At 36.4% G+C, this 288,358-nt stretch overlaps 1 protein-coding gene across 3 annotated transcripts; it reads right to left on the bottom strand.

The window, feature by feature from the left end:
* Positions 1-81,618: 81,618 nt before the first annotated feature.
* IKZF2 (IKAROS family zinc finger 2) lies at positions 81,619-247,300 on the bottom strand. 3 transcript variants are annotated; one of them, XM_060106264.1, is made up of 7 exons: positions 247,258-247,300; positions 246,348-246,452; positions 147,196-147,462; positions 140,654-140,821; positions 96,328-96,465; positions 88,091-88,234; positions 81,619-82,343 (listed from the first exon to the last, which is right to left on the bottom strand). In XM_060106264.1, exons 1-7 carry the CDS (start codon positions 247,289-247,291, stop codon positions 81,619-81,621), a joined length of 1,581 nt encoding a protein of 526 aa, XP_059962247.1. In that variant the 5' UTR covers positions 247,292-247,300. The 3 variants fall into 3 exon arrangements, with proteins under 3 accessions (XP_059962247.1, XP_059962245.1, XP_059962246.1); XM_060106262.1 differs by having other exon boundaries at positions 147,274-147,462; positions 247,258-247,291; XM_060106263.1 differs by lacking the exon at positions 88,091-88,234 and having other exon boundaries at positions 147,274-147,462; positions 246,351-246,452; positions 247,258-247,291.
* Between the last annotated feature and the right edge of the window lie 41,058 nt (positions 247,301-288,358).

Genomic DNA, 288,358 nt, shown 5'->3' with positions numbered 1-288,358 from the left:
TACCTAACTCATTTGTTTTCTTTAAGATTTAAATGAATGTTCATTTAAATGAATGTTAATAAGGTATAGAAACTCAACAAATGTTAGCTAAAAGTATTTCCAAAAATGGAGTTTTTCTTTACTTTCTTTCTTGGTATAAAAATTGTCCCTTATATCTAAAAACCAATCAGTCAATTAAACCTCACCCGCATGACCTCATAGGCTCTATTGAGTACAAGGTGAGGGTTAAGTTATGACAACTGACACATCTAGCAAAACTATATGTTAATTTAAGACATTTCCTTTCAGACATGAGTGTTCCACTGCAAACCTAGGTATATTTCTAAGATCTTAAGGAAATAAGTACTATAAAACATGACATAGTTCAAGTAATGTAAAAAAAATGTCCACAGGGATATCTCTGAGGATTCTTTCATATGAGATGTCCCATATACTAAGAATTCATGATTCTCCACAATTTATTTAATATTTCCCAAACAGGCCATCTTTCCTATCATTACTCTTTCCAGATCAGTATAAATTCTATTTTCAAGGACTCCCAGTCCTTTCGTAGGAACCCATCATCACTGGGCATGCCAGTACATCTTCTGGCAAACTGTGAGAACAGTATTAGTTGACAATTGTGAGAACAAAAGGTTTTTCTAAAGGTGATGAGGCAGAAAGGGAAAACAGATGCTTCTGAGGAACAGGGAGCAATGTCAAGAGAATTGGTCTATCTTCTTGGCAGCCTGGAGCCTGAAGATAAGGGGGGTATGCCAGTTCATTGCCTAATGAAGGCCGAGAGGGAAGGACCCAGCTGACTGCTCACTAAAGGTGACTTGGAAAAGGAACTTGACCACAGTCATAGAGAAGAGGATTTGCAACATAGATTGGAGGCATATAAAATTCACTGGTGTGGCATAATTAAAGAGACTTCCCAAATGTGCTGGAAAAATGAGTGGAATCTTTAGATTATTGCAAAACTGTTTCATAATAGTGATATTAATTAATATTTAGTAAGCATCTGTTATGTATCCTATACTGTGCTAAGTACATTACATGCTTTACTGGAGTTAATATCCCACCCCTAAGGGTAAGCACCAGTATTGTTCCCAGTATCTAGATTGGGAAGCTGAGGTTCACAGAGGTTATGTCCTTAGTCTTAAGTAACTTTAAGGAATGAATGCAAAGTGCAGAGCAAAAATCATTTACTCAGAACCTAGCTAGGGAAAGAGTTCTGTTCATAAACATACTTTTCAGTGATACTTAAATTCTAAGAAAACTTTGCTCACATCCTCCTGGATGAATCGATAACTAGTTTTTGTGTCAGGAAAGGCATGTTTCTCTGAGGTCATGTTGCAACACTTTCAAAAGGGTTTCCCTCAAAGGTGTTTCATCTATTAGTATCAGCAAAGATCTCATGGAATGACTAATTTTTAGTAGTTGTGACCGGCAAGTCTTTATCGAGTCATTCTCTTTAGAAATAACATCCTGATTCATCAGATCTTTTTTTAACGTTAATTATATTTAACATCTGACATCTTCTTTACCCTTTATCCACATCACTGAATACCAGGGGAAAAAATAAGCCAAACCCAGATTTAGGTTAAAATAATACTCGATTATTAGTGATTTAAAATGAAAATTGAGGGGCTTCCCTGGTGGCGCAGTGGTTGAAAATCTGCCTGCTATTGCAGGAGACACGGGTTCGAGCCCTGGTCTAGGAGGATCTCACATGCTACGGAGCACCTAGGCCCGTGAGCCACAACTACTGAGCCTGCGCATCTGGAGCCTATGCTCCGCAACGAGAGGCCGCGATAATGAGAGTCCCGCGTGCCGCGATGAAGAGTGGCCCCCGCTTGCCACAACTAGAGAAAGCCCTCGCACAGAAATGAAGACCCAACACAGCAAAAATAAATTAATTAATTAATAAACTCCTACCCCCAACATCAAAAAAAAAAGAAAGAAAATTGAGTAACTTCAACATCCCATTAAAAAGAAAAGCTTACATTTCAAAAGGTAAAAAGGAACATTATTTTTTCTTAATATTTAATGTTAATTTCATCCACAAGTTACATGATACAAATTGTATGCTTTTACATACAAAAGATTTTTTTTAATGTGATCATTCTAAGAAATGCAATAATCAGCAAGAAAGCATCTACTAAAAATTAGCTGCCTTTCTAGATTCTTGTGGAACTGCAAAATGATTTATAATAAATAGCTAAGGCTTCTAAAATTTTCACTAATGTTTGTATAATAAGATGTGCCCTGGCCTTTAATTAAAAATGGGTAGTATTTGAACTCCCGATGTGCAGAAAGATGTCAGCAGCACTGGATCAGATAGACTTAGAGAGAAACTTCTTTTTCCCTTTGATAAAACAAAAGTACCTGTGGTGAACATTTGTTGTTTTTGCCAGTGCAGCATCCCTGCTCCTTGGCTTGATAATGTCCCTCTGACTTTCTGGGAGATCTACCCATCCCCATCATGTACTATGTGGTGGGCTCATTAAACTATGAATCAAAGTGCAGAGGGGTACGTTGGCACTTCTCATCTCTACTCTCACTTTCCAAGACCAATCAGATAGGAGTCCTAGGAATTTGGCCCAAGGACAGAACACAGTCAGAGCTGAGTCTTTTGATTACAACTCCCCAAAGAGATTGTCCTTGTTTCTTCCTGCCACTGTCCTGCTTCTCTCTGGAGGTCTGATTGTGCTTCCATTTCTTAGATCTTAGGAACTACTCCACATTCTTCCACTAAATTCCCCTCTTAAGTTAGTCAGTTTCTGTTGTTTACATTAACTGGTACTGTACATGTTCTTTCTTTTTTTTTTTTTTACTGAAAATCTTAGTAAACACTTTTGTTCTTTTTAACATCCGAAATGAGATCAAATCTTTCCTGACAGTGTTTCAGTTTTAACAAACGTAGTATTTTCAGTTGGGATGAACTCTTCTTGATTAAGAGAATCGTACCAGAATCTAAACCGTGTCATAACAGATACAAGTAACTACATGTAGTAAAAACAAGGGCTCTCTTTCATTCTTAATTTATTTCTCCTAAACACTTACTATTTTGAGTTATCATCACTGGGGAAAAAAAACAGAAAATATAACTCTTTTATTCTTGAGCTTTTTCAAAGCCTGCCTTCTAGTGTGTTGTTAGAGCCAACAAAAGGATGCTGATGGCTCTCTTTTCGGGTATTGAAACAGGTAAGAAACTATCTTTCTGGGTTAGGCTAAATGTCTGTCCAAAGGTATACTATAAAGAATGAAAATAGGGGCTTCCGTGGTGACGCAGTGGTTGAGAGTCCGCCTGCCGATTCAGGGGACATGGGTTCGTGCCCCGGTCCGGGAAGATCCCACATGCCGTGGAGCGGCTGGGCCCGTGAGCCATGGCCGCTGAGCCTGTGCTCCGCAACGGGAGAGGCTACAACGGTGAGAGGCCCGTGTACCGCAAAAAAAAAAAAAAAAAAAAAAAAGAATGAAAACTTTTTTTAGACATTTCACGTAAAATTCACTTAGGTCTCAGTTATCTGGCCACTTAGATTTGAAATGGTTAGCAGCCTGAAGTTTGGATTAGTTAGATCAGTTGAAAATAGATCTAGCCATTCACTGAGGAGTGACAGTTACCAGGCTGGGCATGGGGACGTCCTCCCCCACCAGCCAACATGCCAGCCAGGCTGGGACCACCCTAGATCTCTCATTGTATTCAACACCAACACCCATCATCTCTGAGGTTGTTTAATTCATAACATGTACATACAGAGAAGTGCATAAAACATGTAAGTACATGTAAAGAACAATTATAAGGGGAATACATTCAAAACTGTAATTACGGGGCTTCCCTGGTGGCGCAGTGGTTGAGAGTCCGCCTGCCGATGCGGGGGACACGGGTTCGTGCCCCGGTCTGGGAAGATCCCACATGCCGCGGAGCGGCTGGGCCCGTGAGCCATGGCCGCTGAGCCTGCGCGTCCGGAGCCTGTGCTCCTCAACGGGAGAGACCACAACAGTGATAGGCCCACGTACCGCAAAACAAACAAACAAACAAATAAAAAACCTGTTATTACGTTCATTATACTCAGCATTTTATATCTGCCTACTGAAAGCTCCCCTAAACCCCCCAGGCCAAGGTTCCATGCACCTCATGTGATGACCCTTAGTCCTTGTTCTTATCCCTATCAAGGCACTTATCCCACTCTTTCATCTTTTTATCCAGACATCACCCATACCAGTGCTCACACATAAAGCTTATTAAAGACACAGATTATGCCTTCTAACCACTGGATTCTCTCAGCTAGGCATGGAGTGTGTCCCTTTGTAAATAACTGATAATAAATGAATGAATGAAAATAAATAAATGACCCATCACTGTCTTCAAGTAACGTCAAGGACAGTTGGAGGAGAGAAACCAGTAAAACAAAAATTAAATACAATTTGCTAAGTGTTTTCATAAGAAGAGCCCAGGAGGTGCTGAGATTCAGGAAATTGGCACCCACTTCAACCAAATCTTCCTGGAAATGGTGTGCTGAGCCTTAGTGGAAGAGCAGGTGTCTCCAGCTGAGACAGCAACAAAGAAGTATGATGCAGGAAGGGCAGGAGACTGCATAGCTTGAGATGCTGTTAAGAGACTAAGACACAGCCTAAGTCAAAGTTTCTTAATCCAGAATCTGCAGATCCTGATCTGTCATGGATAGAATCGATAGAATACGGAAGAGTCATGAACTTGGATGGGAAAAAAGATCTCTGTTTTCATTAACCTCTAACTGAACTTTAGCATTTTTTAAAAATGAACTTATTTAATTTATTTATTTGGCTGCATTGGGTCTTTGTTGCTGTGTGCAGGATTTCTCTAGTTATGGCAAGCGGGAGCTACTCTTTGTTGCAGTGCACAGGCTTCTCATTGCAGTGGCTTCTCTTGTTGAGGAGCATGGGCTCTAGGCACACGGGCTTCAGTAGTTGTGGCACCCGGGCTCAGTAGTTGTGGCTCATGGGCTCTAGAGTGCTGGCTCAGTAGTTGTGGTGCACGGGCTTAGTTGCTCTGTGGCATGTGGGATCTTCCTGGACCAGGGCTCAAACCCATGTTCTCTGCATTGGCAGATGGACTTCCAACCACTGTGCCACCAGGGAAGTCCCTAACATTTCTTTTGATTATAAATGTAGGTGACAAACAACTACAATACTACAATACTACTATACAATCATAGTATTAGCGATAACCTATGACCGTTGTTATAAAGACAAATAATAGAAAATTTCACATTATAGTAGAGTTGTTGTGGATATCTTGAAATACAATTTACACTCACTGATAATTTAATATTGTGGCAGTAATTGGATACACTAAAGATCTTTATTTTTTATTATTATTTTTTTTTGCAGTATGCGGGCCTCTCACTGTTGTGGCCTCTCCCGTTGTGGAGCACAGGCTCCGGACGCGCAGGCCCAGCGGCCATGGCTCACGGGCCCAGCCGCTCCGCGGCATATGGGATCCTCCCAGACCGGGGCACGAACCCGTATCCCCTGCATCGGCAGGCGGACTCTCAACCACTGCGCCACCAGGGAGGCCCTAAAGATCTTTATATTTAATGTTTTAATAAACACAGGTACACATATTTACAAATTTGTTTATTAATATTTAGGTGCCTACTTCTCTAAAATTGACTTCCTATGTTATTCTATATATTGTATTATATGTGTTTAAATATTTAAAACTGTTGTTGAGAAGGGATCTATAAACTTCTCCAGATTGGCAAAAGGGTCCATGAAAACAAGAAGGTAAGGAACCCCTGCTCTAAAGGCTTTTCAGGGTGGAAATCATAGAATGGGACTAATGGAAGAATAAAAGGTAAACTTTGAGCCAGTGCTCTCACTAGAGGAACCCACTCAGTCCTAGAGGAGTTTTTCCTGCATATCATTATTTTTGTTTTATTCCTTGCATGGGGCTCACACACCACGAAGGCATTATTTGCATTTAATATTATCCAGAAAAAAAAATCAAGGCACAAATTTGCTAACTAGTGATTTCATTATACCAAGGACACAGCTTTGGATTTTTGAACCAAGTCACTTTTTTTACAGATTACAAAGAAGGGGCCAAATGTTGGGCTTTAGGAGATGAATACATAAATTATATTTGAAAGTAAATTTATGAAAAGAAAATCATAATTATCATCATCATAATAAATTATCTTGAATTTGTACTTCTTTTCAAAGATGTTTCATATCTACCATGTTTGTCCTCATAAAGTCTTTGAAATAGGTAGAATATGTATAGAGGGGAATAAAAAGAGGAAATTGTGACACAAAGGAAGATGTTAGGGTTGGTTGACTGAAACTTAACAAGTGCTTAATGTCTGCCATGTACTCTCCATATTGTGTGTGACAGTGGAATGACACAGGGGGTGAAAGACATCATTTCTAACTTCAAAGCATGCCCATTTTATTCCATATATGGAGCCAAACCATGTATCTGTGAAAGAATATGAGACTGTGTATCAGTATAACTGGGGACGAAACTTCAAAAGTAATCTTCCAGAGTAGAGTAATTTTAACACACATAGATTTGGGGATGCTTCATGGAAAAGACGTTATAAGCTCCACTTTTAAGCTCAAGAGTAGTAGATGAACTAACAATTATTGAGCATTTGGTAAATTCTGGGCACTATGGTAAGCATTTGTCACGTTCCTTAGGGTCATACAGCAGGTAGGTGATAGATTCTGCAGCGGAACCCAAGACAATCTGAATTCCAAGTCAGAGCTTTTAAACAATTACCTCCATGGGGACTAGGACTGGGTCTCTTTGTTATGTTGTTTCTGGAGCAGCTAGCACAGTGTTTGGTAGATTTTAGATGTTTGAAAGTTTGTAGTTGAGAGTATTTTAACTAACTCAAGGAGGAATGGCTCCAATCTACTAAGTGGTTAACACTGAAATTCAACTGAACTGGCTGTTAATTCTTTCCATTAAACCCATTACTCCAAACAACTAACAGCTCAGACATAGACAAAATCACACTTAATCATCCCTTCATTCCTATAACTCAACACTGAACAACGAAATACATAACTATGTATAGAGAGGGAGTGAGGTGAGCACGTGTGTGTGTGTGCATATATGTGTGCTATTTATGGGAAACTCCTGTTCATCATTCAACTGCTTCTTGGCCTCCATTTCTTTTTATTATCATAAGACCTATACTTCTTCTTTTCATTATGATGTTCTAAATATTTTAATGTGAGCATACATTGAATTTTAGCCTTATTTATCATTTCTTTATATTTAATTTTCACTTTGTATCTTATAATATCCTATCTCCACAGATCGTATGGGTAGATGACAAATTGTTTCTTCCTTTTATATATTTCCAAATAGACTATCCTTCCTGGATGTATTACTCACTTGTTCTTTATTCTTTTCTACTGAGGGTCTTGACAGGAAAATCACAGGTCTTGATTTTAAAAGGCTTGCCACTCGGTTTCCTTGGAATTCCCACCTCCATGCTACCTCTCCCCAGAGAAATCCTAGTTGAACAGTTCTGATTGAATTGCCTAAATCCTTTGACATCTTCCTATCAAGGTTTTACACGGGACAATTACCTAAAATGAGCATTTTATAAATAATTACATCAAATGCTTCTCAGAGTTCAAATTTTAAAATGCCATCTCTTTAAATATTAGCTAAAGAGATGTTCAAATTGTCTCGGAGAAACTGATGATGCTTATCTTAAATGAGTTATTCTGGATGAATATTGATTTCCTCTTAATTTTTGTCCTGTGATTTTGCGAATTCTTGACAGCCCATTCCCATGACAATATTTAGGAGGTCATATCCATAGAACAATTCAAAAACAATTCCGGGATGTACTCTCTATTTCCCAGGCCAGGCTTTATTTCTTCAGAGGCTAGGTAGTATTTCTTCAGTGGCTCCTTGATTCAAGCAGCAGTAACTAAACAAGGGATGTTCCCTACTCAAAATGTGGTCCTTACAGCAGCATCTGCATCACCTGGGACTGCAGAACTCTGGCGCCACCCTGGGCCTGCTGAATCAGAATCTGCATTTTAAACCAGATGCCCAGAAGATGTTTTAAAGGTTTAATCTAGTGCTCCTGCTCTAAATGATTAGTAGTGAGTATTTAAGGATACAGTATGGAGATGAAATCTTCACTCAAATTTGGGCTCAGTGGAACAGAGTGAGGGAACTGACAAGTGAGAACATGATTACCTTAGGAGTGGGGTAATTGCATCGCCATTACAAACCCTTCCTAACTCTTCTTCACCTTCTCCTACTCTACCAAATTAACATTATCTTGAATTTCCTCACAACAGGAAGTGCTTTTTCCTACCCAAAGGAGTTTCCAATGCCCATTGGTTGGTTGACTTCAACACATCACAGACTGACCATGGTAGAAGGGATGAGACTAGGGAGACACCAGGGTCTACAGCTCTGAGGAGTCTCCAGTGCCTCCACCAGGACAGCCATAGCTGTCTTGAACACACCTGGAGGAGAGTGATGGCCATGTAGAGGGAGAGGTAGGAGGTAAATGAGGAGGGAAAAGTGGGTCTCTGTTCTTAAGACTGCTGCCACTGATGAGTCTCCCTGCTGGTCTGGGGAGTGATGTGTGTCTTCCCAGCAGCCCCCAGGGCTGGGTTGGCCACATTCTCTCTGGTAATGATACTGGGGCATTAGGTTTCTATTTTTTAATAAACTAATTCCCATGCCCGTGCCTCCTTCCCTAGAATGTTTCCCTCTTAAAAACCGCATCCTTCCTTACCTAGACTGTCTGCACTTAAGGAGCAAAAAAGAATACTTTTCTGTTTACCCTGTGGTTTGGAGGTCCTGCCCTCATATTCACAGGGTCAGGATCAAAAGTACAAACGGAGGTCCATATACTGTATGTCTAAATATTTAAAAGCTTAAGCCAACAAATGCTTACATGAAATATGTTCCAACCTACATTCTTGACCTAGAAAGCTAGGCTCAAATTTAGGATGCATCATAGCCCTTAGGTCTGTCCACGACAGACCTAAGGGCTAACAATAGCTACCCTTTATCACAATCTTGGGCACAGTCTACCCTTTGGAGGATGGACAAGACAAAGATGCCAATGCAGATCCAATAGAGTCAGTGTCTTTTGGGTGGGGAGTTCCGGGGTCTCTGAAATGCAGGCAGTGGTCTTAGAACTGGGGTCACACACAGTGAAAAGGGAAAGAGCCAGCAGAGAGCTAGAGCCAAATCTCTGACACAGGAGTCCAGAGCAGAGGATTCTCTTCCCCAAGCCTAAGGGCAGTACTGATGCTGGGGGTGGGAGGCAGACAGGGACTCTTGTACATTAGTACAAAAAATTGTCACCGCACAGCAGAGAAAATGCGGAGAATACAACCCAGTGGAAAACTCACACATACACTACTCAGGTCAGAGAGTTAAAAGTTGCAGTCTCGGGAACTTTCCACACAGACAAACAGGCATCTGGTATTTTCAGTGGATACTGGAAAGAATTCAAGTCCTTCACACAGGGCAATTGGAAAAATCTCCATACATAAAAAATGTACTTGGTGTCAACTGCATAAATAAGAATTCGGGCCTTCCTGAGGCTTTTACTAAAGCCCCTGAAGCAAGATGCCGACTCCCAGGACAACCAGGTTAAGATACAGAGAAAAGAATTATTGCCAGAATCTAGAAAAAGAAGAATCCAGACCAGCCTAGGTCAGAAATTATGTTCTTGGTTACAGATCTATGATATATCCTCATGGTTCACTGAACAGCACAATGTACATAGTTCTTTCAGGGTCAGGGCACAATGACCCTGAATATATCCTGTTGTTATCTATATGAATTCTCTAAGTCATATTATTTATAGATACTTACACCAGCTCAGGAGAACCAATTGTGCCCTCTCTTCCCATCCCTGCCTGCAGTGACTTCAGGATGGTTGCTTGAAATTGGCATTGGTGAGGGTATTTTTTTAACACCATAGAAAGCCACAAACGCTATAAATCGGAGCTGTCTTCCCCTGGAGAGCCTTTTGTTATGAATTTACCAGCACACAACTGTACATAGGCCCAAAGTGGGCAAAAATAGGTAAGTAATTCTCTTCTTAATAATGCTAATTTCTGAGTAGGCTACATATTTATTACACAGAACCATAATTTACATACTTGTAGCTAAGCTTTATTTCAAGATATAATTGTCCAAAAACACTTCAGATTTTGTTTTCAAAGTGTTATGAATGAGAAGTATCCATATTTTAAAATTGTCAGGGTTATCTCCCAGATTATTTTATCCAAATGTGATTTGAAAAGAATAATTTATTGCACAAGAAGGTAATAAAAACTAGTTCCATGTTTAGGAAAAAGGAAAAAAGGATTCTCCTGCACCTGGTCAGAAAGTGCTACTTAGCTTCTGAGAATAATTTTGAATGGCACAAAGGCATTCTCATGTTGATGGTCTTACTCTGGGGCTTGTTTTCTGAAACTGCCTAGAGCATCAAATCCAAAATAACAGGTGTGCGTGCATTTCCTATGGGAGTCTGTCATTCCTTTGGTTCCCCTCTCCTGTAAGAAATAAAAAAAAGTCAAGTTTCCTCCTTCGAGTCACGCTTCAACATGCCAAGGGCGGACATGGCACACCTGCTCCACCTTTGCCACACGTCACTCATCATCAGTGGGAAGAGAGGCATCGAGAGGGAAGAGCGTGAAGATGATCGTCAGCCACCTGAAGAACTGGGCACGGCTTCCTCAGTTGTTTTCTATGTCTGAAGGCATAAAGTTACAAAATTTGGAAAGGTCAGAACTGCAGGGCAAACTAGCTGCATAACTCCTTTACTGGTAATAGGGATGGAAGAGAGTGTTTACAGTTTGTCAGCTTTCAGCACAGTTTGGAGAATACTAAACACAGGTGCCATTACTCCAGCCTTGTTCTGATTTATTTGCAACATCTGTGGAGAAAACCACAGCCTAGAAAGAAATTACCTTGACAGCTTCTTTTACTCAAAGAGCTGTTGTATTTTCTCAATGTTCTAGTCTAACACTCGCTCCAAAAACACATTTGTAGAGCTGAACTGGAAAGTTTTTCATTTGAGTTGACTTTACCTGTTCTGACGTGGCTGGGGTTAATTTGTCTCATGAAAAGTAAATATTTTGATTTCTAACAAAATTTTAAAGAATAAGTATCTTCTTTATTAATTTACTGTGGTAGGCTTAATGATGGCCCCCAAAGATGTACACATCCTAATCTCCAGAACCTGTGAATTTGTAATGTTACATGGCTAAAGGGGCTTTACAGGTGTGACTAAGTTAAGATCTTGAGATGGGGGGAGCATTCTGAATTACCCAGGTGGGCACAATGTAGTCACAAGGGACCTTATAAGAGGGAGAGGAGAAAGCAGAGAGATTTGCTGTTGTGCTGCTGTCATTGAAGGCAGAACAAGGGGTCTGGAGCCAAGGAATATAAGTAGTCTCTGCAAGCTGGGAAATGAATTTGCCCCTAGAGCTCCCAGAAGAAACGCAGCCCTGTTGACACCATGACTTCAGCCCAGTAGAAGATATTTTGGACTTCAAAGCTCCAGAACTGTAAGAAAGTACGTTTTTGCTGTTTTTAAACCACTAATTTGTAATAGCTCTGGTACAAAACTAATACTTTTACAGGGTAAAAGTTAAAACTCTGTTCAACTTTTTTGGGGGAATTTGTATCTGAAGCCGAGAGTTAAGAGACCATATGATTACGTTTCACCACACACTGTTACTTATCACAATTATATGCAAATAACTGTCTAGATTTTATACTCAAGATACTTGTGATTCAACAACATTGTTTTTATTTTAAGGTTAAAGGATGATTTTTAGACTTAAGGAAAAACATATGATAGCATCAGTGGAGAGAAACATATTTAAAATACTAACACAGATTCAGCACTGCTGAAGCAGATAGGTTGCCAGTTAATTATGATAACGACTTTTTGATGAGTAAAATCTCACATTCTGTGGAAATGGAGTTTGGGTGTGTGCGTGCAGTTAGCTGGAAGGATAGAAGGAAGCAGAATAAACCATTTTAAGAAGGCTATCCAAAACTTCAAGGGAAGTCTATGTTTTATTCCTCATCCTAAAAAAAAAAAAAAAAAAAGGATAGATGCCAAGGTTTGTGGCAGAGGGGAGTAACCCAACAGTCACTGAGTTATAAACTCTGAGTGAAGCTGAAAAGGCACTGGCAGGACAGTGTCTTTAGGAAATCAGTTAAATGAGGCACAGTCCTACAAATGAACCATAAACCCAAAGAAGAAGACAGGTTTTTAACCAATTTTTCTCTGACCTAAGAAACCATGAGAGAGAAAAAAAAAATTCTATAAGGAAGAAGCCTGTCCTGGAGAGAAGCCAGGGTCAGCCAACTGGAGCAAAGCTTATTGTTACTGTTTTCATAATGTGGATGGATGTGGATTCACCGGGTGAACGAGGAAGGAACAGTCAAAGGTGGTGATTCAGTTTGGAAAAATGTATCTCTGATGTTCCCTTGCTGTGAAATAAGCAGAAATAAGATAACAGAATTAACTTAGGTCTTAGATGTTGGATTGCCATTTATGAAATCTGCTACCTTGATGGGATTTGAGGAAACCATTCAGATTTGGGGGTGGAGCAGCAGAATTTCTTATCCAACAGTTCCTCTTTACTCAGCAAATAGAGGGCTGTGTAAAGTTTTCTGGATGCAAATCTCAGAGCTGTATGATGAGCCAAGCACAACAGCAAATAGGTCCTGAACCCATTTGCACCTGAGGTGGAATTAGTGAGCGAGACCTTTAGAAAAAGCAGTAGTTGCTGGCAGTTTCCAATGAATACCAAAAGCTAGAAACTCCTTTCTAGATGGATAGGATGAGGGTGTCCTGATGCCTTTTCTTCAAGGGTCTACATTAATTTTCTCTCAACTCAACTGCTCTCAACATATTCTAGTTTTACTTTGCAGCAGTGACCAGAGTTTTCTATCTCCTACTTCCATGACTCCCTAGATGGCCTTGCTTTTAAAAATTGTGTAGCATGTACTATGCCAGCGTCCTCATTCTGCTTCCCCACCCACTCAACTTAGACCCCAAAGGCATAGTTTGTAGACTGTGTTGTTTCACAGACCCCTTTAAAAATCTAATAAAAGATGTGTAACCCTCCCACTCCACCGAAACAGGAGACTGTATATATGCATATAATTATACACCAAATGCCACATATATTTGCAGGAGTTCATGAACCCCTGAAAGCCCATTTATGGAAACCCATGTGAAAAAAAAAAGGCCTTTGCCCTGAAGGATTGTTTCACCCTGTCTTAGGGTTGCTAAGAGCTTTAAAAAGTGAGAGAGACGGAGTGCAATGATGCATGTGCCTTTTCAGATAGCTTGGATAGTTCCATGAGCTATTGAAGAGTCAAAAAGCAAATAAACGTCAACAGTTCTGAATCCCAACATTGTTTAATGACAACCTTCCCGTGTTTGCCAACTTGCTGCTTGACAACAATCCTGTTGACACTGTGGAAAAAGCTTTCCAGGTCCTCCCAGGTAAATAACCCACTCCTACCGATCACCTGGCTGCCCAGCTGAACTCTTTAATACACACAGAATTCATGATGATGAGTCATTCTTTGCCAAATGCACCTTGACATAGCATAGATTTTACTTCTTCATGAGATCTTTTCATATACTAATCCCAGCAAAGATAATTATAAGAAGGCATCTATTTTAAGCAAAACTGTATAACAAGTAAAATGTATTGTTTCCATATTTGTGAAAAGTGTAAATGTCTAACTTTTCTGAAGCATTCTAGTTCCTATTGCTCTAATGCCTAGCATGTGACTTTTGGACAGGTGAAAAGATGTTTTTTAGCTTATTTCACTTGCTGGTGAAGTTAAGTCTCACCAATTTATGTGAAATTCAGTATGTTACTGGGAACAGGGAAGTAAAATTGATGAAAATTATAACATTCAATTCATTATAAACAAATGGGAAAAGTGGTAGGTTTCCTGAGGAAGAAAAACAGTAAGAGTCGAGGGAAGCAGAACTTTTGATGTAGAAAAGACAATTGTGGAGTGAACGGCAGATAAACAGCATTGTGCCCTTGCTGGCTCCACGGCAAAAGTAACTTGATCACTCTGCACAACTTGGCAAGAAGCCTCAGGTGGGGAGCAGAGAACTATCCCAGGCAAGCAGGGGGTGGGGCGTGGAAGTTGTTAGATTGGCTAACCAAGCCCTTCCCTAACAGCCAGGAAGGAAACAGATTACCTATGGCTGTGACTAAGGAACCTATGGCCTACAAGACCAGTTGCCTGCCTAGAATTCTGCCAAGAAGTCTAATAGCTTCAGCTTTCACAGTTTGGAAACAGGTGGCAATATCTGAGGGGGTGGGGGTGGGGGGGAGTCAAGAGGCAGTTTTAACTTTAAACAGTAAATGAAGATAAAAAAGATTTCCCCAGGTCGGGGGAAGGACAAATTAGGAGTTTGGGATTAACATATACATACTACAGTATATAAAATAGATAACCAACAAGGAGCTACTGTATAGCACAGGGTACTCTACTCAGTATTCTATAATAGCCTATATGGGAAAAGAATCTGAAAAAGAATAGATATATGTATATGTATAACTGAATCACTTTGCTGTATACGTGAAACTAACACAACATTGTAAATCAACTATACTCCAGTATAAAATAAAAATTAAAAAAAGATTTCCCCAAATCAAAAGTGATTAAATTACTAGAAACCACCTTAAAGGCTATAGATCAGATTGGAGGTAGACAGATAAGCTAGGACAGGGTTTCTAGCTTAAGATAAGAGGAGCCTGAGTTGGAATTGTAGTATAATGAAATTCTTGAGGACCAGCATGTTAGATATAATTTAATCCCCTTCATGCTCACATTTTACATATGAGGGTGTTCACAGAGCATCTGTGTCACTATATGATTCTACCTAAGGTACTATAGTTAGTGGAAAGCCTAATAAGCTCCAGAGCCCCTGAGGATGAGTTCAGGGACCCTAGAAATAGGGAATTGGATGCAAGAGATACTACAGTAGAAAACCAATTATAGATTAATAACAACTGAAGAAGTTACAAATTAGTGAGAAAGCATCAAATTTAACCAGGTGTTAGCATGATTTAGAATACATTTTACTGTTTTAGTTCTTCTTGGGTTAGGATTCTTTTTTTTTTTTTTTTTTTTTTTTGAAGTACGCAGGCCTCTCGCTGCTGTGGCCTCTCCCGTTGTGGAGCACAGGCTCCAGACGCGCAGGCTCAGCGGCCATGGCTCACGGGCCCAGCCACTCCGCGGCATGTGGGATCCTCCTGGACTGGGGCACGAACCTGTGTCCCCTGCATCGGCAGGTGGACTCTCAACCACTGTGCTACCAGGGAAGCCCAGGATTCTTATTTTTAAAAAAGCACACTCTAATCACTCTGTAACTATGCAGAAAGCCAAAAACAATAGTTAAGGGGTTTTACCATTACAAATGTCAAGAAAATGGAATGATCTACACTGTTCCTCTTGTTTGAATAGAAAGTTCTTAGAAATGTCATTCAACAATTTGTCCATATGGTGAATGATTTAAAATGAAGACTTCTAATTATTTCTAGCCATAAGTTGAGAACAAGTTTTAAGCTAGGCAAAATTATTAGATTCTAATAGTCACATGAACTTTATCTAAGAAGCCAAATGTCTAAAAACCTGCAGTAAAAAAGGACACCTTGACTTTATTAATAGTGTTTTAAAACTCTAGTACAATCTTTTCCAGAGAGTTATAATAACACACAAAAGTAGGGAAAAGACTTCCAAGAAGTCTTCTGCAGTTTATTAAGGAACTTCATCTACTGGAATTTATTTTATTATTATTATTACTGTTATCATTAGTATTATTTTTACTATTACTGAATTAGGAAAAATTGATCTTTCTAGGCATAGCCAAAAAGTCTCTGTTCTATACACTCAAAATTCACCTTAAATTATCCCAGATGTCATTTACTTGAAATGTCTAGCAGTAAAACCCCTTCACTGAACTATTGTTTTTGGGGTTCTTGATACAGAGTGATTAAGATATACTTAAAAAATATATGGATCTTAACTCAAGCTAAAGAACCATAAAATTAGTTTTAAATCATGCTAATACACGGTTATAATTTGGTGCCTTTTTTCTTTTTGGCTGTGTTGGGTCTTCGTTGCTGTGCACGGGCTCTCTCTAGATGCGGTGAGCAGGGGCTACTCTTTGTTGTGGTGCGTGAGCTTCTCATTGTGGTGGCCTCTCTTATTGCGGAGCATGGGCTCTAGGCATGTGGCCTTCAGTAGTTGCAGCATGCGGACTCAGTAGTTGCGGTGCGTGGGCTCTAGGGCATGTGGGCTTCAGTAGTTGTGGCACACAGGCTTAGTTGCTCCGCAGCATGTGGGATCTTCCCGGACCAGGGATCAAACCCGTGTCCCCTGCTTTGGCAGGCAGATTCTTAACCACTGCACCACCAGGGAAGTCCCTGGTGCTCTTTTCACTAATTTGTAGTTTCAATTGTCCTTTAATCTACAATTGATTTTTCTTAGCCTTGGCTTAAGACACAATGTATCTATTTGGCCACCTAATGTGTGTCGCGAGGCCACAATAGAATTTACTGGGGCCCAAAAGTTAAGCACCTATCAAATGACTCCAAAGAGAATGTAGGAAAGAAGTGAACCCTATCCTTTTTATTTACACAATTTTCTTTTTATAAGAAATTATTTAAAATTTATGACTATGTAGGTATTTCAATGATGAAAATAAACTAGATTAAAAATAAGCCAGGGGTGATACATGAAAGCATTTTGTCATAAAGAAGGAAATGTCTAAAGTAGTTTAGACTCCTCTGAAGAGGAATATGGTAAACAGCAAGTGCTATACCAATATAATTTGTATTACTGTTAATCACCAAAGCCCATGTGATAAAACCTTATCCAAACACTAATCTCATAAGAGATGGAACATGCAGAAATATCAGTGGAACCTTTATAAGCTAGAATCTCAAGAAACTACAAGAGTATTTTCAGAAAAAGGCAAAGCATTCTCTATCACTTCTCTTTTAGAAATATCATGAATAGAACATTCTGTAGAATTTGAAATGGGAAGCATAAAGAAGGTGTATTGTGGTGGTAAGGATGATGACAGTGACTATTTAAGGACCAGGCCTTGTTTCTTAGGCATGAAAAGGCAACAGCAGTGACCAAGAAAGTGCTGAATTCATTCTGCCAGGATTTAGGAATAAACTGATGAAGTTCCAAGCAGAGTGACTGCATATCACTCCCATCTCTGGGAAACTGCCATAGCAAAGTTTCTCAATTATGTTTCCAGTTGAATTATCAGAAAGTGTTGCTCAGAGCACTAACTTACCCTTCAGAGAACTTCCATATTACTCATGGTATTTAGACAATTCTAATTCCAAACAATCCAGAGAAACCAGGAAAGAATCAGAGTTCACCCTTCAGTCACTGGTTCTTGGAACTTACTTGAGCCAACCTACACATGCCAATATGTTTTCTTTTGTTCCTTTATATTAATCTGCATTAATCCTTTAATCTTGAACAGATTGAGTCATTAAAAATTAACACAAATATTTAGGATTTTTGTTTAATTTGGTTATTGAAATTATCAATTCCCAGCCTATGTGTTGTGTATACATTCTAGTCCTATACATCTCAAGCGCCTTTGGGTCTTCTGCTCATGTGCCCATGGCAGCTGCAGCTCCTGCACTCCTCTGCCATCATGATCCTTGATGGCAAATGGTCTAATTGCATGTATTTCCATTGTACCAATATATTGAAAGAAAAGGGCAAAGCCACTCCGGATTGAAAAGGTGAACTTTAACAGAAGTCTCAGTAATTTTCAGGTACTAATAACTTTAACATCTTATTCAGGTAACCAAATGAATATTAACTATTATAATTCCATTAATCTATGTATAGTATCTTTTTTAAAATTGAAGTATTGTTGATTTACAATGTTGTGTTAATTTCTGGTGTACAGCAAAGTGATTCAGTTGTACATATATATATTCTTTTTCATTATAGTGTATTACAAGATATAGAATATAGTTCCCTGTGCTATACAGTGGGACTTTGTTTACTTTATATATAGTAGTTTGCGTCTGCTAATCCCAAACTCCTAATTGATCCCCCCATTCACCTGTGGTAACTATAAATTTGTTTTCTGTGTCTGAGTCTGCTTCTATTTTGCAGATGAGTTCATTTGTATCACTCATTTTAGATTCCACATGTGACGGCAGATGTTATTTACCTTTCTCTGTCTGACTTACTTCACTTAGTGTGATAATAATATAGTGTGATAATGATATAGTATCTTTTTATAATCACAAAAATTAAGAAATATTACAAATTCACAACATAATGTGAATTCTAGATTTGGATGGAGTGCTGTAATTGTTCAACCACAAGCACACATCCATGAAGAAAATAGTTTGTTGAAAGGAGGGAGAAAAGAGAATTTCTATTTGATCTCTAATAAAGTTGCATCAATATAATCTTAAACATCCCTTTTGTCAGAAGACAATAATACAATTAAGGGCACATGTCTTATGAAAAGTCAAACTATCCATTTTATACTTCTTTACAAAAATCCTTTGGGGTAGTCGAGAGAGGTCAGATGGAAGAGAGTAGTAACCTGAATTGAGTATTCACTTACTCATTCTTTCAGTCAGGGCTCAGTAAACGAAGAGGAAGGCAGTTGAAGGGGAAGAGTTTCCTTTTCCTTTCTCAGGCTTCAACCTGGAAATCTAAGACCAGTTTTTAGGTACCCACTTACCTAGACAAATATTTATGTCAGTATACACACTGGTGTGTGTTTATGCTATTAGTGGTGGTAGGAGTGTTGGGAGGGGTAGTACAAAGGGCAGGCAGTGTGGAGCTGATGCCTACATAAGCTAGGAGCATTTGGCCAGCTCCACTGAAATATAGCCAGCTCTTGATACGTTCGTTAGTTAATTCATTCGTTGCTTCCTTTTTAGATTTCTTCAATATTTAATTTATTTCCTTTAAAGTATTTACTGAGAACCAATTATATTCTAAGCATGTCTCTTATCACAGCTATTTTCCTTTCAAATAGCTAACTAGCAAGCTAGAAAATAAGTTACTGTAATTCTATAGAGGAAATAACTCAAGTACACCGGAGTCCGCTTCACTAATATCAAAATGGTAACCTATTAAAAAAAAAATGAGTACTGAAACAAAAATGCCATCTAAATTAGATATTCACCTGGGGGTCTGTTAGTCTTAAATAATTTAAGTCAGTGATTAAATTATAGCAAATTGAAGAAACAAGCTTCTAGGTGGCAGCGGAGGCGGGCGGCACTGTGAAAGGGAATAAAATGAACAGGGTAATTAGTCTACCTTTACATTGAAACTGTATCTAAAAGCAAGCCTGTCTTACACACCTTTCCTTTGTTTCCATGAAATAAGACAGGATCTTTAATGAAGTTCTGAATCTCTGTTCCTATCCAAACTGGGAGCTCAAATTTGAAATTTACATGTCAGCAGCTGACAAATACTTCCCCCAAAATTCCGATATATTTTCTCTTGTGAAGTCAGTTCCCTTTAAGAAACCAGAATTATGCTTTATGTGTAAGTATAATACATACCAAAAAACTTGATAGAAAAATAAATCTTTTATCCAGAGATGACTGACCCTTCTTTGTGAGAAGTAGACTGCAGAGTGCTATCTCTGAATTCTGCTCAGGGGACTATGATGGTACCTGAGCGTGCATGGGCACTCTTCCTACCTATATCCCAGCCCAAGACTACTGGAGTATCCCAGGCATCAGTTGAGGTGTGCCATCATTTTCAATCTAAGTGGAATGGATTTGAACCTTATCCCACAAGTGATGAGAGCCACACATTGCTCATAGTTGTTCTAGAAATTCCAGTAGGGAAAAGGAGGGAGAGGGTAAAAGGATGGTGTGTGCTTTTTTTTTTGCAGGGGGTCAGTGGTAGCTCTGAACTACTTGTAAACTTGTCATGTTCTTCCCAAGAATTGTGTCTGTACTGTACCACATCACCCCTGAGGCAGTACTTTCTCCTTGATTTCTCCCCTAAAATACCACACTAGTTATGTGAATGTATAGAACATTGTATTAAAAGTTTGGGGATAACAAGGAAATTTATGTAGTTAGCCTTATAGTGACTCTTCAAAGCTTTCCTCCAATTTCTTTTCCCTCACTTTATTATGCACAGCAGTTAACACACCCTCCACCCTTGTATAACCAAAGACTCTCAGTGTGCCAGCCTAAATAATGGGCTAATGACTCCTGCTCTTTTTCTCTAGCAGCACCACAGAGATGCACTGAGATTCTAGACTTTCCTTTATTCACCCCCTCCATTAGACCCTCCAGGGAAGGCAATAGCGTTGATAGATCTCTACTGATAAGAGTTTTGTCACTCCGCATATGAGCCAAAGTAGCTATAGCTGGGTTTTAAATAACCATTTGTTTTTCCTCCATATACTACATGATCCTTGGTGTTACAGATTTCACTTTTTCTGCCACAGGATCATAGGCAAAATCCTCTCCATATCAACTGGTTTGTGGACCAGCTGTGGGTTGCCCATAATCTCAAGATCCAAACCCTTACTGGTCATGCCAAGACACTCTGATGAGGCAAGGGAAAGAAACTTAGAATTTCTTGAGTATCTACTCTGTGCCCAGCATGGTAGATCTACATTCACAAGGACTGAGCAAACAGGTACTAGTATTCCCCATCTTATAGATAAGGAGGTTGAGATCAGAGAAATAACTCTCATAAAATCACATGGGTATTGGAGGCAGGGCCAGAGACTGGGCCCAGATCTTCCAGCCAGCAAAGCTATGTGCCCTTTCATAATATTGCAGTGCTAGGAAAAAAGATGTTAAACTGTATCTTCCAGTATTTGACACTCCCATCCCCACCCCTGCGGACCTTTGTTTCTGAGACTTTCTCCAACAGCTTCTGAGATTCTCCCAGGAGGTGATAGGGGCAAATAGCCTAATGAGTCCAAAAGAGCACTTCCCTATGCCAAGCAGAGGGAAATTCAGGCCTTAATTTCAGGGGTCAATAAGTAACTACTGAAATAAACTGGAAATTAAAATTTTGGTTTGATGATAGGTTTGGAGGAGGTGAGAGGATTATTTGTTTGGAGACAGAGGGCATGATCTGATGGTAAATGTGTACACACATGTGTTTGTATACAAGTGGATACCGACATTTCCCACTTTTACTGCCTGCCTTTAGAAAACCACTTAACCAAGAATGGAGAAATGTACCGTTGTAGCCACCCTACTTTGTGTGTGTGTGTGTGTGTGTGTGTTGTAGTAAAATATATAAACATAAAAATGGTTAAAAAGGTAAATTTTAAGTGTATAATTCAGTAGCATTAAGTATATACACACTGTTGTATAACCATCACCATTAGCTAGCCAGGATTTTATTATTCCAAACTCCATACCCATTAAACAGTAACTCTCCATTCCTCCCATCCACCCTTCAGCCCTTGGTCGCCACTATTATACTTCTTATCTCTATGAATTAGACTGTTCTAGGCACCAGCATGTAAATGGAATCATACAGTATTTGTGCTTTTGTGTTAGGCTTGTCTTCAAGGTACACCCTATGAATCTGATTAAGCTAGTAAAGGTAGCTCTCTGCCACCACTGAACAGTGGAAACAACTTCTCTGGGGTGAAATGCTTGGTTTGATCATGTCTAGGGATACCTAAGATAGATAGAGGAACTTGATAAATACACAGATGAACCAAGCAAGAATAATGTCTGTGTTCATATACACTGGCACTTAAGCAGATCAGCAAATTTCAAAATGACAAAAGGAAAGCTTTATGCATGCATTCTGCATATGTATATGGCAGTATTTTGACACTAGGAATGAGTATCAAACTTAAATTTCTGTTCATTAGTTTAGGAAGGTTTACCAAGTTCCTACTGTATTAAAGATGTCAAGAAAATGAGAGAAATATCCTGTTCTCAATAAAAACAATGTGAAAATTGTTTATACCTATCATCAGCCCTTATTATGAACATCACTCTGAAATATTATGTACAATAAGACAATTAAAGGGTTAAAAATTGTGGCTTTATTTCCCTACAAATGATATTGTTGGGAAGAAAGTCATTCCTACTAAAGGGAAGGCATTGTGGTTTAATATAATGGAGAGTGTATATTAAGAACAATATAATTCTGGCAAAATAATCCTCAGAACTCAGTCAACAAAACAAACCGGACTGCTGTAAAAAGCTAAAATATTACATTTCATCAATCCTAAGACCCACATTTTTCTCCTTTTAGATCTCTCAAATTGAAAGGCATCTTACAATCTATAGATGGAATTGGGTAAATTGAATAAAATAAAAACTGTCTTCATTTCTTCCCTGAGATTGTTTGCCTTTCCTTTAAGGAAAGGTTTGTTTGATGTGTGCGTGTGCACGTGTGCACGTGCTTTAAGAACTTGTTTGACTCTTCCTAGTGTTGATAATTATACAAGCTTAGAATTTAAATGGCACAAAACTCTGACCTTTGTTTTTTATTCTCTGTTCTGACCGTCACTGGGGAGTGCAGAAGCTGAAGCAGATACAAGGTCTGAAATTGGTGATACATAACCTGAGCGTTCTCTGTGCAAGACTCTGTAATGTATCTATCTGTGTTTGAATTGTGCCTCTTCCACTTATCTAGCTTTGTGAGATGACAGGTCACTAAACCTCTCTGTGCCTCAGTTTCCTCACGAAAGGTATCTACCTCATAGCATTGTGAGGGTTGAGTTTAATGTAAGTAAAGCACCTAGAATAATGCCTGGCACATACTAACCACTCTCCACTGTTAGCTGTTAACCCTTGAGCCTCACTTCCTGGTTGTTCTCTCTAGGCTCATGTGTTTAACTACAACTCTTATTTGGGACAGTTCCCCAAATTATGTCTTCAGTGTGGTCCTTCCCTCTGAACTCCCAATATTTATATCCAACTGTATACTCCACTAGGATATCTAAAGGTATCTCAAAATTAACAGGTTGACAGAAGAACTCAACTTTTTGACTTTCATCAAATTGTCTCTTCAACTTTCTTAAACCACCCTCTTGATCTGTCACATCCCTTATCCCAGCTTTCAGCAAAGCCTGTCCGTTCAGCATTCAAGGTATATCCAGATTTGACCATTTCTCATGACCTCCCCTGCATTTACTCTGGTTCAAACTATCAACTCTTCCTAGAACAACTGAAGAAGCTTCCCACTAATTTCTCAGCTTCCTTCCTCCTTGCTTCCTGTATTTTATCCAGAGTGGTTCCTTTAAGTTGTGACCCGTTATCATGTTACTCCTTTGCTGAAGACCCTCCACTCATTTCCCATTTCACTCAGTAAAGTCCTAGCACAGCTTTTCAGGTGATACCTTATTTGACTCGACTACCCCTTACATCACCTCTTTTCCCTCTTCTCTGCTCCAACCACTGATGTCTTCAAATGGCTCATGTAGCATCCTGTTCTTGCTGGTCTCTTTCCACAAATACCAGGATGGCTTGCCCTGCCTCTTTATTTCTTTCAGGTCTCTCATCAAATAAGCCTTCCTTCCTTGTCCACCATGTAGAAACAGCATCCATTTCCCTCCTCACCGTATACTTTTTCTACTTTACTTTTCTTCCTTGCACTTAACACTACACAACATATTATCTATTTGCCTTTCTCCTTGAGATCAGAGATTTTTCATTCAGGCTGTATCCCAAGGGCCCAGAATAGTGTTTGGCACATACTAGGGGCTCAGTAAACATTGAATAAATGAATAAAATAATGTGTCGTTTTCTAAGGATGACTTTGTTGAGACCCTCATGTGAGTGATTGGATTTCCCACTGCAAATAGATTAGCATTTATCTTACTGGTCTGTGAAAGACTGGGTTAAAGGGGGCTTTTTTTTTCTATCCTATTTTCCCCCTGAGATTTGGACACTTTATCTTACTCATTTGTTCAGAGCCAATCAGTGTCAGCCTTTAGTCTGCCAATGTGGTTGCTGAGTGATGAGGCATTTCATCCCTCTGGGAGCTTAACGTACCACCTGTGCAGCATGTACAGTTGCAGCTGGCTATGAGCAAAAATCTAAGATTGATCAAGTCCGAATCTCCTAGTAGGGAGCATAGGCAAGGAATGTTCAGACTCTGGGTCAGCTCACGAAGGGTCTTTCAAGTCCTCTCTTCAATACTTGTACAGATTTTTAGTGCTCATGAAAGCAAGGCACCCCAGAGAGTTGGCTGTAGTCTAATACACTGAAAGATCCCCACAGAGCTTCAACCACAACTCTGCAGAGAGAGATCTGGGTCTCTCTGGTGACTAAACTCATCATATACTTTTATAACTTAATATCTAATAAAATATTTGAACCAAGAGAAAAGTCCCTGGTGGATTTTACTTTTAGAGCTGGAGCAGTAAAGAACTTGGCTTTTTCTCATTAAGATGACTTTTCTTTTCGTGCTGTAGAGCTAATATAATGATTGTTTTACAATGTGGTAGTCTTACTCTGCTTGGCTACTGTAACACAATACCAAAGACTGGATGATTTAAACAAGAGAAGTTTATTTCTCACAGTTCTGGGTAGTCCAAGCTCAAGGTGCTCACAGATTTGATCCTGGTAAGAGCTCACTTCCTGGCTTGTGCATAGCCAACTTCTGGCAGTGTTCTCCTATGGCCTTTCCTCTGAGCAAGTTTCTGGAGAGAGAGAAAAGGGGGCGGGGGGAGATCTATCTTTCTCTTCTTACAAAAGCACTAATTTCATCATGAGGGCCCGACACGCATGACCAAATCTAAACCTAATTATCTCCCAAAGGCCCCCACCTCCAAATATCTTCACACTGGGGGATAGGGCTTCAATACCTGACATTCAGTCCAAAACAGTGGTTAAGAGGTTTGCAGTCAGAGTGACCTGGATTCAAATCTTGGTTGAGGTAATTACTGGGTGCATTTAGGCAAATTACTCAACTTCTCTAAGCCTCAGTTTTTTAAATCTGTAAAATGGACCGTCAGCTACCTCACTGAAGTCCTACGGCAAATTTCTGCCATCTCTATAAAGAAAATATTTAGATGGTAGCTGTCATTATTATCTTTTAAATGCCTCCCTTTACCTTTTGTAATTACTGAAAATATTTAGGGGAGTATACTACTTATAATGATATATGGCAATTTTTATTTCTGACAATGCATTTTAATACATATCTCCCCAATGCAGAATGGCTTTATAGGTTCTTGAGCCCTTACTAAGCTGTCAATTTTCATATTATGTATGAAATGTATCAAGTATCATTTTACAATCATAAAATGAAAAAAGTATTAGATTGTAAAAATGTTACACTTCAATATTATAGCTTGCTTTTAATCTAATATGAAAGTAGAAAGTAAATGTGTTCTGACAAATATGTATACATATATATTTTATTTACGTGAAGTACCTAGCTAAGTTCTAGGCATATAGTAGATGTTTAAGAAATGTTAACTTCCCTTCACCCCAATACCTACATAAAGTTTAACACAAACTTTATATAGAAACCCATGACCAAAATGTTAGCATTTTAATTTTTTAAATGTTAGTTTCTATTTTAAGCATTTTTTAATATTAGCACTTTTTCATCTGCCTGACTTCCACAATTTCTAATGCAGGCAATAAGAGCTGTGACAATTCTGTTGTCCAGACTGACCCTCTTAAATTGTTAATCATTGTTATGCCATTCTTTTGCTAAAACGTTCACTGCCAGATTCAGTCATTTATTAATTGAGCCAAAACTTATGAAGAGCCTGCTGTGTACCAGGCACTGCATTAAGCAGTGGGTATATAGAGGTGAATAAGACAGGCAAGGTCTTTCCCCTGAAGCAAATTAAAATCTAGTGAGGAATGACAGATAATAAGCAAACAGCCAAGACACTTTAAGATTTTCAAGCATACTAGAAAAAGCCAAAGAATAATGAACAAGGGTAGTATATTCCTTTCTACAGCTGGTCAGGGGAGGTCTCCCAGAGGTAGTGCTATCTGAGCTGAAACCTGAAATTTGAAGTAACCAGCCAAGTAAAAAGCCAATGAAGAGCAGTGCATTGAGAGGGGAGAGCAAACCCAAGACCCCCAAGGCAGATAAGAGTTTAGCACCTTAAAAACCAGTGAGTAGACCACTGAGAACATAACAAGTAAGTGAATCTGGAAGGAGATGATGGTGAAGTAGGCAGGGGCCAGATCAGATGATGTTATGCAGTCCAAAGGAAAATGTTTAGATTTTATCCCGAATTCAATCAGAAGCCAAAGAAGGATTTTAAGGAGGGGAGTGACATAATTTTACTACATATTAAAATGACACACTTGGCAGTTGTGAGCTGAATCTGCTGCAGAGGGGGAAAAAAGTGAAAGCTAGGAGCCCAGGCTGGTGGCTATTTCCATAATCCAGGCTAGACGTAATGGTGGTTTAGATGAAGGTGGTGGTAGTAGAAAGGAGTAAGGGAGAGATCAGACTCGTAGATTTTAAACTTGAGCACATGAGAAAAATTACTGGAGGGGGGAATCTCAGCACAGGGTTTGACAAGATGGGGAGTTATCAGGAGTTCTGTTTTTGATATGTTAAACTTGACATGTTTATAATATACAAGTAGAAATGTCAAATGTTGTTGGATATGTGTCAAGGATAAAGACATATATATTTAGGAGCTGTTGGCATCTAGGTGGTATGTAAATTCACTGGGCTAGGAGAAAGTATAGCTAGAAAAGTAGGCACTTGATCAAGCTCTGTAGCACTCCAACATTTAGAGGTCTCATAAGAAGGAAATAGGAAAGAAGAATAGAGACGGAGCACTCAGAAGTAGGAGAAAAAAACAACAACAAACGAATGTGTTGTTGAATAATATCAATGATTGCTAGTAATTCCTGTGCCAAAAATTGTTTTAATTGCCTTAAACTAACGTAATCCTCATAATTTCAAGAGGTAGGTACTATTATTACCCCATTCTACAGGTACAAAAAACAAGGTACAGTGAGTTAACCAATTTGCCTGTTTACACAGCTCATAAGTGGCAGATCTAGGAGTCAAAGCTATCTAATTCCAAAGGCAATATTCTTAGTTAGGACTTGATATTAGCTCTCTAATTTGCAAATGAAAAGTTGCTTTTTTTTTTTTTTTTTTTGCAGTACGCGGGCCTCTCACTGTTGTGGCCTCTCCCGCAGGCTCAGCAGCCATGGCTTATGGGCCTAGCCAATCCGCGGCATGTGGGATCTTCCCAGACTGGGGCACAAACCCCTGTCCCCTGCATCGGCAGGTGGACTCTCAACCACTGCGCCACCAGGGAAGCCCAAATTTGCTTTTTTTTTTTTTTATCCCTTTAAATATCAAATCTCCCTGAGACAAAATAAGATGACAGGAAAATATCCATTGGACTTGTAACATGGAGATAGATTGCTTCAATGGAGCAAACTTTTCAAGTGGAACATTGGTAATAGAAGACAGATAGATGGGAGTTAATGAGGAAGCAGGAAGTAGGCAGTAGAAACCACAGTGTTAGATGGCTCTTGTGCAAAGTTCTATTGCAGAATGAAACAAAGAAATGGGGCTGCAGCTAAAGAGGGATTTGGAATTCAAGGGAGGTGTGCTGGTTAGGTCATCTGAGAAGCAGACCATAATATGGAGATAGAAGTACAAGAGATTAATTGGGATAATGCCTTTGAAGGATAATGAAGAGGGAGCAGGAGTAGGCAGTGAAAGCCTTGAAATAATACAGAGGTTTGAGACCTGTGAAAGGAGAGGAGGAAGAGAAGGAGGATTAGGTCAGAAGAGACTACTGTGCAGCTCTAAGAATGTCTCAGGGAGCCGTGTCATAGCTAGAGCCTGTAGAGGAGCCCTTCACGAGGCAGAATGGCCGGATTTAGGAGCCTTGCCGTGGTCAGTCATTGGCTAGTGTTATCTAGGAAAAACCTTGCCTTGGCTTAAATGCTGCAGTGGATGCTAAAGGTGCTACAGCTCCTTGAAGCTGATCAGCAAGGTCTGTCTTAAGGCAGACCTGAGTGTTTGTCTCTATAGCCATCCCAGGAGGGTTGTTTTGTATATTGGCTTTATACACTGATGAGAATCAAGGTAAAACAGAGAGAACACAATTACTTAAAATTCACAAAAACTAGCACAGGACTTAACTTTGCCTCTAACACCATTTTAGGCAAAAAAATTTTCCCATTTCCCATTAAGTGTTCATTTAAATGGTCCCAACAAGAGTATTATGTAAAAATCATTATCTTAGGAACTTATCTTATTGAATATCGTCGGGACACTTCAACTCCTACAACTCAATAGAATAAAAAACTCATTTTAAAAAACAGGCAAAGGACTTGAGTAGACATTTCTCCAAAGAAGACATAAATGGCCAACAGGTATATGAAAATGAGTTCAATATCACTAATCATCAGGGGTGTGCAAATCAAAACCACAATGAGACATCACCTCATACCTGTTATGATGGCTCTTATCAAAAAATAAAAGATAAGTGTTGGTGAGAATATGGAGAAATTGTAACCCTTGTACACTGTTGGTGTACAAGAGTCAAGATGTAGAAACAAACTAAATGTCCATTAACAGATGAGTGGATAAAGAAAGTTGTATGTGCATACCACAAGGAAGATTACTCAGCCTTAAAGAAGGAAATCAGGCCTTATGGGACAACACAGATGAACTCTGAGGATACAAAACAGGCCTCAACAAATTTAAGTGGGTACTTAATTTTATCTAAAGAGCTCAAAACACTTGGTAAATGTCATGAAAACCATTTTCTTACTGTTGAATATGTCTGTGAAATGGTGATATAAAGATACAATTGCAAAGCCTGAGTGATAAGGTACCAAGGTGAATTGTGTAAAAGATCACAAGTTTAGTGACCTGAAAACTATATTTTTAAAAATCTAGAAACCCTTTTTGGTACAGAAATGATAAAGCAATCAACAATCATGAGTCAAAAGTATTGGAAAACTTAACTATGCAAAACACTAGTCTTGTTGCCTTCTTAACTGGATACAAGGTCAACTGCATAGGTTGCAAAAACGTTAGGGATTCATGCTGTGTATGTTGTTTTCACTGGGCTGGAAGACTATATGCCTTGATTGATGTTTTGAAAACATGCGCGTGCACACACATGCATGCACGCACAAACACACACACACACACTGCAAAATTTTAAAACCCTCACAGATTACCAAAAAACAGAAGATTTTTCTATACTAGATCAGAGTACATACACATTTTTAAGTCAATACAGCACTTGTGGAACAATACTTTAATGTATTTTCCCTCAGAGTTAACGGGCTTCCTATTAGAAACACAGTAATTCCTGAGATATCAGTTGCTTGGGGATTCTTGGTAAAATTACTCTAATAATCCAAGGCAGCATGAAGGCAATAATATAGTGGGTGTACAAAAATATTCACAGCTACTCTCTGTTCCCTGGGAATTTAGATGGGTAATCCCACATGGTTAATAGTACTTGTTATGTATGGTTGAGAATGATTCCAAAACAATAGAAGTCACCAAGAAATAATAAGAGGGAGTTAAAAATGAAGGGAACCTTGCCTTTCTGAAGAAAATAAAACTGCTGGCCATTTTGGCCAGTGGTTGCCAAGACCATGTCTTTGTCAAACCCACATAGATGGCTAATTTTGTTCAAGGACTGACTATGGAAGAATTTAATTCATTCAACTACCTGTTTTGTAAAAAGACAGTAATGATCTCAGTGCAGACAACTGACTTCTTACTCTTGCTGGGCTATAGATTGTTCAACTACTATAAGGCTATCTCTATGGGAATTACTATGAGTCATTTTCATAGGGAGAGAGCAAGGATGAAAAATCCTGGAGTGTCATGATTGCAGGCACATCACTGCTGCCTCCACACTCCTTAGAGAAAAATGACATTGCACACAGCAGGAACAATATGTTCTCTCTACTGCTCTGTATTTGTGAGGGGATTTCCTTCCTGGAAGGCCAGGGTACTGGGCTTTATGTCAGCTCTAAGCAAGCCCATGAGGGCTTCCTTTACATGAGGACTCAAACAGTGAGATATAATAGGTCTCAGACTCATAAATTAGGAATAATAACTCTGCAGAGCAAAACTGACTTCGTGCACTCAGGCAATGGGATTAAGTTAATGCCACAAGCTCTACTCTTTGTGAAAGGTAAACTTCTGGCTGAAGAGAACAGCAATAATTATTCAAAATTCCTGAAGTAGGCCAACCATTTGTCCAGAGGGCAAAGAAATCCTGCTTGACTGGCTTCCACTCGAAACCAGTGTCAAGTTCCTAACCTTATGAACTCCCCAGAATGATATTAGGTGGCAAAGAGGAGCCGTTCTCTTTAGCTTCTTTCTTCTTTTTCTCTCCTTTTCTAAAAATCAGAGCACGCAATGTGGTTATGTTTATATTGGTACTCACATATTGTTTCTCAGAGAATTGTCATATTTGATAATGGACTTCCATCCTTTATAAGCTGGAAGATATTTTTCTTTCTCTTTCTTAAAATGATAGTGTTCCTTAAGGGAATTCTCTTCCTTAAAGTGGGTGGAGCTAGCAGATGAGCATGTACATTATTGTAGATGTACTGTCTACCTTTAAGAAAACATTATCATATTGTTAGTGATCTACTGCCTTTTTTTCTAAGTATTTTCTGAGTGGGACTGGTGACAATGGGTCCAAGAACTGGAGAAAAGTGAGAAATGAGACATGGCGGTCTAAAGTAGTGGCTCTTAAAATGTGAGATGTCACAGATCTCCTTGAAAATTGGATAAAAACTAGGAAGGTACACTCTTGGTAGAAAAAAAAGTTTCTATGCTCACAAAAATTTATATAGAATCTCAGGAATTTCAGAACCCTCCTGACAGGCATCAATAAACTCTCACCCTGAAGTTAATGAATATCAGCTGAGTCCTGTATAAAATGGGTGGAAATGTTTACCCCTACCAAGTTGTAGAAGACTGTGAATACCCCACCATCCTTCAACCTAAGGCTAAAGTCTTTAGATCATCCTAGTCAGACCCACTGCTCTGAGCACTGCTATCAAGAAGTACAGTTGGGCCGTCATTGGCAATGACTGGATTCTTCATAAGTGCTGGATGTGAAACAAATGCTCTACCCTATCTTCCTCTAAATGTTGAGTTCTTAAAACTTTAATCACAAACAGTGTGTTGCAAAACTCACTTGGTGCACTCAGGAGTTCACTTATGAGAAGACACACATGGTTTCAGAACTGGCTCTAGCTGAGTGACTTTGTAGTTGCCTATATGAAATGATCTGTCCATTTTAGCTTTGATCTTAGGGAAAATAGCCACATCTTGATACATTCTTCATAATAAGCAGCTTGGATAATACTCCTACTTCTGAATTAAAGGTTAAAAGGATCTGGAGAAAGAACTAACCTTTTTCTTCTTGAGACATTCCCTCCAGGGCAGGCCGAAGGTGTACTAGTAAAGAAGGAAAGCTTATAATTTTTCTATCCATAGTATCCTGAGCTGTCAATTCAGCAGCTTTCACAAGAACTAAACCTACTTTACAAAAAAAAAAAAAAAAAAAAAAAGGAGAGCTTGAAAGTGTTGTACCATTAGCTATTCTGATTCTAGTCCATGCCAGGAAGCAAAGGTTCTTATACCATGTTCTATTTTTGATCTAATCCATATCAACAGCCTGAAGTCTCAGCATGGTAATGCTGGGGGAATTCTTTGATGATAATTGGAAACTGCTCTGCCTTGCCCCTTAAGTTATACAATCTGACTGTCACTAGGAGTGTCATTTGGGCTTTAAAGAGCCGGGGATAAGAAAAGTGGGCATCTGAAGTCTCCGTGGAAGGTACAGCAGCAAGTCAGAGCCTCTTGTGAAAGTTCTCCCGTTGGTTAGGTTGGGATATAGAAGGAAGATATGTGTCCCTACCCTGATATTTTAGAGCCTCAAGACAATTCAGTATGCCATCATTCAAATACCCAGACTGCACTACCTTTACTTTGGGGGCACACAGCAATGATATGGGATGAAAAGTCACACTACACAGCAGTTATTGATAACGGTTAAATATAACACCAGGCGTTAAAACCTGGTACCTTCTTGCCATGATAAAGATTGTAACAAGAACAGGAAATGGCACAGCACAAATCCGTTTTCATGATAATGATCTCATGAATGTAAAGATCATAGGAAATGGAACAAATGTAACCCATTCCATTACCACTTTCAAACGGTAACCTCCTTGTCCTAGTCACATGCCCTACTTATGGTCCTGATTAAATCACAAAGGAAATCAAAAGGCTGATTGTGACACTGGGGTAGCAAAGCAGCCCCCATTTATGTGTGTGCATATTTGTGTGTGCACACATCTTTCCTTCCTTTGAACTCTGCTGCACTGTTACAGCTGATTCCCTAACTTTGACCTGAAGAAAGCAGGTCAGACACAGAAGGATCAAAGAAAACTAAAAACCAAGGAGTCAGCTGGGAATAGGCACTCTCCTTACCATCCTTTATCAAGATTAGGAAACCCTGACCTTCCCCTAAATAGAAGCCGTAAACAAAGAAGATGACTGGCTGCCTTTCTTCCTTCTAGCCCTCATAGCTCCTCAGCTTCTTAAGGAAAATGGAGCTTCTGTCTCATTATGTGTTCTCTTTGTCCTATCTAAAGAGGTTGCAACTTGATTAGGGCTCATCGAAAGTACAAAGAAAGGTCTCAGGAACACAAGGAAGCCAGAACTGGTTGAGGGCGATCAGGCCCATTCAGGGTTGCTGCTTCCATTCCTTCCTCTTTGACCTGGCCATGTTTCCCAGGAGGATCTGTTCTCCATGGAAAGCTCCTTAGGTAATGCAATGTGAACTCTATAATAAATCATCTCACCCCAAGATGACTGCTTCAGATATGAGGGGGTGTAGTGAGGAAAGATGGCTGAGTTTGCCAAATAAATACTAGAGAAGATGAGAGCCAGATTGCCTGGAGTACTGTGCCCACACCTTTCCCCAACCAAATGTCACTCACTCTGCTCAGCTGGCTAGTAACTCCTTACATGGCATCCAAGTAGCTGCTTTATACATTTTCTTCCACTGGGGATTTGTCCAGGCAAGCAAGCCTGAATATACTTTACATTTCAGGCATCCTGAATGTCTGTCACTTCAGATGATGTCCCAATTATCAAATGGCCCTGGCTGGTTAATGAGGAATGCAATAGTGTTCCTTGCCCTGGTTATATGTCACTTGTTAAGGGATGTTGGGAGATTCCCAGACGATTTCACATCTTAAGATAGCAATTGGTAACTGCCTTATCAGACATCATGCAAAAAGTTTTCTGTGGGTGCAGCAGTTTCCTAAGTGTCCTATCTTGATTCCCAAAACAGATTACATTGGAATTATCTTTTCAAAGAAAAGGAAGCCCTAAGTTTCAAATGGTCTAAAATTTAAGAAGGTTATAAGCCCTGAAAAATAATCATTTGGGGACAGTACGGTGTCAGAAAAAGAATATATTGGAAAACTGGCTATGTAGTTTTGAATCTCTAATTCCTTCCTAGGAGGTATTAACTGATTGTATATGATTGTGGTGAGTCACAATGTGTCCTGTTTACTTAAACTCATTCTATAATACTCTATTAAAAAGTGATGTGATTGGAATAACTAGAATCTAGGTCAGGTTATTGAATAAGCTTCCAGCCTCCAATTTTTTTAAATTTTTATTTATTATTTTTGACTATGTTGGGAGTTTCTCTAGTTGTGGCGAGTTGGGTCTTTGTTGCCTTGCGTGGGCTTCTGATTGTGCTGGCTTCTCTTGTTGCAGAGCACAGGCTCTAGGTGCACGGGCTTCAGTAGTTGTGGTGCATGGGCTCTAGGGCACAGGCTCAGTAGTTGTGGCACACGGGCTTAGTTGCTCCGCAGCATGTGGGGTCTTCCCAGACCAGGGATAGAACCCGTGTCTCCTGCATTGAGAGGTGGATTCTTAACCACTATGCCACCAGGGAAGTCCCCCAATTTCTTTTTTTTTTTTTATGTTTTTTTATTCTCTTTCACTATTCTATGGGAGACTTTGTGGTTGTTTACAAGGAGAACTGAAGTGATAGCAGGATGAGGAGGCAGATCTCACTAGCTGTATAGCCTGGGGATAATCCCTTGATATTTCTAAGCCTCAGTTCTTTCATTGGTAAGATGAAGAAATGGGTCAATTTGGTACTGAAGGTCCCTTATAGCTCTGAAATCAAAGAGACATTGGGTTCTATGAAATTTAAACTAGTGACACACACATCCCCTGCATTTGTTGTTGATGTTGTTCTGTGAATTTTTGATGAACATCACCTTGAGGAGGGTGTTATCTTTTCTTTCCATGAATTTTAAGTCTGTCGCCTATTTCTTGCCTATCATTCTTTTTTTTTTTTTTTTTTTTTTTTTTTTTTGCGGTATGCAGGCCTCTCACTGCTGTGGCCTCTCCCGTTGCGGAGCGCAGGCTCAGCGGCCATAGCTCAAGGGCCCAGCCACTCTCTGGGATCTTCCCAGACCGGGGCATGAACCCGTGTCCCCTGTATTGGCAGGTGGACTCTCAACCACTGCGCCACCAGGGAAGCCCTTGCCTATCGTTCTTTATCTTTACCACTGAGAGGTACTTTGTTGTTTCCAACAGTATTTGTCTATTTGTTTCCACAGTATTTATTTTTAAGGAATAAAGGAATATAGACATGAGAATAGGAAACAAAATTATGAAATGAGTTATATGGGAAGTTTGCAAGGCACAAAATGGACCTATGGTGGAGAAAAGGAGGAGGAAGGGTGTTTTAGTTAGAACACTGCATGTAAAATCTCCAAAGTAAGGGAATTATATTTTAAAGAACTACAACTGACTAAATGAAGGAATGAGTTTGTATACATGAAGTTCTTGAGCTATCTTTGGTGAGAAGGAGATTTTTGACTTTTGCTAAACCCTCAGACCTCAGTTTTATTAAAAAAAATTCTCTGGATGTATAATTAGAAAGACAATGTTAGAAGTATTTTTCCAAATCAGAAGTATGAGCCAGACCCAACTTTCCTACTCTAGATTCATGCCATCATACATAATCCTGAAACATGCCTAACCAGAACTACTCAACTGGCAGAGCTGCCACTATCCTCTGCCATCCACTGTGTCCCAGCACCCTCTTGGGTAACCCACGTCTGTTTCAAAGGCTTTCATGCTGTAGAACCAGAGATAAGAATTGTCTCAGGCTTGTGCAGAAAATTAATCCTGACCACAGCAGGATGCCATTTCCCACCCCGGAAGTGGTATCAGCTGAAAAGGGAACTTTCTTTGATCTTATTCAGGGACTTCATGCCATTTAAAATTACCCCACTTCAGCATCCTATTTCCCAATTCCACAGTCATCTTGGTTGGTTGTTATTTGAACGTTTGAGTTCACCTTACTTGAAATTACTTCCCACCTAGGCTAATTTACCAGGGATCCAAAGCACTCATCATGTGGTGTGCAAAGGATATAGAGACGTCCTTGTGTGCAAAGACAAACTGGTAACAAGACAGCATCTCTATCAGTAGCTTGTGACTAGCATGCCTCTCCGTGAATCAAGTGATATTTTCTAATAAGACTTTAGACTTGTGGTTTTATCCTAAGTTGGACTCTGGTGCGAAGAAGTCTTTCGCCAAGCTAATAAACTGGTGATCAAGCAGATGTGACTTTGTTACCAAAGATTAGGAAGACTATGGAAAAAGTAAACCAAACACTACAAGTCATAATACTACTACCTAGTACAGAAGCAACAATAAAAGCATACAAAAGAATACAGAAAAACAATTCTTCCAAAGATTGCATTTTCACTGCCCCCCTTGCCAATGCAGTGTCATATTCCTACACATCTGGTAATCCTTACCAGTCCTTTAGAAAGATGGGAGACAGAATTAATGAGGTAATTAGAGAGCTGTAGACAAATAAGAGAAGGCTAGTGTTTGAGATCTCAACTATGGATCTATGCACCTGGTTCTAGATCAACATATGTTTTATTTATGAATCACCTAAAATACGTTTGAGAGTTTGTTGCTTATATCCATGCATTTGTGCTATGGAGAGGAGCCTAAGGTATGTGTTATAGGACAATCTCTAGACTTGAGATAATCTAATGAAAGAGGAGTCAAATACATGTGATCGTGTTCATGTGTTTGTATGTAACATATCTCTAAACTCACCTTAGGTAAGGAAAAGGATGCACTGGTCAAGTTGGAACCACGTGTGCAATGTTCCCTCTGAAAGTGGCCCAAGGGCTTCATTTGCCTTTACTAAAATGAGAAAAGCTTATGAATAAAGTGGATTTTGAGCTGAGTATTGAAGAAAGTTTAGAAATGAATATAGATGAGAGTATGGCTAAAGGTTTATAGGAAGGTCAAAAAGAAGCAAGTAGGAGAAACAGAAGTAGAGCAATAGCCAGGAATAATAATGGGAATGTTGATGGATGACCTCAAAACCCACTTTAGGCACTTAAGGGATTTTCAGAAAAGGATTATGTGATCCCAGAAATGGAAACCAGGTAGTGGCATTTAGATGAACATACCTGCAGGAAAAAAGGGTCTTGAATATTAATGGTGGAGCAAGAAATGGTAGCTAAGACCAAAGATATTCAGAACCCAGATGAAAAATGCAACTAAAACAATATAGAATAACAAAATACAATACATAAAATAAACTCTGAAATTATTAGGGAATCTGCTAGGGCCTGATATCCCTTAATTTTCCGGGAATAGGAAAAGACTGCTGCTAGGGTTCAAAGGCTGGCTTAGTCTACTTAACTAAATGAAATGTTCTACCCTTCTTTTTCCTCTTCTCCCCTGCACCTTTGGAAATGGACTTTATTCTGATTTTGCATAAAGTATAACATAAAAATTTATTTGGAATATAATCTTGTCTGTTTCAAGAGGGATTTCAATTTCTTATAATGCCTTAAGTTTATTATTAAATATTTTGACAGGGATGAGTGGGGAGAGTATGGAAGAATAATGCTGAACAATTATTGGGTATCTTCAATTCTGGTTACTATGCAGTGGACTTTCCATATGTTTTCCTATATATTCAATTATTTTTCATTATAGTTATTTCAATTCATATCTTTTTCTGTTTTAAATAAAATTTACTGCACATTATATATAATATTGTTTATCAGCTTAGTTATTTGATGGAAGGAATGATTTAGGGAAAAAACCAGTGTGAAGTAGCAGCCACATGAGAATGAAGGTCTTAAGTAAAATTAAGGAATTGAGGGTTTTGGGGACAAGTTTAAAATTAAGATATATAGTTAGATAACTAGATAGCAATTTTACTTTAAAAAAGGAAGAGGAAGAAAAGGATCCAGGAAAGGCAGAGTCTCATTCTTTTAGAACTAGAAAGTTCTGTAGACATGCATGGTTGGACATTAGGAGAAATACTAAGACAAAGAAGCTAATATTTTGCATTATTTGCTATAGTTTTGAGGCATTGCTGCAATAATTTTAATCTACTCCTGTTTCCATGTGGGTGATGAGCAAATTTTGTGGGTGATTAGGAATCTTGTGCAATATTAGCAGAGATGCAAGATACTCTTAAGCAAGACTCATATTTCTGTACCTAATTGGAAAAGCTAGGCCTTTATCTTAAGATATCTTGACTGGGAGATTCATTAGTTATAAAAGAATTTTAACTTTGAATCCACAAACATATATTGAGGAAATAGATGTTTAGGTCACTATGCACATTCCGAAAGGAGCATCATGTTGAAAGCCCTGAAGATGCATTTTCTCTAAAATGTTTCCCATTAAGATTGAAGATAGTTACTCCAGAAGAGAAATGTCAATGTATTAATAGCACTATGTTCTTTTTGTGGAGTCTGTCTGTATACATGGGATCAGATAAAACAGTAATTCTGAGTCACATTAATCGGGTAAGAAATGTTTCTGTCTTTCAAATAATAGAATCACTGCTGCCAAGCACTATTAGGTGTTGCAGCTGAAAAAAATGTACTGAATATATAAATTTCTGCCAAATATTGCATTTTATTCTGTCTTAATAAGTAATAGAGTAAACTGGAATTTCTAAAATTGTTAAGTGTAATTATCAAAAAAAAGGGAAAAATCATCTACTCTAGCTATATGATCTTCTGGTGTTGTATTACTATTTGTAGAGTAGGTTTTTCTATTCTGCCATTTTATATAACAGAATGAATAATATGGTAAAAGGTGTGTAAGCAGGAAATTCCCCTAAGGGAAGGCTGCAGAGGGATAGGTGTTTACCAAAGTATTCTACATGTGTATTAGAATCAATGGGACAAAAATACAAGGAAACTTTGTAGTTATTTCCTGTAACATTAAATGATATACTGTGTTGAGAATTACAGGGCATATGTACAACAACCAATATAATTCAGCAAAAATAAATAGAAAACTTCTGAAAAATCTGATCAAGCAGTATTAATGCTCAGCAGTTAGATGGACAGTCCTTTAAGTTTTTCTTTACTAAAATGCATCTTACCACCTTTTCCGTGATATTTCCCATGGTGCTTTCAAGTTTAACTGAACTTAAAGATACCAAATATAAGCATATAATTCATGATTTGGAAATGTAGAGAAACAGATGTTCACAAATTGTGGAGGGAATAGAGTATCACTTGGCATTTGAGAAACGTTCTCCTTCAGTATAGTTTCAAATCCATTACCTCGTTTGATTTTAACAACATTCCTATGATACAGGTAAATTTGGCCTTCAGAAGTATTCACATTTTACTGTAGAAAACGAGCTTGCTACCTGCCCAAGGAGAGTCATGGAATTCCTATTCAGACAACTCTATCGCCTTGGTGTTGTTTCCAATAAAGCTTGCTGCCTTTCAGGGCTAGAAACAGGATGGACTTAACAAAAAGTTGGAAATGACCCTGAAAAGGAGGAATTATTTTTAAGAGAGAGACAGGCGAGTGGCTTGCCACTTGTGAAGATTATGCAGTTTTATAATCCTTCGGGTTGGTTTGGTCAGGGTTTGTAATCTAACCCCTCACTTACGCTTTGGAGAAATAACATTTCCTCTTACAGTATTTCTTATACATATTACATGCTTTCAAAACTGTTCTTTACCACACATCTCAAAGAGAAGCTTAAAAATATCTGAACTGCAATGGGTCATGATGCAAATTCCTACTGACCTCCATTCCTCATTCTTTTCCCATAAAAGCACATTTTTTTTTTTTTATCGCTTCCAACCTGGAGGTGTATAACATTTGCCAAAACGAGGTGAGGTGACTCTATTTGTGATTATCTCCTACTTCCTTCTTAGAAATATTGTCTATGTATGCCATGACTTCTATGTGGCTGTGTCATGTGAACATATACCATCTTTTCTTAAAAAGTGATGGCCTTTATGCTACTTAAGACAGATACTACTGTAAACTAGTCATTTTCTATAAAGCTAAAGTTCACTTTTGTTTTTATTTCTCTAGAGGAAAAAGACTTGTTTATTAATCAAAATTTAATCTAAAAGATTTGTGAGAAAGTGGTATGTCTTACCAATTTTTAAGAGATTTGTTCTATTTTTTGTTATGGGTATGTCAGCTCCTCTAGTGAGAGTTACAGTAAAATTTTCAGTTGGCAACACTTGTTATTTGTTTATAAAATATCAATTCATTGTTTGAAGTTCTAAAAACTATTGCTTCTTACATTGTTTAAAAAAAAAAAAAACCCAAATAACCCCAAGTTACTGCCTTACTGAATTTTTCTAAAATTTAAAGCAATCCAGACAAGTTAAAACTAAGCTAAACATAAACGAGTGAACTTTATAGTTCAGGTTCTAAACCTCCTTTCAAAATTGCTTCACATAGCAAAACTTTAAATACAGTTGGCCCTCCATATCCTCAGGCTCTGCATCCACGGATTCAACCGATCACAGCTCAAAAATATTCGGACAAAAAAATCTAGAGAGTACCAAAAAGCAAAACTTGAATTTGCTGTGTTCCACCAACTATTTACAAAACATTTGCATGGTATTTACAACTACCTACATAGCATTTACATTGCATTAGGTATTATAACATATATAGGAGGATATGCCATATGTTATATGCAAATACTATGCCATTTTATATAAGGGAATTGAGCATCCTTGGATTTTGGTATTTGAGAGGGCTCCTGGAGTCAATACCCTGTGTTTACTGAGGGGTGACTGTACTTTAAGGGTTAGTGGTGGTGATATTTTATATTTCTGTCACACCTCCAACGTCATCTATTACAATTCTGGATGCTTTACAAATGTCTGATTGTTCAAAACAAATGCTTGTATCATCTGTCTCTTCCTTGCCCTTTTACTGATTTATTTACGACAAAGCACACTGATAGGAAGTTATTTCAATGTTTGTCAATTAGAACATTTAAAGATTAAACATTGACTTTAATAGGGAAGGAGGATGCTAAACCTGGCCAAAAGGAATAAGTGATTAATTCTGAAATAATGAAAGGGTGCAGAAGTAGCCGCAACAGTCAGTTTTATGCTTGCAAGGAAATGATGAGTGGGAAATTTGTGACACCTGACTAAAAATCAATGCTCGTGGAAGGTGATATAATAGCTTTAAGCTGGAAAAAAATAAGTACGGGGAAATCAAAGCTGACACGGTGAAACTGCACAGAAAGAAGTGGGTAGAATAATGACAATGTCAAGCAACTAATGGAGCTAATGAGGCATAACGTTATGGCACTGAAGATGTCATGTCCTCTAAAACAACTAGTTAATTTAGCTGACTAATTTCCTTACCTCTTCTACTAAATCTCTTAAGGACACCCTAGTGTGGTCCCCTTATATGATATTTTGTATCATTTCTCAGAATTTTCAAAATAATATTAGGATACATTGCAAAAGAGGAAGTAAATGTTAAAAATAAGCCTTTAACTTATTTATTAAAGTGGTGATTATCTAAACCCAAAACAAATCCCAAAGTTGTTTTTTCTGTATGAGAGAACATGAAGGAAAGAGAAACGAAAGTAATATGTACACCTTCGTTTTTTTCTGGCTCCAAGAGAAAAAAAATTAAAATGAAATATTTGTGTTAAGAGAAGAAAGCTTAATACTAGATGTAAAAAGTCTATACTTATGCTACATTTACTTTATGTTAAATTATTCCCAATCTCCTGTTTGCTTCTAAGGAGACTAGTCAATAGCTTCCTGCACATTCCTCTGTCTTAGAAATAGTAAGAGAGGGTTGTAGAAGTGGGCTAAAAAGAGAACACTAATTAAAAGGGATTCCAAAGACATTTGGACTCAGCCAAGCAAACTCCTTAAAATTGTAGGAGAGTTATTGTCTTCAAGGTAGCAGTCAGTGCCTTTCTCTGACTTAACTTGGCTTGGATAGGCTTCTCTGTTGGCAAGTTAAAGGGTCTCAAACAGCAAGAGATGTTTTATCTTGGTTAAGCTGATAATTTGTCCTACTTAAGCAAATGATGCAAATTTCCTTGTAAACCTCTTTGCTCATTAGCTCATAATTAGGGTAATAAATCTGTAATCACCAAACACATCCATGAAAACATCATAGTGCTGTAAAAGTGAAAGTGGGCTTATCCTATCCTGAAGGAACCAGTAGAGAATTTGTGGAAACCTATTCAAATTCTGAATGCAAAGCTACATGAAATTGTTATAAATTTAACCCCTAGGAAGAAGAGAAAGAAACAGTCTGGATGGCGTGAAATCACCTTAACAGTCCATGTGAAAACTGAAAGCTTTAATTGAATTTCTTAAAAATATTTTAGAGTTATAAGTATTCTTTATGTTATGAATTATTTTTAAGTGGGTCTTTCACACACATTTTCATACATGAACATTTTTGCAAGTAAGCACTTAACTCTGCTGCTGGCGGAAACCAGTGGCCTGAAGGTACCAAGCAATTAGTCAAAATTCACATAGTGAGTCAAAATATCGAGTCAAGAAAAAAGCCCAGTAGAGGACTCAGCAAAGCACAAAGCCCACACCCCATGCTTAATATACAGACTTCTGGGCTGGATGGATAACTTGAACTACTCCTGAGACAAGGGAGAATTGTGAAGTCACGAGTAATCAAGAAATTCTGCTTTCTTTTACATTTAACAGAAAAATGCTAATTCTATGCTGGTTACTTGTATACTTATAATACATCTTTCATTCTGCATTGCTTGCAAATTATTTACAACAGTCGGTTTGCAATTTGTTTACAAATATGACCTCTCCTCCCTCAAAGCTCATATTAACTAATACCAGTCCAGATCATGTCTGTACATGCTATGGATCTTCTGTTTATTTCCGAGCTCCACCCAACTTGTTCATTTTCCTCATCACTCAAGATTTAGAAAATGTTGATTCATGTCAGTACCATACCATGTAGACTGACTAAAACTAACTTCAGAATTCGGGTAGACATGTCTTCTTTATAGAAGTACATGGAATTGCCCTTAGACTCCATGTGTTTGTCCTAATCCATGTGACACTTAAATTAACAGAACTGAATTTCTTTGTAGTTTATGTTACTACTGAGAATATGTTTCTTCTTGCTCAAAAAGTGGTATGTTGAGACCCTAAATTGTTCCAGTCTTAGCAGAGGAGGCAGGATGAAATTTCCAGTGGTCTATTTACTCCTCTGAAGGGGAAACTTCAATTATCCATTTGGATCTCTTTTGGGACTAAAATGCAGACTTTTAGCTAGGATGAAACTATTAGAAATTTAGAAATTAGAAATACATGTCCTTTATTTGAAAAGAAAAGACAACAAAAAAAGCCAGATAAAGTGAATGTGACATCTATTTATATTTTATCCTTAGGAGGTAAGTTTCTGGAGACAAGACCACAGTGGAATCTTAGTGTATGCTAATAGGTAACCAGGAAGATGCTTATCATGTAACATTAGCTAAAAGACCAAATGTGCATGGTAGGCTCAAATATATTTTTATTTTGTATTTAACTCCTTAAAGGTCTTTAGTAGTCTGGCTGCAACTAAATATATTTAGAATGATACACATAGGTATGAGAATTAAATCCAATCATTGTGAATAAATCATATTGGAACTTAAATTCTCTTCTAGCTTTTACCTTAAAAATTTAAATATTTCTTTGCTCCCTTCCCCTTTAATTTATCAAAGACCTACATATCCACTATCCTATCCCTATATGGGGTATTTAACACTAATTTACATTTCACCAATATATTCAAACTTTGCTCCTTGGCCTTTTGGTGAAGTCAAAAATTGCTGTAGGGCCTCCCTGGTGGCGCAAGTGGTTGAGAGTCCGCCTGCCGATGCAGGGGATACGGGTTCGTGCCCCGGTCTGGGAGGATCCCATATGCCGCGGAGCGGCTGGGCCCGTGAGCCATGGCCGCTGAGCCTGCGCGTCCGGAGCCTGCGCGTCCGGAGCCTGCGCGTCCGGAGCCTGTGCTCCGCAACGGGGGAGGCCACAACAGTGAGAGGCCCGCATACCGCAAAAAAAAAAAAAAAAAAAAAATTGCTGTAAAATATAAGACATTCATCTACTGCCTAGAAGTCTCTCAGAAAAACTCCATTTAATTATCAGTTTTTCAAACTAGCAGAAGTACTCTGACATTTTCCAAAAAGCAGCTGAAAGCAGCATTTCTCCTGGCAGACCTACAGGCCCCATCCAGTGTAAGGGGCTTCAGTCTAGATTGATAGTCACCTCAACTAGAGTGTGAGGCACAACCAGTTTTTTCCAGAGCTAACATAAGGGAAGAGGGGAACTACCTTTAGATGCATTTAAATACTGAAGGCTGAATCATACAATAGAAACAAAAATAGAAAGGTGAGAGAAATGGTTTAGTATTTTTGTAGATTGTTAGAGGAAAAGAAAAGGAAAACAGGAGGAAAGTAAAACAAAGGGCAAATACAGAAGACATCAGATATTCTGAATCTTCTAACTTTAGCACTTCATCAACATTCCATTTTACCTTCTCCTGGAGAGACCAATTTTTCTTCTTGGTCCATCCTTCCCACGTCTCAGAAGAGCATCCCTGAATTCCAAGGCCACATTCTGACAATACTCCTCTCTCATCCCTGTGTGTTGTCAGCACTGCTGCTTGAACAAAATGAGGGGCTAAATCCTCCCATTCCCAAATATTCACCCCTATCTCAAGTTTTTTTCCCCTATATTTTCCTATGATTTATTGTGTATCATAAAAGGAGTAGATCCTGGGTCTTTTTTTTTTTTTTTGGTACTAAATTTAGATGTTTTAATTTATTGTGGGGAACCTGGACAATGAAGTGTAAAGAATAACCCCTTGGCTTCATGCAGATTCAATCAATGCCTCCTTTGGATGCCTCTTTATTGTTTTTTAAGACAGAAAATAGTAAATGCATGGAATCTTTTAGTTTATTAAACAAAAATAATTAAATACACAAAACTTGTCTTTAGATGTCAACCCCAATTCTGTCCTTTCTCCTTTTGGAATCTCCACTAGAAAACTCTCAGGCCCCTCCTCTCTCATTTACACTTTTCTATGAGCTGAACTATCAGTGTGCTTCTTTCTTCAGGGGTATTTACATTTTAACCCTTGCATCTAATTCTGGAATGGAAAACTTTGTTGCTAAGACATTTCAGTTATTACACCATGTTTTTACCTAAGAGATAGGCTCTGAAAGTTAACTTCCCTCATTAAGTTTAAGATGGAGGAGGTGGTGGTGGTGAGTGATTTTTGCTCTTATCCCATGTTCTCTTCTGCACTGGAGGCCATGCAAGAGGCTGCAGCAATGGCAGCTGTTGCATACCATTTCCAGGAGACACAGATAATCATGGAGCTCGGAGCTGGGTTGAAATTCTTCTAGTCAAAACCAAGACATGGCGAATAAGCAGGGTTTTATTCTGCTTCTAAACTAGGCCTCACATCGCTTCTGTCCTTGTCATGGTGCCCATAGTCCCCCATATACTGAGGTGGCTGGATATGTAGAATATTCATGCGTCCTACAAGGCTAGTGAGACATAGGTCATGAGCTGGTGCAAGGGGGAGAGTTGTCTGTTTTATTTAGATCAATTCAGGAAAAACTGTTTATAGTCCACTTAAAATTTCAACGTAAGAATAGCTTCATTTGGTCTTTTGTGAGGGTAGATATATTGACTCAAACTTAGGTTACCCATTAAATGTCAGTGAAAACAACTGGAGCCACTTATTTACTAACCTGTTAAGGATTGTCATAATACAGGACAACATTCTAAAGTGAATCCTAATTATAGGTCCTCTATCACTTGGAAAAGTCGGGAAAACTGAAAATCTGAGCCAGAAGTTGCTCATCACAGACCTGAAATCTAATCCTCTTTAGGTCATTCAAAAACCCAGAATAATTAATGTCAAAATTTCTATGAAGGAAGAATTAATTTATTTGGTAGTGAGGACAGAGAGCTTCAAACTTGAGTCATAAGAAAAGAGCAGGAATTGAGGATGTGAACCAAACACTTTAACTTTTAACATGAGGGCAAATGTCATGATTATCTAATTCAAGCTCCCAGATTTTACTGACAAGGAACCAGATCAATTACATAACTTTTCAAGGCATTTAGTGGGAGTCAGTCAACTTCGGTTTGATAACTGACCCCCTCATTTTTCACTTGTGGGACATTAAGTATGTAACTTTACCATAGTTTTCTGTCTACAGAATTGGGATGATTTGATAGTATTGCCTCATAAGGCTATTGCAAGGAACAAATGGATCTACTCATACATATAAGCCACCAAATCAGTATATGTAATCAGTCTGCACTCAATTATAAACTTTTTTCCATAACTCTCCTTTCACATGAGGGATTTTAATTTTTCCTCATAGCTTTCAGAATAATTTAAAGAATATAGAGAGATCTTCCATTTACACAACACTTCTGGAAGAAATAGCATCCTTATGAATTTTAGAATTAAAATATAAAATGTATTCAATTTTAGTTCTCATTTGAAATTTAAGTGGGTCTTTAACATGAACTTTGGCCAGACTTGAAAACATGTAATAATTCAACACGTCGGACAAGCATTTCAGGTCTGGCTAAGCCTTGAGGAATGGGAAAAAAGGGAGTGGAAGAGCCTCCCCCATTCAGAGGTAACACCTCCCCACCCTGCTCATAACTCAGACAGCTCTGTACTTTGAAGAGCAGAGGAATAAAAGGAAAAGATAAGAAATTTAAGACCTTCTTGCAACTCTGTCTTTCTTAGAATTTCTCTTTCCATGAATGTCTTCCTTTCTCTTTCCAGCTCTCAGCCTATCTTTCAAGTTCATGAAAATTTCCCAAGATACCCAGCCTACAACCACCTCTTAGTCTCATAAACTTCTGATATTTATCATTCCATTAATTTGGGTATTAATCCCAAGCCACACTCTGATAACTCCTCTGCTGCTTTAATATTTCGCTATTACTTTTCTTGTGTTAATATTTTGTTTCCCAACTAGGTTGTAAGTAACTTGAAGTTCCTGGAAGATATCTTTTTTTTTTTTTAATTGGTTGACCAAAGAAAGAAAAGGCAATGCAGAAAAAGAAAGTAAACACTGTAATTCAGAAGAATTTGCCAGAACAACTCAAATACCAGCTTTGCTCCACAAGCCCCACCCCAAAACTAAGCAGGACTGAAACAGCCAAAGCAAAGCCATAGCAAAGCTCAGTCAATATTTAGTTTGTATTGCGTATAGCAATAGATTGCTAACTAATCTTTTTGCCTTCAGTCTCTCCCGTCCAATCCATTCTTTACACAACTGCTTGAGTGATCTTACCTATGTTAGGCACTCAAGAATCAGTTGTTTAACTGAATTTATTAAGCATATATTTTCTGCAAGAAAAAAATTACCTTCGTGGTTTGACCAACTGTATCAATGTTGTGCTGTAAGTGAAAAGACAGAACTTTGGCAATTTAAAGTGTAAGAAACTCAACTTAGAAAATAAGGTCTTGGTACAATGTATTCAGGTCCTTTCTAAATTCATAAGGACAGCTGCAAACTAGGCCCCATTTTTTGTTCATGCTCTCTTAGCAACTATGGCAAAGTAATAACTCTTTAGCTACATCACTCTATACACAACATGCAATTTGACCATTAATGGTCTTACTGGAATAATACTGATGTTAGAAACCGTAATTCAGGAAATCTTACCCATTACATAGATTCATACATTCAATCAACAGGTAGATATTGAGTATCTACTACAATCCACACACCAAGACTGATAAAATTACCACAGAGGTAAAACAAATACTGGGGTGTTATGAGAACCTTGTTTTATTTAACTATGACAAAATAAATGCATATAGGTAAGATCATACCTTTTGAATCAGTAGGGCTGAAGCAGGAAACAGATGGCACATTCAAATTAAGAAAGTTTGAGAGAGTGTAATGTGAGCTTTCATGAGTGGGTAGAAGGAAACTACCGGGCCAGTATCTGTTTGAAGGCAGGACTCTTCACAACCCTTGTCCTGAAGGAACGGTTGGGGGGAAGGGGTGGTGACCAGAACTGTAGACAGAACACTTGTGAGGAGGCAGCTGGGCAGAGCTGAAACCTTTGACACCCCATGGGGCTGGGGCCTGAGGTATACACACCCGCCCTCATTCTGGGCACTCCCTCCTATGCCTGTCTGAAGGTCAGAGAGCAAGGAGTCTCCCTGGTGGGGTCCCCACGGTTCAGCCACCCAGGCTGCAGGGCAGTGCAGAGAACAGAGCATAGACCCAGAGAGGATGTTAGTCAGCACCCTTTAAAATTTTCTCATAGGGGCGTCCCTGGTGGCACAGTGGTTGGGAGTCCGCCTGCCGATGCAGGGGAGACAGGTTCGTGCCCCGGTCTGGGAGGATCCCACATGCGGCGGAGCGACTGGGCCCGTGAGCCATGGCCGCTGAGCCTGCATGTCTGGAGCCTGTGCTCCGCAACGGGAGAGGCCACAACAGTGAGAGGCCCACGTACCACAAAAACAAAACAAAACAAAACAAAAAAACTTTATCATAAGTATGGATGCAGTCATTGAGGGTTGGTTGAACAGCACCAAACCCTTAATGAATGAGTGATTTAAAGTAGCGCATTTTTAAAACAGCACAATAATATTCTAGTGAGATCCCTAAGGCAAGGTATCAGAACAGCTGTCATTACTGATACTTTTTTTCTTTCTTTTTTTTTTTTTTTTTTTTTTGCGGTACGTGGGCCTCTCACTGTTGTGGCCTCTCCCGTTGCGGAGCACAGACTCTGGATGCGTAGGCTCAGCGGCCATGGCTCATGGGTCTAGCCGCTCCGCGGCATGTGGGATCTTCCCGGACTGGGGCACGAACCCGTGTCCCCTGCATCGGCAGGCAGACTCTCAACCACTGCGCCACCAGGGAAGCCCCATTACTGATACTTTTTATAGAAAATGGAAAATTAATGAAGCAAGAAGAAAAAAATCAATTCAAACTTGGTTTACCTGTATAGAACTACTAATTTCAACCATACATATTAATTGCTTACCGTTTATGCCTAATTACCATGTAGCACAATAATGTGTATCATTACACATGTGTCATATTCATTTTACAATACTAACTTTGCAACGTTAACTTTACACAAGTAGCTCAGTTTAATTCTGGGCAGCTTTTGTAGTTTTTGACTCGTGTAGGATGATCTCTCTTTTAACTCAGAGAAAGTGATTTGCTTCAGTGATACTCTGTCCAATCATACGGTCTCCAGAGACCCAGGAAATGAAAAAAAAAAATGTAGCAGATCCTTTCAAGGTAATATGACTTAATTTAATAGTGCTCAGAGCCAATCCAAAGCCCAGGATTGGGTTATCAACTCATTCCAGTCATGATATCGAGCAGGGAAAAAAGCTCATGCCAGACCCTTTGTAACTCTTAAGTCATAAAACTCAGTATGCAGTGAACTGCCACCAGGAGGATCAAATGGGCGAGAGGTGTGGTATCTTTAGCAAGTATATCCTGATCACTAAGACCACATTCCATTTTTGCATGTGAACTAATTCTTAACTGTAGCGTAAAACTGGAGACAAGATGACCTACCCTCAAACACCAATGATTAAGGTGATTATGATGTGTTAGTACTACATATTTGCATTTTCAGTCATGATTCAGACATCTCATTACTGGGTTTATGAATTCCTTCCAAGGATTTATCATAAAATTTTTCTTTTGCCTTGATAAAGGGAGAATAGATTTAGTCCACAAATTCTAGATCCTTTAAATTCTCAGAGAATGCCTAAAATATACTACAAGTTGTTCTGAAAAGGTTCAGTTTAATTATATCAAAAGCCATATTTCAGCAGTGGGTATAATACTATAATTAAAGTAGGTTCAAGGTAGTATGTGGTATGCATTTAAAGGATTAATTTATTTTAAAGAGATGATACTTTGATCCCAGTGAATAGTTGAGTTGCTTTGCCTCACATCTGGATGAGGATCTATACTCAGAAATGTAAAAGTGTGATCATATGTTGGGGCATGGGCCATATTTCACAGCCTTACAAAATACAAGAGTTTCAGAGATTCCACTCCTCCCTGGGAATTTATCTTCTAGGATCACAGGACCCTTCACAGTTACTGTCTCCTCACGTGTGATAACAGGGGAGGATGGTTATATTAAGTCCCGCTATGCACCAAGAGAGAAAGCAATGTGATGTGGAAAAAGGCCAATTGTTTGCATTTTCACGTCATCCTTGCCTGCTGATGTGTTATCTGACCTTTAGACAGTTTGCCACTGTTGTGCATAGAGGGCCGCTAAATTAACCACTTAAATGTCAACAGGAATTAATTGACCATCTGCGGTAAGCAAATGATGGAAATATGACAGCTGGGGGTATTTTTTATGGGTTAAGAACACTTCCTATATAATCATATAGGAAGTATAGCTACCCTATATTGCTCGCCTATTTTCTACTACATACTTAAATCCATCAGGATTTTAATTCTTTGATCAACCATGTGAGGTATACCATATACCCATTACGTAGATGAGGCAACAAGATGAATGGAAACAGAAATTTACCTATGGTCACAGCACACGTAAGAGGAGGAGCCTGGATTGAGACCAAGTCTGTCTAGTTCTAAAACTCATATCCTTCCCACTATTCTGTAAGCCTTAGCAATACCTTTTAGCATTCCAGTTGTGGTTGTTTTTTCTCCATGGAGATTTCCCAATTACCGTGTACACAGAAACACACAGCCTATCCCTGACTCTCCTCCCGTTCCCTGTTCCTTCTAAAACATCTGACTCAGAGTAATCTTCCTGAAGCAGCAAGATACTGAGACTGATGAAGCAGAAGTTACTATTATGTCATTTGGGACAACGACCTATGGGCTGTGGTCAGTAGATTACAGCCTGGAATGGTCACATTTTGGGGGGTCAGAGGTGATGATTCATATGATATCTTCTTTTATCAAGATTAGTTTTGAGAAATGTCAGAATGTCCAGTCATCCAAGTTCTCTAAGAAATCTGCTGGTAAAAATAATTGTTTTTTCTCAAAGTTTAAAAAAATCCACTAGGGTGTTCTATCACTCATCGTTTTGGGAGGACTGTCAGGGGTTAACAATTACAGATTTCTCCTTCCCTAGGCTTACTCTGGCACCTGTGCCTTACGTCCCATCCCTTCCAAATTCCTCCAGTAACTTGTTACCACATGTTTTGCCTTCATCTCTAGAATCTTCAGTTTCTGCTTCATTCCACATTTATTTTCTTCTGCCTTCATACTTCACCAAAAACTTTTAGTTTGCTCTGCTGTCCCCTCCAGCTACCATCTTATTTCTCTCCTGTTCATTGCTGAGCTTTTTAAACAAGTAGTCTCAGTATGCCGCCATTATCTCTGCCTGATATAACCTCCCTTCAGCTCCCACCCCACTACCCTTTCATGGACGTGCAGTGTTTTTTTTCTTTGCCAGATACATCAAACAGTCTTTATTCTTGGTATCTCTGTGTCATGTTAATTTAAAGTGCTCACTCCTCCTTGAACCACTGGCTTCTTTCTTGGTTTCCTTTAGTCTCTTCCTACACATTTCAGTAGCTTTTTCTCCCCTATTTTTCCTTTTGTATTTTTATTTACTTATTTTTCTATTTTAGGGTTTCTATGTAGTGCTGATGTAATCATTTTTATTAATCTTCTTTAGCAGCTTTATTGAGATGTAATGGACATACAGTAAATAGAACATATTTAAAGTGTACAACTTGGTGTTTTGATATATTTATACACCCATGAAACCATCACTGCAATCAAGGTAACGAATATATCCATCACCCCAAAAAGTTTCTTCACGACCCTCTGTAATCCACTCCTCTAACTGCCCCCCACTTCATCCCTAAGCAACCACTTATCTGGTTTCTGCCACTATAGGTTATTTTTCATTTTCTAGAAGTTTTATAAATGGTATGATACAGTATTCACCCTCTTTTATTGACCTGGTTTTTTCAGTCAGCATAATGATTTTGAATTACTGTTGCATATATCAATAGTTCATTCTTTTTTATGGTTGACTTTGAATTCATTGTAAAAATAGTATACGAGAATTGGTCCACTCATGTCAATTCTAACTACTCTTTGATGGACATGTGGATTATTTCCGGTTTTTGGTTAATTACATAGAAATCTTCTATGAAAATGTATGTTCAGGTTTTCCTCTGAACATATGCTTTCAGTTCTATGGTGTAAAAAACTTAGAGTGAAATGCATAAATCATAGGTGGTATATTTACCTTTTAAAAAGCTGGTAAACGAATCTCCAAAGTGCTGTACAGTTTACATTGCCACCAGCAGTGTATGAGAGTGTAATTTCCTCTAAATCCTTCCTAACATTTAGTATGGTCAATATTTTAATTTCAGCTATTCTAATAGCTTTATTTCATTCTATTGCTTTATTTGCTTGTTATTACAATATCAAAATGTCTTCATTACTGTAGCTTTATAATAAAATTTTAATTTCTTCTTCACCTTATTTTTAAAATTCCCCAACTGTGGCTACTCCTGTTGGAACTGTTGCTGAGCTTGAGCTTTCTCTCTAAACATGACTGGCCTTAGTGAGTTCTGGAAACTTTCTCACAATTCCCATAGACACTTTTTTTGCTAAAGGTGCTTAAAAAAAAAAAAAAAAGCAGAACCGCTAGCCCCAGCTTCTCCTTTTCCAAGCCTATAGCTCTGCCAATGTAAAGATGACTATAATTATACTTGGAAATCACATTTCTTCAAGTTCTGAACTTTTCTGAAATTCTCATCTGACCCTCCCCATTCGCTCTACCTTCCACTCCATTATGTCAGCACTACCACCATTCTCCTCTCTGTCTCTCAGACTTGAAACTTCATCTGTGACTTAGCTCTGTCCTACTTCCCCTAATCCAATAAATCACCATACCCTGGCCGTTTTTTTCATTCAAAATAATTTTCATATAATGCTTCTTCTCTATTCCCATTGTTCATTCATATTCTCACTTTTCTCATTCCTGAATGACTGAAAACCTAACAGACCATCCCATTTCCAGACTCTCCCTGCCCCAAGCCATTTTCTTGGATTTATCTTTCTAGAGTACATTTGTTCTCAAGGCAAACCCCTTCCCAGATGTTTTCCTTTCTAGCTTTGTTTTCTTCTAACTCTCTTTTAACTTGTTCCAGTCTAGCTGGTTTTTTACTTTCATTTACACATGAAACTAGCTAGTTTTTAAACAAGTATTTTCTAAGTAGAACAGAATTTTAAGTAACATTTACTTAAAGACTTTGTGGAAAGGCTGTGAAATCCAGGAACCATCACAGAATTTGGTTCTCTGGCCTCTCTATTTAAATTATACCTTTAGAGTTTTCTATGAACCGAAAGGCATCCAATCATTTGAGATTGAATGATTTTATTTAAACTTGTCCCTTGCCCTATATTCATACAAGAGCCTACTATAGGTTAAAAGAACAACAGCAACAAAAATAGAAGTCTAGAGTAAGTTCTCTCATGTCTCTAAGACACGAAGTAGACCAACTAGACTGGTGTTCTACAGTGAAGAGAACAAATTCCTGTGACTGTAGGCAACTAAAGGAGAATTTTCAGAAGTGACAGGTTACTAACGATCCCCTTTCTTCAATTAAAAGTTCAATGAATCTAGTTAATTTCAACTTAGGTAAATGCCCAATTAATCTTTAGACTTGCTGGCCTAATTGAAAGTCATGGGCAAGTAACATTTGTCAAAATAGAAACAAACTATAAAAATTTACTTCCTTGTGATATTTTGTAGAAGAGAGAAGAAATAAAACATTTTCTAATAAGTATAATTGTTCAAGGGCGTAATATTTGAAGATCAATTACTTGAGAATGGAAGAACCATTAGAACCTTATTTATACACACAGAAGGACATGAACTAGGAAATGTATCTTCTCCTGGTTTTCAAGAATGTGGTATCCTAAACATGGAATCATTAACATGATGAAAATGCCATAGTTAGGGAAAATATCATGGTTGGTTAATTCTGGCATAAGATTATTAATTCTTTAAAGGCAGGTATTTATCTTTTCCCCATTAGCACCTGATAAAATGCCTTATACATAGTAAGCACATAAATATGTATTTAAAAATTGAGTTCAGTAATACTGTTTTCCCAAAATTAATATCACTGACACAGTTAAACAACTGGCTTCAAAGGGTCAATTAGATTCTACTTTGCAGGAAGAAAATAAATGAAAAGAAGCAGTACAATTCCAGATTCAACATTTTCTAAGCTAAGAAAATAAAATAGATGCCCTGAATCAGAGCAGGGCACCGATGAGATCATTTTCTGATACATAATGTAGATTTATTTATAAATGCTGCTAAACAGTAAACATTAAGGAAAAAAAATTAACCCAGCACATTGTATTAGTAGAAAGGTTTTTTTCCCCAAGGAGCACAAGTTCTTTTGGAAACCTGCATGTTTTTAAGGACATGCAAGTTCAGGTACATGCACTTGTGTGGGGTAAAGGTGTCATAATCAGAACACGGTGTTTAAAACCCAGGTGCCTGTGCACTCTCACACGGTTCAACTTCATTTCAAAGTCTAGGAGAATTGAGTTTCCTAGAATTCTCATGAGTAGAAGACGACTAGCTTATTATTATTATTTTTTATCTTCCCACTTCATGTGTGAGGAATGAAAGTCAAAGAAGGGTAGTGGCACTGTTAACTTCTCACAGCAAGCTAGCCTGACCATTGCCTGATTACCCAAGGTCTGTATTGCATTAACTTTTACCTGCTCAAGAAAGAGCAGGAAAGTGCAATGCTATGTTTGGATGAAAACACAGGAATCCAGGTAAGCCAAACCAAACAGCTTAGCCAAGAAGATGATTCAGCTTATTAGGACTTGGGCAGGCAAATGGGGGAAAAAAAAGGAGTGGGGGGAAGGGCCGACGCTCAGCTTTTCCTCAGCAAACCCAATCCCCTTCTCCCAAAAAATAACAGGAAATTTAAATTTTTAGTAAAAGGTGTATGTGATGATGCAAAGTAGGTAGAGTAACAGTTTGAAAAGAGACAACAATAAACCAAATTTACGTGTCGTACATGGAATGTGATTTCTGATAACTTTAGAAGGAGAATTTGAACATAAAATGGTTTGAACAGACTTTAAAAGGAATGGAGAGGGAGGTAAGAGAGTGAACTTGTCCATTTAAGCATGTTTTTTCCCCAGTCCTTACTGCTCATCTGAAAACAAGAAGTAGAGCAGGTCAGGAAAGGGGTTATGGTTAACACTGCAAGATGAAAGATAAGCAGCCAGGCAGTTAGAAGCCAAAGCATTTTATCTAGAAGAGCAGGTCTGGCCTTGTTTCCATCTTGATAAGAATTTGATTGGAGAGCTTGTTTGTCTCTAGGCTAGGATGGGGTGGCAGGGCTGAAGAAAGGGGACAGGGAAGTTGGGGGCTTAGTTATGGAGCTGTGGCAAACCACTAATGTAGTGATAAGTCCTTCTTTTGTATTGTACGTCTACCTGAACTTTCAAATTGTTAGACTTGTCTGTTGAGATAACACGGCTGTGTTTCTTTCAAATGTGCAGACTTAAATATCTAGAGAATTTAAGTGACCCGAACAGGCTTATTATCCTAGTTTAAAATGTTAAAACAATGGCTAACTGGTTAAGCCACTGACTCAAAACTTGAAGGAAATGACATTGACTTTAACTCCTTTTAAATGGTATGTTTATCTTTTTTCTGAAGCATATGCACAATGTACTCTGGATTACTTTTTAAAGTTATGTTTTTATTCCACTTCAAATCCTTTTCTTAAAAAAAGGATTACAATTATAGGAGCTTCTACTTTCTGATGATATACTGCTTCAGAAGTGGTTTTTTAAATATAATTATTAAAATCAAAAACTTCTAGGGTCATCAAGTTCTGTTCTTGGTGTTCTTGGATAAGAGACATGGTTTCAGGTTTTCCTGGGGTTTTATTTACTATTACTTTAAGTATCTCAGTCTCTCATAGAACCAAGAAATCAAGAGTTCAAAATGAAACTAGTTATTTTTTTTTAAATAGGCCTTTAAAATTATTTTAGTAGCTAATTGAAATGATTTTCATGTGGTGAATTTACTGCTCGTGCCATTAATTGCTCAAGTCGGGTTTATTGAATATGTCAGATGATTAGCAGAGGAGGAAGCACCATAAGATGGATATAACCCATACATTTGCTGGGGTTTATAATCTATGCTATCTGAGAGATCAAGTAGAACATTTGTAGCCCAAAAGGTTAGATCATAAAAATAAGTTTGTATAAATGACAGGTGGAAAGAAAGATCTTAAAACAATATATATATATATATATATATATTTTGCGGTATGCGGGCCTCTCACTGTTGTGGCCTCTCCTGCCGCGGAGCACAGGCTCCAGACACGCAGGCCCAGTGGCCATGGCCCGCGGGCCCAGCCACTCCGCGGCATGCGGGATCCTCCCGGACCGGGGCACGAACCCGTGTCCCCTGCATCGGCAGGTGGATTCCCAACCACTGTGCCACCAGGGAAGCCCAAAACAATATATTCTTATCTTGGCTACTTTACACATTGTCTGGCACTTTGGGTCTTGTCTTCACTGGTCCTGAGGCTGTCCCTATAGGTAAGTAGCTCTGGACACTGCCCTGACCACCAGGAAGAGTGTCCAGAACTCCCTACGAAGAAAACTATCTTTCTAGAATGCTCCCAATTTAAAATTTTTCTTCCTTTACCTCTTGCCTTTGGCTATTCAGTAAAGTTGTACTGGTACTGAAAGTCTGAGGCCAGAAGAAATTTAATGGTAATCGATAACAATTATGATAATATAATAATAATAGCATCTCTCATTTACAGGAGGCCTCCCAGGTGACAGGACTTTGTGACATTTTATATATGCTGTTTCTCCATTGGTTATAAATGTCTACCTACTAGGCCCTTACTCTATTTCTTTCACAGACAAGTTTTGCCAAAAAAAAATTATATATTTATTCTATATCCTGACTTCCAGGATGCTTTTAATTTTTTTCTTATAAAACAGTGTATGTGTATGTATATATACATATGCATATATATATATATATATACAATTTAGAAATGTGTGAAAATTTAAAAGTGAAATAAAATGCATAATCCAACTACCCAGCAATAAACACTTTGATATATAGCTTTTTAAAAATTGTCCTATATACATATGTACACATTGTTTATTCATAAATGGAGTCATTGTATTCATTTGGTTTATAACTATTTTCTAATAATAAACTATTAATGCCTTTCCATAGTGTTAAATAGTTACCAATTTTTTATGGTTGCATGTTATCATAAAGCATGGATACTTTTTTAATCAATCTTACCATTAAATATTTTAATTATTTTTGTCTATATTAGTTTAACAAACACTCAATATAAATACTTTATAGTATTTATTCACTTAATTCTTGTAAGACTCAATTAGGCTGTAACAACCATTTCTGACAATGGTAATCCTTTTACTATTTTACAAATAAGGAAACTGAAACACAGAAAGGTTAGGTAAATTACCCAAGGTCACAGAACTAGTAAGTGGCAGATTTCAACTCAGGTTGTCTGGTTCTAGAATGAGTGCTCTTAATTACTGTGATATGATTACTATCATAAATAATGCTGCAATGAATATCTTTTTTTTTTTTGAGAAAATCTTAGAATGAGAATGCTGGCTTTTCAAATGCATTGGCAATTGACCTTCAAAAAGTTGATACTTTTCTTTCCACAAGCTGTATATTTCCAGACCTTAGATAATACTGAGTGTTATAATTTAAAATTAAATCTCCTGCTGTTGTATTTCTCATTTACCAATCCTCTTAATCTAGTGGACTTTTTTCAGTCATCTTTTAGCACTCTGTGGCATTGGGTAATTTTCCCTCATTCCCTTCTCATGCAACTCTTTCCTGCTTCAGTGTGATATCACCCTCTGCTACTCCCCTCTAACTTGTATTAACATTCCTTCTCTGTCTCCCTCACTGATACTTTTCCCTGACCTCTTTTTTAATTTTAGTGTTTCTTAGCTCTCCACTTGATTCTTTTCTCATGTTGCAGTCTCCCTGGGAAATCTCATCCATCCCCATGACTTTAACAACAATTTAAATGCTAATGCCTCACTAATCTTTATCTCCTCCTAGACATCGCCCCTAAATTCTAGACATATATATGTAACTATCTATTAGATATCTTCAGCAGGGATATTATCCAGGCTTTAAGAAACAGAATATATTTAAAATTGAACTCAACATTTTCCCCCAAACCTGCTCTTCATCTTGTATTTACTACCTGAATTTTATGTTACCATCACACAACCAAACACCTAATGTGAGACTCACTCTAGACTTGCACTACAGCATAGGGTAAGGATGAATAGCAATTATTATTATTATTATTATTTTTGCGGTACGTGGGCCTCTCACTGTTGTGGCCTCTCCCGTTGCGGAGCACAGGCTCCAGACGCGCAGGCTCAGCAGCCATGGCTCACGGGCCCAGCCGCTCCGCCGCATGTGGGATCTTCACGGACCGGGGCACGAACCCGTGTCCCCTGCATTGGCAGGCGGACTCTCAACCACTGCGCCACCAGGGAAGCCCAATAACAATGATTTTGAATCAAGTAAATCTGGATTTAAACCTTACCTCTATGACTTAAAATCTGGATGACCCTGGAAAAGTTGTTTAAGCTCTCTAAACTCCAGTTTTATTTCTGTAAAATGAGGATAAAATTACCTACTCTGCAAGGCTATTGAGAAGATGAAATGAGATGGTGTATGTTACATATGTTCTTATTGGAGTTCCTGATACACTAAAACACTTAGTAAAGAGTATTGCTATTTGGGGGATAATGTCTCACCTCTCACATACAATTGGTTTCTAAATCCTGTTGTTTCTAACTCTGTAACTTCACTCCAACAATCCTTGCTCTTTACCATCACTGCTGACAGTGACTAGTTAGGATCTAGTCATCCCTACCTCAGTGATTGCAATTTTCTCTAACTCAGTGGTCCTCTCCATTTTTTCCTGACATCAGCACACAGGGTGATGTTCACATGCGTGATACATTCCCTCAGTCATAGTCAATGTCAAGTATAGTTCTAGAAGTTTAGGCTATAACTCTACTCCTTTCTTTCCCATGCCATGAGAAAACATACTAGAATAGTAGTAAGAGTGGCACTATTAAAGAGGTTAACTTGGGATTCCCTGGTGGCGCAGTGGTTGAGAGTCCGCCTGACGATGCAGGGGACACGGGTTCGTGCCCCGGTCCGGGAAGATCCCACATGCCGCAGAGTGGCTGGACCGCTGAGCCTGCGCGTCCGGAGCCTGTGCTCTGCAACGGGAGAGGCCACAACAGTGAGAGGCCCGCGTACCACAAAAAGAAAAAAAAGGTTAACTTGAACCTGCTCCCATTTATTTCAGTCTGGTTCAAATGTGAGTACTATATTTTCAATAGCAAACTGCTTGCAGCACATATGTGTGCAACTACATCATGGTTGAAAGCTTTGTGTTAACCAGCTTCCTTTACCAGTTTTCTCACCCCACACTAATCCCGTCGTCCTCACAATTGTCAAAGTAAGCTAGTTTCTATTATGTAGATTTTACTACATGTTTTGCATTTTCTATGGTGTAAAATGCAACTCCCTTTGGTTTGGCACAAAATGCCCTTCAGACCTGGCCCTTTTTAGCTTCTTCAGGCTTTTCTCTTTCTATACCTCACCTTGCATATGACTTTTGAAACAACAAAATAATGGCATTCTCATCTACCTTTCTTCATCCCCCCCCACTCCTCATCCCACTGCAGTCTGCCTTAGGCTACAGGTGGTCCCTTGACTGTGCCCTTCATCCTGGGCACTCACGACCTATGTACCACTGAGTATCTTTACTCAGCAGTAATGGACACTTGGAACACTCCCCTTCCTCCTGATTCTTTGGCTGCCCCTTTATTAATTGCATTTTTGGCTTTTTTTTTTTCCTACCCATACTTCAATATTCTGCCCCCAGGACTGTTTCCTATGCAGTTTTCTTTTCTTCTCTGTTTTTCTGTTCTTTTTTTATATTCTACTATCTTTGAGAGATCCTCTACACTTTGTAGTTTCAACTACCATCTGTATGCAAATACCAACAAATCCTTTTTTTTTTTTCCTCTTCTAAGCCTTACATCTTTCCTGAGCCCTATACACCCAATTGCTCATAGGACTTTCCCACTTGATGGTCTTATAAGTGACATAATTATTCACAGTGTTTCCAGAAGGGACTTCATTATCCCACTACCCTCCCAAACCAACCTTTTTCTCATTCAAGTTGCACACTTCTATAAATGGAATCATCCACCCAATTTCTAAGCCAGATATCTAGGAGAATCAATACTTGACCTCTACAACTCTTTTTTGAACCCTACATTTCAACCAGTTATCATATCTTGATGATACCTCACTAATACCTCTAAAACCCCACAACCTATCTCCAAATCCGCTGCTATGCCTTAATCCAGGCTGCCATCATCTGCTACTTAGATTAATTTATCTTTTTCCTTCAACTCTGCTGCTCACTAACCCATCATCCTCCACACTCAACCAGTTATTTTACCTCAATTCAAATCTAATAATATAACCCTCAGGACTTAAAACCCTTCAAGATAAGTTTCAAAGATTTAATATGATTGATATGGCTCTCCAAGACTTGGATCTGGCCCCTCCTTCCAGCCCAGACTACTTGCCATGTTCACTCTCATACCATACAGTCCAGCTATATTGAACTTTTTTCAGTTCCTCATGTGGTTTTTTTTTTTTTTTTTTTGTCTCTGTTTTGCCTGCATGGGATACTCTCCTTATCCTACTCCCTTCCTTTGCCTGGCTTTCTCCTACTTCAGAGCTCCTGTTCTCTAGGATTGATTATGTCTTCCCACTGTAGATTTCTAAGGTCCCAGTATTTGCCATATCATTACATCACATTTCTTTACTAAAAATTTTCATCGCATATGACTGCTAATAAAGTAGATTCAAATTGAGGAACTATAAAAACGCTATCTACATACCTTAAAAATTTTTTTTGGCCTAATACTTTAAATGCACAATCACCACCAGCTTTTTGATGTAGGGCTATGACTTTTAATTTGGAGATGAGTACATTGAATGAAAGAGCCATTGTCTTTCTTTACCACAGTGCACCATGTGTAAGTTCTAGTTTCACTTTATTTAAAGTGCAGTGATAACTTAAAATAGGGTGAAAAGTTAAAGACATTGACCAGCCAATCTGAATGTACAATTTTCTGGATTATTAAGACTTTTTTTCTCAGTCTTTTCTGGTTTACATCCTTTACCTAATTTTGGTAGAAATGTTTTTAATGATTTCCCTTTATTGAGTCTTTCCAAAATATTCAACTTAATTTTCAAAGAAACAACTCTTTCATTTTACAGTCTATTTCACCAAATTATGCAAGCAATGTTTAATTATATTACATGGTTACAATAATAAGTCAACTATCATAAATAGTTTGAGCATAAACACAACTAATTCTTGGCAAGCATGCAACTCAGCCAATGAGAGAAGTGTGTAGGCTTACTGGAGTGTAGCCTACTGTCTGAGAGCTTTCACTGAGCCCAGAATATTAATGAGTTTGTTTTGCAAAGGCAATTGATAGTATTAGTTAGTTTGCCAAGTCAGTTAAGTGGAGGTCTGTTAAGAGTGCTCTGTTAACACACTTGTCTCTCTTCCACATTGACTGTAGGCACTGTGAGGACAGGAGAAGAATACATGTCTTAGAAAGAAACCATCTTTTTTTTTTCACCATGATGTTCACCAACATGTGCTGGGCACACAATAATTTTTTTTTTTTTTTTTTTTTTTTTTTTTTTTTTTTTTTTTCGGTATGTGGGCCTCTCACCGTTGTGGCCTCTCCTGTTGTGGAGCACAGGCTCTGGACGCACAGGCTCAGCGGCCATGGCTCACGGGCCCAGCCACTCTGTGGCATGTGGGATCTTCCTGGACCGGGGCACAAACCTGTGTCCCCTGCATCAGCAGGCGGACTCTCAACCACTGCGCCACCAGGGAAGCCCTCACACAATAAATATTTGCTGATGAAATGAATATATTAATAAATAGGTGGAATACCTACTCCTCATAGCCTGTCTTTCCTTCAGTATAGCTCAAGTGTCAACATCTTAATTTATAGCCTGACTTCCCTGATTGATCTCTCTATCCTTCAAAGTAAAATGTGTAACTTCCCTCTGTTGCCACTGTATTCTAAACCTACTCCCAACCTACCTCTTTAAAATACTCTTACTAACATTTCATTTTGTTTCTATTTCCTTTTAATCTATTACATATCTCTGGAAGTCAGGAAATTATTTTTATTTTTATATCTTATGTTTAATATATAAATGGCACATGTAATATTTCTGAGAAAAATTAATTAATAAATAAATGAATACATAGCTCTGCCATGTAGGTATACTTGTCACTGCTTTAGATGAAGAAACTGAGCCAGAAAGATTAAACAGCATAAGCAATAGTACAAAGCAAATAAATTTGGGGTCTCCTTGGTCCATGGACCCCAAAGCTCATTCTGTCTTTCAACTCTATTATGTCTCCTTTAACCACCTAATAAATTAAAACTTCTTCTAGGATAGAAGTAAAGCATTTCCTGGTCTCGATCAATTCTTACTTGCCAGCTATCCGTGAATATTAATATTCTCTTTGCTAAAATTTTTTTTTATAGACTCATAGGTGAATAGCAAGGAGGAAAGGCAGATGATGAATGTGCAGGAAAAATGATACAAACCTGAGCAATAAGGTGGAGTATGTGGTCTGAATTAGAGGAATGTGGAAACTGAGGTAGGAAAGAGATTATATAAAGCAAACCAGACCCAAAGATATAGATTTACCCTATTGCATTAATTAACCCATGGAATGGGAACATTATATAAATTATCCATGCCACTGTTTCTCTCCATGGAGGATACTGTATTTCCCATATATGGTTTGGGAAGGCTTCCTGGAGTAGATTGATCCCAAGTGGGTATCTTGAATGATAGGAAAAAAGAAAATAGCTTAGTGTTTGGAACAAGGGATCTAATTTGCAGGCTGAAAAACCAGTGTTATTGAAGGAAATGACACAAATGAAAAAAGGCAAACCTGGATGATGAATAGAGAGAAGAAAGAGCCATTGCAATGTTGTAAGCAGTAGAGAATCTCTGCACACTCAAGGGAAGAAAGGAACAACATCTTTATATTAAGGATTTTCCTGGACCTCCAACTCCATACCACTGACTCTTGCATTCATCTCTGATTTTGTCCAAATCAGACTTGCCTAACGCTCATCTTCGTTCTTCAGACGTCATATCTAATACAAACTCTCTTAGTTCTCAAACTCAAAGCATCATATTTTAGAAAATTCGGACATAAAATAAATTCTCCAGTTTTCTAAACACATTTATAACTGATTTACTTTCAGTATACTTAATAATGTAGCTGTTCAACAACTTTTTGTGTTTCACCACAAATTCTTTCATATAATCTGATTAAAACACATCCAGAATATACTACTACCTTTCCTACTCTACTCGTTTTCAGTTTTATTCAGCAAAGATATACATCCCTGTGGTCACTTTCTTCAATATCATTATCTTTGTAACATCATCTCTTTTGTTTTTCTTTACTATTTATAAATTCTTAATCTACAAACAAGGTGGGTGGGTCAAGTAGTCTCTCCCTTTCCACCTTTCACTTCAATCACTTTTCCACACATTTACTTCCCCTAAAATCAAATCGGCTATCTTCACTGAAAATTAAAAGTACAAAATTGTCTAAAACATAAAATATATTGAGATATATAATTATCTTCATATTTGTATCCCTGGATTGTCACAGGTTAACTCCATAGATTTAGGCAAGCCATTAAACTCTTAAGTCTCTCGTTACTCCAACTAGAAAATGGGGTGGACAGTAGCATCTACATCATATGACTGTTTTGAGGATGAAAAAAGAAAAATATGGAAATCACCACAGTGACTGTTACATAACTTAATAAAAGGTAGCTGTGGTCATTATTACAATACAGGATTATTTATATAATTGAGTTTAACTGTTAAGACAGATCAAAGATCTGCTACTGAGCCCTTGGAATGTGGCTAGTGAAATATGTCTAGTCCAAATCGAGATACATTGAAAATATAAAATAAAAACTGGATTTCAAAGACAATGAAAAACAAAGAAAGTAAAATATCTTATAGGATTTTTATGCTAATATTAGGTATATTAGATATATTGGAATAAACAAATTATTATTAAAATTAATTTCACTTGTTTATTTTAAATGTGGCTATTAGAAAAATTTTAAATCATGTATGTAGTTTGTATTTGTGGCACATATTACATTTCTATTGCATAGCACCGTGATACATAATAATCACAAACTCATGAGTGGGTTTAGTGTTACCTAGAAGTCCTGTCATAAACTTTCTATTTCAGCTGAAATGTTGTCACTCATAATTAACTTTATTAATTTTTATAATATATACATATAATAGAAGAGGCTCTCTCTTACGATTATAGATTTTAAATAATCCATATATTATGATGTGAAATTCTTTCTATATTGTATTTGTAAAATGCCCTCCTACATAGCCTGAGAAAATAATATTGAGCATCGTATATTTTATGTATCCAGTTAATTTATATTTGTGTGCATAGCTGAAGATTTGTATGATAATAAATGGGAAAACTTAGTTAATTTTACTACAAAGCACGCAGGTTACCAGAAGACCAGTAACACATTGTGGTTAAAAAGTGGTTCCAGAGAAGCCTATGTAGGTAAAAGAGATTGTCTAAAAGCTCTGTCGGGCTACAGGGTTGTTCTATAACTGTACATCCTGCCTTAGTGTGACCTTGAACATCATCTGACTATGAAACCCCAGTTCCCAGTCATGTGATGAGTTGGTGGTGGAGAAAAAAGGCTTATGTAAATAGATTCTCCAAAAGCCTCATGGTGAGGACCCCTGTTTCTAGCTTTGTAAATTGAAACGAAACCTCTAGCTCAAAATAAGATGATAATGCATGGCATATTTAAATAACTGCAAACATACACCTATTTTTTTACACATATATGCCACATCTATAAAAGAACAATTTTAAATGGTATTCTATTGCGTACATCACAAAGAGAAACAAAAAACTGTTCAAACCTTCATGAGAGAAGGAGACACACATGACTGGACACCACCCACCACCCCAGCTGAGGTATATGGGGATTCACTATCTGGCCAAGCAGTGGTCTGTGTCTGTGCCTGTTTGAGGTCTCTGGTTGTGCTTTGTGTTTCTCTTAGACACATTCAAATTCAGAGGAACTTAAAATTGAGGAAGCTTTCCCTTAAAATTCTTTTGTAACACAATTTCAACCTAACTTTTTAGTTATCTTTCTGAGAACTTCCCAACAGAATTTTCAAAATCTTTTATTTATTTATTTATTTTTTGGCTGCATTGGGTCTTCGTTGCTGTGCGTGAGCTTTCTCTAGTTGTGGCGAGCAATGGCTACCACTCGTTGCGGGGCATGGGCTTCTCATTGCGGTAGCTTCTCGTGCTGCAGAGCACGGGCTCTAGGCACAAGGGCTTCAGTAGTTGCAGCATGTGGGCTAAGTAGTTGTGGCTCACAGGCTTAGTTGTTCTGCCGCATGTGGGATCTTCCCGGACCAGGGTTTGAACCCGTGTCCCCTGCATTGGCAGGCAGATTCTTAACCACTATGCCACTAGGGAAGCCCCTCAAAATCTCTCTTAAATCCCACCTTTTCTATGAGGCTATTTCTGGCCCCAACACCTTCTCCTGGTACCTGTGTTTTGATTCTTGGTCACAACTTTTCTTTGTAATCATTTCTGTACATCTCATTCCTTCTATTGTTTTATGCATTCCTTGATAAAACTCTTCTTACACTTTACACTTTAATCCCTCGAGTTTAACTTTAAAGTTTGCTTTTTTGCTGTACACTCTCCCTAGATGATCTCATCCACTCTGTGGTTTCATATTACCATATATATAGTATATGTGTATGTCTATATATAGTATACATACCATATATTTTATATGTCATATTGTGTGAAATACCAGTATGACATCCAAGTGGGGTTTACATGAACTTAAGCTCAGATCTCTCTCCTGATATTAACCTAGTATCTTCGATTTCCTACTAGACATCTCCAATTGGATATCACAGTGGTATTTCACACTCAGCGTGTTCAATATATTCCTCCTCTTTCTACCCCTCAAATCTGTTTCTCCCCACTGTGATTTTGACATCAAAAAACGGCACCACTGTGTACTTACTAGGAACCTAGAACCTAGAAACTAGGGTATCCTCCTCAATTTATCCTTCTTCTTCACCACCTACATACAACCAATCACCAGTCCAGCACTTCTACCTTTTAAATATCTTTGGAGTCTAAGCACATCTGTCCATTTCCAGATCACTCCCATAGCATCAGCCACCATGATCTTGTTCTAGGATTTACTGTAGCAACTTGTACTTCCTGTCTGGCATCCCTCCAACCTAGTCTCATACTGAAGCCCAAGCAATTTTGCAAATCTAACCATGTCACTCCCCAGTAGAATCTTCATTGGTTCTTGTTTCCCTTGGTATAGATTCAAATTCCTTGAATTAAAAAAAGCAAAGCCCTAATATCTGACTCTACTTACTCACCTCTCCAGTTTTATCTCTTGCTGTGTCCCTGTTCTCATCAAATACTCCAGCCATATTGAGCATGCAATTTCCTGAAGGTAACCATTCATATTTATTCTCTTTCTGTCATCTCTTTCTGATTCTCCTTTGTCCTATTCCTCTTGTCCATCTGTCTGTTTTCTCTCCACCCTCCTCTCCAGGAGTTTGTAGATGTCTTCCCTCTGCATAGAACATACTTTCCATCTTCCTCTCTGTTTTCCACATTCATCAAATTTACTTCGATGTATCCTTTTGGACTCAGCTGAGATGTCACTTCCACCAGGATGCTTTTTCTCGCTCCAGTGCTAAATTAGGTTCCCCTTCTATTTATCATCACAGCATTTTACTTTTATAGCAATGACTATCATGTTTTATTCCTAATTATTTGTTTTCTTCCTCAGTGTAAGATAATTTCTTTGAGTACACAGACTTTGTCATATTCAATATTATATCCTAAGCACCCAATTTGACACACTGGAAGTACTGAATAAAAGAGTGAACTCCCTGTAGTACTTAGCAAAGTGGCTTGCGTGCAGTAGACATTCTAATCCCTTAAATTTTATTTATTTATTTTTTTAACTTTATTTATTTATTTATTTATTTATTTATTTTTGCAGTACGCGGGCCTCTCACTGTTGTGGCCTCTCCTGTTGTGGAGCACAGGCTCCAGACGCACAGGCTCAGCGGCCATGGGTCACGGGCCCAGATGCTCCGCGGCATGTGGGATCTTCCCAGACTGGGGCACGAACCCGTGTCCCCTGCATCGGCAGGTGGACTCTAAACCACTGCGCCACCAGGGAAGCCCCTCCCTTAAATTTTAGATGATTTTACTAGTGAATACTGTAACAGGAACCAAACATGCACAAAAGGAAGAGATGGTATAGAATGGAAAGGGACAGAGCTTATGGTCTCCTCAAACTTTCAAAGTAGACTCAAATTTAATTTTGGAAACAAAATCATCTGCACATTCTATCCTCTTAAAGCCTCATCCTACAGGCTAATTCTGTAGACATTTGCTTAAACTTCTCCAAGGACTCAAAGTGACCTTGTCAAGAATCCCAGAATAAATAATGTTCACTGGGCCAGAATCCTAGAATGAAAGTGTGAATATGTTGCTTCATACTGGTTTTTTTGTTCTTCTAGAGCTATTTACCAAGTAATTTCTTCAAGGTTCTCAAAAGAAAAAAAAAAAAAAAAAAAAAAAACCTTTACATCTTCAAATGATAATAATTTACTCCCTTCACCTTGACAGAATCAGGTTTAAATCTAGGTTTTAAAATGTATACATGCTTTCATAACTATATTTCCTAAATATTCTATGCTTAATATTAATAAAATGATCAAGGACTTAGACCCATATGTAGCCTAACTTTATACTTAGAGTAAAATATCAAAAGGCCTTGCTGTGTCATGAATTAGGTGTTACACCGTATAAAGCAGGCCTGTTTTGTACATAGTGATAAATGCAGTGGGATAGGTCATTCACTCTTACTGTCATTCAGATGGCCAATGATGTTGCTCTCCTTGTTTCTCCAAATTAGTTTTATTACGGAGTTCTGCCATAATAGCTGGACAAATGGGATGAATTTAGATCTCACAGACCAAATTTAGAAACTAAAGCTCTTTTTCTTTTCCAGACTATTGCATTTGTAATTTACACAGGTTCAAAATAGTGAAAATAAATCTTACTTAAAAATGAGAAAAGTAGAAAAAGTCTTTTCTTCTGAGAAATACAAGTGTTATTTATAACTCAGCCTCCAGAGAACTAAAGAACAAACAGCAGATAAATAGAACCCAGAAAGTTTACAAACTTAAAATGTAACAAGTGAACAAATTATACTAGGTGTACCTTAACCCTCTGCTGGTGTATTATTATAGGTGACATTGACTGTCCAAAAGCAGCAGGCTGAGAGATCACCAATCCTGATGCTTGAATATACTAGGTTACCATGGAACACTAGCATTACCCAAAGCTACTATAAACCTCTATGTGGTGACTAATAGTTGTAGTTGGGTTATACACACATTGGAAATGTGGCTGGCAGGGCATACGGACATTAATATGAGCCACATGATCACAGAAAAGAAAACACATGCCCTCCATTTATCTTGCTCATTTTTGGAGGCTTTCTTTAAACTGGAATAATTGTGCCACGTTTTCTGAGTCACATACAGGAGTATAATATAACTCATCCAAGCATATCTAACATACTTCATCTTAAAAAAAAACTACATCATTAAGATAATCTACATTGAATGATATGTTAGCAAATTTTTACATGGCCTCAAAGTCACCAAACAATATCAAGCTCTTCAGTGTTAAGTTTTCTATAGGTTAGAAACTATGACCAGGATAAATTACTCTAAGAAGAGTTCAAAATATAGCACAAAGGAGAATGTTATTAATGCTGAAAAATATCATATTGAATATGGTGGCAGGTATCTCAAGAGGATGTTTAATAATTTTTAAAAAGCCCAAGCCACATTTTTATAATTAAGGCAGAGAATGTTTTTCAGCATGCTCTAGTTTAAATAGATAATATTGGTGTCTATTTTAGAGTTTCAATTAAAAAAAAAAGTGTAAGAGAGATAATAACATAGTGTTAATTCAAAAGAATTAGACAACAACTCATTTCATATCTCAAAGACCCAAGAAAGCTATTTAAATTCTTCTTGGCGAATAAAGTGCTGTTGTCCCTTTACGTGTGCCTGAAGCAGAGTTTTTCCCATGCTCATTATGTGATCAAGTGATCACATTCTTAGCTATAATCAGACTTGTCAAAACATTAAAGAAGAAAGCAGAAGACTCTGGGTTTATACTTGTAACTTGGAAAATATATTAGTGTAATACATTGGTATAGCCAAACTCTACCATTTGTTAGGATGACTACAAAGTAATTTGGCTAAGAGTTTGGAAAAACATGAGTCATTTGCTGTCCCAGTTTTTTTTTTTTTCCTTGAGTGTTATCAAATGATAGTAATATATATACATGTTATAATCTGATGCAAATAAATAAAACAAGAAGAACAAGAAGGGAGGTGGGGTGAGGTGGGGAGACAAAGGATAGACTGTTTGAAGGCCAAAATATCAGGTTACTTACTTATATTGTAGAAGACAAGGGAACATGGTGGTAGGCGTAACTACAGCAACCATTCCTGAAGACTGGGGAACTTGTCATCAGGTCAAAGCCAAGAAATTCCAGATGGTTGTACATGTCTCAGTCCTGAGGGTACATGACATCAGGTTGGATTTTATCATAAATATATCACTCACTTCATAATGGCTAGAGTTGGAACTGGAGTGAATCTTGGAAACTCCCTTAGGCTACAGAATTAACAAAGTGGTAAATTAGTAGATAGGTTTTAGCACCTAACAAGAATAAGCACAATATCTAGGCCACTTACAGAATTTGGAAGATACCATAAAGTGACAACTTATCATTGCAAACACTTGAATATCATGGCCAGTGCTTCCAGTACAAATATCTTCACATTACTCATGACACGTTAGCTCAAGAGTTTTAAATAGAAAGGAGTTGGAAAACAAGCGTAAATATTGGAAATTATATTCTGCAATAAGGAAAGAAAAGGTGTATGAGGATATGGATAGACTGATGGATAGGCAAAGAATGCCATTAATTATGGAGGAAACTTGGTAAACAATCAAAAGCCCACACTTATTTAAATCAAGCATGAAGGCAGTTTTCAGAAGACCATGTTTAGGATAATTTATTCATCTTTAAAATTTCTGCAGAAAAATTTTAATTTTTAATTAAAATTAATTAAAATTAAAAATTTTAATTCCAGATTATTTTTGCCCTGCTACTTAATGCTGTTTCTTAGCCTTCCTGACTGTGTCAATGAGTTTATCTGGAATCATTCTGTTAAAAAATCACAATAAGCAAAACATTACTTATAAGGTATGACTGTTGAAACAGTTTTTGTTATCGCTACCTTATAATATTTGCTGCCTTTGTCCATTTGGGCCGATATAACAAAAGACCACAGACTGAGTAGCTTATAGACAACAGAAATTTATTTCTCACAGTTCTGGAGGATGGAAGTGCAAGATCAAGGCAGTATGTTCGCATTCTGGTGAAGGTCCTCTTCCCGGTTCATAACTGGTGCCTTCTTGCTGTGTCCTCACATAGTGGAAGGCACTAGGGAGCTCTGTGAGGTCTCTCTTTTTAGGGAATTAATCCCATTCATGAGGGCTTCACTCTCATGACCTGACCACCTCCCAGAGACACCTCCTCCTAAGACCATCAAATTAACATTACGATTTCACCATGTGAGTTTTGGGTGGACACAAACATTCAGACTATGAATCTATTATTCCCCTTTATTAGTGGGGCTTATCAATCAAAGGCTGAATAAACTTCTTTTGAAATGAAACACTGGACTAAGTATATACAGAATCGAGTCTAGTTTTAGCTTTTTCACTTATTGTGGGTGTTTATGAACAAAATCACAGCAACCTGAACCTATTATTAATAAAGTATCAGGTAGCCTACAATTTCCATGAGAACTTTGAGAGTAAATTAGATAAATCCAGTTAACAACTGTGCTAATTTGTAAAGTCCTTGTAAAAAAAAAAAAAGAAAAGGGCATAGTTAAAACTCATATTCTGGTTGCACTAAATTACTTACATTAAAAATGATTGTATTTCAGATTAATCAGAATTGTGACAGGGTGAAGAAGAACAGATAGCAAATGGTACAGCATGTTATGTTGAGAAGAGAGGGGAAAGAAGAAAGGTTGGTGCGGACACAGATGAGGAGGGCAGTGAGAAAGAAGCTGGAAAGGGATGTAGATGAACTACATGACATCATGAGAAAAAAGAGGGGAAGAAGGAAAAACATAGGAAAGAAAATAAGGCCACTTACTCCCTAGACTGGGATATTCCGCTTCCAAGATACACATCCACTTTTATTGCTCTAATAGCCAAACGCCCTAGGTCTCCCCATCCCTACTTCTGAATGGGGAATATTAGAAACTCCCCCATCATTTGCAAAAGCTGTGTGGGCCATAGTCTCTTAAGCTTTTATATCCACCAAACCAGAACCAATACGTGGGCCCAGGGCTTTGAGATAATAGGGACTTTATTCCCATTCCCTCTTAGTTAAATTCTCCTACTTCCCTATCAAGGGATTTCACAAAACCCTCCCAGTGGAGACAGCTGATTCTGATGCCAATCTCCATCAGCTGAGGTAAAATGACAATACTGCATGACTCCTGCCTCTTTAGGCATAGGCTTATCTAAGGCCCAGTAGTGCCCCACACATACACCCTTACCTTCATTTTTACCTTTGGTTCTTCCTGTGCATTTAAAAATCTTGCTTCTTTGCATATGTTCCAGTGGGTCAGACGATCAGGTTCATATAGCTCTTTTAAGGGCTTCTAGAACAAACAACTCAACACCTACATGGGCAGCAGCTGTTTTTACTGTTTTTTTTTTTTTAAATCTTTATTGGAGTATAATTGCTTTACAATGGTGTGTTAGTTTCTGCTTTATAACAAAGTGAATCAGTTATACATATACATATATCCCCATATCCCCTCCTTCTTGTGTCTCCCTCCCCCTCCCTATCCCACCCCTCTAGGTGGTCACAAAACACCCAGCTGATCTCCCTGTGCTATGCGGCTGCTTCCCACTAGCTACCTATTTGACATTTGGTAGTGTATATACCAAATGTAACGTCAGTGCTCTCTCACTTTGTCCCAGCTTACCCTTCCCCCTCCTTGTGTTTTGAGGGATTTGTCCTGTGCCTGACAAAAGTTCAAGTTAGAAGTAGTTGGTCTGATCTAAGACATGTTTTGGGATTGTAGAGCAGCAGTAAGGACAAAAAGAAAAAGGCTAACATTTCTTTTTCTCAGACTGAGCATCTGTTTATTTTCTGGGATCTCCCTTTACTTTTCCCCATTTTTATATGGAATTATGGGTACTTTATAGTCTTTATCAATTTCTCTCCTCTGCCTGTTAGGCTAGTTTATGCAAGCACCTCCCTCAAGTTCTGTGCCACACCAGAGAAAATCAGCAAAATTCAGCTTTACCAGTTGTTATCCTTGTTAGTATCTCTAGTGAGAAGTTAAAAAAAAAAATCACATCGGGAACTGTTAGTAGGGCTATTAACGAAACATGAGGTTTTGTTGAATGTTTAATGGGTCCATCTTAGTACTCCCGAATAGTAAGAGGCAGAGTGGCAGAGTTGCTAAAATGCTAAAAACGAACTTCCTTCACCAGGTGGCTCACACCCCAGGGAACCCTTGGGCTTGAGCATGTTGATAAAGTCTTACAAGCATATCAAGATTTCAATTATTTATCATTTCTCTGACTCTACTGCAATAGAAAAATCAAGAACATATGGCAGGCTTAAAAAGTCTTTTTCATTTTGCTTCTGTCGATACTGTAAGTCAGGAGAATTTGATATTTCTTGCTGATCTTGAAGGGATCCTTCATAAACTTAACACTTTTAAACCTTGCTACTTCATTTGTTTGCACTTTCCCCCCACAAGGTAGGTTACTATTTTGGATTAAAGGCTGGTCAATGAAGTAACATTTCATTAGAATATGTAGCATTTTTCATTCTCTGTGGCATGTGGAAGAGAAATTATTGGGGAATGTGATAAATATTCATAAAATTCTAATACTTATGGATGAAGGAAGATTCTAGTAGCCATCTCAAGTGTGATGGTGGACTTTAACTTGGCATGGGGGATAAAAGATAGCTAAAGCTCAATAAAATGAGTTTATAATCATATGTGTTCTTTTACGTTTCCAGTTATGAAGACATTTGTAACAAAAAACCTTATGTTAAAACAAACCATATTTGTAAAATCTGAGGAGATTACAACTCACATGGTGGTGGTATAACATGAAGTGGTAGTATAACAGACAACCCATTTTTGCCTACGTGATTGAACAATCTCTATGACTTAATCCATAATCTAATCTTGGTCTGATTTCTAAGAAATGCTGGTTTCTAATATGGTGATTGACCATTACTTGGACGGCTTGTGTAATTCACTCTGTACTCTGGAGCAAGTCACAACTTTCTTCCCTCAGGTCTTACTTTTTTCTTCTATAAATAGGGGATAGGGGCTTCCCTGGTGGCGCAGTGGTTGAGAGTCCGCCTGCTGATGCAGGGGACACGGGTTCGTGCCCTGGTCTGGGAAGATCCCACAGGCCGTGGAGTGGCTGGGCCTGTGAGCCATGGCCGCTGAGCCTGTGTGTCCGGAGCCTGTGCTCTGCAACGGGAGAGGCCACAACAGTGAGGCCCGTGTACCGCACACACACAAAAAAAATAGGGGATAGGCTCTGACATACATACCTTTAAGATTTGTTTTAAGGGTAAAATAAGCTATATATGAAAACTGCCTGAAGAGAAAAGAGAGGTCATCCTTAACAAACCATTGGTTACTTTGTTCTCTGCTTTGGTGGACTACATAGTAATGATGGGGGTTTCTGATCTCACATGTACCCAAATCTCTGGGTCAGAAATCATGACATGTATACACAATGGCAATGATAACTTAAGCCTGATATGATTCAATAGCTCAGTTTTCTGTATTTGAAAGATGTGTTTGTGTACAGAATTTTCACCAGAAAGTTTTTATAGCAAACTTTTTATGTCAGAAGTTTATTTTATTGGTAAAATATTAAATAATATACAGAATTAAAAACTGCACTTACACTTCTGAGAAGAAATAAATCTTGGACAAATTATATGCTTGTTCCTGAGATTCCCTAAATTTATTCCAGTAGCTGTGCACTCAGACAGTACAAACCTTTATAATATAATCCTTTTCACAAAGTATTACAAAGTTTCTGCAGCTTCTTTAGTTGTACATACATACACACACTCACACATGCATATACAACACTCATACACGTATACACAATACCCACATACATGCACAGAACATGTATGTGTGTGCATTAAAAACAAAGAAAATACAAGTCCCACATTTTAGTCTGCAGTGACAAAACTGTTAGCGGAGGTCTCCAAACTGGTATATAGCAGAGTGACTTGTCACACAGCTGCAAAGACTGTTTCAGTATTTCCATAGTAAACCTCATTTTCTGAGGTATGGTATTTGAGCCTTAAAAAAAACTACATTACACTGAGCAAACCTGACATACAAGGTCTGGAATTTTAATTTTACATATATATTTATATATATATATATATATATATATATATTTTTTTTTTTAAAACAATAGTTTTTATTTTCCCAAATTATTAGTTTGAAAAAAAATGAGGTTTACTGGTTTGACCTATTTTTTTTTCGCTTCTAAAACTTAAAATATCCTAGAAACTGTCAAGCAATTAGTTTTTAAAGTAGTCTAATTACCTTTGGTATTGTTAAAGAAAAAAAAATCTAAAATGGCCAAGACATATACTGTACAAATGCAGTAACTGCCTTTAAAAGAAATGCCAAAGAAATGTTATCTTTTAAACCAAATATGTATTTACATTACAGCAGTTTTACTACAGGGACACAGGTATAAAAAAAGAAAATCAGAATACTACATATAAATATGTATGATATGAAAAATACCTCTTAAGTTTGTATGAAAACAGGAGTGCTCCAAATATTTCTTAAAAATTTTCTCCAATAGGTGATAGGTAAGTGTTTAAAATTGAGCTAAGTGCTTTACTTTTATTTTAAAGTTCATTTCCAAAAGGAGAATAGAGAAATAAAAAAATACTAGGTTCTTAATTTAAAACACTGGGTAGAGTCTAAGAAAAAAATTCAGTCTCTAAGAATTTCAACTTTCGGACACATTTCTCAGGCAAAAGATTACTAATTGCAAAGAAAATTTAGCCTAAATAGAGATATTATGAGATTAGACCAGTAGTTTCCACGTTCTCTAATCTTTTGACTGTGGAGTGTTTTTCTTTTTGCTTGTTGTGTCCTTTAACTAACATACCATAATTTTCAAGGGTTTCTTTTTGTCTTTAACTAAAGAAAGAAGGAGAAAAATAACCATAGTTTTTAAGACTTCAAGAAAAGTATTGCACTTGTACAGAAAGAAAAGAAAACATCTTCTAAACTAAATAGCAGAAGCAATCATTCTGGGATTGCAAATAACACATGGTCTAAAAGGTCAACTATTAAGAGCAAATGTGAAGCCTGGAGAGCCCACTCCAAACCTGGAATATTATTATAGTAATGTTAAAGCATTTTCTCCCAACTGGGAGATAGTTAAGACTTTTTGTTTCAGATTTTTAACATCTTTTTAAATTCTTGCAAAAAAGTTGTTTAATCTCTCATAATACACATTTTAGGAAGAAGAGCAAATCAGAACGCAAAATCCAGCAAAAAAGGAAGGCAAACATATCATGTTATTATGATTACATAATCTCTGAAGTCATATTTTAGATACCCAATATTTGAAAGTGAAAGTAACACAAGGGTTATATACCTTACTAGTTTTAACCCAACTACCTTTTTAAAAAATTATAAAACTACACTTGAGTATAAAAATATGTCAGCAGATTATACAGACAACAAAAATCATACACAAAAAATTAAGACTTAAGAGACCTATGAATTGGAAATAAGAGTTGACCTAATCCTCAAACTAGTAGGGGGAGAGAGAGGCAGAGATGTCCAGAGACAATGATGGAGGGAACGTGGACAGAGAAAAGAAAAGAGGTGGGGAGAGCAGACAAAATTTAAGAGATCACAAAGACCTTCACTACACAGAAGGGGAAGTGATTTATGTTAAAATCTGAGCGTGCTTGACAGTCAAAATGTTTTATCACAGTTTCAGAAATTGAACTACTTAAAAAAAAAAAACAGAATAAAACAACAAAAAACAAAACCCAGAGTCCTTCCCTTGTTACAGTGTATTCATTAAAAAAAAAGAAATCCATTTCCAGTAAATTAAGTAGAATCCTGATAAGTGCATAGTTGGGGATTCAGTGACCTCCACCCGTTCAAGAAGCTTTTCTTACTGTGTGTCACTTGAGGTAATATGAAGGGCCCGATTAACTGCAAACTGGCTTATCTGTACCTATATGAAGTTTTATGCTGTACTTTATGTGGCTTAGCAGAGGGCCTCTAAATTTTATATTTTATTCACAATAAAAAGGACATCTTAGAAAACTAGTCATTCATGTACCACTCTCTGTATGGGATAAAGGTTAATACACAACGAATTTATACAGAAAATATACAAATGCAATGTTACGGGAGAAAAACCCCATCAACAGAATTAGGAACTTATTTCTAAGAGTGTGTGTGAAAAATATCCACAAACTTACAGTACAGCAAGAGAAAACTAAAAGGCTAAAAATACAATGTTACATAAAAACCTTATGGAAATTCCAAAATTTTAGGTTTCTGCAATAAATGTAAAAATATTCAAGATGTCATTATTTGGCCTAGCAATACACTATGATAAAAAGAAACGCTAGCATATCACAGCTTCTTGGTCATATGACATTTGCTTTGAATAACAAGCAGCTCATTTTTTAAAAAGCTGTCATATTTTAACACATCCATTGCAAGTAATACACAACCATGGTAGGAGACCATTTGAGATTATGCTTTGGAGAACAGCAATGTGATATGACTGTTCAGTTTTGTTTTGTTCAAGGAGAATTAATTACCTGCTTCTCTACATCATTCCACAAAACATTAACAGGTTAGAAGACAGAAGTTCTAAGACTAGCAGAACACTAGTCTACAGGTGAAATTCCAAAACAATACTATATTTTATTGACCAAAAATTCCACTAATAAAGCCTTGTATGATATTAGAACTTATTCTTCCTTAAAAACAAAACAAAAACACATACCACAATGCAATTCACAGCTACAATTTCCCTCTACCTCCTCGTTTACCTGCATAATCTTGTAATGGTATTCAGAAATATTATCAAACTAAAAAGATATTAACATCTGGTTTCAAAGTTTCCTTTTACTTTAAGCAGATAAGCTGAAAGTCTCTGTATTGGAAATTCCTCTAAAAGTTTTGACCTAGGAACGCAAAGAAGAATTATATAGTAATCAATTTTAAGTGATTTTTAAAAATACATAATAAAAATGTGGTAGAGCTACAACGGCTAACCAACACTCTCTCAATGCATTTTAAAAAGGCACCAATATAAATAAATTTTATAAGTATTTAATACATTAAGTTCGGGATCTTAAGACCAGTTACTGTATATTTTAATTATTTTGCAGAAACTGGAGGTTTAAAAACATTTCTAAGATAACTTTCATATATACAGACTTTAATTTCACCCCCCCCTCATTCTTCTTTACTTTTGCATTTGGGGAATTTTCTGTTTTAGAATAATTTTCACACAGATAGTACTTACTAAAATATATATAAAATATAACTAAAGATGACCACAAATGTAACTTATCCCTTTTTGTAAAATGAACACTTCAAAGTTAAAAAATAATGTATCCAGTACCTCCTATATTCTAAGTTCTGTCTTGAAACCAGGAGCATATAGTTTTTTATTTGTATTTTTGCAGCCTTTTCTGTTCTTTTTCCACCATAAGCAATCACTTTAAAGATAACATTTGGGAAGTATGTAAAACATCATTTTCATCTAAATGCCTTCACTGATGTAAATTTTGTCAAACATTTATAAAATTTCATAAAACTTCATGGTTCTGTGAGGTCTACAACTGAGACGCAAAAACCATAAATCAAAACAATACCAAGCTCACTAAAACATTCTTCTCTTTCTCCATTTGTCAACAAGTAAAAGTTGAAAATTTTTCTTTTCTGTATCTTCCTATTCAAAAGTAATTTGTGTTTCTTTCACTTTGGAGGTTATATCAAATCAACTTAAAGCCTTTTTTAAAAAAATTCGATTTGTTTTGATTTGTTCTGTAAGTACACAGTAAAGCCTCAAGGTTTAAGTTGAATAGCTGTGACTAGTCCTAAAGACACACTAGTAACTTTAATATTTCTCAGTACAATCTGGTAAAGTAAAACTACTAAGTTGCTCAGGTATTAACTATAATTTTAACTCTCTATAGGCTCTTGCAATACATCTGATCACTCTGCTTTTTTTCATGAATTTTCTTTAAAAGAATGTATGTGTATGTGTACTATGATGCATGTATATAGCTGCTTGTATGTATGTAGGAGAGACAATCCCTACTTTTAGCCAAATCTGAATCCTAGTCTCTCGTTCTCCTATTTTGTCCCTCCAGAAAATTCTCAATGGCATGTTTCAACAACTCAAAATCTCTTCCAATTTGCTTACTGGTCACTTTCACTATTTTAACAAGCCAGATTAGAATGACTTTTTTAAAGTGATTGACCACTATCAGAGAGAGGCAACACATTTCTCTAACAGGAGCTGGAGATAAAATTCTGGGCAAAATTAGGGCAAAGCAATGTGATGAATTTTTGCCAAACTGGAAAATACAGAAGCTAACCTATTTTCATGCCCCTCAAATAATCTGTAATGTGAAATCTCACCTAAATAAACTGGGCATATAACTGTTATGTAAAACTTGATTTATTTGGTGTGTGACTCTCATATCTATTTTTAGGTGCTACCACCTTGCATATTTCCTTTCATGAAGAAGCATGCAAATATAGCCATCCAGGGTTTCCCAGAGCACTGTGTCCACAAAAATTTCTGTCTAACCTACACATTCGAATTGATCTTGTTCTCATTTGTCCCTGCCACACCCTGAGCCATCTTTACCTCTTTTTGTTCCTTATATAAAGCTAAGAAAGTACAAGTACACACTTGTAGCAAATACACTCTCAAAAGTATTAAGTCCCTTCAATAAAAAAGATTCTCAAAAAGATGAAATCAGAAAAGGAGAGTGCATTAGTACTGTCCTCATGGGGGTACTATACAACTCTGTAGGTCCACCTAAATTCAGTTTCATCCCAGGGCAGGTAGGTACATGATTGTTCATACACTGGAAATAAAAAATAGTAACCAGGAAAAAAATTCATAGATGATGCCAGCAGAAACTCATACATAGCCAAAGTTATGAACATATTGACTGCCATCCAAATATTTCCTTGAATTGTAGTAAAACACAAAATCACTAACCTTAAATTATTTACCTTCCTCTAAAAGGAAAAAACAATTAAATTCCAATTATTTATGAGTGGTTGGGGCAGGTGGGTGAGGAAGTCTCAAAGACATGCTTCACCTTTGAATAGACTGTATGTTCACAATGCAGTAATGTACCAAAGCATGCAGGAAAAGTGACAGTGGACGTTTTCTTTAAAACATTTTGCATTTCTGTTTTGGTGCCTTCTCTCAGAGTTAAAGGAACAATTTAGACATTTCTCCAGAAATAATTACCACAGAGGGCTAGTAAAAGAGAGTTGTGGGGCCTCCCTGGTGGCGCAAGTGGTTGGGAGTCCGCCTGCCGATGCAGGGGATACGGGTTCGTGCCCCGGTCTGGGAGGATCCCATATGCCGCGGAGCGGCTGGGCCCGTGAGCCATGGCCGCTGAGCCTGCGCGTCCGGAGCCTGCGCGTCCGGAGCCTGTGCTCCGCAACGGGGGAGGCCACAACAGTGAGAGGCCCGCATACCGAAAAAAAAAAAAAAAAAAGAGAGTTGTGTTGTAACCATTTTTGCCTAGCTCTAGCTGTGTCAGTGCTTAGAAGCTGCTTACATAAGCAGATGGTAAACTAGAAAATGAGTGAAGAACAGTACTGGGGCCAGATCTGCCTATCTGTCCACAGTTCTCTAGTCTTGCTAATTCTCACATCATTCTTGCATCATTAAGAAACACAGTTTCAGCATCCCCTGTGATGAATTTTTTTAACAGCGGTTATCAGCTTAATGTAATTTTAGTATTCAGACATGGTTATCAGATAATCCAGTCATGGTCAGGCCTGTCCTCCATAAACACAAACAGTAAGTTCCCCCTCCAAGGGTGCCCCCCAAGAAAAAATTTAATCAGTTTCATTCAGTTCCTCCCCTCTAGTGCTGTTAGACTGCAAAGAAAAAGCAGAGGAGCGCCCATATAAAAGAAATTAAACTCTGTACATGAAATATGGCAACATATGTATGAATTAAAAGAAGAAAAATTCTGTAGTCGAGGATTGAGATTCATTTCTGACCAGAACTTATAAATAGTTGCATGTTTTTGAGACAGAAAAATGTGGATGTGGACACTTAAGCTTGGAGGTTCAGTCACATTCTGGACTCCAAGAAAGGTAAAAATAAGTTTTGCTTTTCTGTCTTATCTATAGTTAATGTACCGGTTACAAAGAGGTTCCCTTTTCCTTGTACCAAAAAGTGGTAAATATTATTATTGAAGAAATACTAGAATAAATAGCCCTAGTTCCATAATCTTATGGGGTTCAAGTTACCACATTCAGGTCAAATTAGCAATTGCTCTGAGGAGATTTTGAAAGAAATAGCCTATGGCAAGACTTTTATAGACCTTCCACTAGAAGAGTAAAAGACGAACAGACTATGGACAAAACACTGGGTAGTCACAGCTTGAGAAAAACCAGTGAAAAGAGAAATACCAGAAAAGGGATCTCTGAGTGGATTTTTCCCCCCTGCTGTTAGCCTAATTATATTTTTCTGCTGACTGGTTAACACTGATTAAATGCTGATAAAGTGACAATCGTAAGCATACTTTTAGAAACAGATACATGTACTATGCTGCCATCACATTACAACTTTAAAAGAAAACATCCCAAACAAATTTAAGAAAAGCAGAGGTCCCTTCTGGAAACTATTGACTGCCTCTTAGCCACTCTTAGACCATGTTATTCTGAAAACTAGATAAAAATACTATTCATTAAAGGTGTTAAAAGTAAGGCTGCCAGGGTGTCTATAAAATGCCAGTCATCAAAACTATGGAAAAACAGTGCTTAAGTTTAGAAAAATAAGATCCTAGGACCTCAGATGTATTTGTAGCTGTCCTTAACTACCTGTAGTTTAAAAGTGTTGCTATATGGTACAGTGTACAACATACCGTATTATAAATTCCATAGGGGAAGTAAACATAGAACCCACAACAACTCATCCAGGGAGTTATCACTGAAAATAATGTGTTTGTGTTCCATGATCTCTAGAGGGAAAACAAAAAAAACAGTTTACATTTTGAAACAAATTCTTCTTTGAACAGTAAAATTACTTATCCCATTTTAAACTGTGAAAGTCCTACCCAGAAAACGCTAATCTTTCCTGCCTTCAATCGTAATCCTGAACATCAGTGGCAAATTAGAATCCGTAGGTGAATCTTTATGAATCAAGTGATTATTTTTTTCTCAAAGCATGATATGCCTTAACATCTGTGCATGGCAGAAATGAACTGCTCTTTAATTCCCATAAAATAAACAAGCCAAGTTGTCAAGAAACAATATCCCATCCCTTCTCTCTTCTGTTTCTTCCTTATTGTAATTAGGCAGAGCAAATGACACTGCATCCACAAAATAAGAATTAATGACAGTAATAATATTAAAAAAAAAAAAGGTATGTCAACATCTGAAGAAGGTGGGACTGTAAGTGCAGTATTTCTTCATGTGCAGTTCATTACTTCATAGGGGTCCCCTTTGGAATGAAAAGGCCTAGTGGAATGTGTGCTCCCCTCGAACAATGTGTGATGAAAACTCATAACGGTCCTGGCTTCTGTAGCCACAGATGTTGCATTCCAGTGGGTCCCGGTAGCCATGGCAACCCATGTGAATGGTGTACATGACATGGTCTAGGAAAAGGACTCGACAGTGCTCACACTTGAAGGCCCTAATCTGTTCTCCTTCTCCATTAAAGACCTTGTAGATGTCCTTCAGCGAGCCCTTAGGAGCCTTGGTGGTATCCAAAGCCTTGACGTCCTCCTTCATGTAAGCTGGGCTTTGTTTCCTCTTGGGATTTAAGGCTGGGTTTCCTTGGTAGGACTGGTGGTCATCATGGCTGCTTTCTGAGTCAGTAGAATCTAGGCAGCTATTGCTGGGAGAGGCCTCTCTTTCCTGGGGTCGACTCTTTGGTCTGATGAGAGAGATAGGGCCATCCATGTTGTTTTCATGACTATCGGAGGTTTCCCTGCTAATGGGTCTTTCTATCCTATTTGGATGATAGACCTGAGAATAAGCTGAGCTTATAACTGGGGCCACCTCAGCGATTGTGCTTGGTGGGTGCTGCATCAGAGGGTGAAGGGCCTCAGCTCCAAGGTAGGTGATTGCATTGTTGATGGCTTGGTCCATCATATGAGACTGCATCAGCTCAGCCTCCTTCTCATATGTTAAGTTCATGTCAAAGTGAATGTCTGGGTAGCTGAATCGCATGAGCTTTTCCCCTGAAAGACAGAGGGGGAGAAAAGTAAAAAAAGGAAAAAAAGAACACAACAAAATAAGTGGTTGGACTAAAAATATAAAAGTACAAAGTTAACTCATCACTTCCATTTTCCATAATATGGTATCTCTTATTCTTTAGATCAAGTATTTAAGCTCTTTAATTCTGCTGAGACTCACAAATACTCTTCACCTACAAAAAGGATTAGTAATAAAAATGTCACAAGCCATTTGCACTTGTTCTAATGCCACCATGAAAATGCATCTAGCCTGAAAGTTATAATTGTGTGTTATTTCCATTCTCTATTAAAATGCCCACTTGTCTAGAGCTCAGCCACTATAGGAGAAAGAAGAAATACCAGGTGAAAGTAAATCAGAGATTATACTTGTTTTTGCATACTTTAAACATCAGTGACCAAGCCTCAAAGATCATAAAAGCGAGAGTGATCTGGTTATAACACTTGTTATCTCACAATTGTGTAGGCTTAATTTGGTTGATTTAGCTGCTATATTAGAGAAAGATTATAGATCTAATACATGTCATTCTGGAAAAGTTTTAAATGCCACAAGTAAAATACTGTTAAAAGCTGATATTGTCTGATAAACTGAATGAAATTTAGGGCTATATAAAAATAGGATATTTCCCAAAGCACTTATTATAAACTTGGAAAATACTATGTTTCATTGTTTTGCTTCTTGAAATGGATAATTATTCATTTTTGCATCAACCCTTTCTTATTTAGACACATGTACAATGGTGCTGGTATGTATGTATACCCATTGTTAGTTTTCTATACATTTTCTTGACTGAAGGATATTTGTAGTTTTCCCTTTAACATTTACTTCAACTAATTTAATTTTACTTCAGTATTTTACTTCAACATAATATCTAATATTAACTATAAAAGAGTCTGGTGCATGAAATAGTAGTTTAAATTTTTCTCCTTCAAATATTGCCAGCTTTGGACAGAATATTTTATCTTTGAAAACTTCTGCCACTAAAACAATGTGTTCTCCTTCTAATACTTAGTTACTTTGATAGGTAAATCTTACAGATAAATGCTTCTTTAAAATATATGTGAAGTTCTTATAAACGTTTAGTATGTTGTTGTAGGTGCCTAACATGTGATGCTGATCCATAGAACTGTATTCTGGAAAAATACTTCCATGTGGCTAGTATTGTTACAGGTTTGAAGAAATGTCCCCCAAATGAGATGAAGGTAATGGTCAGAGTAATGAAAATAGAAGAAAAAATATGATGAGTAGTTATCTTGTAGCATACAATTAAGATATTGCAACGTCAAGAGTTTAAAAGTTAAGCTAGACAAACCTAATCTATATTCTCAAAGAGTTTACAGTTTAAAGGGAGTGACAACAATTTAGGGATCTTTATAATACAGTGTGATATGTGGTATGGGGTCAAATAAGAGGGATTGGTAACTCATAGTAAAAGAAAACTTCTTGAAGAAAGTGACATCAGAGAGAAGAATGTGATGACAAATATTAGCCAAGTAAAGGAATGGTGGGGGTTGGAGCAGCTGGTAGGAAGGCTCAGAGGCTAGAGGGCATGACGCATTCTAGGGATTACTTACACTTTGCATATGGCTGAGAATGGAAATAGATGAGAAAGTTGGCATCAGATAATATAAGGCTCATTCAACAATTAAGGAATTTGAATTTTATCCTGAGAGCAGTAAGAACTGAAAGGGTTAAACAGGGAAGTGACTTAACTAGAAACTAGATATTTATTTAGCAAGATGGTTTAGGAAGTTGTTGCTGTAGAGATGTAGAGATCATGGTGGCTTCAACTAGTAGAGTGGCAGTGGAAACAGAGAAAATTCGATGGAATGGAGAGAATTTTAGAAAATGTTGCTAGAACTTGGTGATTATCTAGACACAGAGAATGAGAAAAAGAGGTTAAGTATGGAGCCCAGGTTTCTGGACTGGGGAAATTAGTGGATAGCAATGGGATAGAAAATATGGTGAATTCAGATTGGGGAATACTATGAGTGATAAGTCATGTCTAATAAGTACTGAGATACAGTCTCAAACTCAGGAGAGAGATCTGGGCTTGAGATATAGATATGAGAGTCATCAGTTGATAGAGAGTAACTTCTGAAGCCGTGGGAATAGATGATATCACCCAGGCATAGGTAAAGTGTGAAAAAGAGAAGGTCAAAAATAGAACCTGGAAGAACATCAAGATTTTTATGCCTGCCCATAAACTAGGGCAAGTGGGATTTGAGCCCCATGCTTAGAGAGCCCTGGGCCTTGTTCCTCACGGAATAAGGAATGTACAGGGACAAGGGAATGTGCTTACCTGGAGCTTACACACTAGACCATACTCTAGGTACCCAGGACCCCAGAATTCCTTCTCCAAATGGCTGGGAGCTTTCACCAATTGTCGCACAGTCCTCTTCATAGGGTCCATTCTCCTGAGTACCAACTGTGCTGCCGGTATGTACACTCTTAGATCTGAAGAACGGTCATTACACTACTCTTGTGTGCTGTGTGTGGGGTGCGATGTGAAAAGAACTTGGATGTGCAGACTAAAGTCTACACATATGTGCATAAGGCCCCTTTTTGCTACTGGAAAGAATCAGGAGTGGGTTTAAAAGAGGGGCCTGGCTGCAGGTCAGGGAGTGGTGGTTCTGCTCATGCCTCCAAGGTCTGATGTGGAACTCCAAGGAGTCTGAGAATTCTATATTTATTTAAACTCAGTCTTCCAGATTAGGAGGTTAGAACACAATAGTTTTTAAGCCTGATTGATAATATTAAAATATTTAGGCATATGAATTGAGGCCTCCATTACTACTGTTGTCCCATTTGGATAACTGTTGGGGTAAAATCCATAAAAAAAGACTGAGAAGGAGCAGTCAGAGAAGCTGGAAGAAATGTAAGAAAGATCAATGTCATAGAAACCAAGGAAAGAAAGTGTTTCCAAAGGGACTAACTATTCAGCAGTGCAAATGCTCTCTAGGTTTAAGATGGTCTAAAAAGGTTCCTCTGGACTTGACACTCTGAAGCTAGTGGACACCTCAGTGAGAATAATTTCAGCAGAGCACAAGGAAGAAAGCCAGGTTGTATAGACTGGGGAATGAGTAGACAAAAAGAACTTATAGAAAGCAAGTATAGAGAACTCTTTCAACAACTACATCCTTGAAGAGAAGGAGAAAGTAGGTAGCTGGAAAGAGACCTGGGTTTGGGGTTAGATTTTTTTTTAATCATGAGAGTTTATCACATTGAATGCCAAAAGAAAAATGCCAATAGAAGGGAGAGGTTAAAAATATATGTGAGAAAGGGGGAAAATAATAGTGTAAGTTATCTGGGGGCTGGGATAGGAGAATTCCAGAGCACAAGAAGAGGAATTAATCAGAAAGAAGGATGCTTCTTTCATCAATGAAAGAAGAAAGTATTCATGTGAATGCACGTGATCCTACAGGATTAGTGATATTATACTGAAATCATTTCAACTGATTTTATTTCCTATGAATCTAGATGTAATATCACCAAGGAGTGAGATACCATGTTTTGGGAGAGTAGAGAAAGGTCAAAATGCCCAAAGTGGCAAGTAGGAGAGAAAGCTATTCAGGGACGAATTAAAGGAAGGCTGCTGCTATATAGTAGGGATGGGACAACCGGTATTTGAGATCAGTTACTCATTTATTTACAGTGATGCCAATTCATAAGGCTGTGGGATTTTCTCTAAAATTACTAGCAGCTATGTAGATGTGGAAAAGAGGCTCAGTTGGCTCCATTAGAGAGTGGGGTTTTACTAGGAGAAAGATAGAAGGACAACAAGATGACAGAGTCATAGAATCTAAACTGAATAAGAAAGGAGAGGAGGAAACATATACAGAAAATTCAAGGATCACTGGCCTAGAGGGCTTGATAAAATCAAAGAACAATATTTAACTGAGGGACATGATAAAAAGAAATTTACAATAAGTGTGGAATGATGAAATTTCTCACTTCAAAAGACATCATAAAAACAGTTACTATGCAATTGTTTGTTATTCAGTTGACCCTTGAACAACATGGGTTTGAACTGCACGGGTCCAGTTATAGGAGGACTTTTTCAACAGTAAATACTATAGTACTACATGATCCATGGTTGGTTGAATCCATGGATGCAGAATAGTGGATATGCAGGAACTGTGTATAAGGAGGGCCAACTGTAAAGTATATGCAAATTTTCTACTGTATGAGGGTCACTGCCCCAACCCCTATGTTGTTCAAAGGTCAACTGTGTATTACCACTAGGATAGAATCCAAATAAAGAAAAAATACCATCAAATTCTAATAAAAATCTAATGTCCTTATTATAGAATCAAAATGTAATTTTAAAAAATCTACCCTTTTCTAAGGAATGTAGTCAAATCGAGAGTAGCATCACTAAGTCAAAGGAAACATGAAAATATTACAAAGAGCAGAACTAAGTAAATTCAGAAAATAGAATAGCAATAAATTTCATATTTTTCCAACTATACTAGTCTCTAGTTGAGACATAGACATTTAATGGACATCCATCAAATTAATTTTAAAAACAGATGAATGACACTTTTAAAAAGTTATTTATAAACAGGAAGAAAGAGACACAGAGAAATAAAAGTAACTTAGGGCCCAAGGCAGATCTGAGTATACTCTCAGGGGCTAGTTTTAAACTGACCTAGTATAAACTATGATCCTTGGGGCTACCCTTCAGCATTCCTTCAATGAACTTTGTCAGTTAATCTCTCCAGCTTGTCTTAAAGTGATATTTTGGTGATTTGTTAGTTCTTTAATTTTAGATTGAAAAGAAATCTTCTCTAAGTGTTTATTGGAGTAGGACAATTGTATCACCCTTTCCTCCCTGAAATAACCAAAGAAAAGATTTTCTCTCAGTCACTACTCAACCCTCACAAGGATGTTCTATAATGCATTTTGACACTAGAATGTGAGAATCTGTTTATTTTTATCTCTTCTAATTTTTACTCTATGTAAGTCTATAAGAATATATATTACATATATAGTGATAATTCTTTATATTGAATCTGTTATTCATTCAGTTTTTTTTTTTTAAAAACTAGATGCTTCTGTATCCTCAGAGATACTTTACAACTTACACTCAGAGTTGGCATCATTCTGTATACTGTATCAAAGAATATCTGAGGGCTTGGAAATGAAAAAGGAAAGTCTAACACATCACATTTAATCTTTTCAGTTCAAAACTGTAGGCTACATGAAAACAAAGATCAAAATATGAACTATAGATCCAAATATGAAACATCTTGAATGTAGGCTGCTGCATTATGTATTTTAATGCAGAATTTTTTTAAAAAAGATTTCTTTTCATTCTAGATTAAATACTAAAAGCATTAACATTGTGTAAAGAAAACAGCTTAAAAACCTGGCGCTAATGCAAATTTAAAAAGATTACAAAACTGGCTAGTAGGCTTCATCATTTCCCTTAAGTATTGTTATTTCACTTTATATAATATTTCATTTTGAGAAAGCAATTGATTACTATCACTCGTTCCTTCATTTCTATTTCTTAGGCCCATATGCCTAAGGGTGTGTGTTGTGTGTGTGTGTGTGTGTGTGTGTGTGTGTGTGTGTAAATGCGGTACACATGGAGTGGCATAATGGAGTAAAGAGATGGGCATTTACTTCATGAACTGAAATACACCAATATATATTTCTAGCACATGGGAACATGCCTTTGCTCATTAAAATCAAGTTTTACAGAAATAAAACCCTTTGTAATGCTTACCCACAAACTTTTGTGGAGTGGAGCTTTTACGTTTTCCCATATTCCCTGTGAGCTTCTCTATGACAGCAGGTCTCTCAAAAGGCACCAGAGAAATATTGTTGTCCATAATAGGCTCTTGTTCCTTACAATCTTCCATAGGAGGTACTATATAAAACCATACAAAAAATGTAATCTGATAATTTCTTCAACATTTAAAAAGATACAAAGCTGGACTTGCCATCTCAATATGTGTTATACAAACATAAGCTAGTATGCTTGAATAAAAGTTAAGTAGAAAGAATAACCTCTAGTGTTAAAGTATACTTTTAACACTAGTGTGTGTATACTCACACACACACACACACAGAGGATTTGTTTTTATCCGAGTCTCTCTCAGATCAATGACATAAACTGTTGCCACTCTTGGTGGCCAACGTGTTCTTCTTGTGTCTCATCTTAGTCCTCTGAAAGTGTTTTTAACATTGATTAAAATCAATACTACTTTAAGACTGCACTGTTCTCAAGGCTTCTAGAGTTTATTTTTCTAAAACAATTTAAGTAAGTCAATTTGTTTTGGAGGAAACCTTACACAGACACACAGAAGAGCAGTATAATATTTAATCAGTTTTTTTTCACCCATGTATTTTCCTGTAACAGATTTTCTATTTGATGAGCGGAGTGAGCTGTGATCCCTATTGGCAGTAGCTACATACCTGCACAAAGCAGTCTTCATGAAGGAGATCCAATTCTAAACATGTCCATGCACAGTAAACGGTGACAGCTTTAAGGTTGTAATTTATTTTAAAAACAGCTCTTAAGCAGGACAAAAGAATCCATTTCTAAACTGGCATATTTGCTTACTAAACTACTGCTCTAATTCATTTGACATAAAGTCTCCAGTGCTGCTCCCTCTTTATCCCATTTGTCTAAGTTGCTGTGGGCTAATATATTAGTTCATAGATATTGACATTACATATTGACATTTATGGTGTAGACACAGAACTTATAAAAGTTGTTTTTGAATAAAAATACTGTCAAAGGACATTTAAGTAAAGATAGAGTAATATCAGAGACAGACCAGATCAGTTGATTAAAACCAATATTCACAGGAAGGACCATAACTTATTATTTCTTGATTACTGTTGCTTTCTCCAATTGTACTTGTGTCAGCGCTGTTTGGAAATCTAAAGGTTTCATATTTTAGGATATCTTTACTTCTTCATCATGCACTGTAAAATGATTTATTCTGCTCCTTTGGTTTGTAAGGGGATAGCCCCACTGTGTGAAACACAATGTATTATCCTTTATAAGGGCAGACACTAAGAGTGAGAAAGCAAGAGATGAAAGTTAAGAAAATCCAGTGCACAATTCAGGTGACCTATTTAATAACCAATACAGGTTGCTGATTTTGAAGAAGTGAAAAATGGCATCAGAAAATGTTTTTGTAATTCAAGCATATTTAAAGACATCCATATTCAACCTAAGTTTTGGGTTAACCTAGTATAGCCAGGTGGATGGGCCAGAAAAATTCAATCTTCAATCTCTATTTTAATGGCAAGGGATTCTGTAATTATTGGATGTTAATTTGGAAAAAAATTCCAAGAGGAGACTTAGAAACAAAGAAACACATAGGTCACTTTCTATACAGATATAATTCATGATATACAACTGTAAAAAGATGTCCCCAGATATTAACACAACATCATGTCCTCTCTTAGCAACAACTAAAATAAGAAAAAAAAAAAAACTTAAAAAGAAAAGCAAAGAAAGAATGACCACAGAATTCAAATAAGGGGGGCCAGGAGGATGGAATGGCAGTGATGATGTGGAGGGGAGCCATGCAATTAGATACAGATTATTGTCAAAATTTTAACTTCTGTTTTAGATGTTGAATTCACAGGCACTTACTACATTATTAAAAAATAACTATATAACTGAAAAACTGGCCATGAATGGACTAAAGATGAAAATATGTCATGAACCAAGATCCAAAACGAAAGAAGGAAAGAAAAAAAAGTTTGTTGTTGTCAATCTTGCTAAAAAACAGCAAAACTGGTTAACAGGGTTTGCCCCCAAATTGAATATACTAATTAGTTTTGAAATGAGTAGTCTAAAACTTGGCAGTTTTGCTCTAAGTCTCACCTTGAATTTTCATATTTGCACACATTTAACACTCAAAACGAAACCTGGGTGTGGGAACTGTCCCACACCACATCCACCTCAATTCAAGTGATTTGTCCCAAGTTCAATGAAGCTCATATGAACTGAAAACAATGACTTTGGCAGAGCTCTGATCTAACTTCTACTTCACAACCAACAGTCCTTTACATATCAAACATTAGTCTTGTTTCTACCATATCAGCAATAATAATAACAACAACAGACTCACCCTATGTGCTAAGTACTGTTTTAAGGCTTTCCATCTGATAATTTATTTAAGCTTTCAACAACCCACTGAGATAGGTACAATTACCATCTCTGTTATACAAATGGGGAAACAAAGACCCAAAGATGTAATTTTCTCAGCATGCTTTTTAAAAAATTGAAGCATAGTTGATTTACAATGCATTTTTTTTTTCAATTTTTTTTACTGAAGTATTTTCTCAGTGTTTATATCTAGTTAACAGGGAATATATGAGTAGAACCCAGGTGGTGTGACTCCAGAGCCTAGGCTCTTAGCCACTATTTGAGTGTTGACTTTGTATAAACAAGTTTGAAATATTTTTAAGGTCTCCAGTGAGAAAAGACCTGACACATTTTATATATTACATAACTAATCTAAATTATTTGCTTTCATGTATCTGGGTGCAACTCATCAAAGTATTTCTAGATATACATTGCTTGAAATACAAAACAAGTTGTCTAGTTAACTCAATAATGCATTAATCGCATTGTGAGACATTCAACTAGGCTAAGAAAATACCAATATGCAAACTCCACTTCTTAGAACAAACTTCATAACCAAATAGCTTCCTTATTTTTGAAGTTATAACCAGGATAAAAATAGTTACCCTTGTATTATTTCATTATCTCACCACATTGATTAATCATAAAGATAGAACCATACAAGTGTTCCCTAAATAGCTATTTTGCCAAACAACCTACTCAAATTTCAAATTCCCAGAAGACACAGTCTGAGGGACCTAGATTAGGTCACATGTCCATCCCCCACCAGAAGAGGGCAGGGCACCTAGACTGACAGTCCTGCCATGGCTTCAGCCGATTAGAGAGGACAGCTCTCTAAAGGAAAATAGAAGTCTTGTTAACTTTAGGAGGATGAGGGCATGTATGACATGTATGACAGGCAAACAAAACAGATGTCTTCTATTTTGTCTCAAATTTTCTCCATGTTGTAAAACACAAAAGAAGCTTTTATCTAAATTATATTTTTGACAACATTGGGCAATGCCCATACTTGAAATCACTCTTTCCATTTTCCCATCCTCTGGTCTTACTCAGCTTCATTGCTCTTTTCTTCCCCTTCCTAATGTGTTCTTGGTCTTCTAGATGTCTTACTCTATGCTCTATATAAGGTTATACCCATATAACCTTATAAAATCTCTTACTTTAGACTACTACCTATATAGTGATGGCTCCCACATCTTTATTGCCTACTGAGACTTCTCTCAAGAGCTCGAGATCTATATATTGAACTTCCTTCTAGATAGTTTCACTTGGCTGTCTCTCACAGGTGCCTAAAAGATAATGTGTTCAAAAACTGAAATCTCTATTTTCCTCCCCAAACTTTCTCTTCTTTTCCTGATTTCCATCTCAGTGAATGACACTACTATCTACCTGATCATTCATGCTAGACGCGTTGGGCAAATCCTAGATTTCTTCCCTTTCACCCAGTCTTCTGCCCCTCCTCCCTGTCACCTCTCCTTATACATATGCATAGAGGTACTATGCATCTTAGATTCTATGTCTATAGTTGCTCTCAATTAAATAACTGTTCTGCATATTGCTGGCTACTAAGCCCAACTCAACCAATCAGGAGACTGTTGCAATGGACTACTTGGCCTTATCTTGACTCTTCTGATCTATCTCCCACATTTCTAGCAATCAAATGTAAATGTAATTAATACTTTTTAGGGTGAAGTACAAAATTCTTCGCCTAGCACAACAGGTCTTTGATGCCCTGTTCATTGCCTCTCTTTCAGGCCTTATCACCTTCCAATTTCTCTTGCCTTTATCAACTGGGCTCTAGTTATACATAAGTACTTGTAGGTCCTTAACCCACCATGCTCTTTTAGACTTCTATTTCTTCACACGTGCTGTTGTTCTCTCCACATGAAACACCCTTTTACATTTATTTAGCTGGCTATTTTGCCTTTCAAAACCCCACTCAAACAAAATTTTCCCTAGAAATTCCTCTTGGACACCCACTATGATTTAGATATCTGTCCTCTGTGCTTATCATCTGATGCTTATCACTCAATGCTGTAACTATTGGTTTACTGGTCTATTTCTTCCAATAGCTGGTAAGTGACCTTAGGTAGGGACTGCATTTTATTTGACTCTGTGTCTTTAGTACCCTTTACGATGTGAGACAAATGGAATAGTCAATGGATGTTCACTAAACATCCTAATGAAGGAAATGTTGTCACCCATTGGAAATAGGTTGAACAAGCATACTAGGAAGTTTATAGGTTCCCAATTGTCTCCATCCTTGCAATAAAGAAATTCCCTTTACCAAATAATTCAAAACACAAGCATAAGAATATATATTCTTGCTTTAAAGTTGGCAGTCTTTCTGGGTCACACTTTCATTTTTGTCTTCAGGCAAGGAGGAAAAGCTAATTACATACTTTGCTTTTTAAAGCTTTTACTTGAAGCTGAGAAGACTTGAAAAATGAGCATAAAATAACTTTCAAATAAGATAATCTGCCATAAAACCCAATTCATCATTATCTTTATTTCCAAAACTACAAGTCATCAATTTCCTCCTTTTCCATCAAACTTGAGGACTTTTGATTCTAACTTGTAAATATGTCTTCAGTGTTTCATCCTTTTCTCCTGCTGCTTCTCTTCATCTTTTCCTTGGCATTCTCAGGCCTAGTCTCTCCTCACACTCCAGTCAGGCATCTATCCTTTATTCTACATTGGTGACACTGTTCTTTAGAAGAAGGAATTTGGTGACACTGTTCTTTAGAAGAAGGAATTTGATTACCCCAATGAAATTCAAACACTGGATTAGCATGTAAAGCTCTATCGTTGCATCACAACCTACTGTTTTAGTCTCATTTCCTACCACCCCTTTAACTCCAACTACGTTCTATGTCTAGAAACTTGTTAATGTTCTTTTATACCTCCAAGTCTTAGCCTATGGAAACTTCTCTCCCTGGAATGTGTAGTTTCTGTGAATCTATCAGATCTATGCAACTTTTCTCATCCTCGTGTATGGATCAAACACTTCATTTAAGAAGCTTTTCCTTGACTTCTCCAGTCAGTTAGGTCACTTCTGCATCTGTGCTGCTGGAGAAGTGTATATATGCCTTTATTAGAGTGTTTGCTTCATTTTATTGATCTTTTATGTATTTCCTACCAGACTACAAATATAAGAACAAAATTGTATCCATTTATCTTTATATTCCCAGAACATTCCATAGAGCTTGGCACATAGCAAGCCCTCGATATATATTTCCTGAATGAAGTGAAAGAAAGTCTCTTTGACTTCAGATGCTTCCTCACTAGAAGGAGCCAACATGGGAACATGTTTTGGGAAAGAAAGGCTAGGAAATATAACAATGTCAGATATGAAAAAGAAAGAATAGTAATTAATTTCAAAGAGCTAATGGGTGACCACAATGGTGGCACCCCCCCTACATACTCTGAAAGAAAAGACAGAATAACAGATATGATGTAACAGGATTCTAAGAGAGGGAAGGTGTAAATATGAATTTCACTGTGGCTCTGTCAAAAACGAGTCACATGCCAAGCCATGTATATGAGACAAGGTTAATGATGAACTGTAGTAGCATTTTATCCATATTGTCTCTCTTATGGCATTTATCGACTCCTACCTCATAGGGTCAATTCTCTATTAAGCATATTAACAAAAGGAAGCAGAGATTAAGGATAATCTCAATTTATTATTACACCATACCTAGAAAAAGTACAGATTGAAATAGTAGTAATATAAACTTATGTGGTTAAAACTCCATCCATTATTGAAGAACAAATATTTGGGTCTATAAATGATATCAAAACCTACCTGCCCCCTCCCATGCATGCACACACTCCATCTTGGCTTTATCCCCTGCTCTACCCAGTACCTGAGTGTCTTTCCAACTTTCATCACTCTTCCAGTTTCAGAGCCATCTGTAAAGGCCTTCGCCTGTCAAGGGCTAAGTGATCTGGGGAATGGGGGTTGATGCTGAGGCTGTAGTTGTTTAGAAGTCTTTTTACCCCAAAATGTACCTGTTTAAACTTTTTGGCACCACTTACTCTACAGCTGATTAATATCTCAACAGATAGTTACATGTTGACTATAATTATTTATGTACACCTTACCTCACTCTAACAACATAAGGTCTTTTAGGAGAGATTCTATTTTTCGTATTCACATGTGTTTGCAACACAGTTTCATAAGTAACTGTGAATGGAAAAATTAGTTAATAAAACTAATAATCCAGTCAAATGTCAAAATTGCAATGAGAGAATATTATACAGAAAAACTAGTAGTAGTTCCATAAGGTGTCTTTGGAAAACTTTGGCATGCCCCATGCCTCCATCAGCTACCCTGACTCAAGCCACCTCTAAAAGCAGCAAGTTGAACAGAAACAATGTGCTCAGTAAGTAAATGAAACCTCAAATGCCTAAGTTAACAGGGGTAAGTAACTTAACTTTATAGGGGATGCAACATTTATTTTTTCTTAATATTTAATGCCCTGAAATAGTAAAAAGAACTTTTTTGGGTTTTTTCTTTTTTTGTACATCCAATCACTTTTAATTCACACCAAGCCTATGAGTGACAAACTCAGACATCACATAGCTGGACCAGAGTTGTGGGACTCCTAGGTCCACCATTTTAACCTCGATGCTCTGGATCCTACACTACTGTCATAAGCCCCAGCAATGCAAGCTTGCAGTACCGAATTTACAAACACTTAAAACATGGACACGGTTTTAAAAATGTTGGTTGATAATAATATAAAAACAAATAGACTCAACTCACAACAATGATAGAATTAAATCTGATTCTTTAGATTATATAACCTATCCTCAATACAAAGAAATGCTTCAATTATTCAGGATAACAAAATAAAAGATTCCCAATTCAACAACAAGTAATCACTAGCTGTCCAATAAACATAGTTCCACAGTACATACTATGTAAAACAAACAAAAACCTCACAGATAATCCTTGAGCTGCCTATAAGTACAAAACCGATATTTATATTTTAAAAGTGACTACAGGATTTCCCAACTGTACTATTTAATACTGGGCAAATCTTTTTTAAATGAAAGATATAAATGTATCAGTAAGTTAACATTTCTGTATATATTTGTATGAATAATAAAATCAATCAGTATAAAAATATAATTAGTAGGACCGAAGAGATGCCCCAAATCTAAAGAATTAAAATTCATAACTCTCCTTAAAAAGGATGATTTACTAACATTAACTTTTTAGTTATAGATAATTATTAATTGATAAACCTTAGGGACTGCTGTCCTACCCGCTATTGTAGGAGATCAGGATGTTTTATTTGGGTTTTTATTTTTGTGGAGGGAAGTGGCACCTAATTGTGGTCTAGATTGTTCCTCATACTTGTAGAAAGCAAAATCAGTTAACTTCCAAGATAAATCACAAGACAGATTGGAGACATTTTCAATTATATCACTGATCACTTACCTAAGAGAAATGAAAATACACAAATAACCAATTACTTCTTCTAGAAAAACCTATAGACTTATGTGAAACCATCTCGAACTCTTTGGTGCAGCCAATGTAAAAGAAGAGTAAAGAGTACCTTACTTTGGTGTATTCAAGGCCAGCCGCCACTATGATGGCAATTCAAACACATGCTATCAGAAATAATTTGGGTGTATCACAAAAACTCAGTATAGCTTGTTTGCAAAGTGTCCCAAAGCTCAACTCATTTCAAGTACTTAAGATAATGCCATACAAAGTGAGTGTGACCAGAAATTGCTCTAAAATAGACATGCTGAAGGGTAGAGAGAACTATTTAACCCATAACAAACGACGAAAACAGTAAGGGAGAATGAAAATGGTGAATGCCATTGCTACCCACCATGGTGACTCATGACCTGGCCGGCAGCCTCCATGCTGACATTCTGGAGATAGTTGTGGCAGCGTTCCTTGTGCTCCTCCAGTGAACTGCGCTGCTTGTAGCTTCGTCCACAGTAGTTGCACTTGTGAGGTTTACCCACTGTGAAGAGAACTCAAGATTAGTGTGCTGTCAAGTCTCATCCAAAGCAAAATTACCAGCTAACTTTTGATAGTCTGGAGGAAGCATTTATATGCTTTTCAGACTTAAATCTCTTCCACCACCACACTCCAGTTGAGGCAATTAAAGATAATAAACTTCTACCAAGATTAAAAGATAGCAAGAAAAGGCAGATCGTACCTTTGGTGATAGGGGAAATAATGAATCAAAATCATGCTCTGACTGTATCCTAGATCATGAGAGCCTGATGATTGATCTTCAAATTATCTGACTCTTAACACTAACATTTACTCTTACACAGTTCTCTCAGCTCTGACTCATTCAAAAGACAAATCAGGAGTGTCCTAGATACATGATGAGAATTATTTTTATTTATTGGGAGGGGGCTAAGAATGGAGAATTTTACTGAAGGAAACTAAAATCCAATAACTTGAAATGTCATTGTCTAATGAAAAGATTATTCATGGGTACCAAGAAGACTAGAAAGGATTCAGGTGATGAGAAAAAGCACAGATAAAGGCAGAGAGTTTCTCTTTTCTTTCCACCTTAGTAATAACTATTCACACATGCAAAACTTTGTGGCAGATCAGCCTATTCTCCTACATCAGTCAGCACTGTTCTTATATTACCAAGAATTATTAACCTACTAGGTGCTTTGAGTCAGGATTATTAACAATAATCACCAAAGCCCTAACATATTTAGTTATACAACGATAGTGATACTTAATTACATATTTCACATTCAGGAAATGAATTATTTTCTAATAGCCACATCTCATTATACCTGGTAAAATACTTCAATGCTCACATTAAAAAAAAAACAACTTTAAAAAATTAAGAAGGAAACAAAACACATTTAGGGAAAGAGGTGTGTTTTAATGTAAGACTATTCACAAGGGTATCACAGAGCACATTGATTCTTGGTGTTGAATGGATACAGAAAACCATAAAGCATCAGGTGGTCTGTTGCCAAAGCCCTCAGTTAAGCACATTGTGAATCAGGTCAGCTGCTCTCATTCGACTCCCTTAGGAATTATTTTGTTTTGCCTAGAGGACAAATAGACAACTCTTTTTCATGGTCAAAGATAGCATCCTCAACTCCAGGTCCCTTACAAACCCATGCTAGGATAATGGTCATAAATGAAACTGAAATACTTGAACAAGACAAGGTATTCACACCTGCATAAAAATTTCACTACATTGATTAAAAAACCCAAACAAACCTTTAGATTGTATTTGAAGTGCATATAAATTCAAATCAGTTATTTGATAATCACAGTTTTTTTGTAAACCATCTTAAAAAACAAAAGCTATCTAAGGCAGGATCAGTCATTTCTAAAAATACTAGGCAAAGTAACTTCTATTTTTCAGAACCAAGAATTTCTGGGAAGTAAAAACCAGGTAGCTTTTTAAATTGTGAAGACTCTTATAGCACTGTGTGAGAGCATAAAAAATACAAGAAAATATTTTTTTAGTCAAAAATATTAATGTAAATAGTATAAATATATTTATATATAATTGCATTCCAAGATATGGGGCTGCATATGACAAAAAGTCTCTAATGAATTTTCTCTCAACAAGTCTATTAAGCAACTAATACTTGTTAAGCATATACATTGTAGTTAACAGCCCACTATAAACTAGTTCCATTGTCTCTGTCTTCCCCTTCTTAAGTCCTGTTGCATTGTGTCCTGTGATACCTATGTTTTACTGTGAACATAATATCCTCCTATACTTCTTCCCCTTATTTCTCTAAGCAATTGACACCTTTTTAACTGAATTAAAATATAGTTCTTGTCCACTCCCCTTGGCTCAAAACCCTCTATAAACTCCCAACTCCCCAGATAAGGAAGAAAAGACAGGATACTTTCTACTCCCCTCATTTTAGAATTCAATCCCATCTGCTTTACTTCAGCCTCTCCCATTTTGTCATCTATTTGTTTAAAACGTAACTCTTTCCTCTCTTCATCCCATCCTTGTTCTCTGTGAGTATAACAGATATTTGAGTAAATTGCTCTAAAAGTATAACCTCAATTTCCCCAAATCTTCATCTGTATTCCATTCCAGTAATCCACATACTGGGTGACATGCTGGACTCTGACATATCATAACTATTCTATGTCCAAGAAATTTGTTCTGGAAGTGTTCCACCTTACCCTTCTACATGTCTCATTTAATACATCTTTACTGAAAGCCTACTAGGTACCAACTCTGGGACAAGGCGGGAATGTAAAGTGGAGAGCAAATTCTCATGGTGCCTATCCTCATGCAACCAACAGTCTGTTGAGGAAGACAGATATTTAACAAATATACAAGCAATACATTACAAATTGTAAATTCTACAGAGCTAAAGAATGGTAAGCTAGTATAACATGGGGACCCCAATTTCGTGTGAGAAGGTTGGACAGGAAGGTCTGCCTGAGGTATGAACATTTAGGCTGATAACTGAAGAAAAAGTAGAAGTTAGTCAGATAATGGGGATGGGGGGGAGGGTGGAGGAGAGACAGTGTTTCCGGGAACTGCTGTCATCTCTTTCTATTTACTCTCAAGTTCTTAGCTACTTCGAATTCTAGATCATGCCCTTGCTACTCTTTTGAAAATTATTTTCAAGCATCATCAACAGTCCCTTCCAAATCCAATGGCTCTACTATCCCTACAAGACCATTTCCTGTCAGTTCTTTGATATTTCTTTTTTTCTTTTTCCAGTTTTATTGAGATATAATTGACATAGAGCACTGTATAAGTTTAAAGGGTACAGTAGAATGATTTGACTTACATACGTCATGAAATGATTACCACAATAATTTTAATGGACATCCATTTTTCCTAAAAATCAAGGTCATGAAAATATTGTTTATATTTACTCCCTATATATGATGAGTTTAACTGTATAATAGGTATCAACTATATGAGTTAATATGTATAACATATGTATATATATTCACAGAAAAGGACCAGTCTTTTGCTACTTCTCTTTTTACAAATGTTATTATTTACACAGTCTCACTATCTGAAACACCTTCATTCTGCTACCCCTCCTCAAAGCTCCCTTAACTCCCCAGTGCCATCTTTTCCAGGTTCCGGGTCTCCATGATGTAATACCTTCAACATAGGGACCTTCTATCGCCCCTCCCCTAATAAAGTTCTATATTGAGGGTTAAAAAAAAAAAAACATTTAAAAAAAGTCATCAGTAGTCTCTGAAGTGCTAAATCCGGTAGACTTTAATCAGTCCAAATGTTCCTAAGTCCTTGTCCCTATCAAACTTTCAGGAGTCTTGAATCTCCTGTTTTAGCTTCTGGGATCAGATTCTGCATCCTCACTCCCTGGCTTCTCAATCTTTTCCTACCTGGTAGATATATATGTACCTCCAGGATTTGCTCTCAGTACAGTAGTCTCCCTCTTTTCCCTCTAGATTAAGCCCTCATTTCTATGAAATGTCCAAATCATGCCCAGAATAATTTCCCATGTTTGGAAGCTCCTATTTGCCACAAACATTTTAAAAGTGATCATGGTGAACCCAAGGACACAGTTTCCCCCTCTGTGCTCTCACAGCGCTCTGTCCATATTCTGTTGATGCATTACTTATGATAATTGCATTGTAATTATCCATCTGATCTCCGTTTCCCTCGTCCAAACAATGAGCTCTGTCATGAGGACAAAGGTCATGTTTTATTCAATTTGGAATTGATAGTGCTTACTGTAGTTATTAAACATAGGAGATACTCAATATGTATTTGCTAAACGACTGTACTTCAACCACATACTTCCAAATGCCTTTGGAGTATTGCGTTATGCATATTCCTCTGAAATCTAAAATTCAACATATCCAAAATTATCTTCCTCTACAAAACTACTTCTTTATTCTGACTGCTCTTTTGTGCGTTACTACTGTTTTAATAAACCAGACTCGTGACAAGGCAACCACTATTGTTGCCTCCTACCTCATTTCTCACATCCAAATAATTGCTGAAGTTTATTCCTCCATCTCACTCCCAGAACCAACTTCCTAGTTCAAATGTTCATTATCATGAACCTGGGCAAGATTAGTATACTTCAAACCAGGTGTTCTCTTGCCTTGTGTAATTATTTTACTCCCCTCCTCAACAACCTTCAATGACTTTTCACTTCCACTGAACAAAGTTCAAATCCCTGTACCTGGCATTCAGCATTCTACACTGTCTGGTCCCAAGGGATACATCCCATCTTCTACCCCAGGATTCAGCCAGGATTACCTTCCACTTTTACACTTCTGAGTCTTAGTTCTTTCTGGAATGGCTTCACATAATTTCTGCCTCTTGAAATCCTACACATCCTTCCAATCTCCCTAACCATGTTCCATCCAAAAGCGATCTTTCCTACTAAAGAACTGTAACTGTATTGGTCCTCACACTTAGGAAACTTGTAACATTCTGTCTCTTGAGTTATTTGTGATTACATCTGACCCATGAACAACTTGGGTTTGTACTGCATGGATCCACTTATAATGTGATTTTTTTTTCGACAAATACATACTACAGTACTGCATGATCTGCAGCTGGTTGAATCCACAAATGTGGAACCGTGGATGTGGAGGGCTGACTGTGAAGTTATATGTGGATTTTCTACTGCAAGGGAGGGGGTGTTGGTGCCCCTAACCCCTGTGTTGTTCAAGAATCAACTGTATGTATACATTCATTTTGATCTCCCATGTTAGATTATGAGCTTCTTGAGAGACTGAATAATGTCTTATATATCTTTGTAACCTCCAAAGAGTTTAGCATGGTGATTTGTTCACAGCAAGAACTAATAAGTGGTGTTTTCATGAATGACATCATTTCCTAACTCTTTAAATATTTTCCTTTCACTGGTTTTCCCTGAATCTTTTATGAACTTTAAAAGCAATGCATCCATATAGAAAAATTTTAAATTCACCAAAAATTATTTATAATTATATCATTTAGAGATAAGTATCTTTAACATTTTTATATCATGTATTTTTTCTGTGCATGCAAAGATATATTTTGTTATGAAATTGGGTCATTTTATATGCTGTATTTTACAATTTGCTTATTTTACTGAACAATATATCTTGAAATTTCCCCATGACATAAAATAATAGTTTTGTTGCTGCTGTTAGGTAACAATTTTTTCCCGAATTCTAAAATTATGATATGTTGATTTAGTTTGCCTTAGCATTCTTAGTCCTTTTCTTATTTACTTTAATAATTATTTTTCTTTTTACCATAGTTACTATGCCCATACTTGAAAAAAAATATCAAATAGTCCTAAAGGGCACTTAATGAAATAGTCTTCCCCTTACCCCACCCCCATCTAAACATAATCTATATCTCTGTCCTCTCTTTTTGGAATTTCTATTAGTTTGATGTTAGACCCTCCAGATTGAGTCTTGAAATTTCTTTTTTCCCTCGTATTAATTATCCTTTTACCCTGTTTACTTTTAGAAAAATTCCTCACCTTTTTCTTTGAATCTGTGAAATATTTTCTGGCGAATATAAATTTCTCTGACCTCTTTCCTTTTTCTTAAAAATAGTATTCTGTTTTTTCATGGGTACAATAACATTTATCTGAGCATAATTTTTTCTTTTTAAAAAAGTTCTTTTTATATTGTCTTCTCTCGCTTTTTTTCTTTTTTACACTGGTGTCTGTATTGGAGGCTTTCCTTAAATGTCTGGTGCCTGAATATTTATTGTCCATTTATATTTAACAGTAAGGCACTAAAAAGCTAATTGGAAGTTCAGGAAACACAGGTGAGGTTTGTGAACTACTGGTGAACTACTGCAGAGTGACCAGGTAATGGAGCAACCTTTTCATTGTCAGACCCCCAAATATAAATATATATGTCTTTTCTCTAGGACCTCTCAATTCCCTTAGAAAAGATACCTCCAATTTCCAGCCCTGGGGGTAGGGGGGGGTATGAAGCTAGATATTAGTATTCCGGAAGTAAGGCAAGATATGGGGCCAGGAATCTAAATGTCCAACTGTAGTTTTTTACATACTGTCCCTGCTTTAAGTCCTTTGTTTTCCCCCTACTCTCTACTTTTCCTGAAGTCTCTAAGCTAGAACCTTTCCAATTCAATATCTCCAGAGAATAAATGTTATTTTCCTGTAGTTGCTTGGCTGTAGTGAGAGTGGCTCTGTGGCCTGTTTTGTATTCAGATTTTGAAATCCTTTTATATCCAATCCAGAGTTTCATCCCTACCATCAACAGTCATGTTCCTTCCAAGTCCAGAGACTTTTCAGGATTCTCTAGTGCCAAATGGCTTTGCTACTCATCCTTTATTCCCTTCTATAATCACTGTAAGTTCCTGAGTCTTCTGTTTTGTGAAGTCTATTACCACCCCTCCCTTTATCTTCTTCCCATCCTCCTCTTGCTGCTATTCTGTCCTTTCCCATTGTCTTTGATCTTAATGCGTTTATACTTCTATAAACGTCTACTGTGATTTTAGTGTAGTTTTAAAGAGTAGAGACAGATGTAGCTTTTCATTTCATTATGTTTAGACAGCAACAGACAGTATCACTTTCAATGTTGGTATGCTATGGCTCTGGAAAGGGTGTGCCCTAACTCTGTATTTAGATAAATAGGAGCATGACATGCTAGTAAAGATTAGCCACCAAAAAAGGAATCACATATTTGTAAGACAAGGGAATTTGTGGAAATGTAAAACTAAATATTCCCTCTATTCTACTCTCATCTACTATGTATTTGTCTGTTATAATACAACATTCCCTACCTATGTTCAAATATGTTTTAGTGTAAACATTTGCAGTGGTTCTCAAAATATGAACTGCATGCTACCTATGTTAGAATTACCTGGAGTGCTCTTAAAATGCAGATTCTTGGGCACCATGCTAGGGCCTAGAATTTCTGAGAGAGGTACTCTGATCTCCCTATGTTTAACAAGCCTGCCAGGTAGTTGCTTATGTACTGAAGTTGAAAAACAATGGTCTATAGAAGCTCATAAATCATCATGTTCTCTAAGTCTGGTATTGAGTTAAAATTTCTTATCAAAGTGAAGAATACTTTTCTTAACTCCACCATAATGATCTTAATTATATTATTGAAGGAGTTAAAATTAATTTTCTTTTACAAGAAATGTTGGGATGAAAATCTGAAAAGCCTATGGATGAAGTATCATTTATTACTGGTAAAATTTTTTTTAAAGTATTTATTTTGGTATGGGAGTTTACTACTGTACGTTTATAACATCTTTTGAGGACAGTGATCCAGTTTAAACTTTACATCAATTCTACTTCAAACTGACCTGTGTGTCTGGATTTTAAAATTCAAGTGGATCAGAGTCAGTTTGGGGCCATCCCGACTGGTTAGGAGAAACCCTAGAAGTTAACCCTTGCTCCTGGGAGACCCCAGTGGGGTCCAAATGCTGGGTGAGCCCAACATGTCCTCAGTAGGTTCCCAAGAATACAGACCCAGGCCTGAAGATAGCGTGTGAGATGCCACCCACAGCATCACTATCTGGGAGAACAGGAGGGGAGAGAAGCCTTTAACAATCTGGCATTACCCCAAAGCGGCCTCACTTAGCCAGAAGTTACCTTTTTACCCTGGAATTGTGTGTTACAACTGGAAGAAAAGGAATAATGTTAATGGACCCGTTAACTTCCCAATTCTACTGATAGTGCAAAATTGAGCCACACATTACTTCAATTATATGGTCAAGAAAGGAGCCACATTTTCACGAAACACATGGGTTCATGTTTGTTTCATTAAAAACTTGGGCCGCACCAGAAAGACAAGATCCAGCCTCATCCACCAGAACACAGGCACTAGTCCCTTCCACCAGGAAGCCAACACAACCCACTGAACCAACCTTAGCCACAGGGGGCAGACATCAAAAACAGCGGGAACTACGAACCTGCAGCCTGTGAAAAGGAGACCCCAAACACAGTAAGTTAAGCAAAATGAGAAGACACACACACAGCACAAGAAGGAGCAAGGTAAAAACACACCAGACCAAACAAATGAAGAGGAAATAAGAGGTCTGCCTGAAAAAGACTTCAGAATAATGATAGTAAAGATATCCAAAATCTAGGAAATAGAATGGAGAAAATACAAGAAGTGTTTAACAAGGTACTAGAAGAACTAAAGAGCAAACAAACAATGATGAACAACACAAGAAATGAAATTTAAAATTCTCCAGAAGGAATCAATAGCAGAATAAATGAGGCAGAAGAACGGATAAGTGACCTGGAAGATAAAGTAGTGGAAATAACTAGTGCAGAGCAGATAAAGAAAAAAATAATGAAAAGAATTGAGGACAGTCTCAGAGACCTCTGGAACAACATTAAATGCACCAACATTCGAATTATAGGGGTGCCAGAAGAAGAGAAAAAGAAAGGGACTGAGAAAATATTTGAAGAGATTATAGTTGAAAACTTCCCTAATATGGGAAAGGAAATAGCTAATCCAGTCCAGGAAGTGCAGAGTTTCCCACACAGGAAAAATCCAAGGAGAAACACACCAAGACACATATTAATCAAACTATCAAAAATTAAATACAAAGAAAAAATATTAGAAGTAGCAAGGGTAAAAAAACAAATAACATGCAAGGGAGTCCCCATAAGGTTAACAGCTGATCTTTCAGCAGAAACTCTGCAAGCCAGAAGGGAGTGGCAGGATGGCAGGATATATGTAAAGTGATGAAAGGGAAAAACCTACAAACAATCTTACTCTACCCAGCAAGGATCTCATTCAGATTCAATGGAAAAATTAAAACCTTTACAGACAAGCAAAAAGAGAATTCAGCACAAACAAACCAGCTTTACAACAAATGTTAAAGGAACTTCTCTAGGCAGGAAACACAACAGAAAGAAAAGACCTACAATAATAAACCCAAAGCAATTAAGAAAAAGGTAACAGGAACATACATATCGATAACTACCTTAAATGTAAATGGATTAAATGCTCCCACCAAAAGAAACAGACTGGCTGAATGGATACAAAAACAAAACCTGTATATATGCTGTCTACAAGAGACCCACTTCAGACCTAGGGACACATACAGACTGAAAGTGAGGGAATGGAAAAAGATATTCCATGCAAATGGAAAGCAAAAGAAAGCTGCAGTAGCAATTCTCATATCACACTAAATGGACTTTAAAATAAAGACTATTACAAGACACAAAGAAGGACACTACATAATGATCAAGGGATCAATCCAAGAAGATAATAACAATTGTAAATATTTATGCACCCAACATAGGAGCACCACAATACATAAGGCAAATGCTAATAGCCATAAAAGGGGAAATCAACACTAACACAATCATAGTAGGGGACTTTAACACCCCACTTTCACCAATGGACACATCATCCAAAATGAAAATAAATAAGGAAACACAAGCTTTAAATGACACATTAAACAAGATGGACTTAATTGATATTTATAGGATATTCCATGCAAAAACAACAGAAGATGCTTTCTTCTCAAGTGCTCATGGAACATTCTCCAGGATAGATCATACCTTGGGTCACAAATCAAGCCTTGGTAAATTTAAGAAAATTGAAATCATATCAAGTATCTTTTCCGATCACAATGCTATGAGACTAGATATCAATTACAGGAAAAATATGTAAAAAATACAAACACATGGAGGCTAAACAATACACTACTTAATAACCAAGAGATCACTGAAAAAATTAAAAAGGAAATCAAAAAATACCAAGAAACAAATGACAATGAAAACACAATGACCCAAAACCTATGGGATGCAGCAAAAGCAGTTCTAAGAGGGAAGTTTATAGCACTACAATCCTACCTCAAGAAACAAGGAACATCTCAAATAAACAACCTAATCTTACACCTAAAGCAATTACAGAAAGAAGCACAAAAAAAACCCAGAGTTAGCAGAAGGAAAGAAATCATAAAGATCAGATCAGAAATAAATGAAAAAGAAATGAAGGAAATGACAGAAAGATCAATAAAACTAAAAGCTGCTTTTTTGAGAAGATAAACAAAATTGATAGACCATTAGCCAGACTCATCAAGAAAAAAATGAGAGAAGACTCAAATCAATACAGTTAGAAATGAAAAAGGAGAAGTAACAACTGGCACTGCAGAAATACAAAGGATCATGAGAGGTTACTACAAACAACTGTATGCCAATAAAATGGACAACCTGGAAGAAATGGACAAATTCTTAGAAATGCACAACCTGCCAAGACTGAATCAGGAAGAAATAGAAAATATACACACACCAATCATAAGCACTGAAATTGAGACTGATCAAAAATCTTCCAACAAACAAAAGCCCAGGACCAGATGGATTCATAGGTGAATTCTAACATTTAGAGAAGAGCTAACACCTACCATTCTCAAACTCTTCCAGAGTATAGCAGAGGGAGGGACACTCCCAAACTCATTCAATGAGGCCACCATCACCCTGATACCAAAACCAGACAAAGATGTCACAAAAAACGAAAACTACAGACCAACATCACTGATGAACATACATGCAAAAATCCTCAACAAAATACTAGCAAACAGAATCCATCAGCACATTAAAAGAATCATACACCATGATCAAGTGGGGTTTATCCCAGGAATGCAAGGATTCTTCAATATATGCAAATCAATCAATGTGATAAGCCATATTAAAAAATTGAAGAAAAACCATATGACCATCTCAATAGATGCAGAAAAGGCTTTTGACAAAATTCAACACCCATTTATGATAAAAAAAAAAAACCCTCCAGAAAGTAGGCATAGAGGGAACATACCTCAACATAATAAAGGCCATGTATGACCAATCCACAGCCAACATTGTTCTCAATGGTGAAAAACTGAAAACATTTCCACTAAGATCAGGAACAAGATAAGGATGTCCCCTCTCACCACTATTATTCAACATAGTTTTGGACGTTTTAGCCACATCAATCAGAGAAGAAAAAGAAATAAAAGGAATCCAAATTGGAAAAGAAGAAGTAAAGCTGTCACTGTTTGCAGATGATATGATACTATACATAGAGAATCGTAGAGATGCTACCAGAAAACGACTAGAGGTAATCAATGAATGTGGTGAAGTAGCAGGATACAAAATTAATGCACAGGAATCACTTGCATTCCTGCACACTAATGAAGAAAAATCTGAAAGAGTAATTAAGGAAACACTCCCATTTTCCATTGCAACAAAAAGAATAAAATACTGCGGAATAAGTCTACCTAAGGAGACTAAAAGACCTGCATGCAGAAAACTATAAGACACTGATGAAAGAAATTAAAGATGATACAAACAGATGGAGAGATATACCATGTTCTTGGATTGGAAGAATCAACATTGCGAAAATGACTATACTACCCAAAGCAATCTACAGATTCAATGCAATCCCTATCAAACTACCATTGGTATTTTCCACAGAACTAGACAAAAAATTTCACAATTTGCATGGAAACACAAAAGAATCTGAATAGCCAAAGCAGTCTTGAGGAAGAAAATCGGAGCTGTAGGAATCAGGCTCCCTGACTTCAGACTATAGTACAAAGCTACAGTAATCAAGATAGTATGGTACTGGCACAAAAACAGAAATATAGATCAATGGAACAGGATAGAAATCCCAGAGATAAACCGACGCACATATGGTCACCTTATTTTTGATAAAGGAGGCAAGAATATACAATGGGGAAAAGACAGCTTCTTCAATAAGTGGTGCTGGGAAAATGGACAGCTTCATGTAAAAGAATGAAATTAGAACACTCCCTAACACCATACACACACACACAAAAACCCAAAATGGATTGAAGACATAAATGTAAGGGCTGGCACTATAAGACTATTAGAGGAAAACATAGGCAGAACACTCTATGACATAAATCACAGCAAGTTCCTTTTTGACCCACCTCCTAGAGAAATGGAAATAAAATAAAAAATAAACAAATGGGACCTAATGAAACTTATAGCTTTTGCATGCAAAGGAAACCATAACAAGATAAAAAGACAACGCCCAGAATGGGAGACAATATTTGCAAAAGAAGCAACTGATAAAGGACTAATCTCCAAAATTTACAAGCAGCTCATGCAGCTCAGTATCAAAAAACAAACAACCCAATCCAAAAATGGGCAGAAGACCTAAATGGCCATTTCTCCAAAGAAGATATACAAATTGCCAATAAACATATGAAAGGATGCTCAACATCACTAATCATTAGAGAAATGCAAATCAAAACTACAATTAGGTATCACCTCACAGCAGTCAAGAGTGGCCAAAATCAAAAAATTTACAAACAATAAATGCTAGAGAGGATGTGGAGAAAAGGGAACCCTCTTGCACTGTTGGTAGGAATGTAAAGTCATACAGCCACTATGGAGAACAGTATGGAGGTTCCTTAAAAGACTAAAAATAGAACTACCATATGACCCAGCAATCCCACTACTGGGCATATACCCTGAGAAAACCATAATTCATATACCACAATGTTCATTGCAGCTCTATTTACAATAGCCAGGATATGGAAGCAACATAGGTGTCCACTGACAGATGAATGCATAAAGAAGATATGGCACATATATACAATGGAATATTCCTCAGCCATAAAAAGAAAGGAAATTGAGTTATTTGTAATGAGGTGGATGAACCTACAGTCTGTCATACAGAGTGAAGTAAGTCAGAAAGAGAAAAACAAATACCGTATGCTAACACATATAGATGGAACCAAAAAAAAAAAAAAAAAAAAGGTTCTGAAGAAGCTAGGGGCAGGACGGGAATAAAGACGCAGACCAGACGTAGAGAATGGACTTGAGGAGACAGGGAGGGGGAAGGGTAAGCTGGGACAAAGTGAGAGAGTGGCATGGACATATATACACTACCAAATGTAACATAGATAGCTAGTAGGAAGCAGCTGCATAGCACAGGGAGATCAGCTTGGTGCTTTGTGACCACCTAGAGGGGTGGGATAGGGAGGGTGGGAGGGAGACGCAAGAGGGAGGAGATATGGAGATATATGTATATGTATAGCTGTTTCACTTTCTTATAAAGCAGAAAGTAACACACCATTGTAAAGCAATTATACTCCAATAAAAGTATAAAAACAAAATTCAAGTGGAAGAACTTACATTGACTAATTTCTCTTACATTGCTGATCGTGCTGTTGCAGTCTTTTAAGAGGGCTATATAGTGTTATTTCACATAAGAAAGAACAGCATGGAAATTAATCCTTTCCACTAGCAAAAGATAAATGGTTTGCCTGGGTGTTGATTGTGGGAGTCTATCTTTCCCACTTCCCACAACACCACATTAAAAGCCAACTGGAATATGTTGTCAGAACATAGCTAAAGCCTTTAAGTCATTTATTTTTCAACTATTACTTTGAGAACTCATGGGGAAAAAGATAAAATGAGAGGTTGGGAAGAGAGAACCATTTTAGAGTCGCCAATTTCCTGACTTGATAAGCTAAAGTAGGGCTCATTCACATGATCATAGCTTTACGTGGGCACTTCCAGCCATCTTCCTCAAATATCTGTTGCCTCTGAAATCTGAGTTATAGTACATATAGATTTTTACTTTGTTATATCAGTTTTATTGAGGTATAATTTACATTGAATAAAATCCACTCACTTTAAGTATATAATTCAAGGAATTTTGAAGTGTATATGGTTGTGTAACCACCATCACAATTACAATATTTTAATTTCCATCACCTTAAACCAAAGTTCGGGATTGACATGTACATACTGCTATATTTAAAAATAGATAACCAACAGGACCTACTGTAAAAATAAATAGATAAATAGAAACTTGGAAAAACTGAAATGTATGAAGAATACAAATTAAAATCATCTGCAATAAACATTATTATAAATCTAAAAAAAGTAGGTCTTACTAATAGAGTTAGTCTCTAAATTGGGTAGTGTAAGTCATCCAATCTTGATTTTTCAAAATTATTTTGGCTATATTAGTTCTTTTGTGTTTCCAAAGAAATTTGGAATCAATTTGTCAATTTCTATAAAAAATCCTGCTAAGATATTGATTGGGATTATATTGAATTGATAGGCTAAATTTCAGGAGAATTAACATCTTAACAATACTGAATTGTTCAAAATATGATCATACTATCTCCGTTTACTTAGGTCTTCTTTAATATCTCTTGGCAGTGTTTTATAATATTTCTTGCACATAATTACATAAACCTAAGTATTTCACATTAAATTTATCTCTATTTTTCATATATTTTGGATGCTATAATAAATGGCACTGCTTTCTAATTTTCAGTTTCCTATTGTCCATTGCTAGCATGTAGAAGTAAACTTGATTTCTTTTTATTAACTTTGCATCTTACAACCTTAATGAAATCACTCATTAATTTTAGTTTTTTGGTAAATGCCTTGTTATTTTCTATGCTATAGGTGATCATGTCACCTAAAACAAAACATAGTTTTATTTATTCATTTCCAATTTGTATTCTTTCCCTTGCCACACTGCATTGACAAGATTCCCAGTACAATGTAGAAAAGTAGAGAGAGCAGACATTCTTGGCTTGTTCCTACTCTTAAGGGTAAACTTTCATTCATTTATTGTTAGTGTGATGTTAGTTGAAAGTCTTTCAAGGATGGTTTTTATCCTGTTGAGAAAGTACCTTTCTATTCTATTGCTGAGAATTGATAAACCCCACTTCGTCATGATATATTATCCTTTTTTATATATTTCTGGATTCTACTTGCTAAAATTTGGTTAAGGATTTTTGCATTTATGTTCAGGAGGGATATTGCTATACAGTTTTCTCATGTTATAATGTCTTTGGTTTGGGCATCAGGGTAATGCTGAACTCATACAATTAATTTGGAAGTATCACTCCCCCTTCTATTCTCTGGAAGAATTTTCTCCTTACATTATTTCTACCTTAAATGTTTAAAAGTGAAGTCATCTGGCATTTTCTTTGTGGGAATGTTTTTAAATATTGGGTGGGCCAAAAAGTGCCTTTGGTTTTTTAAGTAAAAATAAAAGACTTTTTTCAATTTCACCAAGAACTTTATTGAACAACATATTCTCCCTTTTGTTCCACTACCTTCTGCCATTTTTCAGGGAACTTCATATTCCATCTTCCCAAAACTTTTTATTTTTTTGAGCAAAGAACTGTTTCAGGTGCCTTTTACAGTCTTCCAGGGAATTGAAATTTTTTCCATTAAGAGAAGTTTGTAAAGACTGAAATAAATGGAAATCTGAAGGTGCAATGTCTGGCGGATGAATCAGAACTTCCCAGCCAAACTGTAACACTTTTTGCCTGGTCATCAAAGAAACATGTGGTCTTGCGTTATCCTGATGGAAGATTATGTGTTTTCTGTTGACTAATTCTGGATACTTTTCATTGAGTGCCACTTTCAGTTGGTCTAATTGGGAGCAGTACTTGTTGGAATTAATTGTTTGGTTTTCCAGAAGGAGCTCATAATAGAGGACTCGCTTCCAATCCCACCATATATACAACATCACCTTCTTTGTATGAAGACTGGCCTTTGGTGTGGCTGGTGGTGGTTCATTTCACTTGCCTCAAGATCTCTTCTGTTCCACATTGTTGTACAGTATACACTTTTCATTGCCCATCACAATTTGTTTTAAAAACGGAATGATGTTTTCATTAGGTGTAAGTAGAGAATTGCATGGGGAAATATGGTCAAGAAGGTTTTTTTCGCTTAACTTACGTGGAACCCAAACAGCAAAGCAATTCACATAACCAAACTGGTGCAAATTGTTTTCAACGCTTGATTTGGATATTTTGAGTATGTCAGCTATTGCCCACGTGGTATAACGTTGATTGTTCTTAGTTAATGTCTCAATTTGATCGCTATCAACGTCAAATGGTCTTCTCGACCATGGAGCATTGTCCAAAGAGAAATCTCCAGCACAAAACTTCACAAACCACTTTTGACACATTTGATCAGTCACAGCACCTTCTCCATATACTGCACAAATCTTTTTGTGTGTTTCAGTTGTGTTTTTACCTTTCTTGAAATAATAAGGCACAATATGCCAAAAAGGTTGCTTTTTTCTTCCATCTTCAATATTAAAATGGGTACACAAAAATTCACCAATTTTGATGTCTTTTTAAAAAATACATGCTGATATGACAGCTGTCACATACAATCTAACAAAATTGTTTCAAATAAAGTTAGAGACAACTAAGTGCTACTAGAGCCATCTTACGGAAAAAACCGAAAGAACTTTTTGGCCCATCCAATATAATTTCAATTCCTGGAAAGAATATTAAGTTATTAAGAATATCTATTTCTTCTTGAGTGAGCTTCAATAATTTCTATGTTTCAAGAAATTTATTTCATCTGCTCGAATTTATTTCAAGTTTACTGACATAAACTTGTTCATAATATTTCCATATTGTACTTCCAATGGCTATAGGGGTTTTAGTGATGTATCATTTTCATTTCTGATGTTGGTAAATTGAATATTCACTCTTTGTGCTGGTTGATCTTGGCTAGAGGCTTACGCATTTTATTAATATTTTCACAGAATCAGCCTTTGATTTCATTGGTTTTTCTCTATTATTTGTCTGTTTTCTCTTTATTATTTCCCTCCTTTAGATACTCTAGATTTAATTTATCCCTCTCTCATAATCTCTTTAGAAGCAAGCTTAGTTGGTTTGAGACCTTTCTTCTTTTCTAATACAAGCACTTAATTATATACGTTTTCCACCAAGTACCACTTTCATTCTCATCATGTTCATGTTTCCTTTATATTCTTGAACATAAGGAACATATTTATTATAGCTGTTTAATCAACCCAATCTGCTAATTCCACCATTTGATCATTTCTGGTCTGTTTCTACTGAATGATTTTTCTACTGATTGTGGGTAATCCTTTCCACCTTCTCTGCATATCTCTTAATTTTTAAATAGCTGCTGGCTCTTGTGAATTTTACATTAGTGGGTCCTAGATTCTGTTGCATTTCTTTAAAGTATGGGTTACTTGTTCTGCTATGCAGTTATATTACTTGGAATCAGCTCAATCCTTCTGGTATTTGCTTTTATGCTTTAAGGCAGATCTAGAGAACGTTTTAATCTCAAGGCTTATTTAGCCCCAGTACTATGGCAATACCACTGAGGTCTTAAATCAATGCCCTGCATATGGCAAAGTCTTTCTATACTGGCTGGTGAGAATGAACTCTTCCCAGCCCTAAATGAGCTCCAGGAATTGTTCAGCCTTCTGCTTTCTGGTGTTCTTTCCCCAGCTTCAGGTAGTTTCCTCATACATGTAAAGAGATCACTATTTAGCCAAAGAGTAAAGAAGGCCCTCTGAAAAACTTCAGTTTTTTCTGTGCAGTTTCCTCCTATCTGATACTCTGCCTTGCATATCTAAGCACATAGGTCTCCCTGGACTCTGATCTCTGTCTCCTCACAGTGAGACTGCCTGGCTCTGTTTGGGTTTTCTGTCCCTGCACTGTGGGCTGGAAACTGCTTCTAGGAAGTAAGCTGGGGTAATCATAGACCTCACTGCCTTTGTTCCCTTCTCTCAGGGATCACAGTCCAACAGTGCCTCTTGTTCAATGTCTAAAAGCCATCTAATATTTTGTCTGGTATTCTAGTTGTTCAAGGTGGGAGGGTAAATCTAGTCCCTAATACTTCATCATGATTGGAAGCAAAAGTTATGTTAGTAATTGGGTTAAATACCAAGAAATTAAATACCACTAACTTTGGAGGTTTTACTATCAATACAATTCAGGTAACTGAAATAAAGTTTCTTTTAAATATAATTCTAAGAATATTCATTATAATACCAAGAGTCCTAAAACACAGAAGATAGCTGTGTCAGTGTTCCCAAACACTCGAAAGTTAACACCTAGTCTCTTCTTTGGCATACTGTTCCTCATAAAAATCCTACACTAACCAAAAAAGGGAAGAATTATCAGTATAATCTGTCAGAGGTACAGATAGAGACTACTGACCTGAACAATGAACTACAAATTGAAGATGCAGTAAAGAAAACTTGACAATCCTGACAACTATTCAATTACTAGAAAATTCTAGCAAATTTTTTTGTTTTCTCCATCTGTCATTATGAGGAATTAGAAATAAGAAATATCTGCACCTATACTCCTAAGAATCCCACATACCTACCCAGAAGTAAAAGCAAATCAAATAGCCATAAAGAATTGTGAAGTAGAAATGTTTACCATAAATTCATAGGGTGTTATGAAGTTATATAGCACAACCAAGACTTGTTCACTTATATTTTCTTGAAATATGTCACTTCGAGTTATCCTAGTGAAACCTATAAAACCAATTACAATAGCACTAATTCACGTGGTAAATGTTTTATTCTTTATATAGATATGTTTGTTTACACATACAGAAACATGCAAAGAAACATTTATATACAGAAAATATATTTACCATTTGTCATGACACATATAAAATCAGGAACAGAGCATTATGCATATATCACATTCATTTTCCCTTAATAAAATTAAATACACCCACTTTCCTATAAATATATAAATAAATGCACAAATTTGATTTCTGATTTTCTTAGCAATTGCTTAAAGAATTATAAATTAATCTGAAGAAAGATTAGCCCCGAAATATGGCACAACTGTCATTATTTCTGTAATTATATTACTAACTGGGTTAAATACCAAGTTATACTTTACCTGAATTAGTGGTTGGTTTTATTGTATCAACTGTGTACATAAAAAATTCTAATATTCTTGATCCCTACTGCTATATTGCTGCATCAAAAAAGGTTTTGCCAATTCATATTCAGACTAGTAGTATACAAGAGAGCCATTTCACAATACTCCCAACAATAAGTACTCTCATTAAAGTAATAAATTCTCCACTATTGTGCTAGGCCTGTGACCCTCCAGTTGTAGCAAGGCACTCTGGGGACACAGAAGCACACTCTTGGGCAGGATATTTTAAAGCAAGATAAGCACAGGATATTTTAAAATTTGAGGGAAATAATAAAACTCTACACCCCTCAGGTGTCATGTGAACTACCTGCTCACAGATTCAACATTACAACACAATACATTCCTTTCAATGATGTCATCTTTGTGAAACTAGGTTTCAGCAGTTGCTGCAACACAAGGCAAGTACCTTGTGAAAATCAGTGTGGAACAGGAAATGAGAGGGATGGTGTCCAATCTAATTCCTGAGTTGGGGAAGTTGTGCAGTTCCCAACAGGGTGTACAATCCCATTAGTAAGTATGACTGTTTTAAGAATGAAATGAAAACACTTTGTCTTTCAATTTAGGTATACTATTTTTCAAATGGCTATGAAGTGGTTGGGACAGAGATACTTAAGTCGTTTAGACTTGACTACTTAATAAATGAAACTGTTAGGTATATTTCTTTTAGGTCTAAAGGCACTGGAAAAACTTACTGAGACACCAAGAGCACTGTGAACCAAGAAAGTTTGGGAATCTCTGTGCTAAACAACTCAATATAATCATATTTCTTTTTAATCTTTGTATCTATTAAGGCTAATAAACCTTTGACTTCTCATAAATACTTAATTTATGGCTTTTTGCTGTTTAGATGTTTTGAATTTTCATGGAGTTAAAACTGTTGGTAATTTTCCTCTTTGTGATTTATTTTACTGTTCTAAGTTTCAAAATTCTGCCTGATACAGAATTTCTGAGAAATATCTACATCTATTTTTTTTCCTAAATCTTTAGAAGTCTTAATGATTAGGGTTTTTTTTTGTTTTGATAAAGTAGAAAGAGAGTATTTTAGAAAGAAAACAAATTCTTACTTGAAAGTGAGCTATTTTTCAAAGAGAACCTCTGTTATGCTAAATTATTTCAGTATAATTCGGTGTCTGTAAAAAATTATTACAGTAAAATAACTTTTATCTCTCTAGGCAGAGTTTATCAATGGCAAGGAAGGAGAATGTTAAATGTTCAAATATGTCTGTGAACTAGGACAGTTAGGTGGATTTCAGAGAGATTCACAATGTACATGAGCATACCAAGGTTCTTTTGATGTTTAGATTCAATAACAAAACAAGCAAATAAAATCTGTTTAACCCAATGTTTTCCCCAAATTATTTTAAATATAAAAGTATTTTATAACAAGTATTAATTTCCTAAGTAACTATTTTTCTATGGATGTACACTGAAAAAACTGAACTATGATAATAAAATAGGTACATGCTGCCAGCTTTAATGTACTTTACTGTTTGTTCTTTTATAGGATTTGCTAAGTGTTGAGCAAGGCCATATAATTCTTTTTATTCTTTTTTTTTTTTTTTTTTTTTTTTTTTTGCGGTATGCGGGCCTCTCACCGTTGTGGCCTCTCCTGTTACAGAGCATAGGCTCCAGATGCACAGGCTCAGTGGCCATGGCTCACAGGCCCAGCCGCTCTGCGGCATGTGGGATCTTCCCGGACCGAGGCATGAACCCGTGTCCTCTGCGTCGGCAGTCGGACTCTCAACCACTGCGCCACCAGGGAAGCCCCATATAATTCTTTTATCATTCATTTAACATACATTTATTGAGAGTCTTCAAGTGCAGTGGATACAACCCTGAACAAGACAGACATTAGCTTTGAATTCACAGAGCTGACATTACTTTTTATTTTATTTTATTTTTTTTAATTTTATTTTTTTATACAGCAGGTTCTTATTAGGTATCCATTTTATATATATTTTGTATATATGTCAATCCCAATCTCCCAATTCATCACACCACCACCCCCGCCGCTTTGCCTCCTTGGTGTCCATATGTCTGTTGTCTACATCTGTGTCTCAATTTCTGCCCTGCAAACCAGTTCACCTAGAACCATTTTTCTAGGTTCCACATATATACGTTAATATATGATATTTGTTTTTCTCTTTCTGACTTACTTCACTCTGTATGACAGACTCTAGATCCATCGACATCTCTACTAATGACCCAATTTTGTTCCATGTTATGGCTGAGTAATATTCCATTGTATATATGTACCACATCTTCTTTATCCATTCATGTGTCAATGGGCATTTAGGTAGCTTCCATAACCTGGCTATTGTAAACAGTGCTGTGATGAACATTGGGGCACATGTGTCTTTTTGAATTATGGTTTTCTCTGGGTGTATGCCCAGTAGTGGGATTGCTGGGTCATATGGTAATTCTATTTTTAGTTTTTTAAGGAACCTCCATGCTGTTCTCCATAGAGGCTGTATCAATTTACATTCCCACCAACAGTGCAAGAGGGTTCTCTCTTCTCCACACCCTCTCCAGCATTTGTTGTTTGTAGATTTTCTGATGATGCCCATTCTGACTGGTGTAAGGTAATGATAACTCACTGTAGTTTTGATTTGCATTTCTCTAATAATTAGTGATGTTGAGCAGCTCTTCATGTGCTTCTTGGGCATCTGTATGTCTTCTTTGGAGAAATGTCTATTTATGTCTTCTGTCCATATTTGGATTGGGTTGTTTGTTTTTTTAATATTGAGCTGCATGAGCTGTTTATATATTTTGGAGACTAGACCTTTGTCCATTGATTTGTTTGTAAATATGGTCTCCCATTCTGAGGGTTGTCTTTTCATCTTGTTTATGGTTTCCTTTGCTTTGCAAAAGCTTTTCAGTTTCATTAGGTCCCATTTGTTTATTTTTGTTTTTATTTCCATTACTCTAAGAGGTGGATCAAAAAAGATATTGCTTTGATTTATGTCATAGAGTGTTCTTCCTATGTTTTCCTGTAAGAGTTTTATACTGTCCAGTCTTACATGTAGGTCTCTAATCCATTTTGAGTTCATTTTTATGTATGGTGTTAGGGAGTGTTCTAATTCCATTCTTTTACATGTAGCTGGCCAGTTTTCCCAGCACCACTTATTGAAGAGACTGACTTTTCTCCACTCTATATCCATGCCTCCTTTGTCATAGATTAGTTGACCATAGGTGTGTGGGTTTACCTCTGGGCTTTCTATCCTGTTCCATTGATCTATATTTGTTTTTGTGCCAGTACCATAGTCTTGATTAATGTAGCTTTGTAGTATAGTCTGAAGTCAGGGAATCTGATTCCTCCAGCTCCGTTTTGTTCCCTCAAGACTGCTTTGGCTATTCAGGGTCTTTTGTGTCTCCATACAAATTTTAAGATTTTTTGTTCTAATTCTATAAAAAATGCCATTGGTAATTTGATAGAGATTGCTTTGAATCTGTAGATTGCTTTGGGTAGTATAGTCATTTTCACAATGTTGATTCTTCCAATCCAAGAACATGGTATATCTCTCCATCTGTTTGTATCATCTTTAATTTCTTTCATCAGTGTCTTACAGTTTTCTGCATACAGATCTTTTGTCTCCCTAGGTAGGTTTATTCCTAGCTATTTTATTCTATTTGTTGCAGTGATAAATGGGAATGTTTCCTTAATTTCTCTTTCAGATTTTTCATCACTAGTGTATAGGAATGCAAGAGATTTCTGTGCATTAATTTTGTATCCTGCAATTTTACCAAAATCATTGACTAGCTCTAGTCATTTTCTAGTGGCATCTTTATGATTCTCTATGTACAGTATATGTCATCTGCAAACAGTGACAGTTTTTCATCTTCTTTTCTAATTTGTATTCATTTTATTTCTTTTTCTTCTCTGATTGCCGTGGCTAGGACTTCCAAAACTATGTTGAATAATAGTGGCGAGAGTCGACATCCTTGTCTTGTTCCTGATCTTAGTGGAAATGCTTTCAGTTTTTCACCATTGAGAATGATGTTTGCTGTGGGTTTGTTGTATATGGCCTTTATTATGTTGAGGTAGGTTCCCTCTATGCCCACCTTCTGGAGAGGTTTTATCATAAATGGGTGTTGAATTTTGTCAAAAGCTTTTTCTGCATCTATTAGGATGATCATATGGTTTTTATTCTTCAATTTGTTAACATGGTGTATCACATTGATTGATTTGCATATATTGAAGAATCCTTGCATCCCTGGGATAAATCACACTTGATCATGGTTTATGATCCTTTCAATGTGTTTTTGGTTTCTGTTTGCTAGTATTTTGTTGAGGATTTTTGCATCTATATTCATCAGTGATATTGGCCTGTAATTTTCTTTTTTTGTAGTACCTTTTTCTGGTTTTGGTATCAGGGTGATGGTGGCCTCATTGAATGAGTTTGGGAATGGTCTTTCCTCTGCAGTTTTTTGGAAGAGTTTGGGAAGGATGGGTGTTCACTCTTCTCTAAATGTTTGATGGAATTCACCTGTGAGGCCATCTGGTCCTGGACTTTTGTTTGTTGGAAGATTTTTAATCACAGTTTCAATTTCATTACTTGTGGTTGGTCTGTTCATATTTTCTATTTCTTCCTTGTTCAGTCTTGGAAGGTTATACCTTTCTAAGAATTTGTCCATTTCTTCCAGGTTATCCATTTTATTGGCATAGAGTTGCTTGTAGTAATCTCTTAGGATGCTTTGTATTTCTGTGGTGTCTGTTGTAACTTCTCCTTTTTCATTTCTCATTTTATTGATTTGAGTCCTCTCCCTCTTTTTCTTAAAGAGTCTGGCTAATGGTTTATAAATTTTGTTTATCTTCTCAAAGAACCAGCTTTTCGTTTTATTGATTTTTGCTATTGTTTTCTTTGTTTCTATTTCATTTATTTCTGCTCTGAACTTTATGATTTCTTTCCTTCTACTAACTTTGGATTTTGTTTGTTTTACTTTCTCTAGTTCCTTTAGGTGTACGTTTAGATTGTTTATTTGAGATTTTTCTTGTTTCTTGAGGTAGACTTGTATAGCTATAAACTTCCCTCTTAGAACTACTTTTGCTGCATCCCACAGGTTTTGGATCACTGTGTTTTTGTTGTAATTTTCCTCTAGGTATTTTTTGATTTCCTTCTTGATTTCTTCAGTGATCTCTTGGTTATTTAGTAGCATACTGTTTAGCCTCCATGTGTTTGTGTTTTTTATGTGTTATTTCCTGTAATTGATTTCTAATCTCATAGCATTGTGGTCAGAAAAGATGCTTGATATGATTTCAGTTTACTTAAATTTACTGAGGCTTGATTTGTGACCCAAGATGTGATCTATCCTGGAGAATGTTCTGTGTGCACTTGAGAAGAAAGTGTAATCTGCTGTTTTTGGATGGAATGTCCTATAAATATCAATTAAATCTGTCTGGTCTGTTGTGTCATTTAAAGCTTGTGTTTCCCTATTAATTTTCTGTTTGGATGATCTGTCCATTGGTGTAAGTGAGGTGTTAAAGTCCCCCATTATTATTGTGTTACTGTCGATTTCCTCTTTTATAGCTGTTAGCAGTTGCCTTATGTATTGAGGTGCTCCTATGTTGGGTGCATAAATATTTACAATTGTTATATCTTCTTTTTGGATTAATCCCTTGATCATTATGTAGTGTCCTTTTTTGTCTCTTGTAATAGTCTTTATTTTAAAGTCTATTTTATCTGATATTAGTATTGCTACTCTAGCTTTCTTCTGATTTCCATTTGCATGGAATATCTTTTTCCATCCCCTCACTTTCAGTTTGTATGTGTCCCTAGGTCTGAAGTGGGTCTCTCGTAGACAGCATATATATGTGTCTTGTTTTTGTATCCATTCAGCAAGCCTGTGTCTTTTGGTTGGAGCATTTAATCCATTCACGTTTAAGGTAATTATTGATATATATGTTCCTAATACCATTTTCTTAACTGTTATGGGTTTGTTTTTGTAGGTCCTTTTCTTCTCTTGTGTTTCCCACTTAGAGAAGTTCCTTTAGCATTTGTTGTAGAGCTGGTTTGGTGGTGCTGAATTCTCTTAGCTTTTGCTTGTCTCTAAAGCTTGTGATTTCTCTGTCAAATCTGAATGAGATCCCTGTGGTGTAGAGTAATCTTGGTTGTAGGTCCTTCCCTTTCATCACTTTAAATATGTCATGCCACTCCCTTCTGGCTTGTAGAGTTTCTGCTGAGAAATCAGCTGTTAGCCTTATGGGAGTTCCCTTGTATGTTATTTGTTGTTTTTCCCTTGTTGTTTTCCATTATTTTTCTTTGTCTTTAATTTTTGTCAATTTGATTACTATGTGTCTTGGCGTGTTTCTCCTTGGGTTTATCCTGCCTGGGACTCTCTGTGCTTCCTGGACTTGGGTGGCTATTTCTTTTCCCATGTTAGGGAAGTTTTCAACTATAATCTCTTCAAATATTTTCTCAGGTCCTTTCTCTCTTCTCCTTCTGGGACCCCTATAATGCAAATGTTGTTGCGTTTAATGTTGTCCCAGAGGTCTCTTAGGCTGTCTTCATTTCTTTTCATTCTTTTTTCTTTATTCTGTTCCCCAGCAGTGAATTCCACCATTCTGTCTTCTAGGTCACTTATCCATTCTTCTGCCTCAATTATTCTGCTATTGATTCCTTCTAGTGTATTTTTCATTTCAGTTATTGTATTGTTCATCTCTGTTTGTTTGTTCTTTAATTCTTCTAGGTATTTGTTCTTTTATTCTTCTAGGTCTCTGTTAAACATGTCTTGCATCTTCTCGATCTTTGCCTCTGTTCTTTTTTTTTTTTTTTTTTTTTTGCTGTACGCGGGCCTCTCACTGCTGTGGCCTCTCCCGTTGCGGAGCACAGGCTCCGGACACACAGGCTCCGCGGCCATGGCTCGCGGGCCCAGCCGCTCCGCGGCATGTGGGATCTTCCGGGATCGGGGCACGAACCCATGTCCCCTGCATCGGCAGGCGGACTCTCAACCACTGCGCCACCAGGGAAGCCCTGCCTCCGTTCTTTTTCCGAGGTCCTGGATCATCTTCACTATCATTATTCTGATATCTTTTTCTGGAAGGTTGCCTATCTCCAGTTCATTTAGTTGTTTTTTGGGGGTTTTGTCTTGTTCCTTCATCTGGTACATAGCCCTCTGCCTTTTCATGTTGTCTATCTTTCTGTGAATGTGGTTTTTGTTCCACAGGCTGCAGGACTGTAGTTCTTCTTGCTTCTGCTGTCTGCCCTCTGGTAGAGGTGGCTATATAATAGGCTTGTGTAAGTTTCCTGATGCAAGGGACTGCTGATGGGTAGAGCTGAGTGTTGCTCTGGTGGGCAGAGCTCAGTACAACTTTAATCCACTTGTCTGAAGATGGGTGGGGCTGGGTTCCCTCCCTGTTGGTTTTTTGGCCTGAGGAGACCGAACCAGGCTCTTTGGTGGGGTTAATGGCGGACTCTGGGAGGGCTCACGCCAAGGAGCACTTTCCAGAACTTCTGCTGCCAGTGTCCTTGTCCTCATGGTGAGCCATAGCCACCCCCCGCCTCTGAGGAGACTCTCCAACACTAGTAGGTAGGTCTGGTTCAGTCTCCTATGGGGTCACTGCTCCTTCCCCTGGGTTCTGATGCGCACACTACTTTGTGTGTGTCCTCCAAGAGTGGAGTCTTTGTTTTCCCCAGTCCTGTTGAAGTCCTACAATCAAATCCCACTAGCCTTCAAAGTCTGATTCTCTAGGAATTCCTCCTCCTGTTGCCAGACCCCCCAGATTTGGAAGCCTGATGTGGGGCTCAGAACCTTCACTCCAGTGGGTGCAATTCTGTGGTATACGTGTTCTCCAGTCTGTGAGTCACCCACCCAGCAGTTATGGGATTTGATTTTATTGTGATCATGCCCCTCCTACCATCTCATTGTGGCGTCTCCTTTGTCTTTGGATGTGGGGTATCTTTTTTGGTGAGTTCCGGTATCTTCCTGTCGATGACTGCTCAGCAGTTAGTTGTGATTCCGGCGCTCTTGCAAGAGAGAGTGAGCGCACGTCCTTCTACTCCGCCATCTTGAACCAGTCTCCGAGCTGACATTACTTAACCATTCAAATATTTCCATTTGCTTTATAATGTAGAATGATTAATTTTTGAATTAAATTAAAAACTTAGTATAAAGACACAAACACCAGGAAAAACAGTTCATAAGTGTGGAGGAGCATTTTAAATGAAAACTATCACAGACAATTGAAAGCAAAAGAATCTACTTTTTATTTTTAGCTCAGTGTGGAAAAAAATAGGCACAGTTGTAAAAAGGAGTCTCATGCAAGATTACTTTCATAAGAATGTATATTGTTGACATCTACTTTTCTATCATTCTCTTTAAGTAACAAGTTTCAAAAGATTTCTTCAACTGAACACCTGAAAAAAGGAAGCTAAATGCAACTGAATGAAATACACATTGTAAAATATTTTGGCAGTGTAACAATTATGCTTTTCAGGATCTTCTTTATCATAGAGAGTGTAATTATTTCTTATTTCTATATTTGTCTATAAATTAATTACTTAAAAAACAAAGATGCTGAAATCTCAGAATTTTTGCAGCTGTTAAAAGTATATACAAGTCAGTTGTTTTTCATACCACAGATATTTACCAGCTACCTGAAGTGTGGTATGTATAATCATAATAATAAACATAATATTCATAAACCATTGAACTTAGAGGTATGCCCACCTCTCTCATAGCAAATGTAACAATAATTATTTAACTGATTGATTGATGAATATAAGAAAAAGAGTCATCGAAATTACAACTGTGAAAAAAAGTTATAATACAGCCAGGAGATGGTGAAGTAGAAATCTAAGACACAAGACAAACGGATGTATTTGATACTGTTTCATAATTTTAAATATGCAAAACATTTATCATGAGGAATAAAAAGTATAAAGTCAAGGAAGAACTTTCTAGGCTTATAGAATAAATAAATTAATAATCCCATCACAGAAATTTTCCTTTTTGATATGATTTCTATTCTCGCTTTAAACTACTTTGCTCATCTGACTTTCCAATGTTATAATAACTCAGGGAAGTAAGCAAGGCTTTCAGATATTGTATCAATGCAAGTAAGAAAGAAATCTGGATATCAAAGGGGTCCAAGTAAATTGAAAGCATCTCTAATTTATGGAGTATTTACATAGGGTAAAGAATGATATATATACATATATCCATACTACGGTTTCATACTTAGTTTTCAAATAAGAGCCCTAACACTTACTGTCTATGTGTGAACCCTAGGTTAAGTTAAATAAGGAACTATTTATACCTAACTCATAGGATTTTTGTGAGAAATATAAAAATATGCACATAGAAAACTTAACAAGGTACTTGACACAGTAAATGCTCAATAAATGGCAACTTTTCTTCTGTCTGTAGCTTTCATCACCTAACACATTATATAGTTGACTTATTTATTATGTTTACAGTTGATTGCCTATCTCTCTTCATTAAAATGTTAAGTTACACAGGGCAAGATCTTTTTTCTTCACTGCTGTATCACAAGTGCTAGAAAAATGCCTGGCACATATCTAAGAAATATGTGTTGAGTGAATAAATGTGGTCTCATTATTAGAGCTTTTTAAAGCTTCTTTACATGGTACCAAGGATTTTCAACTGAAAGAGACCATCGCTCATGTGTGTTATGTTTACTATCCAGGAGTGAGTAAAAAGAGCACTCTTGAGCTACATCTAATTTCACAAGAAAAAATCTAAATGTATATACACTGACAAACATGAAAAATATGCATTAGCTGACTCTATAGAAATTACAATAGGTCAGTGTTTGCTTCCTTTCTTTTTTTTTTTTTTTTTTTTTTGCAGTATGTGGTCCTCTCACTGTTGTGGCCTCTCCCGTTGCGGAGCACAGGCTCCGGACGCGCAGGCTTAGCGGTCATGGCTCACGGGCCCAGCCGCTCCGCAGCATGTGGGATCTTCTCGGACCGGGACACGAGCCCGTGTCCCCTGCATCGGCAGGCGGACTCTCAACCACTGCGCCACCAGGGAAGCCCTCTCTTTCCTTTTTACTGGGGATATTTTTTAGAGCAAGTACATTATACCATAAGGCCCTCATCATTCAATTAATCAACAAGTACTTTTTGATCACCTATTATGTGCCGAGCACCATTCAGGGAGCTGGGAATACCTTAATAAATAAGACAGAGGAGACTGACAGTCTCACAAACTTACATTCAGCTGGAGGGAGACAGGTAACATATGCATAAACAAACAGAAAAGATAACCACAGATTCTGGTTCAAGATTTATAAGACTTTAGGATAGAGACAGAAAGATAGAGAGGACCTAGGAGGATGCTTTAGATAGGGTGCTTATGGAAGGGCATTATCTCCAAGGAGATGACATTGAAGCAAATATCTGAAGGATAATGAAGCAACCATGTCAAGAACTGGGGGAAAAGCTGAAGGTAGAGACTTCTAGGATCATTAGTGCAAAATCCAAAGGGTAGGGAAAAACTTAAGGAACCTCACGTGGCAAAGAACACAGCACGAGGGGTAGAGTGGTATATGCTCAAACAGAAGAGGTGGGCAGAACTTCCATTGGCCATGATTAACAGTTTAATTTTATTATAAGAACAATGGAAAGCCATTAAAAGATTTTAAGTAGAGGAATAGCATGATTTAAACTAGTTTTTCAAATAATGTTCTGGCTGCTGTATGAAGAGCAGATTTGAAAATAGGAGAGTGGTAGCTGACAGCATGGGCTCTGGAGTCAGGAAAAGCAGTTTATACCCCAGCTTTTCCTGAATATATTGGAAATTGTATGAAATGTGCATATGTAGTTATAATGGTAAGATTTTTACTGTATCATAGCATAATTTTGAAAAGCACTCTCTCATAGATGAGTTATTCTATTCTTAGATTTATTTATTTTATTCTAAATTTTTATATGTCCTCAAGCATTATGGAACATTTTTGTTTATTTAAGCATGATATGTTTCTTTAGTTTCATTATGTCAAACGTTTTTGTGTGCTTGTGTGTGTGTTTAAAATCTAATCCAAATAATACATTGTTGGCAAAATATACATTTAAAATATAAGGTAAAAGAATAATAACCTTAATAAGATAAAGCTTGACATAAGGAACCATACACATAATATTCAAAACTATAGATTGTGGGGATATTAGTGTCTCTCTCTCTCTCTCTCTCTCTCTCTCTCTCTCTCTCTCTGACTCTACTTATCTGTAAAATAAGGCACTTAAAATAGTGCTTGTCACAAAATAAGAGCCCATTAAATGTTAGCCATTAACTTTAATTTTTACAATGGACTGACATTTATCATCTGCTAGGAAACACATATAACCACAACTGATCTCCAGTAATCTTAAAAAACTAACTTTCTAGTTAATGTAAGAATGTTCAACTGAAAGCATCCATAGATTTTTTCATTCATTCAATCGATACAGTATAAGGGATACAGATGCAAAAGAGAATATAGTAAGATCTTTTCTTTTGAGATGCAGAATTTAGGATCTTTCATTTTTATCTACATGCTTATTATATTTTTTGTACAATTTAGAGAGAAACCATGCTGACTGATGATTTATGATACCTTAAATAAAATTTTAATTATATTCTAAGTATATTTTATATGCTTATAATGAATGGTACTGGGTTTTATTTACCTCATTTGTATGGTTTTCTAACATTTGGGAGTTTTCTTACAAGATTGGCAAGACAGTACAGGCTGTGGATGAACAGGTTTCTTTGACTCACATGCACGGATCAAGTAGGAAAAATAAAAGGAGAGGGTGGAGGTTAGCTTACAAAAAAAAAAAAAAACCCTCAACAAAACAAAACAAAAAACAGTGTGATGTTCATTTTTGGACACTGGATAAGTAAAGAAGTTGGCATGCTGCCCTCCCATTTCTGCCATGGAGTTCCAAACATGTCAGGCCTGCAGACTCAGCACTATGGAAAGGAAAATGTGAAACAGCAAGCTCAGACTGTCCACAGTAACATCCAAGTAGGATGCAAAACTGTACTACTCAACTTGTCTACAGAAAACTGAGAATAATAAGAAATACGTCCATGGTTCCTGCTTATTTCTTAGAACTCCTGAGAATAGAAAAAGGTAAGGAGGAAAGGTCCCAGAAGTAAACTAATCTGATTTGGTCTTCGAGCCAACGTGGAGAGCCACATCAGATGAGTATGTGTTAGAGAAGAAAGACTGCTTTTCCATTACTCCTTCTAGAAATAAGTTTCAAAAATTTAAAGAAGCATGACTACAACTATTTGAAAAAGATGAGATCGTATATGCTATTAAAAACTTAATTTCTTTTATAAGGATCATATAAGGTAGAGTATATAATGATTATTTGTGTTCTACTGGGTAGAAATCATATGGATGGTCACAGCAGCTGGCCTGACTGAAAGTGGCTTTCCCTCCCGGTCAGCTTTCAATGGGCAGGGCCTTGCGTGTGTGTTGTGTGTGTCTGAGTCAGGAATGAAGACACTAATCCCATCCCCTCTCTTCAGTGTTTATTGCAAAGCATACAGAGAGGCACCACCGGCGTAAGTGTCAGGACTTAATAGGTGAACTCAGCACAACAAAGTTATGCAAATCACATGTGCAACTGACACTGCTTGTGTAATTATCAATGTAATCCTCCTCTATCAACCACCTCCAGGAAGGAAAGGAGTGGTGGAGGGTGGGCAAAGTCCACTCTTGGGAGATCACCCAGAGAGTGGGCCAGGTGCCAGGTCTACAATCAGGTGAAAACAGTTCCTTCTCAAGGGAAGTCTGCAGGGCAAATTATACTACACTAAATGCACCATCACTGCTATGAATGAGCTACACTAGATTCAATTTCTATAACCAGCATCATTTAATCCAGTATGTCTATCATTATACTAGTCTATGGTTTAGTATTGTCTGAATGGATCTCTTTAGCAAATCTGTTAGAAAAGTCATGGTGATCTGGTTTTAAAATAATGTCAATATGGAAATAACTGATAATGATAATCTTTTAGCCACATACCCAATTTTCAGACATTTTAAACTCTTATTTTGCAAAATAATCAGTACTATTAATATCCAAAGGTCTATAACCTGTAGCAAATCCATGTTATAAAAAGATTTCATATGTAATAGAAACTTAAGGTACTTATTTATGTACTTTTGTTTCTTTAACAGTATGGTTAAAGGTCAGCACTATCTCAAACCAAGTCAGATGCTACTTTTCAACTTTATTTTCCAGAAATTTGAAGAGGAGAAAACTATCTTTTCTTACCAGCTTCTCTAAGATCATGTAGTTTATACTTAGAAAATGCCTGTTAGCTGGTTTAATAGTCCACTAAATGTGAATATCCAAATATATTCAAAAGCAGGGTGAGTCATAATATTCTATAGGTATATTCTCATGATAGTTAAAGGAATAACTGAACAAAATATAAAATAGAGTTAAAAATAAAAGGCAAACTTTTAAGTGAGTTTGCAGCAGTATACTATTGAACTGATACATTTTTTAAAAAATTAGTATTAGGAAAACTAATAAAAGTATTCCATATTTCTGAGCTATTTTTATGGATAAAATATAGTACATGGAATTATAGGGTCTTAAAAAAACAAAAAGACAGTCCTTATATAAAAGAACTAAAAATGTACAATGAGGCGGATGTTGTTTTAACAGATGGATATTTATATGGTACATCTGGTCCAGTTGCTTTTTATAGGACAAAATAGCTTTAACTTGATAACTAGACATAAAGAAAAAACTTCTTAAGTGAAATTTGCCAAACATTGAATAGATTACAAAATCATGTTGTAAAAATTAACATAACTGAGGTGTTTGGAAATAAACTAGACATTTGCTCAGAATAATGTAGGCTTATTGATCCTAAGTTAAAAGACTGACACTGGAAGATTTCTTAAATAGATATATTCTAGGGTTATATGCTATAGATATATCATATAAACTAATTTTTAAAAGTGTTTATTTTTAGGTGATATATCCAAATAATTATATAATAAATACTGATTTAACTGAAAGCTAATAAGGTTTTCCTTTGACTTTTATAACAGGTCTTACTGAAAACACAAAGTAATTCTTATTTTCTTAAAATGAGATGAACAAAAAAAAAATCAGAAAAAAATTCCTAAACTTATCTGCTTATTCAAGGATATTTTATTTATATATCTCTGAACAGTACCTTAATGTTATAATAAGCAATGTAAAAATACAGTAGTGTTAAGGAATACAAGAGACAGTGGATAAGTTTCCTTGGGACATAGGATTTTTCATTTTCAAATGAAAAGATTCCATTTTTAAGCAAAGAATATATTTTTTGTAAGAATGTAAGTCCAGTACAATTCCATGGCCAAAACTGAATTTTACATATGGCATTAAAAACATTTGAGACTGCCCAAGAGGCATTCTTTCTTACTTTTTTCTCTTTACAATTTATACAAAGGAATGTATATTGCATATATATTACATAAGCTTCCATATATAATACATACTCTTCTATTGTGTTTTAAATATTTAATTTGGGCACTGCATTAGAGTATGTGAGAAATATACCTGAGGTGCTAATTAGGAAAAAATATGCAATTCTAGTTCCTCCTAGATTTAAAAAATAACAAGTATGCTAAGTATTGTTTTGATTAATAGGGGTCCAGGGCTTAATTGTAACACTATTTCCCCAGTGTACTGGCTATAATAAAGACAATTAAAAGGGGTAATACCTAACGTATGAAGCACACTAATCAAATTTCTAAGAATGAAAGGACTATAATCACTTGCTAAACTAAAAATCTGACAAAACTAATAAAACATTTTTTTATAGCAGGAGCACTGATTCAGCACAAAAAACTGACATAAATACTATGTTATGTTATAAATTTACATAAAGGAAATTAGATGATTTGTGTGGTAAATCTCAGATTAATGGATAGAGTTTAAAATATAAACCAGTATTTTTTATTTTCCTACAACCTTATATATTAAAATAAGGTTGGGATATGTTTATAAAGTGTAGTTTACTTTCTCAATGGACTAAAAATTTGACTGTGGTCTCCAGCTGATATATTGTTGATGATACAATTCTTTATTTCTCTCTCCTTTCCTTCTCGTCATTTAAATTTCACATGTAAAAGGATCTGGGTTTTTTTTTTCCCTTCCTCAGTCATTCTTTTTTTTTTGAGTGTTCCAAAGAGGCGAAAGTAGAAAGAGGGTTGCAATTGCTAGATATCTTAAATTTAGCCACCATACTGCAATAAAATAAAGCAATTCTAATGAAATATCCAGCATCAATATCAGCAGAATAGCTCTAACGCATAATATATGAAAATAGTTAAAAAAATTAAACACTGATGACTGTTGTACAAACAAAACTTAGATTGTATTATTTCACTTTTTTTTTCCCCTGAATGGACAATATTTCACAAATAGGATATAGCACTGCCATAACAAAAGTAAGAAAGGTTCTGATTTCTCCTGTTATTATCTTAAGAAGTTGGGAATAAAACCTAGGAGTTGTTGACAGGAATTATCTGCTATTGAAAAAAGATGATCATATTAATCTATTTCCAGAAATAATATTATACTGTTTAAAATTATTGTTAGAAAACAAACTTTTCCATAGCAAATACTGGTAAACACTACCAAAATATTTTTGCTCTTTAAGGAGCCCTGATTTATTAATTATTTATAAAATTGGACATCCTTTCAAAATTAAAAAAATGTTATCAATGACTATAATCAAAATTTAAAACATGCAATCAAATGTGTGACTGCATCTTCCATTCCAGTGTGAAAAATATCATTCAAGTACTAACTGGCAAAGGTGGGGGAGAGAAAAGTCAACATTGTTTCACACTTCTGCTGGCATTCAGCAACACAGAGAGAGCTTTTTCAAAAATATTCTTTAAAAGGGAATGCATTTTAAATGAACAAACTATATCTGGAACTAGAAGTGCAAAATCAGAAACTGTCTATATCAAGGTTCTGAGATTTACGTTAGCAGATGTTAGCAGAGAAGTAATGTTGGTGCCATGAAGGTCATCTGAAAATCTTAAGACCTATTCCATTTTATGCAAATCTGTTTTGAAAGTTAAAACAAACAATAGAAAACTAAAAAAAAAAAAAACAACAACTGGGGAGTGGGGACTACCATTTTACTCTTTAAGGTTTGATCTTAGTGACGGATGGGCAGCAAAATCCCAGGAGAAAAGATAACAGATTGTTATTAGTGTCATATAATGTGAGCAGCATAAGATTAAAAGATTAAATTAAGTGATCTGACAAAGTCACAAAGCTAATTTGCAATAAGCCCATTCGAAAACCCATTTGTCTTGACCTCTTGACTTCCAGACAGTACTCTTTTTTGCTTTATCATTTTGAGTTAAAAGAGTTCAGCAAGACAGAGGATGCAATAAACATATGGGGCTGTATCATTTATTCCGTAGCATGTAGTACAGATTTTGGAGTTTGTCTTGGTTTGAATTCAGGCTCTGCCCGTGTGACCTCTCTGTGCCTCAGTCTCCTTACCTGTAAACTAGGAATAATATTAGCAAGAAGCTTTCTGTCTCTCCATTCCCTTTGAAAAGCATACTGAAATTCTGGTGCTCCCAGGCCCTTCTTTGGTATGCCGACATAAACACTTCTAGCAGTTGAACCGGATACTCACGTTCAGTCAGTTATGATTCTAGCCAAACCCATTTATGCCAGCTGTACCTGTTATCATAATTAAGTAAATTTTTCAAATATACATATTCCAGTAAAATAAGTACAGAAGAAAGTTCTTTCTATAAAAACTAATTTTACCACTATGGAAAAATTCAATAAAGGTGAGTTGAAAAAAAACTGCTAATGAATTGGAGGTAGGCAAAGGTAATCTTAAAAATTAGTGAGAAAAATCTTTTAAAAATTTAATAGAAGTCTGATTGCTTCACAAGGTCTTTAAGTTCTTAAAGAAACTGAAAATGGAATTGAGATGATGTGATATGAGTGTGGTTTAGGCCAGGAAAATTACTTGGAATTCCATAACTAAATTCCTCACTGAAAGGAAAGGGCCTGGCCTTATATATATATATATATATTTCTTTTTTTTTAAAAAGATTAAATACATATTTTATATTGGGTTGGCCAATAACATCTTACGGAAAAACCCGAACAAACTTTTTGGCCATCCCAATGTTTATATTTTTAAATGTTAAGGACCTTTTTTATGAAAAGAATTTCCCATATTGCTAGATGTACTGTTTTTAATTGATAAACTACCTGGTTTTGCTCATGTCAGGTAAAAGAGTGTTAATTAAACGAATAATCCATAGGAAGTGCTTAGCACAGTGCCTCATGCCTATGGAGAGTTCAAGAAATGCCAGACATTACCTGTCAATAATGTAACTATTGGGGCTATGCAACTAAAATCAAGACACTACCTGGTGTCCTCTAGAGTATGCAAGAGAGTTCCAAATAGAAACTTTCAGCTTATATGGGATCTTACAAGGGAGGGAAGGAAGAAAGAAAGAAAGGAAGGAAGGAAGAAAAGAAAGAGCGAGCTAGCATTTACTGAATGTATACTGTATTCCAGATATTTTTCTTAAACTGATAGATATAAAATCTCACAGAAATATGTAAGTGCACATCAATACTGGGCTCATTGTTACCAACCTACTACATGGAAAATTTTCAAATCTAAAACACAGGAAGCAAAGATGCAGTATTAATACTGTAGAACACAATAGCTAACTAAATAGAATAAACAATGAACACTCATTACCCAAAGTAGGGGTTGGGATGGAAGAGAAGGAAGCAAGATACTTCGTATTAATAATAATATTTATAACAAACAGAAATTAGAATTAAAAATCATTACATTACACTTAATACCCTATACTAGTAAGTTTAGGCACTAGTTCTTAAATGTAATCAATCTGTGGCATATTTTCTTTCACCTCTATAGCCATTTTCACTCTGCTCTGCTCTACTCCTGCAGAAAGCTAATTTCTATTGGCTTCATCAATAGGCTCCTTTTTCCTCTGGCTTCTGGTTATGCTCATTTAATGTAAGGCATCAGCAAGACAGGAGGGGTGGAAAGAGTGAGGCCAAGGTGTTTATTCCTCAGTCACAGGTTAGCAGGGGTACATTCCTCTACTGAAGGTCAGTTTCAAGACTGTCTCCTATATCTCCTAATTCCAGTGACCTCTTCAGACATGGGATTGCAACCATCCCTTGTTGGTTTTCTTTATGCCTACCCCTTATCTTGTAAATATTAGTGCTTTTATGAATGTCTCCACATTTTCCCCATTTGAGTGTCTTACTGCTTTCCTATCAGGGCTCTGATTGATACTTATTGGTAGCAGGAGTGGCCCAAGGCCTCAGACAAAATGGCATTCTGGCATTGAGTTTCTCATGTTTGAAGAGAATAGCATGGCCTCCTTATCAGGAAGTTAGTGAAATCCTGGTAATTCTAGACATGTGCTAGCAACATGATTATTCAAATTGTCACTGATGGTAGTATGAAGTGCAGATGCAAGGCAAAGCTTTAGGAGTTGTGGTCTTTACTTGCTGAAGGAACAATGGTGGTGTCTAATGTGAAGACTGTAGTGTTACATGGCTACTTCTGATGGCCTGAAGGATTATACAAAGGAGAAAAGACAAATTGAAGGTCCTGAATGCTCAAGTCAGAACAGCGGTGAAATATCAAAGTTCTCTGTTAGCTTTAAGAGAGTCCTTATTTACTTAAGGCTCAGGGCAAATAAGGCAGAAGACCAACTCCAGAATCTGATTTGAAGGGTTATGAAACTGCCATATTAAATAAAATGGGCAAAGCCAATACCATTTGGTCTTGGTAACAGTGTAATGATGGGGAAAGAGTGAAACAAGGGTTGTTACGATCTAATCAAATACTGAGGTTCAGAATGTTGAACCCCTAAACCCTCCTGAACCATCCTTGCCAGAAGACACATTTGTCTTCACTCCCTACCATTCCATTTAAGGAAACCAACAGTCCCATAAATCAGCCTTTCTGTATAGTAAGAGGACTTCCAACTGCTTCAGCTGAGGCAGGAACTCAATCAGAGAATGGCAATTCTTTTCAGGACTCATTTCTGTTACCACTCATGGCCCTCCAGGCTCATACCAAGTTAGATATTAATATAGCCAAAATCGAGGGATATTTAGGAGGTGACAGCCTGTACACTGAAAGAATTGCAAAACTTTACCAATTTGTATCAGTAAGGAGTCCAGATGGCATGTAAGGAAATGGATTGATTCTAAGGGTTTTATACCAAGAAGATGAACTAAAATGCTAGATCAGGCCAAATTTATCAATATAGGTGCATTCATCTGGAATTTGTGATTTAATATATTGCCTTGAGCAGGTAGGAGTGACTGGTTTATTGAATCCTTGATTTAATGATGGCTTACACAGTGAAAAGTTGAAAGGGCAGAATTTTCTTGGCACACCAAAATAGAAGTCCAAAAGCTCAAGTAATATTGGAAAGGATCTATTATGAATGATCCTGTTCAGTCCTCCCCTAACCATACCCCTGGAAGGGCCTCACCGAAGAATTACATTGGTGAGGAAAGAACCAGCGTGCTTGAAAAGCTTCCTGGTAACTGTCTTCTCTAGGCTGGAGAGAACAATGATAGATGTTACCAACAGATCTGGGCTCCCTAATTTAAATGTATCCAATGTGATCTTCTGAGATGGCAGAGGCTTTGTGGTAGAAATTAATTTCAGGAAGTGCAGTTATCTTAACAAGCCACAGGGATGGGATAACAATGTGTTTTGTGCCACAGGGTTCTATGGAAATGGCTAATGGATTACAGATCCTCCAAGAATGAAAATGATGGTTAGACTGCCAAGCTGCTAACTGTCTTACATGGACAGAAAAAGTCTAGGTCTTGTGGGCAAAAACCCAACTTTAGTTGCCGTAGTGGGATTCATGATCTCTTATCCACTGCCCAGACCTAAATCTATTCACATATCCAGAGTCACATAATCTTAGGTGGAGACAGAGTCCCTTTCAGAAGGGCCCTGAAACCTGGCCACCTCTGTATGCTATGAATTTTCCTCTAAGCCATTCCAGAATCACCTGTGGCCATTTATGAGGGTGACTGTGAATTGGGAGAAGGAAAATACCAAATCCTTCTGCAGGTTATTAGACAATTGTATTAGATTAGCTCTGAATTGACATTAATCCCTGGAACCCAAAATACCACTGTGGCCCACCAGTCAAACTGGGAGCTTATGGAGGTCAAGATATATATGGAGACTTCACTCAAGTCCATCTTATAGTATCATAGGAATAAATGCATTTAGTAATGGGAAGAACCCTTACACTGGTTCCCTGACCCATGGCAGGAGGTCTATTATAAAAAGCCAAGAACAGTGCTGTCCAATGAAAATATGAATCACATATATAATTTAAAATTTTCTAATAGTCACATTTTAAACAGGTGGAATTAATTTTCATAATATATTTAAATATAATTTCAACATGTGGCATTAACCATATGAAGGTACTTAACAGCCACATGTGACTAGTGGCTACCATATAGGAGATTGCAGCCCTAGACCTATCATTTCTCCCAAGATAATAAACTAGAACTGAAGGATGCTAGGGTGGTCACTTCTACTACATACCCGTTTAAGCTGTTTGTTAGGCTAATACAAGACCTAGATGGTTCTATGGATGAATGACAGTTTAATCACATCATAATGCCAACTACAGAAGCAGTTCTAGTAGTAGTATCTCTGTTGGAGCATATTAACATAGTACCTGATACCATATATGGAGCTACTGACTTAATTTCTTTTAAAAGTAATTCCTTATCAACAAAGATAATCAGTGGCAGTTTGTCTTCACAATGCAGAGTCAACATACTTTCACTATCTTACCTTAAGGCTAGGTCAACTCTTCTCTCTTTGTCATAATATAGTCCAAAGAAATCTGGTTCATCTTGACATCTCACATAACACCGAGATGGAACATTACATTCATAGTATTATACTAATTGGATTTGGTGATGGGTCAGGAAGTAGTAAACACTTAAGATGCCTCAGTAAGACATATATTAGGGCATAGGAGATAATCTCTATGAAAAGTTTAGAGACTTGCCGCATTGGTGAAATTTTAGGGGCCTAGCAATGTAGGCATGTTGAAATAGAGCCTCTATAGTAAATGATAAGTTGTTGCACCTTGTACCTTTCATTATGAAGAAGGAGGCAGAAAATGTGGTGTCCTCTTTGAATTTTAGAAGCAAGATATACCACGTTTGGGTGTTCTGCTCTGATGCATGTACTAGATAGTCAACAAGGCTGCCAATGTTGAGAGAGGACTGGGGCAAGAAATGAATCTGCATTGTACCTCTGCTGTAATGAAAGCTGCTATTTAGACCTTTGGTTCTAAGATCCAGAAATGTAATGATTTTTGGAAATATCTGTGGTAAGCAAAGATGGTGTATGACATCTGCCACTGAAGCATCAGAATGCAAATCCCTAGTGGAGTAAAGATATGTGATCTTCTCAGTAATGATTTGCCATTTGAAAAGCAGCTCTTAATTTGTTATTGGACTCTTGTTAAGACTGAGTATTAGGTCATGGGACTCCAAAAAGACTATGTGGCCCAAACTAGACAAAATGAACTATGTGTTAATCCGATTCAACATATCATAAAATAAGACGTGCACAAGAGCATTTCATTGTTAAATGAAACTTGGATCACACAGGTTTGGGAAGCCCAAGTATACATCATGAGCAAATAGCTCACGTGTTTCTGATACCTGCTACTACTGCTTCACAGTCTCTCACAATCGGGCCTCATGGGGTGTTCTCAATGACCAATTAACGTAGGATAAAACCACATGAACCCAGCTTGTAAATGAATTGTATGGTATTTAGTATTAGCTGCAACTACTGTGTTATAGGCCCAATGAAGGGGGCTGCCCCTGAAATATAGTAGTGAAAGATAACGCCCTAGCAGAATTTCAGATTGTACAGTTTGCATGGAAGAAGAGATAGCTGAGGTAATGATACATGGCATGGCCATATGGTCAAGGACTTGGAAAAACAAGACTGGAAGACTGGAGAATGAAGGTTTGGGAGAGTTATGCAGATGTGCCTCTCAGAATAGGTACAAAGTGTGACAACATGGTTACTATGTGAATTCCCTCTAGAGGGCTTCCATTGTGGAGAACCCTCTTGGTAATCTGGACAAGATTATGTGATGGGTGACCCAAGCCAATAACACAATCTATTTTATGAATGACAGATTCTTTATCTAGCTACCCTGGTGCTTGCTCAAGTGGCCCATGTACAAAGTGACAATAGGAACAAGGGTGGAAACTATGTATGGCTTCAACAACATAGATTTCCCCCTCTCTATGGCTGATTTAACTACCACAACTGCTGAGTTCACCACTTTCCAATGCTGAGACGCTGATAAAGCACTATTCTCCAAGGTGATCGACCAGTCAATTAATGGCTGGCAGGTTACAATGAACTTCTTTCAACCTGAAGGAGGGAGAAATTTATTCTCATAGGAATTAATAGATATTTGGGATATAGATTTACCTACCCTTCCTTCAATACTTTTGTATGTGCCTCTACACCTGGATTTAACAGAATGCCTTAACAATTATCATAGTATTCCTTAAAATATTGACTTTAACTAGGAAATTCTTTTCACAGCAAAGGAAATATAGAAATGGGCTCAAACCTATAGATTTCGCTGGCCATACCTCATGCCACATCATCCAGAATCATTTGGCTAAATAGAGTGGTAAAGTGGCCAACCAGTGGAGTGGTTCATGTATAGTTGCTAGCTGGGAGAAGTTTGGGTGTGTTCTATAGGATATGATAAATGCCAAAAGTCATCTATCTCCTTCATTGCCAGAATGCATAAGTTTGAGAACAAAGAGGTTAAGGTAGTAGTGGCCACAACACAAATACCTCAAATAACTCATTTAAGGGATTTTCACTTCCTGTGCTGAAATCTTGGGATTGGTGGTTTTGGAGATCTCAGTGCCCAAAGGAAGAATGTTTCCACGAGGGATCAGAGTTCTCTTACCATTGTATTGGAACCTGAGACTACTCCCTGGCTATTTGGGGCATTTTAATCTGCTGAATTAACAGGAAGAGAAGTGGGCTATTGGCTGGTAATTTTTCCAGATTACCAAAATGATCTGGGGTTGTTACTATATGATATGGGCAAGGCCAACTATGTTTGAAACTCAGGAGATTTACTGGGGCATCTCTAACAAAAACTTCTCCAATAATGCTGGTAATTGAAAAACTACAGTAATCCAAGGAAGAAAGGGCCACCAAATACTCAATGTTGTAGGAATTCAGGATCACCCATAAAGAACCCTGTCCAGACCAGGGGCTAAAAAGAGGGTGAAAGTAAGGGGAAGATGAAATTGGCAGTGGAAGAAGAAAGCCATAATGATCACCTTGAGCCTTCTGACCAATTAGAGAAGCATGGACTTTGGAAGCTATGTTTTATGTTCTATCTATTGTGAAAAGCATTGGTGATGGTTAGTGTTGGAAGTAGGTCTGAACTGACTTCACCCCTTGATGATGCAGTAAGTGGATGATACACCTCTCCCCCTCTCATCCCTCCATTAAACTCCCCTTATTAGCCAATTTGAGCATATCTGTTTATATATCTGCAAAAGTCATGACTTAGTATACCAAAATGCAAAATCAGCATAATAGCAGTTAAAGGGACCATGTCATTTTTTTTGAACCTCAAAGTAGAAATGTATTTATTTACAAAATTTACAGTTTCATAGAAACAGCTTTGCTTTATGCATATAAGCTTTATAATTATATAGAACCATGTAAATTATAGGGTCTGGCCTTGCAAAGCCAGTGGAAGGGGCTTACTTTGGGTGACATCTTTCCCTCCCCTCATTCCACTAGCCACCAACCAGGAACCCCTATATGGGCCATGCCTAATCTGCATAATGAAACCAATTGTAGCTGTCCAGCTTAGTCTAACACAAAAACCAAGGTGTCTTGACTTCTTAGACACTACCCACAGGGATAAATCTCTTGAAAGAACAAAAAGGAAATCAAGGAAACAAATTGAGATGACTGTCAAATGCCTTCCAGAGGTGTCAACAGGCAGTGAACCTTCTAAGAGCAATCTAGCAATCACCAGGTAAAAGTTACATGTATACACTAAACCATGATAGTAACAACAACACAGTTTTGTAAATTTTGTGACCAGTAGAAATAGATGTTTAAAGTTATATTTCTGCCTCAACTTCATCCTCATGAAAAGCTATGTTTTATATAATCCTTGGTCAACTGAATAATACTTTAAGAAGCCAGAGTGCATGGCTACCTAAAGGAAATAACTGTCAGGTCTTAAAATTATCTTTCAATAAAGAATACTTTTATAATAAAACAATACCACTTTAAGATATAATTTTCACAGCATAATTTCTAAATAAAATATAATGTGTGATAGTTGGAAATGAGTGAACTGCTTTAAGTCAGGGATGAATATAAAATATATACTTAAAACAGTTTAATATTTGCTTTAATTTCATTTTTCTGTAACAGCCCCAAATTTAAGAGTTAATGTCTAGAATAGTTTTACCTTATTTCACATTCACATTAAAAAACTGTGTAAAGCCTTAAGGATTAACAGGAAAAATGTAAAGAAAGATAGTATGAGCATTACCTCACAACCCACAGCACTCTCTAATATAATTTGTCAATGTAGATGAAGATATCACTTCCATCATATCTTCATATTAAAATTAAATTTTAATATGTCATTATGAACAGAAGGAGCATATAAAACTAGCTTGAAGAGTATTCTGTATTAATTTTCCACCTTTAACTTCTTAGTTATGGCAATTCATGCTAAAGCCAAATGAAATTCATTCAGTATCTAATCATTCTTTTGCTTGTATGCACTATATTCTGGCATTTACAATAAAATCAAACTTATTCTAGATTTTTAAATGATTTATGAAGCAGAGAAAAGTTTCAGAGAGAATCCAATGACTATAGTTTGAGAGTTAAAGAAACAAGGAGGGTTAAAATTAAACATAAAACACTCTCACAGCCAATTTTCTAATGAGCATAATATTTTCAAGTTTAAAAATAGTGATATTTGACTTCCCACTGAGGTTCCAGCCCAGGTACCATATCAGTCAAAATAATACCACAGGTTTCCTCTCCTCTATGGTAACAATGGCACGTAATGATGATATTTTACTAGATTTTCCATTATTCTGGATTAACCATAATTACTGCATTAATAATTGTAAAATTTAAAAATCATAGAAAATTTATATAACAGCTGTTTTCTTCAATGGCTTGAAACTCTTCAGTTGACAGTACTCCTTTCTGCCAAGTCTGTAAGTCTAAAAAAGAAGGACCATATGCATCCTGCAAGATTTGTCAGTTATTCAGTGTACACAAATAAAAATACTGTCTAGCTCATTCCCAGCTATGCACCAAAGTTAGAAGTTACTTTGTATTATGCTATAGCGGTCTCCTGAGTTCTCATATTTTACTTTCTACTCAAAGAGTTGGTGGCACTTACCAGAGTGGGTCCTGAGGTGTCCTGTGAGGGCGTCCCTCCTTCTACAGGCATAGCTACAGAAAGGACATTTGAACGGCTTCTCTCCAGAGTGTAACTTTATGTGTCTCAAAAGGTTGCCCTTCTGAGTAAAAGAAGCTCCACACTGGTTACAATGGAAGGGACGTTCACCTGCAGAAGGGGAAAGAGGTGGGGACGATCAAGTAGGTTATGTGCAAGTGACTAATTTGCTGTACAATGTTAACTACAGCCAGTTCTCTGTGCTGAGAAAGTCCAACTCCCTCCTAAGCCTTCCAAACCTTTATCTTCCTAGAATTTGCTTTGCTAATAATACCAAAGTCCCAAACTTTAGGTCAAGTGCTGTTTCCGCTCTTCATGTAAATTTTACAGGATTCCTGTACTGCAAAGAGTAACAATCATAGCATTGACCACTGGTTGAACAACTAGGTGCCATCACTTTACTGACTTTATTGGTTGCTTTACATAAAATATTTCAAACCTCACGATGGCATTACTAATTTGGTATTAATAATTTCAATTTACAAATGAAGGAATGGAAGTTCAAGTATCAAAGTTTCTGATTATAGTCACAGCTAATAGGTACTTGAGCTGATCATGACTCCTGGTCAATTTGACTACAAAATCTTGCTCTCTTTATTGTACCATGTTATCTCTTTAAAAAAATCACAGAAACTTTGAGCTGAAAGGGACCTTTAGTCTAACTCTCTAATTTAGTTGATAATTTTGTTATCAGGGAGTCAAAGAGGTTCAATGAATGAACTAGGTTGCAAAGCTCATTACCACAAAATCTCAAAATATAGCCCAGGTCTCTGGATTCTCCTAGTCACTAACAATAAAACCTGTGGCAAAATTTCCTGATATAATCAGAGAAAATCAAAAGAAAATTATTCATCCAGACATTTCCTGTACATATATTCTCTGTTTCTTGAGAAAATCATTTATTTGATAGGAACCTTTTCTCCTACTACTCATATTGCCCTAAAATTGTTTAAGCCAGAATTATCTGCTGTCCGTTGCCATCAACTGGCTGTTGACAATGTCACTGAAGGTAAAAACGTAGTTTGATGAAGGAGTAAAATTGGCAAGTAGGATCATACGGATAACATCATTAAACCATGATGAAATACTGCCTTTAAACATGTCTATCTCTAAAGATAGACATAAAATATAAATTAATATATAAATAATACAAATATATTAAAACTCAACATTAGGGTAAAAATTAAATTAAAAAACAATTCCCTTTTGGTTGAACTGGACCAATTCTGTACTTGAGGTTAGATAATGACTGTAATTTTAATAGTTTTCAAAAAATTTACACTGAATTGTCATGTTTCATATCTTTAACTGAAACATTCATAATAATAGTGAATAATGAAACCACACTATATTTGGGGGCCTTTAAAATAATGCAAACTCAATGATTCTTTTTATTAAAGAAAGCTAGGAGGCATAAATAAGATAAACTTGGTCACCTTCTGGCAGCTACCACTGCACATTCTATCATATAGATTATAAAGCCCAAGGAAATTAAAAAACTGACAGATCAGGTGTATTTTGAATTCTGTAGTTCTTGCTCATTTTGGAACTTAATGAGATATATATACCGAAAAAGAGTAATCTGTGTTTGTGTAGCAAGGGTTAAGCCTTTTGTTTTTAAGAAATTTGGAGAGGAAACTTATGACCTAAGTTTACAAAAACTCCTATATTGATGGTTGAAAAAGAATTATTCATAATGTTAAAGTTACCTTAAATTTTATATAATTTAACTTGGTTGATTCATTTGGTAAAACTGACAAATCAACACTAAATACAGCTTAAAAAAGAGGCACAACCTAAAACCTCTCGTATGGTATAAAATAATCAAAGTTTAAAAATAAACCTAATTTTGGTAATTTTTTTAATCTTATGCACACAGACACACACACATATACAACTTAATTCTTTTGCGTGTTTCAATGGAACAGCAGTCTAAAACTTTTTAAAATCAGAATTTTCTTCTCCCCACCTGTGTCATGAAATTAGTAATAAAAAGGCAGGAGAATTTTATTAATGAAATTTTCTTACTCTCTAAAAAGTTAATAGCAAATGTAAATTATACATTTTACTAAAAACATTTGATTTTACTTTTGAAATCTATGTAGGGTTTCCCAGGCAATAACAAATTAGTACTCAATAACTTTAAAACAAATTAATGTGGTGAACAAAAAAAATATTTGAAATCATGTTTGCCTTTGGAAAATACTCCTGTAGCATGCTAACTTTGATTTTCTTTAAGCCTCCTACAGTCTTTGAGCTGAAATATTTAAAAATTCCTAATTTAGAAAAAAAAAATTCCTAATTTAGGTTACTGAATTCATCATTCAGAATAATGCTAATCTAAAAAAATTATAATAAGGATAATTTTTTAAAAATAATTTTTAATTTACTTAATTGAGTTTTATGAGACTAATGACAGGGTAATTTAGTTGTTAGGTTATATTTATAAAATATTCCAGATATCCTCAAATAGTTTTTAATAAGAATTACTTCTGAATTTATATGATCATCTTTAAAGGGGTAGGAGAAATGTCTAGTTATATCCAGAGACACTGCCGTGTTGCTGAGTGAATAAGTCTTAGTGTGAAGGCGTTTGCTAATTCTGTTCCCATGGCCATGGGAAGTAAAGAAAGAAGCATGATGAAGGTAATCAGTCATGTGCCCATTTTTGATAAGAGGAAAGAGACTATGACAATAATGCACTTTGATTTCAATCAGATGAAGCTTCAAGAAATACTGATTTTCCTGGCCTATTAATTTCAGAGGTATGTGTAAAATCTGATAACTAGCTGAAAGGTACAGTTGACTATCCATATTGTCTATGTAACTTGAAACAACACATCTTGGTTATTTCTTTTATAATAATTTGTTTTTTCTTTAATAAATAGACTGAATCAATTGGTCCTTTTCAGGTTGGTTTAGACCTTCTCTCTCTCTCTCTCTCTCTCTCTCTATATATATATATATATATATATATATTAATCACTTTCTTCAGATGTAAATAAAAGCAAATTTCAGGAGAAACCCACAAACTTACTAAATACATTAGTGACATTAAAGAGTAAGTCCAATTCAAAAACATCAAGTAGGCTATTGTATCTGTGATAACTAATCCTCCCATGGGTGGGCACCAAAGTCTGGATTAACAACTCTGGATCCAGGAGAACAATTAAGATGTAGTCACGTAGCCATGCTATTCTTTATTTCCCTTCTCAATGTGTTTTTTTTTTTTTTTTTAAATCTTCAAATCTACTCAAGGACCATTTTATTCACTGGGTGAAGTTATCTACTTATTATGGAATAAATTATATTTCAATATTTTATATACTTTCATAAACATATTTCTAGATTTGTGTTTATTGAATTGAAATGCAAGTATACATGCATCAATTTGCTTTGGTGAATCAAAGACAGAGGGTGTGCCTGTGTTGCATGGAACAACCACCTACAAATATGAAAAATCCCAACCATGTGTAGAGAGGGCCTTAGAGCAAGAGAATGGCTCTACAAAGCTGAAACGGACAAAATATGATGCTGAAAACTTAGTTACAAAGATAACAGTACCCTACGCCAAAGAGATGCAAAATTAAGGATATTCTACATTTATAGTGTTTGTATCAATTTGTGTTTATGCATGAATTGATTTACTACCCCTATTTCTTTTCTTCTCCCTGTATTCCCAGTGAAGAGTGCCTGGAGTATCCGATGACAATATTACCTGATTACCTACTAAAGTAGCAATACCAAAGAAATAGCACCAAGCCATTAAAAAAGAGGCTGGAATTGGCACTTTAGTAGAGTATGAAAGAGAAAGAAGAAGAAGTGAATTAGATATGATACTCCATGTCAGTTTAATGAATTGGGTGGTTATGTATCTTTTTCCACTATCAATTTTATATTAGACATTCCATGAGCTAAATGCTCATAGAAACAAGCATATGTTTCTCAAAGGCTTTTAAGGATTTAAAACAAAGTCTTTTATACTAGCGAGCTATAAATAGTTGGTGAGAGGGGGAAGTTCCAAAATGAAGACAGTTCATCAAATTAAGGAGAAAATATTTGGTTAATGACTATATTCTGACTATATATATTTTTCCAATCTAAAGAAATACAAGTAGACTTTCTATTCTCATATTGCTAAAATGGAGTTGAAAATGTCATGACCCACTCAGATGTATAAACTGGGTCATCAGAAATACATATAAAAATGGCTAATTTAAAGACACATCACAATTTCATGGTTAACAATGTATGGCAGGTATCCCAAGCTCCTCTACGAATGGCTAGTAACTTTAAGAAAAACCTCCCAGATCTGAGGAAAGTGTAATAATTTTTCCAATACTCTAATAAGTATTTATTAACAATAAAAATTCATAGAGTTCCAAGAGTACTTTAAATAGTTGTTCAGTCGCCTATTTTCCTTGCCTTTACTAGCTGAGTGAATCCCGTACTCCTAGGACTTGTGGAAATCTGTATAACTATTTAGAAACACTTTCCATGTTAGTTAGATGGTTTTCAACTCTACTAGAGTAAAAAATATCAAATGGATAGTACAGTAGGTATGCAATTGTTAACTGTGTTTACAAACCAACAATCCTCATGAAAATCACTGCAGTTACAGTGAAACATCAATTAACCTAAATTTTCAATAGAGTATATTCAGATTATTTGAATATTCTTAACTCACACCATAAAAGTTTTATTAAATATCTTACAAAAAATTTTTAAATATATTTTTCAGCCTTAAAATGAATACTATATGCAATTCAACTGAAAAGTCATTAGACTAATTTTGTTTAGTTTCTACATTGCTAGATGGGAGAAGTTAGACATCTGAGTGTTATCTTCCTCAGTATAATCACTCTGAGATGATGAATACATCGTAACTTTGTGGAACTCTTCTTTTAGAGCTGCAGTTGGAATTACTTCATGAGCATAGAAGAAAAGTAGCCTCACTACTTTACAGCCTTTTCCTTTTTTTCTTATCAAATATGGTACCAAGCTTGATCTTTTAATTTTTCCATGAGACATTTTTAAAAATTAAAAAAGATTTTCATTAGTAATACAAATATTACTATAAACTTAAAAATATTTTAAAATCATGATGCTGTTTAAAAAGGAAATTCAAAACAAAAAAGTAAAAATGTAACTGACTATATGGTTGGGTAAGAGTGTAAGCCCTAAAGCTGATGATTTTGTTTAAGATAACACTGATTTTAATGTGTAATTTCTCACTATAATTAAAATATCAGCCTTATAGTAATACCTCATCATAAAGTATTGATATATTGATATACCAAGCATAGAATATTGGAACAAAACCACTCTGGGCATCAGGAAGCCTTGATCCTAGCCTCACAATGCCCTTAACCACATAAGGGATCATGGATAAATCACTTGACTGTTTTGGGCTTTAGTTTCTTGATGTGTAAATGAGAGGTCTGGACTAAGAAGACATCAATGTCCCTGGTATCTCTCATGTTTTAAGCATCTACTTATGAAATTGATTATCTAGAAGTCAATCTTTTAAATCAATGTCTGTACTGTGATTTATCTCTCTTCCAAAAGAGTGTCATATTTTAAAACTCTGTATGAGTTATTACTATTTTGCTGTATAATACTACTCTGCATTATAGTTTAAGCTATCATTACCTTTAAATCAAATTTCATATAAATTTGAATTTCTCTGGGTCAACGATCCGCCTATCTTGCCACAATCTCATTTCTTGTGTTTTACATTAAAAAGAAATTTAAAAAAAAATTTACCAAAGGATTTGAAGAGGTTTAAATAAGGCCTTCTCACTGAGTTGGTTTTTCACATTACTCAAAGGTCTAAAAGTATATATTAAATTAACCTGAGGTTTCTTTCCTCACCTGATTCTGTGATTACACATTCCTACCACCCTTTGCTGTATTCTATCCTATGTATCTCCTTGCAGGAGTTGTAGTTAAAAATTACAGGAAGATGGTGACATCCTGAAACTGGGGGAGATAAATGTCTGCCTCCTACAGAGACCCATGGTAGGCAAAGATTGATTGGAAATTGTATTCCAAGAAGTTAACTAGACAAGATGAAAATGATCAACCCTTACATAAATGCATGAGTACCATGTTATAGTATAAACGTTTAGCTAGCAAATTCCATTACCTGCCCATGGGTATGGTAAAATATGTATAGGAATACAAAAAGATCAAGTTACACAATGAAATTCTCCTATACCTTTTGAACCCTTATCATATTTTTGCTATATTAAGAACTGTGGAAACTGAATCCCAAACTTCTTTTTGATATGCTATTCAGATTTGAAGGCTGGAAGTCAAGACCCAGGCTACTCTCTGCTTTTCAGCAATCCAATACTAGCAGAATTCTGAAAAGGTAGTTTCACCATTGCCACCCCTGAATAAAAAGGAAAGAGAATAGATGTCAGGTAATATCAACATCAGATGTCACAGGCAGTCATCAGGTTATTCTTTCAGCTGCTTACCAGTGTGACTCCTTTTATGTACCATAAGCACATTGGGCCCAATGCAAACCATGCCACAGACGTCACATTTCAGTTTACCATTCGGAAGCCGGATTCCTCCCTCGCCTTGAAGCTCCTGGACTTTCCTGTTGTCTGCCACCTCGCTGCTTTCAATTAGGGGTTCTTCTAGGCTGCTACCCTCATCATGGCCCCTGATCTCGTCTTCGCGGCTCAGGGGTTTCCTGTCACACTCTTCATCACTCTGCATTTCTAGCTTTACTGAATTTGCTGTAATTTAAAAAGAAGAAAGGAAGACATTTTAAATGCATGTTATGTGTTGTCACCTACATCTCTTTTCCACCCACTGCCATTCTATTAACATGGTTGAGAATGCTATACTAAGTAGAATATAGTCCATCCCCCATGCAATGTTAATACATACTGTGTTCTATGATATTTCCGTGAAGCTCTGGCATGAAAGTGAAGATGGCTTAGGAAAGCTCAAGATCAACTGGTATTGTTATACTTTTGAGTTTGTCACTAAGGCTACTGAGACTGAGGTAGGATTACGAAAAAGACAAGATTAGATACTACTTAACCCACTGAGCTACACCTCTTCTGAATGTAACAATCATTATATATACACTTCTTAGTCTCTGTTTCCCATCAGGGTACTTGCATAAACCTGCTTTTTTTTTTTTCTTTAACATCTTTATTCGAGTATAATTGCTTTACAATGTTGTTAGTTTCTGCTGTATAACAAAGTGAATCAGCTATATGTATACATATATCCCCATATCCCCTCCCTCTTGCCTCTCCCTCCCACCCTCCCTATTCCACCCCTCTAGGTGGTCACAAAGCTTCGAGTTGATCTCCCTGTGCTATGCAGCTGCTTCCCACTAGCTATCGGTTTTACAGATGGTAGTGTATATATGTCAACGCTCCTCTCTCACTTCGTTCCAGCTTACCCTACCCCCTCTCTGTGTCCTCAAGTCCATTCTCTACATCTGCGTCTTTATTCCTATCCTGTCCCTAGGTTCATCAGAACCATATTTTCTTTTTTTTTCTTATATCAAGAGAAACAACTCGGGATCTTAATCCAGCAAATATCTTAGACATATGAAGGCAAACTGTCAAGGCAAATATCGTAAAATCAGACTAAACACATACATTCAGTTGAGAGCTGTATAAATGAAGGGCAGAGTGCACAGACTTCATGTGCTCTTAAGCTACTCTTTTTATTCCTATGTGAAAAAAGTTATCTATGGAACATATTAGTCTGCAAATCAAAGTATTCCAACTTTAATCTATGCACACCAAAAAGCAGTGAATGACAGGAATGGCATAGCATGCATGCACGCACTTGTGACTGTTAAGAAATTCAATGCCTTCTGTTTGCTGTTTTTGGATCATCCCACAGAAAAGTTGGAATTTTGTTAGCACAGCCCTCATTATGGATTGCTGACAGAGTCCTTTCACAAGAGAAACAAGCTTTAAATGAATACCGGTTTTTTATCCAGTGATCTTGAAAATGCCTCAAGAAACCATATCAAAGTTACTGAGCAAAACAAATTATTTGGTATTTCTTGAATAGAGGAACTTTTTTCATAAAAAGGAAGTAAGTTCTTTTTACTGCAATTGTTTTCTTAGAGAAACCACCCCTTCTGTGATTTGTCGTTAGTACTCATGATAGGTAGTACATATTATCAAAATGACTCTTCCCTTTCTCCCTCTTTGGAACTCCCCTGTGAACTACAGGCAGTGTGGTACAATGTGGGGATCACTGGATTTAGTCAGGAGAACTGGCTTTGACATTTACTGCAGTATAATCCTGAACTAATTATTTAACCTCTGAATCTTACGTCTTTCATTTGTGGAGATGAATTCAGATTACAGAATAAAGTTTAAGCAGAATAGTTTAGCTATTAAGAGTGAAGATCCTAGGGGCTTCCCTGGTGGCACAGTGGTTGAGAATCTGCCTGCCTGCCAATGCAGGGGACACGGGTTCGAGCCCTGGTCTGGGAAGATCCCACATGCCATGGAGCAACTAGGCCCGTGAGCCACAACTACTGAGCCTGCGCATCTGGATCCTGTGCTCCGCAAAAAGAGAGGCCGCGATAGTGAGAGGCCCGCGCACTGCGATGAACAGAGGCCCCCGCTCGCCGCAACTAGAGAAAGCCCTTGCACAGAAACGAAGGCCCAACACAGCCAAAGATACTAAATAAATAAATAAAATGTGACACCTTTATAAAAAAAACTTATAATATGTAAACTATCCCAAGTTTACAATAACTTATAGTATGTAAACTTAACTTATAGTATGTTAACTTACAGTATGTAAACTATAATTAACTTATAGTATGTAAACTATAACTTATTAACTTATAGTATGTAAACTATCCCAATTAACTTATAGTATGTAAACTATTAACTTCTTAACTTATAGTATGTAAACTATCCCAATTAACTTATAGTATGTAAACTATTAACTTATTAACTTATAGTATGTAAACTATCCCAAGATCTACAAAGGGATAGACAGTTTTCTTGCCTGATATTTAATAAAATATCTACTCCCTTGAGTTTTACCCTATTTACAAATTAGGACTGCTTTACTGGGTTTTGAGAAGAGTAAAGACAATATTTTTCCATCTTAATATCCCCAGTATGCTAAAGAAATCTGTGACATATAGGAGGTATTTCAGGCAGTATTCCCTGAGGTATTTTACTTGATTTAGAATCTTCTTTAAGCTTTTTAAAAATATGTTTAAAGTATCCATTAACATAGCAACAAAAAATTAATCGTCATAAAGGATAAAAAGTGAAAGTTAAGTCCTTTTCTACCCAAAGGTCACCCATTCTTCAGTTCTGGTCTCAAAAACAACCCCTATCCTTGTCTTCTGTTTAGAACTGTGCGTGTGTATATGTATGTGTGTACGTGTGTGTATATATATTCTCTCTTTTTACACAAATTGGACTGTACAATTTATCTGACTTTAACTTTCCTTTCTTCAATTAACATCTGTTCAATATTTTCCATACACAGAAATCTACACTGTTCTTTCTAATACCTGCATAAAATCTACTTTACAAATATAATTCATTCATCCAGGCTTTTAAGATTACTTCTTGTTTAATGCTATTATAGACACTATTGTATAATACCACACAGAACTGTTAATCTGATAAACAATGGTTATTGTACTTCAGATTTTTAATATGCATTTTTTTATTGTGAATGAAGTTGGGCATCTTTTTCTATGTTTAAATGTGTTTTTTTTTTTTTTTTTTTTTTTGTAAAACTGCCTATCAAAGTTCGTTGCCCATTTTTCTACTAGGTTGTCAGCCTTTCTCACTGAATTTAAATGCTTTATATACTAAGGAACTTAGTGCTGTGTCTGATATGTTGTGCAAAAATTTCGGTTTATCTTTTTACTCTAGGGTTTTTTTTGGCATGTATGCTAATTTTACATTTTGAAGTTTTTACATTTTGAAGTTTTTACATTTTGAATTTTTAACATTTTCAATTATGGCTTCTGGATTCTGTGTCTTGCTTCAGTAGATTTTTCCATATTCCAAGAAATTTTTCCATATTTTTTCTGAGGAGGAAAATTTTTCTAATTCATGTAAAATACTATTGGTTACCCTATGTAGTCCCACATTTCATCCACAATTGTCAGTCATTTAAAAGAAGTATTAAGAAGAAAACAAATGAAAAGTATGACTTTATGCAGCATGATTTCACGTACCAGCCTGTGAGCAAATTTTCCCGCACATTTAAGTGATGTCCTAAAGATCACAAACTTCGCAGCAATGCCATCATTTACATTCCTGAACTAGTCAATATCTGATAAGCTACCTTTAATGAGTATAAGGTCTACTAGCATTTCATTTCGAGAACTGAAGAAATGTATACCTAAAAGAGTGGATTTTGGGTCTGAAACTATAGGCCTCTTAAATTTCAAAACAGTACAAAATTATGAAGGATATGACTTGATGTTACACTAAAGTATCATCTTTTCCCTAGTGAGAATATTATAATATGGACATCAAAACATAGTATCAAACATGGGTAAATATGACATTTAACAATTTATTGGGTATTAAAATTATACTTAGAATTTCTATCCACAGAAGAATATACTTGAAATGAATATCCAAAAAAAAATATGTTTATTAGCACTGAAATACAGAAAAAGTGGAAAATTATAGTCATCTTTTATCTAACAATATTATACTCTAAGGAATTATATGTTTGCCATGTATGGATGTGTACACACTATTACTGTAGTAAATAGAGTATATTTATTGATATAGTAAATCAATAAAATGAAACACATTTTATTACATACATAGCATAGATTAAGTTTTGCATTAATATGATGGCCTATATACAAACAAAATTCCATTCTAATTAATTTTTAACCCATCCTACTAAAATTAAGTTGAAATTCTAGGACAAAAAGTGATTACTTAAAGTTGTCTGAATTTTAACTGTTAAATAGAAAAAATTTCCCTACTCAAAGAACATAAAAGAAATTCTCCTATGATTTATTTTTACTGTTTAGGATGTTTCTAATTAACACAGAGCACCTAATATTTTAACTCATTAATGATTAAATTCAAATGTCTGGTAAACTTATACTCTAAATTATAATTTATATATTAATAAATGAGTTATATCATAATTATTTGTAGTTACAATATATAAAGCTATTATATTAATCATTGTATAATAATCATAGTGCATGAGTTACCAAATCTTTAAATTTCAACTCTTCATATAATACTTCTTTTACAATTTGGTTAACAGAAAGGTATCCTCATAAATGGCTAATTTCTATGAAGATAAGAACCTCAACCAATAAGACACAAGGACCAAAATGGAATTCTCTTTAAAACTCATTGAACCAGCAAATATTTATTGTTTGCCTAATACTTTGCTAAAAGTGATTGATTATGAAGGTTTAAGACTAAAAGCTGAAGAATATTTTTCACTTAAATAAGAAACCTATATTAGCAGGATGGTATATACCCAGGTCATGAAAGAGTTTATGAGTAAAAGTACAAGAAATATTTTACTAACATGTAATTTGAATTTATTGAACTAAATAGTACATAAATGTGAAGAAGCTTTTCCTTAGAAATTGGACATTTCCTATTTTTTACTCCATAACTTCACCAAATTACCCACTTATGCAAGGTGGCATATGATTTTGCAATGTCTGGCACCTGATGGCTTCAAATAATACAAAATTCTCAATTTTTAAAATTTGGGGGAAAAGATCATTTTTTACACATATGGTGAAGTATATCCAGTTAATTTTGAATTACCAAATTGAAGGGATAAATTATATCCTCATCCTTAGAATGAGGTTTTCACAGATAATCCTATATTTTTTAAAATGTCGTTTTGAAAAATCATAGTAACCAGAACCTAAAATATCATTATTAAAATATTTTTTAAATCTAAATTAAACTTTATACAACTTAAAACTTTATTATTAGTATGAGTTGATTCTACTAATCCACGAACAGATTATTGAAATTTCCTAGCCAGGAAAATAATGCAAAGGGACTATGATTTATTTGCTGTATTTGAAAGGATACAATATTTATTGATCTTATGTAGTATAAAATAGGCCTTCTAGATTAATTACTATCCACTTAGTGATTTGTTTAATCTCCAAATTATATTTTTCAACTCTTAATTTTTAAAGGAAGCAAATACTATGGGAGTTAAATATTTCTTTCACAGTGCTAATAATAAAAGAGAGCTAAAATGCCATTCTTATCAAACTGGGAAAAAAATCTTTCAGGTGTGATGTATAAGTGGACTTTCATATGCTTGGTTTCTGTTGTGTGAACATTCAAGAGGACACTTAAGGGGTGTTATTACTTATAAGCATTAATTTCTCCAGGGCTATGCCAGATACTTGAAACGGTGTTATACACACTAATTGAATCAATATGTCTATCTAATAATCTGTTGAAGTTGCTTCTGAGCTAATACAACTCTCTCTCATTTAAACTTTCAAAAAAGAAACACCAAACATGATTAAATCCACGTTAACAGCCCAGCAGCTGTTTAAATAATGTGTTAAAAAAACAAACTGCTTTCAAAACTCTGATGTAAAGCACAATTATTTACTAATGAACTTACAACCATCTAAACAATGAAAGTAAAATTCTCACAACAAAAACTATATTAAGGTATGTGCAATCATTTTTCAACAAATTTCCTCAACAAAATTTCACACAATATAAAAACTTTGTTCCTTTTAACTGTGAGTAAATAAATGCATAAGTCTTGCAAAACAGCTGCCTCATAACATCCTTAAAGTATTCGTTTTAGAAATGGTTGGACAAGTGTAGACACTGGTGTCAGTGAACTGCAGCTGAGCCATTTGTAGGTAGCATTCTGTCTTCACATCACATCACCTCATTTTCTCGTTCTACCCCCACTCTCTCCTTTCCCCAATATAGTTAGACTATGTATTCCTTAAACCTAGTAGGGTAATAGATCAAGACAGTGCTGGTTTCTGAAATATGACTACTATTCTAAAAACAGTGTAAGAAGAAAGTTACTCTGCACCTGATTGCAGGAAAGCAGGGTCTTTACCTTCCTTTCTGCCACTTAACTAGTTCTGGGACCTTTGGGGAAATTTGTTTATTTTGACTCAGCCACCTGCATCACCTGAAATATGGGAAAAAATGACACTTGATACTCCTGAAAACAGCAGGCTAGACAAAAGTCTCTTTACACTAAGGATTTAGAATCCTTTTCATAATAATAATAATAGAAAAATAACAACTTACTGTAATTCTTCATGATTTAAAAAATTCATATTGTCTCATTTGATACTCAGAACCACAGTGGATTGTAGGTAGGGCAAACACAGAGAAACAAACGGAGGCATGGTTGTTAAATAACCTCCCCAAGGATGCAAAGGTAGTAAATGTGAGCCTGATATCAACTCAAGATCTTCTGTCTCTTAGCTTCGCATCTTCCTATGACATGATACTGCCTCTCCAATTAAACAAGTAACTAATATTAGTATTATATTTAGGACAAATACCAGTCCTGGGCAAATAGATCTTTCAGATGTTATAAAACTGTGTCCATCAGTTGAAGAGGATACCAGGAATTCAAGACCCCATCAGTCAGATAAAATAAAAAAGTTTCCACAAACTGAACTACAGAATTAATACTTTCTATCAAGTCTGGGATGCATATGCCCACTCAAAAGAACTACTTTCTTATTTTTAGATTTGCTTTGGTCTTAAGGCAGGGGTAGGTCCATGTAGTACAACTAATTCCTGAAGAATCTGCCAATATTCAATCATTTTCCTGATCCTTTTTCTATATTCCTTGTCATGCTATGACTTATCAGTGGTAGGTAAAGACAGCCATTTGAGGAAAAAATCAATATAATCTCTAAACCAACAGTTACGGAGGATGGCATTTTAGGACTTCCTTTGTCACATTTTGGCAGTCTTGTGTCAATTTTTTTTACAAAGATAAATCATACCTATGAGTAGCTCATGCAGTATTTCATTTACATTCAAAGAGACCTTCACAACAAAATAAATACCAAAAAAGTATCCTCTCTACCTCCTTGGGAAAAAAAGTAAAACTAAGGAGCCTAGACATCTCACTCCCTAATGGTCTCCCACAATGCATGCAACCATAAACAGCATGCCCATCACCAGACTACCCATCTTTAATGACCAGCACAGTGGCACCACTGTAGCCCAAGGATGAAGTTTCTGTTTTCTGGCAGACAACTAGTTCATGAGAAATGTACAACGTGGAGAAAATAAGCCTAGTTTAAATAGAAATGCCACAGGCAAACAACAGTCTATCCCTTTATCCATCCTTTAAATGAATGATTGCATTTGCCAAGTTCTAGAGATTCAATATGTGCCATGTCTTGCATATCCAACTCCTTTTTTGTGCATTTTCGGGGGCAACACAGAACTTCTTTAAGATTCCCCATGCCTTCTCACCTGGAACAATTTCAACAACTTTCTAGCTGGGTCTCTTTTCAGTTTTTTTTGCCACACTCTACTCCCCCAATTCATCGTATGTTCAGTTTTTAGATTAATTTTCCTGAAGCAGAGCTCATATTGCTCTTCTAAATGTCTTCCATGACTGCTCACTGCCTACAAATTAAATACAAAGGTGCTGGTATGGACTTTAAGGACCATCACAGCACAGTTCCATCATTGCTCTTGGCCATATGTCCTACTAGTCCCTTAGTTATTCATACTTTTTCCAGTCATTTTCTAGTCATTATTCCTGGAACTTATCCTATACATCTCTACTTATTTTTTCCTCCCTGGCCCCTATTATTATTTTCTGGAATCTTTCCCCTACTTCTGTCAATATCAGCATACATTCGAAGCTGACTTATCTTCCACCTTTTTTCAGGAAGTGTTTCCTGAGCACAAAGACACATTACAGTGATTTCATTAGTATATTTGCCTTAACTCTATGCTCCCTATGGTGTAAGAGTTTTGAAAAGAAATGCTATCTTTATTCACAATTGTAAAACCATCTTTCCCTTACACATACCAGGCATTCAATAAATGTTTGTTGAACTGCCGTTGCTGATTTACCTACCATACTTCTTTTTTAAGTTACATAGGCTATGAATAAATTAACCACAAGTGACAAATAATTATCACAGAATTAGGTTTTAAGTACAAAACATCATCAACATAACATTAACTAAAGGACCACTGTATAAAAGGAAAGACTTTAGGTGCATTACATGCATCACCTGCTATTAATCATGACAGCTGCTCTGTGAAGTATACAATAGTACCCTCATTTTACAGATGAGAAAACTAAAGCTCAGAATGGGTGAAGTAACATGTCCAAGTCACACATCTATTCAGAGCCAGATCTGAAATTAGAACCAAGAACTGATGACCAAATTCTTGCTATGTCCCCTATGTCACCAAAAGCAAAACAGTTACTAGTTACCAGTAAAGAAAAAAGGATGTCAGTATGTTAAAGAAGAGTAACTTTGAATCGATGTGTGCCATCTGACATTTTCTTTACTGCATGTTGAATACAGGTGTAGTAGTTTGCCAGCTTTGAGTAAAGAGAAATTTGTCTGAGAGCCTGTTTTGGAGGAAGACCAGCTTCCACTGCCAGATTTTCTGAGCATGGATTTTATTTCATATAAGAGCAATCTAGTTTGAACTGGTGTTTGGCAACCATCTGCTTAACATAACTGTGGGAGGTTTGTGAAGCAAATTACATTGTGAAGTTCTCTCTTTAATAAGGGGAGTACAAAATTGTTAACCAAACTTCTGTAAGAAGTAAAATCATTACTATAAAATCCAGCTGAGTGGGCATATTCCCGAAGGGACCCAAACATTAGATTGCCAGAGGTCACTGAGGACGTTTAAACCAGGTCAGAAGGCAGTGCTGCCGGCTCGCTAAAGAGAAAGAGATAAGAAATGGAGCAGGGTTTCTGTTACGGAGCAAGGGCAACAGAAGGAAGAACCAAAGCCAGGCGATGCACTTCAACAGCTTTACTGAGCCTCTGAACTGAAGTGACAGAGGAACCCAACAGCTTTCCATACCCTGGGTTCAAATATCCCTGGTTGCCAAAATCTGGAACAAACATCAAGGCTACAGAAATTCTTTCCCTGATGTTCTTCCATAAACCCTTCACTATTTGTGTGAAATAAAGAGAGTCAACATTTGGCCCCAAGATGCAGGATTGTTTGGTTAAAAATGTATAATCAAGAAAACGTATCAAGTAGTAGCAAAAAAGAGGAAATTTGTAGTTGTGATTAAGAAAAATGAATCTGAACAACCACCCAGCAAATTTTATTTCTGCAGTGTAGCAGCGGCAATGTTTTTTGCAATGTTCATACCTGTTTCCTACCCCTAATGAATAGACACTTTAGTGAGTCATATAGAGTGCATTTGTTAAAAGGTAAAAAAAAATAATTACAAAGCAACATAGGAGGTACTAGGTGAATAATGGAAATGCTGGATTAGAATACCTGTGTTTAAGTACTTTACATATGTGAACATTAAGAAGTAATTTAACACGCCTCTGTTTCCTACCATGTAAACTGGGAATAATATCCTCTATATAAAAGTCAAAAAATTGGGGAAGCATAGTCAGTTAGTGCAAGCAGTTAGAGCCTATGGCTAAAAGACTCAGTACCCTCGGGTTTAAGGCCAGGCCCTTTCATTTATTAGCCACGTGACCTTAAGAAACCTCAAGAAACCTCCCTCAGTCTCATTTTTCTCATCTATAAAATCAAGAAAATGATATTACCTGCCCCCTAGGGCTGTTCTGAGTATTAAGTACAATTGTATATACAACATCCTTACAGCTATTTTACTTCTTATTAATAGAGCTACCATATGAAAGCATATCATAAAATGTAGGACATCAAACAAAGGTAACGGGGGGGGGGGTATGTTTACTCCTGGGAAGCATGGGGATGACAGAGAAGGCTTCACGAAGTAAGTGGCATTTAAGATAGTACTTACAGGTTGGATATGCTTTATATAATAAAGAGAAGACAGATGGCACTCAAGAAGGGGGGCGAGCATGAAGAGAAAAGAAAGATGCATGAATACATGTTGGTTTTGAGTGACACCATTTTTTTCTGGAATGCATATATTCAATGGGTAACATAAATAGAAAATATTTTAAAATCAAAGTTTAAAATAGAGTAAGGCACAAGGGAATTAATGCTTGTAGGTAGTAATTTCAAAGATGAGTGCTGTCAACTTATTAACAGACTGTTTCAACAACCACAGTATGAAAGAGGGATCTCCTTAGAATTTATTCATTCATCCATTCAAAATTACTCACTGAGCACCTGCTCTGTGTCAGGTACCACAACGCAGTATTGAATAGGACAGATATGGTCCCTGCTTTCATGGCACTTGTGAAATTTATGCATATATGTATATATGTATATATATATATTTTTTTGCTTTTATATATAGGTAACTGTGCACAGTAAAATATTATGATGTGAAATACAATGACTTGAAAGCCCTTGCCCCAGCATATGCTACTACTATAAAATCTCAGTTCAAAATGCAGAGCATAAGTAATCAAGAAATACTCTCATAAGATCACTATTTCAAAAAGACAGCTTTTTCTGAATTGTAAGTAGTTACTTTAAGCAGTCATCGATCTGTGAAACAAAGTTTTGATTATTCAATGCGTTGTCCTTCTCCATTTCTAGAACATCCTTTAGCCAGCTTTCTAAAGCTCATACCTAAAGTATATGAAACATACTTAAAATGATGACATAGTTCTATGTATCATAGGAAGCAAATTAAACAGGTCTGATATCATTAAGGGGCATACAAATAGCTTGTCTTAGCTTGTAAAAGTAAGCTAATACACTTATTAGATGCAAAGGAGCCCCTTACTCATTTAAAAAATACTTTCTTTTAAATACTTGATATTTTCTAATCATATTATAAGTAGACTAAAAGTTACACAAACTGAGTTTTATTTCTCCTTAAGTTATGATTTTGTGCTGATCTCACATCTCTGTCACCTGTAATTGGACGGGTTACCTTCTAAGAGACTTAGCTTCCTCATCTGTGAAACCTAGATAATGCTACTTATTTGTGCAGCTAAAATAATTAAGAGCCTACCTGCCTGAGGCCATGATTCTTGAGGTCCCTTCAGTCTGTGGTATATGTGATTCCAGGATACAAGCAAACTATACTTGAAATTTTATGTAAAAAACGATTTGTGTAATCAGTAATAATAATCAGCTACTTAGTATCTAAATATAATTTTCTTTATACAAAAAATCATTGCCAAAACTGATGTCAAGGAACTTACCCCCAACGTTTTCTTTTAGGAGTTTTACAGTTTGAGGTTTTAAATTTAAGTCTGCAATCCATTTTGAATGCATTTCTGTACAGGGAGTAAGACAGTGGTCCAGCTTCATTATGTTGCATGTGGCTGTCCAGTTCTCCCAGCACCACTTATTGAAGAGACTATCTTTGACCCATGTCTGTTCTTGGCTCCTCTGTTGTAAATTAACTGACCATATATGAATGGGCTTTTTTCTGGACTATTTTACTTTCATCTGTGTCTATTTTTATGTTAATATCACACTGTTTGGATCACTATAGCTTTGTAATATAGTTTGAAATCAAGAATTGTAATGTCTCCAGCTTTGCTGTTCTTTCTCAAAGATTGCTTTAGCTATTCAGGGTCCTTTGTGGCTCAATACAAATTTTACGATTTTTTTTTCTCTTTCTGTGAAAAGTGACATTGGAATTTTGATAGGGATTGAATTGAATCTGTAGAATCCTTTGGGTTGTATGAATATTTTAACAATATTATTCTTCCAATCCATGAACACAAAATATTTTTCCATTTATTTGTGTCTTCTTCAATTTCTTTCATCAGTGTTTTATACTTTTCAGTATACAGATCTTTCACCTCCTTGGTTAAATTTATTCCTAAGTATTTCCTTTTTTGATGTAATTATAAATGGTATTGTTTTCTTAACTTCTCTAATAGTTCATTGTTAGTGTATACAAATGCAACTGATTCTTGTATACTGATCTTGTACCCTGCAACTTTACTAAATTTGTTTGTTAGTTCTAACAGTTTTTAGGTGAGTCTTTAGGGTGTTCTATATATAATATCATGTCATCTGCAAATAGAGACAATTTTACTTCTTTCTTTCTGATTTGGATGCCTTTTACTTCTTTCTCTTGCATAATAGCCAAAATATGGAAACAACTTAAGGTGTCTTTCAATGAATGAATGGATAAAGAAGACATGGAATATAAATACAACGGAATATTATTCAGCCATAATAAAGAAGAAAATCCTATGTTTGTGACAATATGGATGAACCTCGAGGGCTTTATGCTAAATGAAATAAGCCAGAAAGAGAACAACAAATACTGCATGGTATCACTTATATGTGGAATCTAAAATAAGTCAAACTCATAGAAATAGAGAGTAGAAATGTGTGTTGCCAGGGGCTGGAAGGAGGGGAAAATAGGAAAAGGTTAGTAAAAGGGTACAAACTTTCAGCTATAAGGTAAATAAGGTCTGAGTATCTAATGTGTAACATAGTAACTATACTTGATAACACTTTTTTGTTTAATTACAATTTTCAAAGAGTGTAGAACTTACATGTTCTCACACACTCAAAAATGATAAATGTGTGAGGCATGGACTGTTTATTAACTACATGGAAGGAATCCTTTCGCAATGTATACATATATCAATTCATCACAATGTATACTTTAAATATCTTACAGTTTTGTCAATTATATTTCAATAAAGCTGAAAGAAATTCAGGAAGCTTTTAAAAATAAATAAATTTCTTTATACAAAATATGTTCCTAGGTTTGGGGTTCAGACAAAAATCTTACTTTTAGATCATATATTTAAAACCTCTGGGTTTAAAACAGCATCCCTAAGTCTACCCATTAATGAATTTCTGAAGGTCACAGGTAAGAGCATGTTTAAATGTGAATACATGTATTTATACATATACATAATATATATACTGAAAACCTAGTTGGTATGTGTGCAGGATATTCTTTATTAAGCAATAAATGTTAGCTACTTAAGCAGAAGATAGTGTAATGTGATGAGTGTGCCATCCCCATGTGTTTCCTTCAGGTGAATACTTGGCTGGCATCCAGAAGGGGAAAAAAAAAGCAAAACAAACACAACATATTCAAAACTTAAAAAAAAAAAAAAAAAGAGTGCTACAACCTTCACAGAAAGCACAAAGTCCTTGATTCAAATAATGCTATAAAGACTCTTGAAATTTTCCTCTTTTCTACCGTGTCCCTGTCAGGATGTGAACCCTGCCATTATGTATAGCTTGCGGCTATTTGCAGGTTTCCTCCCCAACTGGCACTAAGAGGCAAATTGCAGGTTTCCAGGGAGGGGGAAATGTGTGACAGTAGGGATCCCTCAGCACTTCACATGGACTCTACAAGCCCAGTGATACCAGCTACCTTGCTCCCTGTGATAACCGGCCACCAGGTTTCATAGGTTAAATTTCTGAAAGTAATACAAGTTGTTACTTTTAGAAGCCTAGAGTTTTTCTTTGCTTGAACTATTACAAGGCATTTTACTTCTTTTCCACCTTCAAAATGGGTGAAATTATTTCTGGGGCACAAGATTACCCAAATCTATGATTTCTGTCACATGCATCTCACAGCTCACTGTCCTCTTCCACATTCCTAGTAGGCTGCCTCTGTGCAAGGCAGCACATGCTTACCAAAAGCACCTCATTCTGTGGAAGCTGTCAGCAATTACTGCGATGAACTTTAAATCTTTTTCCTCTAACTACTGGAGTATTCCAGAAATAATGACACAACTTCTCCCTGTTTTAAAATGTCAAGCTGACCACTCAGAAATTCAAGCTACGTTTCTCCAGGAAGGCCCAAATGATAAGACATTTTATGAGCCTTCCGTTTCATCTCCTGTTCCATTACTATGCTGCCTTAACACCTTCATGGTATAGCAACACCTTCTGAGACAAGCTGAAACTCAAACCACAAAAGCTGACACCTGAACAAAGTTAACAATATGTGCCTGGCAAGTGTAAGCTATATATATTTTTCCTTTCCTTGATCTGATACTATCATTTGAATTAATTTTATTTTCTTCCTTTAGTACTATTTCTAATAGTTTGAATCTGTTGCATGATTAATTTAATTGTGCAATAATATTTTAAAATATATATACCCAGTATACTCTGTTATTTTCATGTATTTCAGGACCAAATGTATTTTCAAGTGTCTGGTTCAACATTCATACTCAGAGAGAAAATACAATCTCTCCAAAATTTGAACTTCCTTAAACTCATGAAGCTTTAAACTCCCAGCTGACACCAGAATTAGAGATTTTCAAGGTTAATGGGAATGCAATAAAATCTTGATGTAGTTTTTCAAATAATATAGAAAGCATATGACTTATAATTTTAACTATGCTCAATTTTGGCAAAGAGAGGTACATTATTAAGAAAGAGATATATAAAGATCAAGTAAGGTTTAAATGGCATATCTTTAACCATACAAAGGAAACACAAATTAAGGTATAGGATCCTGAGGAATAGCTTTTACAGACAATATACTTCTCTCTTCAGATATTAAAAATCTTGTTATTGCTGACATCTAATATAAAGTGTGTGTTTGGGAAGGCACGGGCTTGTATTCCAGGATCAGGTAATTCACGGGCTTTCCTGATGCTGCCTTCACATCATCCCTTTCCCATAAAAATAAATAAGCAAATCCCTTCACTCATTCAGTGCATATTTATAGAGTGCAATCTATACACTAGACACTGCTAAGTATTGGAGATACAAGGGTGAACAAGACAAGCAAGGCTTATAACACGATTGAGACAGAGACGATCGCAACAATGTAGGTTGTTCTCTGAGAGGAACAGAGTGCCAGGGGAATACAGGTCTCAGTGACAAGATACAGAGTTTGAGAGGAGGAAAAGGAAGACAGGAGAGCCAATGATGGTGTCCAGGTCACTCAAAGCATTACTGCTGAAAAAGAAAAATACAAGATTCTCTAAGGTTAAATCTAGTTCCAGTGGGGCCATACAAATTCATTCATTATGTGGGCCAGTTTGAAATGGGTACTATCAATGGAAGGAGTAGGTGAAAAGACAGGGAGAAGTACTAACATTTAGAGAAGGCCCATTTTGTTGCGTGTCCTTCAACATTAGCCATTTAATTCCCAAACTTTGTGGTAGTTATTAGCTTCATTTTATAGAAAAGGAAGCTGATGATCAGGACCACATAATAAGGCTGAAAAATACTGTGTCTCTGAAACCAGCCAAATACCCTCATGATGTATTTCATTGGGTACAAAGGGAACCAAATGGGGGGGTACCCAACTTCCACAGATACAGGAACCAAATGGGGGAAAAAACCCAACTTCCACAAATACGGGAATTCAAGGTTCATTCTCTATTGATAGTGCTATCTTAAGACGTATTTTACTGAGTACTATACAGACACGTTTGTTAGTAACTGACCTTAGAAGAGTACAGAATAAAGATATGCAACACTAAGCAAAACACAAACTCATTTACTGAGTAACATGCATATGAATGAAATGCAACAAACATAAAAGTGCAAAGAATTTGCACAGAAAAGAAACTGAATGCAATGAATGGGTCTAAGAATTGGAATTTTATGCCTGATTTTAAGGTGGCAAGAGTGTGAGTGTTCATTCACTCCACAGGTATGTCTGGGTATAAGTTTTGCACCAGGTACTCTGCTAAGCACTAAAGACAGAGTGACAAAATCAGAGATAGTCTTTGCCTTCATATTCCCCTCATATCAGGTGGAGGCAAAGGAAGACAGCAATCATTCAAGAGTCTGTTTGGAGGAAGGGAGTTAGTATAAAGGCAAAGAATTTGGAACAAGAAAGGCTCAATGCAATTCATTAAAATTCCTGGAACTGAGGGACTTGCGGCCCTACCATATACCCCTTTATCAGAAATAACTTCACTTCATTACTGTTTTAATGATGTGAATTTTTTTCAGTATGTAAACAACTAACAAAGCAGAATATTTACCATTGAAAATATATATTTAAGTATCAGTTGGCAGGTCTCAATAATTCCTAGAGTTCCTTTACCACATATACAAACAAATTATCGAATTGCCTTTTCCCATTTCCCACTATGAAGGTAGCCCCACAATTTGAGCAAACCCTAAAAAACTAAAGCGCGCGCACACACAAACACACACACAATTTGAATGAAAACCTAAAATAAGATGTCTTCAACCCATTATACTAACCATCATTAAATACAAGATTGCTCTGACATGTAAGACATGTAATAGAACATTTGGTCAAAAAGTAATAGCTGGGCTAAAATATCTACATGCTGATAATAGTTGCAAGCTTTCACTATGCTGCCATATTATCAGTCTTAATGAAATTCACTTGTCAGTTCCATTTTGAAACAGTGAATTCTGGCCTTGCATGACAAGGGTAAAATTAAAATCTCTTTTCTTTTTCTAATCAAATCAGCTAAAAATGAAAAGAAGAAAGAAGAAACTCTTCTCACTAATTGGTCAAAAAAAGATTAGTTTTCAGATTCCTTTCCTTTGCTTTTTTTCTGCTTCCACTGTTGAACTCTTCAAATAGTACCATCAGCTGCTTTTTTTAAAAACTCACTCTGTCGCCAACAAGTATATTGAGTAAAACTAACCAAAATATGTGGTACTATACAACAGTAAGGAATAATGGGGGTAGACAATCTAGAATTTACTTCTACACCAGCTGCAGGCTTTATTATCATTATCTTTTACTGGGTATTGAACCCATCCTATCATGGAATATGTCACAAAGCAGCTCAATCTAAAACAGGGAAGGCAAAGAAACCTGTCTACTTATCTTGACTTTAATTACAAACTTCTATAAAACCTTAGTGAATTTCAGCACTCTTAAAAGTAAGCCTGGGGCTTCCCTGGTGGTGCAGTGGTTGAGAGTCTGCCTGCCGATGCAGGGGACACGGGTTCATGACCCGGTCCGGGAGCATCCCACATGCCGTGGAGCGGCTGGGCCCGTGAGCCATGGCCACTGAGCCTGCACGTCCGGAGCCTGTGCTCCGCAACGGGAGAGGCCACAACAGAGAGGCCTGCGTACCACAAAAAAAAAAAAAAGTAAGCCTGATAAGAGAAGGGGTCATATTTATTTATCTTTTTATCCCTATTTATAGAGCACCTTCTCAAGCCTAGTGTATTAGACACATTAGACTTCATTTTCTCTTGTTATTATTTTGTGTTTTTGTTTAAGTGTTAAGCATGGCAACCCAATAAAAATTAAGTATGGCCTAGAAGATGATATGAAAATTCAACTCAAATGACACATGAACCTGATAAAGTCTAATGCAATTAGTCTAATGTAGCTAGACTAAAAACGAATGTAGTTATTATGGTACTAGGTAATGATATACAATAAACCTACCACAGAACTAGAAGTACATTCTACTACTACTTGTTAGTGATGGACTTCAGTGAGTAAAAATGAAGGTAAACATTTTGTATCTCAGTTTCCCAATGAGTCAATGGAAATAAACTAACTCCATATTTCCCACAGAAGAACTTTACAAAAGTCAAACAGAAAACACTTCCAGGGAAGTATTATACAGATGTTTTCTCATAATCATAGTTGTGGCAAGAGAATTATTCAATGCTTGACGGGCAAATTGATATAGAGCATATTACACCTCTGAAGGATGTACCTCTTGTACCACAAGAAAATCAGCAGAAAATCAACTTACACGTTTACCTTTCCAAACTGCAAAGCTGATATTAAATACATAATATTCAAATCAGGAAACTGAAAACCACATTGACATCTAAAGAGCCAGACATATGTACAAATTTATAAATAACGCAAGTTATTCAGAATGATGTGAAGAACTGTCTCTAAAACAAACAAAATCTAGAGGCTGAGAAAAAGTGAATTTTAATTTCACTTATTAATCCCAAGAGTAGAGAAACACAACTATTTAATCCAGTTTCTATAATCATATTTCTCCAGTCCCGTAATTGTTTTTTAACATCCTCTCAAACTTAAAAAAGTAACAGTAATTTTCATTATTTTATTGCCAATGTCCAGAGCACTGATCTAAATATCAGACTAATTAAGAGTATAATAAAAGAGCAAAAAGTAAGAAAAAAAGAACTTTGATGAGGTAGATCAATCTCTTACTAAAAACATGAACAAAATAAGTAGTACTTATTTCCCAAGCTTTCCCTTCACTAGTAACCTAATGTAAAACTAAATACAAAGAAATAAAATTATTCTGACATGTTTATAAGTATTATATACAAATATTTATATCAAAGATTAAAGTCCAGACAGAACATTAGTTAGAATTTACAAAACCACAACAAAACTCTTAAATCCAATTGACTGGAGATGTTTACTTTTTTTTTTTTTTTTTTTAAGACTAACATAGCATTAATTACTGCATAGAAGTTATGGTTTAAATTTCACATGTAATCTAGACTCTGTGCTATATTTCAATATTTACCAAGTTTTGCTAGAGTAATAATATATCAAATTTTCAGAAATGATTCCAATTAGGAAGAAATCCTTTCCTTACATATTCTGTAAAAATTTTACTCATCAAGCTTTTTAGCATATTAATGTGGTAATATAGAAAATTATTATTACAATTTTATTTAAAGGTTCACAAAATGTACTCAGGCCAGAGAGACAGGCATGGATCCTCATCATAAAACAGCAGTGTGTTTTCTTAAAACTAACTTATAGAGATTTCAGATCTGAACTATTTGTATACTTTTCTAGGAAACAATTCTAAAATGGCATACAAATTGTTTCTCAGCCATCTTCCATACTGATGCCCTATTATTAACATGATTGAGATAGTCTAACCTAAAGAGAAATGCTGAAATCCACTGCCTTATTTTGCTCAGTTTAAAAAGTTTTATTTTGTTCTTTTGGTTTAATACAGGCTTATCAGTATTTTAATGTACGTTTCATTCCCATTCATTAACATTAAATATAAAATAGTAGATCTCACTGGGAAAAGTTTCCTAAAAGTTATGCCATGTATTAGTGAAATAATCCATTGGCACATGCTGTATATGTTTATGTTCATTAGCAAAATGTTCATTTAAATACTTAAAATTAGCATATCAGCAGTAATATTTAAAATTAACCAAGAAATAAGTAAAAAGGCCACTCAGTAGAAAATACATATCTTTTATGCCCTATGTGACTTCAAATGTAGGTAAAAGTTCTGATAATGTCATTAGTAGAAGTTTATTATTTTTTTTAACATGACACCCAATTTGCTCTGGATTTCACCTAAATACATATTATTTATCGCCTACCATTTGAGAATCCTAGTACAAACACTGCTTTTCTGAGGTAGTATAAAAAGCTTCTTTAAAAATGAAACTAGTATCCTCAAAGGAAATATTTGATTAATTTTTCATTAACTGATATATATTGACATAATAACCATAAGCTAGTTTATATTAAAAACAGAAAACATATTTTAATCATCCTCACTTGGGTAAAAAATACAGATAAAACGTTTTCATGTGACTTCTATCTTGGTATAATTCAAGCACTGAAATACAACCTGAAGAATATGGAAAGAAAATTTATGATCCTTCTTCACCTGGGATGAAAATTGTCAAATGACTCATGGGCATAAAATAATTAAAAGCAAACCCTAAAAATACGTGACCATCCAGGCATGGGACTTTACCAAATTTAGGTAAAAAACACAGCAAAAAGCAAAGGGCATGTGGCATCACAGCATTCATATACATATATTAACCCACATAGAGACACGAAAACTATGTTTTTTAAATTGCTATTTGTAAAAAATAATACAGATTTTTTTCCCAACCCTTTTCTACAAGTGAAAACATTTAAACTAAAACTAGATTTTTATAAACAGGGAGAAAAAAATGAATTAAGCTTCAAAAAACCCTACTACAAAACTTACAAATCTTCCAGGGATGAAGGTGTCATATGTATTACCACACAGTTTTTCAGTTGTATAGAAAAATCCATTTGCATATGTTCCATATGTTCCAAAACACAGAAACATGAAAGGGTTCCAACTATATAATGACATTTCTAAAATAATAGTAATAGAATTCCTAAATATAAGATATACATAAGGCATAAACGAGAAACAGAACTATTTGGAGACAATGTGTATTAACCATATAATGCTAATATGAAAATTAAATATGACAGCTTGCAATTTAGTTTCACTGACATAGCGTCTACCAATCTATTCAGCACTTGTACTACAGCCTTTTAATTAAATCAAATGAGATAATGTATGTGAAGTGCTTTTTAGCTCTAAAGACAAATGTATTAACTACAGTTATTACAATTTTTTGGAATTAAATATTTAATATATATTTGGGGAGAAATGGAATACTATCATTTCCTTTCCTCAATACTAAGAAATGGTCATTCATTTTCAAGTGTTCAGGAAAATTTCTATATGTTATTTTAAATTAGGAAAAGCCTGAAATATGGCCCACTTCCACATCCAAATTCTACAATACACTATAAAAAATCAAGTGTATTAATTTACAAAATCAGGAGGCATATAACTAAAATAAAAATCATTTCAAGGAAAATTCTGGTTACCTTAGATTAAAAGATGGTTACATATTGGCAGGAATTTACCAAAAGGCCTGCGGAATATCTCTATGTAGGCTACTTAAGAATGGTAGAGGGCTTCCCTGGTGGCGCAGTGGTTGAGAGTCCACCTGCCGATGCAGGGGACGCGGGTTCGTGCCCCGATCCCGGAAGATCCCACATGCCGCGGAGCGGCTGGGCCCGCGAGCCATGGCCGCGGAGCCTGTGTGTCCGGAGCCTGTGCTCCGCAACGGGAGAGGCCACAGCAGTGAGAGGCCCGCGTACAGAAAAAAAAAAAAAAAAAAAAGAATGGTAGAAATATCCATCTTACATAATGTGAGATTCACCAAATCTGGTATAGAGAAGGCTTATTTTAATAACTTCCTAGTGATATAATTCTCCATTTCCAGAATTCTAACACCAAATGAACATCAGAATGGAGGACTAATATGTATACTAATTTGTCATTTGTTTGTATTAGTGGTTCTTAAAAGGTACTCTTGAAAACCACAAGTGTTTCATATGCTAAGTTGCAGTACTGCATTGTTAAAGTAAAATAATACTGGTCTTTTCCCATCACAAAAAGTCAATTTCTAGAACTTTCCAAATTTAAATTTTTTTGTAAGAATTTATATTAAATCACTGTTACTAACTACCTCTTAGCATATTGAATGCTGTCAAACAATAAAATGAATGAAAATAGCAAATGAATATGAATGACAAAAATGGAAAACAGTCTAACATCTTTAGTTTGTCAGTTTATTTTAACTAACCCTTGGGGTTCTAGTTGTGACTTTATTCTGTGTATTTATATTTAAAAAATCATGTTCATAGCTAGTTTGAGTGATGAAATTAGATCTTTATTTCTCTTTGAAATCTAGATTTTGCTTTTGTTTTAAAATCTATAACACCAGTGGGTTAGGTTAGGAGATCTTATATTCCTTTCCAGCTCTAAAGCTTTATGATCCTACTAGGGATCCCCCTGATAAATCTACATATTCTAATCCTCAAATCTTCAACTGTAAACAGATTACTCATGTGTCCTTTGAAAAGACAATTCATAAATACATGAATTTATGTTCCAAAATACATATATAGAAACTGAATCCCACAAAATTCAATTGATTTCAGTAAAATCACAAAGTAAGTTGAAGATCCATGGCTTAAATTTTATTAGTTGTTTGTTTGTTTGTTTGTTTGTTTTTGATCCAAATACTGTGCTTTATCTTCCCTTTGAAAAGTAATGCCAGAAAGGAAATTTTACATTTTGGTGAAATAAAGTGAGTTGCTACCTACTTTTGACCATTAAGTCAATTTTATCTGCCTCATAAAAGTAAAAATTAATAAAGGAAACCTCAACTAAAATTAAAGTCAGGAAGACCTACAGAGAGAGCTCTCAAGCCCTATCACTCATCATCAGTTACCTCAACAGGAAGAGATGGAATCCAAGGATCTCTTGCATCTCTAACAGGAAGGTGCCTCTACTTTACTACCCCAGCAGGAGGAAGGAAGATTTTCTTCTTGTCCAGTAACAAGCCCAACCAATGGGAAATGCCACAGCTCAGCCAATAAGAAGCCATCACCACCCTGAACTCTTATTTTACCCCACTGAACTTTAATTTAGAACAGCCCCTGCCAAGTCCCTCTTTTCCTTATAAAAGCAAGCTACCCTCCCTTGTTCTCCGGATTTCCTGTGGTCCACCATAGCTTTCATTTCTCAAGTTGCAATTCCTCTGGCCATTCTCAAAAAAAATTCATTTTGCTCGTGAGATAACTGGCTATCTTAAAGTTGACATTACTTGGTGTCAAAAGTGAGATGGGAAAGCAGTGACCACCCCCCACCCTACCCAAGGGATAATGATCCCCAAACTGAGCAAGGTATGCACATTGAGCCATTTGTGTTCATTGTTTGCATGAGTAAATGCCTACTTTCAGTTTGGTAAGTCTCCTCTTGGATTCCAAGCTCCACTCACTGCATTTTGAGCTCTCCAGCTTTATTCAGGATCATGAAAGAGTTGGCCCTTGGTGTCAAGACTTCATCCTTGGTGAATATTGATTATTTTCCTTTCAAAAGCACACTAGTGCATTGGCACAGTTCCTCTTCGAATTGAGCTAGCTAGGAAGTTTCTTTTGTTCTTGGGAAAATTTGATAAGTGGGATCCCAATCACCTGAATGCTCTAAGGGCAACCTTCCTTCAGGGGCCCTGGCCAAGTTTATGTTTAACAACTATGGGCCCTCCATGTGCACATTTTAGCTAAATGGAGCAACCTGACCAAGAGTAATCTAGAACTCCATTGGCCATTATGGGGAACTTTTCACCTCACCAAAACTTGGGTTTCTTAGGACAAAATTAGAAAGCCATGGTTCTAAAATAAAACAAACTGAAATGGAATGTCTATTTTAATTGCTGCCTGGAGGCTTCCAAACGTATCCAAGACCCCAAAATCACCTCTTTGAAAAATAGAATTTCTAAATTAACCAAGACAAACAAACAATTGAAGGAAGACAAAATGGCTCCTGAGTCTTTCTTTTCCCTTCACCCATCTTCTTTGTCCCTGGGTAGGTGACAGCTATCTGTACTCAGGTTCTTCCCCTGGTGCCATATTCCTCTCTTCTCCTCTGCAAAAACTTCCCCCTTTAAAATCAAACCCTCTGAGAATTCAAGTTCTAAACCCCTAATTACCGTTTCTAAGTTAACTGGAGCAAAGAAACAACTAGAAGGAAAAATTTAAATAGCCATTACTCTAAATTTTTGATAACAGACAAATATACTCCAAAATTCCTAGGAGAAAACTTGCTTCTTGTTACTGTCTCTTTGTTGAAGCTGCTTGATAAGTCACTCACCTCGTTCAAAATGGGGAAACTTTGTTTTAGAAAAGTCCACCTTAAGGAGCACCATTAAAGAGAAGTTTCCAAATCTCTCCGGAGACAAGGAAATGCATTCTTTGATTTATATGCAGAAGTCTCTCAAGAAGACAAATTGGCTCCAAAAGTATCCTCTAAAGGGATACTTACACTATGCAAAAAATAAAATCTTTAATTTAAAAAAAAAAAAAAAACTTTGGACAACTGAGCAAGTAACCTTAACTTAGTCCATCTGCTAGGAACACAATTTGGATCCAACTATTCTACTGAGTTTTATACCTGAGACAAGGCTAAAATTTAAAACAAAACTATAAGGTCCCTGGTCTACATCTGTCTGTATTTTCATGTGTGTCTATATATATGTGTATATATGTGTTGTAGATGTGTGGTATTTTTTTTCCCTTTCTGAATGGTACTTCTGAATGGTGCTGCTAGAATTAATTTGTAAAAGGACTCTATTTAACTGGCTTAAAAATGAACACATGCCTTATATGAACTAAAATATAACAGACTGGCCCAGGTGCTTTTCGTGTTTACATGATCTGGGATAAATTTTAGTAAGTGAAAGCTAGCTTAAGGTTGTTCATTTAATTAACATGCATGTTTTCATTTAGAGTTATCCATGCTGAAAATGAAGACTTTTAACTTTCATTCTACCTGAATTTATTGGTCAGATGAGTTCATGTTACATCCATTACAAAATCTGTCAGCAAGAAAAATCACTTGGTGTGATAAAACTTTCATAAGTAATCTAAACATAATTGTTGAAAACAAGAACATTAAGGGGATGCAAAGGAGATAATAGCTTCCCCAAATCTTTCTGGTAACCTAAAACCTTACAGTTTTGCTAACTTAAATTAACTGATGGTTAGTCATTAAATATCTAGATCATTTCCAAATAAGATAAAATACTGAAACATTAATAAAAATAGGTTCACCCACGTTTGGCTCCCTTTTCAAATAAACTATAGATATTTGGTTCTATTGGTAAGCATGTTTTGTGTCACATTAGAAAATTTACTATGAGGAAAATATACATTTACAAATTATGAAATGTATTCATAAAATTTGCCAGTAACAAACCATTCACAATTGTTTAAAGCTAGAAATAATAAGGGAAACAATTCTGTATGCAAAGAAAAGAGGATGTGTGTTTTTGGTAAGAAAAGATATAAAGAATGGAAATGCATCTTTTGTTGAGGGGAAAGAAAGAAATTTTGTCCTAAAGTGAGGCTGGTTGTTTCAGAATAGGAAAGAGAAAAACAAACAAACAAGCAAACAACAACAACAACAAAAACAGGACAAAGGCTGAATGAAAACAGTAAGTTGTAGAAAATTTGTGAAAAAGTAATCTTTAAAAAAGTAACTATTTGTGTGGTCAAGCTGGGTAAAACTGAATTATTACAAGAGGTTTAAAATTAAGAGGTTTAAAATACACTACTGATTTTATTAAAAGTAAAACGCAATTTTCTTTCATTTGTTAAAAGAACAAGGTTTACTGAACTTTTGGTCTGCGCCTGATAAGAGATTGTGAAAGGTTTTTCCTTCCTTACCTTTAAATATCTGCTTAGAAAACAAGATTTGTATTTTATCAAAATTATTTCCCATGCTTCACGATGTCTTAATCAGGTCTCTAATTAAGAAATTTGAGTCTTCTCAATATTAAAAGAACTAAGTTTTGCTTACAACCATGTAATCTGTACATTTGTCTTTGAACTCTTTTACTGTTACTTTGGTCATATAGATAATTAAGTATCATTTCATAAGAATCTACAATACTATGATTTTGGTCATAGGTCCAAAATCTTTTGATTTTTTTTTTTTTTTCTTTTTGCGGTATGTGGGCCTCTCACTGTTGTGGCCTCTCCCGTTGCGGAGCACAGGCTCCGGATGTGCAGGCCCAGCGGCCATGGCTCACGGGCCCAGCCGCTCCGCGGCATATGGGATCCTCCCAGACCGGGGCACGAACCCGTATCCCCTGCATCGGCAGGCGGACTCTTAACCACTGCGCCACCAGGGAGGCCCTCTTTTGATATTTTTTGACAAACTTCCCCAAAATCACATTCTAAGTGAAGTCTTTTTGACCTTGAACTAACTTTGAGCTCTTCCAGAGGGTGCCTGAAAAATCTCAAAGGATTTGTCTCACCTGGTAAGTTTCTAAACTAATCAGGCTTACTTGATATGCTAAATTACATGGGAAGCTTGTCAAATAAGAAGGAATACTAAACTTATAACTTTGTATCTGTTAATTAACACATGTTAATATGTGTCCCAAAACTGCATTAAACTCCTGAAATTCTGCAATGTCCTGATATGGGTTATAAAGTCATAATTTTAACATGTATGTCACAGAAATAAACAGATCCTCTTGTCAATTTCATTATAATGAACTCTCATCAGATCTTTAATAATGGACATTTAAAGTCTTTTCTTTTTTCATTTACAAACAGTTATGCTTTACTCTGATGCTTTTGCAAATGTGTTTCCTCTTCAGAGAAATTCATGGAAAATACTTTGATAGGTACTCTAGAATACAGGTTTTTGTTACATTTAAGATCTTAATAACAAACTGGGTAAGAATTTCTTAAACTCTAACAGAAAACCAATTGCTTTAATGTTTTGTTTTCTGGATGTAAAGGGCTCCTTCTTCTCCTCTCCCTTAAGCTATCTATAACTTAGAGCAATTTGGTAAAATTTATCTTCACGACAAACATTGAAACATTAATCCTTTTCTCCCTCCATGATCCCTCAAAGGTTCTGAAACTCTTATTAAATGTTCTTGTTTTTCCGGACAGTATGTATTTGCATAGGTCCAATAGGAATCTGTTCCCCTGGTAACAGGATGCCTAATGCACCTGGTTCCTGCTTCCTGTGACACACGGCTGAAAAAAGGGGTATAGAATTCAATATTGTAAAGACCTAATTGCTTCTATTAAAAATAACCACACATTAGTGAAACAATCCTGCTCACAGTGTATTTCTGGAAGATGAAGACCCCAAACACCACACTCTGCAACCTGGAGATTTGTTTATTGGGAAAGACACCTCCAAAAGGACTCTCTCCAGCTTTGCTGGAAGTGCCCCTATCAGGTACTGCTAACTAAGCCTTGTGCCACTAAACTCCAGAGAACGGATTCTTGGATTCACGTATCATACCTAAAGTAAACACAAGACCCCGACTGGACCTATATGTCAATTGATGACCTGAAAGTAAAGACTTCCAAGAAATGAAGCAGATGACACCTGACAGAGACAGCTTTCCCAAGATGTCTGGCCCAGGCCTGTAAACCTTTTCACCTCTGCTCGCTCTTGCTCCTTCTCCCTCTCTTGGCAAGACAATGCCCTTATTTGCATCTCTCAACCTATTGAGAAAGGGGGAACCTCTCCCATGGTTGGAGCTGTCATCAGAAACCTAGATCTGTCCAAGATAGTAATGATCCTATGAGTAATTCCATGGAATTTTAAATGCCACTGTATGCTTGAATTGTGCCCCAGGCCCATTTTAGAAAGTGAGGGTACTAAGCCCACTAACCTCATTCCTCCCTTGCTTCAATCTAACCCAACCTTGGGATGGGAAAATAAGAGCTCTCAAATATCTACATAAAAACTCTGTGGGACGGCCAATATAAACTGAGCCATTTGTAAGCTTGGTGACATACCCATATGTTTGGATAGCCTTTTGATATGTAATAATATAATGTCTGAGCCTTGGCTAAATGATGCTAATGTCTCTATACCAGTGAATGGGTCCAGAGACACTGTCAGTTTTGCAAACCTCCTGGCTACATCTTTAAATGTGGAGGTTTTGGTAATGGCCTTTATGTTTAGGCAACTCACTGCCTTGACAGCAGGAGGATAAAAGGACAGTGTGCCTTGCTGTATTTACTGTCCTATTCTCTCTCCATAACAAAATAGAAACTTCCCACTGTTCCATCTCATTAAACTTCTATAATCAATCACCCTAAAGGAGAACTTCCAAGAAGTATATGTGGTTCTGTGTCTGCCTCCATAGCTAGAGCTTTCTTTGCATAGATGGGAGTATGTGCCAATGGAATAAATGATCAGAAATCTCTCCCTAACATTAGGAAAGCTGGCCAATTCCACAGCCAAAGCAGTTTTAGCTCAGCAAAAACTGTTGACTCAATGGCTAAAATACTTTTGGATAATCATATAGTGCTTGATTATCTACTTGCTGAGCAAGGAAGTGTCTGTGTGATAGCCAACACCTCCTGTTGCACATGGATAAATGCCTCTGGAGAGGTAAAAACACAATAAAATTAGGAAACAAGCACATTGGCTACAATAAAGTTCACCTAAAAATTCATGGTCTTTTGATCTATTTAGCTTGTTACCTTCAGATCTGGGATCCTGGTTTAGAACCATCATGCAAACTACGTTTGCTATATTGTTTTTAATTCTGCTCTGCATACTTGTTAAGTTCTGTACCTGCTGTTTGATGAACCTTTGTAAAAATGACATACCTAATAAGGTGATGCTAGTTTAGCACTTTGAGATGATTCAACACTTATGACCTTGACGAAATATAGACTGGATAAGAAATGCCTGAGAGTTCTCCCAACTTGTTACTCAAATGTGGCCTCAAGCAGTTTCCAGTCCGTGTACATTTCCTCTGATGTGGGACAGGACAAGCAGGAAAGTCTCCTTCCGGGACAAAGGGACAAACCACTAGATGTGGAGAACCTGACACCTAATCAGCAATGCTTTCAAGAAAAGTTCTTGATCCAAAGGGGGAAATGTGAAAATAATAAAGGAAATCTCAACTAAAATTAGAGGAATACCTGTAGAGGGAGCTCTTATGCCCTACTACTTGTCATCAGTTACTCCAAACAGGAAGAGTTGTACCTTGTATCTCCAACAGGAAGGTGCCTCTACTTTACTACCCCAGCAGGAGGAAGGAAGATTTTCTTCTTGTCCAGCAACAATCCCAGCCAATGGAAAATGCCATATCTCAGCCAATGAGTGGCCATCACCATGCTGAACTCTTACTTTCCTCCAAAGAATTTTTATTTAGAACATGCCACCAACTCCCCCCCCCCCCCCACATTTCCTTATAAAAGCAAGCTCCCCTCTTTTGTTCTCCACATTTGCCTATGGCCCACCATAGCTTGCATTTCCTGAACTGCAATTCCTATGGCTATTTCTGACTAAACTCATTTTTCTGGTGGGATAACTGGCTATCTTATTTTTTCAAAGTTGACATAAGCAGGGGCCAGAGAGAAAACCCACCAAACAGAATGGGACTCTATTGTAATTTCCTGCTATACCAAGGTCATCCTTCCCTCCCATGTCAACCTCACAGCCAAACTGTATTCTCTAAGAGTTTTCTGTATCTTGATCTATGAAGGACAGCAGCTGCATGGTGGGTACTAACTTCTGAAATATCAGGTTGATAAAAAAGGACTAGTCCATCATCATGAGGTTAAGTCTATTGAAAAACTGAAACTATTGCATTTGTTGGTTTTTGTTTTCTTTGATTTCCTTTATTTGAAGGGTGAGGTGAAGGAATATCTATGAGCAACAGGCTCCATCCATAAACCTCCATCATAAATTTCTTGCACATTACCAAGAGAGGACGCTCATACTGTCCCACCACAATTGGGCAGGATATGTTTGCCAGTCCCACTAAAACTGTGTAAAATATGAATGAAATAGCCAGAGTTTTTTTCCTTTGGCAGTTACTTCCATTTTCCCCAAAATACTAGGGCCTTTAAAGCACTTAATTAATGCCCATATGTTTTTCCACTCTCCATTCTGATGTCCACTTTGTCCTTTCCACACACATCCTAAATGGACAAGATTCTGTATATGCTTTCCCATCACCTGCCCCAATCAAAATTCACCTATCATTTCCTCTATTCCCTGGAATCCTGCCAAAAGCTTTTATGAAACCAATTACCTAATCTGATAAACTGATGATCTATTTCTAGCAAAAGAATTGATTAATACTTAAAAACCACTTGTGCCCCAATTTCACTTCCTATAACTTTCAACTAGAAAGTTCAAAGGAACAAAAGGAATAAAGTTACTCTTAAGAGAGGAAAAAAGTACCAAGCTTGAGCTACTCTATACCCAGATATAAACATATCTGGTATATTCAGTTCTGATATGGTAACAGGTAAAGAAGAGTCTTTTTTGCTTACCTAGTAATTTACAAATATTTCATTAGTGAACTTCCAAAGAAGTTGAAGATTTACTTTAATATAATTTGTGGAATAGCTGAAAAAAAGACTAACTATGAAGTGATAACTATTGAAGCTAGGTGATAGATGCATGAAGGTTCATTAAACATCTACTTCTCTATATATTCAAATTTTCCATATTAAAAGTAAAGAGAAAATAGGTAAGAAAATCAATCAGTTGATCAATCAGTCCAGGAGCAACAGTTATAAAAATACAGCAAGCAAATTTAATTCAGAAAGAACCTTGAAAATTGTTGGAATAGAAAATAAGTGATCAAAAAGAAGAAAACTTTAACAATGTATGACAATAAGAGATATGGGTAAAATACAAGTGATTAAAATAAGTAAAATAAGTGAGAACTACTAAGTATTTAGAAAATACTTTCAAATAATTTCTTAAATCTTGTAAAATTTCATAAACCTGATAAATACTTTTAAAAGCCCAACTTAATTAACTTTCAGAACAGTGACAAATCTAAGATAAAATATCTGAGTTAGCCATGGTAAGAAATGGTTTGAAGGTAACTTAACAAAAACTATATGATGCATATCACTGACTCAAAATCCTAGCTAATTCTGACCACCTTGATAATTGCAACACACATCGGGGGGAAATAAGACCATTTACTAAGTTCTCTCTAGAATCCTAAATTTAATCGAAGATGGAATGTTTGGCATAGTCTTGACCTATTCTTAAATTAGTCCTAATCATTTAAAATCCCTTTTATAAAGAGTTTTTTTTTTAGTGTTAGGCTGGATTTTTTAATGTAAATTTATTAAAACTGATAAAAAGAAATTAGAGTTCTTATTCATTTGTCCAATATTTATTAAGTTAGGTAGAGTCATAAGCCCAGAGACTAGAAAGATGAATGAGGCAGAACAACTGCCCACAGACTCAAGAGCAGACATATCAGGCCTGGGAAAAGCATAAGAGGTAGTTCAGGAAGACTCACAACACACACAGCTGGCCAGTGTTATCTTAGCAATCAACAAACTGGAACTTGGCCCAAAGGTACACTGAAATCAAGATATTAGTCAGAATAGAAGGATAAAAGAACAATTATATGAGTGTATCATTATTAGATTCAATTCCACTCCAGTATCCATAATACCCGTGAAGCAGATGCAAAACAGGTGACTGGCAATGATCCCAAATGAAGTAGCAGAAGTCATTCATTCTTTTAAATATTTACTGAACTACAATGAGCTCAGAGTCTAATAGAGACAGAACGTCAACAAATAATGAGAATATGGCGTGATGACTGCAAATAGATGAGTGGACTTGGGTATAGGCGGAAGTGTAAAGGAAGGGATGACCAAGGAAGTGTGGGTTAAGGAAGGCTTCCCAAAGAATATGACAAAACTTCATCTTAAAACATGAAGTCTGCCAAACTGTGGGAGGACACCCAGGCACAGGGAATAATGTGTATGAATGCAGTAGAGTATGGAAAAATGGAGTGCAAACAATTGGTGGTCTGAAACTAGCCATGGGGAAGGTGGGGTTTAAGGCCAAGAAAATCAAAACCCTGGAAGCAAACTCAGGCCCTAAGGAACTGAGGTACCGAGGTCAGACCACGACTAACAAATATAATTCTGCAGTCTTAGTGGGCCACCACACAGCTCCTAATGTCCTCCCTGGTTAGGGTCCAGAATCTGAGTCTGTTAAGGATATTCAGCTGTTAAGGTCAGAGGTCAGGCTGCAAAGTCAGGCAGATCATTAAATATACTTTAATAAGAACTGAACTAGAACTAAACCATAGACCTAATAAGGCCTCTAAAGAAGTAGTGGAACACCAGATCAAGTTAAAGGTAAGTGAAGCTGACTACAAGTTATCCAGTAATTATGAAAAATCTAGGAGTTTTAGTAACATGTCAAATGGAGATTCATTTTTCTAGTTTTGTTCTATTCAGTGTTGTGAACTACATGTTGAAACAATTTGCCATGAACTCCAGCAGCAAGTAATATATATAAGTTATTGCGCTAAGTTCGAGTAATAAAAGTAATGATAAAGAATGATCCTTATACTCAAGAATCTTATAGCCAAATTAACGAAATAAAACAGCTACCTAAATATATGAACAAATCTACAAAGTACAAGTGTCAGATCAGTGCTTTCTTTTATTTACCAATGTACTTTTTCACTAGCTTATCCTGTAATGTTATATTCATGCCAGAAGTGATGAGATTGATAATAAGAAGAAAACTGATAAAAGTAGCAAAAGCCCACTATGGTATCAGTGCCAATGACGGCAATGAAGCAAATCCTTGGACCAAGTCAATTCTAAAACTATAAGTCTATAGGGTTTGGCTCTTATATTCATAGTCAGTATTCCAGATTATTTAAAGTACTCAAAGCCCTCAATAGGTGGGATGTGAAGGAATATTTAGATCACATAAATTTATCTCTTATGAGGCAAGAGTTAAAAATGTCCTTTTTCGGGCTTCCCTGGTGGCGCAGAGGTTGAGAATCTGCCTGCTAATGCAGGGGACACGGGTTCGATCCCTGGTCTGGGAGGATCCCACATGCCGCGAAGCAACTAGGCCCGTGAGCCACAACTACTGAGCCTGCGCGTCTGGAGCCTGTGCTCCGCAACAAGAGAGGCTGCAATAGTGAGAGGCCCGCGCACCACGATGAAGAGTGGCCCCCGCTTGCCACAACTGCAGAAAGCCCTCACACAGAAACAAAGACCCAACCCAGCAAAAATAAATTAATTAATAAACTCCTACCCCCAACATCTTCTTTAAAAAAAAAAAAGACCTTTTTCAAAATTTGGTGAGTATGTGAATAAGAAATATCTGCTGTCACCTTTACACAAATACTAAAAGGACTCACACATTTTAGTGACAATTGTTTTGGATGGGATTTTCAGCAAATTAACTTACTATATTCATAAAAGCTGGGGACATTTTCACTACCTTTGACTGTTCAAGAATTCCTTTTTCATTCTGAAATATGTTTGCAAAATATAATTTCAAAGGAGAGGTTTTGCTTTGCAGGGTTAGCAAGTCATTTAAGTCTCCCCAAACCATTTTATATTTATTTTCCTTCATGTGTCTGTTTATCTGATGGTAATTTTACACTTTTGATACAAAATAATACATTCTCAAACCCTCAGTTACAATGAGCCATATAAGTGAAACAATATCAAAAACTATAGCAAAGAAAGCAAGAAATGTTAAAATTAAGTATTGAAAACACTCTACTTTTACAATATTTGAAGTTTAAGTAACCTGCACAAGCTCTAGTGGAAAGAGCAGATTTTGAAGTAAGTCAGGCCTTGGTTTAAATACCAAAACTGTTGCTTATCATTTACCAATTATTCAAATACCCCTGTCTAAGCCATAGTAAACTGAGAACATGCTGTGGAATCAAACCGTCTTGATTTCAAATCCCAAAGCTGTCACTTACCAGCTGTGTATCATAGAGCAAGTTAGTTCACCTCTGTTTCTCTCCCCTAGAATGTTTCACTGATTTAAAAAAATTGAAATAATGACAGCTACTTCTCAGAGATACTTTCAGGATTAAATAGTATAAAGTATATGAAATCATCTCACATAGGGCCTTACACACAGTTGTACTCAGTAAATGTTAATTCTCTGTTCCTCTCCTTCTCCAAAGGATTCCCCTAAACTACCATTTGCTCACCATTATTAGTTTGGTTCCTATAGTCAGTGTTAGAAAAGTACTTAGTAATTATTTTTTTATAGCTTGGTACATGAAAATGAACATATATGAGATCTTGTAGAAGTAACAAATTAACAAAAATATTTTGAAACTATCTTAAAATGATAAAATATATGAATAAAAAACCATCTGCCACTCTAATACAGGAGTATACTTGAGAAGAGAAAAATCGTGACTTCCCCCAACCTTAAAGTTCTATGATGGCAGGTAGCACAACTATCTTAGTCACCTGATGTTTTCTCAACACCAAGGACAGTACTAGGTATACAGTAGATAGTCCATTAACACTGTTGTACATATAAATGAATGAATGAACGAATGTGTAAATGACATAGGTTTGAAAACCTCTGCAGTCTATAGCATGAGAACAGGTCCCCTCACCATCTCTTCTTTAAGTATTTTCTAATTTGCCACAAAGCCCCAAGATTTTGTTGGGATGGGCATTACTTGAATGCCTTTCATACATGAAGAAACATCGGTACGACTTCTCTAAACTCAAAAATAGTAATAACATGAACCTTTGTGGAAGTCATATTTTGCAACTTTTGCAGCTCTTCCCTGTTTCCCCACCACACAATGGTACAACGCTCTTTGCTAACGTAGTATTCTTTTTCACTGGATGTCCTTGTTTGTCCTCATTTTCCTGCTTTCATCATTCCAGGTACAGCGCCAATGTTATTTCCTGAGAGAATATCCCTTTCTGATGAATTCTGGCAAAATTAATGGCTGCTATCAGAATAGTGAATCTACACCCCGACTGTAAGGGGAGTGATATGATTTGACTGTCTCTTCTATTAAACTCTGACCTGAGAACAATCTTATTCACCTCTGCATTCCAGACACTTAACACAGTGGCTGACACATACTAACATGCAGAAAATGCTTCCTGAATCAAATTGAATCCTTTCCCAACTTATCTTTCTGATTTGTTATAATAACACTTAGAAACAGGTGATAAAAGCAATTTTAAGAAGCATTTTTTAAAATAAGAAGTTTAACTCCTTTTATTAAAAGGTGCTAAAGAACAACTAAATATTTTCTGGATTACATATATTATCAAATAGAAAGGCTTTTGGACACATAACTCATGTTACCAGCCAAATTTGCTGACGAGGTAAGTGACACCATTGATATCTTAGAGGATGAATGGCACGTATATTAACATATTTACATCAAATATTAACATATTTCAGTGTGATTTCATTTAAGTGAGGCTTAGTTTTAAAAAAGTGATTAAGGACTTTACTCACCATATTCTGATTCTAGAAACTATTTTTAAGTCCTATTTACAAAAGCCAGTAAAACTGGAGTTTATTCATCAACCCATGAGAGTTTTAGCGTGCTGGTTTCACTGTGGTGTAATAAAAGAATGAGAGAGTGGATATCTACTCTGTAAAGGTGTTGCAGCATTAATGATAGGGAAACTGACCTGAGAAAAACATTTGAAACCCACAACATAATCTGTAGAATGAAGGAGGCAACATGATGTAGGGTTAGCCTGCTGGTCAATACAATGCACTCTGTTTAAAAGTTATCTTATCCTGATGGATAACCTCTTTATGTTTTGCTGTGTATACAGAAGAGCAGGTCTCTATTCTCAATTATCCTGAAGGAGGTTGCACCTTGTTAATGATAGGTGTCAAGATCTCCAAAAGAGATGGACTTTACTCACTGGAAAATGTTGAGACTTTCCGGGATCACTCTGGCCAAGCTCTTAAACTTGAGAAGGTGGTGATTAAAAGTTAGCAAATAGCTCTGTAGTGGTGAGATGTGGAGTAAAGAATAATTGCTAACCCAAACTGCAAGCAACACCAAATATTAACTTCACTGAATTGTAGACCTCAAGACTGATTAGTATAGGCATCATCACCCCATTAAGAACAGGAATTACCTGGACTTAGAAAAAACTTCTGAATTTTCACCTAAACACTATACTAATAAATCTTATGTTCTTCAATATTCAGCAATACTTCTCAGTGTTTAAATATAACTCTGAATGTAAGCATGTAGAATCCAGGGAAAGAATCTCTGGAATGCTGTAACTGTTTGAATAGTTCCTATCCTGCAAATACCTACGTCCAAACAGACAAAAAAAAAAAAAAAAGGCTGGAAGAAAGCTGCAAATGTTACTAATTTAGTACTACAAAACTCTCTGAAAATACTGTTTTGAACAGTGCAAAATAATATAGGACATGAGGTGTGATTCACAAAAAAAACCAGACTAAAACAGCTCTAATTTTCCATAGACACGAATGTCACCTGTGGCTGCCAGGAAGCAGAAGTGATCTCTATGTGGTCTTAAGCTAGTTCACATGAGTGACAGGAGTCTGCTTATTTTTCACACAAAAACACTAGCCACAGCAGGGGCAGCTCACCTTTCCTCCATATCCCTACAGATGTTTGGAGACTTCTGGACTTCCTCAGCAGGAACTACAGGGACTAACAACTCTTTCAGAGAGGCACCCCCCACCCCTTATACAATCAGGCACCGGTCCAGCAGCCCCTGGCTGTGCTGGAGCAAAGAATTTTAGGAATGGGGAAAGGAATGGCATATTCCTTAGAGAGGTTAGCCTGGAATGGGGGTGGAGGAGGGAGGAAAAGAGGGCACCCTTCACATCCCTGTCAGTCAATTATTATTAACTATTATGCTGATGGAATGGAATCTAACATTATACTGGCCACGTCTGGCTCTCTTCCATGTTCAAGATGATTGCCAAAGAAGAGGCTGTGGTTTTATTAAGTGATCTAGCCTTCGCTCCTTAAAGATCTCTCTGTTAATGTAATAGGAAGAGTCTCAACATAATATTCTCTAGTATACATTTACTCTGTTCTGAAAAAAGTTTCCATAATCTAGTACACTTAAAATAGTAATCTGAGGTTTAAAACAAAGGTTAGAGGTGGTCAAACGAATGGAAAACCTAAGCAAATCAAAGGTCTTGATACACAACGTACGGTGAGATTAACTGTAGAGCAGTGAAAAAAATGTGATCTAAATACTGCCTGCTGCTGTATTTGACTCATTATTTCTGTGGGAATTTGATTTGCATAAATGTATGCCAGACCTTATGAGGCAACAAATATCAACTTACATCACTGACCATATTTCCAATTCAGAACCACCCCCCCATGTGCTTACAAAATTCAAAATACTGATTTTAACACTTTGCAGTTCTAGGAGGTACCAAAACGCAACTAATTTAAATAAGAAAAGACCCCTTTCAATCTATATATGTGCAATAAACACCCATTATTATTTGTTCATTCATACCCTAGCTCATTCCAAAATATTTAAAGTCAGTTTAAAAAATAATATTGCTGGGGCTTCCCTGGTGGTGCAGTGGTTGAGAGTCCGCTTGCCGATGCAGGGGACACGGGTTTGTGCCCCGGTCCAGGAAGATCCCACATGCCAGGGAGCAGCTGGGCCCGTGAGCCATGGCCACTGAGCCTGCGCGTCCGGAGCCTGTGCTCCGCAATGGGAGAGGCCGCAACAGTGAGAGGCCCGCGTACCGCAAAAAAATAATAATAATAATAATAATATTGCTTTTGTCCAAAATAATAACAATAACTGAAGATATTTATATCTACTAATTCATTCCAGGCACTGTACTAGGACTTCTGCAAACATTCTCTAATGTAGTCATCAAAACAACCCAGTCAAATAAGTAATATTATCCCCATTTATAGCTGAGGACACCATGTCTTAAAAAACTAAATAACAGGCATATCTTATAATTAGTAAGCAGCAAAATCTTTGGATAAGACCCTTTGTTCAAGAGTCAAGGCTTCTATCTTCATGTCTCATAGAAATGAAGCTCAAACTTCCCCTGTTCAAAACAGAGCTCTTCACTTCAGTCCCCAAACCCAACCCTCCTCCCAGCCCTCCCGTACCAGTAAATGACATCACTATTCACCAGGTTGCTGAGGTCAAAACTAGCAGTCATTCCTGACACCTCCTTTTTCCCCCACATACCACCTCCAATCCATCAGCAAGTCTAAAAGCTTCTACTTACACAACACATCTGACATTTCCCACCATCTCCACTGCTCCTACTTGAGTTGGTCCACCACCATCTTGCACAAAGATCCCTTTCCCCCAGGCCTCTTTAAGGTCGCCTTGTTTGCACTACTGCTCCCTTTGTCCACTCTCCACAGAGTATCCAGAATGGTCTTTTGGAAATATCTATCACCCCCTACTTTCCTTCTCCTCGTTTACACCATTATATCCGCACTGTCTTGCTGTTCCTAAAATACACAAAATATGCAAAGTTTTATAATTCCCAAAAATAATCCTAATGCATCTGCATTTGGTAAATCTAATGCTTTATGTAATAGAACATTTTTGGCTGACAGATCTGGGGGCCAAAAAGTAATCTCTACTCTCTCGCCCCAATTCTGTTTATAACCATTCATGGGCATGAACACCTTCATCCCATAAAGGAAAGAAGATGGAGGAAACTGAATTAAGGGTTAGTAACAGAGAAGTATCAAGGCCAAAGTACAGCCTCATATCTGTTCCCCACGGGACTCCCTGCCTGAGAGTAAATGCTTATATAGTAGAAGAATAAGGGCCAAAAAAATGATAGAACTGTGTTCCATGAGAAATGAAATTCGGAAAAGAGATTATGACCAGAAACAAATCAAGAGGCACTTCCTGATATTCTGGATACTAGCAGCATTTGTTCAAGGCCAGATGACATAGTAGGGCACAGAGTTGGGGAGAGGGCTCCTACAAACAAATCTCAGAAGCCACCTATGGCATCCTTGATATAAGCACTGGCTTTGTCCTCATGACAGCAAAGGGTCTTTGTCAATGAACTTCTTGTGTTTGGGATGTAGACCTTTGAGAGTCAGAGGAGGGATGGCAGGAAGTCTATGTAGTGACAGCTGAGAATGATTTCCAGCCACCTGTGAAGTGATAGTTGACTCCTGGAAGTAACTGGTAACTAAGAACACTGAAGAAGGTTAATTTCCATGAACCAGGCGAGTGGGGCTAGCATTGGGAACCCCAAGCCACCTTAATCTGCTCACTAAAGTATATGTGTCTCTATGTGGAAGTCACGGGCTGGTGATATCTGTAAAATTTAGATTCTGCCTACAGGTGAATTTTTTTCTTTTCTTTTTAAAGCTTTCTAATGGAGAGTAAACAAACATGGTCTTTTGTGTCACTAGCTCCAGGCTCATTTTCGTTGGCATTCACACTTTTATTTGATGCCCTGGCCATACACAGAATTATACAATGAAATGTTTTTATATCGTACTTCACTTTCACCAAGAAATAAACCAATTTTAAAATTCAAGATTTTTAAAAATTACAGATGTAATTGGTTAAGATGAAGTATTGATATGACTAGGATCCTTAGAAAGAGGGGAAATTTGAATACATGTGCACGTAGGGAGAATGCCATGTGAAAACAAAGGCAAAAATAGCCAAGGAAAACCAAAGATTTCCAGCAAACCACCAGTAGCTAGGAGAGAGGCGTGGAACAGATTCTGTCTCACAGCCCTCAAAAAGAATCAGCACTGCTAATATACTTTGATCTCAGACTTCTAGCCTGCAGACTGTGAAGCACTAGATTTCCACTATTTAAGCCACCCAGTTTGTGGTACGGTACTTTGTTACAGCAGCCTTAGAAGATTAATACAAGCTGAGATGAGGTCAAAGAAATGCAGAAGTGATCAAGAAACTACTGCAAAAATCTTTTGAAAGACTCTAGAGAAGAGGAAAGATGCCAAAGCACCACAGGTGGGGTAATTTTATAACTTTTAAAGGCAAAGGACATGAATTCTGCAAATCAGATAAGCTTATGATGAACCCATTAAAATTAGTAGGTAAATGTTTGTGTAACAACTTTTAAATCCAATATGGGTTCACTAAGAACAACACTTTTATTTTGATTCACTTATTACGCTGGTAGATTAAAATGTGTGGACTTTGTTCATCCTGAACTTACACATGTGAAGAAACCTCTCCCAATATTCTTAAGGTCAAAATGGAGAAATATGCAGGAAATAACATGAGAGTTAGGTACTTTCATAATAGGTTGAACAACCACACCCAAAAAGTGTTGATTAATGAAAAGATGTTAACTTGAAGAGAAGTCTCAAGTTGTATGCCATGGGGCTACTTTAACCTGATTGAAAAGAAATATGCAAAGTATGTTTGTCAAACCTGTGGACGACACGCAGCTGACAAGGATACTTGATCCTCTGAATGGCTGAGTCTGGATTCCAGAAATCATCTAACTGAGGAATCCCTGAAGGAACTAGAGATGTTTAACCAAGAGATAAGGAACAAGGGAAGGTAGATATGAAAGCTCAAGGGTAGAAATATGGAAGATGTAGGAGCAATGAAGTTCTTGCAGGAAAAATTTGACATCTTAACGAAAGAAAGAATATTTCACTTCTCTCTACCGCTATCACTCTAGTTCTAATTAATATATTTTACTTAACTATTATTGCTGGTTTCCTCATATCCACTAGTTTCCCCATTTCTTCTCTTGCATGTTCCAATTTTCTCAAAAACAAGTTAAGCCATCTTTTATAAACTGTAACCAAAATGACCTTCTGTACCATTTCACGGTATGATTATGGTCATACTTAAATTTTTACTTTAAATATAACAGGATAGGGCTCTCGCTTGCCTTAGAAGTGCAGTCTACATGCCATACTGCAAGGAGGAGTAGGAAGCATTAATCAGTTTGCTACTCTCAAGACTACTGGTCTTTTATCACCCATCAGTGCTGGTCTCATCTGTCATGGCATCCATCATCCTGGCTCCCTATTCAAGCCACAGTGGCTTGATGATCTGGTTTCACTTGGTGCCCAGCTCAGCCATGATTTACACTTACTATAATTGGCTGCTCTTCCTCAGCATACGAACTACCCTGATGACATCTACACAACTTTCCAGCATCAGCCCCATGAGCTCAAAAGCTCTTCTCAGTGTTGGTCCCCAGCCTGTGTTCTTCCTTTCTGTCCTCAAGTAAATTTTTCCTCAAGGTAATTTTATATCACGATTTTCACTGCCCTTTCCTGAGACTGGGTTTGGGTCAGGGCCACACAGCTTCATCCCAACAGAGACCAGGTATTAGTTATTTCTTTTCCAGAAAGCCCTAAGCATCTTATGTAAATTGACTGCCTCCTCCCCAGGAACCAGCTTTACAGAGCAGAACACACCTGTATTCTCAGGGAGTGGTGGCCTTTTATTAATGAAGTCAGAAAGCTTTCTAAGACAATGGCTGTGTTCTTGCTCTACATTCATTTAACTAAAAAAGTCATTTAAGTAATACAGAAAATCAGCCTTTCTAAATTTAAATACTTGCTACCCCCCACCAAAATCTATAAATCAAATCCTGCCAACTCAGTGTCCAAAATCTTTCAATAGCTGCTCATTTGCATTAGGAGAAAAATCCACACTTCCTCCCATGATCTACAAGAAAGTATTTATCATATGGGTCCTTCCTACCTCTCCAGCCACAACATGTCTCATCCTTCATCTCACTCACAAATACTAGTTCCAACTGCCTTCCTTCATTGCTTTGATGAACAAAAACATTATCTCCCTCCTTAGGGCCTTGCACACATATATACTCCACTGCTCTGTGAGCATCCCCTCCTTACCTACTCTTCAGCTAAAATTTCACCTCTTCTAAATATTTAATATAAACTAAAGCCCTAATGCTCTTTTTCACAGGCCTCTTATACTTTTCTTTTCATATCACCTATCATAAACCATCATTAGGTATTTCTGTGTATGCTTACATTTTTGATGTAACGCCAGAGCCATGTTTGTTCTGTTCATTACTAGAGAATAAGTTCAGTGCCTGGCACATAGCAAACAGCAGGAAATATTGTATTAAATAACTAAATAATAACTAGAAGTGTGCAAAAACAGAACCACCAGTTTTGCAATCTTGGAAAACATCTTCATTGCATATCAAAGGTTTTGCAGAAAGGATTGCTGAGTTAGAAACATCAACTACATGAACTCTAACTTTCTAGTTCTGGAATTAATGCTTTATAAGACGTAGGCTGATATGGATTATAAGACATGAAGGTCATTATAAATCTGAGAAGTAAGTAAAACTTTCAAAGAGGAATTACCTACGATAGGACTAAGATAGAACTTAATGGAAATGTTTGACTTGGAATAGCACAAGATAGAGAATTTCCGAGGTGTGAAAAAGAACACAGGGAAACATAAAAAGGGAAATGAGAACATCTTGTGTTAAATGATCAATCTGACTTCTTTTAGGAGAGGCATAAAATAACAAGTTAAGTAGAAATGGTAAGGTCAGTTGATAAAGAGTTTGAAATGAGTTCTAATTTCTACCTCTTGGTCAGAGGAGTGATGAAATTAGGGAAGAGTCATCTGCCTATAATGAATATGTTAGGGGGAAAAGTAGCTAAAGGTAAAGGGCCAGTAAGAGGCTACTAACCTGCCATAATACTTATGAAGACCGGAGTGATAGTCTCGATATCTAACAATTACATACATTGGTACACTGCAGAGAGGCTGCAGTTCCCATAAGCATCAGCAGGAGAGAACTGGCAAGGGACTATCATAGCTTCAGGAGTTCACATGTGTACTTGGCATTTGCTAGGAGTGGCGGGCAGATTACCAGCACTGCCACCATGGGTACCATCTTTTTTGAGGCAGTCTGTGCCCCCACTGGCCTGGGAGAGGAGTTTCATAGGAAGACGGAGGATGCTATGCACAAGCTGAGACAGGCTGGCTCGCTAGCTGAGAGCATGTTAGTCAACAGGGTACTCATGAAGCTTTCTTCATGGATAGAGTCTAAATACTCATGGAACTCGGCGCGAAAAGCTATTCATCAAACCTGCCAAAAGCATTTTAGTATTTTAGCAACCAGCATAACTGTACCTGCAAGTGCTTGCTGAATGTCAGCCCCGGGTAAAGAAAGCTTAGAATGAGACAAGGAGAAGTAGGATGAGAAAGGTCAGGATCAAACCAAGAGATATCTTATAGGAAAAAAATAAGAAACTAGAGGACAGGCTAAGTATGAGAAACAACATTTAGTAATCAGTGATTCCAAGATTTCAAGCCTAAAGAACCATATGGAGTACAGGGCTATACTAATGACAGATAAGATATTTTGGAAAGAGAATTTGAGTGAAGTGGTATATAAGAATTCTGAGTTTTTAGTATTTTGAGCTTAAAATGTTATTTATAGTTATTTCTAAATATCCTAAATACAGCTAGAAATATTCATCTTAGGTTCAGACCTGAACTCAAAGTTTCAGACTTTGGGAAAAGCTAAGGAAAACTAAGGATAAATGTGATAATTGTAGATAAGCTCTTTAAGTACTGAACACTACAAAGAATGATTGATAGAGAAATAGCTTTTAGAATAAAGCAAATTAAAATCAACCAAAATATACCATTAAAATGAAAAATTATGGTGTTACACAAGTACTGAATAAATCATTCAGAAAACCCAACATTCATTCAAAATAGTGATGCTTAATCCAGGAGGCACACCAGAATCATGTGGGTAAATCATTTAAGTACACTGATTGCTATGGACTAAATTGTATCCACCCCCCCTCCAAATTCATATGTTGAAGTTCTAATCCTCAATTTTATGGTACTTGGAAATGGGGCCTTTGTAAGATCATTAGGTTTAGATGAGGTCATGAGGGTAGGGCCCTCATAATCGGGTCAGTGTCCTTTTAAGAAGAGATACCAGAGGGTTTTCCCTCTCCCTCTCCCTCTCTCTCTGCCACATGATGACACAGTGGGATGGCTGCTATGGGCAAGTTGGGAAGATTCTCTCACCACCAGACCCAACAGACCCAACTATGCTGGTAACCTGATCTCAGACTTCCAGCCTCCAGAAATGTGAGAAAATAAATTTCTGTTGTTTAAGCCACCCAGCCTAAAGTATTTTGTTATGGCAGCCTGAGCAGACTAATACACTGATATTTGACCAATTAAATGAGAACCACTGACTTAAATCATATTCAAAGATTACAGAAATAACTATATCTAATTTAGTCACCCAACTAATTTAATTGAAATATTTTAGTAGGAAGATCTGCGACCTAGCAGAAAAGTATCCAGCACACAGCTAGCACTCTAGAAATGTTTGTTACATGAACAGATATATGAATGAATGAGAAATGCATACACGCATGACTAAATAAAATGATCTTGTGAGAGAACATATATAAAGTAAAATACCATAAGCTGAGAAAATATAGAAATTTATTCTTCAATGAGATATACAACAATAAAGATTTATCTGATAATGAAAACACTGAGGAGTCAGAAATTTAAAACCATGTATATATTACTCATTTTAATTATACAACAACCTCTTTAATTATTCAATGGTACACAATAAACATTTTAAAGAGTAATTCTTTACAAGTATTTTTTATTAAAATTAGCATAACCTTGAGATTGCTTTTTATCTAGTTTTGCTGAAGTTTCTTATGGTGGAAAAGTCTGATATTTCAATTTGGGCTAAGAAGCACACTTTGCTGTTTCACTAAACCTAAATAAAAATAAGTTATAGCATGTATTTCAACAGAAGCAAAACTCAGGAAAAATTCTTAATTTTGTATTTCTAGCTCCTCTAAGGATATTGTTTCCATTTACTAAAGAGAGAATTATAAATATTTAAAGTAAAATGTAAATACTATGCCTTGGAGTAAAAGAATCCCATTTGCAGTTTCCTTAGTATCAATTGATATTCATAAGTAACCCATCTCTGGGTTACAATGACTACTAAATATCATGCAGCCTATGGGACGATAACCTGGAACATATGCCCAGAATTGCCCAGAGAAGAAGGTATAGCTGAAATTTCAAAAACCAGCACCCATTCTCTGAGGACAAGGTGCTTGATCAAGAGAGCATTATACTCAAACTTGATGTAAATTTCACAAACTTAATTGCCAAAATATTGACCATAAAAACATCTAAGAATATCTAAAAACATCTCTAAGAATTGTGACTCAAGCCTGGGCCCCCCAAATAAAACTGCTGATAATTACATGTAAACTATGATTTTTTTTCTCACTGATTATCAAAGCAACAAGTTCTCATTATATAAAATCAGTATATACAGAGATAGATAAGTCAGCATCCACAAATCTACCCCTACTTTTAACATTTTATCATATCTCTTTTTGTTGCTTCTTTTCAAAGAGAGTTGAGAGCACAAATGGATAGATAAATAAATTATGTATTATTATTCTTTTCAAGGAGTTGAGACTATATGTAAATTATATACATATATAATATGCATTATATATTATTTACTCCTCTGAAATAGTCTAATCATTTCCCATTTCATTAAGAATCATCACATAATTTTCTAATGTTGCATAATACTTCCCTTTATGTAGCAACCATAATTTGCTAAGCATTGTTTCCAAAAATAATGTTTCAGTGACCATACTTATACATAAACTTCTGTCTGTATTTCTGATTAGTTTCTTAATATTAGGATATTAAAAGAGGCGTTAGTAGATCAAAAACCAGTGGGGACATTATAAGAGTCCTGATACATACTACAAAACTTCCTTCCAAAATGAGGCACCAATTTATATTCTTATGAGTATTGTGTGAAAACTACAATATTACCAATAGTGTTGTCAATCAAACCAACACAACATTAGCAATGTAAAATAATCTCAGTAATTTTAACTTTTAATATCCTGGGTGAAACATGATATTTCACTTTTTAATGTGTATTTCATGCTCACAAATAGGGATTAACATTTTTTTCTTCTTCTAATTTTTAAAACATTATAAAGATGAGTTTGTCATACAAGCTATTAACTCCTAAGATTAAAAAATTTTTGACAACTGCCAACTTAATGTCACTCACTGAATGGCTGAATTATTATTGTCTTTATATTTTAAGACTGAGATAATACATTGAATATGTAGTAAAATCAAGGTTGATGGTATACTTTATAATAAGATGGTTTATTTTGCTAATTTAATACAACTGTGGAATCATTTTAGATGTTCAAGTTAAATATGGGGGTTCTAGAAATATTTAGTAGTTGGAAATAATCAGACTTGTAATATAAACTGACATGCAACATTTTTAAACATTTTATTAGTGAATAATCATATCTAAAAACTTAAAGTTCCATCTCTGCTATAATTACCAAATAGATAAGAAAAAATAAAACTGCACAGTTAAGCAAATAGTTATACTGTATAATATATATAATACCAATTCTCTTTCCCAGGACTTTTTAAATCACAATTACTTTTGCTGACAAATATTTTAAATCCCAAGGTTCATAACTGATTTAATATTTTTCAAGTACCAGAAACCTCCACATTTAGCCTTTCTGTGCAGCATATGAGTTACTTAGGTGACTTTTATGAGCAATCAAATCCATGAGATTCTATGAATTAATAAGATATAATTAAATTTAATTAACAAACTCTCCCATCCTTATTTCTTCGTGTATAAGGGGAACAGTGATTCTTATACTAGAGAGTATTGTATTCTGGACCTGGCACATAGAGCACAGAGATGCTCAATAAATGTTAATCCCTTCCCTTCACTCCTTGCTCTCCCACCCTTCCCTCTCTATCAGTATATACTTGCTGACAAATCAATTATTTACATTTAATTAAATGTGTGATAAAATATGATATAATTACACGATACATCACCAAGTATCTTTATACCCTATTAATGTTAGATACAATCTGCCAAAGTACAGGATCATATCAAAGGACACTTTTCTGACTCAGTATTGAAAAACGAAAGACACTGTGAATTATACATTTTTGCAGTTAACATGTAGTAATTAACCTCAGAAAATCCCAGAAGTTAGGTCAGCTATATCATGCTATATTGTTGGTTCTAGACCTTCACTGTGCATCAGAATTATCCAGGGAAATTAAAGGATCATTATAGATGCCTGAACCCACCCCTGAAGATTTTGATTAAATTGGTCTGGGGTGCGGCCAAGCATTAGTATTTTTTAAATATCTCCAGATGATTCTAATGTTCAGCCAGAATTAAGAACCACTGATCTCAAGTCAAAAGGAGATAAGCTACAGAGGAGTAAAGTGACTTGCAAAGGAAGCCAGTGAAGAAGCTGAGCCTAAGAATCCAAATCGTCACTTTTAGGAACTGTAAGAAAAATCTCACTCTAGAGTTAAAAGGGGTTTGAGTCTGATGTTACGTAACCTGAAAATATTTAAACACATTATTCAGGCAGGTACCACATTTAATCCGCATTTAACCTTAAACAAAATGCTGATGATCAACAGTCATCCTTGATGTTGTCACAAATAGTCTTCCCATCACACTACCTTAATTACATAACTAATATTCCCTTTGCATCTTAAAGAAAAAAAAACTTTAAAGACTAACATAAAAATGAGCAATCACTTTTTGCTATGTAAGAAGAAATGTCTTCACAACTAATCTACTCTATACAAAAATGAACAGAGTAAAATATGGCAGAATCACTCCAAAGCAAAGCACTCTCTCACTCTGTCCTGGTTAAAACCTGTTTGTCTGGGGATTGGCTCAGCTGCTCTAGTTCCAGCTTCCCAGCCTTCCAAGGCACTGACGTGACCTCAGTCATCTCTTTGCTGCAGCTGGATCCAACTAACAAAATCCAACACATGCAGGCACTTGTTTCTCCATTATCCAGTGCCTTCAAGAGCAGCAGAGAATCAGGACCCAGTCACCCCTTGTAGCCTTGCCCTAGATAGTTTTTATCCTAAATATTTAAACACTCTCCAAAGGTGATCAGGCAGATAGACACATGAATGATCAGTAGTAGAATGACCAAATGGAGACAAACAAAATATAATATTAGCTAGTTGGATTATAGAGTTTTAAGGAAGAAAAGCATCTGGAAAACCAACTGAGTTTACCTATCACTGATGAAGATCAAGAGACTTATTTGGTTGGGGATTCTACATATGGAAAGTCACGCTTCCTCCCTTTCTCCCACCCTCTCTCCCTCCCTCCCTCCACTCCTTCTTTCTTTTCATTTGCAAAGATAAAGAGAAAATAGATTACTAAAGAGGTTGAAGAAGGAGAAAAATACTTTAAGTATTACTTTATGAGATGCAAATATTAAATACATGCTTCTTGAGAGCTGGGTAAATGTGTCCACATGAAGAGCTGGGATACCTTTCAAAAATCCCATCTCATCTCCTTTTTGAGAAGAGGGACCCTACCTTATGAACAGTATCAACTATAATCTTAACACATTATCCCTAAAATTTTGCATTTATCAGTAATTGGTAGTAACAGACTCTGAGGTCAACATGTATGATGAATACTCATCTTACTGTGCTGTACCAACTTACCACTGGAGGAAACACTTGAGTTTTCCTTTTCTACCTCTAACTAGCTCCTGATTTTAGAGCACGACACACATAAAAAATTAAAAGCTACTAAAACTACCATAATCTCTTCCCTCCATTGCTAAAAAAGCATGTCCTAAAAATCTGGGATATAAATTAGAAAACACCATCTCCTATCCTAACATACAAAATGTATGTGTTTAACAATCTCTCCCCCACCCAGTACTCATCTTTAAAATGAGGGTAACATGAAACCCACCCCACTGTGATTTTATAGCATTAAATGAGATAAAGCAAACCCCTTGTACTTGGCACATTGTAAGCCCTTAATAAATCATACTTATCAGGCATATAGTAAAAGCTCTGCTCCTTTAGATGCAATGAAGAGTTGGCTTTCATTTTCATTTTTGTTTCATTTATAAAAATTATGTGGTATTTTACTTAGTAATATAGGTTGGTTTAGGGTATGTTTCTATTTTAATGCATAGCATTCAAGGTAACTGACACAGAGCACATAGGTGACTCTCATTATGTTATGTCCTCTAAAGTAATGCTTCTCAAAGGACATGTGAAGGATCACCTTTTTTAAAAATTCCCAATTTGTCACAGACAAATACCTTTGTTTAATACAATAAAAGTAAAAGTTGAAAAATCTAAAATACAAGCTCCAAATTTTTATTACTCTGTCAATTTTTTCCAAAAGTTTAAACACTTAATTTCTATGTTTATCTCAAGGCCAACTAGTAACAAACACTTCCTGGTCCATAGACTGCACATTAAGTAGAACTGTTATAAAGAATATTTGATGTTAGGAATGATGGATAGGGACTGTTTTATAATAAAACCAACTAAAATTAAAAAATAAAATTCCTTCTATTACTGATGATGTTTCATTTACATGGACCACAATAATTCAAATGAGATATAAAAAATAAATAAAATAGCCAGTATACCATTTTCAGCCCTTTGTAAAAACATCTTTAATCTACTACCTTGAAAGGCTATTGAATGAAGGAACTGGATTTTAACTTAATATTGAGTTAGTACAGAGCAGTATAGAATAACTCCTATACTGTAGAATCATCACTAAATAAACTATGATAAACAACCAGTAAGAGTAACCTCACAAGTTTACATTTAAATTATTAAATGAAGTTCCTCACACTAATCTAACTACCATATATTTTGGAACATTTGGTGACTTTAACAGAACCTGTTGCTACTCCAGACAGTACTAAAAAAAAGTGCTATGTACCCGTATAGAGCTAAAGAGAAACCCCAACAGTATAAAGACAATAAAGTCAATAATATATTAAGATTTTTAGTTTTTCTTATAGAATATATAATGTTTATTATGTCTTGTCTTTTCTTTTATGATTTCAACACAACCTCTTACCAGTTTTGGCATTAATGCAAATAACAATATAGACTCTACCTACACAGTTGAACTTTATTAGGGCTGTCCTTTTATACACACACATATATATTTTATATATATTTAAATATATTTATATATTTTTCTATGTGTATAAATAAAGGGATACTAATATCCCTTTATTAACAAAACAAAATCTCCTATATCCCTATCCCTAAGAAGATAATAATACAATGAAACAATGCAAGGTGGAGAGAGAACATTCTTGTGTCTATAATGATAAAGTTTGGTTTAATCAGTAAATCACTTCATACCTTTCAAGCCTATCTAAAAAAAATCTCAGAAACCATGAAATGTTTTCAGTGGTAATTTAGAAGTCCAACATGATATCCATTGAGCAACAGAGCCACCTTCGCTGGTTATTTAAAACACTATATAGTGCTTGGGATTGGAAAGGAAGGTAAGAGGTAGTCTCTAAACCAGCATTACTGGGACTTCCCTGGTTGTCCAGTGGCTATGACTAAGCACTTCCACTGGAGGCACAGTTTTGATCTAAGGGGAACTAAGATGCCACATGCCATGGCATGGCCAAAAATAAATAAACAAATAAATAAAACAGCATTACTCATTATTTCTCCCATCCAAAAGAACTTTTCTCTTTTGACAAAATTCAACACCCATTTATGACAAAAACCCTCCAGAAAGTAGGCAGAGAGGGAACTAACCTCAACATAATAAAGCCCATATATGACAAACCCACAGCCAACATCTTTCTCAATGGTGAAAAACTGAAACCATTTCCTCTAAGATCAGGAACAAGACAAGGTTGCCCACTCTCACCACTATTATTCAACATAGTTTTGGAAGTTTTAGCTACAGCAATCAGAGAAGAAAAAGGAATAAAAGGAATCCAAATCGGAAAAGAAGTAAAGCTGTCACTGTTTGCAGGTGACATGATACTATACATAGAGAATCCTAAAGATGCTACCGGAAAACTACTAGAGCTAATCAATGAATTTGGTAAAGTAGCAGGATACAAAATTAATGCACAGAAATCTCTTGCATTCCTATACACTACCAATGAAAACTCTTAAAGTGAAATTAAGGAAACACTCCCATTTACCATTGCAACAGAAAGAATAAAATACCTAGGAATAAACCCACATAAGGAGACAAAAGACCTGTATGTAGAAAACTATAAGACACTGATGAAAGAAATTAAAGATGATACAAACAGATGGAGAGATATACAATTTCTTGGATTGGAAGAATCAACATTGTGAAAATGACTATACTACCCAAAGCAATCTACAGATTCAATGCAATCCCTATCAAACTACCAATGGCATTTTTCACAGAACTAGAACAAAAAATTTCATAATTTGTATGGAAACACAAAAGACCCCAAACAGCCAAAGCAATCTTGAGAAAGTAAAATAGAGCTGGAGGAATCAGCCTCTCGGACTTCAGAATATACTACAAAGATACAGTAATCAAGACAGTGTGGTACTGGCACAAAAACAGAAATATAGATCAATGGAACAGGATAGAAAGCCCAGAGATAAACCCACGCACCTATAGTCACTTATTTTTGATAAAGGAGGCAAGAATATACAATGGGGAAAAGACAGCCTCTTCAATAAGCAGTGCTGGGAAAACTGGACAGCTACATGTAAAAGAATGAAATTAGAACACTCCCTAACACCATACAAAAAAATAAACTCAAAATGGATTAAAGACCTAAATGTAAGGCCAGACACTATAAAACTCTTAGAGAAAAACACAGGCAGAACACACTATGACATAAATCACAGCAAGATCCTTTTTGACCCAACTCCTAGAGAAATGGAAACTAAAAAAAAACAAAACAAAAAACAAATGGGACCTCATGAAACTGAAAAGCTTTTGTGCAGCAAAGGAAACCATAAACAAGACAAAAAGACAACCCTCAGGATGGGAGAAAATATTTGCAAAGGAAGCAACTGACAAAGGATTAATCTCCAAAATTTACAAGCAGCTCATGCAGCTCAATATCAAAAAAACAAACAACCCAATCCAAAAATGGGCAGACGACCTAAATAGACATTTCTCCACAGAAGATATACAGATTGCCAACAAACACATGAAAGAATGCTCAACATCATTAATCATTAGAGAAATGCAAATCAAAACTACAATGAGGTATCACCTCACACCAGTCAGAATGGCCATCATCAAAAAACCTACAAACAGGGCCTCCCTGGTGGCGCAGTGGTTGAGAGTCCGCCTGCCGATGCAGGGGATACGGGTTCGTGCCCCGGTCTGGGAGGATCCCATGTGCCGCGGAGCGTCTGGGCCCGTGAGCCATGGCCTCTGGGCCTGCGCATCCGGAGCCTGTGCTCCGCAACGGGAGAGGCCACAACAGTGAGAGGCCCGCATACCGCAAAAAGAAAAAAAAAAAAAAAACCTACAAACAATAAATGCTGGAGAGGGTGTGGAAAAAAGGGAACCCTCTTGCACTGTTGGTGGAAATGTAAATTGATACAGCCACTATGGAGAACAGTATGGAGGTTCCTTAGAAGACTAAAAATAGAACTACCATATGACCCAGCAATCCCACTACTGGGTATATACCCTAAGAAAACCATAATTCAAAAAGAGTCATGCACCACAATGTTCATTGCAGCTCTATTTACAATAGCCAGGACATGGAAGCAACCTCAGTATCCATCAACAGATGAATGGATAAAGAAGATGTGGTACATATATACAATTGAATATTACTCAGCCATAAAAAGAAATGAAATTGAGTTATTTCTAGAGAGGTGGATGGACCTAGAGTCTGTCATAGAGTGAAGTAAGTCAGAAAGAGAAAAACAAACACCGTATGCTAACACATATATATGGAATCTTAAAAAAAAAAAAGATTCTGAAGAACCTAGGGGCAGGACAGGAATAAAGACGCAGATGTAGAGAATGGACTTGAAGACATGGTGAGGGGAAAGGGTAAGCTGGGACAAAGTGAGAGAGTGGCATGGACATATATACACTACCGAATGTAAAATAGCTAGCTAGTGGGAAGCAGCTGCATAGCACAGGGAGATCAGCTCGGTGCTTTGTGACCACCTAGAGGGGTGGGATAGGGAGGATGGGAGGGAGATGCAAGAGGGAGGAGATATGGGGATACATGTATATATACAGCTGATTCACTCTGTTATAAAGCAGAAACTTAACACATCATTGTAAAGCAATTATACTCCAATAAAGATGTTAAAAAAAAAAAAGAGCTTTTCTTCCTCCGGATGTCAAATTAAAAGCTTCCTTACCTAAAGTAGTCCAGAAGAGATCAGAAATGAAATGGAATAGATACCTTCACTCCAATCTGCCTTAAGAATGCCCTAGGGGGCTTCCCTGGTGGCGCAGTGGTTGAGAGTCTGCCTGCCGATGAAGGAGACACGGGTTCGTGTCCCGGTCTGGGAAGATCCCACATGCCATGGAGCGGCTGGGCCCGTGAGCCATGGCCGCTGAGCCTGTGCGTCCGGAGCCTGTGCTCCGCAACGGAAGAGGCCACAACAGTGAGAGGCCCACGTATGCCAAAAAAAAAAAAAAAAAAAAGAATGCCCTAGGAAAAGGACTTATATTAGCTTTCTTCACTTTAAGGTTTTTCTGGTGACTGACACTACCTACTCTGAAGATGATTCTGAGGTTACAAAAACAAATGAGTTTCAAATGGAGAAGAGCCTTCCCTAGGTCCAAATTAAATTTATATTTCATTTCAAGAATCAATGATTAAAAATGTTTAATATCCACAAATGAAAGTAACTTTAAGACCCCAGTGTATAAGGTCACAGTCAGCTATCAGAAAATAACCCAGTGCCTTTCAAAGTACTTTTAATCAGTCTCTGTATTCCACCATACATGGAATAGAGTACAGCTTGTTCCATGTTTGGTCCACGATGCTAATGATAGTAGCTGTGGCAATCAAATCAGTAGCACAAATGATAGCACATTAACACCTAAAGTGCAAAGGAACATTCTTACCACTTTATTCTCACTTTAGTTCTGTCCAAAGGACAGGAAATAATGTCATTCCTCCCTTAACAAATGAACCTACCATTTCAGATAAGTGATCCATAACCAGTTACCAGTATTCAAAACTGGCACTTAGAAAAACACTGTCACCATGCAAGCCAACACGAAGTGAATTCCGGGCTATAAACCTGAATCTGCTACATAGATTTTTCACATTTTTGGTAAAACCAAGATAGAAGCACATATAATGCATAGTTTTAGGGGCTTCCCCGGTGGCGCAGTGGTTAAGAATCTGCCTGCCAAGGTAGGGGACACGGGTTCAAGCCCTGGTCCGGGAAGATCCCACATGCCACGGAGCAACTAAGCCCGTAAGCTGCAACTACTGAGCCTGTGCTCTAGAGCCCGCGAGCCACAACTACTGAAGCCTGCATGCCTAGAGCCCGTGCTCCGCAACAAGAGAAGCCACTGCGCAATGAGAAGCCCCCACACCACAACAAAGAGTAGCCCGCACTTGCCGCAACTAGAGAAAGCACACGTGCAGCAATGAAGACCCAACGCAGCCAAAAATAATAAATAAATAAAATAAATATAATGCATAGTTTTAAAGTTGTGGTGATCTTCATTTTTTCAATTATATTATAATTTGTGACTGGCATCTTTCAGATGGCACAGATGTACTATCCTAGAAATAACTGACTATTTTCTGTACCCAGGAAAGCCAAGACATGGTTAGCAGTTGTCAAGGTATCTGTTTGCCCAACTTTCCTCCAGCTGGAGCAAAGGTAATAAGCTCTTGAAGAATACAGAGAAAGTGGAAAAAGAAAAAATTTTCAGATTGAATCTTCAAAGCTGAATTAAATTGCACAGTGCAGTACAGTACTTGACCATAAAATGCAGTTCAAACAAAAAATAAACCAGAGCACTTCACAATTCACCAAGACAAGCGTGGAGGTTGTTTTTGAACCTCTTCTTTGTTTCCAACATAAAAACATTATGGCATTTTAAACAGAAATAAAATGTCAATCTCTTAAGATACCAATAACTCATTATCAGAAATTAACAAAAAGGATACATAAAGACCCACAGCATAGAGCTAAAAGTTTTGATAGGACCATATATATTATTTAAAAGAAGGAGGCCTCAGTTATATTGAGTTTGTAGAAAAATATACCGTTGATTTTACTAATAATGAAATATTCCACTCTTTCTGTCACATTCCCAGTTGTACCAGAGGAAGAAAAAAAAAGCAGTGCTTCCTCAGCATTCCTGCTACTCTACAACAGCATGCATGAAGGCACCAGGATGGAAGCAAGTATGACCAACAGGGCAGCTGAAAACAGATTTTTTTTTTTACTCTAGAATATTGTGGAGTAGGCAGTAATTGAAAAATACGAGAGTAAGGCAGCATGGAGGCAAGAAAATAACTGGAGGCTCAAGCCCATAGAGTAATCATGCTAATGAGAATATAAACAATAACAATGATAAGTAACTGAGCTCCTATACTATTCCAAATACTATAGAGGAGGCTTCATTACATACCTCATCTAATTCTGACAAAGTCAACAAATGTAAGTGTTATTGCTTCTCCTTATATAAGTATATCAACTGAAACTCAGAGGTATTAATTTATTCACACAAGGTCACTTAGTAGCTAGCAATTTTTTGGAGTAAATGATGATAGATTGTGATCAATGATGATAGACAGACAGACATGTATACATGTTTATCACAGCTAACAGAGACACTTGAACTTTAACCTATGACTGACTGTCTCCAGAGCCTGGACTGCCTATAAAAATATCTTATTAATGCTTACAAAAGGTAAACTGATTTATCGAGTCAACACACTAAAAAGGAGAGGCTTAATATAAGTTTAGCAGGCACCTGATGAACGTACATTGAATGAAAGAATAAATGAAGGAGTGCATGAGGACAAAAGATGAATAGGCTTTTTTTTTTTTTAAGGAAAGAGTAGGAACTCTCTTTAAACTTTATTGTTACCTTCATTCCCTGAAAGAAAAGGTCTTCTTAAAACTACAAATTGATCTTCAATAAATGCTTGTTTTGTAAACTTTGGATAATTAATACAATATTTGAAGGGAACTTAACAAATAACTATTATAAAGTGTATATAGATTTCTAAGGATGTTGTTATAACTTAGAACAATTATTACAGAAAAACACACTGTAAATTTTTTTAATAATCACAAATAAAGTGATCAGATTTATAAGGAAAATGTTAAAATTATAAAAATAGAATATTTTGAAATGTACTGAATAAAAGGAATGCTAATTATGTTCTATAAAGGGCACATTCAGAATATGTATATATTTTCTGCATAAACCTGTGTTTTGTTTCCTTTATTTTAGTTCTCACACACTTCAGATTCTATTTGCAATATAGGTGAAGTATAGGAGTAAAATGTAGGAGAAAAAGAGGGTTAACTATTCCATGCCCTGCAAAAACCCTCAGAAAAAAAAATTATCTTGGTGGTGTGATGAATTGGTAGATTGGGAATGACATATATACACTAATATGTATAAAATGGATAACTAATAAGAACCTGCTGTATAAAAAAATAAAATTCAATTTAAAAAAATTTAAAAAATAAAATAAAATATTCCAAATCAATTAAAAAATTATCAGCATGGTTAAAACAGAACCTGTTAGTCTATCTCTTAGGCTACCCCACAAGTGTTTTAAAGTTTTGTTTTGCTGTGGTTTTGAACCTTTTTGTAATCTCTCTACCTCTGCTTCCAACAGAAAAAAAAAAAACAGAGTTAAAAGGCAAATACAACAGTAAACCACGGGGCAGAGATAGAGCTCTCTCAGCCCATTCCTTAACAAAATTGTTACCAGGCCTGTCCGCACCATCCTAAGTCCTATGTTTCTCTGGCCCTGAGCCAAGAGTATCGTTTTACTCCGAGTGAAGAAAAAGAGTTTCATTCTTCCAATCTTGTACTACTTTCACCCCGACCTTGTAATCTTGTTTTTCCACATTTTCTAACTACTCAAACAAAAGCCTTCCCCCTTAAAATATGCACAAAGCATAGGGAAAGGAAGAGAATGAGAAGGAGGTGTTCTCTCGATAGATAGTACTCATAGTACTGGGTGCTATTTTAAACACTGATAAGAACAAGCATGGAAGCAGGGACTCTGCCTACACCCAGTGAATTCAGGTAATGTATCCATTGTTCCACGTTGCTATGGTCTGGTGACAGGAACCACAACTAGAACAAGCTTGTCCAGCATTTTCCTTTGCATTTAGATGCCAACTTTGATAAGGTCACACCTTAAAAGATCCTCATAGCATGCAACACACAGATAGCAAAGCCTTCAGCCATTCCCAGACTCAGATAAGCCAGTAAAAAGAAGAGGAAATCAGAACAACATTCACAAACGCAAACAGATTTACACAGCCAACCAATTTGTAACTACCACTCTCTAGATCCTTCCTCACACCAGGCACCTAAGTGGTGCCAACAACAAAAGTAGTGGAGAGATTTCACTCCTCCCCCCTCCCTGCTTCTATCCCAGAATTTTCTCGGAGGAGCTCACTGCCTTCCCTCACTGGTCTCCTTTGAGGAGTATCCAAAAGAAGTCCTTCATGGCTGTGTTTCTTTCAATTCCAATGACTCCCTGAAGTGAGTCATTCCTGACCCTTTATACCCCTGAACCTCCCTGAAGATCTGATGCCTCTCCCACATAAGCTACCCATAGAAAGCAATTCCCCAACTGCCTTCCCTCCCAATCATTCCCCGAAGATCCAATCCTCTCCTCCCCTGCTGTTTTCCTTTCCATCTGCTCTCTTAAAGAACCTGACATCACTATTAGTGAAAATACACAAGAGGTTTGGGAAGGAAGGGGAAGAATACCACTGAAGTGAGGGAAAACATGTGCACAAGCACACATACACACACACACACACAATGAAGGAATATTCTAATTTCTGAACTGTTTTTTTTCTTACCTGAAAGTTTTGTTTATACATAATACATTATATCACCTCTGATATACTCAAACTTTCCCAAATCACTTGATGAAATGATTTTATCTAAAACATTTCAATAAGTGTAATACATGTGTGTGTATTTCCCTAACAAAAACAACACAATTTACAGAAAGCTCACCAACTTATAAAATTGTGACCAAAATCCAAAGACAGAAGTGCAAAGATCCTTTTTTACCTCCTATCAAGCACTGAAAATCAGAATTCTGGGGAAAAAAAAAAAAACTTCAGTAAAAGCTACTGATAGATTGGCATCATGCTCAAAATCTCTGTAGTTAAACTGCTGAACTGCTGTGCTGTAGCTTACTGTTTAACCAAACTCTATCACAAAACTTTATTTCATTGTAACGTTGGCACTAAGATTTAAGAGTTTTGAAACAACTTCTTTTACACTATTTAATTTTTGCCTGCTTGAGATAATATAACATCTCTGGGGCAAAAGATAAATGTATAATCTGTTTGAGAACATTTTCTCCAATCTATATACTTTCATAATCAGAAATATAGTGATAAGAATTAAGTGATTCCATATTTTTTTCCTTTTAAAGGTATAAATTTACCTAAACTTACTTTATTTAAATTGTCAAACTTCATCATTGACCACTTCTTTTTTAAAAAAGCATACTACTATAATGGCTGATGATAATAAATCAAATAATTAGTATTTAAATATTTTAACGTTGATCCTATTTTTAAATTTTCTTCTGTAGTTTCTAAAATAGTAATTTATGGAAAGAGGGGGCCAAACTCTTTTTCTAAATGAAAAGGTGGTCTAACCGCTCTTAAGGAAATATGTTTGTTTTTAGTAGGTTTTCCATTCTGATACTAAATATCTAAAAGCCCTTTGCCACTTGGAAAATCTAAAAGTAAAGTATCTTAAGTCTCACTCTCACATATCTTGTTCATATTCAGTACTATGAGAACACATTAAATAATCCATGTACTTAATATGTGATTAATATATAATACTTGCACAATAGGGCTAAAAAGTATCTAATTTTTAAGTACTTTTCAGCTAAAAGGTTTTTCTAAATTATAATGTAATTGTCATTCAAAATATCTCCGTCATTGCACTCATCAGGTCATAAGGTAAAGAAGAGATATATCATGTGGTTGATAAATGGGAAAAAATTATGAATTTAGAAATAATTATATCATATGGGGGGCCAAATTAGCCTGCTCAGATTCAGAAACACTTTAGGGTTCTCTCAGATACATATGGAAAGGGGGTCATCACAAAGCACTTGGACTGTTAGTAAAAGACAACCAAAATAATGGTCCTCTGAAGATACTCTGTAATCCCTTGCCCTTGAGAACTTTAAGGCTTAGCAGAGCAAGAACATGAAGAATTACTTCTTACTTGGGTGCGATTCATTATATTTATGTCAAGAGATGATAATTATAAGGTCTCATGGCTTCAAGGTTGTAGCTTTTGAGAGAGGGGAATCTTTGAATCCAAATATATTTCGTGCTTCATTTTAAGTATGAATGCATACATGCATTTATCCAGTTTCCATTAGAATCTCAAAACTCTAATTGTAGAATTGTCTCTATTTCTCTCACTATAGACAGAGCAGATTTGGTCATCTGTTGTGAGAATCTGACTAGAACTTAATAGGTACACAAGTGAATTGTGAATCAAGTTCAGTTATTATGAGAACTATACTCCTACTTTCATGCGCCAGAGTTTTCAGGTTTTCAGTGATAATTTGGATAATTTGCCATGATATATATATATATATATATATATATATATATATATATATATATCTTTCTCAGGAATACTTATGGGAGGAAAAACAATTAAACATACATCACACATACATATTTCTATATTCCTATGCCTTTCTTGACAATATTTTTGAGAATTTTCAAAAATAACTGGAACATGGTAGAGCATACTACAGCCTGAATTAGAAGTCAGAAGACTTAAAGTTTATCATTTACTAACTACAGCCTTGGACAATTCACTAAGTTTTCTGGGTCTCAGTTTTTATACCTGTAAAATGAAGGGGGTTGAAATATCTCTCAAAAGCTATGATTAAATGAAATGAAAAGATTCAGGGGCATGATCCTCAATTAGGCAAAAGGTAACATAAAGACAACAGGGACACCAACTTGAACTGTCAGAAGGATGAAGTGAATATAGACTTAGGAAAAAGGATTGAAATTACTAAATAGAAACCCACAAGATATCCCTTTTCACTGTGTAGCTCACTGAATATTCCCCAAAGTATTCATAATGAGTATTATGTATGATGTCAACTAGAACACTAGCTGCTAAGAAATGGAATAATGAAGAGTATATAAGATGTGAAATTATTCCATTGGAAAGTAGGGGATTTGTTTAAATTGAGCAGAATGCTGGCAGAACTTTACATATTTCTTTTAAATTTTACCTGCATTTACATAGCACAAAATAACTTTCCTTACATTAGCTTAATGTACTACTTTTAACATCCCCAATGTCCTGTGATCTGTATTTGGTCTCCATAAGCAGATTTAGATGCATGAAAAGACATAGGGATCACCTTCTAAAAACCCTTAGTGTGGCCCACAATTTCAGAGAGCTGAGCTACATGCTGAGCTACTGAACTGATGTGACCTGAGATCTGATCCCACTTCAGTAGTCATCAGGCTACAGTGGTAGTGTTACTTTACCAAAATAAACCCCTCCTCAATATGAAAACGTGCCAAGAGTGCTTCCAGGTGCCAACTTCTACTCTGCTGGAATAAGATTCCACTAACAAAGTTAATAAAGCTTTGAACTGTTTTTCTTTAGGAGGTATGTGATTACATTCTACTCATTCTGAAATTAAGTCTCAAAGTAGATGTAAAAACACACTGCTTTTTAAATATTATATGTATATGCAATACACGTTTATTATATAAAATTCAGAAATCTAGAAAAGAATATAAAACAAATATCACAATTCCAATACTCAAAGATAACCATTATTAACATTTGATGTATATTCTTCCTATTTTTAAGAAGTATATATACATTTATATATAAGTGGGGTTTTATTTACAAATTTGAGATCCTGCTAAGCTTGTGCAGCCTTTTAAATTTCTGTATTTTGAAGAATTCCTATGCCATAATTATCTTTATAGCACATGATTTTTAATAACTGTATCTTATTCTCTCCAGTGGATATGCTGTTTTTTAAAACCATCAACCATTATTTAAAATCTTTCAAAGAATTTAAATGGAACAGCTAATTCTCCATATTAAATACTATTTGAGGAAATGATTTTAAAAGTGATTTTAATAATTGATCCTATCAAACTTTCAGTAAATGAAGAATGAATTTAAACCAAACTTACAACAGTAAAAACTTTTGTAATCAACTTCCCTTTTTCATTCAAATAAATCAAATATTATAGGTAGGGGAAAACTGTGCATACTGCCTTATTAAAATTCATCTTGGAATTTTAGGGTTGCACATCATGATTAATATAACCACAAAACTAATAAATGCTTATAGTCAGCAGTCTTTTTCGAAGACATTCACTCTAATCTTGACCACAAGCCTATGAGGCAAGTATATATTGGTATCTTTTTTATAAATTAAGAAACCAACTTTCTGAAAGGTTAAATAATTCTCACAGCTAATAAATGAATCCTACCAAAACGTTAAGAGGTAGCTCTTGAATCCCATGTTGAATAATGTTCGATGTTCTCATTTATATTTATGTCTTATATATTCACATTTATTAACTGAATTTTAACCCTAATGAAAACAAACTCCTAACACTAGCACTATTACCATCATGTTACAGCATGGCAATTTGACAATGTTATACTTCAAGGAGATAAGCATAATAAGGTAAAATATATTCAGAGATTTTTAATAATATTATAATTTTCAGAGCTGCATGATGTATAGTAACGTCCAGGAATTTTTAAGATGAATTCCAGTCCTGATTTTTGTTTAATTGGTTTTATAAACTACCCCTTACACATATTTTACACAATAATTGCTTGATAGTTTTAAAGTGTGGAAACCAAGACAAAATGCAATTTAAATTATTGAATGTATACAATAAATAAAACTATCAACAAATGATTTGAGTGTGAGGAATTTAAATCTATGCTGGGGGAGGGAAAGCAAATGGATGAATTATGCTAGTCTCTTACAGTTACACTTGCATGGAACCATGGGGATGACATTTTTAGTCCCACTTCTGAGGAAAATTACTGAGTAATAGGGTTTTTTTTTTATTTTCAGTGCTTATCTTTTCTTTTTGTTGTTGACTACATATACATACATATATATATATATATATATTTGCAGGGCTCAAAAAAAAGTTTTAAGGTATATATATACAGTGAAAAGTCTCGCTTTAACAAAGTATATAGTGAAGAGTCTTACTTCCAATCCCTTCCTCTATCTGCTCAGCTCTCAACCCTTAACCCTCTACCAAAATACCCTCAAAACACATTTTTTGGCTTTCTTATACATCTTTTCCAATATTTTTAATATAGTGATCAGCAATTTATCTCTTTTTTTGCACAAATGTAGCTTATATTATTCTGTCCTTGCTTTTTTTTTTAACTTAGCAATATATTTTGGAAATCTTTCCATATTCATAATATTCCTCATTTTACACACCTTCATAATGCCCCTTTGTTGAGGTACCTAATTTACTTAACCAGTACTCTACTGACGGACATTATTTGCAAACTGTCTCCCATTTTTACTATTAAAAACAATGCTGCAATGAATAAATTTGTACATTTAACACTTTACAAATATATCGTAAGATAAATTTATAGAAATAGGAATACTAAATCAAAACTTATATGCATTTGTTCTAACTTATATTCATACCAACTTATACTCTCATCAACAATGTATAAGAGTCCTATTTCCTGATAGCCTTGCCAATAGAGTATGCTATTACACATTTGGATTTTTGCTAATATACTGGATTATAAATGCTTTCAAGTGTAGTTATAGATTTTTTTCTATTTTGAAACTCTTTATATGTATAAAAGTCACTGGTATTTTCCTTTGAACTATGTGTTAGGATAACTTGACCAGATGTCCATTAGGTGTTCTTTGTCAGTTATTAGGTTTTGTTATATAATAGGGAGATCAGATCTTTATTCATAATGAGTTGCAATTTTTACCTTCAACTTGTTATTTATGGTTTTGATTTTTCTGCCATGTTGAAGTTTTAAATTTTTATAAATTCAAACATATTCATCTTTTTAATTGACTTTTAGATTTTAAATTTTATTTAAAAGGCCTTCTCCATACTAAGACCATAAGAAATTTATATTTTCTTATACTACTTTTATGGTTTCATCTTTCACATTTAAATCTTTGTTCCAAATCAGAGCTTATCCTGATGTTCAGTATGAGATATGGATTCTGCTGTATGTTCAGTATGAGATACAGACTACATGATGTGCCAATCAAAGAATACAGTAGTTCTTCCCATTTTTAAGTATTCTTTTTCATGTTATTTAATATAAATATTATGCCATTAAATAACAGGTACATTAATTTTGAACTTCCCTATTATGGAGTTATTGTTTGTGATCATTTTTCAACTGATTCTCTGAGGTTTGTGAGTATAAAATCTTATAATCTGTAAATAGTGATTATTTTACCTCTTCCTTACACAGTTTTATATCCTCTTTTCTTTCTTTTATCTAACTGCATTGGCAGATTCCTCCAGCACAATATTAAATAATGGTAAAGAGAGTGAACCAAATTTTTCCTTGCTTCCGATGTTAGTAAGCATGCCTCATGTGTTCCTATCAATCATGACTTTTGGGCTGATATAAATATATTTTACCACATTGACAAAGTCTCCTTTCAATCTTATTTTACTGAGTATGAAGAATGGTCATTAATTGTCAATTTTTATATGTCTTTTCAGTGTCTATAGAGATATATGCATATGATTTTCTCCTTAGTTTAATATGATAAATAGATTTCCTAGCATTGAAATATTCTTACATTGCTGAAATAAACCCCTCTTGTTGACAATATTATTACTTTAATGGAACCTAGACTGTTGTGATTTTTTAGGAACTGCCACTTATTTTGGACCATTTTATTTGAACGCATTAAAGTATAAGAGGCCAAGTCTTAAAGTAATAAAAAATTACCAACCAGAAAGATTTAGGGAAAAGGACTTGAATTTAGGTTTGGGACTGTATATAAATTAATTGATTACACAAGACTGTTACAGGTCCATTGATTAGGAACTGTAGGACTAACATTTTCAGTTCTACTCCTCAGGGGAATTATAGGCTCAGCAGCCTATATTAGCCTAATATTGTGTATGGGTTTTTAAAAATGTAATAATACATTAATTTAACTTTATAAAGATTTACTGAACACCTACTTCTTTTTTCAAGGCATTGACTGGCTCTATAGTATAGTTCAGTGGCTTGCAGTTTTTGACCTAGATACACAATAAAAAATACATTTTTTATTGTAACTCAATATATATGCATATCTATGTGTGTCTAAATATATATGCATGTTTATGAAAAATGGTTTCATAAAACAATATTTATACCTACTACGTATAATGTACATTTACTACACACAAATATATCTTATATTCTTATCTTTTTTATTCCATACTATTTTTATTAAACTGCTAGTTGCAAAACACTATACTTATTTTACAACCTATTAATAAATTGCAATCTGTAGTTTTGGAAATATTGTCATACTAGCTAAGAACATGGATTCTGGAGCGAGACAAACTAGGTTTGAATCACAGTTATACCTCTTGATGGCTTTTAACTGTAGCTATGTATCTCATCTTTAAGATGAGGGCAACAGTATCTACCTATGAAGATTAAAAGAGCTAATACTTGTAAATGCATGTTTCAATAATATATTTGACTGGTTTGATAAAATATTTCCCTTAACTCTATAGTTGCCAAAAGAAAAACATCATCCATGATATAGAAACTGAGGAAAAATCATTCAAAATACAGTTTTCCTAAGATCTATTAGAAATAATGATGAACAGCAAATATGATCTAAACATCTCATCTGGACTGTGTCTTTCCTTCCAAGGCATATAATCAATAAATCAATAAATATTTGCTGAATTAAATAAGCATTAAGGTCTCCCTTTTATTCTCCCTTTTATATACAGATGCACATAAGTCCTTTTAAAGGACTTTATAAACCAGTAACCATGCTAAGTAATTATAATTTACCAGTACACTATAAAGAAGTTACCATACATTGTGACTCAAATATATATTTTTGACTATTTCATAGAACCATATTAATATCTCTAGTAGATGTAGTCTTTTGCTCCAGATTTTCAAATCTGTAAACTCGATAAAGAAACACTTCTATACTATGTTTCTTAAAGATACTTATGAGAACATTCTGGCTTATTGTCTAGCCCCTAACTCCTTACTACTTCTGATTGAGTAGTAAAAGAGGTAACGAGACCCTCAACATAATTACAGGTATTCATAAGGAACTTGGTGACCTAGTTCCTAAAATACATGGGTTCAATCTCTCTTACCCAGAACTCCTACTGGAGAAGTTGATGGCACTAAAAGAGGTGGTAGGAACAAATATCTTTCTTTCTTCAGATTTATATGCTAATCCTTAGGGGAGTCAAACGAAATGGAAATAAGCATATAGTAAACATGTGTATGAAAGTATGTAGGTATCTAGTGGTCATTCTCAGAATAACAGAAAAATATGAGTCTTTCTATTTTATCCACCAAGACTAATAATGCACACCCATGCTGGCTCTTGGCACGGCTGTAGCAAGCAACAATCCAGGAGACATACAATGGTGTAACTCTAACTCAGTTTGAAATGGTAGGCCAGAAGTAACCTAATTTTTGCAGTATTTAGGTATAAAAACACCTTAAATCCAGCCTGGAGGAAAGTTATCATATTTCCTCCTCAACTCCCAGCATTCCAGGGCCTCTCCAGAGTGAACTTTGAAGGCAATGGATAAAAGGTATTTATTAGACAACATTTCACATTTCCATCAACTTGTTGGAATTTGACCACTATACATATCAAATGATACTAATAGTTAGGTAGGCTACCTCTGGTAAATATGCTACATTAATTTCAAGTACAATCTCAAGAAACCCTTTAACTATACAAGTGTCTGTTTCTCAACAAAAGAAAGCCATGTTTGAAAGTCAATTCATATTTTTTAATAAATTTATTTATTTTATTTATTTATTTTTGGCTGCATTGGGTCTTTATTGCTGCATGCAGGCTTTCTCTTGTTGCAGTGTCCTCTCTTGTTGCGGAGCACAGGCTCTAGGCACGTGGGCTTCAGTAGTTGTGGCACACGGGCTCAGTAGTTGTGGCTCATGGGCTCCAGAACACAGGCTCAGTAGTTGTGGCACATGGGCTTAGCTGCTCCGTGTCATGTGGGATCTTCCTGGACCAGGGCTCGAACCCGTGTCCCTCACACTGGCAGGCGGACCCCCAACCACTGCACCACCAGGGAAGCCCATAAAGTCAATTAACTTTTGAAGTAAAAAGTTTTGTTTTTTCTATTCTCTCTCTCTTTTTTTTTTTTCCAATTGTAACTGTTGATATTTTGGAACATTTTTTCCTAATTGGGTGAATGGGTGAAGGGAGGTATTTGTTTTATTTAGTTTTAGCATGCTCCTAAATCTGACTGGGATTGTGTTCTTAAATTGGGCATCTGTTTGACAAGGAGGGGCAAGGGGTAACCAAGTTAGAAAGAAATAAAGGTAAATGGATATTTTTACACTTATCACAAGGACGGCAAGCACTAGCCAGCTGGCAGAACCGCAGTCTCTCACTGAAACTGCAGCACCACCCTCTCCCTAATACACCTATAACAATCAGTGCTGCCTAACACATCCGCTGGAGACATGCTCTCTATCCTTCAACGTCTTCTTGAATTCCTTCAACATTGATACTCAACTCCAAAATTCAGGTTCAAGTAACAGCTGACTGAAATTTTTCAACATTTTTTCAGTGCTCATATTTGCTAATGATAACAACAGGATTTACTGAAAAAATGGTATCTTCTTCAGAGAAATCTAAAATTTAATCTGCCTCTAAAATAAAAGGGTGGGGCTTCCCTGGTGGCACAGTGGTTGAGAGTCCGCCTGCCGATGCAGGGGACACGGGTTCGTGCCCCGGTCCGGGAAGATCCCACATGCCGTGGAGCGGCTGAGCCTGTGAGCCATGGCCGCTGAGCCTTGCTCCGCAACGGGAGAGGCTACAACAGTGAGAGGCCTGCGCACCGCAAAAAAAAAAAAAAAAAAAAAAAAAAAGTTGCAAAACGGTAGATTCAATTGAGCACTAAGAAGGCAAAATCACAGCTAAATTAGGTAATACCAGGGCACGGTAGCTATGAAAAAGCTGGAGGATAAATATATACAAACACACATACTATTATAAATCATATTTCACATTGCTACATAGTTCTTAAATTAATTTCATTCATTCATTATTCAGTAAGTTTACTGAACTTTTAGTTTATGCAAGGCATGGGCCTAAGAAAATAAAATTATACATTTGTATGCCTTACAGATGAACTGGTCTTAATTTGAGGTAGGAAGAAGGGAAACAGTGACTGGAGAGGAAAATAAGACATTAGCCCTCTCGTGAATAAACATGCTATTCTATTAGTTAGATGCAACGCTATGGGCTTGAAACAATGGAAGAATTAAACCTTGGATGGAATATTTCCTTTTATTTCTCCACCACATTGGGAAAACGTTTGTTTTCATAGTGAGGTCTCTCAAAATGATAGCAGGCTAATCGGCACAGGTTCTTGAGATAATGGAAGCTCACCTGGCTAAGCAGGCAGCCTGCCCATCAACTTCAGATCCACATATCTCCCGAATTACAATCAGAGACTGGTGTTCACACCCTGAAACCAATCCATTACTCTCATCTCCTGCCTTAAAAATAAATTAAAGGGATAGGTGAAGGCATTGCATAACTCAACTATGTGGATCTCAACAAATATGTCCCATAGTCATATTGGCATTAGACCAAGTTTTTCCTATCAAAACCAAAAGATAATAGAAATGTTACCTGCCAAATGTCAGTAAACCCAGAAAGTCTAATTATTTACATGGTATAATAAATACTTAGGTTTTATTTAAATTTACAACATTTTAGAAATGAATAGCTATCTCAGAATCACACTGCTTGAGTGTATGACAGAAAAAAATACCTGTGTAGGGCTTCCCTGGTGGCGCAGTGGTTGGGAGTCCGCGTGCCGATGCAGGGGACACGGGTTCGTGCCCCGGTCCAGGAAGATCCCACATGCCGTGGAGCGGCTGGGCCCGTGAGCCATGGCCGCTGAGCCTGCGCGTCCGGAGCCTGTGCTCCGCAACGGGAGAGGCCCGCGTACCAAAAACAAAAACAAAAATACCTGTGTAACAACAGAGCTTTCTCACTTTGTACACAAAAAATAGGGTGAAACAAATATACCAGAGTACCACCTGAACCTCTTTTAATAAGAATAATAGATGATACTTCATTGACTTTCTGGTAAATAACACTTGTAGTAGGAAAAACAAAGTCATATTATCAACATCTTAAGTGGTAAACTTTCCCTTGGTTACAGGAGCACAAAAATGATGTACTAGTAGGTTCATTACCACAGAATGAAATACACAATAACTGTTAAAAATCATGATATATATATATATATGCTTAATAACATGAAAACAGTGTTTAAAATGCAATAACATGAAAACAGTGTTTAAAATGCACACTGTTAAGGGAAAAACAATCATACAATAAGCAATTTTTATTATATGATCCTAGCCATTTCTATGTTTACAAAGGCATAGAAAATGACCTGGATATACTTTAAGTTGTTAAATAAATTACATACAAAGCAATTAGAACAGTGCCTAATACATAGTAAATGCTATATAAGAATTTCTGCTATTATTATTTTGCAGCAATTATGAGATTATGAGTGCTGCACCCCTTTTTTTACTTACACATATTTTTTCTCCTTATTAAACTACACTCATTCTATAAAAATATTTACAATAAAATGCATATCATTAAAATATACTTAATTAAAATCAGGATTTTCACATCTAATAATCACAATCCAGGAGATCTAACCCATATTATAAATCCTCCACAGAACTGGTATACCTAATAATTTTTACTCAGTGGCGTTTAAAGTTCAGTACAAAAAAAGCTCAGAATTAAAGGTATATAGGAAACAGTAGAAACAAACATCACAATTTTAGACATCTGAGTATTCTGTCCTGTACTAAGAAAGAAATTAATTTCACAAAAGCTCCTGACCTCAGTCAACAAGCCCACACGTAAAGGAGTCGTCATTAATTCAACACCACCTCCCCAACTCAGAAAGTCACAGGAGACACTGTCATTCATCCAACAGTTATTTAATAATAGCGCTTCACATTCACAGGATCACTTTCTAGGTGCCCCAAATGTTGCTAACGTTTCATGCATCAGCTCATGTAATCCTCCCAACAGCCTTATAATAGAAGGGTAGGGCAGAGGGCAATGAAGCTCAGAATGATTAAGTAACTTATCCGTGGTTGCACAGCTCATAAGTGGAGCCACGATTTCAACCGAGGCAGAAGCTAGGCTCCAGCATCTAGTCACTAGTTCAACATCTGCTATGTGCAAAATGTTAGGCATATCAACACCCTTGCCCTGCTAAGGCCAGGGTCTTGAACAATTACTCTGTCAATCCTCTTTCAACTCTCAATCCGAACCCCTACCTCTAGCACCACTGTCACTGTAACTGCATTTATAGCCACTATCGCCAGAACTCCTGACTATATGGGGAGAAATGTATCTCTCAAGTTCTGATTTGTGATTTGAAAAGTATTTCCTCAGAAATGGCTAGCCTGCATAATTCTATTGATAAGATAAATGTCACATTAACTAAGCTTTTTCATTGGTTTTTCTGGAAATTTAACACCATTTTACCATGTTTTCAAATGAAAAGTGCATTCTTTTATTCCAATATTTTACTTTTAAATTATCAAAAAAATTTTCTACAACATGTATCGATTCATAATCAAAACCACCATAATCAGGATATGGAGCAAAAAAGACATTTAAAGTAAAAAAGAAAAGTGACATAAACAGACAAAGACAATCCCTGTTATACCTTGTTCTGTGTCTGCCAACTAACTGACTAGGTTTTCCCTTCTTCCTAGGGAAAATGCATTGGATACCAAAATAGAAAAGTTTTGTATATTTTTGCAAAATATATGTTTATACTTATGGCATTTTTATCTTTATGGATATTTATTTAAAAGCTGTAGTTTTACAGAGGCTTTACCAAAACAGTTGCAATTCTTTTCCATGGCAGTGTTTTGACAAGTGTGGAAATTATTAAATCAAGCACACCTTTTCCACACCACACATGACAGAGCACTGCTTATCCATAGGGAAGGGCTAGGCAGAGGTCTCTGGTGTAAGATTATCAAGTGCATATTTATGCAGTATTCAAAGACATTTGTAAATGTGTCCTGTATTTATAAAACTATAACCAGAAGTTCCTTATATTGAAACAAAACAAACAAAAGTAAATAATACCAAGTCCAACAAACTGACAAAGGTAGTTTCAAATCTTACTATTAGCTCAAGCTCTCATCGGCCTTATAGATATCACCTGAGACCTCCTCACTCACAACAATTATTTTCACCCTGTGAAAGAATGGCCAAGGAGTCACTTCCAGATCCTAATATTCTCCAACTTTTTTAACCACAAAGTTAGTCTTTATTGCTGATATTCTGTACTCATGAAACAAAAAGTCTCAACACAGGTCAAATACTACTTTGGAGCTGGAAAAAGTTACTTCAGTGTTATTAATTTGATCGAAAACAAAAGGAAATATTCATGGGCCCCAAACATTTCCTCCATACCTTCCCATATGATCTGGTGCCTGAAATTCCCGTTATTAAAACTGTATTACAGGGCTTCCCTGGTGGTGCAGTGGTTGAGAGTCCGCCTGCCGATGCAGGGGACACAGGTTCGTGCCCTGGTCCGGGAAGATCCCACATGCCGCGGAGCAGCTGGGCCCGTGGCCGCTGAGCCTGCGCATCCGGAGCCTGTGCTCCGCAACGGGAGAGGCCACAACAGTGAGAGGCCCGCGTACCGCAAAAAAAAAGAAAAAAAAAACAAACTGTATTACAACAACTTGAGACCGAATTTCTAGAAAAGCCTCTACTAAAGCACACATGCTACTCTAATACAACTGTAATCTATTAAACTAAGTCACTCTCTAAAATCTCGGCTTGAATGACTTTACCGAATTGTTCTATGACAGGACAGAAAGCTGAGAAAAGCATTCCTACTGCCATAGACAGGTTCTGATTTGGATAGAGAGGGATTGTGGAGACAAGTATCAGCATCATGCAACCCTGCAAGGAAGGCAGGACTGAGTGGGGCAGTGAAGCAACAAGAAAGTACCACAAGGGAAGTGGGTTTCTAAAAGGAGCGCTAAGAAAGAAGAAAGAATAGCAAAAGGCCTAAGGACAATTCATATGCTTCACTAAAACTAGCCTGATCTACATAACCTTTGCTGGGGCACCCATGGCATGCCCCTTCCTGCAGCGTTCTAAGTACTCTTCCCACCACAACCTCATTTATTTTTTAATGAAATAGGTCAGCTTGACAAAGGGCAAATGCCTGAGCTGAAACAAATTTCCCTAGGGTTAGTCAGAGGAAGTTTCATTACAAGTCTAAAACTATGAGCCAGCACAAACAGGATAGATGCAAGTGTGGGAGAGAAGAAATATGAGAGGGACAAAGAATAAAGGGTGTACCACTGTTATTATTCTGTTACAGATGACACATAGAAGGAAGTCCATAGGAATTTTGCTTATTAATACTCTAGCCTACTGTGAGGCCCAGCAACAGACGTATCCATACTCGCTACCTCCAAACTACAAGAATAAGCAGGAAGCAAGGCCTGAAGAGGTTTGAGTGCTGAGGGAAGGACTATCCATACAGATCTGGGTTCGGAGGTCACCATCCTTCATGGATTCCTACTGTATCCTGTTCACATAAGGACAGGTGAAGTCAGATCAAAATTGGACTTTCCTACTTGATCCCCACCCCCAGCTAAAGGGGATTCCATCTGTCTTCCCCTAAGGGCAGTCCCCACTACAGCCCACTTCATGAAAGCCCATTCACTCTCCCTTAGTCATCTGTTCACAAAACATTGGAGAGGGGTGCACCTATTCTGTACCTGGTGCAGTTGCAAGATCACAGGTACAGAGTTGATCAAGACATAGTCTATGCATCAGAGGATCTCAAAGGCTAATATGGGAGACAGACGTAAAACAATAAGAAGAGAATGCGATAGATACTATAATAGAAATATGTACACACTTAGTACTACAGGATTACAGGGGAATAATTAAAGCTTTAAAGAAGCAGTAACATACATCTGCTCTTTAAGGACTGGGAGTTTCTTGGGAGTCAAGAAAAAGGGACAGAAATTCAAGGAAAAGGGAAGGGCTCAGGCAAAGATAAGGTAATTTGAAAGAAGTTGTTATGTTCAACACAAACGTGGCAAGTGTCTGTGGTTGAATCATGGTATATGTGAACGGGAATTTCAGGAAATGAAGATTAATAGATTATGTTGTTTAACAAAGGGTGTAGTATAAAATACAAAAGAGCTTATTAGTTCTTTATAGGTAATATAGCTCTTTTTAACTCCCTGTAGGTAAGGGGAGTCATGATGGTTTTAAGGCAGGGGAATGATAAACAGATTTGTACTACAGAAAGAAATGTGACAAGGCCAGAGAAAGAAAATGATTAATTTTATGAATCGAACTAGAAGGCAGACAACCTCCAATTCTTCCAAAAAAATCACTGGATCCTCTGCCTTAATTATATGGATATAGTTGGGAAACTGTTATGTTTGCTGTCTTAAACTCACATCTAAAATATTCAACTGACATTTCATTTTTTACTTATGATTTCTATCTGTGAAATTTCATTTTTTTAAAGTAAGAATGAATCCTTCTCTGTTCAATATACATTTTTCATAAAGTATTCAATAAGTACTCACTGATTATGGGGCATAATAACCTATAGGATCTATTGTATAAATAAGTTTTATGCTTTCTGATTCTGTTTCTATCTTTTCCATTATTTCTATCAATTCTCTTATGTTCTCTGATTCTATTTCTAGTATGCTTTCTGATTCTGTTTCTATCTTTTCCATTATTTCTATCAATTCTCTTATGTTCTCTGATTCTATTTCTAGTGTATTTCTACAGACTATTAGAGAAATATAAGGTCAAGTAGGTAAATATTCACACAAGTACATTTAAAGCATGCCTCTCCTCTTTCCTTCTGGCTGCAGCTCATGGGGATATGACTCCCTATCTTACGCAAATCAGTACTTGGGTGCCACAGTGATACCATTAGGTATATTTCTTACATTCAGTAGTAACTAAGTGTGGAAGTTGGAGTCTCTGTGAAACTGTTTAGCAGATCATATAGGATATTCCTGGAATTCCATCAATATTTTTTCTAACATTCAGAGTTGCTGTAAGTGAAAGGACCCTAATGAAATTTTTGCAATTAGCCTTGGAAGAACTGCTCTTAACAGACTAGTCATCTTCTTTGAGGTACAATAAAGGAAAATATCATTGTAGCAAAGGCCTTTTATAAACACAGCATTGCTTTAAAATGACCATTATTATATTTTTGTACAGACAACTAAGTAGCAAAATGGTAACATTCTTAAGAGTTCCTTCTCAGTTTGGTTAGAAACTGCACAGCGCTAATCAGCTGTTGAAATCTAAACTGATTATTTCTGAAGTGTCAACAGATGCACAAGCTCCAGAGCTGAAACAGGAACATGTGTCTGGTTTTTTGTAAACAGGCTGAAGGAATACAACTGACAGAAGTATTGTCTCTTCTCTAGAGAGAGAAAATATTGTCTCAGAAAATGCAGTGTGAAAATGTTGCACATGGTTTTATTAAATGTCCCAAACAAAGTAACCTGGAAGGCCAAGAAAAAGGAAAGTGACCAAAGGGAGGTAGAGGAAAAAAACAGAGAAAAAGAGTAAAGACATTCTACCTGCTGCAATAATGCAATGTAATATATCTTTACCTTTTTAGCTTTTTCTTGAAAAGGGCAACCTCCACCTTTCCCTCCACCCGCTGAAAACCCTAAGGACGTAGTCAGGCATATTCTTCTTGTACCATCACAGAAAAGTAAGGGACATTTTAGTGTTTGATAGTAACATGCTGTAATCCTCTGGCTCCTTGGAGCAACCACTGTCTCCTTTCCAAAGCAGTCCTTTCCAATTTCCTGCATAGATATTATTTGATAGCATTTCTGAAACTTGCCTGATCATCAGAATCACAGAGTCATGGGTTCCTTCCTTGCTGGTTCTGATTCAGTACACCTGGAGTGAAGTGTGGGCCTCTAGTTTTACAAGCATCCCAGATGATTCTTATGATCAAACAAGTTTGGGAAACAGGCTGTATAACACAACTATTTTAAAAACAACTTGGGTATGAGGATTATCCCTTCCCGAGAATTTCACAATATTCCTTGAAATGAAGGGAGACCCAACAGTGCTATGTGAACTTGGTGAAGCACTCTTGCCAAATCGGCAGTGGCATAATTAAATGGGCTAACAAATTTCCTAAACATATACCCAATCATTTTTCAGCTAGGGAATCCTCTAATCAGATAATTCTCCAAAATAAAGCAAAGATGTGTCTGACAAAGCCTCACCTGGTTAATCAAGAGAAATTCCCATGGCTAGACTTTGCCACAGGTGATCTGGAGCACTGGTATGTCTCCGAAGCTAGGGTCAGCTCCTCCCCAAATGTTCACACACAGACAAAGCCAGCTAATTTCCCTGTTAAATGTGAGTCACCATCCTAACAATTTAGATTGCTAAGGTGCACATACTGAAATATATGCTTCCCGGCACAATTCCATATCCAATTACCATAGTAAATCCAATAAAGGCACAGTAAAACTGCCACTCAGCCAGGGGGGAAATACGAAGTCATAAGCCAATTCAAATATTGCTAATACCCTTGGAGGAACAACTGTGGATGCCTAGAATCCCTGTCAGGAAACCCCGTCTTATCTTTTTCACCTCGGAATTTTTCATAATAAATTTCAGCTGGAAAATTTTGGTAAGTTTCTACATCCTAAGCTAAATGAATGCCTGAAAGATATTCCCATTTTTTATTTGAGTTTTGCAACATCTCTCTATGTGCCTCTTCCCTTTTAAGTCTTAGAGCAACAGGCTTTCAGGTAAATATAACTGCTAAAACATCTATGTACAAAGTCAAAATTTTGCATTCCCTTTGAAATGCAAACATAATCAGTGAATTTGTGTCTTCAAAATATGCCCAGTTTTCAGGCAAAATATCACCTTAAATATAATTTAATCTGAACTGTCAAAAGACTTAAAAGTTATTTAAGGTTTAAAAGAGAAATTCCTTAAATTTATTTAAATAACTTAAAAGTTATTTATAGTTTTATTAAGAGGTAACTTACTGAAAATAAAGTCAGGGTTTTTTATTTTGTTTTGTTTTTGTTTGTTACTTAACCATACTTAGATTGTTTACTTGTAGCTGTCTGGGCGAAGATGGAAAGAGACAGGGCATACATATGCTAACTATGGCATTATTTCTCAGAATAAATTATGACGGTCTTTTAAACACAGGGCCAATGCAAAACTCTAAAACATGTTCATGAAAACCTAGGACTACAAGCACTAATACAGAACAAAGCATCTAAAATTCCCCTGAGATATTTAGTATGTGTCTTAGTAAAAGGCAGTGACATTCCAGAGAGGCAGATGAAGGCTCAGCATAAAAGACTTTCTAAGAATCAGAGCTGACCAACAATACAATAGCTTCTCTCACACAGAAGTGGTCAAGGAAAATCCCAGAGACCACCTGTCACACGTGCTGCCAAGAATATTCTTGCTTTGTTTAGGAAGTTGTTCTAAATGACCCCTGGGGTCACTTCCAAGTAAGTGTTTGATTCATCAAGGTTATTTTCAGTGGTGAAATAAATGACATAGGTGTACACACAAACACACACACACACACACACACTTGCAGTCCCAGAAGAGAACTTAGAAGCCTGATATTTTTAAATGTGATTTTATAGGCAAAAAGCAGAGATTGAATCAGCTACATCCTCAAACCACCATTCTGCAGAAGGGAATTAGGTACAAATTTGTTCTACCTCAGCATGCTCTTTGAGTCAAAGAAAAAGCCCAGGTCCCTAGTGGCCTCTAGCATATTCTTTAACAGGCTGCCATCAATCTAGTTCTTGGGACAGACTGGGAGCTACAAAACTACAGAACACATTTCGATGTATAATTGTATAAAAAAACACATATGTCATGAAATGAACTTTCTCTGCTCTCCAGCATATTTCAGTTTCCCGTGCGAGAAAAACCTAGTAGTTTCCTGAAAAAGCGTACCAGAAAGCAAACAAACAAAAAGAGTACTAGACTTCAGTCTTTTTCAGGAGTAGGCTTAGCCTGTGAGTTTTGAGACAAATCAACTTGCTTATGAACTGAAAGACTTGGAGAGCTCCATTAGTCTTGAAATAGGAAAGAAGGAGAAATCGGGTCCTATGTAGACAGCTCTTTATCCCCTTGCATAACCTCATGAAAAGCATCCCCCTTATTCAAAAGCTAGAACCTCCAATGTAATTAATCAAATAGTTTTTAAGTAACACCTTATTTTTCTTTCTGTATTCTCTGCTTGCTACTTCTACTTTTTAGATATGCACTCTTTTCTCCTAAAAGAATTGCTGCTACACAGATAGCCAGGTTCCATGGTATAACAATTAAGATTTTGTTAACCTTAGAACTTTACTGAAGTGCTATGCTAAATACCTTGGAAGAGTTTCTTATATGATTTACCAAGATGAACCAATGAAAGGAAAGCAGAAACAGGAATAAAAGCTACATTTTCTGCCATATTTAACTTTTGGAAGTTTTTGTTTAACATCAAACAATCAGTATCTTCCCATTAAATCTGCCTTGAGACATGGACTCCAAATAAAATCTTTTTCCTCCTTTCTCCTAGTTCTTAATAGAGTTTTTAATTATAATTTCTTCTGGATGCTGAAGTAGAAATGTTCTTCATGGACAGAAATTAAACACAGACATTCCAACCAACAAACATACAAAATACTGTTTAAGTAACCATAATTAAGAAATGTCAAATAACCTTAGATACTATTTCCCCCCTATCATATTAACCAACATTGATAAAATTCAGGGCTGTCGAAGGTGACAAAACAAGGACCCACAGCCTACTTTTAGTGTAAATTGGTAACCTTTTCACAGGGCAATCTGCCCATACTTTATCCACCAAAATGGTCATTGCACATACTTCATGACAGCAATTCTGCACCCAAGTTATCCTAAGGATGCTGTGCAAAGGTAAATGGCTGGACAGGCCATTCACTGTAACACTGTTTACGTAATAGCAAATGCCTAGAAACAAACTAAATGCTCATCGTTGAAAGACTATCTAAGTAAATCACAGTGTATCCTCAGGGTATAATGTATAATGGAATTATATGCACCCAAGAACCAAAAAAAAAAGTCCAAAAAAAATTCCTAAATGCAAAATCAAGTCATAAGTCAGTATGCACAGTGTAATCCTACTGGTAGTAAAAAAAAAAAAAAAGAAAAAAAAAAGAAAAATATATAGATATATATACCAAAAAATTATGGAAGGATAATTAAGAAATTAGTAACATGAGAAACGAAGGGCTGGGATTACCTGGGCAGTGGGGCTTTTACTTTTCATTTTATATCTTTCTCTACTGTTTTAACTTTCTACTCTGCCCCTATGTCACTTTTATTTAGAATATTTATTTAGACTACTCTTCAGTCCCAGACTATGGCAGAATTTTGTAACACTGGCCACATCCCCTGTGGGATGAAGCTCACTACCCACACCCCATCATCCCCAGCACTATCATACCATAACACCAAAGTTCCAGTTCGGAACTTACGTAATGAATGGTTTCAGAGCTGACATTTCCCCCACCACTTTTCTTCTTTCTTCACATCCTTATGGTATTTGTGCTGATTTTGGCCTCCCTTTCTCTAAAACATAAGCTTGTCTGAGAGCAAGGTCAATGTTGTTTTAATCCTTGCTTTCGCCAAAAGCATCTAGCACAATACTTAACAGGTATGAGTAATAAATAAATGTTAGGTTTGCTTTTTATGAGATTATAGCTTTGAGGCTAAAATTTTATTTTAAAGGGAAGAAACTACCACACTTTCCTGATCATGTATATTTGCTAATAAATCACCTCCACATTACAAAAAGAAACACTGAGGTACTTTAAACTTAGATTTGCCATTATTAAACAATTAAGTAAAAGATGGAGAAAAGGAGACCGAAACATTAAAAGAGGTCTAAATAAATTTTGTAAATGGTATGAAAATATGCAGCCTTTCATTAGGTATGCCATATGGGGCAAGAGAACACAGGCAAAGAAAAAGGAATCGACTGAAGAAAAAAGTGTTATAATAATCCCCTCATTTCCAATAGCATCAACTACAATTTCAAAAAAAAAAAAAGGCACTGGTTTCAGCTCCAAGTACACATTTATAACAGTGAATAGGAACTACCCATCAGAATGGAATGATTATTGATTTCTTAATGGATTACTGCTGCACAAATTTACACTCACCAAAAACCATCAATCTTTGGGTAATAATTATAAACCTATCACAGTACATACAGCATTCTGACTGAATTGAAACTTACTGCTATCTGCCGGGAAATGACCAGTTTTCTATTTCTCCAGCTCCAACCACAATACAGAATGGCGAGCAGATACTTACATCAAATGTTATTATAGGACATGGCTTTGTGACAGCCACAACATGCACCATCTGTAAATGGCTATTAGAGAGGTAAACAGTCAGGTCCTGGTGGACATTTTCTTATTATTCTTTAGCTATGAAAACTGTAAATAAAATGGGCATTAGGTAGTTACACTTGTCAAACGCCTATCATTACTGGCAGGTAGTGGAGAAGGAGTCAAGGGCAAACAGTACATTAGCTGAAGTCATGCTGTTCTGACTTTACATCCTAATTTCAAAACTCTCCCCAAATCTGCATCAGAAGTGCCAAACCACTAAGCTACAGAGGTTAGGTCTCTGTCTAAACCCTATGTGTATTCTTAGTGAATTTCATTTTTACTAAATACCAAGTGGAATACCATTATAATTCAAATATTATTTTCCAAAAAGAAAGCCCCATTATGTCAGTTCCACCAAGCAGTCTTTAATCATTGGATAATTATGTGATCCAGCATTAATCAAATAATTTCTAATTCTTGTATTTTCCAGCTGTAGGTTTTAGATAACACCACTTCCTTCCAGATAGTTAATCCCATTCTGAACGCCTTATTGATCTATAGTATGCACATATAGTCACAGAATGAAGATAGTTAATCCAACCTAAATAAGAGTAATTTGCAATCAATGGTATACTTGTCATTTTCTCTATAGCTTCTAATGTATTGAATATTATCAGAATTTTTGGTTAGATATATCAATTTTCTTTTCTGAAAATCATAACATGTAATTTTTCCACCCAATTAACTAACTTTAAAAAATGTATTTCCAAAACATCCTAGGAACTAAAGAAATTAGATTTGATTGTTTTTATAAAGTATTCCCTTTCCTAAGTACTAAGAGACTATTAAATTATCAAGATAATCAACCATAATAATTAAAATACTATTAAGTATAATATAAAATCAAATTGGGCTTCCCTGGTGGCGCAGTGGTTGAGAGTCCGCCTGCTGATGCAGGGGACACAGGTTCGTGCCCTAGTCCGGGAAGATCCCACATGCCGCGGTGCGGCTGGGCCCGTGAGCCATGGCTGCTGAGCCTGTGCTCCGCAACGGGAGAGGCCACAACAGTGAAGAGGCCCATGTACCGCAAAAAAAAAGATAAATAAATAAAATCAAATAGAAAAGCTAAATAAAGTTACCATAATAAAATAAAATAAATTTGTGAAACACCACAATGGATTTGTGAAACTGTGAAATTTGTGGATGGCAAACTTGTTTGTTTGTTTTTTTAATGGAAAAGAATATTCTAAACGTTATAACAATCAAATAAGATAAATACTCATATTCTCTAGAAGGCAAGAGATGACTTTAGACTGAGTTGATACTACTTATAGTTCAAGTAATATCTTAGGAACCATATCTAATAACTATAAAAATAATATGCAAATATTTATAATCTACAAAGAATAACAGTTAATTGTGCCAGAAAATGAGCTAAGTGCTTTATGTAAGTTACTGCATTTATTTCTTAAAACCTTATGACAGGTATTATTATTTACAGCTGAAGGAAATGAATGTAGAATATCCAAGAAACACTCCCAAGGTCACATAGTAGAACAATCAAATATCAGCAATTCCCTACATTTACCTTAAAGTAAGGAGCAGAGCAAGGGCTTGACCCCAGGTCTATGTTACTTGAAAATCTTAACCACTTCCATTGGGCCCCACCGCAAAGCATAACAACAGCTGCACCCACAGAAACTGCTACGTTCCAGAGCAAACAGGTACCCAATATTTATTGTGAATGAAGCAAATGAACAAATGAATGAAAAGCAGGAAAGAGCAAATTATGTAAAGGAAGCAACACCAGGCCAAGAGCAAGAATACAAGGTTTTGAATCACTGTTCTACTCTTTCCCCATGTGACCTTGGGCCTCAATATGCAGATTTCTAAAATACAGGCTTTGGAATAGATATTACAGTGTAAAGTACTGTGTTTACCATACTGGCGCATGCATACGCACAGGCATGCATGCACACACACAGACACATAAACACACACATGCAGAATTCTATTTATGGAAGGGAAAGGACAGTAATTTAGTGAGACCTTGAGCCCATATTTATCATCTACTATGTTCCTGGCCCAATTCTGAGTGTTGGGGTTACATCAGTGACCAAGACAAATGTTCTTGAGAGAAGATGTGTTGAGAGAAGAGACAAATAAATAAACTAGATAATTTCAGATACTATTAAGTATAACAAAATAGAATAGGGTAATGTCATAGAATGCCTGAGAGGGGCTTATTTATCTAGGGTGCTCAGGAAAAGCCTCTCCAAAGGGGCAACAGTTGAGTGACAGCAGAGAAGGAGGCTTCATTCAAAGTTATGAAGGAAGAGTGTTCCAAACCCTCAGATGGGAATGAACTTGCCCTGTCCAAGGAGAAGAAAGAAGGGAGATATTTTGAGAGTTTAGTGAAGAAGAAGAAGAATGAAGGAGGAGGACTCAGACAGAGGCAGGAGCCATGTCCTATAGGATCTTGCAGACTCTGGAAAGGAATTTCAACTTTATTCTGTTTTTAATAGAAAAGTTTTGTGTTTAAAGCAATGGATGGTTATTATCTGGTTTCAGTTTTAGAAGGTGCAGGTCTGACTGTTGGGTAGATTATGGGGCAAAGAGGAAAAAGAATGGAGGCAGAAAGACCAGCTACAAATTTTTGTAGTATTTTAGGTTTAGAAGACTAGGAAATGATGGCAGCTCAGACTAGAGATGTAGGAGTGAACATTATGTAAATTCAAGATATATTTTGGGGGACTTCCCTTGTGGCACAGTGGTTAAGAATCTGCCTGTAAGTGCAGGGGACACGGGTTTGAGCCCTGGTCTGGGAAGATCCCACATGCTGTGGAGCAATGAAGTCCGTGCGCCACAACTACAGAGCCTGCACTCTAGAGCCCGTGAGCCACAACTACTAAGCCCACGCCCTGCAACTAATGAAGCCCTAGAGCCTGTGCTCCACAACAAGAGAAGCCACCGCAACGAGAAGCCCACACACTGCAACGAAGAGTAGACCCTGCTCGCCGCAACTAGAGAAAGCCTGCGTGCAGCAACTAAGACCCAACAACGAAGACCCAACGCAGCCAAAAATAATAAATTTTTTTAAAAAATTTTTAAAAAGATATATTTTCGAAGTGGAGCCAACTATTTCTGATGGACTAGATGTAGAGTTTGAGGAAAGGACCAGTACCAGATACAGATTGGAAAGTCAAAGCATCCCAGTATCTAAAAAAAGAAACTGAAAAGGAGACAATGACCTGCTGATGGAAACATAAGGGCTTCTAATAGATGTAGGTGAATACCAGATGTTTTCTGTTCACTGAGTAGTTGGCAGCCACTGATTATGACACTTCTAATGAAGCCACTCCCTCTCTGTTTCTTTCTCTCAGAGAGGGGCAGCGCATTTTTCTCACTTTTCTGTCAAAAGCTTCTAGCTTTCTGATTGCAACTAACTGGACCCTTTCCTTTATCTCAATAGTCAGTAACCTAGAAAATCAAAACACATGGTAAAAATAGAAACTTGGAAATAAATACTAATTACCAAGCCCAGGGTCTCTCAGGGGCAGCAAAGAAGTAAAACACCAAATTCAAAGCATGAGTGCACTTTAAAGCAATAAATAAATAAATAAATAAAAGACTTTATTATAAAGTGATAAATACAACTTAATAGGCCTTAATCACCAGGGATGTACCCATCCAGATATATGATTCTGAAAATATCAGTATCCAAAATGTATCCAAGAACTCCACACTTGAAAAGCAAGCATTCGGGGGAGTGCTGAAGTTCCCCACCATCCTGAAGAGCCAACCAAGTAGGTAACAATGCACTTTAATTGATTAAAAACAACTTGCTAGCAGCAAAAGTATTTTACAGTAATTCAACTCCAACTGCTCACACAATAAAGAAAAAGATGGCAAATAGAAAATTATAGATTTATTACCACAAAGGGTTCTTTTCAGCATAAAAATGCAGATGACCTGTTATCATTAAATTGCTACTATAGAGATACAAGCACTTTCAGTTCAGTTAGGATTAAGCACATTGCTTTCCAATATATGCCAATTAAATATTATAGGCTTAATTTACAGAACCTATACCAAGCAAACTACATTTCATGAACTTCCAAATAACATAAAATTTTGTTGTAACAATAAAGAAAGGAAAAAGAAAAGAAAAAGAAAAACCAAAGGCAGAGAAGCAATAAAATGATTAGTTCTTAAGAAGATGTTACAATGTAAACAATGAGAAGACTTGGCATTCTCCAAGCTATTAAATACACTGCCAGATTTTTTGTAGCTATAGGCATGATTACAAATGTCTGTAAAACCCAGGCACATTTAATCAATTATTTCAAGAAAGGATTCAGATAAAAACTGGAAAAAAGAAACTTTCCTAAAGGTTGGGTATCTGATCCTAGGTACTGTTATAACAATTATATCATGGACAAAGATGATAAGTATCATGATTGCTCTAAGAAATTTAAGGTCTGGCCTCACAATCTAGCATAAGCAGAAATGTGTACAGTTTCAAGGAAGAGGCATTTGATTCATGGGTTTTTAAATGATCTTTGGGATTTAGCTACTGGGTAAGAGTTCACTAAAAACAGCAGCAGTATTACTCCCATTTTCATGTGTGTCTACTAAATGGCTAGGTTATGATTTGAGAGATCTTGGATCATGGAAATTAGAAACCTTCATTAGACAAAGTAATAATAATAACTTTTTTTTATTGAAGTATAGTTGATTTACAATGTTGTGTTAATTTCTACTGTACAGCAAAGTGATTCAGATATATGTGTGTGTGTGTATATATATATATGTATATCGACACACACGTACACATTCTTTCCAAAATTCTTTTCCATTATGGCTTATCACAGGATATTGAATAATAATAACTTTAAAACTATAAACTTTCTCAACAATCTCTCTTACTTCACACTTCTTAACAACAAATAACCAAAATGTCTTGGGGTGAATTTATATATATATATATATATATATATATATATATATATATATATATATATATATATATATATATATATATAAATTCTCTACAGATCTTTTAGAATCTTTATAAAATCTATCTCTGTACTGTAGAGCAACATTGGCCTAAAAAGATGCATTTTATGAAGTCATGTGAGGCCTCTAAGCACTTGAAGCTTTTAGTCTAACACAGTATTTTGCTTGAATGAGAGTTGAGAAGAGAGTTCAAGAGCCTAAGCTAGTGTTAACTTTAGACCATTTATTTTAAAACTGCCTTGTGGTTAAAAAGACTAGCTGGGTGATATATCCTTAGTATGCACAGTGCTGAAGTGACCAAACCTGTGGGGTTAATCTGACTAATAACTTATAGAAATAACTGAGTTACATCTCTAAGGTGTCTAGCCAAATAAGCAATTCATATTAACTCATAATGTAGTTAAAAATTAATAGGCAGCCTTCTTGATTGAGAGACATACGTATAAGGCAACATGCTAGCTAACTTCTGTGGAAAAGAGAAACTAATATTTCTTGAAATGTTTTAGGCACTGTGATAGAAGCTTTACTGAAGTGTTTTATTAATCCTCACAACAACCCCAAGAGACAAGCACTAACTTTGCCTATTTGACAAAGGAGGAATTGGAGATTAACACATAGCACAGCCCAAGTTATAAACCCAGGTCTGATCAGCACTGAAGTCAGGCTCTGAAGGCTACCCTCAGGCTGTAGAGATTATAGTCATTTTCCCTGCACTCAAGGAGATTCCAGTCTCACAGGGGCGATAAGATGTACACAAGCAATGGAGTAATGGTAAAACAAGATAGGAAGTGATAAAGGCTTCCTAGTTTTTAGAGAGGAAACTATTCCTGGATAAGAAGGATCATTTGGTTTTAAGGACTGACTGCACTGACACTATGCTCATAGTAACCCAGACCCAGGAAAAGTTACACTTCAGACATGAAAAGCAAAATGTGTAACTTTAAATGATCTCATTGGGATTTACAAAGATTTCTGCATCTTTTAATGACCTATGAGTAGCTTGTTTATTATGTACTCTGCTATAAAATCTTTTCAAAAGAATGTCCACTTTTCTTCTTGATTGTTCACAGAGGAAAAAAATGGACATTACTGGGGACTGATATATAGTTCTGAGAATTCCAGATATGCAACAGAGAGATGGGTAATGATGTAGGACACACAGCTCTGTGAGTATGGAAATTCATGGAATTTCAGAACCATACTTGGAATTCACTCACCAACATATCTAGTAAATAAGTAAACAAGACCCCTCTCTGGGCCAGGTCAGGAGGGAGGCACGCTGTGCAGTCAAATCCTGCCACTAAACACGTCTTCTGAACTGCCATCTTCAAATGAAGTGCATTCCTACCGCATAATTACCATTTCAATTACATCCCTCACAGACAGAGCCAGGTTTATTTGTGATTCGCATTAATTAGGTAATTTTAGTTTCATTTCTTTAGTAATTGATTTGAGTACAACAGAATTAACAATTGCCTCATATCTGCACACACATTTCTTTTCAAACAAGGATGATCTGACAGCACTCAGACAGATGAAGAGCAAAAATATCCACTCAGTGATGCAGATATCTTGAGTTTTACCAGCAATGCTTTGGACTACTTTTTTTTTTTTAATTGTTGTTGATTAAAAGCAGACTAAAAGCACATCCTTTCTAGAAGACTAGTTGATACAACATGTATGTGGGATCTTTTTCTTGGTTATTTGATTCAAGTTTTTTCTCATACTCTTTTTATCTAACAATAAAATAATAGCTACCATTCTGGTTAACTTACTCCATTCCAGTCACCATTCTGGTGCCTTTACATGTATTATTTCTAACACTTGCCACTCCTCTGACAAAGCAGATTATTAATATCCCTGTTTTACAAACTGAGATTCTAAGAGATGAAATATCTGTCTAGAGGTCTCACATTTGATATATATCAGGGCTCACTTTTTTTTACCACACAGGGAGGGGAAGAGGAAAATTCATTCAGTTCTGTATTTTTAAAAAATATATGTTTATTATTTTCTAGGAACAAATAAAAGGCTTAAGTAGTGCCAGGAAGAACAGATTCCTCTGAGACTGCTTAAATAAATATTAAGATCAAGTTTTAATGAGCACATTGTATGTTAGATGTGAAAGCATTTCGAATAGTCTAAAATATTTTACAAATAAAATATATGACTTTTAATAGACTTAAAAACTGTTTTTTCTTAAGCCAGTTAAACATATACCCTGATCTTGTTTTTATTATTTATGGGCTTAGCAAACCTTCCCTTCAACAATAATACATGTGTAAACTTCATCTCACGTCTGATAAATGTTTACTGCAGTATTATCACAAGGTTAATTTTAGAAGAGTATTCCAGTAGGTAACAGCCAACCTGGGAATTCTAAATCTCTGACAGGGTATGATCTGAAGTAAGTCTTTTGAAACACTCAGTGCTTGTGTCTTAGATACTTCAGGAGGAAAATGGAAAAACAAGAGATCAGAGAACAAAAACTGGATGCAAAACCCCATCTCATCTGCTCAATATCAAGTTCCTTCTTCATTGCCGCCTCCCATGAGGGAAAAAAAAAAAAAGAAAGAAAGAAAGCAGAGAAAGTTCTTACTGTTTCTGGCAGGATTATGGTCTCCCTAACTCCCCAACGGCCTTTCCCACTGAAATGAAGTAAAAAGGCAATTGAGGGACAAGACCAAAGTTGACTGCATCCATTATAATTTAGGAACACAACCAATTAGGATACCTCTCAGACACAGCACATATTTCAGTCACTTTTGCAAAAGATAAAAGCAATAGATGAGTCCAAGATGCCCATCAGTAACACCACTGGGTTATGACAGCAAACAATCTATTTTAGGTACTGCCGACTTACTTCTACTGCTTCAATCTTCCAATCTTTCTAGGCTGAAACCCTTAGGACTCCAGTTCTTCTAACCAGTCAACCCCCATCTTTCACTCCCTAGCTTTCAGATATCTGAAAAAGTACACTTCTTTCTATTGACTATCAATATTTATCATTTATCTTCTACCAGAAACCACTTTAATCTTATGGCCACATTCTTCATCACTCAAGCAGGAGGTAACTTCTTTAATTAACTTATAAATTCAGATATTTATTTATGCTTTCTGAAAGAAGAAAAAAGGAAGGGAAAGATCCTATTTTTCATTTGCCTATTCCTCTCTCCAGTAGATCTGCTAACTCAAGTGGGTTCTGTGGCTTATCCCTCACTTCTGGATTCGCCATTCGTGTTCTCTCTTCTTGAGCTAGCTCTCTTCTCTGTTCTCTATACTCCATACTTCTACTCTTTCCTTTCAACGAGCAACATTCAATGGAATTTTAAATTGATGAACATGAAAAAGACACTAAGCGTCTTTTAAAAAAGTAAACTTGGGCTTCCCTGGTGGCGCAGTGGTTGAGAGTCCGCCTGCTGATGCAGGGGACATGTGTTCATGCCCCGGTCCAGGAAGATCCCACATGTTGCAGAGCGGCTAGGCCCGTGAGCCATGGCCGCTGGGCCTGCACGTCCGGAGCCTGTGCTCCGCAACGGGAGAGGCCACAACAGTGAGAGGCCCGCGTACCGCAAAAAAAAAAGAAAAAAAACAGTAAACTTTATTATCATATACAAGGTAGAACGGGAAACCTAAGGATAAGTTTTAACTTATTCTACTCAGATTTCTTTTGGCATCGTAATGCTAGATGTCTCCTTACCATTGCCAGAAGTACACTTATATGAACATTATTTACTTTACACATCTCATGCTATGAATCAATATCACTCAAAAAACTTTCCAGAGTATGTAACTTTATTTGGAAATTCCACTGTATTACAGCCATTAAGAAAACACCTTATATTCAGAATAAATTTAAAATAATATTCAATGAGTCTGTTGACAGTATTTGTATATGAGAATACCCCTGACTTCAGTATTTATCATCAACAGCAGTAGTCTAATTTCATGATTCCATTATATCACTGAAATTTCAAGGTTAGACCTTTCTTATCAGAGATATCATTGTCTCTCTTACAAAACAGCTCCGTGCTTTGAGAAGATGGTTGACTGAATTCGTTTTTTTTAATTATACAAGTAAAAGATCTTTTATAAAAGATCCAAATAGTTCAGAACTATTTAGAATAAATGATAAAACACCCTATTTACCTTCACAAAAGCCAAAGTGAACACTACCAATAGTCTGGTCTTTCCTTCCTTCTTTCCTTCCTTATTCTTTGCTTTCACTCACACACACACACACACACACACACACACACTTAAAACATAAATGGCACTCTCTTGCACATACAGTTGTATGAAAGCGATTGTTTAGTTAACTATAATTTCTCTGATTTGCTTAAAAAATAACAGATCTTTAAATCTGTTACCAGTTATTGTACTCAAACTGTAGGACCAACTAAAACTACTCAAATTCATCAAAAGATAGCCTTATTGTTAGCACAATATATGTAAAAATAATTCATTTTAAATTATGTTTTCTTGGGGAGTAGGGGTGTTTCTTTTTGTTTCCAAAAAACTGAATCCAAAAACTGTAATTAGGTCATTAATTTGTCATAGTTCAGACAGATGGCAGTGTGTAATTCATATTTTGAGTAAAAAACAGCAGACTTACAGAAAAATATCTCATATTTCTTTCTCTAGTTCTCAATTATGTTCAAACAAAGTCTATTACCACTTTCAAATATTTTGCAACATTCAGCAATATATCAGAATTTGTTTTATATTTCAAAATACTATATTAGAATCAGTATTTTTAAAGTACTTTCAATTTTAAAACAGTCTAAAAATGATTAAGTACTATTACCTATTTTCAATACCTAAAAATTCTTAAACAGCCCAATTTCCAAGCTCTAAGTGATATATGAATAATCTAAGCAATCATTTCTAGTAAAAATAAATGAACCTACTTCAATCAGGAGTTAAACGTATATCCTCAGCTCGAAAAGGATACAAATGCTACTTTTCCATCAAGAAGGTAACAAATGTAATGAAAATAATACAATCTACCTCAGACTATATGGATAATAAAGATACTGACATAAGTCTGATTAAAAGGCTTGAAAGACATGTCTTACAAAAGAAATATATTTCCATATGTAAATACTACTTGCTAAAATGTTTCTTTTGAACAACAAAAACAAAACAACAAGGCTCTTCATGAAAATGACATAACAGGAAATGTTTTATATAGTTGCAGAAGGAATAATTCCTCTTTAGACCTCAGCCAGAAATTCTTAGTTAATTCAACAGAAACAGAGCAATGCAGCTTCCTAGCACTTCAAAATATGGCCAAGCCCTGCATACTGATGTCTTAGTAAGTAGTAGGTAAAGTTGACACCGTCAGGTGTAAGGAGAGCTACAGCTTCCATGATAATAAGAGAGCAATGACAAAAATGTCAAAGGTGTAGACACCAGAATGTTAATTTATTAGAACGTGACTTTACACTGATTAATTATATGCTCCTCAAAATATCTGGAGAGCATAAGAAAAGTTAATTGAAGCATTCCATTTTGTACATGCAGTTTTAAATAAGTGATAGAAAAACTGATTTTAAAATTATATGTGGCGTGAAATCTGTAAACACTAAATGTGCCATATAAGTATATTAGTAATGAAGACGATGATGATGACTATAACATATTCACTGAAACGTTTACACTAACTTGAATTCCACTGACTATGTTAGTATGGAATCAGAAAACTAAAGAGACGTTTAGAATCTTGAAGATTATCTGTTTGGGGCTGATGTGAAGATTACAAAACCCTTTTGAGACTGAGACATGGTTGAAATAAATACATACCCTAACAAAGAAAATCACAAGTAAAATGGAATTTCAGAATTATTTCAACATCTAAGAAATCAACTTTCCAAATTTCCTCAAATAGATCCGAAACACATTATTTAAATACACATATGCAATATGTGAATCACAAGCAGTTCCTTAATTCAATAAATAATTACTGGGCTCCTACAATGACCCAGTATGATACTGTATACTGGGAATGAAGAAATATTCTGTAACATCTTACGGAAAAACCCGAACTTTTTGGCCAACCCAATAGATAAGACATATCCATTTTCTTCAAAGATTCACATCTGGAAAATCTCTAATTAATTTCTTTATAATCAACATGTGGCCCCAAAATAAAGCTGTGTGCTTTGAAAAAATATTCTTAAATTCACACTCAGTAATTAAGATAGCCTTCCCTATTAACTAACCTAAAATACTATACTTTTCTATAAAATCTCATTTGCTGTGGCCGAACGACTTCAGAGATTTCATGAAACTAGTGTGATGTTTATTCCTCCTGACCTATTAATTAGAAGCTCTCCTAGATCCCCAGCTAATGTAAGGTGCCTTTCTCAGGTGGCAGTGCTATTTTCCATCTTCATCTAAAATAGATACTAAGACCTCTTAAACTGCTGGCCACATCACCCATCAACATTTCTGTGAATGGAAGTTTGAATTTATGGTAATAGTAGTTGGGGTATCCTTTATAGGTATTATAAGATAGCTTTCAAAGAGTTAGGCTATAAAATCAACATTTAACAACTCTAAGCAGAAATGTAAAATTACATTAAAGAAAATGAATGGATCCTAGGCTGACAAGAATTGGTTATAACCTGATTACATGTATAAGTTAAAAACTGAATCTGCGGGATTTAGCCAAGGAAGCCAAGAAAAAAAAATGACTCTCAGAAGTATTTTGGCTGAGGCTATATCTAGGGAACCTAATTCCATGTCCATTCAGGGAAGAAGGAATTGGACAAAAGACTTCAACCATACTGATGCAAATGGCACTGCTATTTCTATTGTGATGCTGAACATATTAGGGTCTCTTAGTCTGGTGCCATTAAACATTTGAATTATGTAACTAACTCCCTTTGTTTGGATTCCTTGCTAACCAAATGACCTTTGCTGCTTTACCCATATAGGTCAGTACACACACAAAAAAAAGATCTGGTCAAGCCAACTGAGGTGATCCAGATCCTATATTAGTTGGTTCAGGTTTTGTTTGTTTGTTTTATTTTTAATGAAAGTACAGACATAAATTGGTATTGCAATTTTAAACATCAATTTTGTAAAATTGTTTAATGCGAGTCAACCTTGAGATACGGGACCACTCTATGCCTGCTGCCAAACAAGTTTCGGAACTTACAAGGCTGAGAACAAAATCCTACATTATAAAAAATTTCTTGGGGAAATGTTCTCCTGTGGGAACCTATTTTAGAAGCTGGCTGTATTTTGGTCTCTGTTTCATTGTGTGTCTTCAAATTTATACACTTTTGAAGAATTCTCAGAGGTAAAAGGTGAGAAGCAGTTCATTTCTCTACAATGGATATAAACTATGGTGAGCACAACACACTTATTTGCTTCTAAATGCAATGGGATTATTAATATCTCAAATAAAATATGAATTCTCTTGGACCTTGCAAGATAACATACACTCCAAAAAAATCCCTAACACATTTTTTGTGCCTCAGCATCAGCAGTGCATCACACAAAGAAAATGCTTAATAAATGTTTGCTGGATCAGTGATTAAAAGATAAAAAGATCTCCACAGCAAGTCCTGAATCTCCACATACAGGAAATCTCAGATGAAGTTATTTTCATCATTAACATTCATTTGAAATTTCATGGTGTCTTGGGTAATCAGGGCTTAATTTCTAAGATGGAGTTCTATAATATATGTTTTAAGGAAATAGATTAAGATGTTTTCTATACCACACTTTTCCCCTTATATTATTTTATCCCAAGGGGCACAATATTATAAACTTTAAAAAAGATTATGTACCAAATAATTTATATTATTATATATAATGATATATATCATGTTGTATATTTATCTCAAAGTTTTATATTTATCTCAAGGTTTTCAAAAAGGCTCTGCATAAAATCATTAAATTCTTTGGCTATTAATGTAGCAGAACTGGCTAGGACTTAGTTAACAAATGATTCCTCATATGTTTTAAGCTATGTATTTATAGATGAGAAATACGTTACAGAATAAAGACAAATCATTACAGTAGAGGCCTTGGAGTGTATGGCATATGATTTTTTTTTAATATGTAACCATCAAAGTTATGATATTAAATAGACCGCAAAATTTTAAGGAGAGGGCTAGCATGTTTTGTTTAAAAATCAGTGAGTCAATCACATCAACTAATCCAACTTCTGAGACTAGCATAAAAGGACTCCATTAAGCAAAAAAGAGTTCATTAAAACCTGTGATCGTACATTTCCATATAGAATTTTGATTCAATGGGGGCAGTTGGGGAAATATGGTCACTGACCAAATGCTGAGAATTACTTAGGGAAGAATTTTTTAAAGAAATACTAAGCTATTGTTAAAGTAAGACAGGAGGGAAAGTAACAAAACCACAAACTACATATTAGATTTCACTAATTAGGAAAATTCACACTTAGTCTAAACTATCCTCCTGCCTGATTGCTATCCTCTCCCAAATTCCACAGGTGCTTCAAACTTTCTGTATACAGAATTAAACTAAACTAAATCTTTTCCTGGAAACCTGCTCCAGTATTTCCCATCTTCCCTGATGGAACCTATTGCCATCTATCCAATAATCTAGATATCATCATGAATTTTCTTCTATCCATAAACCCTACTATCCAAGTCCTGTCCACTTTAAGCTATTATTTCCCAAATCCTTCTCTTCCTTATTATCTTCACTACCACTAGCTCTCATGACTTTTCACTCTGTCATTGCAACAGCCTGTTAAAGAACCCCCTGCCCCTAGAGTGTTCCCCAGCCACAATCATTTTACTCCTGTTGTAGCTGGTATGATCCATGTCAATAAAAAGACTGAAGTAATCTTCTTTGTTAAAACCCTGTGCTCCCTTGAAAATGAAATCCAAGTTTCCTCTTATAAAAGATATTCCATTATCTTGCCCTGGTTAATTCTCCAGAGTCATCTCTGGCTTCAAATTCTAAGACTCCAACTTTGCACTCCAGAAATACCAATCTGTTTGTATTTCCCAGAACATATCATATTATTTCTCAGCTCCCACTGTGGGTTTGTTTGGTGAACAAGACTTCTGCTTTTCTCCTAAATCCTATTCATTTAATAAGTCTCAGCTTAAGCAGCATCTCCCTCCAGGAAGTCTTCTCAAACTAGTACCACCCCTCACTCCCCATAATAATAAGAACACTGAGGTTATCATAGCATAATGTCCTGTTCAGATGTCTCTTTTGAACCAGAGCATGAGCTACAGGAGGACAAAAATAGTGTACTCTTCACCTTTGGATTCACCTTAGTGTGCCTGACACATAAAAGACAGCCTACAAATATTTGTTGCATTCATCAACTAGAACAATATAGCAACATGTCAAATGCTTGTAAGTGATAATTTTAAGTTTACTTCAAATTTAAAACACCTAAACTATTACCCCCAAAATGCACAATTAGCAACAATCAGGCCTACAACTAGATTAGGTATCATCAAATGAGAATTGATGGTACGACCAGAAGCAACAAATATGGTGAAATTTTAGATACAGATTTTCAAAGAAAGAATTTGATTCTAGATATGCCTAGGTTACTCTACTAAGAGGACTTTTTTCCATTCTTAAAGACTGTTGTCTTTAGAGCACCAATGATAAGCAATGATTTTCTTTACATGTAACCAAAAATATAAAACTTAGCTCAGGAACACTGAAACCCAATAAAAAGAATCTCTGGCACATAGATAAACTCTACTTCTTTCTTAACCAAAATCTTCACAGATGCTTTAAATAATAGAGGGTTTTTTCTTTCATTTTTACCCTAAATTATTAGAAATGTCTATCTCCATTCCATGGACCTATGTAGTAAAATGGAAAGAGCAAAAGATCTGAATTTCAAACAGATATTATTTAAAAAAAAATTAAAAAACTTTCTTATGAATCATGGTTTGGTGCAAAAGAAACTTGCCTACTCTGAGTGATAGCAGCAGTCATTATTGGATCTTAGCATGTGTCAGGAACTGTGCTAAGTATTTTGCATAATATTGCCTCATTTAAACCTCACAACAGGGACTTCCCTGGTGGTCCAGTGGTTAAGACTCTGCACTTCCACTGCAGGGGGCATGGGTTCCATCCCTGGCCTGGGAACTAACATCCCATGTGTCACGCAGCACAGTGAAAAAGAAGAAAAATAAAGATAAAAAAATAAACCTCACAACAGCCCACTGACTTAGGTATTGCTTATCCCAATTCTACAGATAAGAAAATTGGAGCTCAGAGATGTGAAGTAACATGACTAAGATCATACAGCAAGCTACTGGCAAAGCAAGAATTCTAACACAGGCCTGCATAACTCCAAAGCCCATATTTTTAACCACCTGAAATCTACTGCTTCTGAGCCTCAGTTTTCTGTATTATAAACAGAGTAACTTCACAGAGCTGTTGTGGAGACTAAGTGAAATAATATGGATCACTTAGTATAGTGCTGGGCATCTTATATATATTCAATAAATTATGCCCCCTTTCTTTCTCTCACTCCAGTTGTGATTACACATTTATAATACGGGAAAATAGTTCCTAAATACTCTTTACCTATTTCAGCAGAGATATCCTGATCCTGAGTCATGATTAATTCACAAAAGGAAAATACTAACTGGTCAATAAATATATATTATATAAACAGATATAAAGGAAAAAAGCAAAGAAAAACAACATAGTCTACCTCATTTTAGGACTGTGACCCTGCTATTGATCTTTCAGAACATCATAAAATCAAAATGTATCCATATTCAAAGTTAGGAGAGAAGAGGATGGGACCCAGGGATCTCAATTCCTTATGGCTCAAAGGAAGACTCCCAAAAGAACCTAACCAATCACATTACACTGTTTTTAATGTATTTCCAGTGGGGAAGACAAATTTGGACAAAGATAGAGGCAATATAAACAACACTTCTACAGTAAGCTGTTTTGTTTCTCCAAGACAGACATTTATTCTTACTTTAAAACAGACTTAAAAGATAGGGGGTGGGGGGTGGGAGTGGAATGAGCAGCAAAGAAAAAAATACAGAAATTTTGCTGTTAATTCCCTGCTCATACGTACTTCCTTTAGTTCCTATTTTTTTTTCCTTTTGGTCATGACATATGGCCATGACACTTACCTCTGATAGGTGTAAAGAAATCAAGTCAAACTTATTTTTTTAATTTCCTGACAAGTAAAAACTAAATGTAAGGTATGTTGGGTATATATACAAAACTAAGTACTACAACTCAAAACAGAGCAAGCTTTTACATCAAGTCCATCTGGTGTTATATTAGGGTGTGTCCTATGGAAATCCAGCCAAGGGTGACTGCCAAACTAAGCTACAGAAGACAACTCAGAAAGCTGGTGAGTCCCAAAACATAAGCTGTATTTTTTTTTTTTTTTTTTTTTTTTTTTTTTTGCGGTATGCGGGCCTCTCACTGTTGTGGCCTCCCCCGTTGCGGAGCACAGGCTCCGGACGCGCAGGCTCCGGACGCGCAGCCTCAGCGGCCATGGCTCACGGGCCCAGCCGCTCCGCGGCATATGGGATTCTCCCAGACCGGGGCACGAACCCGTATCCCCTGCATCGGCAGGCGGACTCTCAACCACTTGCGCCACCAGGGAGGCCCCATAAGCTGTATTTTTTAAAGTGCATTAGAGCATCTGCTTAACAAGATTATCTGTTATCATTCCACCCTTATAATAACCCTATTCTACTTCTGTAATACTGTTTTTATCACTAAAACATGGGTCAGTACTGGACATGGTGGGCACCCTGAGATAATCACATTTTCAAGAGTTATCAATAAAGTGATCTAACTAACCCACAAGGTAATAATCAGTTTTACATCCCAATCCTGACAACTTTATCCTTCTGCTAAGGGACCTAAGAGGCCAACTGGTTTCTTCAAGCCTCCATTTCCTCACAAGAAAAATAGAAATCATACTATACTTATGCTTCACTAGGTTCTAAAAATGGAAACTAGCTAAGAAAAAAAATGAATGTGAAGCACTCTAAAAAGAATAAACTAGATTCCCTGACCTGATTATTGGTCAGAGTCTTGTAAAACTAGAATTACTACTTCTTCCAATTCCATACATGCCACCTGGCCATCAAACTGACTGATAAATGGTATTGACTGCAAAGTTGATCCATGTAAAGGTTTTAAAGTAATAGAAACAAAATTTATGTCACAATGTATTTTCATACCATTAGCTCTCTCCAAAGAAAATTTACTTTTAGCATTATAAAAGTAAATGATAATGAGAAAAATAAGATTAATGACAATTTTTTGAACCTTAAAAATCTTTCAAAATACTCAGCAGCAGGTATAGCACCGTTTGAAACCAATACTGAAGCAACTATACAAGAAATGGAAATGAGCTAACCCAGAAACATAAGGAATCCCAAAGTAAGTCTCATCTGATGGGCCGAAATACAATATGGATTATTTTTGTATTGTTCTGTCTGAGTTGTCTGTCTCAGATTCTTAACATCCAGATTCTATTTTTAAAATCACTTAACACTGTGTATTTCCAGTAGCCATCAAGGCATATACTGTCATCCCTGACACCGAAGATTGTCAGCAGACTCAATATGTACACTAATGATCTTGGGCAGCAATGCCCATCTTCATATCAAAGAGATCCTTATTCTAGAAGAAAAAGTCTAAGTTTCTCTAAGGAAATCCACTCAAAAATATAGGATGTAGTCATTACAAAATGTTAAGTTCACTAATACCTCTTACTTCTTTTTATCTTACATGCTGAATTTTAAAACCAAAGACTGTCAGGCACTGTAACATTTTTAGTTCTCTCCCAAGTCACCGATGCTCTCTTCTAGCACTGTCAAATAATGATAGCTGCTGTCATTATTTTTTATACAATAGCTGGCAGCAAGTTATACAGATACCCTTCATCTTAGAATAGTCATCAAATAACCTAAACAAATGACTATGACCTTAGAATAAAACTGACCACTTTCCTAAAGCCAAAATAAGTGGGCTATCACATGGTAGTGTTACTTTACTGCTAGAACGTCAGTTATTTCATAAAATCAAAGGCTTTATTCCTTTTATTTTTTTTCTAAACTGTTTTAAAATAACTTTTTACCTCTTACACATATATTCTTGTCCTCCTTGCTGCTATGGAACCTATCTTATTCTATCATAGAGGTTTTCACATTTACTTTCAGCTCTAATACTTTCAACCAAAACTGCAATTCTGTTTTTGGAAGTCACAGCCCTTTAGGAATAGTATTTGAAGATATTAAAAAATGCAGAAAATAAATAAGTTCTTCTCATATAATAAAGTCAGCAATGCATATAAAGGGATTTAGGAAAACCAGTAATCTCAGACACAAGTGATCTGACAAGTCACACACGCACAAAAAATTATTACAAGTCACAGAAAAACATCTGAGTGACCGATTGTAGGTCTCTTATTCTAATTAACAGACAAGAGTCCCTCTCTAGCACTATTTGCTTTGGCAATCTAAAATGCTGATATTCTCCTAGATCTAACAGAGAGGAAAAATGGGTATCTTCTCCATCTAACACCTAAGTGGGTAACCTAGATACTGTAAATAGAGGCTACGTAAAGGATGCAACAGACAGCTCTGAAGTGCGAGCCAAAATATTTAACCTGCAACTCTTTGGAAAAGAACATGAAAACACACGCAGCTTAGCTAAAAACTATACTAACATGGAATTGCCACAGGCTAGTAAGTTAAAAAAAAAGAAACAAGAACAAAACCTCTTTACCAAACATAATTTTACTGCTGTTGGGTGAGAAAAACTCAAATATCAAAAGCACAGTTCTTATTTGTCCAAACTGATCATGCCCATACTCTGCAATGTTTATTTAAAATAAATGAGTGAACTGCCTTTTAGAAAGGACTACTTGCAAAACCAAAATCAAATTCACAAATAAAGGAGCTAATTAACCAATTAACAAGTATTTTCCAGCTGATATTCTAGCAGTGGCTGGGGGATGACAGTCAAAGTCTGATTACCCAATATTACGTACCCCTTATATTCAGTGTTTCTAAAGACAATAGCTAAATATTAAGCTAACAGAAATTGCATATCAATCTATCTTTACTCTTTAGGAAATTAAATGAAAATTATCTGAAAAATAAAAATCTATCCTGCCAAGGACCTAGTAACATTAAATGTTAAAATGTAAAAATTGTACTCCCTACATTGCAATAGTAGTATAACTTTTATCAAATCAATAGCCAACTAGCAGAAAAAATAAATTAATGCTACAAGATCCATTACAAGAGATTAGCACTATAATTTAATATACATTCCATCACTATTAATTTTCTTCCTACATGATAAAGGAATTTCAATGACTGCTTCTAGAATGAAATCTTCCTAGGAAGTGCTTCCCAATAATAAAAATAAAGAAAACTTTTAAATAAGTAAAGTAAGTTCACATAGTTCAGTCAAAATTTCAAGTCAGTAACTAGAACCACTTAAAGTTAATGAATTGCAAAATGTATTCAATAGTATTCTATATACTCTTGCTTATAATTCAGAAGTCTTAACTACTTATAAAGCTAGTAGCTTCACAATAACATCAAGTTTTGAAACTGTAAGAGGGAAGTGGAAAGAAAATTTGTTCTCTCAGGATAATCAGAATTAACATATTAAGAATATGCTCATAATTCACTTGATGATTCAGTTTTCTTTAGTTATAAAATCTTCATTTAAAAAGGAAAGAAAATGCTTTTCCTTCACATGTCACCCAAATAGAAAGCTTTTAAATTAAATTATATTTACATGTAAATCAGATGGCCTTTCTGTATAAGAATATAACACATATCAAAAGTATAAACACATGATTTCAAATTAAGTTTAAGTAGGAGTAACAGAGCATTTGCACTTGATAACTTATGAAACATTATAATTAAGAGAAAATAAAATATTTTGTCTTCTGTCACCGACAGCATGTAAGTTGCTTTTCTATTACACAAAAACAATGTTTACTATATCAATGAATGACCCTTTATCAAAAAGAGTAGCCAAAACTGTCTATTCCTGCAAGTTCAAAACATTCTTCCAAATTTTCTCAGTTCTTCTCTGGACAGTCTAAAACAAAATGCTTTCACTTTGTCAGAGAAATGGATGTAAATGAGTTCCACAAATTTTCAATTACATTTCACTTCCAATGCTTTGGACACGAAACTTTCACATGTTTAAAAAGAAAAAAAGCAACTAACTGCAATTCTACCACTGATGGATTAGCTTTGTGCCAAGGTAATAGAAAATAATTTCTTTTTCTTTTTTTTACTTTGAAGAGTCCTTTGGAAATAACGTTTCCATACTTTTTTACCCAGAAACAAAAACAAATCTAGTCATAAACCTGGCAAGACAAAAGAATAACCAGAAAAGGCTAACATTTCTTACCTGATACAGGTAAGCACCAGCTCCCAAATGCCACCTTGGGATAGTTCAGACTAGTAAGCAGGCTCATGTTTTACGATACCAAAATGAACAGGAATAAATCTGTGTTGTTCTTTCTTTAACAAAATCTATAGCAGCAGCTACACCACAATGTGAGAGGACCCTACAGACCTAACCAATTCAAGTCTATCGCTAGAGAAATAGGAAAAAAAAAATCATAAAATGAAGACTTACTGCTTGTCATGTGACTTGGTGAGGCATGCTGTCCATTGGGTGTGCTTGAGGTGAGGTCAATTGCCATACTGGAGTGCTCCCTTTCAGGTGAAAGCTCATTGTCACCTGTTTTCACAAAATAAAATCGTTTGGTCTCTGTTCATTGTCATCTAAAATCTAATTACCAACTTTGTAATCATATATGCAGGGGTATGCATATATGATTTTAATGAAATAAATTTTTCCCTTAAAAAGAAACCATAAGGAAATGTTATTTAGAAATACATAATAAATGAATGAAATGACGAAAAGCAACAACCAGCCCACGATTAAAAAATTACAAACTTTCATTATCACATTCATCTAAACTGTAAAATAATGGAGACTGGAGTAGTTGATTTCTAAAGTATCTTCTAGTTGAAAAAACTGTTTTCTTTTAACATCTAATTTAATCCTTAAGCACACAGTATTTTTAATGAGCATTTCCAAAATGCTGGCTATCAGAGTTAGATGTTTGAAAGGACAGTTTGCTAAAAAAAAATGTCAACTTGAGTGAGCTAATTCTCTTTCACATTATGTGTCTGAAAAATTAGGTTACAGAGTACTAAGTATTTAGTACATGCCATATTAGTAGACATATATGTAACCCGACCTATTCTAGACTTAAATGAAAAAAAAAAGTAGTAAAGTGTTGATCTGCTAAGCTACTACTGATTTAAATAATATCCTTAATATAGCAGGTATATATCTAGAGTTCCTTCTTATTTCACTTCAGTGTTATTTTCTCAAACTCATTTACAAGGTGAAATTGTGAACAGATAGGAGGTAAGAGTTTACAGTTCTTGATAAAAACTTCCAATTCAGAAATTACAATACAGGTAACAAACATAATTTTATTACCAATAACAGATTAATGAAAATGAATACTTACATGTTATATAGCCATCAATAGCCTCTGTTTCCATAGTCAAAGTGCAATGCTGCAATACAAAAGATTATACCCTTAACACAATGATTCCTTTCAGTATCTGCCATTAAATGCTTAACTTATTTGAAGATCCAAGCAGTTAGCCCATGTTGCTGCTGCTGCAACCTGTGCCCAAGAAACATACTACAGTGTACTGTATGTGCTCATTTGCAAGTCACTGAACTCTTTCTGCAAATGATCTGATTCCTGCTGGAGATAGGATAGGAAAGATAAGTGTGCTATGAGATGGGCTGCAGCAAGAAATGAATGACTCTTTTAATCAGAATTTACTCGGTTTAGAGAAAAAAATAGGAAGGGGGTGCACCTCCAAAGTGCCAGCTTTAACTGGGATTGAAGTATTTTACCATTCACTACTTCCTACAATCAAGCTGCAGTTTGAGGACTTCCCGAGTATACAGATAGCTCTATTCACAATTGTTGCAAGTTGGTTCATCATGTTCTAATAGGGAGGGGGGGAGGACAAACAAACAGAAGAAATACAAAACAAAACAAGAAAACTTCGTGCCCAAGTATGTCCCGAAGGTTTCTGCAGCAGTTACCCAACTGCCAGGCTTGTATTGACATTTTAGCCAACCCCAAGTTCTGTGTAAGCACCTGTTCAATGTAACCTTAATTTCCTGCCAGACCATGGTTGGATACCACGCCAAGCCTACTTAATACACTCCAATTTTGAAAAATCCATACACTTTTTGAAGAGGGGAAGGGGATCACTTTTTCAAAGTTTGGGGAATTATTTTCGTGCACCAATGACACAAAACAAGAACTTAATTCTCAGAAACAAAAGTAAATTGTATGAGATGACACCCCCTAGCTTTGATTTCACATAACGAAAAGATCGATAGCTAACTGTATTCTTTGAAGAAAAAAGTTTAAAGAATTGACATGTCCTGAGAAGAATTTTACTTATTTTTTTTTTCCTTTGGCCCTGGTCCTTTTTGCCTTTAGTTTCAAAACTCTCACTGCACCAGCAGCTAAATTATTCACAATGAGCCATTTCTGTATTGATCGCCAAGTATATTTAGCCCTGGCTCCTGGAATTTCTCCATTACTTACTGGAAAACAGGCAGCTTCACTTCTTGTCTCCAAAACCACTTCCCTTCTCCCTCCCCTCCCCTTCTTCACCACCACCCTCCCTACCCCCCCCCCCCAAAAAAAAACTTTTCTTTCTTCCTTTATGGAATAATCAGATCAAATTCCCAACTCAGTCACTACATAGCACTTAAATTTCAACCTGCTGTACTGTTATCAAATTCTTTCAAATTATGATTACATAAGGATTTAAAGAAAGGCATCCGTAAAGTTTAAAGGGGTGCAATTTCTTCGGATATTTTACAAATGAGTTTATCTCTTTTAAAATGTACACATTTAACACACACATATTAAGAAAGAAACGTCAGGGAGAAGCGAAAGAAGTCTGCCCCATCAATGAAATGGTTATTAACCCTCAGAGAAGGAAAGAAAGAAAAGGAGAAAGAGAAACGAAATGTACATACAAAAGAAATTGTCCTTTGATTAAAAAAGATTCATCACCATTTCCAGCTCTGTCGGGAGATCTCAGCTTCTTCTAACCCCTCAAAGAGGAGGTGACAATGTCGGGCTGAAGACAAACGGAGAGAGAAAGAAAGAAGTTTTTTGTGTTTCCCCCTTCTCTTTCCCTCCCTTGCCCCTTCCAAGCCAAGCCCCCTGCAGAGTTCAAGGCAAGGAGGAAGGAAAAGCACTTTACAGGTGGGTCATTCCGAGCCCAAATCCAGCAAACAGATCGGCTGATAAACAAAACCAAGAAATGAGAGAGAAGGAACACCCCCCTTCTCCTTCTCCTCCTCCTTCTACCCCTCCCCCTCGTCCCTTTGGGATGGTCTAGTAGGAAAAGTCACTCAGGAATGGCACCACGTACTTTCAGGAAAGAGGAAAAAAAAGAGAGAGAGAGAGAGAGGTCAGTCAGTGCTACAGCAATGCGATTAACAAGAAGAGAAAAAACTTGATCCACCGGTTCCTTAAGAATCGACCAAAAGCTAAGACAAGAAAACTGAAAGAAAAGGCGGGGTGGGGGGGTGGGGGGGTGGGGGGGGTGTTGAGAGGGGAGGGACAGTCAGGGAGAACCCAGCAAAGAACCTAGGCCAACTTCACAGGACTGCTTTTCGCCCTTGGCAAAAAAAAATGATAATAATAATAAATTAAATCTTAATTCCATCTCTTTTGCCCATACCAGAACCTGTCAAAGTGATTTAACGGCTGCCTTTTTACATGTCACACCAGGTTGTTGTTGTTTAATTCCAACAGGATCTGGATATTACCTTCTATCTGGACAGCTGTAATTTATTCCAGGCTACCCAACCTTTCTTGGAATTCAAGTTAAAACAAAGCAAAACAAGTCCAAATCCATGGCAGCTATAGAGATGAGAACTGATTAATCGATTAACATCCCAGAAACAGACTACAAGGAGGGGACGATAAATTAAGGCAGAAGACATCATCTTCAACCCGATTCCCTGAGCGTCCTTTACAGAAATCATTACCCTAATCATAACCACAATCCATCCCTCCCAGAGAAAAATATCTATAGTATTATTATTATTACTGGTTAATAGCAACAAGTCATTTGATCACATAACAGTGCAAAACGAGATACTATATAATTACACTTAACTTTGAAAACACTCCCCCCCTTTGCAAATCAGATACACATATTTATATATAACCTATGAATCAGAAGACAAAACAAGAGCTGTTCTTCACCACGCAAAAGGCAAGCGGAGATTTACCTCAGCAGTGCATGCAGTAAAATAATCCCATCACCCTTTTGTTTGTGTTTACTGTTAGTGTGTCCTCTCTCTTTCTTTCTTTCCTGTGCCTAACGTGTGTTTGTGCACTGCAGTTGGTGGTGGAAACTAAGGCAGTGGATCTGTAGCTAAGGGTAATCCTGTTTTTACTTCCTCCATCTTCAGCGAGGAGCAGGGTTAGCCCGGGACAGCTGGTCAAACCCCGAGAAACCGATCCGCCGGAGCCCGAGCACATCTCCCCCGCCGGCCGGGCTCGCGCAGACGCCCGCGGGCGGAGGGCGGGCTGGCGGCGGCGGCGGACGGCGGGCGGCGGGGCCCGGGGCGCGGGCGGGAGGACGTGCGTGCGCGCGCGCGCGTGTGCGGGCCCTGGGCTCCTGTGCGTGTGTGTGTGTGTATGTGTGTGCGCGCGGGCTGGCGAGGGCGCGTGTGCGCGTGTCTGCGCGCTGCGCCGCTCGGCGCGCTCGGCAATCGATTACAGGACAAGTGCTGCCCCGGCGGCTCCGCGACGCGCGCCCTCCCTCGCGCCCACCCGCGCCGCCCCTGACCCGGTGCCCCCAGACGGCGGACCCCGCCCCCAAAGGGGGGGGACCAGGTAACCCGCTTCCGAGAGTGCTCTGGCAGCCCCCATCCACTCCCCGCGAATCGTAGTAAATCTCACGTTTTCTGCCGGTTCGGAAGGAAGAATTGCAACGGCGAGGGGAGGTTCATTTCGGCCTTGAGAAGTTTTCTTTCAAACTGGGACTTGTGGTGAGGCCGGACGAAGGGAGCGGGACCGCGATCCAGGCGCGCGACGCGGAGCTTTGGGATCGGCGTCCTGGCCGGAGTCTGGGTGTGCGCGTGGACCCACCCACTCAGCTTCGCAATAAACTGTGCTTTGCGATTTCAGAAAACGGCCCCGATAGACCAGGACACGAATCAGCAGAGAGGGGTCCTAGGGAACGGATTGAGAAGGAAAGTCAGGTCTGAAATGAAGCTCAACTATTACTATTTTGAAAGTGCTTTACAGTGCAAGTTTAAAATTAGAGTGTCTACTTGTTTTATCTCCACCGGGCACGTGGCACATCCACCAAAGTCAAAGGAACGGGGGAGGGTCCAAAAAGTTATTAGGAGTAAAGTGTTGTCCATCAATATCATCAGTTAGTTATAGCACAGCTTTTGTATTTGGGAAGAAATTATGTGGATCGTCATGAGAAAAACAAATGCACGTTCTTTCTACAAACAGTCGCATTTAGCATCTTTCTTTACCACATTTTCAAAAAGAGGGAATAGAGACTTCTATAATTAAAGGGAAAAGGAAAATGAAAGGAGCTGAAAATACTGCACTGTGTAGTCTGGGTGGCTTAAGTTTGAAAACACATGAAATTATCAGGACTGCCAAACAACATTTCTGAGAAACCATATCACAGATTGTGAAGAAAATCAATGCTGAAAGAGTAGGAGCAGGCACTGTACGCCTTTCAAGAATCCCAGAAATAGTTGCTGAGGTTTTTTTCTGCTGAGGAAAGAGAAATGATACGTTGACAATAAAATCATCACCTATATCTTAAGCATCACTCTGTATATCTGGGAAATTTTGGATAATATCTTTAGATTTGGGGACTGGGAAGGAATTTATTCACACTAATAGACACTAAATCATGAACATCATATGACTTGTATAATCCTGTATTTAAATTTTTTAATGAATTACTTTTTAAAGTTTTACTTTCTATGTTGGATTTATTAAACAACAGTTGTACCAATAGGTTTGTTTTTTAAATTATGGAAAATGATAGTTGGTGCCGTGCTGCAAACAAGATTAACCAACTTTCATTGGAGAGCAAATCATTTGGGCTCAGGCTAGCAACAACTTTATGACGATTTTAAGAACACCTGTGAGTTATACGTTAGTAAAGCAGGTGTTGTTTTTAACCTGTCAATTATCCAAATAAAAGTAATTTTCCTAAAGTCATATTTGGGAAAGACCAAACATAGAACTCCACAGATCATTCTAATCATCCAAATAGATAGCAAAGATTTTAATCTTACATTACCAAAGAAAATTGGAATGTTCATAATATATAATTTCCCAATATACAAAGGGTAACATAACTTCTCTAAATTGCCATAAATCCCCCCTAAAAACTAAGCTAAAGTGTTTAAGTATCTGCAAGGTTATGGAGGTTCTTAGAAAAGATGAATTAAAACATATTCAAAATTAAGATGAAGTATCTGGATAGTTTAAGCAATTTAATTCTTTAGTAGAAGTGGATCCATTGTGAAGTCTTAAGGAATCATCCTCAAGTTCCCTAAAGCTAGCACAGTTGATACAGTCTTTGCCCCTGGCTGATTAGAGCTTAATTTAGCTCCCTTGAAAGGCTATCCTTTTCATGAGTTACTTTCATTGGCTCCCTAATCACCAGAGGTACACTCTCTCCCTCTAGTGGCTAAGTGTTCAGACACTTGACATTTGGTGGCCCTGTCTCCCCCAAAGTGGGGGACTTGGGCAGGTAGCAGTGGCGCCCAGATTTTAGAATGGCAAAGATCTCATGACCACTTGTGAGAATTAGACCATTTGGGGAAACTTTTCCCTCTTCTTAACATCCTATGTTCCTTTCTAATTTGCAGATCATGGTATATCCAATTTACCCCAAAGAAGTCAAGATTATGTTTACATACAAAGACTCGGGGTTCTATTTCATCCTCTGTGGTCAAATAATCCTGGCTCTGAAACTCACAATTCCACTTTTGGGAAGGAACCTTTGTATAAACTGTAGAAATTCACTTTGCTAACAGTTTTTCTCAACAGTATTTTTATAGTGGTCAGAGCATATCTGTATTTCCAGCCTTTGCCATAACTGTCCACACTTTTATAGTTATACTACACATAAAAAAATATATCCCCAGCAAGTGCAGTAGCATATCCTTTGGCTACTATATGCAGTTGGAGAGTTAACTTTTCACTTTGGGGGCCGGGTGAGGAGGCAGGGAAAAAACGTACCCCACCCCCACCATTTGTCATATCACTGGTTCTTTCTGTCCCATCCTACAGAAACCGTTCCTTCCCAGCACCAACCCCTACCTTAGCACTTGCACATTTCCTTCATTATGCAGTGTGTAAATATGTTATTCACTTGTTGAGTTTTTAAAAGAAAATCTGTCTCTCTCACTAGAATGTCATCTTTTTTAAGGACAGAGATTATGTCTGTCCTGCTAACTGTTGTTTTCTCAGAACTAGCACAGTATTTGGCAGGAGTTCGTAGTCAGTAAATATTTTACTGAATGGAGGAATATGGAGCAAGTCCCATACTCACCTGGCTTCCATGTGTCAAAACTATTTTCCAGGGCCAAAAAGTATAGGACAACCAAGATACACTCTAATTCCGTAAAGAATTTGGTCAAATCTTGGCTCATAAGTCATGTTACAAATAACCTTAACAGGTCAACTCTGTCTTATGATCCACGTGAAGAACATGAATGCCTTGGTAGATAATATAAAGTTTTATAAGTATGAATCGTAAAAGTGGGTAAAATAATTTTGAGTAAAATACATTTATGTGACCCCTCTGTTTCATAAACAGATTATTTCATGTTAATACCTGATAGTTCATGAACCAGACTATCAAAGAATGCAACAGATTTAATTCTATAACTACTAAGTGCAATTAGCAAAAGAACATTTTTAAAAGGCAGTGTAGCTAAAAGATATGTTATAAGGTATTAGTCTTGTTTTCTTCAGATACTTTATCTGTTTTAGATTTAAAAGCCCTAGTACCCTTTAAAAGAATTTGAATAAAAGCTCCTTTTTTAAATTCAAGCAATTAATTTTATGTTTTTAAGTTTGGGTTTTGTTTTTAGCAGAGGGTAGGAAGGGACAGTTTGTAACATTGCAGTACTTTCCTAGTATCAAAGAAGAAATTTTTGGAAACTGATTATGTACTTATTTTTTTATTTAGATGGCTTTATTGTGCTAGATATAGAACATAATCAACCAGAGTAGGTGCCCTAAAATAACTTGAATCCCTGAAAAAGTTAAGTTTACCAAGCACACATAGGCACAGTGTTTTAAAACTGATTACTTGTTTTATTTTTGTCAGGTGGTGGTGTTCTCTTTGAAGTGGTGTTCTCTTTTTAAGCAGGATATGGAACAATGGTCTCACTTTCTGCTGTCGACCTAGATTGGCACTATGAAGAAGCAAGGAAGTCATAAATGGAACCATAGTTTCAAAGAAAGCATTCTAAGATACCCCATCCATTTCATAAGTAAGGTGTATTAATACCTCCTAACTATGCCTCCGTGACTACATTGATAGTCTGGGGTCTGTCTAGCTGCCATTCGAGTCCCACGTGGTAGGGGTCTTCTCATTCCATCCACCTTGAACAATAGTTTCTTTTAACAGTTCTTAAGAGTGTCACTTTGCAATTATATAAGGCTCTTGTGCAAATACCCATGTCCCTAGAAAAGGTAACATTATGACTTAAATTCACACTTTGAAAGAATAATATCACATTTCTTCTAGAAAGCACATTTTGATATAGAGCAGATGATAAGCTATCTCTATCCCAAATGAGAATTATAAATTGTGGGAGTTAGACCAAAGGGGTGAGGACTGGAGAGATTTATGGAATAAAAAATGAAAGCACATATTTTTAAAGATGGCATTGAAATCTTTCATAGTTGCTTTAAAATGCAGATGTGTTCAGCATTTGAGGAAATGAGTGCCATTAGTGCAAAAATGAAGGAACTTTGAGTTGGGTCAAGTGCAGATAGATGATGCTCGAAAAACAACTCTAAAACGCATAGGAAAGATTCTTCTAGGAAATCCTGAAATCATCAAACACAAAAAGTATAATGAGGTTATTGGAAAGTGTTAGTACAAGAAAAAAAAAAAGATGATTCAAATTTTTGAAGACACAGCTCACAAATAGAGGATAACAGTAAAAGGAGAACACGTTATCTGGTGAGCATTAATTTAGGTACAGAATAATAAACACTCTCTGGGAGTAGAAGGAAAATCAAAAGTGATCATTTGACTTTGGAACTGGGAGGTGAACATAGGGCCAACTAGCTTAAAGATCTATAACACCGATGGTTGGATTCTGCTGGAGATATCCATAGTCTAAAGCAGAGTGATGGCAGGTTGCATCTCAAGAGAAATATTTGGCCGTCAAACTGGTGCCAACAGGCATGTGATCCTGATGTTTTTTAAACCTGAGAAAAGCTCATGGAATTACATGCCCAGTGTTTGTGAGAAGCCTCAACTCTTTGTAAACCAAAATTCTTTCACAGTCCAGCAAAGTCTAATCACATATTTAAACAATACTATATAAACTGAAGAAAATAGAACTCATTAACAACAGAAAGCAAAGGAAAGAATCCAGGGATTCAATTTTCCTCCTTTTAATAGCCAGATGGTAGCAACCTAGGGAATTAAAAGCCATACAGGGATAGAAACGGGGAGCCCTTTCCTGCTTGATGACTCTGAAAGGGGGCATGAGGTGTGGAAGGAGGGAAATGAATCAAAGAAAGGTCATTTACAGGTAGTCAAGTCAAAGGTCAACTCTCCTAATTTTCATGACTTGTGATTTAAAGAAAGTTTAGCTTAAAATAGAGGTTAGTTTGGCATTCTGAGCTGTCCCAAGACATGATATATGAAGATGAGAATAACACCAACAGTATCTCTCCCCGAGCAGCTATGTTCAAGCTTCATAAAGGTACTGAAAACTTGACATCATGGAGAGGTACTGGACACCAAGGGAAGTCCCACTTAGTAGACTAAGGATATCATCAAAAGTCCTATAAACCATATTCCAGAAACTGCTTCCTTGGAAGACTATGTCTTTCAAGTGTACTCTTTTTGAGAAGTAAATCCTCATGCATAATCTACAGCACTTTAATTTTTTTATTGTAAATGTTTTTATCTATATTCTACCTTGTTCTAGACTGGTTTAAGTTACCTTATAAGGATATGTATTTACATTTATATAATTATTATATATAGTATTAAATTACATTTACATATATGGTATTAAATTTAGAGGTACAAGAAGAAAGCAAAACATAAATGAAAACATGAAATGAGAATAGTACTAAAACTATATATCATGATTCCCACCTAAACATTTCTTTAAGTCAGGCCACAAAATTTGTAGCTTTCTAGTAGCCAACCCCAAAACAAAACAAAACAAAACAAAGCAAACAAGTAAACCCTACTGAGGTACATTCTCCACGGCACCCATAAGATAAAAACTGAGCAATTATTCAACAGCAATACAATTCTTTTAGGTTCTAATAAAAAGAATACTGTGTAATGTAATGCAGCACTTTAGATTGATGATACAACTAAAATCAACAAAGTTGAGATATCGGTGGGATTAGTAAAGCCGTATGTACTGTTATTATCATCACTATACGCATTTATTTTATGTCAGGCATCATAACCCGCACAGTCATATTTAAAGAGAGGTAATATTAGCCCCATCTTTCACATGAAGAAATTGAAGGTTGGAGACATTATTATCTAGTCCAGAGTCCCACAATGTCAGAGCTGGAGTTAAAGATGTGTTTTAAGTTGTAGAAACCCTATGGTAATTACCACTAAGCTATACTGTCTCCTTAATAACCAAATATGTTTATCAATCATACAAGCCTGTTGCTGTAGTTAAATCCAGCCCTTTTAGTGACATACTGTCTGATATTGAAACACTTGAAAGGAAAACTGAATGTCCACAGTGTTCTTAGGAGGTTATTCAAATGTGGTATCAGCATAGGAGTCTACCAAATCCAGTGCCTATTTGTGTGTGAAACTCGACCTGTTAGACATCTAATACTTTAACATTAGATATTCATCTGTACCTACCTTGAGCCCTCTGAACAAGCGAATGACAAGAGAACCACTGAAGGTGAATTAAAAGATAACTACCCTCTAAAGAATTAAATAAAGAGATATAGACAAGAACTTTAAATTCTGGATCACCAAGCATATTTGCACATTTTATTTCAAAGGGGATCATTTCTGATATATTGCTCTAAGAAACATAAGCGTCAAACTCCTCCCTTTCGTAGACTTTTGTACTTCACCTATATGTGCAAAGAATGAATGACTGACCTTCTGTTGTGATCATTGTAATTTTAAATAGTTATGGTATTCTTAAATGACATTTTGAATTTCAAGAAACAGGTTGTATTTTAGCAGAGAGCAGCTCTCAGTTTATAGTAAAGGTCAGTTTGGACATTTTGCTAGGACTTATTAAGTGAAGCCTGTGAGATTAGAATTTTTATCTCAGTTTTAATTTACAAATACAGTGAATATTGGAGTAGATGAATAAAACTATATTATTTTAATTAGTTTTTTCCATCCCAGCTTGCTAATAGGTGTAGAAGTTGCAGATTTGTTCTCTCAATAACAGGGTTTTTTCTTTTTTTTCCAAAAAAAAAAAAGAAATAAATACTTTTATTGGAGGAAATTTACTTTAGGGCATTTTGAATAACCTGCTCTAATCCAGAAAAGCTTCCCCAAATGTTATGGAATAGCCAACAAATGAGATGAACAAGGGGTCTGGTATATTCATAATACATTCTTAAAAATAATTTAACATTTCCTAATATTTATTTTAGAGAATGAATGCTTAACAGAAAACTAGTTAAATATTTAAACAGGAATCATCTTTCTTCACAATGTAATATGAATTAGAAAGGGGTACCCTACTCTTAAGTCTTTGGGAATATTGCCTTCAGAGATCATTCCTGATGTGGAGGTGAACACTGCAGCCTCTGAGACCTGGTACCATTAGGCAGATTAGCATACACAGAACCCTTGATCCATTCCAAACCCAACATTAGCAACTCTGTAATATTTTCACTCTCCATGTCGTTTTTCGTGTGGGGAAGGAATAGACTTGGCAATTATGTTTTTGTTTACAAATAAATGATGTTTGGGGGATTTGTATAGCCATGTCTTATGAGTTTAGACATTTTTAGTTATTCTTTCTAAGAACAATAGTGCACCTATGAATTTGAATTTCTGCAATCCCACATGGCTAAAGGCCAGACCATGAAGAATGAAGCTCCCTAAGGTCTTGTTATTGTGCACATGACCCTTATCCTTTAACCAGTCTTCTCTCCTGACCCTTCAGAATATTATGGACTCACCCTTTTGCCTGCTTTAGGACCTCAGTGGATATTTAGCCTCAAACAGACCAGCTTGCTTATGGAGATTCATGAGGGACAGCAGCATTTTTGAGATAAGCTGTCTAAATGGAACCATTCAGAGATCTGAGAGGGAAACCAGGAGACCTAAGAAATAGAGAGAATGAAATTAACCACAACAAATGCTGCCTGTAGTGATGACAATAAAAAACAGATCAGCATTGAGAGAATAAGAAGGGAGGGAGGAGAGGCTGTGAGTATGGAGCAAAAATGTCCATGAGTTTGGCTGTAAAAGGAAAGGCAGAGGCTAGTAGCTGGAGGAGGATGTGGAGATGAGGGAAGTTTTGTTTTGTTTTGTTTTATTTTGTTCTTTATGTAAGACTTAGGCATTCCTCAATGCTGATGAGAAACTGTCAATAGCAATTTAGAGACTGAAGATAGAAGCAAACTGGAGAAGTGAGGTCCCTGAGGGGATAGGAAAAGAATATCAGAGCACAAGTGAAATAATTAGCTCCAGAGAGGAAAGAGATAACCCCTTGTACTTAAGAGAAGCAAGAAAGGATGGATGCAGATGCAAGGAAGTTGGTTAGTTGACATGATGGGAAGTTGGGGAGGGTTTGAAGAAGATATCAATGCTATTTACTGAGAGTGAAAGAAAAAGTGACTGGATTCAAAGTTTAAAAAGAGTGAATAAGCTTGAAATAGTTGCTATGAAGGATATGGGAGATGCTAACTAAAAAAGTATGGAAAATTGATGGGCAGAATAGAGGAACCAGTTGAGGCTGGTGACCATAAATAAGCCAGCGATATGCTCCATGCTGTAACTATAGCTGGACTCACAGCCCAGGTATAATATGGAAACAAAATGAACCACAGATGTATCCAGGGTAGAAATTTCACCAAGTAGGGAGCTGGAAGACACTGGATCAAAGAAATTGAATTTAATTTAAAAAATAGATTGAAGCAATGAATGATTGAGTAAACTATACAGAGAAGGATATTAATAGATTGGGTACTGACCAATAGGGCAAAGTAGAGTGATACATGGACCTAGGATTCCAGTGGGGTTGAATAACTTGTATAAGAGGGAATACTGAGTGAGACATATTAAGTATAGAGGACTGTGAAGAGAAATTTTATATCTCTGATGGAGAACAAGATACCAGGATCCAGACTGGAGGTTGAGAAGTCCTGGCCTTTAGGAGTTGGATTATCAAAAAAGTGATAGGATAATCAGGAGATTATCTTGGGTTTGGGGAGAATAGAGCAAGATACTGAACTAGGTACTGAAGTCTTTGAAAACTGAGTCACTGAGAGGCGGCTGATGAATAACAACAAGAAGGAAAGGCAGTGAAGAGGTAGCAGGAAAGAAGGAGCATCAGAGGAAATGCAGTTTCATACAGAAGTGTAAATATTCTTTAAAAATGGCTTTGGGTTGTATGGAGGATGCTGACTCCATTTTCTAATCCTGACCTAGGTAGATAATAGGAAAATGAGTGGCCTTCACTTGAGAGGACTATGGTTAGGGTGACCATATCATCTGGTTTGCCAATAACAACCCTAATTTACACCTGTGGTCCTGACAATTATTAATAGTGCCATCATTTACTCTTAAAAGTGTCCTGGTTTCTATGTTAAGTAGCATGTTCACCTGGCTTAAAGAGGAGTAGTGGCCCCAAGGAAAAGCTCCTTCATTTAGGAAATAAATTATTTTTAAATAAGTGAGAAAATATAGTATGGATTTGCTTATTTGTTTGTTTTTTGTTTTGTTTTGCTTGAGAGAAGAGTTCCAAGGACCATAATAAGAAAGGTTTGGGAGGGGATGGGGCAGTGGGATTTTGAATCAGAGGACAGGAGATACCAAGTAGTATTTGAACCGAGAATACAAAAGAAGAGTTGATCACGGGAGCTCTCATTTCCATTTAAATTTTCTCATCAACTTTCTGACTCCTTTAATCAGGAGTCACATGGACAATCAGGCCTTCAGAAGTTAAATATGCCTGTTATTATTTATATCTTTACTTTGTGGCCAGAGATTGTAGCAGTTATTGTATTACAAGATGAAAGATTGGAGTAATAGGCCTTTACAAACATTTAACATTGTGCAAGTTTCCTACAGATTATTGCCATAAGATGGCTCTTAATTCAGATGATAGCTCCTGACAATTGCTTCCCCTTGCACTTACATTTTGAGCATTCTTTCCTCTGAACTTTGACAGATTCAGCTTTCTCTCTGTCAACTGAACTCCATTACTTCCTTCAAAATCAGGGTAAGAAAACAAGGCAGCTTAAGGTCTCTGGAACATATGAAGCCTGGTTTATTCATCAAAGTCACTAGATTTTGCCAAGCATTACACACTGAGAGCTGATGGTGAAAGAGTTAGAGAACTTAAATCAGATGACAATACCAAAAAGCAAATAGAAATTAACAACCTTGCTAAAAGCAAAATATTCTGATGTCTCTAGTCATAGCTGTAGGCTAAAATGCACCTTCAAAGACCAATGTAAGGTGTAACCAAAATAGAATTGAAGATTCTTTTTTTTTCAGCGGCCATGGCTTACAGGCCCAGCCGCTCTGCGGCATGTAGGATCCTCCCGGACCGGGGCACAAACCCGTGTCCCCTGCATCGGCAGGAGGACTCTCAACCACTGCGCCACCAGGGAAGCCCAAAGATTCTTTTTTTTTAAAAAAAGGAAATGGTCCCACTTTCACTAAACACAGAAATCCCCATTACAGCATCTTCATAGGAGACCTTTAAGTCAATGAGGTCATTTGCATTTAAGTCTACAAGTAATATATGGTAATACAACTGATGCATAAAGGTTGTCAATGTAGCTTATGGAAATATAGATAAAGCTATTTCCCTGAGCTGTAGACATTCTTCAATGGTCATGTTAAATAAATCCGTAAGTTAAAATGAGTGGGTTTTTTTCATTTTCTAAAAATATTCATTCCAATTTGCAAATAGACTCTCCATAGGAATCCTTAAAGTAGAAAGCTTACAGCATTGATGTAAAATATGAATCATTTATTTAAAAGTCTATGCACAGTTTTTCAGAATTACCTCATGTTAAGAAATCAGTCTCACTGTCTAAAACTGTGATTCACAAACATTTTTTCTGTTTCTAAGCAATCCACACGTTTAATATATTCCTATTTAGTTACGTCTTTTCATTGTGTAAGAAAACTCTAAGCTGTACCCACCCCACCCCCTTAGCTTCTTACTCCATTCTAGAGGAATATCAGAGTATTGGAAGTGTTGTAGCAGGTTGAAAAATATTTCCTATAACAGTGTCTTTCAGATATCAGTTTGTAACCTATTAGTGGGCCGTATATTTAGAGTGTTATAACCAGCAATTTTAAAAAAATGAAATAGAGTGGAATAGAGTAAACAAAGCAGCTTCTAGTGCTACTGAAAGAATGAATGCTTTGAAAAGGCCAAAGTTAGCTAAATATGTCTGCTTTTCTCGTTAAATACTAAAAGCAGTTAAGGTGACTGGTTTCAGGTGAAATTTCAGTTTAGTTTAGCTACACCTTATCTTAAAAGATTCATAGTAGCCACCGCTGGTCTTCTATAGTTTTTTGTTTTATCAATTGGAAAGCAGTTCTGTTCAAGACTGATTTCTGGTTACTGTTAGAAGTTGATTATTGATTGATCCCCCAATACTTCCTAAAAGAATTTGAACTCAAAGTAAATCCAGAGAACAATAAGATGAAAACCTATATATAACATAAAAGAAATCAAAGGGGAAAGAAAAAGTATCAAGAAATGCTGGTTCCAAAATGCTGCAGTTGAACACAAAGCTTACTTCTGAATTCATGGTAATCAGGCAAAAGAGCAAACACACTATGGGTTACATAGCCCCAATTATCTAGGAAGCTGTGAGATTATCAGCCCAAACACACAGAATTTCCCAGCTCAGAGCCCCAAAATGAATTTGACCCAGCTGATGCCAACAGAAGTGCCATTGGTGGTACAATGATCAAGAAGGCCTAGGGTCAAATCCCAATTCTGTCACTTATTGTGTTACTTAACAGTTGGACATGTTTCTTAATCTCTATTTCCTCATCTGTTAAAAGTGGATAGTAATAATATAACTTAACTCTTGTTTGTTTCTTTTTTAAATAAGGATTAAATGAGGTAATATTTGTAAATGATCAAATCAAGGCTGAGACTGGCTCTGCTACCTGGTAAGGGTTATATCGTGTTTCTTTACTTAATTAAGCAAGCAAATATTCTGAATGGCAGTTTTGCAGAGGACATTCTTAAATCAGTGTGATTGCAGTTAGTGCGGTTAATTATTATAGCAATATGAAAGCAAACCATTGCTTTATACCTTATGTTTCTATTGATTTCCTTCCCAATATTTTTATCTTTCAATTTTATTTTTAAAGAAAAATCAGAAAAATAAACATATTCTATGCCACATGGGTCAGAATACCCATATCTCATGATTCTTCTTCAAAACATTATCCTCCTAGTAAAATATGTCTGGTTCAGATTTTTTTGTGCAGACCTCAGTCAACTGAGAATTAGAGCATCTGTGTCATTGCGTAGAAAAACCTCACCTAGCAACAAACAGCTAAACTCACCCATACTCGTGTCAGGGATGACAAGTTTACAATTTGCAAATTATCTCTTGGAAAGACTAAAAACTGTCCAGTTTTTGTTCATTTTCCCTTGTTGGGGGGTCTTTCAAATGAAAAATTTTGATTTAAGCATTTTTAATGAAATCAAAGTTACAAAAAAATCTATAGACAAAAAATTTTGTATATGAAAAGACAACGTATTCAATCACACCTTATTCATAAGCAACTTTAGTTATACTGAATCAGTAAATCACGTTTTCTATTTGTGCCCCTGATCTATGTTACCATAGATTATACATTACATACATTAAAAATACATGCTTTGTAATTTCACTTACGTTAACTTACTTAGCATCTACACTCCACTACTGACATCAATAATGTTATCATTTAACTCATAATAAAATATATTTTTTCATGCATGAGTATCCTATCCCCCTTACTATATTAGAGCAATTTTAGAGAAAGACTGGGTCATTTTTTTCTAACATCCTTACTTCTTAATACCGTAATTTACACAGATTTGCTACTATCTTTGTTAAAAAAAAATTATCATAGAGATGGAATCGTTCATCAATAAAGTAGTATAAAATACTCCAATGCTTCCTAGTCATTCGTTCATTAAAAAGCACTTTTAATGCAACTTCCTTTTTCTTTTTCTATTTTCAAATATCTATGCCTTTTTAAAAATTTAGGCCTTTGAACTTTGGCTAAATCAACCAAGCTATTATTGCCTTTTGCATTTATTACATAAACATCTCTTTGGTTTCTCCTAAATCTTTGCAGAGTTTATAAAAAGCCTCTTAAGTGTTTTTAGTCCTCTTTTTTAGAAGTTATATTATCACAGTATTTCAGTTAACACTGTACACCTCAAACATTGGTGTTGATTTAGAGTACTGTATTCATATTATATACTTTTTAAAAAGTGAACTTATGTCTTAAAATAGTGCATAACTTCACTATGACCACAGAACTAAAACTAGGATTAAAGTCTAGCTTTCAGAAACACCTGTTACTTATTCTCAATTTCTTTTAACTCAGGCTAGAGAACATGGTGAACTTTCAATTTTTAATCTTTAATTTTTATTTATTTTTCTTTTATGTAGTTCTAGTATTTTTATTTCTCAATAAAACTGACACATTTAATTTTCATTTTAATGAAAATAAAAAGTTACTTTGGACATTAAACTGAAAGTAAAATTAACTGTATATGCTACCACTTAATAGTAATGCAGATTTATAGCTCAGTGTATCTTAGTCTTATCTTTTATGTTTTCATTTAAAAGATTGTTTTACAGTAGATTTATTTAGGAGCAATATATTTTAGGAATTGTCAAAATTGTTAGTTTTTCTCCTTTCTACTCAGCTCACATCTCTCATTTAGCTATATAAGAATTAAAATTTTTATTGGCAAATCCATGTTGCAAGTTGGATGGGGAGTTTTTTTTTATTGCAAGAAGTGAGAACTTTATCATAATTAATTCATTTTTATTTTTTAAACTTTGATTAATTCTAAGAAATATTTGAGGTCACTGTGGGAGTCTGATTTGGGAATCTGAAGAATTAACATGGGAGGGTCTCAGTGCCTACCAAGGTATAGGATTAAATTCAAAGTGACATAATGAAAGCAGTGTAATATATTTTGACACAACTCATTCATTTGATATATTATTTATCCTATCTATGTATTCTAGGAGGTCATAGCCATAAACTTTGAATATCCTTTTTAAAAATCTCTAATAATTAAAATGAAATTAATTATGATGTGAAATAATAAAATTGTAAAAATTACTATAGCCTGCAGATTATTAATTGTTACTGAGGTTTGATTATTCACTAAAAGCTGATATGTTGCTACCCATCTCCATAGACAGAATGTGTCTTAGAAAAATTATTCAATGTATCTTATAATAAGAGCCAGAAGATCTTTTCAATAGAACTAATAAATATTGCTTGGTTTTATTTTTAACAAAGCAATTTTTATCGAGACTTATCTGGCTAAGTACAATAACAACAATAGGGGGAAAATCAGAATCTCCCTCATTACCTGCTTCTGTAATTGTGCATGCATAAACTATGCTTGAAGGCTTTGAAAGGAGAGGTAGTGCAACTTGAATACTAATTTTGTGAGTACTGTAATTTCACGTCTGCTATCCATGTTCAAGCTGGTTGTGCTTTGAGGAGCAGCTGAAGCTTTATGAAAACTTTGTAAAACATTCTATTTAGAAGCAATTCTTTTCCTTTGCATTATGCGCTCTGGGTATTTTTCTTCCTTTGTGTTTTATTTTAAGAACATTTGTATGAAAACAAGATCTTTGTTTCTTACAAGCACATCTGCTCTTCCTGCTTGTAGATTATGAGAAGTCATCATCCTCTGTGACATCATAAGTATTTCCATGGCAACCCATTGGGCTTACTTTTTTTTTAAATATAATAAAAAGTTACAGACTGTCAGCAGCAGCAAAGTGTTTATCTCAAAACAGATACATAATAACTTCCCAGTTTTCTGCACCCACTGCCTGTGGCCTATTCATTGCAAAGCACCAAAGCTTTAGCTTATTGCATTTAATTCCCTTAAAGTCCATGAGACTGTCAATTCTGATTATCCACAATCTAATGAAAGAATAGGGTGCTTGAAGGAACAAATTCTAAGTGATCAACTGTATTGTACATGGCTTGGCTGGTATCAGTTCAATGAGGGAGGAAATATATGACACCTTGTGTTTTATGTTCTATAGTAAATAATGATATAGATTTGAATAACAGCTGGAAGGATCTTGAAGCCCTTTACTTGAAATGATTTTATGAACAGTCTCTACATCCACTCAGCCACTTCAATGCTGTCACTACTGTGATGAAATGTGGCAGTGAGAGACCTCAGAACATAATCATTTGGATCGCGAGCCAAGGCTACTAAAGAGGTCTGGGACCGGGAACAGATTGTGGCACGTTCTACTACATCAATATCAGTCAAAATTAGGAAGTTTTAGTCACCATAACCAAGCAATCCCTAAGAAAATATTTATCGAGTACTTGCTATGTGCATAGCACATTTAAGGTAGCACACACACAATCCCTGACCTCCCAAGGCCTTCTTTAAGATTGTCAGATTAAAAGTATCAACATTTTTCCCAACACTACCTAGTTTTGAATTAAATCGTTTCCCCTTTTATTTAAACAGTCCCATTTTATTTTAAAAAGTGTACACGTTTGACATGAACCACATTAGTTCAGGATATTTGGTGAGCTGAGCCCGAATAAGCTGTTCTGTGTTGAATGCTAAGGGAAATTTAGAGAGAGAGGGTTCAGAGGTAGCTGCTGTCTGGGAGCTCTTGGATTCAGAATGGCAGCAATAAGATACATGATCCTGGGTCTAAAGCAAGTGTCAGTTATACTGGTAGCAAACACACGAAATCGTGAGTCTGAAGATAGGTCAGGAATGAGAAGATGGGCACAAGTACTAAGGACAAAGCATACAAATGAAGGGAAGAAGGCCTAGGGGATCCATCTAAGCAGAGGCAGGGCAGGTGTTGGGCAAAGGTCATAACTGCAGGCAAATGGTAGAGGTCTAAGCAGTGAGGTGGGCAATATTGTAGAGGCCCAAGAGCATGAATCAGGGACCCAGTCAAGCAAGACTGAGCTCAGACATAGGAGAGCCATTCACCGTGGTACCAGGGGACATGGCAGGAACCAAGTGAAAAGGGTCTAAAGTGTTAAATGTCCCAATGAGTGAGTATTGTTGTGGCATATATTTGTATAATTATTTATTCACTAGTTCAGTGACAAACACTCTATTAGACACAGGAATTAATAAAATTGACAGAGTTGACCTTATGAAACACATTATACTGGATGAAACAGACAATGAAGAATTCAGCAAATAAATGTATAATTAAAATCTGTATTACATGTCATGAAGGAAATAAACAGGTGTCAAAGTAAGAATTAAAGAAGTGGGGGTAGAGAGGTGCTACTTAGGTATCACTGAAGGCCTCTCAGAATATATATATAACATGGAATTTTAAAAAAATCTTCTTAACCCTACCCCTCATCCCCCTCCACCCTGGCCTGCCAGCTTTAAAAGGATAACTATTTAACGTGCACATCTGTGGTTAGTTCTATTCCCAGATTTTGTAATCAGCCAGTGGCTTCCTGCACCCAATGATTCCACACCATCAAAATCTCCTTCACATCCCTGAATCGACCCATGTATCTATCCAGACTCCAAGGTCAGCTGACAACCTGATTTCTCTTATTGCCACTTAAACCTCCATGATGATAAGTCCCTGTTAAAAATAGCTTATGATGAGGGTAGAAGTTTCTTCCATTCAGAAGAGGCTAACATAATAAACAAGCCAAATATCTCAGAGGCTTAACATGTTAGAAGTTCATCTGTTGCTCAAAGCATTTGGTGAGATTCAGGACCTTTCCAAATTTGCTCAATCATCCTCTTGGGTGATTGGAGGCCTCTGCTGACTCCTCTGCATTTCCCTAGCAACCAAGGGAAGGAAGAGAGCAGAGAATCGTGAGAAAGTTTCTATGGGCCAGGCACAGAACTGTTGGGCATCTCTGCATTCATCTGCCCACATTCCATTGGACAGATCTCAAGTATTCAATGGTACACCTAACTACAAGGGATGCTAGGAAATGTAGTCTAGCTGTGTGCCCTGAAGGAAAAAAGAAATAGGTTTTGTTGAGTACAATAGTGTAACTATTTAACAAAAAATTCATTTCCCTCTTTTCCCCACACAAAGAGCTTACTCATCCTCTCCCTAAGTGAGTTCACTGAAGGCCCCAACCAGTCACTAAGAGACCATGCTTTGATTGAACCAATAACTTGCTTTGAACACAAAAAGAAGGCAATGGCATTTTGAGAAATACGGAAGACCAAGAAACATTATTAGTATATCCTTTTGTCTTGTGCTATTTCCCCCTATATTAGCCAACCACTTATACAAAAATGATGTCATAGAAGGAAAGGGAAAGATGGAGCAAACCATAGTTCCTTCTTTCATTCCTTCCTTACTCACCAGTAAGCCAAAGGTAGAGAGTATTGAAAGAATATGCACACGTGGATAAGCAAAATAAAAACAGTTGAATTCGTAATATGAAGCATTTCCACTGTTCTGGCAAGAACAAAATGCATATGCATGCTCATGCTGCAAAACAAGAGTTGTGTAATTTCAGTAATTCCACATGTGTTAAATGCTCTCATATTTGCATTTAAAATTGGCGTTGTAGGGCTTCCCTGGTGGCGCAGTGGTTGGGAGTCAGCCTGCCGATGCAGGGGACACGGGTTTGTGCCCCAGTCCGGGAGGATCCCACATGCCGCAGAGCGGCTGGGCCCGTGAGCCATGGCCGCTGAGCCTGCGCATCCGGAGCCTGTGCTCCGCAACGGGAGAGGCCACAACGGTGCGAGGCCCGTGTACCGCAAAAAAAAAAAAAAAAATTGGCATTGTACAATATAGAGATGAATAGTAAAATGAAATTAAACACTTATTTAGAATGACATTAAGGAGCAAATACGAAATACCGTAAGTCAAAACATGCTGTAAAAGAAAGGATAAGGTTTTGTTTGTTTGTTTGTTTGTTTTTAATTAATTAATTAATTAATTTGGCTGTGTTGGGTCTTCGTTGCTGCGCGCAGGCCTTTCTCTAGTTGTGGCGAGTGTCGTTGGTGCATGGGCTTCTCAGTGCGGTGGCTTCTCTTGTTGTGGAGCACGGGTGGTAGGCACGCAGGCTTCAGTAGTTGTGGCACGTGGTCTCAGGAGTTGTGGCTCGTGGGCTCTAGAGCGCAGGGTCAGTAGTTGTGGTGCACGGGCTTAGTTGCTCCGCAGCATATGGGATCCTCCCGGACCAGGGCGAACCCATGTCCCCTGCATTGGCAGGTGGATTCTTAACCACTGTGCCACCAGGGAAGTCCCAAGGATAAGGTTTTATATTTTAGTACCCTCGATAGCAACTTTTCCCTGTGACCCCATATTTTTATTTTGCACTGGGCTCTGCAAATTATGTAGCCTTCCCTGGGTCCAGTGAGCTATGTCCTTGCCCCAGTGTAACTGCAATTAAAGCTTCCAGTCAGAAAAGGGAGGAATAGGATACACACAGCAGTCAATGACCCATAGAAATGATTCATCCTTCTGGGTAGGCACTGTGAAGGGTGACTGCCCAAGATGCAGATAGTTTCTTGTTCTGTCCCTGATTCTACTTTCTGTGGACTTGGCTCCTGTCTCTGAGAGCTTCTTCCTTAACCATCATCCTCCTCAGAAATATCTGAGATGGTTGTTGAGGAATGTCCCCTCCTCGTCGATTGTGGGGCTTTCATATTTCTCTTCTTGTCTAAGGGTGGTTTTAAAGACTTTTTTTTAGCCCTAGCTCAAGGTTTCCTTGTTCTACAATTTCTTCAAAAAAATTTTTGGGTAAGTTTCTGATCTATTTGCTTCCAGTTAGTTCCATGTGCCAAGTTTTTTTTGTTTTGTTTTTTTTTTGTTTTTTTTTTGTTTTTTTACTAGACATAGTTATTAAACTTGCCTTATTCTTGGTTTCCTGGTCCCCATGTTTTTCCTTCAGTTTAAGGGCAGGTACCTTGAGGCAATCAGCAGCAATATGCTATGGTGGAAAAGCCCCTCTCTTAATCTGATATTTACTGAAGGGCTGAGTTGTTTGCAAAATCTCACTGGCCCTTTGTCATTCAGGGTCATTTTTTACTTCAGGCCCCAAAGCTATCAGCTTTTCAACCATGGAAGTCCCTTGATCCCTGAACTTTCTACTCCTGCCATTCTCTGCCTGAAAATCAGCCCAAACTCACCTGAGTGCATGTCTTTCTTGCTTAGATAATTGGCCAATACAGTATTGCATTGAAAGTTCCAACCACTTTCCCTACAGTCTCAGTAATTTGTGGTCAGCCTTCCAAGTTCTCCCATGACAGCCTTATTGAAAATGTGCTGAGGCCTGGCAGAACTCTCCAGACATCCAGCCTACTATAGTATATCTTCATTTTCTGCTGGCCAGTCACTAAATCAATGGCACTTATTTTGGGGTTTTGTTACAACAGCAGCACATGTCAAAGTACCAATTTCCGTTCTTATCTAGATAGGATAGCTGCTGTAACTAACACTAAAATCTCAGTGCCTTAATATAGTAAAGCTTATTTTTGTTCATGTAATACATTACTATAGGTTTATGAGGAGTGATATACCACACAGTGATTAAGAGAACTAGGTTCCTTCCATCTTAAATTATTTTATATTGTTTTACCAAAACTTATATTTTTGAAAATCTTTGTTTAAAACTTGTTGTCGAAGCAATTAAAAGGTCTGTTTAGAAGTTCAGTTTATTTTAATACTTATGTTTAATGGCTATCACATCTGAAAAAGACCCCTCACAATCAGAGGTAGAGCCAAATGGAAGAAATATACATTTGCCTGCACTAAAAAAAATTATGATACTCAGTTTTCAATTTTGTTCATAAATTCATACAAAGATTTTGTTGAAATTTGACTTCTAAATTTAAATTTCCATCTTCCCTGATGTCAGTTAGTGGTTCTTACAAAACAATCAAAAGACTAATTATTCTAATTTTGACAAATGTACTTCAAACTCACTGAAATATTTTTAAGCAGGTCAGAAAATTCTATTTTTAAATTTTCTAGGTATGAGGATATGAGAAGTATTTTTAAAGATGACAGATTTATTTACATTATTTAAGCTACAAAAAAAAATTATAGTAGAAATCATTCCAAAAATTCCTTTTCAAAATGTGCCCTCTGTAGCATGAGCTTTTTTGAAAATGTAATTACTATTTTGTTCATTGTTAAAACACTACCTGTACCATGATGGAACTGGTGATTTATATTTTTGCAAGTGTCTATTGGGCAGTATAGCCACTGGTTATCACAGAAAATGTCACCAACCAGAAGCTGAGCATCAAAGGGGCCTTTGGGTGTAGCCCATTGAAATCAGTCTTTCAGGGCACAGAGGAGAGTGTGAAGGGGTGAAAAGAATAGATTTGGAGGAGCCAATGAAGACTGGGGCAGGCCTCCCCAGGAGACAAGATCACTCAGGTAACACTGACAGCATTGGGTTGGAGGGGTGGAGAGACTAAGAATTGCCTAAGAAAGTACCTTTTGATAGAAGCAAGTTGTGAGGAAACAATGTTCCCCTCTACCGAAGATCACTTGAAAAGACCTAGTGAGGTGCCAGTGTCAACCCGTGTATATTAAATATCAGTAAATTTTAATGCATTTATTTTTAGTTAAAAATACATACAAGTTCTAATGTTTTCTTCCTTTAACCCCAAGAAATTTTTCTGCAGACCCCTAAGGGTGCGCACACACCACTTTTGAAACCACTGGGTTAAAGACTACTCGGACCACTGTTGGCACGCTTAGTCCTAGCTCAGTTCCTGGTAAACATTCTGGCCAAAGGCAGGAAGAATTTCATACCTTGTGCTTAGTTTGCCTCATACTATTTTGACTCTCATCTAGATGCACCAGAATCAGGTTTAGCCCCAGTCCCACTCACAGCCAAGCTTCAGGCCCATCTTCCACTCAACGTGTTGTCTGGCTCTTTGTGGAGAGCTCAGCATCAGCCTGTCACCACTGTTCAGCTCTAAGCTGAGTGCTATTGGCAGAATGTCAGCCTTATGATTATATATGAGGGACAACATATTATGTCAATGCACTTAAGTCTTTCTTTAATCTGGTATGAAAGTTAGAATGACTTTTTTTTTATCTGCTTGACTCTTGGCAAACCAAGCAAGAGGTTTTAAAAGAAAAAGAAGAAACATAATGTAGTTTATACAATGAACAGGATTTTAGGTTCCTACCCAATGGCTTCATAGTAAGAAAAGGATCTAAACCAACAAAAAAAAAACTAAAAAGGGAGACAAATGACATCTGCAACTTTCTTCTATCTTTTTTGACAGGAAACATTTTTTAAATAAACTTTTAATTTAAGAACAGTTTTAGATTTATGGAAAAATAGTTGCAAAGATAATATAAAATTGGACTATATAATTTCTCACCCAGTCTCAAACCCATTTAAAATTTTTTTTGCTTGTTTATTTGGTTAGATTGGTTTGTTTTTTATTTTTTGAAATCATATTCATTTAATGTTGCTTCAACAGATCAGGGCAATAATTCCAATATTTGTGTAAGGAGATACCACTGCTATATTCCAGGGATTTAGGGTAATAAAAACACCCTGCTTGGTTAGAATTCAGAGCTGTGAACTCTGGCCTTCTTAAGTAGATTTAGGAGAGTTTAAAACTGCCCCTCTGGGCAAATATTTTAGGAGCTGATGAGCATTCAACTTCACTTAAGATACAGCTTGTCATCAATACACCCAAGAGACTGACAATTTCTATTTATCGTTTAATGATAGTGAACCTGGCGTTCCTCGTTTAGCCCCAGGACAAGAAAGGGGAGTCATTTCGAGGAATAGACCAATCTTTGAAAGACTAGGAAGGTCACTAGTCTTTCGAAGAGTTTGCAGTAGCTTAGAAGCTTGCTGCCCAGTAGCCCAAAGAGGAGACTGAATAAACTCAAAATGAGGGACTGTGATTGCCCCTTTGCCACTCAAACCTCATGCCTTTAAAATATAAATTACTTGGGGGCAGAGGTCCTTATTCTCCATGTAGAAATTGTGCCTGACACATAGTGGCACTCAGTAGATATTTGTTGACTGACTCACTCTGAAGAAACTTGGTGATACCTACTCTGTGTAAAGAGTAAGAAGAGGCTACTGAATTGTCAACATAAGAGAGAAGGCTTAGAAGGAAGAAATTCATGACTTTGCACCCTATTTTTAAACCTTGGGATTCTGTAGGAAAAATGCACACGTGGTCCAAGAAGCAAACAATATTCAATAGCCCCTACATAGAACACAGAAACCATTTCTTACTGAAATCTAGAGTATTCAAAGGTTGAGGTATAGTTGAGAATGGTCACTGGCTAAGAGGAGATTGTACCCAGAAAGTCTTGTCAGTAGAGGTCAGTGGTGCTGATTACATGTGGCAATAGCTGGGAGCTATCATCTCCACAGAAGATTCTCGTGGCTTAGGCAGCTACTTGTTGTGGGGCATGAAACTTGGTGTAAAAAGATGCTTCTTTGGACAGTTTTCATTGTTTTACATCATGAGACTTTAGGTCTTTGCAAGCAACCTGTTACAAAACATATATGTTGATATTTCATGTAATAATGATGGGCATGCTTTAGGTTCAGTGTGCACCAGGGGAGAGTATTTTTCAGGTTTTAGGTAGCCACCACATAGCCACATAGTAATCCCTTAGAGTAATAGTTCCCCTTTATATTATGGATATCTGTTAATAATATTAATATGTACTATTTATTGAACACTTACTAAGTGCTCAGCAGCATATGAAATATTTTGCTCTAATCTTAAAAAAAATCCATATAGTTGGTAGTATTACAATCTCCATTTTAAAGGTGAGGGACTGAGTCTTAGAGAAAAGTTAAGAAATTTGCCCATACACACACACATCTAACAAGTTTGGACTGAAACCCAGATTTTGTTGATTCTAGATCCTGCAAGCTTGATCACTATGTTAAATTCATAGAAAGCTTAATAAAATGAACTGTGTGCTTTCTTTTTACATTGTTCCATTATTCCATCACTAAACAATGTAGTTTAAATCAAATGTAGTATAGCCGTAAGAACTAGGGTTTGCTGCCTTAGAACCAAGTTATTCTTCATTTACTTCATTCAACAGTTCTGTGTTGTGCCCTTCTTATGGTCTTAGCACTGTATGGAAGATACAAAGAAACATAAGACACAGAGCCTGCCCTCAGGGATATTATGTTCTTGAGAATAAGAGCAAATTAAATAATCATAAAATCCATATGATAAGTTCCCGAAGTGAGTTGTACAGGCATGTGCCATGGGAGTTCAGAAGAGAGAGGGACCAGTATGCACCTGAGTGGACAGGGATCGTCTTGTGCAAACAGAATGATTCCTTAGAGAGTGAGAAGGATTTGGGTAAATACAGAAGTAGGAATAAACTACTTCTATACCTACTTCTTCCTACAGGAAAGAGGGTGAACACAGATTACAAAGTAAAAATAATCACTCAAGTGTCCATGGAATAGTAATTAACAGTTTAACTAGAAAGTATAATTTGTACTGGGGAACAGTAAGAGAAGAAAATGAAAATTAGAAACTTGTAAGAAAAGCCTTGAAGGGCCAGTCAAAGCTTTACTCTGTGGGACAGGGGAAGGAACCTGAGACTTAGAAGGTAGTAGCAAGAAGGGTTGGCTGTATTGGGTGAAATGGAAGGGATCAAATAACTAAGCTCTGGGTGGAGGGAAAATAAATAGTAGGTACAGTGGGAGAGGGACAGATGGTAGGTAAACTTCCAGTCAAAGAGGGAGAGAATGAAGACTGAAATCTTGGTATGTCTGGACCCTGTGAAAATGCTTTCTGCAAAGAGTAGGTCATGTTGGTGGAGTGACATTACAGAGAAGACATACAGCTTAATGGATTTAAAGAAAGCAAAGAATTTAAAATTCATTATATAATGTAAGCATTCAACAAATAGTTCGAAATTGTTGATGATGGTACAGTTTTAAATACAAAGAGAAAAATATGAGCCCAACTCTGAAATTCTAAATATAAAAGAGAAGAGTCAGTGTTTCGTGGGTCGAGGAGAAGGCAGAGAGAAAAAAGGAAGTGCAGAAAGGTTAAAAAATGATACATCTGAATGTTCTAAATATCAAAGGAAGAAAAATTGAATGATAAAGGTGAGTTAAGGATCTGGAGATCGAAGGACCAGTCAATTTCTCTTTTCTACATTTAGTGATATGAGAAGGGCAAACAAGGGTGTAATCTTCAAAATATAGGCTGTGATATTTTCTAAAAAAAATCGACTCTTGCTTAAGGGGAATGGATGATGAAATAAGGTCAGAAAATGATTACTTTATTTTTCGATGACAATTATATATACGGAACTGTGCAAAGGGAGTTTAAATAAGTGAAGTAGAAGTTTTATAAGGCACAGTAGAAAGAATGGACTCACTGTGAGAAATGGAAACAGAATGATAGAATCAAATTTGAGAGTTGGGAAGATATAGAGGGGGAGTTTTGGACCTTAGATAGCTAGTGTGAGTAATAGGAATTAGGATAAGAAGTTAGTTCAGAACCTTCTGAAGAACATCACAGATATTTCTAGGGACAGGATGTCAGAAGAGGCAAGCCTCTCTACAAACATGGACACCCTAGGGTCAGTTTCAATATATTGAAGAGAATGTTTCAATTTTGGAAACTGACTTTGGGAGGTTCCTTGGGCAAGTGGGGAATGAAAGGGAGATTCTTTAAGAGATGTGGGAGCCAAAACAACTCTGTCTCTAGGAACACCATTCTCTATATGAAACTAAATGACTGTCTGGGGGATTTGAATAACTGATACTTCATTGCTCCTTCACTCCAGTAAATTGAATATAATGATGTCCTTAACTTACTAAAAGGTTTAGAAGTGCCCCCTTGAAATCATCAAGAAAAGAATGGATTGGTGTATTTATTTCTTACTCTTCAGTGGTCACCATGAATTCTATTTCTTCCAAGAAGAAGAAATACTCTTTCTACCTTACCCTCATTGTCTAGAAGCCACATGTTTTGAGTGAAATTAGGCTAGTCCAGCTCCTTTAAGATTGGACTCTGATTAGTTGATTCCAATCTGAGTGTTACAGTCATGGACCCACTTATAGTAGATTGGTTCATGGATAATGGGTCATGTGAATCATGACCTAAGCCAACTTAATACATGGAATTCCCCTGGTCAGAGATTCGTTAAGAGACAGTAGAGAACTTAAGTGGTTCAATTAGAAGGAAGTTCAAGACTTTAGTTACTGTTTGCAGTAAGAAATTTAGTCACTCAATCATTCTCTCCTCTTTCTTTTTCTCACTCTCACCCTCTTACTGTGGTTATTGGTAATTTTGTAACCACAAGATTAACTAGCCTTGGAATAAACTTGCCACACTAGAAAGAAAACTGGAGAGAGAAACAAACTTCTCCTTGGTGAATACCATAGAGCTGCTGGATCAAGCCTTGGCTGCAACTTATACTATAAGTGATATTTTGAGTTTGTGAGTCAATACATTGCCTTTATTGTCAAGGCTAGTTAAGTATTATAACTGGGACACCTTTCTGAATTATATTTATACTCATCTACTGAAATATTTTATTTTTCCCATTTACTTGAATCTCAACACATGCTGTCTTGCACTGAATTTATTCGCCTATATTTCCTATCTTTCTGCACAGTTTTTGAGCTCCTTGAGGTCAAGGATTGAAATTTACATATTTCTATGTTTCTCCTAGCTTTCAGAATACTACTTTGCATATAGTAGTGCTTAATAGATATTTCTAAAATGAATAAATCAAACTTGTGAAAATGTGCATTTGATCTCATTAGCATCATACTGCAGTTAACACATATTAATAATCCTAAAACTTAAATAAACTGAGTATGAAAACATCATTCTTTTAATGTTTCATATTTTACTTGTTTGCTTGTTTCTCTTCCTTGCTATAGGAAAGGCTGTGATAGTGATTTCTGTTTTTCACTTTCTTCCCCACAAACCACAAAAATTTCTAAGATGTTGTGACAGTTTATCTAAAGTTCTAAAGATTAACAAGCATTAATCAGAGTTATCAGTTCTGTTGATGTAATTCTAACCAAAAGCTGAGTATCTTGACATTTTAGTTAGCTAATGTAGTCTTATCTTAGGTAAAGGAAAGATTTACATTAGGATTTTGATACATTGAAGATAGCCAAAGGCCAAAAGGAAAAGCTACATTGCTTTTAAAAGCTACCTTAAAAGCTACCTTGCTTTTAATTCAAGCCTTGACTCTTACTAGATATTTGACCTTGGCAGAATTATTTCTCTTGGTCTCAGTTTTCTCATCTATAAAATGGAGATATTTATACTATCAATCTTATAGGATTCTGATAAGGATCAAATGAGTTCATAAAAGCAGAGCACTTAATTTTAACAAATACTTAATGAGTACTGTTTTTCTTCTTTTCCTTCTTCCTCTCTTCCTTCTCCTTCTTCTTTTCCTGCTCCCCTTCTACCTCCTTCTCCTTCTTATTGTTTTACAGTATTGTTTTGATGTTATTACCATCCAAGTTGGGAAACAATTATAGTTTTCTCAATGTAAAAATTACTTTTTCTTTCAGTTTCTATAAAACATTGTATTTGCTGCTTCAAGATAAAAATATAACCTTCCCAGGCTTCCCTGGTGGCGCAGTGGTTGGGAGTCCTCCTGCTGATGCGGTGGGTGCGGGTTCCTGCCCCAGTCCGGGAGGATCCCATGTGCCGCGGAGCAGTTGGGCCCGTGGGCTATGGCTGCTGGGCCTGCGTGTCCAGAGCCTGTGCTCTGCGGTGGGAGGGGCCACAGCGGTGAGAGGCCCGCGTACCGCAAAAAAAAAAAAAAAAAAAAAAAAAAAAAAAAAAAATATATATATATATATATATAGTCTTCCCACCTACCTGGTAAAGATAAAGCCTGGCTGGTCACTTTTTCAGTCACATGCCCATGCAACAAATAAGTCTACCTGGGCTTCCCTGGTGGTGCAGTGGTTGAGAGTCCGCCTGACAATGCAGGGAACACGGGTTCGTGATCCGGTCCGGGAAGATACCACATGCCGCGGAGCGGCTGGGCCCGTGAGCCACAAAAAAAAAAAAAAATGTCTACCTATGAGAATATTAACAAATGAAAGGACCCTAGAAGAGAGTACCAAAGTTATAAAAATAAAATAATTACATAAACATAAGGTACTTTTTCAATAAAGTAAACACAGTGGCCTTTAAAATATATTTAATACATGAAAAATGTTTAATTCATAAAAAGTAGGTTTTTAAAAAACTAATTTGATTTTTATTTTACTTCAGTGTTTAATAAAGTTAATTTAAATATGTAATTACATTTCATTGAAATTTTCATTGCGATAATTATATACTCACATACAGTTATAAGAAATAATACAGAGAGATCCCTTACACACTTTGTTCAGTTTCTCCCTATGGTACCATTTTGCAAAACTATACTATAATATAATATCACAACCAGGATATTGACATTGATTCTATCCAGCAATTTTATTCAGATTCCCAAGGTTACTTGTCCTCATTTGTGAGTGTGAGTACATGGTGTGGAGTTCTTTATGCTTTTCTCACCTGTGTTCATTCCTGTATTCATGACCATAGTCAAGACACTGAACAGTTCCAACACTGTTCCAACCTCCCTCCAGTCCTTCCTGTATTTACTTTCTGAACAAACAAACCAACCTTATGAATTAAGCACCCCAAGTAATGTTAGTTCTATTGCTAAATTAAGGACAAGGTTCATTTGCAAATCGTCATGTACTTCTGATATAAATCTACCTGAGCAACACTCATTAACAGGCACATCTATGTATTTTTACGAATGTACTTACTTTTCTCTAGTATCTCTCTACATATGTGTCTCTCTATCTAGAATAGAACTGAAAATACAAGGATTCATTCATTTATTTACTCCACACCCAACTCTCATTTATTTTAATTACAGGGATCTAGTCAATATTTTAACATCAAACCAGGGAGGGACTTCGTTATCTGGCATAATCACCACAAACTCTTATCTTACCTTTTATGTATAGGATTTTACCTATATTTATCAGATGTACATGACATTAAAGTCCAGTTATGGAAAATATTAAGATTAAATATATACTTAATTTTGTTTGTATTTTAAGTAGAAATTTATTTAAATGTATTTTTCATATAAGATATTAAAAATATAATATACCTAGATTATCAATATCCTCTAGGAATAAAATTATAGTCAGAAATGCCTATCAGCCAGTGAATACATTGATCAAGGTATGAGAAATTACAGAAAACTTGAAATTTATGGCAGCTAAAGGGAAATATAGGAAGATGAACTTAGAAGGTGTGCTATGAATCCTTTAAACGATTTCAGTGCAGAGAGACTAGGCATTCAAGAACTACTTTGGAGAATACTTGCCTAGCTGTGTTTCCTTCCCAGTCATCAGTTCTGTCAACTGAGGATATCTCTTGAGGTTTTCTCACCAGGAAATAGAAATAAGTCCATTATTTGTAAGAGATTAAATATTGATCACAATTTTATATTATTTCATATTAAAATCTATATGTAAGTGCTTCATTATTGAGTTCAGTTTCTGTCTGATTGTTCAGTTTCAAACAGCAACACAAGAAAATTTGCTTCTACTGTCAACATAAAAAAATTAATACTGCATCATATAAAATGATGGAGATGACATTCAGTGTCATTTTGTGAGGTGTGGTGTTTGAGATTTAGTGCTCACCAAAAAATAAATGTTGACAAATGGCCAACATGATAAAATACTGAGGCAAAATAACCCAATAGGGAAATGAACATGGTACTGTAGTCAGACTTTAAGAGTTCCTTGCTATGCCACTGAACAAGTAAAACACTCGAACTCCCTGTGATTCAGCTTCTTCATTTGTAAAATGGCAAAATAATAATAATAAAATCTACTTTATAATATTGTGCAGGTTAAATTAGTTGATACATGTATAGCACTTAAAAGACTCCCAAGTGTGTACTGGTTGCTCAATAAATGTGAACTGTTACTAAACAAGACATATTTTTAAAAGTAATCTCAGCCTTTATCCTGAGTATCTCAATAATGTAAAATTATGCTGAGAAATGGCAATTGTTCAAAGAGCAATCTCAGAGATCTTGCAATAGTACTCTGAAACAATCACTGAAAATTAGTCGATTTTGCTATTAGAATCACTACCTCTTTATCATAAGAATTAACAGTGAGCAACACAACTCTGTATGCCATAGAGTTACAGAGAAACCCACATAAAAGTTTGCCAACTAACTCCCTCCCCCGACATAGGCTGATAAGGAGCAATTTCCAGAGATTTCGAAGTGTTGCACAATTACAAGTTAACTGCGTATCGTGGAAAGATTAAGGTATAATAGGTATACAGGCTGTTAGCCTTGGTATGCTATTTCATTTCCCTTTCTTTCATTTCCTCTGTCATCATTTCTCTATTTAGTATTTCCCAGCACCTTGCTATCCGTTATTGCTTATTTATCACGTACCATATTTAATACCAAGCATGATATTGTATTGATCAACCCATTATGTCTTTCCAGCCTGTCCATCTCCTGTTCTGATGGTTTTACACATTAGCTTTTTTGAATTATGGCATAATTTGATTTAGAGTCCCCTGGTATGCACTATTTCTTGAGAATATATTAGTCACTTCAGTATGCTGCTTTAGTTCTTTCTGGGCAAACAGCAATACCTTTTGCTTTTACCTGCTGACCAATCCCTCTTATTCTCCTTTGCAAGCTTTTCTTCCTCTGCCTGTCTTTTGCATGTTTTTCTTCATATTTTTATCCTAAATTATCTTCAACTTCTTCTCTTTATGGTCTGCTTGAATGATCTCCTCTCCAACTGCTCCAAATCTAATCTATATAATAAATGACTCCAAAATCTAAACCCCTAAGCTAGACCTCTCTATTACTAGCCTTATGACAACTTCATGTGGTTGTCCTACAGTCCTCTAAACTCAGCATGACCACACTGAACTAATTATCCCCCAAGTCAACCTCCTATAGAGAATGACACCTGTAACTATGTATATTATCCTTAGCCCCTCACTTCACTTACCTCCTACAACCAATCAGTCACCAGTCCCTGATGAATCCATCTTAAAAAAAGCTTTCTAATTGGTCCTTTTTTCTCCATCTCTATCTCTGAAACCTTATTCCAAGCCACAAGTATCTCTTGCGGAGATTATTGCAAATCTTCCTAAGTGGTTTCCTTCCACCCTAAATATTCTCCAGGGATGTTGTCAAAGTAAGCTTCTTAAATGTGAATCTAGTTGTGTCACTCTTCCATTTAAAAAACTTTCAATAACTTCTTGCTCTCAGAATAGAATTGCCACTTTTTGTTTTAACTCCTAAGGCCCTTCATGACCTGGCACCTTCTAGGAGTCAAGCTGTTTCATGGTGAAAGCATAAACTTTGGGATTACATGCCTGGATTTAGATCTTAACTGTTTGTTCATCCATCCATCCATCCATCCATTATTGAGCAACCACTGTGTGCCTGGCACTGTTCTTGCCTCTGGATAGAGCAGTGAAGAAAACAGACAAAGCCTGCCCTTCTGGGGCTTTCATTGTAGAGGCATGAGACAAACAATTAACAAGAGAACACATATAGTATGTCAGATAATGATAGGGTGCTCCAGGGCCGTGGTCATGATGAGATTGATGTGCATATTTGGTGCATATTTGGTGTCCAACAGAATAATGAAACAAGGAGGGCAAATCTCTGAGGTAGAAGAGTATTGAAATGCCTCCCTCCCACCACCCCCCAGCTGAAATCATCTAGGGGCTAAATGTCTCTAGGACACTTTAATTTAATTTAATTTAATTATTTATTTATTTATTATTATTTTTTTTTAGTATCTAAAAGAATCTCTATCTGCTGCTTGGAGAAGGAGAAGAGGCTATGAGGAAACAAGAGTGGAAACAGGATGAGGATTAAGAGGTGATTTGCAATTGTCCAGGACACAGATACAGTTAGAGCAGTAATGATGGACATGGTGAGGAGTGGTCTGACTCTGAGAATATTTCTAAAGTAAAACCCAGAGGACTTGCTGATGGGAAAGCATCAGGACTACCTGAAGATTTTGACTTGAGAACTAGAAGTGGTGGAGCCATTCACTAAGATGGAAAAGAATGTGGGAAGATCCTATTTGGACTTTAGAGGGAGAATCAAGGATCCAGAATGTGTTATGTTTGAGATGCCTCATACAGGTCCAAGTGGAGATGTTAAATAGGTAGCTCAGTATGATAATATGGAGTTCAGCTGAGTAGTTTGGATGGGGATATAACATGGGCTGTCATTAGTATATCATGATTTTAAAGCTGTGGGACTGAAATGAGGATACTGAGGAATGAGAGTGCTAATAAATGTTAACGAATGGCTCTGTATAAAAGATGTATATAATATGTACATTTTTACATACTACCCCTTTAGACAGGACTTGCTCTCTCTAATTTACCACAGTACCCACTACCCACTAGCCTACACATGTGTACTTACACAGGCGCTAGTCAGTCACTTATACTACCTGTCTGGCCATTCTGACATTGGTTTGTGAAACAGGAGTAGATTTCCTTTCTGGGTCCTTTTCATTTTGTTTATTTACTTTATGCTGCCTTTCATGCTGAGAATTTTGTACACTATATGTAGCTGCTGGGGTGTGGGTGGCTTAAGAGTTGTCTTTCCAAGAGAACTTACCAGGTTGACTTGAATTGACCATGTTGAACATGTTTCAGGTATTGTCTTGGGGAGGACAATTTTGGTGTGTAAAGAATATCAATATGTTAACTTTGATCAGTCTTCAGAATTAAGACTACCAGGTTTAAAAAGATTTTTAAAAATCCTTTTCCAAATATGGATGGCTCATTTTACCATAATTTTTTTAAGTAAAGCAAATAATTTCAGGTATAATAAAAAGAGCCACAAAAGTATCAATAATTTATTATGGAAATGATTTACTGTAGAAAAATTATACTCCGAATAGTCATGAACCAGATTTGTCATCAGGTGAATGTAAGGATCACAGAGTTACAGTTGGATTCTAAACACTGTCTGAGTTAATTGCCCTCTCACTGAGGGCAAAAGGTTAGCTTTCAGCCATATGCCATCATTTTTTAAGTGATTTTTTTCTTGTCTGGAAAACGTATGAAATATAATGAGGAAGCAACAGAAAATACTTCACATTAAAACAAGAAGGATGACTTTCTAGCCAAATAGAGGTCATAATTTTTTCTCTTTTTTGAATTTTTATCTCCTTTCTGTTCTCTTTGTTCTCTCTTCCTGCTTCATCTGCCTTTCCTTTCATGGGTTTACATGTCTTATGATATTTTTTTCTTTTTCCCACAGAGCATAGATATAATTTCCTGTGTGGCACTCAATATCTCCAAGACCTAGGATACTCCTTGAGAGGTATGGTACTATTTTGAGGTAAGTTATAGCATAAAACTGCATTAGCTACCTCATTTGTGAAAATTATACCAAATTCCCAGATATGTAGAAAGCAGTTGCTGGTAAAAACACAATCCTAATGGTTTTCATAATTGATGTTTTCAAAACCAGAAATAATTCTGATGATGTTTCATCCCCCTTTTAGGACTTTAGTGGTGAGAAAGGATTCTGTGTTTTATGAGATCTAGTAGTATTATATTTAGACTATTTTACTGCTGAATTTCTGTAGCAGAGAGACTTAAGAAGCTTTTCTTATACTAGTTTCTGAAACACTAAGGGAACATATATATACATTTTTTTTCTACTTTTATTAACAGAACCACAGGAATGCATTTTTGTGGCAGATGATTCCACATGGAGTATGAACATTTTTCAGCTAGTAGTTTATACCTTTAAAAGAAGACATTTTTACACTATTCTGTTTACCTTTTTCAATAAAATGTAAGATTCACTGAGGGCTCTCCCAGTTAAGTTTTAAATTATTTTGTCCTACTCTAGAGTAGCTTTTCAAATTAAACTTTCTGCCGTGCTTATTGGTCTACACATTAATTATAAACTGCTTGACCTTAATCAATTTCTCTTCTATCTATTAGTCCAAATGTGAACTTAGTGTTTAAATAACTTAAGGTACATGATCTGACTCATGAAAACTTCCATTGACTTTTACTGGAGTCGGTGAAATTTTGTCAGACATCCAGGGTCTAATTTGTTCCTACATCCCAGAATACAAACTATAAACGAGAAACTGGTGAACTTTGTGCCATATAGCAGGTTAATGTTCTTTTAATGTTTTTCCTGGTCTCAATGGGATTTTTTTAATAAATCCATAGCATTTATAATGACATTTAGATTCCTGGTAGATAAGTATTAATTTATAATCTATACAAATACTTAATGAGTTTATTATATAAAATATTAACATTATCATTTATTATTATCATTATTGTTATTCTTCTTTAACGTTAGTTTCTAGGTGCCTTAGTTAAATGGAGTCTGTGTACAGAAACAATTCGTTCTTGCTGATTGTTCATTCCTAAAATATTTAGGCATAGTTTGAATGATGATATTGGGTAGCTGAAAAATATTTCTCATGTAGATGGAAATGAATAAAAGATTACCTAAAGTAGGATAAATCACAAGGAAGCTAACAGATCCAGCAGAATGGCAGCATAAAGATGTATACTCTACCCCCAACCAAAAAAGTACCTCTTTGATCAAAGTAAAGCAACCACAGTGACAAGTTGAAGTGAAATGGGGGAGAGAATGCTTATTATGTGGATGCAGACCACAGACGTCCAAAATTTTCTTTCAAATAGAGTTGAGAAGAAAATTAAAGGAAAATGCCATTTTTTTTTTTTGAGAGTATAACAGTCTTACAGGAAATAAAGGAAATTCTGGCAGGAGTCAGAGGGACAAAGAATGGAGCTGCAGGCGGACTCAGAAAGGATGGGGCCTTGGAGCCTCTTTCCCACCGTAGTTCAACAACATTCCAAGGTCCTGTTGGCATCCCTGGAATGTAAAGTGAGCACCCAGCCCCTCCTCACTTTGTTTTTCTGATCCAGCTTTTTGATAGTTGCCTGAGTTCCTTCAGATGAAGGAGGGAATACCCATCCTGGGAAGGGGTAGGTCTGAAATGGAGAGGAACAGAAGTAAGGAGACCAGAGGAGGTGGGGAAGAAAATAGCGACCACGGCAACAAATTAAAAATGGAGGAGACAACATAAAGCATGGAAAACTGAAACTAAGATGACAGAAATAAGCTTGCTCTGCAGTCAGTTACCCTGGGTCCCAATCCTGGATCACTGATTATTGTTAGGTGTGTGCTATTGAACACATCTCTTAACCTGTTTGTGTCTCAGTTTTCTCATCTATCACAGGAGGATAATAAACACCCTATGTGTGAGGATTAAATGATAATATGTCACTTATATAAAAAGGGATTATGACAGTACCTAGCACTTACTGTGTTCCGTAAATGGTGATTGCTTTTATTACATTAAATAATTTAATATATTCAGTTAAAATTATTAAATTAAATACTACTATTATTAAATCTAAATGATGTGCACTTAAACAACTCACTTATTTAAAAGGTGAACCCTCAAATTAAATCGAAAACAGTCTTTATGGTGTATGAAAGAAAGACAGCTGAAACAAAATGACTCAAAAATTAAAAGCAAATGGACAGTATGGTAGAAAAGCTGATTGCTATTACCTAGGAATATTTAGTCCGTGTAATATTATCCCAACCACAGGATAAAGGTCATTGTCTTCATCCCTTGACCCTGGCCTGTCCCTGGCTACAGCTGATGGAATCAGAGATGGACACCTAACCTCGGACCATCAAGCCATGGTCTGACTAGTGACCTGTGCGTTGTGTTTTGGCTGAAAAAGTCTTTGGAGAAGATTAGATTTATCTCTTAAAATTGGGGAATTAAATGAACGGAGTGGATGAGTGTCGTTGGAGTGAATTGGTAACTCCGTGTAGCCTTAAATGAAGTATAGCATGAAAAGAGGCACATGGAAAGAAGCTTGTCCTGGGCTACCTGGTGGGGGACAGACAGGGAAATTCATGGATATAGTCTAACCCTGTAGCAGGAAGTGGTTTCTGCCCCTGCTTCCTGCCCAGAGACCACTAAGTGACAGCAGCAGAGTCCTCTATTGAGCCAAGTTTCTTTCGTTAAGGTTAGGACCCTGAAAGAAAATAATGTTATACGGGAAAAAGGGGGGGGGGTGGAACTGTAAATTCTTGGAACCCTGGTCTCTCTGAGGTACTTTCCTGTACAGTTTCCCTCCCATGAGTGATGAGACTTCCCTTTATAAATTCATCCTGTGACCAAAGCTTGGAATGCAGAATGGGCTTGTGGAAATAAGCAAAAGCAGATTAAGGAAGAAAGGCCCTTTACCAGGAGTTCTAACTGATGTTTCCCTTCAGGGCCCTGAGGCTTAAGCCTTTATTTCTAGAAGAATGGGGAGAGGAGGAGTTAGTCCCATTTGTTGCTAAGCAACCAAAGCTTTGCAGGCCTGTTCTGAGGTCACGTTTGCAGCTATTGAGAATCAGTGACAAGGTGGATGTAGCGATGCAGGGAGAAGCCTCTTCTTTCAAAATTTCTGGTTCTGTGTTTTAAATGATGGAGCTCTCAAGAACAAAATTGATTGGAAGCCTATCAAAGTTCTTCGAAAATGGTGTTTTGAGAAGTAAGCCAGGCCTGAGAAGGAGAGGTAAATTTCAGACTCAAACCAACAATACAGAGTATCTTATCTTCCATACAAAGTCCGGGACCAATACAAAGAATGCCAAGAATAAACTTAGTGAGAAATATACCAAATCTGTGTGAAGACAAAGCAGAAACCAACCAACTAAATGAAGGCGATAAAAAGATATCAGAATAAATGGAGAGATATTGCATGTCCTTGATGGGAGGACAAATATTGTAAGGGTGTGAATTTTCTACAAATTTATTTGCAAATAAGTATACCACATAGATCCCTTCTGTTTGTTTTTGGTTTGTTTGTTTTGTTTTGTTTTTTACATGACAACACAACCTTCATTTATTTGGAAGAGTAAATGTGTGGGATTATTTAGAAACATTCTGAGACAGAAGAGAATGAGTAGGAATTTATCAAAGACATATTAAACCATATTGTTAAGATGTGACAATTGAAACAGTGTGATATTGTGTAATAATAGCATTGGAATAAATAGGCAGATCAATGGAAGAGATTAAAGAGTCCAGAATCAGACACAAGTGGGAATTTAGCAAGTATTATAGGTGACAATTCAAATCAATGTATTGAATGGATTTTCCAAAAAATGTTTTGGAACAAATGACTTAGCATTTGCAAAAATATAAAGTTGAAACTCTACTTCCCATTTACCCCCAAAATAAATCCTAACTTTAAAATTAAAAGATTGAAATTGAGATTGAAATTGAAAAACATAAGATCATAAAGTACCAGAAGAAAATTTAGATTAATAATTTTACATTTCCTAATACAAGGAAATGTATTAGTCTGCTCGGGCTGTGGGAACAAAATATCACAGACTGGGTGGCTTAAACCACAGAAATTTATTTCTCACAGTTCTGGAGGCTGGAAGTCCAAGATCAAGGGGCAAGCAGGGTTGATTTCTTCTGAGGCTTTACTCTTTGGCTTGCAGATAGCCATCTTTTCACTGCATCCTCAAAATTTGTTTCTTGAAGCCTGAAGCCTTAATGTGACTGTATTTGGAGACAGGGCCTTTAAAGAGATATTTAAGGGAATGAGGTCATAAGGATGGGGCCCTAACTCAATCTGATTGCTGTCTTTATAAGAAGAGGAAGAGACACCAGGGATGCATGTAAACATAAAAATTGCCATATGAGGAATAAACAGGAAATATTTTCTAATATTACCTCCAAGGCAGAAAACAGTCATTAATTTCACTAGAAATAAAAGGAATTCAAATAAAATAATGAAAATCTCATTTTTCATTGATTTGATTTTTTTTTTAAACTGTAAAATCCCACCATTGGTGACAATATGGGGTTGCAAGTATGTACAAGTACTTTCTCACACTGTTGGGGATAGAGTAGGCCAGTATAAATACTGTGCAGGGAAATGTGGCAATTTGTGACATATTAAAAAAAGCATGTGTATGTTTTCCTATTTATTAGATTTTATCCTAAATAAATAGTCCAATAGGTGAAAAAAATGTATGTACAATCATGTAAGATAGTTTCAGATAATAAAAATAGAAAGCAAATTAAATGTTAATAAATAAGGGATTGGATGAACCAGTTAAGATGCTGGTTATACAGTGATATACTCTTCAGTCATTAAGAGATATACAGTAGATCAGTTCTCTGGATATGGACATAGAATCTCTAAGATGAAATGTTAAGTGAAAAAGCAGGTTAGAGTAAGTTCCCATTTTTGTAAAAAAATATAAAGAGAAGTAAATATGTTGCAAAGGGGTTATATATAGTCTGAATTGTTTATGTTAAACATATAATATTTTGCTAGTCAGAAAGAAAGTTATTTTCACTTAAAAAATACATTTGTAGAAATAAAAAACATATTCTATATACAGAAACTATATTTAAAATATACAGAAAGCCAACCTATGACCCAGCAATACCACTCTGAGGTATTTACCCTAAGTAATGAGAACATATGTCCACAAAATGACATATAACATCTTCATAGCAATTTTATGCATAGTAGCAAAACATTAGAACCAATTCAAAAGTCTACCTTCAGGATGACCAAATTGTGGTATATTCATACAATGGAATACTACTGAGTGATAGAAAAGGAGCAAACTATGGATATATAGAGTAAAATCTATAAAAACATTATGCTGAGTTGAGAGAAGAAATGCATAGAAGAACACATACTCTGTGGTTCCATTTTTATGGCCTTCTAGAACAGGTAAAATAATCTAAGGTGAAAGAAATCACAACCTGGGTGGTCTC

The sequence above is a fragment of the Mesoplodon densirostris genome, chromosome 8, assembly GCF_025265405.1.
Source record: "Mesoplodon densirostris isolate mMesDen1 chromosome 8, mMesDen1 primary haplotype, whole genome shotgun sequence".
NCBI lineage: Eukaryota > Metazoa > Chordata > Mammalia > Artiodactyla > Ziphiidae > Mesoplodon > Mesoplodon densirostris.
The sequence above is the reverse complement of the archived record's forward strand: the minus strand, read 5'-3'. Positions and strand labels throughout refer to the sequence as shown.

Coding starts and splice junctions, on each gene's coding strand:
- IKZF2 (XM_060106264.1), bottom strand. CDS start 247,291: ATGGAAACAGAGGCTATTGATGGCTATATAACAT. Junction 246,453..247,257: donor TATTGATGGCTATATAACAT/GTAAGTATTCAT, acceptor TTGTGAAAACAG/GTGACAATGAGCTTTCACCT. Junction 147,463..246,347: donor ACCAAGTCACATGACAAGCA/GTAAGTCTTCAT, acceptor TTTAAATTACAG/CAAATTCAGTAAAGCTAGAA.